This window comes from Coregonus clupeaformis, chromosome 19 (assembly GCF_020615455.1).
Source record: "Coregonus clupeaformis isolate EN_2021a chromosome 19, ASM2061545v1, whole genome shotgun sequence".
NCBI classification, from domain to species: domain Eukaryota; kingdom Metazoa; phylum Chordata; class Actinopteri; order Salmoniformes; family Salmonidae; genus Coregonus; species Coregonus clupeaformis.
This window is the reverse complement of record NC_059210.1, coordinates 33,906,550-34,186,599: the sequence shown is the minus strand read 5'-3', so window position 1 is coordinate 34,186,599 and position 280,050 is coordinate 33,906,550. Positions and strand designations below refer to the sequence as shown.

At 44.5% G+C, this 280,050-nt stretch overlaps 2 protein-coding genes and 1 long non-coding RNA gene across 6 annotated transcripts; 2 read left to right on the top strand and 1 right to left on the bottom strand.

Moving 5' to 3' along the window:
* The first annotated feature begins 41,055 nt into the window (after positions 1–41,055).
* Positions 41,056–45,655, top strand: LOC121531388 (calcitonin gene-related peptide). Of its 3 annotated transcripts, none has more exons than XM_041836628.2 (5): positions 41,056–41,157; positions 42,169–42,260; positions 42,968–43,111; positions 45,088–45,273; positions 45,588–45,655. In XM_041836628.2, the coding sequence occupies exons 2-4, from the start codon at positions 42,175–42,177 to the stop codon at positions 45,245–45,247; spliced, it is 390 nt and encodes a 129-aa protein (XP_041692562.1). In that variant the 5' UTR covers positions 41,056–41,157; positions 42,169–42,174; the 3' UTR covers positions 45,248–45,273; positions 45,588–45,655. The 3 variants fall into 3 exon arrangements, with proteins under 3 accessions (XP_041692562.1, XP_041692561.1, XP_041692560.1); XM_041836627.2 differs by having other exon boundaries at positions 45,085–45,273; XM_041836626.2 differs by lacking the exons at positions 45,088–45,273; positions 45,588–45,655 and adding an exon at positions 43,944–44,265.
* A 9,353-nt stretch (positions 45,656–55,008) lies between these two features.
* LOC121532070 (protein inscuteable homolog) lies at positions 55,009–185,018 on the top strand. Of its 2 annotated transcripts, none has more exons than XM_041837740.2 (13): positions 55,009–55,582; positions 122,632–122,768; positions 143,654–143,999; positions 148,223–148,275; positions 148,396–148,519; positions 149,479–149,592; positions 152,755–152,880; positions 158,156–158,327; positions 158,586–158,764; positions 158,903–158,969; positions 167,205–167,360; positions 169,790–169,866; positions 184,791–185,018. In XM_041837740.2, exons 2-13 carry the CDS (start codon positions 122,650–122,652, stop codon positions 184,917–184,919), a joined length of 1,662 nt encoding a protein of 553 aa, XP_041693674.1. In that variant the 5' UTR covers positions 55,009–55,582; positions 122,632–122,649; the 3' UTR covers positions 184,920–185,018. The 2 variants fall into 2 exon arrangements, with proteins under 2 accessions (XP_041693674.1, XP_041693673.1); XM_041837739.2 differs by having other exon boundaries at positions 143,651–143,999.
* Positions 185,019–226,994: 41,976 nt separating this feature from the next.
* LOC121531389 lies at positions 226,995–229,534 on the bottom strand. The gene is made up of 2 exons (XR_005994144.2): positions 228,891–229,534; positions 226,995–228,615 (listed from the first exon to the last, which is right to left on the bottom strand). It is a non-coding gene; the product is annotated as an uncharacterized LOC121531389 (long non-coding RNA).
* Between the last annotated feature and the right edge of the window lie 50,516 nt (positions 229,535–280,050).

The following is a 280,050-nucleotide window of genomic DNA, read 5'->3' as shown; positions in this document are numbered from 1 at the left end:
CGTGGATGGGTATTCCAGCATGACAATGACCCAAAACACACGGCCAAGGCAACAATGGAGTGGCTCAAGAAGAAGCACATTAAGGTCCTGGAGTGACCTAGCCAGTCTCCAGACCTTAATCCCATAGAAAATCTGTGGAGGGAGCTGAAGGTTTGAGTTCCCAAAACGTCAGCCTCGAAACAAAATCCCTCCTGAGATGTGTGCAAACCTGGTGGCTAACTACAAGAAATGTCTGACCTCTGTGATTGCCAACAAGGGTTTTGCCGCCAAGTACTAAGTCATGTTTTGCAGAGGGGTCAAATACTTATTTCCCTTATTAAAATGCAAATCAATTTATAACATTTTTGACATGCGTTTTTCTGGATTTTGTTGTTGTTATTCTGTCTCTCACTGTTCAAATAAACCTATCATTAAAATTATAGACTGATAATTTCTTTGTCAGTGGGCAAACATACAAAATCAGCAGGGGATCAAATACTTTTTCCCCTCACTGTAGATATTTTAACATTCTTTTTCATATTAATGATCTTAATACCTCAAATGTTGTAGTCTCCCTTGATGCTGAAAATGCATTTGACAGAGTGGAATGGAAGTACCTTATGTCTGTACAGCCGTGGTCAAAGGTTTTGAGAATGACACAAATATTAATTTTCACAAAGTCTGCTGCCTCAGTTTTTATGATGGCAATTTGCATATACTCCAGAATGTTATGAAGAGTGATCAGATGAATTGCAATTAATTGCAAAGTCCCTCTTTGCCATGAAAATGAACTTAATCCCCCAAAAAACATTTCCACTGCATTTCAGCCCTACCACAAAAGGACAAGCTGACATCATGTCAGTGATTCTCTCATTAACACAGGTGAGAGTGTTGACGAGGACAAGGCTGGAGATCACTCTGTCATGCTGATTGAGTTAGAATAACAGACTGGAAGCTTTAAAAGGAGTGTGGTGCTTGAAATCATTGTTCTTCCTCTGTTAACCATGGTTACCTGCAAGGAAACACGTGCCGTCATCATTGCTTTGCACAAAAAGGGCTTCACAGGCAAGGATATTGCTGCTAGTAAGATTGCACCTAAATCAACCATTTTTCAGATCATCAATTGTTGTGAAGAAGGCTTCAGGACGCCCAAGAAAGTCCAGCAAGCGCCAGGACCATCTCCTAAAGTTGATTCAGCTGCTTGATCGGGGCACCACCAGTGCAGAGCTTGCTCAGGAACGGCAGCAGGCAGGTGTGAGTGCATCTGCATTAAAGTAGACAATGAATATCCCTTTGAGCATGGTGAAGATATTAATTACACTTTAGATGGTGAATCAATACACCCGGTCACTACAAAGATACAGGCATCCTTCCTAACTCAGTTGCCGGAGAGGAAGGAAACCGCTCAGGGATTTCACCATGAGGCCAATTGTGACTTTAAAACAGTTAAAGAGTTTAATGGCTGTGATAGGAGAAAACTGAGGATGGATCAACAACATTGTAGTTACACCACAATACTAACATAAATGACAGCGTGAAAAGAACGAAGCCTGTAAAGAATACAAATATTCCATGCATCCTGATTGCAATAAGGCACTAAAGTAAAACTGCTAAAAATGTGGCAAAGAAATGAACTTTATGTCTTGAATACAAAGTGTTATGTTTGGGGAAAATCCAACACAATACATCACGTAGTACCACTCTTCATATTTTCAAGCATGGTGTTGCTGCATCATGTTATGGGTATGCTTGTCATCGGCAAGGACTAGGGAGTTTTTTTAGGATCAAAAAAAGGAATAGAGCTAAGCACAGGCAAAATCCTAGAGAAAAACCTGGTTCAGTCCGCTTTCCAACGGACACTGGGAGACAAATTCACCTTTCAGCAGGACAATAACCTAAATCACATTGCCAAATATACACTGGAGTTGCTTACCAAGACGACATTGAATGTTCCTGAGTGGCCTAGTTACAGTTTTGACTTAAATCGTCTTAAAAATCCATGGCATGACTTGAAAATGGCTGTCTAGCAATGATCAACAACCAACTTGACAGAGCTTGAAGAATTTAAAAAAGAATAATATGCAAATATTGTACATTCCTATTCATTGTCTACAGCTCAGCGTTCAACACCATAGTGCCCTCAAAGCTCATCACTAAGCTAAGGACCCTGGGACTAAACACCTCCCTCTGCAACTGGATCCTGGACTTCCTGACGGGCCGCCCCCAGGTGGTAAGGGTAGGCAACAACACATCTGCCACGCTGATCCTCAACACGGGGGCCCCTCAGGGGTGCATGCTCAGTCCCCTCCTGTTCACCCATGACTGCATGGCCAGGCACGACTCCAACACCATCATTAGGTTTGCCAATGATACAACAGCCTGATCACCAACAACGATGAGACAGCCTATAGGGAGGAGGTCAGAGACCTGGCTGTGTGGTTCCAGGATAACAACCTCTCCCTCAACGTGATCAAGACAAAGGAGATGATTGTGGACTACAGGAAAAAGAGGACCGAGCACGCCCCCATTCTCATCGTCAGGGCTGTAGTGGAGCAGGTTGAGAGCTTCAAGTTCCTTGTTGTCCACATCACCAACAAACTATAATGGTCCAAACACACCAAGACAGTCGTGAAGAGGGCACGACAAAGCCTATTCCCCCTCAGGAGAATGAAAAGATTTGGTATGTGTCCTCAGATCCTCAAAGTTCTACAGCTGCACCATCGAGAGCATCCTGACTGGTTGCATCACTGCCTGGTATGGCAACTGCTCGGCCTCCGACTGCAAGGCACTACAGAGGGTAGTGCGTACGGCCCAGTACATCACTGAGGCCAAGCTTCCTGCCATCCAGGACATCTATACCAGGCGGTGTCAGAGGAAGGCCCTAGTCATAGACTGTTCTCTCTGCTACCGCACAGCAAGCGGTACCGGAGCGCCAAGTCTAGGTCCAAAAGGCTCCTTAACGGCTTCTACCCCCAAGCCATAAGACTCCTGAACAGCTAATCAAATGGCTACCTGGACTATTTGCATTGTTAGCCCCCACCCTTATTTCAATGTTTTGGGAATCAGTAATCAACACTTTCTATCCCTCATGCCTAGCTTGTCTGTTTGGTACTAGTGAACTAGATCCATGGAACAAGAATCAGAAAAAATATATTAATCTGTCTGTGCTCGCGGCAAAGAAATGTATAACATTCTTTTGGAAATCAGACAGTCCCCCTACTTTAACACACTGGCTAAATGAAATATCTAGCTACATCCATTTTGTCAAGATTTTCTGTGAAGCCAGACCACATGATATCTGGCATTCCCACATCCAATTCATGGCAATAAGAACGAATAACTAATGACTGTGGAACGATGACGCTGGGAGTCGAGAAGCAGGTGCTAAGTTTAATAAAACAATGACCATGGACCAATACCAAACAGGAGTAGCGTCTGGACATGAAACACATAATCAATACTGCCTGGGGAATGAACCTAAGGGAGTGACAGATATAGGGGAAGTAATCAGTGAAGTGATGGAGTCCAGGTGAGTCTCATGATGAGGCACATGTGCGCGTAATGATGGTTGTCAGAGCCAGTGATTAGTAAACCAGCGATGTTGAGCGCCGGAGAGGGGGAGCGGGAGTAGACGTGACAGAGTGACATGTTTATTAGTAAAACATTTTCTAGATTTTTTTTGGGGGGGGTCTGAATGTATGCATTGCTGTATCTTTGTTGGTAATGTACATGCGAGGACATGTGTGAATGCAACACATGGGGAGGGGGGAAATAATGAAAAACATGTATTATTTAATTAATTGTGTCATGCATTGTGATTAAATTGTACTTACACATGCTAATAAATACATACATATATATTTATATATATATCAATTACAAATACTATGACAAAGTACAGAACTGTTATAGACAAGAACAAGAAATTACATTAAAAATGTTAAATGATAAATTAGTTATATATTGGAAAGACACCAAGAGACAACAAAAACAGTATTTACAAACTATTCATAGATACATATTCATATTCTTATATACAGTACAGTTAAATTATATCTATAGAAAGAGGAGAGGCGCTGTGATACAATGTTTTTTAAAATCAGTTTTTTAAAGCTAAACTTGCTTTTTGCCTGATTAACCACTGGTGGCAGTGCATTCCACGATGACATGGCTCTATACATATCTGAGTGATGCATTAAATCAGTTTTTGGTTTGGTACCCTGAATAAACCCATAGTGGCATGTCTGGTGCGGTATGTATGTCTGTTTGAAGTGTATGCAATAAGATTATACAAGTAGTTAGGCATTTTCAACCCACAAATGTTTCTTAAAAAGACGTATAAGAAGTAGTCAATTTCTCCTCCACCCTCAATCATGAAAGACTTTCATGCATGTTGTTGATGTTAGTTCTGTGTGTGCAGTTAAGGGCAAGGCCTGCTGCTTTGTTTTGAGCCAGCTGCAGCTTTGCTAGGTCTTTCTTTGCTGCACCTGACCATATTGCCGGACAGTAATCAAGATGGGACAAGATCAGATCCTGAACAACTAGTACAATTGATCTTTGTGTCAAAAACGCAGAACATCTTTTTATAACAGACATACCTCTGACTATCTTCACAACAACTTTGTCAATATGACTTGACCATGATAACTGACCATCCAGTGTTACTCCTAGGATTTCAGCTTCTTCAACTTGTACAATGGTCACACCATTTATGCACAACTCCAGTTGAGGTTTAGGTCTAAGAGAATGCTTGGAAATAAATACAATGCTTTTGGTTGTAGATGTATTTAAAATCAAAATGTATTTGTCACATGCGCCGAATACAACAGGTGTAGACATTACCGTGAAATGCTTACTTACAAGCCCTTGACCAACAATGCAGTTTTAAGAAAATAGAGTTTAGAAAATATTTACTAAATAAACTAAAGTAAAAAATAAAATAATAATAACACAATAAAATAACAATAATGAGGCTATATACAGGGGGTACCGGTACCGAGTCAATGTGCGGGGGTACAGGTTAGTCGAGGTAATTTGTACATATAGGTAGGGGTAAAGGGACTATGCATAGATAATAAACAGCGAGTAGCAGCAGTGTAAAATCAAACGGGAGGGTGTCAATGCAAATAGTCCGGGTGGCCATTTGATTAATTGTTCAGCAGTCTTATGGCTTGAGGGTAGAAGCTGTTAAGGAGCCTTTTGGACCTAGACTTGGCGCTCCGGTACCGCTTGCCGTGCAGTAGCAGAGAGAACAGTCTATGACTTGGGTGACTGGAGTCTGACAATTTTTTGGGCCTTCCTCTGACACCGCTTAGTATATAGGTCCTGGATGGCAGGAAGCTTGGCCCCAGTGATGTACTGGGCCAAATGCACTACCTTCTGTAACGCCTTACGGTCGGATGCCGAGCAGTTACCATACCAGGTGGTGATACCATACCAGGGAGTGATATTTAAGAACAGTTTGTTGTTAATTACCCATTCTGACACTGACTGTAACTCCTTTCTAAGACTCTCAGTGAGCTCACTGGCCTTGGTTCTTATGTGTAGAGTGTGCAATCATCAGCATACATCGTCATTTTAGCTTCTTGTAAGACAAGTGGCAAATCATTTGTAAAAATAGAGAAGAGTAATCGCCCAAGGCAACTGCCCTGAGGGATACCGCACTGTACATATCTGATATTAGAGAAGCTTCCATTGAAGAATACTCAGAGTTCTATTGGATAAGTAACTCTCCAACCACGTGATGTAAAGCCATATGTTTTTTAATAACAAATTATGATAACATCAAATGCTGCACTGAAATCTAACAATATAGCTCCAACTTTCATCTAATTATCCATTTATTTTAGCTAATCAGTCATCTGAGTCAGTATAGTACAAGTTGAGTGCCCTTCCCTATATGCATGCTGAAAGTCAGTAGTTAACTTGTTATTTGAAAAATACCATTGTATTTCTTCAAACACAATTTTCTCCATTAGTTTACTAAGAACAGGCAGCAAACTGATTGTTAGAGCCAGCAAAGGGTGATTTACTATTTTTTGGTAGTGGAATTACTTTAGCTTCCTTCCACGCCTGTGGACACACACACTCCTTTAGGCTGAGTTGTGAACGCCAAATTAATTAGCCTATATGATATTAGTTAGTACAATTAAAGATGTATGTAATTCATCTCTATTGAACAAAAATAAGGAAATTCTGGAGTCCTATCTTGACAGTAAAATAGCAACTATAGTCTAATTGTCAACCCAAAAATTCTTGACAATCGCTGGATTAGGTTGCACATCAAAATATCATGCATTCCTGCTTGGATGTGTTAGATGAAACAACTTACTTCTTGAATACCTCAGTAGTCTATCTATTATATTTCTTAATAAAGCACTATGCCTGACTTTATAAGATGATTACTCATTTGTGATGGGCTGGTGCCACCAACTGTGGCACCAGGGGAAAATGTTAATCTGGAGCCTTGTAATGGTAATTAATGCTTGGGGTAGGTGTTGATTCAGGGGAACACACGGGCGGGCGGACGGACGGACGGACGGAAGGAAGGAAGGAAGGAAGGACAGATAACAAGAAGAAGTACAGAGTCACAGAGTTGGTGGCGCATGCAGTGATGTGGGCTGGTGTGGATAAAATGCCAGGGCCGAATTCTTGTCCCAGTCCACCCTTGTGGAACTGTATCCCATCAAAGAGGACTGAGCATGAGCGCAAACTAGGACAGGGAACCTTGTTGATCGATTTTGTGGGTACAGACATGGGAAAATACAATCCATGATATCAAGAGCTTAACAAATAACTATAGTATTTTAGTGCACTTCGGACACTTTTGAATGAACTCATTAACTTATTACTATTGGACATTTAACAGCAGAACGCTTTGCAAATTAAAACTCTGAAATTGCGTCTGATTAAAGCATGTGGAGACTCCTTTTTCACTAAATTGCGTTGTCATCTACAGGTATTTATAACACCTGTGGTAGATAGTGAAACTTCAGGCCAGGATTCATATAGCGTTTTCCCACATTGTGCTTTCAAAGTTGTTTGATTTACATAGTGCCGTGCAGAAATACACGATCTGCTGTTGATTGAATATCAGCCTTAATCTTCTCTCATAAGGACTTTCTTCAGTCCTCAAATGGCAGTCAGTTCTCATAAGCTGTAGAAATGATAAGCACATGAACCAAACTGGAACAGTAGCAGCATCACACACGTCAGGGCTCGTATTCATAAAGGGTCTCAGAGTAGGAGTGTTAAGATCAGTTTAGTCTTTTAGATCATAATGAATAAGATAACATGGATATAGGTGAGCCTGATCCTAGATCAGCTATCCTACTCTGAGACACTTTACCATACCAACCCAGTGATTCAAAAACAAAGTTATCAGTCGATGTCCTCATCATAACAACTGTCTGGGTTTGCATACAAGCCTGCTAAGATCTAATGCTATTAGTTGGTGTTGCAAGAGTTAGGTGGGTCGCGAGTGGTCAAGTGTTGTTCCTGAGCTACCTGGCTGCTCCTCCGGCTAATCTATTCATTAAAGTCGTTAATGGGCTCTTGTGCTTTGGAATCCATCAACTCACAATAATGGCTTTTTAAGATTTACGGCACTTTTACTGCGTTTGACTGATTGGCCCCGTTTCCAAGCGCGGAGGGAAAATACAATCGCTACATCTGAACATGGTGTATTAATTTAATCGTCGCCATACCATCCGAGCCATTAGCTTCAAGACTCAATTATGTCAATGAGGGTGACAAAACCAGAGAGGCGAGAGAGTAGGGTCAGAGGTGAAGAATGGGATGGCCTCCTGCCGCCTCCTGCTTCGGTTCCTCTGAAGAGATGCAACATGCATGAAGTGAATGGTGGCCATGGATGTCAAGGAACTCAGAAGGTGTATAGATTGTTCCAGGTCCTCTCTTCAAAGAGCAGGTTGACCGACATGCATGAAGTAGCGCTCACACTAGTCCTACACAAAAGAGTAACAATACAATCAATTTTCTCCCCTTTATCATCAATAATTTTTCGGGAACACTTTACATTAAGTTGCTCTTATACCTGTGTAGTAACACTTATTTATACAATAACATTGTTAAAATACATTATTTCAGTAATTGCATAGTAATTGCACAGTAATGGAGTTGAATCGTTTTTGGTATTCCAGAAATGGAAATGGGACCATCCCTATTTCTTGTGTGTAACGCTCAACTGTAATGCTCAACTATTATGTGATTATAATGCAGTTACTAAAGTACCATGTAACAACATGCTATTACAATGTTATTACTGTAGCAATTACAGAGTTATTACACAGGTATAAGAGCAACTTAATGTAAAGTGTTACCACATTTTTCAATGACTCAGCAATCTGGTTTTAGACCGGATATTTTAACTAGTCACTTCAGAAATTAAATACACTGAGACTCTTTCCTTTTAAACTCTCAGCTTTGCTGTGGATGCAGAAATGACGGCAGACATTGGCGTCTGCCATGTTTCATAACCGCATACCGTTTAACTTTCTATAAATACCATGGGACTCGGTCCAAGTTGATCAAGTGTGATTGAATCTGAAATGGCTCCAAATGTTGGAGCCAAGTTTCCTTGAGGGGAATTGCTTGCCTCCATCCTGGTTTCTGAGAGGGCATCCTTCTATTTCTTCTCCGTTGGTGATTGAGCCAAACACTCTGTGATGCGTGTGATAGAAGGAGTCAGGCGCAGGAGAGTAATATGCATCCAAAGAGTTTATTCCTTCGATAAACAGTTGCGCAAGCATGCGACAACAAAACTCAGGAACAGGGGAAATATCTACCCTGGCAACAACAACGTAAGGGTAGCTCAACCGAGCTACACACAGCTCACTACAAACAATCACCCACACAGACAAGGAAGCAGAGGGAACACTTATACAATGACTAATTGGGGATAAGGACCAGGTGTGTGTGATTAATTAGACAAGACAAGTGGAGTGATGATAAATGGATCAGCAGTAGCTAGTAAGCCGGTGACGACGAACGCCGAAACCTGCCCGAACAAGGAGGGGAGGCAGCCTCGGCGGAAGTCGTGACAGTACCCCCCCCTTGACTCGCGGCTCCAGCAGCGCGCCGACCCTGGCCTCGGCGACGGCCAGGAGGACACGGAGCAGGGCGAGCCGGATGGCGACATTGGAAATCCCGTAACATGGAGGGATCGAGGATATCCCTCACCGGGACCCAGCACCGTTCCTCCGGACCGTACCCCTCCCACTCCACGAGGTACTGAAGGCCCCCCACCCGACACCTCGAATCCAGGATGGAACGGACCGAGTACACCGGGGACCCCTCGATGTCCAGAGGAGGTGGAGGGACCTCCCGCACCTCAGACTCCTGGAGCGGACCAGCTACCACTGGCCTGAGGAGAGACACATGAAACGTGGGGTTTATACGGTAATCAGGGGGAAGTAATAACCTATATGTGACCTCGTTGACTCTCCTCAGGACTTTGAACGGCCCCACAAACCGCGGGCTCAGCTTCCGGCAGGGCAGGCGGAGGGGCAGATTCCGGGTCGAGAGCCGATCCCTTGGTACAAAGACGGGGGCCTCACTGCGGTGGCGGTCAGCGTTGGCCTTCTGACAATGCACAGCGCGTTGGAAGTGAATGTGGGCAGCATCCCACGTCTCCTCCGCGCGCCGAAACCAGTCATCCACTGCAGGAGCCTCGGTCTGGCTCTGGTGCCACGGTGCCAGAACCGGTTGGTAACCTAGAAAACACTGGAAAGGCGTTAGGTTAGTGGAAGAATGGCGGAGAGAGTTCTGGGCATATTCTTCCCGTGGCAAGAACACCGACCACTCCCCTGGCCGGTCCTGGCAGTAGGACCGCAGGAACCTACCCACGTCCTGATTTACCCGTTCCACCTTCCCATTCCTCTCGGGGTGGAACCCAGAGGTCAGGCTGACCGAGACCCCCAGACGTTCCATGAACGCCTTCCAGACCTTGGACGTGAACTGGGGACCTCGGTCAGACACTATATCCTCTGGTACCCCGTAGTGCCGGAATACGTGAGTAAACAGGGCCTCCGCAGTCTGCAGGGCCGTGGGGAGACCGGGCAGAGGAAGGAGGCGGCAGGACTTTGAGAAGTGCTAAGGTGAGACCATGGTCGTTGTGGAACTGGTAACGGTTGTAGCTTACCCGCTGGGAGGTGCCTAGGTGCCTTACTCTGGGTGCACACCGAACAGGAGGAGACATACACCCTCACGTCCTTAGCCAGGGTAGGCCACCAGTACTTTTCGCTCAGGCAGCACACTGTACGACCGATACCTGGGTGACCAGAGGAGGGTGACATGTGTGCCCAGAAGATCAGACGATCACGGATAAGAGCAGGCACGTACTGCAGCCCAGCTGGACACTGCGGTGGAGATGGATCTGTGCGTAATGCCTGCTCTATATTCGCGTCCATCACCCATACTACCGGCGCCACAATGCAGGAGGCCGGGAGTATGGGGGTGTTGTCTCTGGGCCTCTCCTCTGTGTCATACAGCCAGGACAGTGCATCTGCCTTCACGTTCTTCGTACCCGGAATGTATGACAATGTAAAATCAAACCTAGTGAAGAATAGGGCCCACCTGGCCTGGCGAGGATTCAGCCTCCTCGCTGCCCGGATGTACTCCAGGTTACGGTGGTCCGTCCAGACGAGGAAAGGGTGTTTCGCGCCTTCAAGCCAATGCCTCCACACGGTCAAAGCTCGGACAATAGCCAACAGCTCCCGATCACCAACGTCGTAGTTCTGCTCCGCCGGGCTGAGCTTCTTTGAGAAGAACGCACAGGGGCGGAGCTTGGGTGGCGTGCCCGAGCGTTGGGATAGGACAGAGCCCATCCCTACCTCGGACACATCCACCTCCACTACAAACGGTAGTGATGGATCGGGGTGGGCTAGTACCGGAGCTGAGGTGAATTGACCCCGCAGTCTCCTGAAGGCCAGATCCGCCCCAGCAGACCAGCGGAGCCGGGACGGCCCACCCTTCAACAGGGATGTGATGGGAGCTGCGACCTTGCCAAAGCCCCGGATAAACCTTCGATAGTAGTTGGCAAAGCCAAGGAATTGATGCACCTCCTTAACCGTGGTTGGAGTCGGCCAATTACGCACGGCTGAAATGCGATCTCCCTCCATCTCCACCACTGAGGTGGAAATGCGGTATCCAAGGAAGGAGATGGACTGCTGGAAAAACACACTTCTCTGCCTTAGCATAAAGGTCATTCTCCAACAGTCGGGCCAGCACCTTGCGAACCAGGTACACATGCTCAGTGCGAGTAGCGGAATAAACCAGGATGTCATCGATGTAGACCACTACACCGCGACCAAGCATGTCCCGAAACACCACGTTCACAAAGGACTGGAAAACTGAGGGAGCATTCATCAAACCATAGGGCATCAAAAGGTATTCATAATGCCCCGTGGTTGTGCTAAATGCTGTCTTCCACTCATCTCCCTCTCGGATACGCACCAGGTTGTATGCACTCCTGAGATCCAATTTGGTGAAGAAGCGCGCCCCATGCATCGATTCAACCACTGAAGGAATGAGGGGAAGAGGATAACAAAATCTGATTGTCTACCTGTTCAGTGGTCGATAATCAATGCACGGGCGCAGACCTCCGTCCTTCTTCTTCACAAAGAAGAAACTTGAGGAGGCGGGTGAAGTGGAGGGACGTATACAGTGAGGGAAAAAAGTATTTGATCCCCTGCTGATTTTGTACGTTTGCCCACTGACAAAGAAATGATCAGTCTATAATTTTAATGGTAGCTTTATTTGAACAGAGCGACAGAATAACAAACAAAAAAAATCCAGAGAAAAGCATGTCAAAAATGTTATAAATTGATTTGCATTTTAATGAGAGAAATAAGTATTTGACCCCCTCTCAATCAGAAAGATTTCTGGCTCCCAAGTGTCTTTTATACAGGTGACGAGCTGAGATTAGGAGCACACTCTTAAAGGGAGTGCTCCTAATCTCAGTTTGTAACCTGTATAAAAGACACCTGTCCACAGAAGCAATCAATCAATCAGATTCCAAACTCTCCACCATGGCCAAGACCAAAGAGCTCTCCAAGGATGTCAGGGACAAGATTGTAGACCTACACAAGGCTGGAATGGGCTACAAGACCATCGCCAAGCAGCTTGGTGAGAAGGTGACAACAGTTGGTGCGATTATTTGCAAATGGAAGAAACACAAAATAACTGTCAATCTCCCTCGGCCTGGGGCTCCATGCAAGATCTCACCTCGTGGAGTTGGAATGATCATGAGAACGGTGAGGAATCAGCCCAGAACTACACAGGAGGATCTTGTCAATGATCTCAAGGCAGCTGGGACCATAGTCACCAAGAAAACAATTGGTAACACACTACGCCGTGAAGGACTGAAATCCTGCGGCGCCCGCAAGGTCAAGAAAGCACATATACAGGCCCGTCTGAAGTTTGCCAATGAACATCTGAATGATTCAGAGGAGAACTGGGTGAAAGTGTTTAGATGAGACCAAAATCGAGCTCTTTGGCATCAACTCAACTCGCCGTGTTTGGAGGAGGAGGAACGCTGCCTTTGACCCCAAGAACACCATCCCCACCGTCAAACATGGAGGTGGAAACATTATGCTTTGGGGGTGTTTTTCTGCTAAGGGGACAGGACAACTTCACCGCATCAAAGGGATGATGGACGGGGCCATGTACTGTCAAATCTTGGGTGAGAACCTCCTTCCCTCAGCCAGGGCATTGAAAATGGGTTGTGGATGGGTATTCCAGCATGACAATGACCCAAAACACACGGCCAAGGCAACAAAGGAGTGGCTCAAGAAGAAGCACATTAAGATCCTGGCGTGGCCTAGCCAGTCTCCAGACCTTAATCCCATAGAAAATCTGTGGAGGGAGCTGAAGGTTCGAGTTGCCAAACGTCAGCCTCGAAACCTTAATGACTTGGAGAAGATCTGCAAAGAGTAGTGGGACAAAATCCCTCCTGAGATGTGTGCAAACCTGGTGGCCAACTACAAGAAACGTCTGACCTCTGTGATTGCCAACAAGGGTTTTGCCGCCAAGGACTAAGTCATGTTTTGCAGAGAGGTCAAATACTTATTTCCCTCATTAAAATGCAAATCAATTTATATATGCGTTTTTCTGGATTTTTTTGTTGTCATTCTGTCTCTCATTGTTCAAATAAACCTACCATTAAAATGATAGACTAATCATGTCTTTGTCAGTGGGCAAACATACAAAATCAGCAGGGGAACAAATACTTTTTTCCCTCACTGTATACCCCTGACGCAGGGACTCGGTGACATATGTCTCCATAGCCACCGTTTCCACCTGTGACAGGGGGTATATATGACTCCTGGGAGGTACAGCGTCTACCCTGAGGTTTATCGCGCAATCCCCCGCCCGGTGAGGTGGTAACTTAGTCGCCTGCGTTTTAGAGAACGCTTGCGCCAGATCACGGTATTCGGGGGGAATGCGCACGGTGGAGGTACTATCTGGACTTTCCACGTGGTTGCACCAACGGAAATATCGAGAAACCTACCCTGACACTCACGCGACCACCCCGTGAGAGCCCTCTGTGGCAATGAGAAGGTGGGGTTGTGGAGTGCTAACCAAGGTATACCTAATACCACAGGGAAAGCAGGAGATTCAATAATCGAAAAAATCACCTGCACAAAATGATTCTCCTGGGTGATCATGGTGACTGGTATAGTGACTTCCGTAACAAATCTGGAGCCTAATGGTCGACTATCGAGTGCTCTGAGGGGACGTGGAATGGAGAGGGGAACCAATGAAATGCCTTGGCGTGCAAATGCCCTATCCATAAAGTTCCCAGCTGCGCCTGAATCGACTAGCGCCTTACACTGGGGAACTACCATGTGATCGGGAAAGTAGATAGGTAGGGTACAGTGTGCAACAGAGAGCTCTAAACAAGTGTGGGTGTTCGATACCTGGGGTGATGCGTGAGTGCCCTGCCTTCTGCCTCCAGGCCCAAAAGAACGTTGACTACAACATGTGGTGGATTGTCCCTTCGTGCCACCAGAGTGGCACTGTCGCTGTCCTCCTCCTCTCTCGGCCGGCGGCTCCACCCAGCTCCATCGGCTCGAGGTCAAAGTCTTCCGGGGTGTAAACGGGCAGACCCCTACCAGGACGTCCTCTGGCTGCCAGCAGGTTGTCCAACCGAATGGCCATGTCCACCATTTTATCGAAGGACAACATGGTGTCCCGGCAGGCTAGCTCCCGTCGGACGTCCTACCGCAGATGGCACCGGAAATGGTCGATCAGGGCCCACTCGTTCCACCCGGACCCTGCTGCCAGTGTCCGGAACTCCAACGCGAAGTCCTGCGCGGTCCTCGTCCCCTGCCTCAGGTGGACCAGTCGCTCACCCGCCTCTCGACCCTCAGGCGGGTGGTCGAATACCGCCCGAAAGAGGTGAGCGAACTCCCTGTAGTCCTCCAACGAGGCTTTTCCTTCGTTCCATACCGCGTTGGCCCACTCCAGGGCTTTCCCACAGAGGCAGGAAACGAGGACGGACACCTTCTCCCGCTCCGATGGTGCCGGCCTGATGCTGGTAAAGTAAAGCTCCAATTGGAGGAGGTATCCCTGGCACAGCGCCGCTGTCCCCTCAAACGCCCGTGGTCAGGATATCTGGATCCCTCCTGGTGCTGGGGTGTAGGTGGCTGGATCCGGTTGGCCAGCTGGTCTCGACAGATCGGGTCTGCTCCTCTCCAGGCGTTGGACGACCTGAAGAACCCGATCCATCGCTTCCCCCAAGCTGGCCAGCATCGTGGAGTGCTCCTGGACCCGTGCCACGACTCCAGGCATGCGCTCTTCTCCCACTGACTCCATAGCGGGTGGGTGATTCTGTGATGCGTGTGATAGGAGTCAGGCGCAGGAGAGTAATACACATCCAAAGAGTTCATTCCGTCAATAAACAGTTGCGCAAGCATGCGACAAGAAAACTCAGGCACAGGGGAAATATCTACCCTGGCAACAACAAGGTAAGGGTAGCTCAACCGAGCTACACACAGCTCACTACAAACAATCACCCACACAGACAAGGAAGCAGAGGGAACACTTATACAATGACTAATTGGGGATAAGGACCAGGTGTGTGTGATTAATTAGACAAGACAAGTGGAGTGATGATAAATGGATTGGCAGCAGCTAGTAAGCCGGTGACGACGAATGCCGAAACCTGCCCGAACAAGGAGGGGAGGCAGCCTCTGCGGAAGTCGTGACACACACAGTGGTGTCGCTGCAATATCAGTGCCCCAAAGCAAGATGTGTATCTTTTAGAAGTGTAGAATCGAGCCATGTATATTGCTGCATTAGATACATGTAATGTGCCGCTGTGTGAAAGTATCTAATTGATGTTCATTTACTCTAATCAACACAGATGACTATGTTAAATGTCAATTGGAAGAGCTTCATTGGTTCCTTCAAATCTAATCCTATCCCAGGGAAACCAAATCCCAATCCCATGTACAAGTGGATATAGATCCCAGGGGGATATCAGATATATGAAAAATATGCAGTGAAAATATATGTTGTTGCTGGTGAAATAAGTTGAACAGTTAAAAACACTTTAGCAATATATGCATACACCACAGCAACAAAGATTGGCTGTAATGCATGTGGTGCCCCACCTACAACATTTCTGTTTCCTATTTGTGGTGAGCCATATGCATTATAACCAATCTTTTTTATAGTCTAAGTTTGTACATTTTTATGTGTTTTTCATGGTGTAACTTTCACATGCAACAACTTCATAAAATATTTATGACATATTTCAAAGGCACTTTTCATAAATGTTTTTTTTATTGTTCTCTCAAACCACATAATTTTAAGTTTCTAGAGCAGTGCATGATGTAGAATGAAAAGGGAGCCGGTACTCATGGTACTGTATATGCACAAAGATCCGGTACTCATGGTACTGTATATGCACAAAGATCCGGTACTCCAGTACTCAGATCTGGTAGCCCATCACCAGCCCACATCAACCACTGGTCTAGACGTTGATTGTTGAGGGTGCTCTTATCTCTCTGGACTATTTTTCTTGAATGGGAGTGTGGAGGAAGCAGTCTACTACAGTAGCATAACTGTGCATGCAGACAGCACTGGATGATGTCAGGGCTAGACAAAGCTTCCTCCCACGCATTATACGCCACGGCCATCGGATTGATGCCCCAAAGTTTCAACGATTAAATGTAATTTCCTTAACACCGGGCGAAAAGGGTCCATATCACGGGATATCTTTACATGACACATTTTTGATATTCTAGAGAATACAGACCATTTCCAATGCATATTTTGAGTTTTGTGGATTTTAACCATATCCTGACAAATTCTGAATCCGGATATGTCTTTTAAACACATATGATATTGGGATTACTCCGAATATCACACATGGACATTTCCTATGGTCGGATATGGACTCATTCAATATCCTGAGATACACTATATATACAAAAGTATGTGGACACCCCTTCAAATTAGTGGATTCGGCTATTTCAGCCACACCGTTGCTGACAGGTGTATAATATCGAGCACACAGCCATGCAATCTCCATAGACAAACATTGGCAGTAGAATGGCCTTACATGAAGAGCTCAGTGACTTTCAACGTGGCAACGTCATAAGTTGCCACCTTTCCAACAAGTCAGTTCGTCAAATTTCTGCCCTGCTAGAGCTACCTCGGTCAACTGTAAGTGCTGTTATCGTGAAGTGGAAACGTCAAGGAGAAACAACAGCGCAGCCGCAAAGTGGTAGGCCACACAAGCTCACAGAACGGGACCGCCGAGTGCTGAAGCATGTAGCGTGTAAAAATCGTCTGTCCTCTGTTGCAACACTCACTACTGACTTCCAAACTGCCTCTGGAAGCAACATCAGCACAATAACTCTTTATCGGTAGCTTCATGAAATGGGTTTCCATGGCTGAGTAGCTGCACACAAGCCTAAGATCATGCGCAATGCCAAGCGTTGGCTGGAGTGGTGTAAAGCTCGCCGCCATTGGACTCTGGAGCAGTGGAAACGCGTTCTCTGGAGTGATGAATCATGCTTCACCATCTGGCAGTCCAACGGACAAATCTGGGTTTGGCGGATGCAAGGAGAACGCTACCTGCCCCAATGCATAGCGCCAACTGTAAAGTTTGGTGGAGAAGGAATAATGGTCTGGGGCTGTTTTTCATGGTTCGGGCTAGGCCCCTTAGTTGATGAATCATGCTTTGAATTCAACATGACGATGTTGGCTTTTCCATGCCTTGTAGCCTACTACTGATTATAGTGCAAATGTATGCTCAGTTATGTCCCTTCATGTGAAGAAGCACGATGATTTTCGGCGCCTGAACATTAAATAATTTGGCCGCTGGACATTGATCATGCGTCGGATTTAGCCCATTTTCGATCAGATATATGAGGATGAGTATTACATATTATGTAAGGATATCAATTTTTTTTAAATGTTATATACAGATCCATAAATGATCAAGTAATGACTACAGATATGATATATATACACAGTGCCTTCGGAAAGTATTCAGACCCCTTGACCTTTTCAAAATGTTGTTACGTTACAGCCTTATTCTAAAATTGATTAAATAAATATAAATCCTCTGCAATCTACACACAATACCCCATAATGACAAAGCGAAAACTGATTTTTAGAAATGCTTGCAAATTTATGATAAATTAAAAACAGAAATACCTTATTTACATAAGTATTCAGATCCTTTCCAGTGAGACTCGAAATTCAGCTCAGGTGTATCCTGTATCCATTGATCATCCTTGAGATGTTTCTACAACTTGATTGGAGTCCACCTGTGGTAAATTCAATTGATTGGACATGATTTGGAAAGGCACACACCTGTCTATATAAGGTCCCACAGTTGACAGTGCATTGTCAGAGCAAAAGCCAAGCCATGAGGTCGAAGGAATTGTCTGTAGAGCTCCGAGACAAGATTGTGTCGAGGCACAGATCTGGGGAAGGGTACCAAAAAATGTCTGCAGCACTGAAGGTCCCCAAGAACACAGTGGCGTCCATCATTCTTAAATGGAAATAATAATAATAATAATAATAATATGCCATTTAGCAGACGCTTTTATCCAAAGCGATTTACAGTCATGCGTGCATAATTATTATTTTTGTGTGTATGGGAGGTCCCGGGGATCGAACCCACTACCGTGGCGTTACAAGCGCCGTGCTCTACCAGTTGAGCTACAGAGGAAGTTTGGAACCGCCAAGACTCTTCCTAAAGCTGGCCGCCCGGCCAAACTGAGCAATCGGGGGAGAAGGGCCTTGGTCAGGGAGGTGACCAAGAACCCGATGGTCACTCTGACAGAGCTCCAGAGTTCCTCTGTGGACATGAGAGAACCTTCCAGAAGGACAAGCATCTTCATGGTAGAGTGGCCAGACGGAAGCCACTCCTCAGTCTGGAGGAAACCTGGCACCATCCCTATGGTGAAGCATGGTGGTGGCTGAATCATGCTGTGGGGTTGTTTTTCAGCGGCAGGGACTGGGCGACTAGTCAGGATCGAGGCAAAGATGAACAGAGCAAAGTACAGAGAGATCCTTGATGAAAACCTGCTCCAGAGCTCTCAGGACCTCAGACTGGGGCGATGGTTCACCTTCCAACAGGACAACGGCCCTAAGCACACAGCCAAGACAACGCAGGAGTGGCTTCGGGACAAGTCTCTGAATGTCCTTGAGTGGCCCAGCCAGAGCCCAGACTTGAACCTGATCAAACATCTCTGGAGAGACCTGAAAATAGCTGTGCAGCAACGCTCCCCATCCAACCAACGCCCCCCCCACACACACACACACACCTTGTCACAACACAACTGATTGGCTCAAACGCATTAAGAAGGAAAGAAATTCCACAAATTAACTTTTAAAAAGGCACACCTGTTAATTGAAATGCATTCCAGGTGACTACCTCATGAAGCTGGTTGAGAGAATGCCATGAGTGTGCAACGCTGTCATCAAGGCAAAGGGTGGCTATTTAAAGAATCTCAAATATAAAATATATTTTGATTTGTTTAACACTTTTTTGGTTACTACATAATTCCATTTGTGTTATTTCATAGTTTTGATGTCTTCACTATTATTCTACAATGTAGAAAATAGTACAAATAAAGAAAAACTCCTGAATGAGTAGGTGTGTCCAACCTTTTGACTGGTACTTTATATTGAACAAAAATATAAATGCAACATGTAAAGTGTTGGTCCCATGTGTCATGAGCTGAAATAAAAGATCCCAGAAATGTTCTTCCCTGTTAGTTAGCATTTCTCCTTTGCCAAGATAATCCATCCACCTGACAGGTGTGGTATATCAAGAAGCTGATTAAACAGCATGATAATTACACTGGTGCACCTTGTGCTGGGGATAGTAAAAGGCCACTCTAAAATGTGCAGTTTTGTCACACAACACAATGCCACAGATGTCTCAAGTTTTGAGAGAGCGTGCAATTGGCATGCTGACTGCAGGAATGTCCACCAGAGCTGTTGCCAGAATATTTAATGTTCATTTCTCTACCATAAGCCACCTCCAACGTCATTTAAGAGAATTTGGCAATACATCCAACCGGCCTCACAACCGCAGGCCACGTGTAACCACGCCAGCCTAGGACCTCCACATCAGGTTTATTCACCTGCGGGATTGTCTGAGACCAGCCACCCGGACAGCTGATGAAACTGAGGAGTATTTCTGTCTGTAATAAAGCCCTTTTGTGGGGAAACACTCATTCTGATTGGCTAGGCCTGGCTCCCAAGTGGGTGGGTCTATGCCCTCCCAGGCCCACCCATGGCTGCGCCCCTGCCCAGTCATGTGAAATCCATAGATTAGGGCCTAATAATAATAATATGCCATTTAGCAGACGCTTTTATCCAAAGCGACTTACTGTCATGCGTGCATACATTTTTGTGTATGGGTGGTCCCAGGGATCGAACCCACTACCTTGGCGTTACAAGCGCCGTGCTCTACCAGCTGAGCTACAGAGGACCACGCTAATGAATGAATGAATTTCAGTTGACTGATTTCCTTATATGAACTGTAACTCAGTAAAATTGTTGAAATTCTTGCATGTTGCTTTTATATTTTTGTTCAGTACAGATAAAGATATCCCCTGATATTGACCCTTTTTGCCCAGCGTAATGTTCCCAGGATGAACAACAGCAAACCCAGCAAGTGCTTGGCTGCTCTTATAAGTCAAGTGGCACTTCCCATGGGCCTTTAAGTAATGACCTGTCCCCAAATGTGAGCTTGGCATTTGTTTGAGCCCCCTATCCCACTAGCATAATGGATTAATATATTTATGTTGTAGATGTGTGTATGCAAGTGTGTACCTGCCTGCAAGCCCTTTGGGGGCTTGTGGGTAATCCCAGTGCGATGGAAGTCGCCAGGTGTTCAAATGTTCCCTCAAATGTTCCCTTAGCTTGGTCATACACTTGAACTTGCATTTAATCAAGGGAGAGCATCCTTTGTGGTGGTGGTTTACAGCACTGGTTAGATTCGGAGATTGAGAGCCATTACAGGAGGTTGGAGTCTGCTAATGACTTAAGTGCTGTTGCTTTTTCCTTTCTCTTGAGGAAGTGATTTATCTGGGCAGGGTACTGCCCCCGAACCTCGGAGCACCTAGCAGTGAATGGAGACACCGATAGATCCATAGATCATATCACCCCACTTTGGCCCTTTCACGATGAGCATGTGTCTCTGATATCGGGATTTACGGTCTCTGTACATCAGATGTGATATTTGTCATCCATATTGGTGTACTTTGTAACGTTCAAAGGTGTCTATCCTCATAAATCTTTTTCCGTCATTAAAAGGTTCAATGTTTTGCTGGAGTCATTGTTATAAGTGAAATGTCCTATCTTAATGGCATGTTGCATGTTAGATAACTGGATTATATAGTATTTACTGTACTTCTGTTAATCCCTTGCAAAGAACAACAGTACAACGTTTTAACCTAATTAATTAACTAGAATAATGTGTGTGCTTGCTTTAGCAGTCTAAAAGTATGGCTGTGTCCAGAGACCCATATTTACATCCTAAATAGTAGGCTGTTTGGGTATGCAAAAATAAAAACATTTCTAGTATGTGAAATTTAGAAAATGTTGTATGACATCCTGAATGCCAGGATGTCATACACATTTTGGCTTTTCATCTAGTACGAATGCATCACTGCATGCTATTGAGGAAGAGAATAGTGTTTACAGATCCACGTGTGTTTGACAACAGCTAATAATCAGCTGATAATCAGATAAGGTGGTCAAAAGTTTTGAGAATGACACAAGTATTGGTCTTCACAAAGTTCGCTGCTTCAGTGTTATGAGATATTTTTGTCAGATGTTACTATGGTATACTGAATTATAATTACAAGCATTCCATAAGTGTCAAAGGCTTTTATTGACAATTACATTAAGTTTATGCAAAGAGTCAATATTTGCAGTGTTGACCCTTCTTTTTCAAGACCTCTGCAATCCGACCTGGCATGCTGTCAATTAACTTCTGGGCCACTTCCTGACTGATGGCAGCCCATTCTTGCATAATCAATGCTTGGAGTTTGTCAGAATTTGTGGGTTTTTGGTTGTCCATCCGCCTCTTGAGGATCGACCACAAGTTCTCAATGGGATTAAGGTCTGGGGAGTTTCCTGGCCATGGACCCAAAATGTCGATGTTTTGTTCCCTGAGCCACTTAGTTATCACTTTTGCCTTATGGCAAGGTGCTCCATCATGCTGGAAAAGGCATTGGTCGTCACCAAACTGTTCTTGGATGGTTGGGAGAAGTTGCTCTCGGAGGATGTGTTGGTACCATTCTTTATTCATGGCTGTGTTCTTAGGCAAAAATGTGAGTGAGCCCACTCCCTTGGCTGAGAAGCAACCCCACACATGAACGGTCTCAGGATGCTTTACTGTTGGCATGACACAGGACTGATGGTAGCGCTCACCTTGTCTTCTCCGGACAAGGTGTTTTCCGGATGACCCAAACAATTGGAAAGGGGATTTATCAGATAAAATGACTTTACCCCAGTCCTCAGCAGTCCAATCCCTGTACCTTTTACAGAATATCAGTCTGTCCCTGATGTTTTTCCTGGAGAGAAGTGGTTTCTTTGCTGCCCTTCTTGACACCAGGCCATCCTCCAAAAGTCTTCGCCTCACTTTGCGTGCAAATGCACTTACACCTGCCTGCTGCCATTCCTAGGAGACGATCCTGGCACTTGCTGGACTTTCTTGGGCGCTCTGACGCCTTCTTCACAACAATTGAACTTCTCTCCTTGAAGTTCTTGATGATCCGATAAATGGTTGATTTAGGTGCAATCTTACTATCAGCAATATCCTTGCCTGTGAAGCCCTTTTTGTGCAAAGCAATGATGACGGCACATGTTTCCTTGCAGGTAACCATGGTTAACAGAGGAAGAACAATGATTTCAAGCACCACCCTCCTTTTAAAGCTTCCAGTCTGTTATTCTAACTCAATCAGCATGACAGAGTGATCTCCAGCCTTGTCCTCGTCAACACTCTCACCTGTGTTAATGAGAGAATCACTGACATGATGGCAGCTGGTCCTTTTGTGGCAGGGCTGAAATGCAGTGGAAATGTTTTTTGGGGATTAAGTTCATTTTCATGGCAAAGAGGGACTTTCCAATTAATTGCAATTCATCTGATCACTCTTCATGACATTCTGGAGTATATGCAAATTGCCATCAACAAAACTGAGGCAGCAGACTTTGTGAAAATTAGTATTTGTGTCATTCTCAAAACGTTTGACCATGACTGTACACAAAAAAATGCAACTTAAATATCCAAATTGGCTGGACTTCAAATTGGTAAATTGTTGAGCTCACATGGAATTAACCAAATTTATTTTTTCTCAATGTGAGTTGAATTTGAAAAACAATGTTGAGTTTACTGAAATATTGAAGTTTGCCTTTGCAACACAAATAGCTGAGTTGATCACACAAGAGAGCTAAGTTTGCTGATGAGACCCGCAACGTAGAATACTGTGTTGGCTTCAATACCATTTGTCTCATTAACATATTACCCAGTGTGCCTTTCTGCAAGTTGTATTTCACTTTATTTTAGTCAATTTACTTGTCAGGGACCAGTTTACATCAACAAAACATTAAACCAGATATAGCAAAAAAAGTAAGTTGACTTGTTCTAACCCTTAGTGAGATTGTTGTACCTGTTTATCTGGTCTGTGGTTATTCCGGACAGATTTGAAAGAACTGTCTGCTCCATTATTTGGATTATGACTGAAACTGGAAAGGTGTCAAAGGGGACTCTAATTACATCAAAAACATACTTGTCTCAACCAAAATAAAAAATATAACAGCCATCTGTCAATAAGAAAATAATTTCCATAGTTGAGCAGACATCCATATTATAGTTCATCCAACTTCAGATCTCTTGGCGTAAAGGCTAAGGTGTTGGGTTGATACTCACTGGACCCGAGTTGAGTCCCCGTCAGGGCTACACCCCGATGTCGCTACATTGGTCCATGCATCTTAAATAGTTCAGCTGATGATATCCTTACATCGTTATGTTGAGAGGTCTTGAAATTAAAAGTTGAGTCAACTTTTTTTTTAATGAAGGCAACCAGATGCATTACGATTTCTAATTTACCCAACTTTGGCAAATGTGTTGAGACGACTCAGGAATGGATGTTAGCAGAACTTCTCTGCCCCAAAGTTGATTGAACTAGAAATGGTATTGCAGCTGGTTGCCTAGATTTTTTAAAAGTTGACTCAACTTCCAATCTTTTACAGTGTAGTTGTAGTAGGCAAGACACATTTTGGACCCGGCCTCTCATTTATTATGGTAGTAGAATACGTTTAAATTGTTAGAGGCTAATATAGAGTTTATGCTGAACAGAAGTTGAAGGAGTTAAAAATAGTAAAGCAATAAGTCTGATTACTTCAGTTTGATGGTTGTATGAAAAGCTTAATAAAACTAAACAGAATAATGAAACTGAAAAACTGAACAAAAATAAATATGAAACTGAAGAAAGAAAGAACAAAAATAAAGAAAAATGATGGAAACAAATGAATTACATGTTACTACTGTATAAAGTCATTGTAAAGCATTATACAGGACCTGTTTAATGAATAAGCCATGCCATTTTATCAATAGGATTCAAGTAGTTGAAGAAAGTTTATTTTGCCCAATGTTACTTTCCTGTATAATATTTTTAACCTTTTACTGCAGTGGGCTAAATCAGGGTCACACAGTGTTTCTTGGTAGTCTTAAACAAGTCTACTTTGAAACAAAAGTATACACCTCACACACATGGTTATGGGCTTAAAAAAAGGAAGACACCAGTACCATGTCAGATATAGAGTTAAAATGCATTCAATATTGTATTCATCCCAATATTACACTTTATATACATCACAGAATAATGAAATATAACAAAACCGTTTGACATAGAAACAGCAGATTTTCGGCATTAAAATTGTTATAAAGTTGATTAATTATGAATATATTAATAACATTCCACCCATGAGGCCACTAGGTCATTTGACTGCAGGAAAGAGCTACATTACAACTTTGACTTCAAAATCATCACTCCTTACAGTATCATAAACCTCCAAAAGACGTTGAGTGTTGTCATGAAAATCGCATGAAATACATACACATAGCGATCCAAGACAAATCTGAAAGGCTACCTCTCCTCGAAATGGGGAAATCTTTAAATTTGTTCTGTAGTAAGTTCCACTAGGGTGGGTGAGCTGAACCAAGATGCAGAGGCCAGTCATGAAAGGTTAATGTATCGAAAGGTTGTTTTTCAAGAAAGAACATTGTGGACTCATGATTCCCATGGCTGCTCATGCTGCACCCTAGGGTGACACTGACATAGATGAACGAACACTCATTCTCACGCACGCACGCACGCATTCACACACACACACACACACACACACACACACACACACACACACACACACACACACACACACACACATACAAACCCTCTCCCTTCCATCAGCAGTAGGGGCTGGGACCCTTGGGTGGTCCATTTTGCAGTGATTTAGTGCCTATGACATCGGCCCTGCTCACTGTTCAATAGCACTAAAAGGTTCATCCTGTCTAATGGGGCTCTTGTGACGCATGCAGGGAAAGGCTCCCCCACTCCTTCTCTTAGACACACGCGCGCGCACGCACGCACGCACGCACGCACGCACGCACGCACGCACGCACGCACGCACGCACGCACGCACGCACGCACGCACGCACGCACACACACACACACACACACACACACACACACACACACACACACACACACACACACACACACACACACACACACACACACACACACACACACACACACAGAGTATACCAAACATTAGGAATGCCTTCCTAATATTGAGTTGCCCTCAGAACAGCCTCAATTCGTCGGGGCATGGACTTGTGTTAAGTTGGCTAGATGTCCTTTCGGTGGTGGACCATTCTTGATACACACGGGAAACTGTTGAGCGTGAAAAACACAGCAGCGTTGTAGTTCTTGACACAAACCGATGCGCCTGGCACCTACTACCATACCCTGTTCAAAGGCACTTTAATAATTTGTCTTGCCCATTCACCCTCTGAATGGCACGCATACACAATCCATGTCTCAATTGTCTCAAGCCTTAAAATCCTTCTTTAAACTGTCTCCTCCCCTTCATCAACACTGATTGAAGTGGATTTAACAAGTGACATCAATAAGGCATCATAAGTTTCACCTGGATTCACCTGGGCAGTCTATGTCATGGTTCCTAATGTTTTGTACACTTAGCGTAGATGGAGTGGTTTAGACCGGGCTTAGACTGTTATTGGTTAACCTGTCTCCTACCTTTCATCTACACTGATTGAAGTGTATTTAACAAGTGACATCAAGAAGGATTCATAGGTTTCACCTGGATTTACCTGGTCAGTCTATGTCATGGAAAGAGCAGGTGTTCTTAATGTTTTCTATACTCAGTGTACATATGTGTGTACACACACACACACATGCAGGCACGTACGCACACACACTTTATGATGCTTTTCCCACTAATGAAAAGGGGAATTAGATGATGCCAACTGACAAACAGTTTTGTAATTGCTTTTGAAAAACGGATTCTGCATTGATTCCCTGTTGTCCACTTCATTTATCCACTGTGGGGGCCATTCAAGAGGGACTGGGACTGGGGTATGGATAATCATTATAAAGCATTAGCCATGTTAATGTCTATTACAAGTTTTTTGTCAATTAGTATATTTGAGTTTAACCACAATATTTGTTGCATTATTTGTTCTGTCGTTTCTGGAGGATTAAATTGAAATTGCAACCAACTTTCTATGGCTTGTTTTAGAAATAGTGATATTTGGGAGATGATTTCCTTTTCAAAAAACTGAAAGTGAGTGGTTATAATCTGAATAAAGGGAAAAAGGGCATTCTTGAACATTGGGTGAGACTATCTTACTAATTTGCTAGAGAACCAGTTCGGATTTAAGTATAACTTGTGTATGACTGAAGCTTTTAGTGATAGGTCTAATGCTTTAATATTTAATAATTTCTGTCCTCCGAATTCATATTCATTATATAAATATGCCCTTTGTAACGATCCCGGCTGTCTGAGTCGGGTCCTGGTCGTAATCTCCAGTTTCCCGAGGGTTCGGGAACGCTCCGGGGAGCGCTCTGGTTTCCGCACCTGCTTCCCATTAGCAATCTGCACACCTGGGCCTAATCAGCACCTTTCTTAGGCTCTGGGCCAACATCCAGTTCCTGCCGGATCGTTAGCCATGAACAGTAGGTGTTCTGTGTATCAGTTTAGAGCGTTCTAGCGTGAGTTTTGTTATTTTGTACTTTGTTGAGTTTTTGTGTTCTTACCTCCGTTTTGTTCCACCTGCAGTCACACGTCCGGAACCTTCACCCCACCTCTGCCTGATGGTCGGCGGCTGCCGAGCCATCACTGGACCCAGTACTGCACCCCCAACTACTCAACCACGCCGCCCGCTCTGTCCCTGGATTATACTGCACCTTTTGTCGTATCTAATAAACCCTCACCTTCGTTCAACTCTCCTTGTCCTGGTCTGCTTTTGGGTTCTGGCTGAGGGAACTGTGACAGAACGATCCGGCCAAATATGAACCCAGCGGACCTGGACTCTGTTCGCCATGCCATTACCCAGCAGGAGAAGATGTTGGGCCATCATAGCATGGTACTACAGGAGATCGCGTTGTCAGTTCGGAACCTTTCTACCGGCCTGACGGAGGTCCAGAACCAACGCCAGTGTCCGGTGGAGGACTCACTACCGGTTTCACCCATTTCGCCTGCCGCTTCTGAAGTTGTGTCCCTCCGTGAGCCCAAGGTTCCGACGCCGGATAAGTATGAGGGGGAGCTGGGAAGATGCCGTTCCTTCCTTATGCAGTGTGGATTAGTGTTCGATCTACAGCCCTACTCTTATGCCACTGACAAGGCTAGGATAGCCTTTTTGATTGAGTTGCTGCGTGGTCGAGCGCTGGAGTGGGCTTCAGCCGTTTGGGAACGACAGGATCCCTGCATGGCTTCATACCAGGGGTTCACGGCCGAGATGAGGAAGCTCTTCGACCATTCCGTCCGAGGGAGGGACGCAGCTAGGCGTCTGTTTTCTCTTCACCAAGGAACTCGCAGCGTGGCCGACTTCGTGATCGAGTTCAAGACGTTGGCTGTGGAGAGTGGGTGGAACGAGGAGTCTTTGCAAGCGGCCTTTTACCAGGGCCTGTCGGAGCAGCTCAAGGATGAGTTGATCTCCTATCCGGAGCCTAGTGACCTGGACAGCTTGGTAGCCTTGTCTATTCGGGTGGATAATCGAGTCCGAGAGCGAAGGAGGGAGAAGCAATGGGGTCCGTCCAATCGATCAGCTTCTCAGTTCCCAGTCGGATCGGGTGGTGGACCAGAACACGTCGATCATTCTCCACCACTAAGGATTAGTGGAGAGGACCTCTCTCCCGATTCTGAACCCATGCAAGTGGGGCGGCACGGGTTAACCAAGGAGGAGCGTCAACATAGACGTAAGACCAACTGCTGCCTCTACTGTGGTCGCTCGGGACATTACATCTCCACTTGTTCCCGGCGGTCGTCAAACTGCCCGGCTCGCTAAAGTTGGGAGGACTTTTAGCGAGCCAGTTTCAACCTCTCAGTACCTCTGTCAGACCCCGCTTCCCGGCTACCCTTGTGAACAAGAATCAGAGCTTAGCGCTTAACGCTTTTATCGATTCAGGTGCCGATGGAAGCTTTCTTGATGCCGAGTTGGTGGAACAGCTGGGGCTTTCCAAGGAGCAATTGCCGGAAGCCATTGAAGCGACCACTCTGAACGGCAGTAGTCTGGCACGTATCACGATGAGGACTGAACCCGGTTAAGATGCGGTTGTCGGGGAATCATTCGGAGATGATTTCATTTTTTCATTCTGCCGTCTTCCCATGTTCCTCTGGTCCTTGGATACCCCTGGCTGAAGGAACACAATCCCACGTTCGATTGGGCGACGGGCAAGGTAACGAGTTGGAGCCTTGATTGTCATGCTAACTGTCTCAAGACTGCCTGCCCCCATTCGGTTCCCAGTCAGGTGATTGAGGCTAAACCCCCAGATTTGTCCCTGGTTCCCGAGACATATCACGATTTGGGGGAAGTTTTCAGTAAGCAGAAGGCTCTGTCACTTCCTCCCCACCGACCATATGATTGTGCCATCAACCTGGTTCCTGGAGCTGTCTACCCCAAGGGAAGGTTATACAGTATCTCCCGACCTGAACGTGAGGCGTTGGAGACCTACATCAAGGAGTCCCTAGCTGCTGGTCTCGTTCGTCCCTCGTCATCACCCCTGGGGGCAGGATTCTTCTTTGTGGGAAAGAAGGATGGCTCTCTTCGACCGTGTATTGATTATCGGGGGTTGAATGACATCACGGTCAAGAACAAGTATCCCCTGCCCTTGATGAGTTCTGCCTTCGACTCCTTACAGGGTGCTACGGTGTTCACCAAGCTAGACCTACGCAATGCGTATCACCTGGTCCGGATCAGAGAGGGGGACGAGTGGTTGACGGGTTTCAATACACCGATGGGTCACTTCGAGTATCAGGTGATGCCGTTTGGACTGACCAATGCTCCAGCGGTATTCCAGAGTATGGTGAACGACGTCCTGAGAGATATGATCGGTCTCTTCGTGTTTGTTTACCTGGATGACATTCTGATCTTCTCGAAGGAACCTTCCGACCACGTCCAGCATGTCCGGCAGGTTCTGCAGCGATTGTTGGAGAATCGCCTGTTCGTGAAGGCCGAGAAGTGCGAGTTTCACGCCCACACTACATCCTTTCTCGGGTACATCATCTCCAGGGGTGAGATTAGGATGGATCAGGAGAAGGTTAGAGCGGTTCTGGAATGGGTCCAGCCCGGTACGAGATTGCAACTCCAGAGATTTTTGGGGTTTGCGAATTTCTACCGCAGATTCATCCGGGATTACAGCCGTGTGGCCGCTCCGTTAACTGCCTTGACTTCCAGTATCAGGACCTTCAAGTGGAATCCGGAGGCGGATCGAGCGTTTCTGGATTTGAAGAGGCGATTCACCAACGCACCGATTCTCTCTCAACCGGACACGGCCCGTCAGTTCGTCGTTGAAGTGGACGCGTCTGATGTGGGAGTTGGCGCCATCCTGTCGCAGCGATGCTCCACGGACAGTAAACTCCATCCCTGCGCCTACTACTCTCGTCGCCTTTCGCCTGCAGAGAGGAATTATGATGTGGAAGATTGAGGAGGAGGTGCTGGCGGCCCTTCGGACTCAGCCCGGTCCCGGTAACGGTCCACCCGGTCGGTTGTTTGTGCCTGAGTCGGTTCGTCCCGCTGTCCTCAAATGGTCCCACGCCAGCAAGATGGCTTGTCACCCCGGCGTGGCTCGGACTATGGCGTTTCTTCGCAGACGTTTTTGGTGGCCTGCCATGGCCGAGGATACTCGGGGTTTTGTTGCTGCCTGTCCAGTGTGTGCGCAGAATAAGAGTACCAATCGGCCCAGCTCTGGACTACTTCACCCCCTTCCTATTCCCCGGCGTCCATGGTCGCATCTGGCCCTGGACTTCGTCACGGGGTTGCCCGCTTCTGAGGGGAACACGGTCGTTCTGACTATCGTGGACAGATTCAGCAAGTTCGCCCACTTTGTGCCTATTGCCAAGCTTCCTCTGCCTCGGAGACGTCCGAGATCCTGGTTAGGGAGGTTTTCAGGGTCCACGGTTTGCCCAGTGATATCGTTTCCGACCGTGGCCCTCAGTTTACCTCTGCTGTCTGGAAGTCCTTCTGTTTGGCCATTGGAGCTACAGTCAGTCTCACATCTGGTTTTCACCCCCAATCCAATGGTCAGGCGGAGAGAGCCAACCAGAAGATGGAATCCACGCTACGCTGTCTGGTCTCTTCCAACCCCACCTCCTGGGCCTCTCAGTTGCCTTGGGTTGAGTATGCCCACAATACTCTCCCTACATCTGCCACTGGGATGTCTCCCTTCCAGTGCCTGTATGGCTACCAACCTCCCCTGTTCCCTTCTCAGGAGAAGGAGCTCTCAGTGCCTTCTGTTCAGGCCCATATTCGGCGTTGCCACCGGACCTGGCATCGGGCCAGAAAGGCACTCCTTAGAGGTTCGGACCGGTATCAGCTCCAGGCGAATCGTCGCCGGATCCCCGCTCCCACCTATACCATCGGAGATAGGGTTTGGTTGGCCACACGGGATCTTCCGTTACGGACTGAGTCTAGGAAGTTGTTACCGAAGTTTATTGGTCCGTTTGTGGTGGAGAAGGTGATCAATCCAGTGGCAGTGCGACTCAAACTACCGAGGACGCTCAGAGTCCATCCCACCTTTCATGTCTCCTGCCTCAAGCCTGTCTTCCTCAGTCCTCTGTTGCCTCCTCCGCCTCCTCCTCCTCCTCCTCGGATGATCGGAGGTGGTCCTGCCTACACGGTGCGTCGCATTATGGATTCCAGACGGCGGGGCCGGGGTTTCCAGTATCTCGTGGACTGGGAGGGGTATGGTCCTGAAGAGAGGAGTTGGATTCCGCGGCGACAGGTCCTAGATGCGGATCTCATCAGGGACTTTTACCGCCTCCATCCTGGCGCTCCGGGGAGTCCGCCCGGTGGCGTTCGTCGGAGGGGGGGTACTGTAACGATCCCGGCTGTCTGAGTCGGGTCCTGGTCGTAATCTCCAGTTTCCCGAGGGTTCGGGAACGCTCCGGGGAGCGCTCTGGTTTCCGCACCTGCTTCCCATTAGCAATCTGCACACCTGGGCCTAATCAGCACCTTTCTTAGGCTCTGGGCCAACATCCAGTTCCTGCCGGATCGTTAGCCATGAACAGTAGGTGTTCTGTGTATCAGTTTAGAGCGTTCTAGCGTGAGTTTTGTTATTTTGTACTTTGTTGAGTTTTTGTGTTCTTACCTCCGTTTTGTTCCACCTGCAGTCACACGTCCGGAACCTTCACCCCACCTCTGCCTGATGGTCGGCGGCTGCCGAGCCATCACTGGACCCAGTACTGCACCCCCAACTACTCAACCACGCCGCCCGCTCTGTCCCTGGATTATACTGCACCTTTTGTCGTATCTAATAAACCCTCACCTTCGTTCAACTCTCCTTGTCCTGGTCTGCTTTTGGGTTCTGGCTGAGGGAACTGTGACACCCTTTTAATTTTTTCTGGCTTGCCGTTCCAAATAAAATGGAATATTTGTTTCTCATATCATTTAAAAAACTGTTCGCTAGGCGTAGGCAAGACCATAAGCAAATAGGTAAACTGGGATAATGCTAAAGAGTTAATCAGGGTGATTTTTCCACAAATTGACAGGTATTTACCTTTCCATGGTAGCAAGATCTTATCTATTTTAACTTTCTATTAAAATTCATTGAAGTGAGATCATTTATTTCCTTTGGGATATGTATTCCGAGTATATCCACATCACTATCAGACCATTTTATTGGTAAACTACATGGTAATGTAAAAATTGTATTTTTTAGTGATCCAATACGTAATATAGTACATTTGTCATAATTTGGTTGTAATCCAGAGAGATTAGTAAATGTATCTAGATCCTCTATGAGGCTGTGGAGGGATTCTAGTTGTGGATTTAAAAGAAAACATGAATCATCAGCGTACAATGACACCTTAATTTTTAAGCCCTGGATTTCTAAGCCCCTGATATTATTGTTGGATCTGATTTTAATAGCTAACATCTCGATGGCCACAATAAATAGATATGCCGATAGTGGACAACCTTGTTTCACTCCTCTTGACAGTTTAAAACTTTCTGAGAAATAGCCATTATTTACTATTTTACACCTAGGGTTACTATACATGATTTTGACTGATTTTATAAGAGGTTCTCCAAAATTGAAATGCTCCACGCATTTATATATAAACCCCAGTCGTACTTTATCAAATGCCTTTTCGAAGTCTGCTATGAATAGCAGACCTGGTTTCCCAGATTTTTCATAGTGTTCTATTGTTTCCAATACTTGCCTTATATTATCTCCAATGTATCTTCCATGTAAAAAACCTGTCTGATTAGAATGAATAATATCCGACAATACTTTTTTAATTCTATGCGCTATACATTTTGCTAGAATTTTTGCATCACAACACTGAAGTGTAAGGGGCCTCCAATTTTTTAAATGGACTGGATCTTTATATTTTCCACTTGTATCCTGTTTCAGTAATAATGAGATCAGACCTTCTTCTTGAGTGTTTAAAAAATGTATAATCTTCGTAAATGATATCATCGGTAGGACTGGTGGAGTTATGTCGCACATGCAGCTAACAAAAACATATGGAAATGTCTGCTCTACCCAAAATTACAACCAAATAATTGCAGCCTTACCGCAAAAATGGAAGAGGAAAGTGGAAGGGGGAGAAAGTAAGGAACTTGTCTGTCGGCCTTGCATTAAAGAACATAATTGGTTAAGGAAAACTGTGATAAATAAAAAAGTCTATCAGTTTCATTTAAGGACTAAAGGATTGACAGCCATCCCATATACAGTGGGGGAAAAAAGTATTTAGTCAGCCACCAATTGTGCAAGTTCTCCCACTTAAAAAGATGAGAGAGGCCTGTAATTTTCATCATAGGTACACGTCAACTATGACAGACAAATTGAGATATTTTTTTCCAGAAAATCACATTGTAGGATTTTTAATGAATTTATTTGCAAATTATGGTGGAAAATAAGTATTTGGTCACCTACAAACAAGCAAGACTTCTGGCTCTCACAGACCGGTAACTTCTTCTTTAAGAGGCTCCTCTGTCCTCCACTCGTTACCTGTATTAATGGCACTTGTTTGAACTTGTTATCAATATAAAAGACACCTGTCCACAACCTCAAACAGTCACACTCCAAACTCCACTATGGTCAAGACCAAAGAGCTGACAAAGGACACCAGAAACAAAATTGTAGACCTGCACCAGGCTGGGAAGACTGAATCTGCAATAGGTAAGCGGCTTGGTTTGAAGAAATCAACTGTGGGAGCAATTATTAGGAAATGGAAGACATACAAGACCACTGATAATCTCCCTAGATCTGGGGCTCCATGCAAGATCTCACCCCGTGGGGTCAAAATGATCACAAGAACGGTGAGCAAAAATCCCAGAACCACACGGTGAATGACCTGCAGAGAGCTGGGACCAAAGTAACAAAGCCTACCATCAGTAACACACTACGCCGCCAGGGACTCAAATCCTGCAGTGCCAGACGTGTCCCCCTGCTTAAGCCAGTACATGTCCAGGCCCGTCTGAAGTTTGCTAGAGTGCATTTGGATGATCCAGAAGAGGATTGGGAGAATGTTATATGGTCAGATGAAACCAAAATATAACTTTTTGGTAAAAACTCAACTCATCGTATTTGGAGGACAAAGAATACTGAGTTGCATCCAAAGAACACCATACCTACTGTGAAGCATGGGGGTGGAAACATCATGCTTTGGGGCTGTTTTTCTGCAAAGGGACCAGGACGACTGATCCGTGTAAAGGAAAGAATGAATGGGGCCATGTATCGTGAGATTTTGAGTGAAAACCTCCTTCCATCAGCAAGGGCATTGAAGATGAAACGTGGCTGGGTCTTTCAGCATGACAATGATCCCAAACACACCGCCCGGCAACGAAGGAGTGGCTTCGTAAGAAGCATTTCAAGGTCCTGGAGTGGCCTAGCCAGTCTCCAGATCTCAACCCCATAGAAAATCTTTGGAGGAAGTTGAAAGTCCGTGTTGCCCAGCGACAGCCCCAAAACATCACTGCTCTAGAGGAGATCTGCATGGAGGAATGGGCCAAAATACCAGCAACAGTGTGTGAAAACCTTGTGCAGACTTACAGAAAACGTTTGACCTGTGTCATTGCCAACAAAGGGTATATAACAAACTATTGAGAAACTTTTGTTATTGACCAAATACTTATTTTCCACCATAATTTGCAAATAAATTCATTAAAAATCCTACAATGTGATTTTCTGGAGAAAAAAAATCTCATTTTGTCTGTCATAGTTGACGTGTACCTATGATGAAAATTACAGGCCTCTCTCATCTTTTTAAGTGGGAGAACTTGCACAATTGGTGGCTGACTAAATACTTTTTTCCCCAACTGTATGTGTGTATGTATGTGTGTGTGTATGTGTGTATATGTGTGTATATATACAGTGAGGGAAAAAAGTATTTGATCCCCTGCTGATTTTGTATGTTTGCCCACTGACAAAGAAATTATCAGTCTATAATTTGAATGGTATGTTTATTTGAACAGTGCGAGACAGAATAACAACAACAAAAATCCAGAAAAACGCATGTGTATTTGACCCCTCTGCAAAACATGACTTAGTACTTGGTGGCAGAACCCTTGTTGGCAATCACAGAGGTCAGACGTTTCTTGTAGTTGGCCACCAGGTTTGCACACATCTCAGGAGGGATTTTGTCCCACTCCTCTTTGCAGATCTTCTCCAAGTCATTAAAGTTTCTAGCCTGACGTTTGGCAACTCGAACCTTCAGCTCCCGCTACAAATGTTCTATGGGATTAAGGTCTGGAGACTGGCTAGTCCACTCCAGGACATTAATGTGCTTCTTCTTGAGCCACTCCTTTTTTACATTTTAGTCATTTTAGCAGACGCTCTTATCCAGAATGACTTACAGTTAGTGAGTGCATACATGATTTTATATTTTTATTTTTCATACACTCCCCCCGTGGGAATCGAACCCAGCCATTCCCTCCCCTCCACGACGCTGGGCCAATTGTGCACTGCCCCATGGGCCTCCCGGTCGCGGCCGGCTACGACAGAGCCTGGATTCGAACCAGGATCTCTAGTGGCACAGCTAGCACTGCGATGCAGTGCCTTAGACCACTGCGCCACTCGGGAGGCTTTGTCGCATTGGTCGTGTGTTTTGGGTCATTGTCATGCTGGAATACCCACCCACTGCCCATTTTCTATGCCCTGGCTGAGGGAAGGAGGATCTCACCCAAGATTTGACGGTACATGGCCCCATCCATCGTCCCTTTGATGCGGTGAAGTTGTCCTGTCCCCTTAGCAGAAAAACACCCCCAAAGCATAATGTTTCCACGTCCATGTTTGACGGTGGGGATGGTGTTCTTGGGATCATAGGCAGCATTCCTCCTCCTCCAAACACGGCGAGTTGAGTTGATGCCAAAGAGCTCGATTTTGGTCTCATTTGACCACAACACTTTCACCCAGTTCTCCTCTGAATCATTCAGATGTTCATTGGCAAACTTCAGACGGCCCTGTATATGTGCTTTCTTGAGCAGGGGGACCTTGCAGGCGCTGCAGAATTTCAGTCCTTCACGGCGTAGTGTGTTACTAATTGTTTTCTTGGTGACTATGGTCCCAGCTGCCTTGAGATCATTGACAAGATCCTCCCGTGTAGTTCTGGGCTGATTCCTCACCGTTCTCATGATCATTGCAACTCCATGAGGTGAGATCTTGCATGGAGCCCCAGGCCGAGGGAGATTGACAGTCTTTTGTGTTTCTTCCATTTGCGTATAATTGCTGCAACTGTTGTCACCTTCTCACCAAGCTGCTTGGCGATGGTCTTGTAGCCCATTCCAGCCTTGTGCAGGTCTACAATCTTGTCCCTGACATCCTTGGAGAGCTCTTTGGTCTTGGCCATGGTGGAGAGTTTGGAATCTGATTGATTGATTGCTTCTGTGGACAGGTGTCTTTTATACAGGTAACAAGATGAGATTAGGAGCTCTCCCTTTAAGAGTGTGCTCCTAATCTTAGCTCGTTACCTGTATAAAAGACACCTGGGAGCCAGAAATCTTTCTGATTGAGAGGGGGTCAAATACTTATTTCCCTCATTAAAATGCAAAAAATCTATGTATAAAAATTTTGACATGCGTTTTTCTGGATTTTTTTGTTGTTATTCTGTCTCTCACTGTTCAAATAAACCTACCATTAAAATTATAGACTGATCATGTCTTTGTCAGTGGGAAAACGAACAAAATCAGCAGGGGATCAAATACTTTTTTCCCTCACTGTATATGTATATGTATGTGTATGTATGTATATGTGTATACACAGTGGGGAAAACAAGTATTTGATACACTGCCGATTTTGCAGGTTTTCCTACTTACAAATCATGTAGAGGTCTGTAATTTTTATCATAGGTACACTTCAACTGTGAGAGACAGAATCTAAAACAAAAATCCAGAACATCACATTGTATAATTTTTAAGTAATGAATTTGCATTTTATTGCATGACATAAGTATTTGATCACCTACCAACCAGTAAGAATTCCGGCTCTGACAGACCTGTTAGTTTTTCTTTAAGAAGCCCTCCTGTTCTCCACTCATTACCTGTATTAACTGCACCTGTTTGAACGCGTTACCTGTATAAAAGACACCTGTCCACACTCAATCAAACAGACTCCAACCTCTCCACAATAGCCAAGACCAGAGAGCTGTGTAAGGACATCAGGGATAAAATTGTAGACCTGCACAAGGCTGGGATGGGCTACAGGACAATAGGCAAGCAGCTTGGTGAGAAGGCAACAACTGTTGGCGCAATTATTAGAAAATGGAAGAAGTTCAAGATGACGGTCAATAACCCTCGGTCTGGGGCTCTATGCAAGATCTCACCTCGTGGGGCATCAATGATCATGAGGAAGGCGAGGGATCAGCCCAGAACTACACGGCAAGACCTGTTCAATGACCTGAAAAGAGCTGGGACCACAGTCTCAAAGAAAACCATTAGTAACACACTATGCCGTCATGGATTAAAATCCTGCAGCGCACGCAAGGTCCCCCTGCTCAAGCCAGCGTGTCTGAAGTCCAGGCCCGTCTGAAGTTTGCCACTGACCATCTGGATGATCCAGAGGAGGAATGGGAGAAGGTCATGTGGTCTGATGAGACAAAAATAGAGCTTTTTGGTCTAAACTACACTCGCCGTGTTTGGAGGAAGAAGAAGGATGAGTACAACCCCAAGAACACCATCCCAACCGTGAAGCATGGAGGTGGAAACATCATTCTTTGGGGATGCTTTTCTGCAGAGGGGAAAGGACGACTGCACCGTATTGAGGGGAGGATGGATGGGGCCATGTATTGCGAGATCTTGGTCAACAACCTCCATCCCTCAGTAAGAGCATTGAAGATGGGTCGTGGCTGGGTATTCCAGCATGACAATGACCCAAAACACACAGCCAGGGCAACTAAGGAGTGGCTCTGTAAGAAGCATCTCAAGGTCCTGGAGTGGCCTATGTATCAAATACAATGTATCAAATACTTGTTCTCCCCACTGTATATGTATATGTATATGTATATATATATATATGTATATGTGTATATATATATATATATATGTATATATATGTATATATATATATATGTATATATATATATGTATATATATATATATATATATGTATATATATATATGTATATATATATATGTATATATATATATGTATATATATATATATATATATATATATATAAACATGGGGGATTGGAAGTGATGAAGACAATTACATTGATGGATGTTGTCACGCTCGTTTATAGACGGGACGGACCAAGGCGCAGCGTGATAAGCATACATGTTTATTTAAACGAATAAACACACGACAAAACAACAAACGAAACGTGAAGTCCAAGGTAACACACAAACATACCATAACTGGAACAAGATCCCACAACCCACTAGTGCCAATAGGCTGCCTAAGTATGATCCCAATCAGAGACAACGAGCTACAGCTGCCTCTGATTGGGAACCACACCGGCCAACATAGATCTACACATACTTGAGACCCCAAACCTGGAGAGGGGCTGACGTCTGGGTCTGGACTGGAACCGCTGACTGGAGCTGGACCCGACGACGGTGGATCGAACTGCCCTGGCTCCGGAGTGGAGCCACTGACCGGAGCTGGATCAGGCACCGGTGGAGCGGACTACTCTGGCTCCGGAGTGGAGCGGCTGACCGGAGTTGGACCGGCCCCCTTTGGAGCGGATTACTCTGGCTCCGGAGTGGAGCCGCTGACCGGAGCTGGACTTGACCCCGGTGGAGCGGATTGCTCTGGCCCCGGAGTGGAGCAGCTGACCGGTACTGGACTGGACCCCGGTGGAGCGGATTACTCTGGCTCCGGAGTGGAGCCGCTGACCGGAGCTGGACTGGACCCCGGTGGAGCGGATTGCTCTGGCCCCGGAGTGGAGCAGCTGACCGGTACTGGACTGGACCCCGGTGGAGCGGATTACTCTGGCTCCGGAGTGGATCCGCTGACCGGTGCCTGGTGGAAAAGGCACGGGCCGTGCCGGACTGGACACACGCACCACTGGAAAAGGCACGGGCCGTGCCGGACTGGACACACGCACCACTGGCTTGGTGCGGGGAGCAGGAACGGGCCGTACCAGACTGGCGATGCGCACCACTGGCCTGGTGCGGGGAGCAGGAACAGGCCGGGCCGGGCTGGCGACGCGCACCACTGGCTTGGTGCGAGGGACAGGAACAGGCCGGAACGGGCTGGCGACGTGCACCACTGGCTTGGTGCGAGGGGCAGGAACAGGCCGGGCCGGGCTGGCGACGCGCACCACTGGCTTGGTGCGAGGTGAGGGAACAGGCGGGCCGGGCTGGCGACGCGCACCACTGGCTTGGTGCGAGGGGCAGGAACAGGCCGGGCCGGGCTGGCGACGCGCACCACTGGTTTGGTGCGAGGGACAGGAACAGGCCGGACCGGGCTGGCGACGCGCACCACTGGTTTGGTGCGAGGGGCAGGAACAGGCCGGGCCGGCGACGCGCACCACTGGTTTGGTGCGAGGGACAGGAACAGGCCGAACCGGGCTGGCGACGCGCACCACTGTCTTGGTGCGAGGGGCAGGAACAGGCCGGGCCGGCGACGCGCACCACTGGTTTGGTGCGAGGGACAGGAACAGGCCAGACCGTCTGGCGACGCGCACCACTGGCTTGGTGCGAGGGACAGGAACAGGCCGGTTCGGGCTGGCGACGCGCACCACTGGCTTGATGCGAGGAGCAGGAACAGGCCGGACCGGGCTGGCGACGCGCACCACTGGCTAGGTGCGAGGAGCAGGAACGGGCCGGACCGTACTGGGAACACACACCACTGGCTTAGTGCGGGGAGCCGGAACGGGTCGGGCCGTACTGGGAATACGCACCACTGGCTTAGTGCGGGGAGCAGGAACGGGCCGGACCGGACTGGTGACACGCACCACTTTCTTGGTGCGAGGAGTGGGACTGGGTTTCTTTATAAACCCCCCGCTCCTTCTGCTTCCTAACCAGCTCCTCTCGCCGTGCCTCTACGCCTTCCTTCTCCCTTTTAGCCTCCTGTAGCTCCTCCCTCTGACCGTATAACTCCTGCTCCCTCTGAACCAATAGCCCCCGTAACCTGGTGGCCTCCTCTCCTAACCTGCAGATCCGCCCTGTCGCTGCCTCCTGCTGCCTCGTCGTCCACACCGTGTGCCCCCCAAAAAATTTTCTAGGGGTTGCCTTTCGGGTGTCCGTCGTCGGCACGGTTGGCGCCGTTTCTCTTCTCCTGCCTGGGCATTTACCTTCGCCCATGGCCCTTTCCCCGCGAATATCTCCTCCCATAACCACCATTTGCCCACCTGTGACATCGCTATATGCTCTTCCTGGGCACGCTGCTTGGTCCTCGTTTGGTGGGATCTTCTGTCACGCTCGTTTATAGACGGGACGGACCAAGGCGCAGCGTGATAAGCATACATGTTTATTTAAACTAATAAACACACGACAAAACAACAAACGAAACGTGAAGTCCAAGGTAACACACAAACATACCATAACTGGAACAAGATCCCACAACCCACTAGTGCCAATAGGCTGCCTAAGTATGGTCCCCAATCAGAGACAACGAGCTACAGCTGCCTCTGATTGGGAACCACACCGGCCAACATAGATCTACACATACTAGATCTAAACATAGAAAATCAACATAGCAAAACACAACACAAAAATACACACCCTGACTCAACAAATACGAGTCCCTTGAGTCAGGGCGTGACAGATGTTATAATCTATCTGCAATATTAAGCTGATCTACCCTCCCCCCCAAAAAAAAAAATAATAAAAATTAATCCTCTTTTTTATTCAACTGCTCATATCATTGTACACTTTTTTGAGTAGAACAATTTGAGTTTCAGCCTGAGACAGTGGAATTGACTGGTGAGTAGCACCAACCCAGGAGTGGATTGGATTGCAGTATACCGTCATTCCCAGTAGATGGCCCTGCCTACAAGTACTTTGCTGGGGGCTTATCGATTTGGCATTTGAAAAATAGGATGCATGTAACTTCTTTGGAAGCCTTTAAAATATTTATTGCTGGGGATGGTTTCTGTGGCCATTTGTTAGATTTGCTCCGGTTTAATGAATGACCTCAATGCAAATGTGGATATCAAATGGTCCAAATGACGGTGGATTTGTGAATGGAGCACTTAGTGACAAAATAATGACGTCATTGCAAAGCCATATCCCTTATTGTGTGCCAGAAGTAAGATGCATCATCCCATTGGCTCGCGGGTGCATCTCATCGACGGGATTGGCCAACGGGAGATAATTAAACACTTACACAGTCAATGCACAAATTCAAGTGGTGGCTATATAGGCTTGTGCATTGGCACTGCATGCAACAGAACCAAGAGTTGGTCTTCAAGTTGAGAGAAGTCAATTTAGGCGTTTCATATAAAGCTCTATATTTTTTTGCCTGTTGATTAACACAAAAGGTAAGTGTAAACTTTTAACCAAATTCACATGGTGGACAGACTGAATTTGGATGGAAGGTTAACTTAATGGGTTGTGTCTTAGTGCTCCGTTGTAACTCGTCAGATATGGAGAGTGTGGACCTGAGTTTTGGTGCAGTGTGATGTGATGGTGACGTTAATGGGATTGAAGTGTGGCCGTAGGTGTCACAACTCTCCTTCAGCGAGGGTCCGGTCTGCTCTGTGGTGGAGGCAGAATAGAAAAGATGGAGAGAGCTAGAAAGATATAGAGAAAATGTGAGTAAGAGTGAGTGAAAGACCAAATAGTGAGTGAGAAAGAAACTGTGAGTAAGCTAGAAATAGAGAGAGAGAGAGAGAGAGGGATGGATGAATGGAGGCTGGAGGCTCTGAGAGGAGAGATGGAATGCCTGTGTGTGAGAGAGTGGTAACAGCTCATTACACTAATGCACTGGTCCCCCCCTGGGAGCTGGCATGCTGGATGGAGCCACTCTCCGCTCCTCACAGCGGCTAGCTAATGATATGGCCCCTCAGTTAGCACCAAGCAACAGGCTTGGACCCCCTTCATGCTTGGACATGCCAAGGCTCAACTCAGAGAATGTTCTGTCCTGTCCTATACTGGGGATGGCGAGATGGAGGGATAGTTCGCTCCATGGAGAAGAGTGTTGGACTATCATGTGGATCCATTTCCGTTTGGCTGTTTGGATGGAGGGTGTCATGGAGAGATAGAAGGATGGATATGTAGCTTGAGAGATCAACGGTAAAGCTGAGTCTGCCGTCTCAATAAAGAGTGAGAAAGAGCCATCTATGTAGTAGCTCATTTCAAATTTAACGAAGGAATCCTTTAAAAAACGATTTGTGTTACATTAGCCGTACAATGCTTAATCTCATTCTGGTAAATGTATGCTGATCATTATTGTGATGGCGACCTGCTTCTTTCTTGTTAAATGTAAATGTAGATGTTTAATGTAATTGTATCAAGTCTGTGGAGCTCATGGGACTGTCTCTTTGCTATAGGGGACCATGGTTATGTTGAAGATTTCTGCTTTCCTTGTTGCTTATGCCCTGGTCCTTTGCCAGATGTACAGCTCACAAGCAGCCCCCTCCAGGTGAGACAGACAGACTTGCAGACAGACATACAGAAATTACTAAATTACACTCGGCGCACATATACATCATACAAGCGTACACACACGCGCGCGCACACACACACACACACACACACACACACACACACACACACACATATTTGTTTAATCTGACATGAGAATATGGATTGGAAGTACCACCAAATATAATTGTATTATTTAATAATGACAATTTTGAGGGACATTTTTGGAGAAATTCATAATTCCTGTGATAAAAGGAATATAATACATCATTTTTTTCTGTGAATTTAGACTACTGAACATTTTGTAATTTAGACTACTGTTACAAATACATAAATTAATATGTTCCTTAATCCAATATCACAGAAGTGCACTCCAGTTAAGTGTAAAAGGGCTGTAATAATAAAAAAAACACACACAAAAAATAAGTAATTTAATTTAGAAGAGATAAATGAGATATATAAAAACATCCAAGCCACTCATAAATCTGAATTTGGTCACACGTCGGCCCTTTTAGATGGAGTACTTTTAGCAGATTACTGTTTTCAATGTTGGCTAGGGTCCCTTCCAGTCCCACGTCATACCTTTTAGCCTTAGTGACACTCCGCTCATGTTATTTATTAAATTTTTTACTGCGGGTGATAACTTTAGTTTGGTTTCTTATGCGGATCCCTGTGTTTCACCCACCCTCTTTCTTCCTCCTCTAGAACGGGCATAGAGTCCATGACAGACCGAGTCACCCTTACGGACTACGAAGCAAGAAGATTACTCAACGCCATAGTCAAGGAGTTTGTGCAGATGACAGCCGAAGAGCTGGAGCAGCAAGTGAATGAAGGCAACGAAGGCAATAGGTACAGACAACTGCTTCTTCTTCCTTCCTGCATCTTTAACATTACCTGAGTTTGCGTCCTAGCTCAGGGCTACCAATTAAGGGATTGATGATGAATTAAACGTGAAGGTCAGTATTGATGGTCAGAGCTACTTTCATATGGAGTGGAAGTGCATCAACGGTACATTGACCAAACGTTTTAAACTGAAATTAAATAAAAATTTTGTTACCTGTCTGGAGAGACGTCTTTTAGCCACCTTAGCAGTGTGTCCTGCTGGAGTTTAATTTAAACCATATAGAGAGGTATGTGCTCAGAGAAATGTTTTCTCTCCATTTTAAGGAGGTATATGCTAATCCCTCCCAACAATTTATCAGTTGTAACAATCCCGCATGGATGAGTTTGATTTATTCATTTATTTGAATGGATGAATGTTAACAGCCTGTTTGCCTGCTGGATATATTATATTAGCGGGGAATGCTTCATGGGATGGATAAGTGCATGCTGTCAGTTAGTGGAGGCGAAAAGAGTCGCATGACAGCGGGAAGCTATACCCGTTCTGTTCTGTTTGGGGTGATATGAGGGTGGGTGTGAAGGTAAAATGGAGTTGGAGCATGGGGGTTGATATGTTAATGTTCTTCAAGTGATTGGAAGGGAAGCATGATGTTTTGGAAATGTTCATTTCTTGCCTATGACAGCATGTCTGACAATGCATTTTGTAGGAAAAATGCATGAAGGAAAGAGGATGATACAGTACTAACATGTGTGAGTGCGTGTGTGCGGGAGAGAGAGAAACCTGCATGTGTCCCGCTACTATGAGCCTGTTTTCTGCATGTTTATCTCTCCCTTCTGACAGCATGGAAAGACCCCTTACCAAGCGCTGCTCTAACCTCAGCACCTGCGTGCTGGGCAAACTGTCCCAGGACCTGCACAAATTACAAACGTTCCCCCGCACGGACGTGGGCGCGGGCACGCCTGGCAAGAAACGCAGCGCGCCCGAGAGCGAACGCTATGCAAGCTACGGGGAGACATTTGACAGCATCTAACTCTCCGCCCTCCTCCTATTCTCTCTCTTTTCATTATAACGTCCTACTGGTTTTTGTTTGACAAGTCTCAGTGCATGTGGATTTTTCCTGCTTGATTGAGCGAATCTCCCATTGCAACCCCCCCCCCTTCTTTTTTTTGACAATTCCTTTCCGTTTTCGGCAGAGAATGACATGTTGTATCTGATCAGACAATCAAAAGTAAAACTCTTCTAAATTACAATTATTCAAAAGAATGAATCAAAATGTATAGATTTTTTTCAGTGTGTATATTCATATAATTTGATTGTATTTTAAATTCCTGAAAACCCAAATTCATAACATAAGAGATAACCTAAGTAATATTCAACCATAATAAATGGTTTCTTCATGCCTCACCATGTTTCTTGTTCAATAAACCTATTTTTCTACCAGGAAGCCTTTTACTTTTTTTTCTTAAGAAATATAATATTAGTACTTAGCTTTAGCTCTTCCAACAACTGCATTCAATATTTTTTTCATTGGAGTATAGAGTAAATCATAGTTATTTTAGCATTTCCAATACCCTTGAACTATCTCTAAAACCTTCACCAAGTCTCAAGGTAAGTATTTTAATTAACCGAACCATTCTAAGGATCTAACATTTTCAGAGACTATATTAATCCACTGTCTACTTTTATGTGTTTAGTTTTAATTGTTCTACTCCTGTTAATGACAACGACACTTTCATTTTATGGAGGTGTCGTAAAGCAGATGTTTTAATTACATTGAAAATTATTGCTTGATTAGATAAGGAAAAAGTGTATGTGTTTGATAGTGTGTGTGTTTGTGCTGACGGTCTGTGCGTGTGCTTGTGTATGTGTACATTTGTAAGTGTCTGGCATGAGTGCGAACACATGCTTTTGTGCGTCTGTGTACTGTATGTGTATGATGTACGCAGCAGGCTCACTGTTAACCCCGTCTCCATTCCTGAAGCAGCGTTACAGCACAGAAGCGAGCCTGCAACACGGCCACCTGCGTGACTCACCGCCTGGCAGACTTCCTGAGCCGGTCGGGGGGCATGGGAAACAGTAACTTTGTCCCCACCAATGTGGGCTCCAAGGCTTTCGGCCGGAGGAGGAGAAACACCCAGATGTGAACATTCCAACAACCTTCAGGGATACGGTGAATACTCCTCCTCCTCCTCCTCTTTGTCCTTTCTGTCTCTGTTCTTTCAGCTATCTCTTATTTCTATTCTGTAGCTTTTCAATTAGTGAAATGCCTGACATGACTATAGGCAAATAGTTTACTTCACAAAATTAAGATACCATTTTTTAAAATTAAGATTTTACATAGATAATTGATTTCCTGTGTCAATGAAAAATAATTGATTGGTCTTATTTTTTGTTAAGAGTCGTACGTTTTGTGACTGACAGAAGGCGCTGGGCTCTAAGTTGTTGACTTGTCCGTTCTCTCTTCCTCTCTCTCTTCCCTTTCAGAGGTTGATCCTTCTTATCGCGATGACATCAGAACATATCTGGGGGAAAACAACAAAAACAAACAAAGAGAAAAAAACACACTGGCCCCTTCATCCACTCCCCAACAGTCTACAGAAATAAACCCCTTCAGATATTAGGACTCCTCCTCTCAATACCGTCATGTTATGAACCTTTAATTTAGCTTTTGGCAAACCAGAGAAATAAAAGGGGGAAAATGACAGCAACTTCCATTATGTACATTGACAGCTGAATCCCCAAATCCCAAAGAAAAATTCCAGATTCCTTTTTTTATACATGAAATTCAATGAATGGAAAAAGCAGCAGTGCTTATTTATTATTATTTATTCTGTCCTTAGAGCACGTTTGTACCATGTGACCCATTCTCCCCGTCCCTCATCCCTCCCTGTCCCCACCGGCACCTGTTTGCTGTGCTGTGCCCTGCAGGGATCGACATTAAAGATCAGCCTTCCCTAGGCTCCCTCACAACGGCTGTGTCTTGTGCCTTGATGTAAAACACTTTACATGACATGATTGTACAGTGTGTTTCAAGATTATATGAAAACCACAAAGAAGAGAATGACGCCGAAAAATATTTAAGATATTAATATTGTAACAATTGTGAATTTCAGCAAGATTAAAATGTATTTTAGATACATTCGGGTTTGGGGTACTTGTGTTGTTCTTCAAGGTTTAATTAAGTATTTAGGTGAAGAGAGAACCGTTGTGTTGTTGATGTTAAATCACCTTTACTGTACATGCAATGAGTAGCTTTCAGACAATGCAGATTTCTCCTGAACTCTCCTGAACTCATGAATGCATTGGTCTCACACTGTGACACACGTTGGGAATTCTACAGCACAGAAATCTGTCCAAAATAGTTCAGTCCAAACCATTCACACTGTTCTAAACATACTGTACACAACTTATGCAAATGGTCATGTGACACAGAAAGGTCATGTGACACATCCATTTCCATACAAAATACGAACCTTTCATAGTAAATCCCAAAAATGGAAAACGCTATTGTCAAACAAATGTTTTCCTATTGTCAAACTAGACTATTCCACCTCAATTGGAATAGGCTAAAGGAGGAGAGAATTCAGGCATACCTTGTCCCAGTCACTGACCTACACTACCGGTCAAAAGTTTTAGAACACCTACTCATTCAAGGGTTTTTCTTTATTTTTTACTATTTTCTACATTGTAGAATAATAGTGAAGAAATCAAAACTATGAAATAACACATATGGAATCATGTAGTAACCCCCAAAAATGTTAAACAAATCAAAATATATTTTATATTTGAGATTCTTCAAACAGCCACCTTTTGCCTTGATGATAGCTTTGCACACTTTTGGCATTCTCTCAACCAGCTTCACCTGGAATGCTTTTCCAACAGTCTTGAAGGAGTTCCCACATATGCTGAGCACTTGTTGACTTATTTTCCTTCAATCTGCAGTCCGACTCAAATCAAATCAAATCAAATTGTATTTGTCACATACACATGTTTAGTAGATGTTATAGCGGGTGTAGCGAAATGCTTGTGCTTCTAGCTCCGACAGTGCAGTAATATCTAACAAGTAATATCTAACAATTTCACAACATATACCCAATACACACAAAACTAGTAAGGAATGGAATTTAAGAATATATACATATATGGACAAGCAATGGACTAAGATACAGTAGAATAGAATAGAATGCAGTATATACATATGAGATGAGTAGTGCAAGATATGTAAACATTATTAAAGTGACTAGTGTTCCATTTCTTAAAGTGGCCAGTGATTTCAATAGGCAGCAGCAGCCTCTAATGTGCTAGTGATGGCTATTTAACAGTCTGATGGCCTTGAGATAGAAGCTGTTTTTCATTCTGTCGGTCCCAGCTTTGATGCACCTGTACTGACCTCGCCTTCTGGATGATAGCGGGGTGAACAGGCAGTGGCTCGGGTGGTTGATGTCCTTGATGATCTTTTTGGCTTTCCTGTGACTCATCCCAAACCATCTCAATTGGGTTGAGGTCGGGGGATTGTGGAGGCCAGGTCATCTGATGCAGCACTCCATCACTCTCCTTCTTGGCAAAATAGCCCTTACACAGCCTGGAGGTGTGTTGGGTCATTGTCCTGTTGAAAAACAAATGATAGTCCCACTAAGCCCAAACCAGATGGGATGGCGTATCACTGCAGAATGCTGTGGTAGCCATGCTGGTAAAGTGTGCCGTGAATTCTAAATAAATCATAGACAGTGTCACCAGCAAAGCACCCCCACACCATAACACCTCCTCCTCCATGCTTTACGGTGGGAAATACACATGCGGAGATCATCCGTTCACCCACACCGCATCTCACAAAGACACGGTGGTTGGAACCAAGCAAGTCTCTTCTTCTTATTGGTGTCCTTTAGTAGTGGTTTCTTTGCAGCAAATCGACCATGAAGGCCTGATTCACACAGTCTCCTCTGAACAGTTGATGTTGAGATGTGTCTGTTACTTGAACTCTGTGAAGCATTTATTTGGGCTGCAATTTCTGAGGCTGGTAACTCTAATGAACTTATCCTCTGCAGGAGAGGTAACTCTGGGTATTCCATTCCTGTGGCAGTCCTCATGAGAGCCAGTTTCATGATAGCGCTTGATGGTTTTTGCGACTGCACCTGAAGAAACTTGAAATTCTCCGGAGTGACTGACCTTCATGTCTTAAAGTAATGATGGACTGTCGTTTCTCTTTGCTTATTTGAGCTGTTCTTGCCATAATATGGACTTGGTCTTTTACCAAATAGGGCTATCTTCTGTACACCCCCCCCCCCCCTTGTCACAACACAACTGATTGGCTCAAACGCATTAAGAAGGAAAGAAATTCCACAAATTAACTTTTAAGAAGGCACACCTGTTAATTGAAATGCATTCCAGGTGACTACCTCATGAAGCTGGTTAAGAGAATGCCAAGAGTGTGAAAAGCTGTCATCAAGGCAAAGGGTGGCTATTTGAAGAATCTGAAATATAAAATATATTTTGATTTGTTTAACACTTTTTTGGTTACTACATGATTCCATATGTGTTATTTCATAGTTTTGATGTCTTCACTATTATTCTACAATGTAGAAAGTAGTACAAATAAAGAAAAACACTTAAATGAATAGGTGTTCTAAAACTTTTGACCGGTAGTTTATATTAATACTAGGTTGAAGAAAAGATAAACACATTCATATGAGTTTGAGTAAGAAAATAAAACAATGAAATAAAGAGACAATAGAAATGAATTGGTCAATAAAATCAGCAAAACCTTAAGCCAGTGTTCACTTGGTCTTGCGTAGTCTTTGAAAGCTTTGTGTTGCATTGTCTCCGTCAGACAATTCAAGTGTAAATATTATGATAAATAGTTTTCGCTTAAGAGGCACAAGCCTCCTCCAACCATCTGTTTCTCTGAGTTAATGAAGGCTTATAAGGATTCTATTACATTTCCCTATTTCCGTGATATCTATTTTTACGTACTGGGCACACCACTTCATTTAAACATGGATAATTGGGTAATATTTGGTTGAGACGTTGATCAAAAGTTAGTTGAATTTCCAATGTGTTATCCATATGTTTTCAACAATCTAAAAGCACAACCAAATTCCAATGGGAAAACAATGTCTGATTTTTTTATTTAGTTGTCACCCAAATGTCTTGGGCTGTGCTTGGTTAAAACCCTGAATGGGAGACCAAAGGGTAGCTGTAGATCAATTATCCAGTAGGAGGTGCTAACCAGCATATATTTGAAGATCTGGCGTTGTTTTAAAGGTACAAATTCAACATATTTTATACAGTGGCTTGCGAAAGTATTCACCCCCCTTGGCATTTTTCCTATTTTGTTGCCTTACAACCTGGAATTAAAATTGATTTTTGTGGGGTTTGTATCATTTGATTTACACAACATGCATACCACTTTGAAGATGCAAAATATGTTTTATTGTGAAACAAACAAGAAATAAGACAAAAAAACTGAACTTGAGCGTGCATAGCTATTCACCCCCCCAAAGTCAATACTTTGTAGAGCCACCTTTTGCAGCAATTACAGCTGCAAGTCTCTTGGGGTATGTCTCTATTAGCGTGGCACATCTAGCCACTGGGATTTTTACCCATTCTTCAAGGCAAAACTGCTCCAGCTCCTTCAAGTTGGATGGGTTCCGCTGGTGTACAGCAATCTTTAAGTCATACCACAGATTCTCAATTGGATTGAGGTCTGGGCTTTGACTAGGCCATTCCAATACATTTAAATGTTTCCCTTTAAACCACTCGAGTGTTGCTTTAGCAGTATGCTTAGGGTCATTGTCTTGCTGGAAGGTGAACCTCCATCCCAGTCTCAAATCTCTGGAAGACTGAAACAGGTTTCCCTCAAGAATTTCCCTGTATTTCTTCAATTCTAACCAGTATCCCAGTCCCTGCCAATGAAAAACATCCCCACAGCATGATGCTGCCACCACCATGCTTCACTGTGGGGATGGTGTTCTCGGGGTGATGAGAGGTGTTGGGTTGCACCAGACATAACGTTTTCCTTGATGGCCAAAAAGCTCAATTTTAGTCTCATCTGACCAGAGTACCTTCTTCCATATGTTTGGGGGAGTCTCCCACATGCCTTTTGGCGAACACCAAACGTGTTTGCTTATTTCTTTCTTTAATCAATGGCTTTTTTCTGGCCACTCTTCCGTAAAGCCCAGCTCTGTGGAGTGTACGGCTTAAAGTGGTACTTTGGACAGATACCCCAATCTCCACTGTGGAGCTTTGCAGCTCCTTCAGGGTTATCTTTCGTCTCTTTGTTGCCTCTCTGATTAATGCCCTCCTTGCCTGGTCCGTGAGTTTTGGTGAGCGGCCCTCTCTTGGCAGGTTTGTTGTGGTGCCATTTTCTTTCAATTTTTTAATAATGGATTTAAAGGTGCTCTGTGGGATGTTCAAAGTTTCAGATATTTTTTTATAACCCAACCCTCATCTGTACTTCTCCACAACTTTGTCCCTGACCTGTTTGGAGAGCTCCTTGGTCTTCATGGTGGCGCTTGCTTGGTGGTGCCCCTTGCTTAGTGATGTTGTAGACTCTGGGGCCTTTCAGAACAGGTGTATATTTACTGAGATCATGTGGCAGATCATGTGACACTTAGATTGCACACAGGTGGACTTTATTTAACTAATTATGTGACTTCCGAAGGTATTTGGTTGCACCATATCTTATTTAAGGGCTTCATAGCAAAGGGGGTGAATACATATGCATGCACCACTTTTCCATTATTTATTTTGTAGAATTTTTTGAAACAAGTTATTTTTTTATTTTCACTTCACCAATTTGGACTATTTTGTGTATGTCCATTACATGAAATCCAAATAAAAATCCATTTAAATTACAGGTTGTAATGCAACAAAATAGGAAAATGAATACTTTTGCAAAGCACTGTACAAGGTTTGTCTATGTTGAAATTTGGTTACCATGATGACATAATCCTGTGGTTGATTCAACCAGTTCAACTAAATCCAATGTATTTTCCATGTAGATAACACGTAGCATTACGTTGAAACAACGTTGATTCAACCAGTTTGTGCCTAGTGGGGCCATCTCATTATTGCTGATAACTCAGTTATTCATTTACTGTGGAATTGTCAAGTACAACTATTCATTTAAAGCAGGGATGGGCAACTGCCCATGGGCCGCATGCCCCCTTTTGTAGACCCACAGATCAATTTCCTTTTTTAGGAACTTTGTCTGGGACTCAACTTACTGTTGAGAGTTCATTTCGAAATGTTGCATCAGCAGTTCTTCCCTTGTTATGTCAGTCACTCAATTAGCCCATGTCAGCTACCATTTTTAAAATTGGTAAGTTAGTCTAGCCAGCTATCTAAACGTGTAGTAATCATGGTCGAATTAAGGACCGGGGGGCCCCCATTGATTTCGTAAGTCACACTCACTCAGATCTCATAAGTCAGTGCAAAATGTGTAGAATTGAAAGAAATTTGCTTAAAAACTGCAAACATTTCTCTGCACCCTATGGAAAATGTGAAGAATTGCAGGAAAATAGCTGTACAACTGCTCATTTTGCATGACATTTGTTATACAGTTGCAAAATGTTGTCTTCGCCCCATGGCAAAATGTGTAGAATTGCATCAAACTTGCTTTAAAACAGCAACATTTTCTCTACACCACATGGCAAAATGTGTAGAATTGCAGGAAATTCAACTCTAAAACTGATTTTTTATTTTATAGGCCCCCAAAAGGTTAGGGCCGGCTCTCACTGCGTGTGTGGGTATGGATGTGGGTAAGTAGTCCAGCGAGCCACTCCGGCCCCATGATGAGTTCAGATTTGTTGTGTTCCTCACCCCATCAAAGTTGCCCATCCCTGATTTAAAGTGATCATCCTATATTTGTCAGGTTTCCTAATTTAGCATCGAATTGCATTGTATTTATTTTCCGGGACATGCATCAAACCTACATCACTACAGGCGTTATGGTATAGGGCGATGCTAAACTACTGAAGCCTGTCACCTATGGACGAAGTGTTCTCTTCTTTTTACAACAATGTTCCAACAGGTGGCGATAAAACTGCCTTTGCGTAAATGGACTACACATCACTGTAATTCCACAAGATCTACCAATATGAATTAAGGACTATTTACATTTACATTTGAGTAATTTAGCAGACACTCTTATCCAGAGCGACTTACAGTAGTGTGTGCAAACATTTCATACCTTTTTTTCTCTGTACTGGTCCCCCGTGGGAACTATCACACAACATTATTATTATATTACATGGTATCATCAGTATGATGCACAAATTAAGTAAGTGTGTGGCCTCTATTGTGAGTTACTACCAGAATACCTATAGGTCAGAGTATAAGCTTGCGTCCCAATTCTCCACCCTTTTCCAGAAGTGTGCACTTGCACACTCCCCATCATGGATTAAAAAAAAAAATGGATTGGTGTAAGCATTGGCTAGAGGGAGTTTCCACTATTGTCGAATCCATCTTAGAATGTGTGCAAGTGTAGACTTCGGGAGAAGGGTGGAGAATCAGGATGCAGCCTACATACAGGTACTGGATCAGTGAGTTCCAGACAGCTCCAGTTAAGATGCTGCATCAGGATCAGTGAGTTCTAGACAGCTCCGGTTAAGGTGCTGCATCAGGATCAGTGAGTTCTAGACAGCTCCAGTTAAGGTACTGCATCAGCATATGTGAGTTCCAGACAGCTCCAGTTAAGATGCTGCATCAGGATCAGTGAGTTCTAGACAGCTCCAGTTAAGATGGTGCATCAGGATCAGTGAGTTCTAGACAGCTCCAGTTAAGATGCTGCATCAGGATCAGTGAGTTCTAGACAGCTCCAGTTAAGATGCTGCACCAGGATCAGTGAGTTCTAGACAGCTCCAGTTAAGATGCTGCATCAGGATCAGTGAGTTCTAGACAGCTCCAGTTAAGATGCTGCATCAGGATCAGTGAGTTCTAGACAGCTCCAGTTAAGATGCTGCATCAGGATCAGTGAGTTCTAGACAGCTCCAGTTAAGGTGCTGCATCAGCATATGTGAGTTCCAGACAGCTCCAGTTAAGATGCTGCATCAGGATCAGTGAGTTCTAGACAGCTCCAGTTAAGATGCTGCATCAGGATCAGTGAGTTCTAGACAGCTCCAGTTAAGGTGCTGCATCAGGATCAGTGAGTTCCAGACAGCTCCAGTTAAGGTGCTGCATCAGGATCAGTGAGTTCTAGACAGCTCCAGTTAAGGTGCTGCATCAGGATCAGTGAGTTCCAGACAGCTCCAGTTAAGGTGCTGCATCAGGATCAGTGAGTTCTAGACAGCTCCAGTTAAGGTACTGCATCAGCATATGTGAGTTCCAGACAGCTCCAGTTAAGATGCTGCATCAGGATCAGTGAGTTCTAGACAGCTCCAGTTAAGATGCTGCATCAGGATCTTAGGCCTCTTTGTGAACCTGATTTGAGATAAATGGAAACAATGCATCACAAATCACAAGTATATATACAAAATCTCCCAGTTGGAACAGTTTGGAGCGGACCACTATCACACAAATCCACTGATTATACATTCCAGGGAGAGGCTTTGACAGTGAAGAGTACATTGAACTCATCCATATGTTTTAGAAGTCTAATGGCACTGAAATGATGCTACATACAATATGTGCCCCTGGGCCCTTATTCATAGAGTCTCAGAGTAGGAGCGCTGATCTAGGATCAATTCCCCCCCAGTCCATTCATTATAATCTAAAAGGCCAAACTCCAACACTGAAACGCATTATTATGAATATGGCCCCTGGTGTTTGTAGGTTCCTCTATGCGATTTGTCTACACAGAGACTAGACAGAACTGTGGATCTGTACTCCATTCCCCTCCGGCAGTATAGAGGCCTCATCTGTCATTTGGTTATTTTTACAGCCTTACCGCTGTCTCTCGTGCTTTCTCTGTCTCTCCGTCTGGGCTGGAATCAGCTCTGGAGTAATTGAGGCCGTGCTGGAATCCACATGGAAAGTTTTCTTGGATGATGGGGGAAAGAAACTCCATATTTTGATAATTGAGGGGGACTGGAGGTGGAGGGCTGGATTGGGGAGAGTTGTGCGTTTTTCTCTGCAAACCATTCCCTTTCGCCAATGAGATAAACAGACCTACTGTAATAGTGAACATCTACATTTCATTCGGTCATTTCAGTTGGAAATTAGATGGTTCGTAAGAGCTAGCAGCAAACAGCAATTTCCAGAGAGAAGGATTTACCATTGCTCCAGTTCCTAGAAATATATACCACAACCCAACTCTTGTTTCAAAACCTAGGACTTCGAGGCTGCTTCAGCCAGTTGAACAGTCAGGATAAGTGAGGATTATCTTCACACCTTACAATGTGACTCTCTCTGCCAAATACAGTGACTTCAAACACTTACCTGTTGCTTATGTCAGGAAATTAGGTAAATTTGTGAGGAAATTAGCACGTTTGCCGTCAGATTATCTGACACTTATTAATCCTACACTCAGGTATGCCATAAAACAGATACCCTTGTATGTGTGTTTGTGTGTGTGTGTGTGTGTGTGTGTGTGTGTGTGTGCTCTTGCATACATACAAACGTGTATGAATGTGTTAGTGCGCATAACTGAACTTTTCAAGTATAACCGACCAATCATTCACTCAAACATATAATAACTATGGGTAGGAGTTTTTACGGACCTTGTGACCAGACCGGGAAAAACTCTGGGCCCTAGCAAGAAGCAATGCCGACCCGCCAACGCCTCCATGTGTTTCCTCGTAACACAAACCATGCGACTCTTATTTAAAGCTACCAATTTTTCCAGGAGGTAGTCATTTCCAAGCTTGACGTGCAACCAGACACCCTGAAAGGCTCATGGTAAAAGTCCAGAAACAACACACTCACTCTTACCTTCCCAAAACCCCTTTTTCTCCTGTGACTTCTCAGAGGAAGGTAAACACCCTTTCGCCGTGTCAGAAATGTGATTTCATTCTGCTGCGATGGCAAGTTCTGCCGTCTGGCTCTTTTTTTCTCCCTCTTTCTTCTTCTTCTTCTCCCCCTCCCTCTATTCCCACATCTGGATCCCAGTTCCTCATTCAGTTATGTGGTCTCCCTTGTTTTTGTGGGTCTTTAAAAGTCCTTTACCTTGTTCACTTGGCAGTTTCTCCACAAATCTGATGAGGTCCACAATTACATTTCGCTATAACTGGTCAACTCAGCAATTACATGCTTGACCACAAATTCTCTCCAAAACACAGTGCTGCGGCTCATATGGCAGACAGAAATAGAATAGTTTTCATGTCTGTTTGGACGGCCGCCCAGCTGAAACTATGCTCCACCGCTTGACTGACAGAGGGATGTGGGCTTTTTCTCCCCAAGAAAAACCTTTCTTCCAGTTGAGCTACCAGTTCCCCAGTTAAGCTGCAAGGAGAGAGGAGCTTGCAGGGCAGGGGTAGAGGCTTGCGCCTCAACAATGAAAACTCCAGGGGACACAACCTTTACGACGCTGACCTGAGGCTGGGGTAAGTCTGGCAAACACTCCCCTCGTGTTTACTTCCTGGGAGGTTGTTTGTACTTCTTCAAGAGATAAGTAACGTCACAATGGGATAAACTTGAGAGTTGTCTATTACTGCCTGGTGTCTGACTAAGTCTAAGGTAGCATCATTTGCCTCTTGCTCACTCACCACTAAGCTCATAGAGAGCTCAGGGCATCTTTGAGACCGTTTCTCACTGTTACTCACTCTCACTGTTACTGTTGTTACTGTGTTGGTTGATCCATAGACTCTGTAAACCAGATTACAATAGCATCTCCCATGGCAATGCTATCTTTAACTGGAGAAGAAGTTAGTGCCCGTCTGGCTTACAGAGTCTATGGATCAACAGACAGGTATCACAGTTGTAAATACTACATAACAACACTGTAACATAGTGTACCGACATTGCTATTACTCTCTTCTTGCAACCTAATCAATGTTAATACAATGGTAAAAGGTCTATGCATTGCAAAGTGGAACAGATTATTGTTGAAAGTGGGACTATCACTTAAATGTTGTTCTGCCATTATTACCAGGCAACACATCCCATCTCTACAATATCTATAATGGTGTTGTCATTCAAATTTGTTTTAGAAGTGTTTGTGTACAGTAAGTGCTATTCTCTGCACAGTAAATCTGAGAGACAAAGAGACACACCACTCTTAATAGTACAGGGATCATGTGCCCTAACAGAGAAACTGCCAACTCACTGCGCCCCCACCTCCCCCATACACCCCCCAACTTGCCAATTGCTGCCATCAAGACAACATCATGGCCTACCCTGTCTCTCATAGACCAATATGTGCCAGGCCAAACCACTCAGTGGAAAGTGTCCCTCCACAGAAAATATGCTTTGTGTGTGTTTTTCCAGAGTCATGCTTGGGCTGTAAACCACTGAGAGAGTCTGTAAATCTGTGGGGTGGGTGTATGTGGACGCCAGCTTTGTTTGCTGTGGAAGATGACAATGATTATAGTGATGCTAATGATAATGATGAGTAGGCAACAATGATAGGTCTGTGTGTGTGTGTGTGTGTGTGTATGCCACGTGCATGCATACGTTCATGGTTGTGTGTTATTTGTATATACTGGCTGCTTGTCTGTGGACTGCCTGCCTGTCACGTTCATTTAATGACGGGTCAGACCAAGGCGCAGCGTGATATGCGTACATGTTTATTTTAACTGTGAAACACACGACAAACGTGGAAACGAAACGTGAAATCCAAGGTAGCACACACAACATACCTTAACCGGAACAAGACCCCACAACCCACTAGTGCCAATAGGCTGCCTAAGTATGATCCCCAATCAGAGACAACGAGCTACAGCTGCCTCTGATTGGGAACCACACCGGCCAACATAGATCTACACATACTAGATCTAAACATAGAAAACACACACCAAAGAATATACACACCCTGACTCAACATTTAAGCGTCCCCTGAGTCAGGGCGTGACACTGCCACATTAGAAGAGTGTCTCTCTCATTCTTCTCAGGCCTGTTGAACAGCTGGGAAGAGGAGTGGCCTGCCTGACTAACTAACGTGAACCAACCATGTAGGTGTGGCCCCCAGCTCTGTCTCCTGACTCTACTACCATACTGTTTAATTAGCTTCTCTCTATGGGCGGGGTAATTGGTGGCTTCAACTATAAAAACCTCCTCTCCCCTCCATCACAACCTTCCACCCATAGTCACCACCCATCATAAGAGAGCTATGATGGGATAATGTGTTGTCGTCGCCATTGACAAATCATGGGTATAGCATGGTTGTTGTTGGTGTGGCTGAGTCCAGTGACCACTACAATAGTTGGAACCCATTATTTTTCAGCTTACTCAAATGTGTTTTATTGCAGTGGTGGAAAAAGTACCCAATTGTCATACTTGAGTAAAAGTAAAGATACCTTAATAGAAAATTACTCAAGTAAATGTGAAAGTCACCAGGGGCACACTCCAACACTCAGACATAATTTACAAACGAAGCATTTGTGTTTAGTGAGTCTGCCAGATCAGAGGCAATAGGGACGACCAGGGATGTTCTCTTGAACGTGAATTGTGCGTGAATTTGACCATTTTCCTGTCCTGCTAGCCATGCAAAATGTAACGAGTACTTTTGCGTGAAGCAAAAAGTACATTATTTTCTTTAGGAATGTAGTGAAGTGAAAGTAGTCAAAAACATAAATAGTAAAGTAAAGTTCAGATACCCCAAAACACTACTTAAGTAGTACTTTAAAGTATGTTTACTGAAGTACTTTACTCCACTGTTTTATTGTAATGTCTAGCTTAGCTGGAAGCTTTGTGCTTTTTGTAGCTAAGCTACCAGAGTAGGTTCCTCCAGGTAAGAAATTGAGAATGAAGCTCTACAGAGACATTTAAAATAATAAAAATGTTAAAATATCCTTGTAAATAAAAGTATAGTAACTATACCATTAAAGGGCAGTTTTCCAGACACAGATTAAACCTAGTCCAGGACCAAAAAGCTTTCTCAATGGAGATGTGTTTTTTTGTTGACCAGGAAAAGGCTTAATCTGTGACTGGGAAACTGGCCCATAGAGTTTTATGGTTATCTTCTTCGATTGGCGAGCTGTTGTTTTCTTGACCTATCACCATGAATTCTGACCTTCAATGATAAGAGATTGGCCTCCAGTTAGCATTTTGCCATGTCCATGACTCGTTTTAGCTGTGTCTGGACGTGGCAAGTATCTTTTTCTATAAGTGGCTACTTTCCATCCTTCTCGGTTGTTATTCTCTGTCTCGCCTCTTCTGTCTGCATCTGTGTGGCCAACGCGTGAGTCAAGGCGAGGTCAGTTCGGGTTTCGCTCCCTACTGTCTGGAGTCCCGTGGCTTAATACATCGTTCACATGGTGTTGGCCTGCTCTCGTCTTCACATTTCCAACCCAAGCTAATACTGTGTTTTTCTCAGGGCCCGTTTTCATAAAGAATCTCAGTCTCAGAGTGCAGGATCTATGATCAGTTTTGCCTTTTAAATCATAATAAATAAGATTACATGGACAGGAAGGGACCTGATCTTAGATCAGCACTCCTACTCTGAGGTCTCACAGATTATTCCCTCAACCCCGAGCTCAAAGGCAGAATACGCTCTAAAACTTTGTCAGCCCTCTTTTCTCTTCTCTTGAAATGTTTTTATGGAAACGTCCACTGCCAAAAGAGTAAGTTAGTGCAATCCCTGATTAATTGCAAATGTTTCAAAGTTGGCAACAACTGAAGTGGTTAGCTGTGTTTAAAGACACAGTCATGCTGCTATTAGTCATGACAATACTTTGCCAGGTTAGCAGGACGTCCCTACATGAAACTCCATGCGCAAAAACAAACGTTGTCTTCTGATCAGTTTCATCAAGCTTCTCCATGGACCAATTGAAAGCAGAGACGATAGCCAGGCCCATTCCAGAACCATTCCCAATTTTAGAAACATTCCAGGCAGGCATTGCCATGACAACAAGCGCCATCAGTAGCTCAAGCCAGTTGACTCCCAGCTGTTGACTTTTAACCCCGGGAAGGAGTTCAATGCATCGCCCTCCACATGGAGCCAGATGCCCTTCTCTGTCACTAATAATAAAAGAGTAGGCTAGCATTACACAAGCTAGCCTCCGCTTACATGCTAACTGCTAACAAGCTAAAGACAAGACACCTAATCAATTGCAGACAAACATTAGCATCTATAGCGTACCGTCACTAACCTAATGGGCCTGCCAAGGTTAAGCAGGACCTCCTGCTGTCCTTTTTATTTGCAGCACAAATATGGATGACATGCATTAACCGTTGGACATCTCTGGGTTCTTTATTGTGGAGAGTGGGGCTGTTGATGCATCGGCGAGAGAATGGGAGAGAGTGCACGTATACATTTTTGCGTAGTTGGGCACACACTGGTTGAATCAACGTTGTTTCAACGTAATTTGTCAACGTATTGTGACGTGGAATCAACGTGGAAAATACATTGGATTTGAAAAAGTAATCAACCAGTATTGTTTTAATCTAATTTCAACCAGCGTTGTAAACATTGAAATTCATTGGGTGGTTGAAATTATGTAGAATGTTATATTTGATTTGACATATTTTATTTGACCTTGTTTCAATGTTGACAGTAAAATGGTATGTTTGAATCAACGCCATTGTTTCAACGTCATGCTATCAACTTAAATAAAGAGGTATATTGAAATACAGTATATTGTGAAGCCACAGTAAAACACTTTCTGCCTGAACAGGGACTCCTACTGGTATGAGGGGTAATTCACTTAAGTGAGAAGAAGTCTACCATCCAGATGCCTACCTCCATGTTCCCTGCTTAGCTTTGGGAACAAGCTGTGTTTGATTCAGCTGAGCTATCATGTCAACCAGTGGAGGCTGCTGAGGGGAGGACGGCTCATAATAATGGCTGGAATGGACTCAATGGAACGATATCAAACACGTGGTTTCCATGTGGTTGATACCATTCCATCGACACCATTCCAGCCATTATTATGAGCTGTCCTCCCCTCAGCAGCCTCCACTGATGTCAACACATTTAGACAATGATCATCTTCCACGCTCATTTTAGTAGACTACTTAAATAACATTGAATATATAGTTGAAAGTAACTCCTAACTTTTCTTACACAAGCTGTATATGAAAGTACATTCGGAGTGAGGTTGGGTTTATGTAGGCTACATTGACATCTGACTTGCCCAACAAAGGACACCATAATTTCAACGTGTAGCTAGGTATACTATCATTCATCCATGGTTGATTGGATGTTTGGAAATGTAGAAGTAGTTACCATTAGCCCTGTAAATAGGATGCCAAATTCATGATATTAATAATACACTTTGACCTTTGCATATGGTCTTGTATATGAAGGATGGTTGGTTGATTTTAAATGTAATCTACACGTTATTAATATGTTGGTTTCATGTCTCCATCTCAACCAAAAATCTAAATTGAAAAATAGGACTAAATCAAATCAAACATTATTTGATGTGCATTTAAAGTTTGATAGATTTTTGGTTGAGATGGAGACTTGAATCCAACATATCAATAATTAATTTATAGACAAACTGTATATTGTGAACGCAACCAAATATCAACATTTGAAGGAGATGTATCTTCTGCTTGGATAGTACAGTGCCTTCAGAATGTATTCATACCCCTTGACTTATTCCATATTTTGTTGTGAATTCATAATGGATTAAATATTTGTATTTTCTCACCCATCTACACACAATACCCCATAATGACAAAGTGAAAACATGTTTTTAGAAATGTTGGCAAATTTATTGAAAATGAAATACAGAAATATCTAATTTACTTAAGTATTCACACACCTTTGCTATGACACTCCAAATTGAGCTCAGGTGCATCTAATTTCCTTTGATCATCCTTAAGAGTCCACCTGTGGTCAATTAATGATTTAGAAAGAAACACACCTGTCTATATAAGGTCCCACAGTTGACAGCGCATGTCAGAGCAGAAACTATACCATGAAGTCCAAGGAGCTGTCTGTAGATCTCTGAGATATAATTGTGATGAGGCATATATCTGGGGAAGGATATAAAACCATTTCTAGAGTGTTTAAATGTTCCAAGAGCACAGTGGTCTCCATCATTGGGAAATGGAAAAAATATGGAACTACCCAGACCCTGCCTAGGGCTGGAGTTTGCAGAAAGACTCTGAGTATAAGGCAAAATATTCTGTGGTCTGATGAGACAAAAAATTTACTATTTCGCCTGAATGCGAAGCACTGTCTGGTCTAACACCATCCCTACCATGAAGCATGGTGGTGGCAGCATCATGCTATGGGGATGCTTTTCAGCAGCAGGGACTGGGAGACTGGTAAAGATCAAGGGAACAATGAATGGAGCCAAATACAGGCAAATCCTTGATGAGAACCTGCTTCAGAGTGCAAACGACCTTAGACTGGGGTGAAGATTTACGTTCCAACAGGACAATGACCCCAAGCATACAGTCCTTGAGTGGCCCAGCCAAATCCCACACTGGAGTCCCATTGAAAATCCCCATCTAACAGAGCTTGAGAAAATCTGCAAGGAAGCTTCGAATTGGCTCATTCATCCCCCCCCTCCTCTCCCCTGTAACTATTCCCCAGGTCAGTGCTGTAAATGAGAATGTCTTCTCAGTCAATTTACATGGTAAAATAAGGGTTAAATAAAACAAGGAATGGTAGAAAATCCCCAAATCCAGATGTGCAAAGCTGATACAGGCATATCCAAGACGACTGAAAGCTGTAAGGTGCTTCTACAAAGTATTGACTCAGGGGTGTGAAAACGTATGTAAATTAGGTATGGTATAATGGGTATAATACTTTCTTAAGGCACTGTATATATACTGTATATTATGAATAACATATATAAAAGACAATTTCCAAATGTAAAAGTTTATTATTAATATCATGAATTTGACATCCGATTTATAGGGCTAATGTTAACTACTTCCAAAGATCCAATCAACCATGAACGAATGATAGCATACTTAGCTTAACGTTGAAATTAAGGTGTCCTTTAGGCAAATCAGATCTCAATTTAGCCTACATAAACCTCACTCCGAATTTACTTTCACATACAGCTTGTGTAAGAAAAGTTAGTTACTTTCAACTATTCAATGTTATTTAGGTAGTCTACGCAAATGAGTATGGATGTTGATAATTGTGTTGACATGATAGCTCAGCTGAATCGGACACATTTTGTTTCCAACTAAGCAGGGAACATAGAGGTTGGTATTTGAATGGTAGACTTGTTTTCACTGAACTGCGTTACCCTTCATATACCAGTAGGAGTCAATGTTCAGGCAGGAACTGTTGGACTGTGCCTTACCATTTTATTTCAATATACCTCTTTATTTAGGTTGATAGCATGACGTGGAAACAATGACGTAGATTCAAACATACCATTTTACTATCAAGATTGAAACAAGGTCAAATAAAATATGTCTAATCAAATATGAAATTCAACATCATTTCAACCACTGATCCAATGAAAATAGTATGAAAAAGATTAGGATGAAAAATATGAAAATGTTTTTTACGTATGTACGTGGAATTGCCAATGCATTTTCAACGTATACATAGTTCTGATGATTATTTTGAAATGAGATTGATGTAACAACCTATTCGTCATGTTAAGCTGGTTGAAATGAGAAAAAAACAGCAGTAATTGGTGACCTTTCTACCTCCACTGCCTCTCTCTAAACCCCCTCTCTCCCTTTCTACCTCCACTGCCTCTCTCTAAACCCCCCTCTCTCCCTTTCTACCTTCACTGCCTCTCTCTAAAACCCCTCTCTCCCTTTCTACCTCCACTGCCTCTCTCTAAACCCCCCTCTCTCCCTTTCTACCTTCTCTGCCTCTCTCTAAAACCCCTCTCTCCCTTTCTACCTCCACTGCCTCTCTCTAAACCCCCCTCTCTCCCTTTCTACCTCCACTGCCTCTCTCTAAACCCCCCTCTCTCCCTTTCTACCTCCACTGCCTCTCTCTAAACCCCCCTCTCTCCCTTTCTACCTCAACTGCCTCTCTCTAATTCCCCCTCTCTCCCTTTCTACCTTCACTGCCTCTCTCTAAACCCCCCTCTCTCCCTTTCTACCTCCACTGCCTCTCTCTAAACCCCCCTCTCTCCCTTTCTACCTCCACTGCCTCTCTCTAAACCCCCCTCTCCCCCTTTCTACCTCCACTGCCTCTCTCTACCCCCCTCTCTCCCTTTCTACCTCAACTGCCTCTCTCTAAACCCCCCTCTCTCCCTTTCTACCTCCACTGCCTCTCTCTAAACCCCCCTCTCTCCCTTTCTACCTCAACTGCCTCTCTCTAAACCCCCCTCTCTCCCTTTCTACCTCCACTGCCTCTCTCTAACCCCCCTCTCTCCCTTTCTACCTCCACTGCCTCTCTCTAAACCCCCTCTCTCCCTTTCTACCTCCACTGCCTCTCTCTAAACCCCCCTCTCTCCCTTTCTACCTCCACTGCCTCTCTCTAAACCCCCCTCTCTCCCTTTCTACCTCCACTGCCTCTCTCTAAACCCCCCTCTCTCTCTAAGCTCTGACTGGAAAGGTGGAAGAGGTCTATGGGCTGGAAAGTCTTTTGTATTGGACTATTGGGAGAAGGACATGGAGTAGGGGAACATTTGAGTCGTTTGAGTGGGTGAACATAGAAATCCATTGTGTGTGTGTGCAGTACATATAAGGGTCATGTCTATCTATCTCCTCCTTACAGCGAGTGTTGATGCAGTGGAGGGTTCCTCAGGGAGTCTTGAGAGTAGACTCCTCACCAGACGTGGAAAAAATAGCAAGTGTGTGCTTAGCGGTTATGTACCAAGGTATTCGTACATGCCCAGCTAATGCCTCAGACGAAATTGACTTATCTCATTGACCCCATGAGTGCCCCATTTACCGTGGGCTTTTGATTGTGTGGTGGAATAACCCCCTCCCTCCCAGAAAAAATTAATTCCACCTTGAAGTGATGCCTGTGTTTCTTGGCATGCGTAGGGACCCAGGTCTCGGCATAGCACTTGCCCCCTCTCCACCTACACACACATACACAATTCGCCCCCTCCTCTAAAGTCAACCAGCTGTAGATTTAAGTTGCAAAGGATCGTACTGCCCTGCCCTTTCCCCTCCCTCTCCTCCTCCCCTTCTTTCACTTTCATGCCCTCAAGCTTTCTGTGTGGCCCTTTAATGTAGGAATGATTCCACACCCAATGAGGAACGCAACGCAGTATCCACACAGTGCATATTTATGGTTTGGGCATGGGATATGAGGGCCATTATTTACATGGCAGGTATCAGTGTGTGGAGATTGCACTTGACTCCTGTGTTTTGTAGGTCCGTCATCCTCACAGGCAGCAATCTGTGGCAAAGCTATTGCAAAGGCACTCCTTCTAACTGGGGAGCAGTGTCACGGCAACTCCAATGACGTCATTGGGAAGAGATTGACAGTAGAAGATTTAACCAAAATGGTGTAGTCTGTGATGGCTGAGAATTTACTTCAAAGGACCTTTTGGTTTGATCTCTTTGTTGCCATGGGAGCGGAACACACCAATCTCATAAAACCTTTCCAGAAATGTTACGCTGTGGTTGTCACGCCCTGGCCTTGAGAGCCCGGTTTTCTTTAGTTGGTTTGGTCAGGGTGTGAATTTCTATGTGTAAGATCTAGATATTGTAGATCTATGTTGGCTGGGTGTGGTTCCCAATCAGAGGCAGCTGTCGATCGTTGTCTCTGATTGGGGATCATACTTAGGCAGCCATTTTGCCTACCTTTAGTTGTGGGATCTTGTTTCTGTGTGTTTGGCTTGTTTGATGTTAGCCTTTAGAACTTCACGTTACGTTGCTGTTGTTGTTTTGTTCAGTGTTTATTTAATAAACAAACATGTACGCATACCACGCTGCACCTTGGTCCAATCCTGTATTCAACGAACGTGACAGAAGATCCCACCACCAACGGACCAAGCAGCGTGCCCAGGAGGAGAAAACACCCTGGACACAGGTGGGGAAGACGTGGTCTTGGGAGGAGATATTTGCTGGTAAAGGACCCTGGGCGAAGGTAGAAGCCCAGGTAGGAGAGGATCAACGGCAACGGTGCCGACCGCATTAGGAAGCCCGAGAGGCAACCCCAAGAAAATGTTTTGGGGGGGCACACGGAGTGGTTGGCTAAGCAGCAGGAGGCTCGGGGAGACCTGCAGATTAGCACTCTAACAGAAGAGACAACCACCTTACGGGGGCTGATCGCGAAGATAGAGCAGGAGAGCTCCCTTCAAAAGGAGGCGCTGCAGGAGGCCCTTAGGGAGAAGGAGTCAATGGTTGCATGGAGAGAGGAGCTGGCCAGGTAACAAGAGAAGCTGAGAGAGGAATTAACCCTCCAGCAGCAGAGAGCTCAGTCTTTAGAGCAGAGGTTAGCAGAGCCAACTCCCCGCACTCGCTTTGAGGAGCGTCTGACCGTGCAGGCACCAGGCTATGCGCCGGCTTTACGCACTGTGCCGACAGTGCGCCTTCATAGACCGGTAAAGCCTGTGCATGCTCCTCGCACCAAACCAGTGGTGCGTGTATCCAGTCCTGTACGGCCCGTTCCTGCTCCCCGCACCAAACCAGTGGTGTGGGTATCCAGTCCTGTACGGCCCGTACCTGTTCCCCGCACCAAACCAGTGGTGCGTGTCTCCAGTCCGGCACGGCCCGTGCCTACTCCTCGCACCAAACCAGTGGTGCGTGTCGCCAGCCCGGTACGCCCCGTACCTGCTCCCCACACCAAACCAGTGGTGCGTGTATCCAGCCCGGTACGCCCCTACCTGCTCCTCGCACCAAACCAGTGGTGCGTGTCTCCAGTCCGGTACGGCCCGTGCCTGCTCCCCGCACCAAACCAGTGGTGCGTGTCTCCAGTCCGGCACAGCCCGTGCCTGCTCCTCGCACCAAACCAGTGGTGCGTGTCTCCAGTCCGGCACGGTCCGTGCCTGCTCCTCGCACCAACCCAGTGGTGCGTGTTCCCAGCCCGGTGCGGCCCGTGCCTGTTCCTCGCACCGGACCAGTGGTGTGTGTCCCCAGCCCGGTACGGCTGGTGCCAGAGCAGTCCGCTCCACCGGTGCCTAGTCCAGCTCTGGTCAGCTGATCCACTCCAGTGCCAGAGCAGTCCACTCCACCGGTGCCTAGTCCAGCTCCGGTCAGCTGCTCCACTCCAGTGCCAGAGCAGTCCGCTCCACCGGTGCCTAGTCGAGCTCCGGTCAGCTGCTCCAGTCCAGAGCCAGAGCAGTCCGCTCCACCGAGGTCCAGTTCAGCTCCGGTCAGCGGCTCCACTCCAGAACCAGATGTCAGCCCCTCTCCAGGGTCGGGGCCTCCCACACCAGGGTCCAGACAGGGCTTGGTGCATCGTGGGAGGACTGAGAGGGGAAGCATCGCGCCGAGGTCCAGACCGGACCAGGGGTGCAACGGGGAGGCAGAAAGGGAGAGGACGTCACGCCCGGAGCCGGATCCACCACCGAGGCTGAATGCCCACCCGGACCCTCCCCTAATGAGTCAGGTTGGTGCGGCCGGAGTACGCACCTTTGGGGGGAGGTCACGCCCTGGCCTTGAGAGCCCGGTTTTCTTTAGTTGGTTTGGTCAGGGTGTGAATTTCTATGTGTAAGATCTAGATATTGTAGATCTATGTTGGCCGGGTGTGGTTCGCAATCAGAGGCAGCTGTCGATCATTGTCTCTGATTGGGGATCATACTTAGGCAGCCATTTTGCCTACCTTTAGTTGTGGGATCTTGTTTCTGTGTGTTTGGCTTGTTTGATGTTAGCCTTTAGAACTTCACTTCACGTACGTTGCTGTTGTTGTTTTGTTCAATGTTTATTTAATAAACGAACATGTACGCATACCACGCTGCACCTTGGTCCAATCCTGTATTCAACGAACGTGACAGTGGTGTATTAGTGGCAGAGTTTTTAAATGAATGAGTTAACTAGTCGTGATGTGGCCATTGTTTCATCAATGCCTGTGAATTCAGTCGGCCTCAAATGGTGTCAGTACTGTTACCTGGCCACAAATTTGGTACAAAGGTGTCAGTACTGTTACCTGGCTACATTTTCAGTACAAATGTGTCAGTACTGTTACCTGACCACATTGTCAGTACAAAGCCATCTTATCTTTTTCATCAGGTGATGTCTTCATGACCAAATACCAGCATGTGTCAAGTTGACTATACATTCTTAGAAAAAAAGGTGCTATCTAGAACCTAAAAGGGTTCCTAGACTGTCCCTATAGGATAACCTTTTGGAGAACCCTTTTTGGTTCCAGGTATAACTTTTTGGGGTTCCATGTAGAACCCTTTCCACAGAGGGTTTTACATGAAACCCAAAAAGGGTTCTCCTATGGGGACAACCGAAGAACCCTTTTGGAACCAGCGGAGGCTGCTGAGGGAAGGACGGCTCATAATAATGGCTGAAATGGAGTGTAATGGCTGGAATGGAGTGACTGGAATGGTATCAAACACATGAAAACAAAACCATGTTTGATACCATTCCATTCACTCCATTCCGGCCATTATTATGAGCCGTCCTCCCTTCAGCAGCCTCCACTGTTTGGAACCCTTTTTTCTAAGAGTGTAGTAACACACTACCTGACCATGTGTTAACTCTTCTCCAATAATGATAGTATTACAAGACTCTGTTACCTATAGCCATGTGTTGTTTGGTCTCGCTCTCTTTCTTTGCCCCATTCATTATTAATAAGAAGCTCCTGGTGTTTTGCTACCCTCCGTTGCTCGGTGTCAGGTATAGCAACAATCTCCTCCATTGGACCAAGGCTCAGGATCCAGTTGCAGTCTCAAATGGCACACTATTGCCTACATAATGCACTACTTTTGTCCAGAGGCCAATGGACCCTGGTCAAAAGTAGTGCACTATATAGGGAATAGGGTGCCATTTGGGAAGCAGACTTAGACTAGTGTCCCTGCTGCTTAGAACCATTCAGGGCCTCTATTAGCTGTGTGTTAGCTGTGGCTCAACCGAGGCTTCTCTCTCTCGTTATATGTATTTAGCCCACTATTTTTGATGGACGGTGATCTTAGAATGCATTTGGATATTTATCTTGGCTTGCCGGTCATCTTTCAGGAGGTATGGCAATTCTATCATCCACTATTTTTAAGTCAATTAAAAAAATAGTTGCTTCTATTTTTTATTATTGACCGTTAAGTATTAAAATGACCGTGTGTTTGTTTTAGCAGGCTTGTGGTAAAGCTATTGGGATATTTACGGTCCCGAGTTTGATTTGGAAAAAGAGTGAATTGTTGGTGTCTAGGCAGATGAGATGGTTAGGAAACACTTTGAGATTACACTTGCTTTGAAGCAGAGGTTCCATCATTTGTAGCATATCTGTCTACGCTTGTTAGCATGACGTTTAACAGAGCAGCTGACCTCAGAGCGCACTTGTGTTTATATGTGCACGTGTGTGCACAAGCGTGTGTCTATGTAACCTGACCCAGGCTGATCTCATTCTCCGAGTTACATAAGGAGAGCAGGTTGCTATGAGATCTTAGGGAGAGCGCAGATAACTATAGGCAGCAGACCACTGGTCCTCTGATACGATGCCTTCGGAAATTATTCTCCCAGGCCCAAATACTTCACATGGTTTTTGGTAGACCACTGTCGGCCTGACTTGGCCATACAAGGAAGTACTCTTATTTAGTCAAATCAATCTCTGACTGGAGCGTTGAGTCGTCCTCTCCCAAACTGGTGACTAACCAGGCTCCAGAGGGCAATTAGGGATTATTGTGGTATACAAGAGAGAACCAAAACTGCGGGTCTCTCTCCAAAGCCGCATTACAGTGTGTTTTTACAGATCTTGTATATGTAGCCAGAAGTGGAACTAGAACTTTTGTGCAGTGTGCAAAGATTGTGTTTTTTATGTGTGTGTGTGTGTGTGTGTGTGTGTGCGAGGTACAAAACTGTCACAATCGAAAGGCTAGAAAATCCAGATTTCCCTTTATTGCAAAAGAGAAAGCTATTCAGGGCAGTGAAGGAAAGTGGCCTGGCTGGTCTAGCAGTAATGCTGCAGCCTCCGGCACATGTCTACATTGTCGGCTTAGGTTCAAATCCAGCCTACTGCCGTTTGACACAACTTCTCTCTATCTGTCACCCTCTCTATCTGTTCAATACAATCTGAAAATTCCTTAAAATATATATATTAAAAATAAATAAATGGAGAGACAGGATTATGCCGGTAAAGAGAGACTGTACCAGAGTGAGACGAATATGAGACATCAGATGCAGCCATGTAGGTTGCAATGGAGGCCGCTTCGCCTGGAATAGCTAATAAATGTTTTCAGTGCTGTAGAAGCTGTGTTTATTACGCTCTTGTCTGGGACAATATTGACAATCTGGAGTTCCAATGCGGCAATTGTTTGCTAGCGGAGGATTACAGGAATGAGGTGGCCATGCTTAGCAAGCAAGTCTCAATTCTGCGCGAACTTATGGGGAAAACACAAATTGGAACTTTCTCGTTCTAACTTCTGTGGCTGGAGGCCGCTCGGACCTGAAGGATGTTTCCTCGCCTTGTCATATGTTCCTATCCGAATGGCCTGTGCTACCTGGAACTTGCCAGCCAAGGAAGTCGTCTCCATCTGTGGTGGTCCTCTGTAGCTCAGCTGGTAGAGCACGGCGCTTGTAACGCCAAGGTAGTGGGTTCGATACCCGGGACCACCCACACACAAAAAAAACATGTATGCACGCATGACTGTAAGTCACTTTGGATAAAAGCGTCTGCTAAATGGCATATTATTATCTGCTTCTCCATCTTGTAGAGGAGTAGACGGAGAACAGCAACATTTACATTTTAGTCATTTAGCAGACGCTCTTATCCAGAGCGACTTACAGGAACAATTAGGGTTAAGTGCCTTGCTCAAGGGCACATCGACAGATTTTTCACCAAGTTGGCTCAGGGATTAGAACCAGCAACCTTTCGGTTACTGGCACAACGCTCTTAACCACTAAGCTACCTGATTGTTCCAATCAGCGCTGGTCCCATGTCACAAGTCATGGAAACCGAAGGCAGCGGCATGCTGCTAAGCAGACGGAAGTGACTGCGAGAGGTTTGGCGTAAGGAATAGCTTCGCTGCACTGGTGCCTGATCTACCTGTGCCTTTATCGCTGGGATTGCCTGTGTGTGCGACGGCTGTGCTGACTCCAACTACACTGACTCCAGCAGCGGCTTCGTCGTCGAGTTCGGCTCCTTCCCCTCTTTCTGGATCTGACGGGGCAAGGCTTGCTGTGGGAGGTATGGACCTATCGCCGGGAGCAGCGGTTGTACGCTATCCTTCTTCTCGTGGGCCCGTGAAAGGTTCAGCGAATTGTGTGAGGGGTAGGAATGGGCAGATTTCTCTATCCCCTTCTCCGGCCATTGTATTGGGCAGTTCGATGGTGAGAAATATCTCAGTCCCTGGAGCAAAAACCTTGTACTATCCAGGAGCACGAGTACAGGACATCAATAAGCTGCTCCCAAACATTTTAAACCAGCATCAGGAAATTGAGTCTATCATAGTTCATGTAAGATTCAATGACATTATAAAGGGCAGCTCAGAACAGCTGAAGATTGATTTTAAAGAACTGATTGGGTCTCTGCTTGACACCAACAAACACCCCATAATATCTGGCCCTGTGCCCTCCCTAAATCGTGGCACTGAACATTTCAGCAGACTTTTAGACAATTTTGATACCTTCCGGAAACAAAGCTTGTTTTATAAGGAGGATGGGATCCACCCAAATCATTTGGGTTCCTGGATCCTTCCACAGCATTATAAGGCTGCGTTGAGAAAATGACTTATCAATGACCCAAGCCCAGCTCAGTTAATCCCTATCATTGTGTCGCTGAGTAGTCATAATGCTTCAGCAAATGTACATTATCCCAGGGGCATTGGAAGACACAATGTAAGTAACCTAATTTATGTCCCTCTAACTGCCCTGAAAGCCTCTACTGATCCTACAGCTATTGTATGCAGTAATCATGTGCCTATGAACCAGAGTTACACTGTTAGCACTGAGGTGGTGCGCCCTAGTAGGAAGTCCACTTTGTGCAACTCACTCTGCACTAACATAAATAACATGAGCATGTCTACCTCTGCTAAGCTTGCCAGTAAAGCAATGAAAACAATCAAGCATCCCAGGAAAGTGCTATAAATTGCCCACGTTAACATATGTAGCTTAAGAAACAAGGTTCATGAAATCAATAATTTGCTAGTAACAGATGACATTCATATTTTGACAATCCCTGAAACTCACTTTGATAATACCTTTGATGATATAGGGAAAGGGAAAGGGGGATACCTTGTCAGTTGTACAACTCGATGCATTCAACTTCTGCATTTAACCCAACCCCTCTGATACAGTGGTAGCAATACATGGTTATAACATCTACAGAAAAGACGGAAATGCCAAAGATGGAGGCGTTGTCATTTATATTCAGAACCACATTCCTGTAAAGCTTAGAGAGGATCTCATGTTAAAACCTGTTGAAGGAATATGGCTACAGGTTCATCTGCCTCACCTAAAGCCCATTCTGGTGGGAAGCTGCCATAGACCACCAAGTGCTAACAGTCAGTATCTGGATAACGTGTGAAATGCTTGATAATGTATGTGATATCAACAGAGGTGATTTAAATATTGACTGGCTTTCATCAGGCTGCCCAACCAAAAGAAAGCTTCAAACTATAACTAGTGCCTGCAATCTGGTTCAGGTTATCAGTCAACCTACCAGGGTAGTTACAAACAGCACAGGAATGAAATAATCAACATCTATTGATCACTAATGCTGCAGATATTTGCTTTAAAGCAGTATCCAAATCCATCGGCTGTAGTGATTACAATATAGTAGCCATTTCCAAAGGCTGGGCCTAATATAGTGTAAGAGGTCATACAATACGTGTTGTAGTGATTCCTATGTTGTTGATGTAAAGAATATTTGTTGGTCTGTGGTGTGTAATGAGGAGCAACCAGATGCTGCACTTGACACATTTATGAAATTGCATATTCCATTTCCTAATAAGCATGCACCCATTAAGAAAAATACTGTAAAAACTGTTAAAGCCCGTGGATTGATGAGACATTGAAAAATGTATGGTTGAGAGGGATGAGGCAAATTGACAAATCATGTGACTAAACTGAATCAAAACTACACTATGAAACAAAGATAAATGACAATAAATGAAATTATGGGCAAAAAGGCAAACTCAGCTCCATTATTCATTGAATCAGATGGCTCATTCATTAAAATAAAAAAACTGATATTGCCAATTACTTTAATGATTTTTTCATTGGCAAGATTAGCAAACTTAGGCATGACATGCCAGCAACAAACGCTGACACTACACATCCAAGTATAACTGATCAAATTCTGAAAGACAAGCATTGTAATTTTGAATTCCGTAAAGAGTGAAGTGCTTTTTTCTTTGTCTATCAACAATGACAAGCCACCGGGGTCTGAAAACTTGGATGGAAAATTACTGAGGATAATAGCGGATGATATTGCCACTCCTTTTTGCCAATCTAAGCCTACTAGAAAGTATGTGCCCTCAGGCCTGGAGGGAAGCAAAAGTAATTTCGCTACCCAAGAATAGTAAAGCCTCCTTTACAGGCTCAAATAGCCGAACAATCAGCCTGTTACCAACCTTTAGTAAACTTTTGGAAAAAATGGTGTTTGACCAGATACAATGCTATTTTACTGTAAACGAATTGACAACAGACTTTCAGCATGCTTATAGGGAAGGACATTCAACAAGCACAGCACTTACACAAATGACTGATGATTGGCTGAGAGAAATTGATGATAAAAAGATTATGGGAGCTATTTTGTTAGACTTCAGTGCGGCTTTTGACATTATCGATCATAGTCTGCTGATGGAAAACGTATGTGTTATGGCTTTACAACTCCTGCTATATTGTGGATGAAGAGTTACCTGTCTAACAGAACATAAAGGGTGTTATTTAATGGAAGCCTCTCCAACATAATCCAGGTAGAATCAGGAATTCCCCAGGGCAGCTGGCTAGGCCCCTTACTTTTTTCAATCTTTACTAATGACATGCCACTGGCCTTGAGTAGAGCCAGTGTGGCTATGTATGCGGATGACTCAACACTATACACGTCAGCTACTACAGCGAGTGAAATCACCGCAACACTTAACAAAGAGCTGCAGTTAGTTTCAGAATGGGTGGCAAGGAATAAGTTAGTCCTAAATATTTCAAAAACTAAAAGCATTGTATTTGGGACAAATCATTCACCAAACCCTAAACCTCAACTAAATCTTGTAATAAATAATGTGGAAATTGAGCAAGTTGAGGTGACTAAACTGCTTGGAGTAACCCTGTATTGTTAACTGTCATGGTCAAAACATGTTGACACAACAGTAGCTAAGATGGGGAGAACTCTGTCAATAATTAAGCGCTGCTATATAGTTGATAGTGTTTTTTAACAACACTATCAACAAGACAGGTCCTACAGGCTTTATTTTTGTCGCACATGGACTACTGTTCACTTGTGTGGTCAGGTGCCACAAAGTGGGACCTTGGAAAATTACAATTGGCTCAGAACAGGGCAGCACGGCTGGCCCTTAAATGTACACGGAGAGCTAACATTAATAATATGCATGTAAATCTCTAATGGCTCAAAGTGGAGGAGAGATTGACTTCATCATTACTTGTTATTGTAAGAAGTGTAGACATGCTGAATGCACTGTGGTGTCTGTTTAAACTACTAGCACACAGCTCGGACACATGAGGTCTCTTCACAATCCCCAAGTCAAGAACAGACTGTGGGAGGCGCACAGTACTACTTAGAGCCATGCCTACATGGAACTCTATTCCACATCAGGTACAGTGGCTTGCGAAATTATTCACCCCCCTTGGCTTTTTTCTATTTTGTTGCCTTAAAATCTGGAATTAAAATATATTTTTGGGGGGTTTGTATCATTTGATTTATACAACATGCCTACCACTTTGAAGATGCAAAATATTTTTTTTGAGTGAAACAAAAAAGAAATAAGACCAAAAAAACAAAACTTGAGCGTGCATAACTTTTCAATACTTTGTAGAGCCATCTTTTGCAGCAATTACAGCTGCACGTCTCTTGGGGTATGTCTCTATATGTCAGGGTGACGTGTATGCGGTAAATGAAGTCAAGCGCAGGACACAGAGCTACTGGCAGACATACTTTACTGCACACAGTAATCAAAGTACAAAACAAACCTCCTAACAGGGAGGAACAATAACTCACACACAAATGCAACTGCCGACCTAACGAAAAACAATCACACACAATACACCATGAGAGACAGGGGGTTATAAAGGGAATAGAATGCAACATAATTGGAAACAGGTGTAAACAATAAAGACCAAACAAGACAAACACCGAAACATAGATCGGTAGCAGCTAGTACTCCGGGGACGACGAACGCCGAAGCCTGCCCGAGCAAGGAGGAGGAGCAGCCTCGGCTGAATCTGTGACAGTACCCCCCACCTTGACGCGCGGCACCAGCCGTGCGCCGACCCCGGCCTCGGGGACGGCCAGGAGGACGCGGAGCAGGGCGAGTCGGATGACTCCGGTGGAAATCCCTCAACATGGAGGGACTTGGACGTCCCTCCTAGGGACCCAGCACCGTTCCTCCGGACCGTACCACTCCCACTCCATGAGATACTGCAGGCCCCCCATCCGACGCCTCGAATCCAAGATGGAACGGACTGAGTACGCCGGAGCCCCCTCGATGTCCAGTGGGGGCGGAGGAGCCTCTCGTACCTCACTCTCCTGGAGTGGACCAGCTACTACCGGCCTGAGGAGAGACACATGGAACGAGGGGTTAATGCGGTAATTAATGGGCAGTTGTAACCTATAACATACCTCTTTCAATCTCCTCAGGACTTTATAAATGGCCCCACAAACCGCCGACCCAGCTTCCGGCAGGGCAGGCGAAGGGGCAGGTTTCGGGTCGAGAGCCAGACCCGATCTCCCGGTGCATACACCAGAGCCTCACTACGGTGGCGATCGGCGCTCGCCTTTTGCCGCCTGATAGCCCGCTGCAGATGGACATGCGCAGCGTTCCAGGATTCTTCCGAGCACCGAAACCACTCGTCCACCGCAGGGGCTTCGATCTGGCTCTGATGCCAAGGTGCCAGGACTGGCTGATAACCTAGCACACACTGAAAAGGCGTAAGGTTAGTTGAGGAGTGGAGGTGTGAGTTTTGGGCTATCTCTGCCCAGGGGATATATCCCGACCACTCCCCCTGCCGGTCCTGGCAATAGGACCTCAGAAACCTACCCACATCCTGGTTCACTTTCTCCACCTGCCCATTACTCTAGGGGTGAAAACCTGAGGTAAGGCTAATCGAGACCCCAGACGTTCCATAAACGCCCTCCAGACTCTAGAGGTGAACTGGGGACCCCGATCAGACACTATATCCTCAGGTACCCCGTAGTGCCGGAAGACGTGTGTAAACAGGGCGTCAGCAGTTTGTAGGGCTGTAGGGAGACCTGGCATAGGAATGAGACGGCAGGCCTTTGAAAACCGATCCACAACGACCAAGATCGTCGTGTTCCCCTGGTAGGGGGGAAGGTCCGTGACAAAATCCACCGATAGGTGAGACCACGGCCGTTGTGGAACGGGTAGGGGTTTTAACTTCCCTCTGGGCAGGTGTCTAGGCGCCTTAAACTGGGCGCACACCGAGCAGGAGGAAACATAAACCCTCACGTCCTTAGCTAAAGTGGGCCACCAGTACTTCCCACTAAGGCAGTGCACTGTCCGACCAATACCAGGATTACCAGAGGAGGGTGACATGTGAGCCCAATATATCAATCGATCACGAACCTCGAGCGGCACGTACTTCTGACCCTCTGGACACTGTGGGGGAGTAGAATCGGTACGTAACGCCTGCTCGATGTCCGCATCAACCTCCCACACCACCGGTGCCACCAGACAAGACTCCGGAAGTATGGGAGTGGGCTCAATGGACCTCTCCTCTGTGTCATATAGTCGGGACAGGGCGTCTGCCTTAGCGTTCTGTGACCCTGGTCTATAGGTGAGCGTAAATAAAAATCTGGTAAAAAACTAAGCCAACCTTGCCTGGCGAGGGTTCAGCCTCCTCGCCGCCCGGATGTACTCCAGGTTACGATGGTCAGTCAAAATGAGAAAAGGTTGTTTAGCCCCCTCAAGCCAATGCCTCCACAACTTCAGGGCTTGAACCACAGCTAACAGCTCCCTGTCCCCCACGTCATAATTGCGCTCCGCCGGACTGAGCTTCTTAGAAAAGAAAGCACAGGGGAGGAGTTTTGGTGGCGTGCCCGAGCGCTGAGACAGTACAGCACCGATCCCAGCCTCGGACGCATCCACTTCAACTTGGAATGCCAAAGAGGGATCCGGATGTGCCAGCACTGGAACCGAGGTAAACAGGTCCTTCAGATGTCTAAAAGCCCTGTCCGCCTCAGCCGACCACTGCAGACGCACCGGACCCCCCTTTAGCAGGGAGGTAATGGGAGCTGCTACCTGTCCAAAGCCCCGGATAAACCTCCGGTAGTAATTGGCAAATCCCAAGAACAACTGCACTTCCTTCACCGTGGTGGGAGTCTGCCAATGGCGCACGGCTGAAACGCGGTCAATTTCCATCTCCACCCCTGACGCGGACAACTGGTGTCCCAGGAAGGAGATGGACTCCTGGAAGAACAGACATTTCTCCGCCTTCACATACAGGTCATGCTTCAACAGTCTACCAAGCACCCGACGAACCAGGGACACATGCTCGGCTCGTGTAGCGGAGTATATTAGAATGTCATCAATATACACCACTACACCCTGTCCATGCAAGTCCCGGAAAATCTCGTCCACAAACGATTGGAAGACTGAAGGAGCATTAATTAAACCGTATGGCATGACGAGGTACTCATAGTGACCCGAGGTGGTACTGAATGCTGTCTTCCACTCATCTCCCTCCCTAATGCGCACCAGGTTGTACGCACTCCTGAGATCCAATTTTGTGAAGAATCGCGCCCCGTGTAATGACTCCGTCATACTAGCAATCAGAGGGAGAGGATAGCTGTATTTGATTGTGATCTGATTGAGACCACGGTAGTCAATACAGGGGGGTAAACCCCCATCCTTCTTCTTCACAAAAAAGAAACTCGATGACAAAGGGGAAGTGGACGACCGTATTTATCCCTGTCTCAGAGATTCGGTGACATATATCTCCATAGCCGCCGTCTCCTCCTGAGACAGAGGATACACATGACTACAAGGAAGCGCAGCGCCTACTCGGAGGTCTATCGCACAATCCCCCTGTCGATGGGGTGGTAATTGAGTTGCCTTTTTTTACAGAAGGCGAGTGCCAAATCGGCATATTCAGGTGGAATGTGCATGGTGGGAACTTGGTTCGGACTTTCCACCGTCGTTGCCCCTACGGAAACACCTACACACCGCCCGAAACACTGACCAAACCATCCCTTGAGAGCCCACTGTTGCCATGAAATGTTGTGGTCATGAGATGTTAACCAGGGAAGCCCCAACACCACGGGAAACGCAGGAGAATCAATCAAATACAAACAAATTATCTCCTCATGGCCCTCCTGCGTTTTCATCCTGAGAGGCGCTGTGACCTCCCTAATCAATCCTGACCCCAAAGGGCGGCTATCTAGGACATGGATAGGGAAGGGCACATCAACTGGTACAATGGGAATCCCTAACTTATAGGTGAACTGGCGATCGATAAAATTCCCAGCTGCGCCTGAATCTACTAGCGCCTTATGCTGGGAATGAGGAGAAACCTCGGGAAACACAACTTTAATACACATATGCACAACAGGGAGCTCTGGGTGAGTTGGGTGCCTACTCACCTGGAATGACTCATCAGTGCGCTGCCGACTGCCTCGATTCCTAGGAGACCCTCCCCAGCACCGACCAGCAGTGTGTCCTCTGCGGCCAGAGTTGGTGAAGGGGACGGCCTCTCTCCTGGTCTCTCTCCTGGTCTCCCTAGTACCAGCACCTCAGAGCGCCATAGGGGTCGGCTCGGAAGTGCTGGGGAATGGAATGGACGGCCCTGAATCCGGACGTCCACGGGTAGCCAACAGGGTATCCAGGCGAATTGACATGTCCACCAGTTGGTCGAAGCTTAGGTTGGTGTCCCTGCAGGCCAATTCCCGACGCACGTCCTCCCTCAGGCTACACCTGTAGTGGTCGATGAGGGCCCTCTCATTCCATCCCGCGTTCTCAGCCAGCGTCCGGAAGTCCAGTGCGAACTCCTGCGCGCTCCTCCTCCCCTATCTGAGGTGGAATAGACGCTCACCCGCCGCTTTACCCTCTGCTGGATGATCGTATACTGCCCTGAAGCGGTGGGTGAACTCTGCATAGTTGACCGTAGCGGCGTCTATTCCCCCCCACTCGGCGTTGGCCCACTCCAGCGCCTTGCCGGACAGACAGGAGATGAGGGCGGATATGCTCTCGTATCCCGAGGGCACCAGGTGGATGGTTGCCAGGTAGAGTTCAACCTGGAGCAGGAATCCCTGACACCCGGCAGCTGTGCCATCATAAGCCCTCGGGAGCGAGAGCCGAATCCCACTGGACCCCGGAGGTGAAGCGATGGGCATCGCCGATGGTGGTGGTATCGTCGGAGGAGGTGTAGGCAGACCTCCTCTTTCCCATCGCTCCATTGTGCTCACCACCCGTTCCATGGCGGTGCCGAGAGCCTGAATCATGGCCGCTTGTTGTTCGACGCGTTCCTCCATTGATCCAGCTGGCACCGCCGCTCCTGCTGACTCCATGTATGGTGTGTGTTTCTGTCAGGGTGACGTGTATGCGGTAAACGAAGTCAAGCGCAGGACACCGAGCTACTGGCAGACGTACTTTACTGCACACAGTAATCAAAGTACAAAACAAACCTCCTAACAGGGAGGAACAATAACTCGCACACAAATGCAACTGCCGACCTAACGAAAAACAATCACACACAATACACCATGAGAGACAGGGGGTTATAAAGGGAATACAATGCAACATAATTGGAAACAGGTGTAAACAATAAAGACCAAACAAGACAAACACCGAAACATAGATCGGTAGCAGCTAGTACTCCGAGGACGGCGAACGCCGAAGCCTGCCCGAGCAAGGAGGAGGAGCAGCCTCGGCTGAATCCGTGACACTTTAAGCTTGGCACATCTAGCCACTGGTATTTTTGCCCATTCTTCAAGGCAAAACTGCTCCAGCTCCTTCAAGTTGGATGGGTTCCGCTGGTGTACAGCAATCTTTAAGTCATACCACATATTCTCAATTGGTTTGAGGTCTGGGCTTTGACTAGGCTATTCCAAGACATTTAAATGTTTCCACTTAAACCACTCGAGTGTTACTTTAGCAGTATGCTTAGGGTCATTGTCCTGCTGGAAGGTGAACCTCCGTCCCAGTCTCAAATCACTGGAAGACTGAAACAGGTTTCCCTCAACAATTTCCCTGTATTTAGCGCCATCCATCATTCCTTCAATTCTAACCAGTATCTCAGTCCCTGCCGATGAAAAACATCCCCACAGCATGATGCTGCCACCACCATGCTTCACTGTGGGGATGGTGTTCTCGGGGTGATGAGAGGTGTTGGGTTTGCGCCAGACATAACGTTTTCCTTGATGGCCAAAAAGCAACATTTTAGTCTCATCTGACCAGAGTACCTTCTTCCATATGTTTGGGGAGTCTCCCACATGCCTTTTGGCGAACACCAAACGTGTTTGCTTATTTCTTTCTTTAAGCAATGGCTTTTTTCTGGCCACTCTTCCGTAAAGCCCAGCTCTGTGGAGTGTATGGCTTAAAGTGGTCCTATGGACAGATACTCCAATCTCCGCTGTGGAGCTTTGCAGCTTCTTCAGGGTTATATTTGGTCTCTTTGTTGCCTCTCTGATTAATGCCCTCCTTGCCTGGTCCGTGAGTTTTGGTGGGCGGCCCTCTCTTGGCAGGTTTGTTGTGGTGCCATATTCTTTCCATTTTTAAACAATGGATTTAAGGTGCTCCGTGGGATATTCAAAGTTTCTGATATCTTTTTATAATGCATCCCTGATCTGTACTTCTCCACAACTTTGTCCCTGACCTGTTTGGAGAGCTCCTTGGTCTTCATGGTGGCACTTGCTTGGTGGTGCCCCTTGCTTAGTGATGTTGCAGACTCTGAGGCCTTTCAGAACAGGTGTGTATATATACTGAGATCATGTGACAGATCATGTGACACTTAGATTGCACACAGGTGGACTTTATTTAACTAATTATGTGACTTCTGATTGTAATTGGTGTCACTAGAACCGATGTGGATGTGGTGGAGGAGTCAGGCGCAGGACACAGAGGTTAAGTCCAACAGACTTTAATAGTCTAATGTTACGAGAAAAAAACCCCGACCTCAAAATAACTCAAGAGGCGAGGGAAAATTACGCACACGCGTAAACACTAACACAAAACAAACAGGGTGCAAACACGTAGCTCCGACACAGTGGCAGTCAAAACAATTGTGATGTCACGAGAGGCTGTGTCCTGGAGGGACGTTACATCCCCCTGAGGTGGCTGCAAAACCAGACAGCTATGGCTCCATCTGCTGGTATGGTCGGGAACTCCACCCCTCTATGGCCAATCTTCCCACGCAGCTGAAACAAATGAGGAGCTGATGAGCTGAAGGTTTGGGAAGGGAAGAGACACAGTCTCCAACCTGGGCTCTCTGGAGGACAAGAGTGCTGCACGTCCACTTCCATGAGGAATATAAGGATTTGGAGATACTTACCTTTGGGAAATACTCACCTTTGGATATATGCACCTGTGGAAATACGTGAGAGACATTTGGAAGGACTTTTTGCTGGGTTGGCCACTAGCTGCAACGTGGACTACAGTAAGGCTGGGGAAAAGTTATCTGAGCGAGTGAGAATTATGATTTTGGATGTGGAAGAGACATCCCTGAACTGTTAACCCTTAAAGAGCCACAAGAGAACAGAATTTTGTTATATTTTCGTTAATTTCCCAAGACCTATAATAAAATCCTTGTTTTGTTTGAACCTTGTCTCCTTGCACTACTTGAGCAATCCCGCTGAAAGCTGTGTAGCCTCTCGTGACGTCACAGATGGTGGAGAATACGGGCACGCTCAAGCGTTAATAGTGCATGTCAGAGGAGGATACCGAAGGTTTGATCACCCAGTTTTCCAAGTTGGCCGTAGGCTCCCCGCCGACTGAAATGGAGGACATATTGAAAGCCCTTGTTGCTGGCCAGCAAGCCCAGATGCAAGCAAACGTGGCTCTCTTGGAGGAGCAAAAGAAAGCCAACCTTCTGAAGGCAGAGGAATTGCAGTTGCAGAGACAGAGGGTGGTCCAAAATACCCGCCCAATAAAGGCAAGTGACTTTATATCTAAGATGGGAGCTACCGATGACATTGAGGCATACCTGCATGCATTTGAGGCCACGGCCACTAGGGAAGCCTGGCCCAAGCAACAGTGGGTTGGTCTGTTAGCCCCCCTTTCTAACCGGGGAATCGCTGAATGCTGTCCGGGACCTGGACCCTGACCAGGTTACTGACTATGATGCCCTGAAGTCTGAGATCCTCAGCAGATATGGACTCACAAAGTTTGGTATGGCCCAGCGCTTTCACAGCTGGACCTTCCAACCAGACCAACCTCCTCGGGCGCAGATGCATGAACTTGTCCGAATCGCAAGGAAATGGCTGGATCCGCAGAGGAATACAGCAGCGGCGGTGGTGGAGGCCGTTGTGGTGGATCGTTACCTCACGCGCCCTGCCTTATGAGGCAAAACGGTTCATCAGTCAACAGGCCTTGACCACGGCTGATCTGACCGTGGAAGCTGTGGAAAAGTACCAGGCCACAGCGGAGATGCTGAATGCTTCCCGAAAAAGACCCCAGGAGTGCGGCCCCACCACAAATGGGAAGAACCCGTCCAAAGGACCCCAAGGTCTCGAACCCAGCCACGTCAGGACTTATCCCGGCTCCAGGGGGAGCCAGAAACCAGGCGGGTCCAAGAAGAGTACACCAGGAGGGGGAAACTCGACAGTGTTACCGGTGTGGGGAGATGGGACATATCTCCTGGCAGTGTGGGAAACCAGCCGATGAACCTATGCCCACTGCGGAGTCCTCCAGCTCAGCACCCACACACCGTTTTGCCTCGCTCTTGGGAGTCGTAGATGGCGGCCCAGATCGACCCCCCCACCTGCCCGGTAACTGTGAATCACCATGATGTGGAGGCCTTACTGGATTCTGGTAGCCGGGCCACCCTGGTGCGTAAGGATTTGGTGGGCCCAACGTGTCTGACCCCGGGGAAAGTCCTCCCAGTTTCCTGTGTCCATGGGGACACCAGAGAATACCCCATTACTGAACTTACAATGACCAGCACACGGGGAACCATACACACGACGGCGGGGGTGGTTGATTCCCTCCCCGTCCCTGTCCTAATTGGACGAGACTGCCCAGCCTTTTACCCACTCTGGAGAGAGTCTCAGGAGAGGATAACCCGAGTACCTCGGAAACGGAGAGGCAAGACTCATCCTGGGAAGGCTCCGGTGCAATCCTCCGAGTTACTCACTCCCGCCCGGGCTCTGATAGGGATGGCAGGTGCCCAGACCGACACAGAGACGGAGCTACAGAATCTGGACAAAGAACTGTCTGGTCTGAAGGGGACCGCTGAGAGGTATCGTTTGTTAAAGCAACAGTTAGACATGAAGACAGAAGAGTTAGATATCCTCCAGGCTAAACTCCAACAGAGCTCCTTCCCTAAGCAACAGGAGGAGCTGGAGAGGCTGCGCAGGACCATCAAAGAGTGTGAGGAGACCCTGCGCAGTAGTAAGGAGGTCCAGAAGAAGGCAGAGGAGAAGTACAAGGTGTTGGAGAACAAGATGAAGAATGCGGAGGCAGAGAGAGAGAAGGAACTGAAAGCTGCTCAACAGAAGCTAAACTCTGCTAAAACCAAGGCTGATGCGTTCAGTAAGAAACTCAAGGAGAGACAACAGGAGGCTGAGTCCCTGGTCCTAGAGTTGGAGGAGTTGAAGAGAGAGCAGTCTGGCAAGCACCACGGCAATGCGGACGCCCTCTCCCGGCGTGATGCCTTCTTCGCTGCCTTTACCCCGACGAGGACGTCGGTCCCGAGGAGGGGGGATGTGTGATGTCACGAGAGGCTGTGTCCTGGAGGGACGTTACATCCCCCTGAGGTGGCTGCAAACCCAGACAGCTATGGCTCCATCTGCTGGTATGGTCGGGAACTCCACCCCTCTATGGCCAATCTTCCCACGCAGCTGAAACAAATGAGGAGCTGATGAGCTGAAGGTTTGGGAAGGGAAGAGACACAGTCTCCAACCTGGGCTCTCTGGAGGACAAGAGTGCTGCACGTCCACTTCCATGAGGAATATAAGGATTTGGAGATACTTACCTTTGGGAAATACTCACCTTTGGATATATGCACCTGTGGAAATACGTGAGAGACATTTGGAAGGACTTTTTGCTGGGTTGGCCACTAGCTGCAACGTGGACTACAGTAAGGCTGGGGAAAAGTTATCTGAGCGAGTGAGAATTATGATTTTGGATGTGGAAGAGACATCCCTGAACTGTTAACCCTTAAAGAGCCACAAGAGAACAGAATTTTGTTATATTTTCGTTAATTTCCCAAGACCTATAATAAAATCCTTGTTTTGTTTGAACCTTGTCTCCTTGCACTACTTGAGCAATCCCGCTGAAAGCTGTGTAGCCTCTCGTGACGTCACACAATACACAATCATTCTAGTGCAAAACAAGGAACTTATAAGACACGTAATCAACACACAAATGGACACAGGTGTAACAGGCAGACAAAAGCAATCAAATGACGAAACATAGAGCGGTGGCAGCTAGTACTCCGGGGACGGCGAACGCCGAAGCCTGCCCGAACCAGGAGGAGGAGCAGTCTCGGCCGAAACCGTGACAGTACCCCCCCTTGACGCGCGGCTCCAGCCGTGCGCCGACCCCGGCCTCGGGGACGGCCAGGAGGACGCGGACCCGGGCGCGTGGGATGCCCACGGTGAAACTCAGTCAGGAGGGATGGATCGAGTATGTCCCTCCTGGGCACCCAGCACCGTTCCTCCGGACCGTACCCCTCCCACTCCACGAGATACTGGAGACCACTCATCCGGCGCCTCGAGTCCAAGATGGTCCAGACCCTGTACGCCGGGGCCCCCTCGATGTCCAAAGGGGGCGGAGGGGTCTCTCCTATCTCATCTTCTTGGAGTGGGCCAGCTACCACCGGCCTGAGAAGAGACACATGGAACGAGGGGTTAATATTTTTATACTCTATAGGCAGTTGTAACCTGTAACACACCTCGTTCAATCTTCTCAGGACTTTGAAGGGCCCCACAAACCGCCGACCCAGCTTCCCGGCAGGGCAGGCGGAGGGGCAGGTTTCGAGTCGAGAGCCAGACTCGATCTCCCGGTGCGTACACCGGTCCCTCACTGCGGTGCGATCGGCGCTCGCCTTTTGTTGACGGATGGCACGCTGCAGATGGACATGGGCAGCGTCCCACGTCTCCTCCGAGCGCCGAATCCACTCGTCCACCGCAGGGGCCTCGATCTGGCTCTCGTGCCATGGTGCCAGGACCGGCTGATAACCTAAAACACACTGGAAAGGTGTTAAATTGGTGGAGGAGTGGCGGAGAGAGTTCTGGGCCATCTCTGCCCAGGGGATGAACCTAGACCACTCCTCCGGCCGGTCCCGGCAATAGGACCTCAAAAACCTACCCACATCCTGGTTGACACGTTCCACCTGCCCATTGCTCTCTGGGTGGTACCCCGAGGTAAGGCTTACCGAGACCCCCAACCGTTCCATGAACGCCCCCAAACTCTGGAGGTGAACTGGGGACCTCGGTCAGACACTATATCTCGGGGACCCCATAGTGCCGGAACACATGGGTAAATAGGGCCTCAGCGGTTTGTAGGGCAGTAGGGAGACCCGGCATGGGAAGGAGACGACAGGCCTTGGAAAACCGATCCACAACGACCAAAATGGTGGTATTCCCCTGGGAGGGGGGTAGGTCGGTTACGAAATCCACCGATAGGTGGGACCATGGTCGTTGTGGACCGGGCAGGGGATGTAGCTTACCCCTGGGCAAATGTCTAGGCGCCTTACACTGGGCACACACCGAGCAGGAGGAGACATAAACCCTCACATCCCTAGCTAACGTTGGCCACCAGTATTTCATGCTAAGACAGTGCACGGTCCGGCCAATACCTGGATGTCCAGAGGAGGGTGATGTATGAGCCCAATAAATAAGTCGATCACGAATCTCGAGCGGAACGTACGTCCGCCCCACAGGACACTCGGGGGGAGTAGGGTCGGTACGCAGTGCCCGCTCGATTTCCGCATCGACCTCCCATACCACCGGAGCCACCAAACAAGACTCCGGCAATATGGAAGTAGGCTCGTTGGACCTCTCCTCTGTGTCATACCGCCGGGACAGGGCGTCTGCCTTACCATTCTGGGACCCAGGGATGTATGTGATCTTAAAAACAAACCGGGTTAGGAACATGTTCCACCTAGCCTGACGAGGGTTCAATCTCCTAGCTGCCTGGATGTACTCCAGGTTACGGTGATCAGTCAGAATGAGGAAAGGGTGTTGAGCCCCCTCAAGCCAATGCCTCCACACCTTTAGGGCCTGGACTACGGCTAACAGCTCCCTGTCCCCAACATCATAGTTGCGCTCCGCCGAGCTGAGCTTCTTGGAGTAGAACGCACAGGGGCGGAGTTTAGGTGGCGTGCCGGACCGTTGTGACAGAACTGCCCCAATACCGGTCTCGGGACGCGTCTACCTCTACTTGGAATGGTAAAGAGGGATCCGGATGCGCCAGCACAGGAGCCGAGGTGAACAGGTTCTTTAGTTTGACAAATGCCCTGTCCGCCTCAGCCGACCACTGCAAACGAACCGGACCCCCCTTTAGCAGGGACGTAATGGGAGCTGCAACCTGTCCAAAACCCCCGAATAAACCTCCGGTAGTAATTAGCAAAACCCAAGAACTGCTGCACCTCTTTTACAGTGGTTGGAGTTTGCCAATTACGCACGGCCGATACCCGGTCTACCTCTATCTCCACACCAGACGCGGACAACCGATAACCCAAAAAGGAGACGGACTCCTGGAAGAACAGGCATTTCTCTGCCTTGACATACAAGTCATGCTCCAACAGTCTTCTCAACACTCGGCGCACCTGGGCTACATGCTCGGCTCGTGTAGAAGAATACACTAGGATGTCGTCGATGTAAACTACTACACCCTGCCCATGCATATCCCGGAAAATCTCGTCAACAAAGGATTGGAAGACTGAAGGAGCATTCATTAACCCGTATGGCATGACGAGATACTCGTAATGACCCGAGGTGGTGCTAAATGCTGTTTTCCATTCATCCCCCTCCCTAATGCGCACCAGATTGTACGCGTTCCTGAGATCCAACTTTGTGAAGAACCGCGCTCCCGCGTAATGATTCCGTCATCGTCGCAATCAGTGGAAGTGGGTAACTGTATTTAACTGTGATCTGATTGAGACTACGGTAATCAATACACGGGCGCAATCCCCGTCCTTCTTCTTCACAAAGAAGAAACTCGAGGAGACCGGGGAAGTGGAGGACCGTATGTATCCCTGTGCCAAGGACTCAGCTATGTAAGTCTCCATAGCCGCTGTTTCCTCTTGAGACAGGGGATACACACGACTCCGTGGAAGAGCCGCTCCTGTCTGGAGATTTATCGCACAGTCCCCTTGTCTATGAGGAGGTAGCCGTGTTGCCCTCGATTTGCTAAACACGAGTGCTAAATCCTCATACTCAGGGGGAATGCGCAGTGCGGGCACTTGGTTCGGACTCTCTACCGAGGTCGCCCCTACGGAAACACCTAGACATCTCCCTACACACTGGGCAGACCACTCCATAAGAGCCCTCTGTTGCCACGCTATGGTAGGATCATGGGTGCTTAACCAGGGAAGGCCCAACACCACGGGGTACGCAGGAGAGTCAATCAGATAAAACTGAATGATCTCCTCATGACCCCCCTGCGTCGTCATCGTCAGTGGTGCTGTGACCTCCCTGATCAGGCCCGACCCCAACGGCCGGCTGTCTAATGCGTGGACAGGAAATGGAGCTTCTACCGGCCGAAGGGGAATTCCTAACCTACAACAAAATGCCCGATCAATAAAGTTCCCAGCTGCGCCTGAATCTACTAGCGCCTTATGCTGGGAATGAGGTGCCACCTGTGGAAATCTCACAGGAATACTCATGTGACCAACAGAAAGCTCTGGGTAAGTGGGGCGCCTACTCACCTGAAATGACTCCCCAGTGCGTGGCCTGTTGTCACATCTCCCAGGAGACCCTCCCCAGCACCTGGCCGCGGTGTGTCCTCCACGACCACAGGTGGTGCAGGGGATGGCCCCCCTTGGGTTCGCTCTCCTCCTCTCTCTAGCGCCAGCACCCCCGAGCTCCATGGGAATCGGCTCGGAGGTGCTGGAGGGTGGAATGGACGACCCCCACTCGGGACGTCCGCGGGTAGCCAGCAGGGTGTCTAGACGGATGGAAATGTCCACCAACTGGTCGAACGACAGGTTGGTGTCCCTGCAGGCCAGCTCACGACGAACGTCCTCTCGTAGGCTACACCGGTAGTGGTCGATGAGGGCCCTCTCATTCCACCCCGCATCCGCCGCTAGTGTCCGGAACTCCAGTGCGAACTCCTGTGCGCTCCTCTTCCCCTGTCGGAGGTGGAATAGACGCTCTCCCGCCGCTTTCCCCTCAGGTGGATGATCGAAGACAGCCCTGAAGCGGCGGGAGAACTCCGCATAGGTGATGGTTGCGGCGTCTATTCCCCTCCATTCGGCGTTGGCCCACTCCAACGCCTTGCCGGATAGACAGGAGATGAGGGCGGAGACGCTCTCGTATCCCGAGGGCGCCGGGTGTATGGTGGCAAGGTAAAGTTCCACCTGCAGGAGGAATCCCTGACACCCGGCTGCAGAACCGTCATATGCCCTCGGGAGCGAGAGCCGAATGCCACTGGGTTCCGGTGCTGAGAGAGGAGGACTGGCCGTTGGTGATGGGATGTTGTAAGAGTGCGTGGGCACCTCTCGATTCACCAATCGGCGCAGAGTGTTGGACACCTCGTCCATGGCGGCCCCGAGTTGCCGGATCATGGTGTCCTGGTAGTTGATCCGGTCTTCCAGGGATTCGGGTGCCGCCGCTGTTCCTGCTGACTCCATGGTGGTGTGTTGTTCTGTCACTAGAACCGATGTGGATGTGGTGGAGGAGTCAGGCGCAGGACACAGAGGTTAAGTCCAACAGACTTTAATAGTCTAATGTTACGAGAAAAAAACCCCGACCTCAAAATAACTCAAGAGGCGAGGGAAAATTACGCACACGCGTAAACACTAAACACAAAACAAACAGGGTGCAAACACGTAGCTCCGACACAGTGGCAGTCAAAACAACACACAATCATTCTAGTGCAAAACAAGGAACTTATAAGACACGTAATCAACACACAAATGGACACAGGTGTAACAGGCAGACAAAGGCAATCAAATGACGAAACATAGAGCGGTGGCAGCTAGTACTCCAGGGACGGCGAACGCCGAAGCCTGCCCGAACCAGGAGGAGGAGCAGTCTCGGCCGAAACCGTGACAATTGGTTGCACCAGATCTTATTTAGGGGCTTCATAGCAAAGGGGGTGAATACATATGCACGCACAACTTTTACGTTATTTATTTTTTAGAATTTTTTGAAACAAGTTATTATTTTCATTTCACTTCACCAAATTTGACTATTTTGTGTATGTCCATTACATGAAATCCAAATAAAAATCAATTTGAATTACAGGTTGTAATGCAACAAATTAGGAAAAACGCCAAGGGGGATGAATACTTTTGCAAGGCACTGTAACTGATGCAAGCAGTAGAATTGGATTTAAAAACCAGATAAAAATACACCTTATGGAACAGCGGGGACTGTGAAGAGACACACACACAGGCACAGACACACATACACATGATAAGACACGCACTCTACACACACATACACATGGATGTTGTATTGTAAATATGTGATAGTGGAGTAGTTTTGGGTAAAGTGTTATGAAATGTAATATCATGTAATACTTTAAACTGTATTAAACTGTAAATGTTAGTCTAAAAGAAATTAGATAATGTCTAGGTGCTTTTTATGGTGGAGATCAAGTTTATAAATTGCTTGGCTGGGCTGATGAGACAGTGGATTGCGCAGTCAGATGGAACAGAGTAAATAGGCATTTTAACATCATAGATTTAGCCGGAGGTAACTTGTGGAATAGACACCGGCTGGAATGCAGTTTTAACCAATCAGCATTTAGGATTAGATCCACCCGTTGCATCCTGTTTCCATTGATCATCCTTGAGATGTTTCTACAACTTGATTGGAGTCCACCTGTGGTAAATTCAATTGATTGGGCATGATTTGGAAAGGCACACACCTGTCTATATTAGGTCCCACAGTTGACAGTGCATGTCAGAGCAAAAACCAAGCCATGAGGTCGAAGGAATTGTCCGTAGAGCTCCGAGACAGGATCGTGTCGAGGCACAGATCTGGGGAAGGGCACCAAAATATTTCTGCAGCATTGAAGGTCCCCAAGAACACAGTGGCCTCCATCATTCTTAAATGGAAGAAGTTTGGAACCACCAAGGCTCTTCCTAGACCTGGCCGCCCAGCCAAACTGAGCAATCGGGGGAGAAGGGCCTTGGTCAGGGAGGTGACCAAGAACCCAATGGTTACTTTAACAGAGCTCCAGAGTTCCCCTATGGAGATGGGAGAACCTTCCAGAAGGACAACCATCTCTGCAGCACTCCACCAATCAGGCCTTTATGGTAGAGTGGCCAGACGGAAGCCACTCCTCAGTAAAAGGCACATGACAGCCCATTTGGAGTTTACCAAAAGGCACCTAAAGACTCTCAGACCATGAGAAACAAGATTCTCTCGTCTGATGAAACCAAGTTTGAACTCTTTGGCCTGAATGCCAAGTGTCACGTCTGGAGGAAACCTTGCACCATCCCTACGGTGAAGCATGGTGGTGGCAGCATCATGCTGTGGGGATGTTCTTCAGCGGCAGGGACTGGGAAACTAGTCAGGATCGAGGCAAAGATGAACGGAGCAAAGTACAGAGAGATCCTTGATGAAAACCTGCTCTAGAGCACTCAGGACCTCAGACTGGGCAGAAGGTTCACCTTCCAACAGGACAACGACCTAAGCACACAGCCAAGACAATGCAGGAGTGGCTTTGGGACAAGTCTCTCAATGTCCTCGAGTGGCCCAGCCAGAGCCCAGACTTGAACCTGATCGAACAGCTCTGGAAAGACCTGAAAATAGCTGTACAGCAACGCTTCCCATCCAACCTGACAGAGCTTGAGAGGATCTGCAGAGAAGAATGGGAGAAACTCCCCAAATACAGGTTTGCCAAGCTTGTAGCGTCCTACCCAAGAAGACTCGATGCTGTAATCGCTGCCAAAGGTGCTTCAACAAAATACTGAGTAAAGGGTCTGAATACTTATGTAAATGTGATATTTCAGTTTTTATTAGTAATACATTTGCAAAAACCTCTAAAAACCTATTTTTGCTTTGTCAATTTTAGAATAAGGCTGTAACGTAACAAAATGTGGAAAAAGTCAAGGGGTCTGAATTCTTTCTGAAGGCACCGTATACCCTTCTTGAATATTATGACTGTATAACCATGCGTATCAGGTAAACAAAACATGTTACAATACCCAACAGTGGTTGTCATAATAATATATTAATCAGATGGCGTTCACAGAAAATGGCTAATGGAGAGTCCTCATTTAGTCCTTTTGGCGACATGGTTTCCAATCGGAATATCCAGTAGGATTCTCTTTGTAATAGAAGTCTATTGATGTCCCCCTCTTGGGACTTTGACATGCTCAATACCCCTTTAATGAGGCAACATTGTGTCTGGCAGTCATAAAGTGCATAGTGACTGGACTTTTGGGGTCTTGGTTTCTGATGCTACTCCTATGTTTGGATATGAGTGTCTTGAGTGCCCGACGCGTCTTGCCCACATAGGCCAGGCCACAAGGGCGTTTAAATAGGTAGACTACATTCTTTGTAGTGCATGTTATGATACCTTTGCAACATTTTAAAAGGTTTTCCTGTCATAGGATGGTTGAATGTGTGGATGGTTGAATGTGCAGAGGAGCGGAGTGACATGAGAGAACTCATGAAGGTTTAACATCAGGCGGGCTGCGGCTTTCTGGATAAATTGCAGGGGTTTGACGGCACAAGCAGGGAGCCCAGCCAACAGAGAGTTGCAGTAGTCTAGATGGGAGATGAGTGCCTGGATTAGGACCTGCGCCGCATCCTGTTTTTTATAGTAGACTCCAGCCACCCAAGTCATAGACTGTTCTCTCTGCTACTTCACGGCAAGCGGTACCGAAGCACCAAGTCTGTAACCAACAGGACCCTGAACAGCTTTTACCCCCCAAGCCATAATATTGCTAAATAGTTAGTTTGGAGGCTATTTGTTAACTATTTAGATATCTGCATTGACCGTTTTTGCACTAACTATTTTGACTCATCACATACGCTGCTACTACTGTTTATTATCTATCCTGTTGCCTAGTCACTTTATCCCTACCTACAGTTGAAGTCGAAAGTTTATATACACTTAGTTTGGAGTCATTAAAACTCGTTTTTCAACCACTCCACAAATTTCTTGTTAACAAACTATAGTTTTGGTAAGTCGGTTAGGACATCTACTTTGTGCATGACACAAGTAATTTTTCCAACAATTGTTTACAGACAGATTATTTCACTTATAATTCACTGTATCACAATTCCAGTGGGTCAGAAGTTTACATACACTAAGTTGACTGTGCCTTCTGATAGGCTAATTGACATCATTTGAGTCAATTGGAGGTGTACCTGTGGATGTATTTCAAGGCCTACCTTCAAACTCAGTGCCTCTTTGCTTGACTGTTTCAGACCTATATCCATCCTGCCCTGCCTTTCGAAAGTATTTGAAAGCCTAGTTAACAATCAGATCACCGACCATTTCGAATCTCACCGTACCTTCTCCGCTATGCAATCTGGTTTCCGAGCTGGTCATGGGTGCACCTCAGCCAGGCTCAAGGTCCTAAACGATATAATAACCGTGATCGATAAAAGAGAGTACTGTGCAGCCGTCTTCATCGACCTGGCCAAGGCTTTTGACTCTGTCAATCACCGCATTCTTATTGGCAGACTAAATAGCCTTGGTTTCTCAAATGACTGCCTCGCCTGGTTCACCAACTACTTCTCAGATAGAGTTCAATGTGTCAAATCGGAGGGCCTGTTGTCTGGACCTCTGGCAGTCTCTATGGGGGTGCCACAGGGTTCAATTCTCGGGCCGACTGTATTCTCTGTGTATATCAATGATGTCACTCTTGCTGCTGGTGACTCTCAGATCCACCTCTACGCAGATGACACCATTTTGTATACATCTGGCCCTTCATTGGACACTGTGATAACAAACCTCCAAACGAGCTTCAATGCCATACAACACTCCTTCCGTGGCCTCCAAATGCTCTTAAACGGTAGTAAAATTATATGCATGCTCTTCAATCGAACGCTGCTTGCACCTACCGCCCGACTAGAATCACTACTCTCGGCGGGTCTGACATAGAATATGTGGACAACTACAAATACCTAGGTGTCTGGTTAGACCGTAAACTCTCCTTCCAGACTCACATTAAGCATCTCCAATCCAAAGTTAAATCTAGAATTGGCTTCCTATTTTGCAACAAAGCCTCCTTCACTCATGCTGCTAAACATGCCCTTGTAAAACTGACTATCCTACCGATCCTTGACTTCGTCATTTACAAAATAGCTTCCAACACTCTACTTAGCAAATTGGATGTAGTCTATCACAGTGCCATCCGTTTTGTCACCAAAGCCCCATATACTACCCACCATTGTGACCTGTACACTCTCGTTGGCTGGCCCTCACTACATATTCTTCGCCAAACCCACTGGCTCCAGGTCATCTATAAATCACTTCTAAGCAAATCCCGCCTTATCTTAGATCATTGGTCACCATAGCAACACCCACCCGTAGTATGCGTTGCAGCAGGTACAGTGGGGGAAAAAAATATTTAGTCAGCCAACAATTGTGCAAGTTCTCCCACTTAAAAAGATGAGAGAGGCCTGTCATTTTCATCATAGGTACACGTCAACTATGACAGACAAAATGAGAAAAAAAAATCCAGAAAATCACATTGTAGGATTTTTTATGAATTTATTTGCAAATTATGGTGGAAAATAAGTATTTGGTCAATAACAAAAGTTTCTCAATACTTTGTTATATACCCTTTGTTGGCAATGACACAGGTCAAACGTTTTCTGTAAGTCTTCACCAGGTTTTCACACACTGTTGCTGGTATTTTGGCCCATTCCTCCATGCAGATCTCCTCTAGAGCAGTGATGTTTTGGGGCTGTCGCTGGGCAACACAGACTTTCAACTCCCTCCAAAGACTTTCTATGGGGTTGAGATCTGGAGACTGGCTAGGCCACTCCAGGACCTTGAAATGCTTCTTACGAAGCTACTCCTTCGTTGCCTGGGCAGTGTGTTTGGGATCATTGTCATGCTGAAAGACCCAGCCACGTTTCATCTTTAATGCCCTTGCTGATGGAAGGAGGTTTTCACTCAAAATCTCACGATACATGGCCCCATTCATTCTTTCCTTTACACGGATCAGTCGTCCTGGTCCCTTTGCAGAAAAACTGCCCCAAAACATGATGTTTCCACCCCCATGCTTCACAGTAGGTATGGTGTTCTTTGGATGCAACTCAGCATTCTTTGTCCTCCAAACACGACGAGTTGAGTTTTAACCAAAAAGTTATATTTTGGTTTCATCTGACCATATGACATTCTCCCAATCCTCTTCTGGATCATCCAAATGCACTCTAGCAAACTTCAGATGGGCCTGGACATGTACTGGCTTAAGCAGGGGGACACGTCTGGCACTGCAGGATTTGAGTCCCTGGCGGCGTAGTGTGTTACTGATGGTAGGCTTTGTTACTTTGGTCCCAGCTCTCTGCAGGTCATTCACTAGGTCCCCCCGTGTGGTTCTGGGATTTTTGCTCACTGTTCTTGTGATCATTTTGACCACACGGGGTGAGATCTTGCGTGGAGCCCCAGATCGAGGGAGATTATCAGTGGTCTTGTATGTCTTCCATTTCCTAGTAATTGCTCCCACAGTTGATTTCTTCAAACCAAGCTGCTTACCTATTGCAGATTCAGTCTTCCCAGCCTGGTGCAGGTCTACAATTTTGTTTCTGGTGTCCTTTGACAGCTCTTTGGTCTTGGCCATAGTGGAGTTTGGAGTGTGACTGTTTGAGGTTGTGGACAGGTGTCTTTTATACTGATAACAAGTTCAAACAGGTGCCATTAATACAGGTAACGAGTGGAGGACAGAGGAGCCTCTTAAAGAAGAAGTTACAGGTCTGTGAGAGCCAGAAATCTTGCTTGTTTGTAGGTGACCAAATACTTATTTTCCACCATCATTTGCAAATAAATTCATAAAAAATCCTACAATTTGATTTTCTGGAATTTTTTTCCTCAATTTGTCTGTCATAGTTGACGTGTACCTATGATAAAAATTACAGGCCTCTCTCATCTTTTTAAGTGGGAGAACTTGTACAATTGGTGGCTGACTAAATACTTTTTTTCCCCACTGTATATCTCACTGGTCATCCCCAAAGCCAACACCGCCTTTGGCCGCCATTCCTTCCAGTTCTCTGCTGCAAATGACTGGAACAAACTGCAAAAATCTCTGAAGCTGGAGACACTTATTTCCCTCACTAACTTTAAGCATCAGTTGTCAGAGCATCTTACCGATCACTGCACCTGTACACAGCCCATCTGTAATTAGCCCACCCAACTACCTCATCCCCATATTGTTATTTACATTGTTATTTATTTTGCTCATTTTCACCCCAGTATCTCTATTTGCACATCATCTTCTGCACATCTATCACTCCAGTGTTAATACTAAATTGTAATTATTTTGCACTGTGGCCTATTTATTGCCTTACCTCCATAACTTAATACATTTGCACACACTGTATAAAGATGTTCTATTGTGTTATTGACTGTACGTTTTGTTTTTGTTTATTCCATATGTAACTCTGTGTTGTTGTTGTTTTTATCACACTGCTTTGCTTTATCTTGGCCAGGTTGTAAATGAGAACTTGTTCTCAACTGGCTTACCTGGTTAAATAAAGGTGAAATAAAATAAAATAAAATAAATAAAAACATAATGGGAATATCTAAAGAAATCAGCCAAGACCTCAGAAAACTTTGTTTAGAAAAAATTGTAGACCTCCACCATTCTGGTTCATTCTTGGGAGCAATTTCCAAATGCCTGAAGGTACCACGTTCATCTGTACAAACAATAGTACGCAAGTATAAACACCATGGGACCACGCAGCCGTCATACCGCTCATACGCATTCTGTCTCCTAGAGATGAACGTACTTTGGTGCGAAAAGTGCAAATCAATCCCAGAACAACAGCAAAGGACCTTGTGAAGATGCTGGAGGAAACAGGTACAAAAGTATCTATATCCACAGTAAAACGAGTCCTATATCGACATAACATGAAAGGCAGATCAGCAAGGAAGAAGCCACTGCTCCAAAACGGCCATAAAAAAAGCCAGACTACGGTTTGCAACTGCACATGGGGACAAAGATCGTACTTTTTGGAGAAATGTCCTCTGGTCTGATGAAACAAAAATAGAACTGTTTGGCCATAATGACCATCGTTATGTTGGGAGGAAAAAGGGGGTTGCTTGCAAGCCAAAGAACACCATCCCAACCGTGAAGCACGGGGCTGGCAGCATCATGCTGTCGGGGTGCTTTGCTGCAGGAGGGACTAGTGCACTTCACAAAATAGATGGCATCATGAGGAAGGAAAATTATGTGGCTATATTGAAGCAACATCTCAAGACATCAGTCAGGAAGTTAAAGCTTGGTCGCAAATGGGTCTTCCAAATGGACAATGACCCCAAGCATACTTCCAAAGTTGTGGCAAAATGGCTTAAGGACAACAAAGTCAAGGTATTGGAGTGGCCATCACAAAGCCCTGACCTCAATCCAATAGAAAGTTTGTGGGCAGAACTGAAAAAGCGTGTGCGAGCAAGGAGGCCTACAAACCTGACTCAGTTACACCAGCTCTGTCAGGAGGAATGGGCCAAAATTCACCCAACTTATTGTGGGAAGCTTATGGAAGGCTACCCAAAATATTTGACCCAAGTTAAACAATTTAAAGGCAATACTACCAAATACTAATTGACTAAACTTCTGACCCACTGGGAATGTGATGAAAGAAATAAAAGCTGAAATAAATAATTCTCCCTACTATTATTCTGACATTTCACATTCTTAAAATAAAGTGGTGATCCTAACTGACCTAAGACAGGGAATTTTTACTAGGATTAAATGTCAGGAATTGTGAAAAACTGAGTTTAAATGTATTTGGCTAAGGTGTATGTAAACTTCCGACTTCAACTGTAAGTCCATGGCAGCACCCAAGGGGCTTGAATTTTCGAGCTCTACCCGTACATTTTGCGGTGAAGTACTGTCCCCATGAGTGACAGAACACTGAGCCAATCACGGCGCAACTAGAGAACATTACCAACCCCTACGATCCATATTTTCCGCTGGCTGCCCCACCACCACAGAAAGCACTGAGATAGGCTGAAACACCTCCATTTTGGAGTTGCCTTACTCAAGAAAGCAAAAAAGAGACCATGTTTGTATGCGGCTTTAATAACTCAATGATTATTATTTGCAACTGTATGTAATATATCCGTTTTTAATTTTCAATAAATTAGCAAAGGTTTCTAAAAACCTGTTTTTGCTTTGTAATTATGGGGTATTGTGTGTAGATTGATGAGGAAAAAAATATATTTAATCAACTTTATAATAAGGCTGTAACGTTAACAAAATGTGGAAAAAGTCAAGGGGTCTGAATACTTTCCGAATGCACTGTAGGTCGAAGAGGTAGCTTAAAGGGCAACAGGGATTTTTGTGTTGTTGCTTTGCGCTATTCTACTCATATAAACCTAACTTTGAGGGTGGTTCTCAAACACACCAATCAAACCACAAATATTTAAACATCACTCTTTCCAAACAACAGGAAGTACTTTTATCTTCCTGCCCAGAGACTACCGTTAAAATTAGACAGATGGCCAACTTTGGCACATTTACGTAAATGTTGATTAATGAACATTGTCCCTGTCAAATAAACCTGCTAAAGAACAGTAAAGTAAATAAAGTTGTATTTTGAAAAGTTCTCCAACACTTCATTTCTCCGTTTTCTATTAAAACGGTGTGTAAGTGAATTCCAGGAAGTGAACAATACATTGTGTGTATTCAACATGTCTCCCTATTTATATTACAGTGTGTCTAAACTTGGCTTTTGTTGAAATAGCAAAACTGCCATCTTTTATTAATTCTCCCATCGCCCACATGAGGCCTTTAAGTTGGCCTGTCAAAATAATATAGCCTTCAAAGTGCCACTCAATCATTTCAGACAGAGCATTCAAACAGAGTAAGGGACCTACCACGGAAAGCACTGACAGCTCCCACAGTCAGCCTAGCTTCACGTAATCAGAGCTTTTCCGGTGCACGAGGAGATACACTCCATTCAATTGAAAACTTTACCTGACAACTAAAGGTTTATGAAATATTTGACAATATTCAAATATGGGCTACTTGAAAAGTATTTAGAACTAGAGAAGTACATTTCCTGAAAAAAAAAGATGTGGTGTGCTTGCTAGCTTGTTTTAAAATAGTTCTAGTTTTGAAATAAGTTATAGTAGTGGTAGTGTCTGCAGTAGTAATGGTGGTGACTGGTTATAGTTGAAAAAGTAGGTAGAGGGAAAGATTGATAATAAAAATAATTTGCCTTCAGCAAGCACACCTACTTCTTGCAAAGGGTTAGCGCAGCGTTCCTGGGGACGCCAAACGGTGCACATTTAGGTTTTTACCCTAGCACTACACAGCTGATTCAAATAATTAATGCTTGATGATGAGTTGATCATTTGAATCAGCTGTGTAGTGCTTGGCAAAAACCAAAGTGTGCACCCCTTGGGGCCCCTATGACCGATTTTGGGAAACGCTGGGTTAGGGTTAGAGCCTCATAATCTCATGTGCACTGTATTTTCACCAAGTGCCTATTATATGGTCTTGCAAATGCACTTTTTAAAATTCCCTATTCGCTATCAAATAATAACTTGATATGATAGCTATTGTAGTTTAGGACCTCTATAGCACTAACTATTTCCACAGGCGGTCTTACTGTGCAGCTAATGACACGAAAAGGTGTAGAAAGTTTGACGTCTTCCCGAGAGATGCCTCTGCCTGCCTGGGGATGCTGACAGATAGAGTTCAGGGGCGTCGTAGATGTAAGAGGCTGAGACGCGCGCGGCGATGCTGGGAAGGAGTGGGCGGGAGAATGCATTGGGGGAGGTGGTTGGGGTGGGGGGGGTCCAGGTTTATGTGAAGTTGCTGTTATCGAAAGTCACTGCTTCCTGTTTTGTAGGTTGAAAGAGCTGTGGAGCTAAGGGGAGAGGCGAGGGAGGAGCGGAGGGGAAGGGAGGGAGGAAGGATGCTTCCTGTGCAAAGTGAGTCACTATACATGAGTGTCAGGGCTAATTAGGCCCCCCTACTCTGAGAGTTCCATCTCCATAGCAGGGGAGGGGAGGGGAGGGGAGGGGGGGTCATCCAGAGCCAGGTAGAGGCCAACTCTCAGCGTGCTCTCTATCTCCGAGGGAGACTTATGGATAGAGGGATGTGGGAAAGAGCGAAAGAGAGAGGAGGGGACAATATGGGAGAGAAGAGATAGAAGTAGGGAGGAAATAAACAGAACAGAAGAGAAAGGGAGGACACAGAAGAGGGAAAATAAAGAGGGGCAGGAGAGGATGTGAGGAGGAAGAGAATTAATGTCAGGACAGGGCGTAGAATGGTAGTACAGTGAGGGAAAAAGGTATTTGATCCCCTGCTGATTTTGTACATTTGTACATAATTTTAATGGTAGGTTTATTTGAACAGTGAGAGACAGAATTATAACAAAAAAGAAAAAGAAAAACGCATGTCAAAAAAGTTATAAATTGATTTGCATTTTAATGAGGGAAATAAGTATTTGACCCCCTCTCAATCAGAAAGATATCTGGCTCCCAGGTGTCTTTTATACAGGTATCTCAGCTTGTTACCTGTATAAAAGACACCTGTCCACAGAAGCAATCAATCAATCAGATTCCAAACTCTCCACCATGGCCAAGACCAAAGAGCTCTCCAAGGATGTCAGGGACAAGATTGTAGACCTACACAAGGCTGGAATGGGCTACAAGACCATCGCCAAGCAGTAGGTGCGATTATTCAAAAATGGAAGAAACAAAAAATAACTGTCAATCTACCTCGGCCTGGGGCTCCATGCAAGATCTCACCTCGTGGAGTTGCAATGATCATGAGAACGGTGAGGAATCAGCCCAGAACTACACGGGAGGATCTCGTCAATGATCTCAAGGCAGCTGGGACCATAGTCACCAAGAAAACAATTGGTAACACACTACGCCGTGAAGGACTGAAATCCTGCAGCGCCCACAAGGTCCCCCTGCTCAAGAAAGCACATTTACAGGCCCGTCTGAAGTTTGCCAATGAACATCTGAATGATTCAGAGGAGAACTGGGTGAAAGTGTTGTGGTCAGATGAGACCAAAATCGAGCTCATTTGCATCAACTCAACTCGCCGTGTTTGGAGGAGGAGGAATGCTGCCTATGACCCCAAGAACACCATCCCCACCGTCAAACACAGAGGTGGAAACATTATGCTTTGGGGGTGTTTTTCTGCTAAGGGGACAGGACAACTTCACCCCATCAAAGGGACGATGGACGCGGCCATGTACAGTCAAATCTTGGGTGAGAACCTCCTTTCCTCAGCCAGGGCATTGAAAATGGGTTGTGGATGGGTATTCCAGCATGACAATGACCCAAAACACACGGCCAAGGCAACAAAGGAGTGGCTCAAGAAGAAGCACATTAAGGTCCTGGAGTGGCCTAGCCAGTCTCCAGACCTTAATCCCATAGAAAATCTGTGGAGGGAGCTGAAGGTTCGAGTTGACAAACGTCAGCCTCGAAACCTTAATGACTTATAGAAGATCTGCAAAGAGGAGTGGAACAAAATCCTTCCTGAGATGTGTGCAAACCTGGTGGCCAACTACAAGAAACGTCTGACCTCTGTGATTGCCAACAAGGGTTTTGCCACCAAGTACTAAGTCATGTTTTTGCAGAGGGGTCAAATACTTATTTCCCTCATTAAAATGCAAATCAATTTATAACATTTTTGACATGCGTTTTTCTGGATTTCTGGATATTTCTTGTTGTTATTCTGTCTCTCTCTGACAAAGACATGATCAGTCTATAATTTTAATTATAGACTGATCATGTCTTTGTCAGTGGGCAAACATACAAAAACAGCAGGGGATCAAATACTTTTTTCCCTCACTGTATATGGGTGATTTTACAGAAGTGGTGCAAATTGGGGGTTGAACATACAGTGGCTTGCGAAATTATTCACCCCACTTGGCATTTTTCCTATTTTGTTGCCTTACAACCTGGAATTAAAATGGATTTTTTGGGGGTTGTATCATTTGATTTACACAACATGCCTACCACTTTGAAGATGCAAAATATTTTTTATTGTGAAATAAGACAAAAAAACAGAAGACTTGAGCGTGCATAACAATTCACCCACCCCAAAGTCAATACTTTGTAGTGCCACCTTTTGCAGCAATTACAGCTGCAAGTCTCTTGGGGTATGTCTCTATAAGCCACTGGGATTTTTGCCCATTCTTCAAGACGAAACTGCTCCAGCTCCTTCAAGTTGGATGGGTTCCGCTGGTGTACAGCAATCTTTAAGTCATACCACAGATTCTCAATTGGATTAAGGTCTGGGCTTTGACTAGGCCATTCCAAGACATTTAAATAATTCCCCTTAAACCACTCGAGTGTTGCTTTAGCAGTATGCTTAGGGTCATTGTCCTGCTGGAAGGTGAACCTCTGTCCCAGTCTCAAATCTCTGGAAGACTGAAACAGGTTTCCTTCAAGAATTTCCCATCATTCCTTCAATTCTGACCAGTTTCCCAGTCCCTGCCAATGAAAAATATCTCCACAGCATGATGCCGCCACCACCATGCTTCACTGTGGGGATAGTGTTCTCGGGGTGATGAGAGGTGTTGGGTTTGCGCCAGACAAAAAGCTCAATTTTAGTCTCATCTGACCAGAGTGGTGTTGCAGACTCTGGGGCTTTTCAGAACAGGTGTATATATACTGAGATCATGTGGCAGATCATATGACTTAGATTGCACACAGGTGGACTTTATTTAACTAATTATGTGACTTCTGAAGGTAATTTGTTGCACCAGATCTTATTTAGGGGCTTCATAGCAAATGGGGTGAATACATATACACGCACCACTTTTCCGTTACTTATTTTTTATACTTTTTTGAAACAATCTTTTTATTTCACAATCTATTTATTTCATTTCACGTCACCAATTTGGACTATTTTGTGTATGTCCATTACATGAAATCCAAATAAAATTCAATTTAAATTACAGGTTGTAATGCAACAAAATAGGAAAAACGGCAAGGGGGATGAATACTTTTGCAAGGCACTGTATTATAAATATTTTTCATCAAGGATCTCTCTGTACTTTGCTCCGTTCATCGTTGCCTCGATCCTGACTAGTATCCCAGTCCCTGCTGCTGAAAAACATCCCCACAGCATGATGCTGCCACCACCATGCTTCACTGTAGGGTTGGTGCAAGGTTTCCGCCAGACGTGACGCTTGGCATTCAGGCCAAAGAGTTCAATCTTGGTTTCATCATGGTCTGAGAGTCCTTTAGGTGACTTTTGGCAAACTCCAAGCGGGCTGTCATGTGCCTTTTACTGAGGAGTTGCTTCCGTCTGGCCACTCTACCATAAAGGCCTGATTGGTGGAGTGCTGCAGAGATGGTTGTCCTTCTGGAAGGTTCTCTCATCTCCACAGAGGAACTCTGGAGCTCTGTTAAAGTGACCATCGGGTTCTTGGTCACCTCCCTGACCAAGGCCCTTCTCCCCCAATTGCTCAGTTTGGCCGGACGGCCAGCTCTAGGAAGAGTCTTGGTGGTTCCAAACTTCTTCAATTTAAGAATGATTGAGGCCACTGTGTTCTTGGGGACCTTCATTGCTGCAGAAATGTTTTGGTACCCTTCCCCAGATGTGCCTTGACACAATCCTGTCTCAGAGCTCTACGGACAACTCCTTCGACCTCAGCGCTTGGTTTTTGCTCTGACATGCACTGTCAACTGTGGGACCTTATATAGACAGGTGTGAGCCTTTCCAAATCATGTCCAATCAATTTAATTTACCACAGATGGACTCCAATGAAGTTGTAGAAACATCTGAAGGATGATCAATGGAAACAGGATGCACCTGAGCTCAATTTCGAGTCTCATAGCAAATGGTCTGAATAATTATGTAAATAATGTATTTATGTTTTTTATTACTAAAAACCAGTTTTCGCTTTGTCATTATGGGGCATTGTCTGTAGATTGATGAGGGAAAAAAGAATTTAATCAATTTATAATAAGGCTGTAACGTAACAAAATGTGGAAAAGGGAAGGGGTCTGAATATTTTCAGAATGCACTGTATGTTCTCTGCTTGTGCCAATGGGCTGCCATCCCAGCTCTACCAGAGTTGAGCTCCAACAACCTCAAAGCTTTTCTCTTCTAAATGTGAAGCTTCTTTGTTTTCCATTGCAAGACAAATGGGGAAGTATTTCAACAAAACAAGTTAAACTTGTCCTCAGCGAATCAGACTTCTGATATAAAGTGGAACATATTATAAGTAGATATGGAATGGGGGAATGTACAAGCCTTCTGGAAGATCTGATGAAGAGTAAGAAAAAATGGAGACATGTTTTGAGTGAAAATGGAGTGGTGGATGACACAGAACTTTTGGAAGAGCTACAGTAGGAAATTGAATGTGACGAGTGTGAGGATGAATTAACTGCGGTGGCAGGTGCGGTGAAGACCGCTGAGTTTGAGCCTCGTCCTGATGATGACAAAGATGATTCTGGCCGAGTGGGAGTGAGACTTTTTGAGAGAATGGATCCTTGTCTTCTGGCAGAGCCATATATAATATAATAATAATATATGTGGTGTCATGTTGGGTGGAGAACAGGTTGGGATTGTTGGGTTGGTGAAAATGACTTGAAGTGGAATCGTGTAGATATTTTGCGTTTCTGCTGTCCAGAGGGAGAGTGCGCTGCACCACGTGACTGGGGACAAGAACTGTGACTTTCTTTCCTCTCCGGAGCTGGGCGCCGTTGAAAGGAGTGATATCTAGAGTGGCGTTAAGTGTTGAGGAGGATCAACTGAAGTTGAAGATTCCCAGTGTCTGTGACGCCCGCCATTTGGTGCGACGCAGACCCGGTGGAGAGTGTGGTGAAACAGAGAATACACTGTCTGTACTACTGAGTTTTGATGCAGAGTCTTTACCAGATAAAGTCAAGTTAGGATGTGTCAGTTATCCCTTGAGTGTGTTTGTCCTGAATCCATTACTGTGTTTTAGGTGTCAAGCTTATGGTTATGTGGCAGCAGTGGGTAGGAGGGAGATTCCTAGATGTGGGAAATGTGCAGGAGGACATGAGACAAAGGAATGTGTAGTATTGGTGGAAAACGTTGTGTGTGTAAACAGAAGGGGTACCCATGGTGCTGGAGATCAGAGGTGTCCGGTGTGAGAAAGGCAGGTTGAGGTTGCCAGAAATGCAGAAGATGGGTCCAGGGTGAGGGATCCTAAGAGGATCCCTGTGAGTAGGCAGAGGCCAATAGAGAGTGATAGGAATAACATGTGCTTCAGTAAGGTTGTTATTTTGGCGTTCATGGCCATGGTTGTCAATTGTATCGCAGGAATGGAACCTAAATCACAGAGGATAGATGTTGTGGTGGCAGCTGCGTAGAAGTACTTGGTGTAAAAGATTTTACTGCAGAAGTTACAAGATGTTTTGAATGATAGTGCCCCGTCCTCCAAGGCTGCTGGCCTGGAATTGGATCAGATAGGGCCAAAGTAGTGGAATAGTGGTGAGGTTTTAATAGGTGCAGGGTTAGTTGGTAGGGCAATTTTTTGACACCTGCCAAAGTATAATAGATCTTGTAAGTAATCATTTCACTGTAAGGTCTACACCTGTTGTATTCGGCGCATGTGACAAATAACATTTGATTTGATTCGAATTCATACTACAGAATAGTAGGCTGATTCACAGCCAATACAGTAGGTGGCGGCATGCATCTGTAACATTTGTTTGCAGACCGCCATAATACCAAAGAAGAAGAAGAAGAAGAAGAAGAAGAAGCGTAGGGGAGAGCTCTTATACCTGAGGTTTGTAGAGACTGTGTGTGGTGTCTTGCTGTGTCTGAGAACCATTTAGAGAACAAAAAAATGGGTGGTGGTCAATTGTACTAAGGTACTGTATCTGTTTACTTTGATTATCAGTGTTTGTTTATTCTGATTTGACAGACTATTGCTATAAATGTGCCTAGAACCTGTAGTTTGAATAGATGGTAGATAGCTTAATAGTTATGCTCAGTGATTTCATACACATTTATTTAAAACTTAGCAGCAGTTAACCCAGTCCATGGGCCTAAAAGAAGTAACTTGTTTTTCCCCCATCTGTTAACATTGTTAGCTAACTCAGGGGGATCCCTAACTTTTTCGGCCCGCGTATGGTTTGATGTGACAAATGCATCAGAAAGGTATTGGGAAGTTCAGAAGATCACCAGGCAATAATTATGTATGATTTTCTGTGTAGAAAATAACAATCATTGATGATGTTATTTTTCCCCCAGTCAGATTTGGTGCCTGGTTTTGTCCACTCTGTTCTAATGAGTCCTGTGTATTACAACCGTATCTAGCAGCTACCAGAGGTTACTGACATAACCCCCGGTTCTATGAGGGGATGGCTGCCGTTTTATGGACTCTTAACCAACCGTGCTATTTTGTGTTTTTTAGCATTGTTTGTAACTTATTTTGTACATAATGTTGCTGCTACCGTCTCTTGTGACCGAAAAGAGCTTCTGGACATCAGAACAGCGATTACTCACCTTGAACTGGCCGAATAACTTTTCTTTAATGAGTTGGAGGAGAGGGATTTGCTCCAGACACCCGACAGGGCCCTCATCCCCGTCATTTGCAGTAGAAATAAATGGAGATATTGCGGAAGGAGATTGGGGTGCCTGGTAAGGGGCCGGCGACGTGTGGTTAATCTGCCTTTGCCATCGATACTATTGGCCAAGGACGTATATCCTACCAAAGGGACATTAAAAACTGTAATATCTTATGTTTCACCAAGTCGTGGCTGAACGAAGACATGAATAACATACAGCTGGCGGGTTATACACTGTATCGACAGGATACAAAAGCAGCCTCTGGTAAGACAAGGGGTGGCGGTCTATGTGTATTTGTAAAAAACAGCTGGTGCATGATATCTAAGGAAATCTCAAGGTTTTGCTCGCCTGAGGTAGAGTATCTCATGATAAGCCGTAGACCACACTATCTACCAAGAGAGATTTCATCTATATTCTTCGTAGCTGTCTATTTACCACCCCAAATCGATGCTGGCACTAAGACCGCACTCAATGAACTGTATACGGCCATAAGCAAACAGGAAAACGCTCATCCAGAGGCGGCGCTCCTAGTGGCCAGGGACTTTAATGCAGGGAAACTTAAATCCGTTCTGCCTAATTTCTACCAGCATGTTAAATGTGCAACCAGAGGAAAATAAACTCTAGACCACCTTTACTCCACACACAGAGACGCGTACAAAGCTCTCCCTCGCCCTCCATTTGGCAAATCTGACCATAATTCTATCCTCCTGATTCCTGCTTACAAGCAAAAACTTAAGCAGGAAGCACCAGTGACTCGGTCAATAAAAAAGTGGTCAGATGAAGCAGATGCTAAGCTACAGGACTGTTTTGCTAGCACAGACAGGAATATGTTCCGGGATTCTTCCGACGGCATTGAGGAGTACACCACATCAGTCACTGGCTTCATCAATAAGTGCATCGATGACGTCGTCCCCACAGTGACTGTACGTACATACCCGAACCAGAAGCCATGGATTACAGGCAACATCTGCACTGAGCTAAAGGGTAGAGCTGCCGCTTTCAAGGAGTGGGACTCTAACCCGGAAGCTTATAAGAAATCCCGCTATGCCCTCCGAACCATCAAACAGGCAAAGCGTCAATACAGGACTAAGATTGAATCGTACTACACCGGCTCCGACACTCGTCGGATATGGCAGGGCTTGCAAACTAGTACAGATTACAAAGGGAAGCACAGCCGTGAGCTGCGCAGTGACACGAGCCCACCAGACAAGCTAAATTACTTCTATGCTCGCTTCGAGGCAAGTAACACTGAAACATGCATGAGAGCATCAGCTGTTCCGGACGACTGTGTGATCACGCTCTCCGTAGCTGATGTGAGTAAGACCTTTAAACAGGTCAACATTCACTAGGCCGCAGGGCCAGACGGATTACCAGGACGTGTACTCCGAGCATACGCTGACCAACTGGCAAGTGTCTTCACTGACATTTTCAACCTCTCCCTGTCTGAGTCTGTAATACCAACATGTTTCAAGCAGACCACTAAATGACTACTGACCCGTAGCACTCACGTCTGTAGCCATGAAGTGCTTTGAAAGGCTGGTCATGGCTCGCATCAACACCATTATCCCAGAAACCCTAGACCCACTCCAATTTGCATACCGCCCCAACAGATCCACAGATGATGCAATCTCTATTGCACTCCACACTGACCTTTCACACCTGGACAAAAGGAACACCTATGTGAGAATGCTATTCATTGACTACAGCTCAGCGTTTAACACCATAGTGCCCTCAAAGCTCATCACTAAGCTAAGGACCCTGGGACTAAACACCTCCCTCTGCAGCTGGATCCTGGACTTCCTGAAGGGCCGCCCCCAGGTGGTAAGGGTAAGTAACAACACATCTGCCACGCTGATCCTCAACATGGGGGCCCCTCAGGGGTGCGTGCTCAGTCCCCTCCTGTACTCCCTGTTCACTCATGACTGCATGGCCAGGCACAACTCCAACACCATAATTAAGTTTGCCGATGACACAACAGTGGTAGGCCTGATCACCGACAACGACGAGGGAGGAGGTCAGAGACCTGGCCGTGTGGTGCCAGGACAACAACCTCTCCCTCAACGTGATCAAGACAAAGAAGATGATTGTGGACTACAGGACAAAGAAGAGTACCAAGCACGCCCCCATTCTCATCGACGGGGCTGTAGTGGAGCAGATTGAGAGCTTCAAGTTCCTTGGTGTCCACATCACTAACAAACTAACATGGTCCAAGCATACCAAGACAGTCGTGAAGAGGGCACGACAAAACCTATTCCCCCTAAGGAGACTGAAAATATTTGGCATGCGTCCTCAGATCCTCAAAAGGTTCTACAACTGCACCATCGAGAGCATCCTGACTAGTTGCATCACTGCCTGGTATGGCAACTGCTCGGCCTCCGACCGCAAGGCACAACAGAGGGTAGTGCGAACGGCCCAGTAGATGACTGGGGCCAAGCTTCCTGCCATCCAGGACCTCTATACCAGGCGGTGTCAGAGGAAGGCCCTAAAAATTGTCAAAGACTCCAGCCACCCTGGTCATAGACTGTTCTCTCTTCGCACGGCAAGCGGTACCGTAGCGTCATGTCTAGATCCAAGAGGCTTCTAAACAGCTTCTACCCCTAAGCCATAAGAATCGTTAACATCTAATCAAATGGCTACCCAGACTATTTGCATTGCCCCCCCTTTTACGCTGCTGCTACTCTCTGTTTATTATCTATGCATAGTCACTTTAATAACTCTACCTACTGTACATGTACATATTACCTGAATTACCTCGACTAAACTGTGCCCCCGCACATTGACTCGGTACCGTTACCCCCTGTATATAGCCTTGCTATTGTTATTTTTACTGCTGCTCTTTAATTATTTGTTACTTTTATTTCGTATTATTTTATATTGTATTTTTGTTGTTGATTTTTTGTTGTTGTTGGGTATTCTTTCTTAAAACTGCATTGTTGGTTAAGGGCTTGTAAGTAAGCATTTCACTGTAAGGTCTACACCTGTTGTATTCGGCGCATGTGACAAATAAAATGTCATTTGATTTTAAGTGCAATTTCTTTACATTTTATTTCAGAGTTTCTCTCACAACCCTATTTTCAAATCAGGCGACCCCTAGTTTGGGAAAAAGCTAACTCAAACCTAAAATACCACTGCTAATGTAATCTGGGGAATGCACTACTTTTAGACTCACTTGAGATATCAGCTGGAGGGTATTTTTGATTCTGGAAAGAACCTGTAGATCTTTGCAATATTCTTATACCTAGGGCAGATTGTTTAGTGTACTAGCTAGCCTACTGATTATTTGGTTGTTGACTATTTGGTGTCAATCTGCTTAGCCACCTATAGTGTAGCTAGCACCATTTTTGATATACTGGTTTGTTTCTTTTAACACTGTTTCCACCTGTGGCCACCATGCTGGTGTTTGTATCACTAAACCTTCCATAGTGCTACCGTAGTCTGTTCCAGCAAAGCTAGCTTTTGTTGCTAGCATGCTATAGCTTTTATTAGCTGCCTCAGTCGCTGTGACCAGACTCTGTTAGTGCTGCCCTGTGGGTCTGAGAGGACAGGGCCCACATTGAGACAGCCCACTGTGTGTGGGACTGGAATGCCAGAGCAGAGCTGAGCAGAGCAAGGTTCCGTCATGTTCCCACCACCCACTCAGCCATCCTACCCATCCTTCCCAGGCCTTCCCCTCCCGATGACTGCCCCGTAGCTGAGGTTGTGACCACAGTCTCCTCCTGTGAACCTCCTCTCATAGCTCAATTAGAGGACTGGTAGGACACTATGCCGTCTAGTCGCCCATACTGGGCATATCAGGTCTATTTAAAGGCCAGGGAGGGCAGATGGCTGCACTAGTTAGATACTTCCTGGGAACCCACTCTCCCAAGGGAAAACAGAGCTGTGAGGGATTGGTTTGAGGAATTTGTCTAGTACTACTCTGAACTTCAAGTTTTTTATTAGATGGTAAGTGGGTTTGCTTATTTCTTCTTAAACTACATAGTATCCAGTTTCTTCTTTTATTATATGCTATTTTATTTCCTTTTTTTGCTTTGTGTTTTTGGCTTGTGGACCCGATTGCTGAATCCAGGAAGTGGTTTCATGTAGAAACTGAAAGGGCTTAATGTTCCCCCACAAAGCATTAAAAAGTCTGCAATTATTAAGACCACCGACAATGAGGTCTGCAGACAATGAAATGTTTGTCTGGAACTGTTTACAGTATCTTACACAAAATAAAGGAAAATAGCAACGACTGTGTGGTGTCTCAGTGACTCTGTCAATTGTATGGTAGCTCAGTTTTTAAATAGCCGACATACAGGATTTCTATGGTAATCAGCAGAACCCTACAGTAAGGTTGTAACCTTTTGTGCAGTGTATGTCACATGGTTTGCTACCCCATACTGTTAAGGAATTGAATATTTTGTTGTGAATTAACTAGATGGATCTCATGTACAATGCAGGGGCTGATAATACATGCTGGAGATGGATACTACATTAGACATCACACACACAAAATGCAAGTGCCGCAATAATTTAAAGTGCACACCTGAGGGATTTCCCTCAGCAGTCCTTAGACACACAAGCCACTGGGCGGTTGTTATTCTACCCCACATGTGACATGGCTAAAACAGAAGTGTCCTTTGTTTCTGCACCTGAGCCAGCCACATTCTCCATGGTACAGGCAGGAAGCCATTGGGACACTCAGATTTCCTTCTAGACTTGAAAATAACTCAGAAACATGGTTTCTGAGGAACTTTAGGAAAATACCTCAGCAGCACTTTAATTTGAAGTCAGTAAAATACCTATATGTCAGAGCTTTGACATGTTCTAATAGTACCATGTTGTGCAAGTAACAAATCAAATCACAGTTTATTGGTCATGTACACAATTTTGCAGCGAAATGCTTATGTTTCTAGCTCCAACAGTGCAGCAATATCTAGCAATACAATAACAATACACACATAATCCACAATAACATTTTTAAAAAGAACAAGAAATGAAGACCTATCAGAACGAGGAATGTCAGAGTCCGGAATATAAATATATATATGAATGTGAATGGTGTGTGTATAGACAGTATGGACATTATTTGAATAGAAAAGGTGTGTACAGCAGTAGTTATATAGGATGAGCAATGACTAGAATACAGTATGTACAGTACATAGGCCAGCAGTCTCTAAGGTTCAGGGCACGGTACTGTACTGTATGGTCTCTGCCTTCTAGATGGTAGCGGAGCAACTACAGTGCCTTCAGAAGGTATTCACACCCCTTGCTTTACTTTTCCCTCATTGTGTTTTGTTACAGCCTGAATTTAAAATTCATTAAATTGAGATTTCATGTCACTGGTCTACACACAATACCCCATAATGTCGAAGTGAAATTATATTTTTTTGAAATGTTTACAAATTAATTAAAAATGAAAAGCTGAAATGTCTCAAATCAATAAGTATTCAACCCCTTTGTTATGGCAAGCCTAAATAAGTTCAGGAGTAAAAATGTGCTGAACAACTCACATAATAAGTTGCATGGACTCACTCTGTGAGCAATAATAGTGTTTAACATGATTTTTGAATGACTACCTCATCTCTGTACCCCACACATACAATTATCTGTAAGATCCCTCAGTCGAGCAGTGAATTTCAAACAGATTCAACCACAAAGACCAGGGAGTTTTCCAATGCCTCGCAAAGAAGGGCACCTATTGGTAGATGGGTAAAAATTAAAAAAGCTGACATTGAATATCCCTTTGAGCATGGTGAAGTTATTCATTACACTTTGAATAGTGTATCAATACATCCAGTCACTACAAAGATTTGCAGGCGTCCTTCCTAACTCAGTTGCCTGAGAGGAAGGAAACCACTCAGGGATTTCACCATGAGGCCAATGGTGACTTTAAAACAGTTCGAGTTTAATGGCTGTTATAGGGGAGAACTGAGGATCAACAACATTGTAGTTACTCCACAGTACTAGCCTAACTGACAGAGTGAAAAGAAGGAAGCCTATACAGAATACAATATTCCAAAACATGCATATAAGGCACTAAAGTAAAACTGAAAAGAATGTGGCAAAGAAATTAACTTTATGTCCTGAAAACAAAGCATTATGTTTGGGTCAAATTCAACAGTACCACTGTTAATATTTTCAAGCATGGTGGTGGCTGCATAATGTTATGGGTATGCTTGTCATCGGCAAGGACTAGGGAGTTTTGTTTTTAGGATGAAAATGGAATAGAGCTAAGCACAGGCAAAATCCTTGAGGAAAACATGGTTCAGTCTGCTTTTAAACAGACATTGGGAGACAAATGCACCTTTCAGCAGGACAATAACCTAAAACACAAGACCAACTACCAAGATGACATTAAATATTCCTGATTGGCCTAGTTACAGTTTTGACTTAAATTGAAAATCTATGACAAGGCTTGAACATGGCTGTATAGCAATGATCAACAACCAACTTGACAGAGCTTGAATATATTTTTTAATAATAATGTGCAAATATTGTACAATCCAGATGTGCAAAGCTCTTAGAGACTTACCCAGAAAGACTCACAGCTGTAATCACTGCCAAAGGTGATTCTAACATGTATTGACTCAGGGGTGTGAATACTTATGTAAATTAGATATTTCTGTATTTCATTTCCAATAAATTAACAAAAATGTCTAAAAATAAGTTTTCACTTTGTCATTATGGTCTATTGTGGGTAGATGGGTGAGAAAACACATCTATTTAATCCATTTAGAATTCAGTCTATAATACATCAAAATGGGGAGTAAGTCAAGGGGTGTGAATACTTTCTGAAGGCACTATATGTGGTTGCAACAACCGAGCAGCTATGTGGTAACACATTGAAGGTATACTGCCATCTTCAGTATCATCTCTTTTTTATGTTTATAGAAATGGATCTTATGTTGTATACCAGTATAGTATTTCACTGAAAGACATTTGAAGTTGGACATCATTAAAATATAACGCTTACAATGATTACTCAACAACAATAATTTTAATTTAATACCGGGGCTCAGTACCGCTCTTCAGCAAACCCAAACCCCCTGATGGCGCGGTGCCAAAATATGTTATACCTTGTTCCCTCCTTCAGGGAACAGTAGTTATATTCATAACTGTACGTTCACTTTTAGTCGGTCACTCGGTATCACATACTATGGGGAAATACAATCACACCTCGAGCCGGCTCAGATGGTACCAAACTAGGAGACACAGGTTCCACTGGCTCCAAAAAGAGGTTAAAGAACCACCTTTTTCCCTAATACCCGAGAAGCCTGAACTGTCAGCACCCATTTAGGGAACCAGAACCTGCTGCAACTCGGCTATGCGCACTGACATGCTGCCGCTGCAGCCCAAGTCCATAGACCTCATGGTTCCAAGAACAATACTTACCCTGCGAGCCTGAAATGTCAAAACTCGTACAAGGAACCGCAAGTCCAAAACAACAGAACTCCTGTCGTGACTTGGTAAAGAGTAAACACACGCTGCATAGTATCGACCGGTCGATGAACCAGGCAGGCCAAGGCTCAAACCCACAGGAAACTGTTTTAACCCTGATAATGCGCACTTCGCGCGCTGCCACACCCCAAGACAGCTCAAGGCTCAAATCCACAGGGAACTCTGGTCACCCGAATAAATGCTCAACCTGCGCGCTGCCTAACACCCACTCCCGGACCCAGCCATAAGAACACTTTGAGCCACATTGGGAGCAGTTACATCCAAAGGATAAAACCTCACAAAGGTATGTGGGAAACCCCAACTTGCTGCAGCACAGATATCACCAATCATCATGCCCCTGAACAATGCCGAAGAAGCCGCCACACCCCTAGTGGATTGAGCACACACACCGCTAGGCAACCATTGTCATTTGCTGTCATATGCCAGGGAGATTGCCTCCACAATCCAATGAGAAAGACGCTGCTTAGAAAGCACCCTACCCCAGGCGCGAACTCCAAACAGGAAGGGTGTACTGATAGCTCGTGGATATCCCGAACGCGCTTGGCCGACGCCAAGGCTATTAGCATGGCAGTCTTGTAGGAAAGGACCTTCAGGTCCACAGACTCCAATGGCTCAAATGGAGGCTCACACAATGTCCAGGACCAAAGCCAGGTCCCTGAGGTCAGCGCCATAGGCTTAGACACTGGTCTGAGCCGACGCACGCCTTTCAGGAACTGCACCACCAGAGGATGAGACCCCAGGGTAGAGCCATCATCCCTTCATGACACGCCAAGGTGGCTGCCATATAAACCTTTAATTTGGAAAAAGAAAGGCCCTGCTCAAAAAGTTATTGCAAGAACATCAAAATGTCCACCAAAGAGTTCTGAAAAGGAGAAACTCCTTTAACCTGACACCAAACCTCAAACACGCGCCACTTATAACATTCTCGTAGAGGGCGCATGCGCCGACTGTATATTCGTAATCACTAGCCGTCAAATTCAACCTTTCAGGGGCCAAACTCACAGATCTGCGGTCATGGATGCCAAACTCTCCCATGCGCTGATGACACAGAACCCTCCAAGTGTCCCCGCCCAACAGGTGGATAATCTACGGGAACCAGGGTTGTCTGGGCCAACGAGGAGCCACAAGATTCAATAACAGACCCTCCTGAAGGACCTTCGCCACTGTGGCTTGAATCAGGTCCACCGGAGGAAACGCATAGAGCAGGGTCCGAGGCCACTGATACGCCAAAGCATCCGTTCCCAACGTAGAGCCCAGTAAAATCGCTCATTGAGAAGAACAGACGACAATGCAAGTTTTCTCGTGATGCGTAAAGATTTACTTTGGCTCTGCTGAACCGGTCCCATATCTGGGCAACCTCCTAGGGGTGCAGTCTCCACTCCACAGAGATAGGATCCCCCTGGAAAGTAGATCCGCACTCACGTTGAGAGATCTGGGAAGATACGTTACCCTGAGCGACAGGAAATGCGCTCTGCTCCATACGAGCAGATAACAGGCCAGGTTTAGAAGGGAGGGAGAATGCATCCCCCCCCCACGCCACCACCGTCCTATTGTCGTACCTTACCAACACATGCTGGCCCTCCAACATCAGAAGGAAACGCCTCAGCACCAGAAAAACAGTCAGTAGCTCTAGATAATTTATATGCAGCGCCCCAGAAACTGAATGCGCTGAGCCGGAGTCAAACAACTTTTCTTGTGATTCACTATGAACCCCAGAGACTGAATATGGAAACCAGTGTGGCAGTGTGGAGCTCAACCTGTTCCCTCGACTCTGCTATGACCAGCCAATCGTCCAGATAGGCCAATACGCTGATCCCCTGGCACTGCACAGGTGCCAAAGCCGCCTCCACCACCACAGAAAAGGTGCAGGGCAATAGGGAGAGCCTTAACAGGCGGCTCAACCGTGTGGTTGAGAACATTTTGAAATAATTTTAAATGCAATTAAACACGAATTTTGTTTGGCATATGTTATCATCTCGACCAATTCCATTTAGTAAAGTGATCATGTGGTTTTCATTATCGGACTACAATATTTTTTGAAACACGCATTCAAAGATGGTTGAAAACCAGGAAGAGACACATGAGGCGGCGCACAATTGGCCCAGCGTCGTCTGGGTTAGGGGATGGTTTAGCCGGCTGGGATTTCCTGGGATTTCCTTGTCCCGTCGCACTCTAGCAACTCCTTGTGGCGGGCCGGGCGCCTGCATGCTGACTTCAGTCGCCAGCTGGACGGCGTTTCATCCGACACATTGGTGCGGCTGGTTAAGCGAGCAGTGTGTCAAGAAGCAGTGTGGCTTGGCAGAGTCGTGTTTCGGAGGACGCATGGCTTTCGACCATCGCCTCTCCCGAGTCCGTAGGGGAGTTGCAGCGATGGGACAAGACTGCAACTACCATTTGGGGAGAAAAAGGGATAAAAGTAAAAATAAAAAAAATTGCAAATGTGTACAATTTTGTTGATCTCTAAAGCATAATTAAAGAATGATTCAATTCCTAATGTGTTGTTGTTTTGCAATTTTAGGAATTCTTGTAAAAATATGCTCCACCAGGCGGTTGAATTAATTAAAGGAATGCTATTAAGTCAAAGCTAGTGATAATGGATGATGGAGAAATATTGTTATGGGATATTTTTTGTCTGTGCAAATACAAAATCCTTTCAAATCCATATGATTTCCTGTCTGCCTGTTATCTTCAATACAGTATGTTTCACAATATAATTCAGTACATGTAATTGTACTGGTATTCTAAGCATATAAACTGTAAACACATTAACGTACATGCATTTGAATATTCATATTTTGACACAAATAGGCCTATCTTCCATTATAAGTAAATGAAGCAGACATAATGTAAATTCATGTATAATTTATGAGATAAAAAAAAAGTATATGCAAATTCCAATACAACATTTGTTTACTTTAATTGAGATGTTTGCGATGCGTTATCCATCAAAGTTATCCATCAAAGTTTATGTCAACAAAAAATTCTTAATTTATGGCATATACTGAGGCTAAATACACGTTTTGAAGAAAAATACTTTTTCTGATATTTTTTTCTTCGTGTACCAGTTAAAGGGTTAAAGGCAGGTCCAGAAACTCGTAGGCCACACCCTCGAAATTAAACCTCAAACTTTCTGTGGGGAGGATGTATAGCCACATAAAAATACGCATCCTTCAGATCTATGGACGTGAACTTATCGCTGGGACGCACCGACTGCAATAGCCGGCGAAGTGTGAGCATTTTGAAGTCCAGGATGGGACGCAACCTTCCTTCACTCTTGGGAACTAAGAAGTACTGGCTGTACCAACCACTCTGTACTTTTGGCACGGGGACCACCCGAATAGCCTGCTTTTGAAGGAGAGAGGAAATCTCCTCTCTCAAGACAGGCGCTAGGACCTTGGGGATCACACCCCCTCCACCGGCCTCCAGCTATGGTCGCGAGGTCTGCTTCTTCCCCTGCGCTGCGGAGAATCCGCTTTCACCCCACTCTCCTTCGACCCAGCACGGCGTCTGTGCCAAGATGTCCGCTGCTGCCCAAAAGCACCAAGACGGTAAAAAACTGACCTCTAAGCCGCCCCCTGGAGGAATTCCACTGCGGGAGAGAAGACGGCCAATCCACCCCCAGGTGATGTGCCGCCCTACAACACAGCTCCATCAAAGGCACATTAACCACCAATGGTTCACTCACCCCTGCCGAATCCAAAGCCGGGGCTTTAGGCTGCCCTGGACTGATGTCATCTGATTCATACTCTGAAAACCCTCCAGAGCCAACCAGGGATCGTATACAGTGTATCATCCCTGTAATCCGGACTCTGAACACTGCCAAAGAAACCGGAATGAGTCTCACTCGGCTGGGATGACACTCCTATCAACTGCGACCACCCCTGCTGCTCTCTCCCGGCCTCAGACAACCCTATTCCCGAGGTTGCTTCACTGGAAGACCCTTCGCCAGCAGCCCCAATTTTTCTCACAAAGTCCTAAATGGCAAAATAGACAGCAAAAATAAATCATAAGGAATAAGGTTTGGAAGTGTCTGTCCTATATTTACGAGATATAAGAAAGCTCAGGAAATATGATACTTTTTCTGGACACATATTTAACCCCTTATTTTTGTTGCCACAAAACTGGATGCTACAGACGTTTTTGTGAGGAGACTGATTTTCGGCACATCTCCAGGTTTGACAAACAGCGCTGTAGGTCTGCCACTTTCCACCACAGATACGGATGCGGTGGATTCGTGGCCCATGCAAAAAAACTAATGTTTAGCTTAAACTGACAGATTTTGATGGGGATTCTTTTATTATGTTCATTAGATTGACTCTTAATGATTGTAATCTAGTCATTTTGAACCTCAATGTCGAAACCGGATAAGAACTGTGACTTTTTACTATCAAGAAAGTCTAGCTAGCCAGCTGATTGTTTTATTTTGAATTCCTGCATTGAACACCTGCATTGAAGTGATTCACCTTATCTCCTGGAGGACTACAAAAGACCACAAAGTACAGGAATGGGAGACACTCACATCTTTTAGTCAGGAGGATTCCATCGTAGTTTCAAGAGGAATGGACTTCTTCCACTTTGGAATCCTTCTCCCTCTCTTGCCCCTCTTGCGGCTGAATGTTGTGGTGTTGACCGCAACAATTTAAGAACGTTGCCAAAAAGCCCAGCCATCCCAGCCCACTCCATTCGCCAGTCACCTGGCAATTTTGCTCTTTTTAATACTCATCCCTGAACAACAAAGCCCTACTCATCAGTGACAAATGTATTGATGTTCAGTGCCTAACAGAGACATGGCAACAACCTAATGAATATGACCTGCTTAACCAAGAAACACCATCTGGCTATGTTTACCTTGACAAACCTTGTGCTGTGGGTCGTGGAGGTGGGCTTGCTGTCCTTCATCGGTCTGACTTGAAGATCAAAGTCACATATGTACTGCAGGTAACCTCCTTTGAATGCATAGCCTGTACAATATCTGGCCCTCAACCACTGCTTATAGTCCTCATCTACCGGCCACCTAAAACCTCTACAGTCTTCCTCTCTGAGTTAGCTGAGCTCTCTGTGTCATGCCAAACTATGGTTAGGGGACTTTAACATTAACGTGGACTCTGATGGATGTGCTTTTGCCAGAGACTTTATGGCCCTGTTGGATTGCTTCAACTTTACACAGCATGTAAACTTCCCCACCTATGAAAGAGGCCATGTACCTGACCTTGTGTGCACAACAGGCATGGCTCCCTCCAACCTCTCAGGTCTGGACATACCCATATCTGACCATAAGGCCATATTGTTCAGTGTGCCCGCCCCCATGCTCAAGCCAACCAACAAGTGCACCATCACCTAGAGAAATACAAAAAGGATTAACACAGCTTGGATTGGTGCAATCACATGACACCCCTGAACCTCATGTATCCTCAGTGACTGACCTGGTGGCTCATTATAACAGTGAGCTCTCCTCCCACCTGGATGCTCTGACTCCCCTTAAAACAAGGGTGGTCTCCTTCAACATCCCAGCGCCATTGTACCCTCCTGAGCCGCGTGCCATGAAAGCCATAGAACGACAACTAGAATGGCTCTACAAACGGACAGGGCTTATTGTCCATAAGGAGGCCTAAAAAGACCACATTCACAACTACAAGAACTTACTTGCCACAACCAAATCTGCCTATTTCTCCAACATCATAAGGAATGAACAAGGAAACCCAAGACTGCTCTTCTCAACCATCAACAAACGTATCCGCCCAGTCGTAGTGGGAGGACCACACAACATGTGACTCCAAACTTACTTCGATATGCAAGTTTTTGATGGTTATTATATCAATATTTGCACATAAAAGCGTTTCATTTTTACATTTACATTTTAGTCATTTAGCAGACGCTCTTATCCAGAGCGACTTACAGGAGCAATTAGGGTTAAGTGCCTTGCTCAAGGGCACATCGACATATTTTTCACTTAGTTAGCTCGGGGATTAGAACCAGCGACCTTTCGGTTACTGGCACAACGCTCTTAACCACTAAGCTACCTACCTTTCCACTACCATTTCTCGCATAATTAATTTTACAGACACACAAATATTCCACCTTCTCTAGCATTTGTTTTGTCTAGCATTTGTTTTGTCGACATTTTTGTAAAGTTTATCGACAAATCAGGTCTGTCGTTAAAAAAAATTATCCGACGTACTTTACTCGCATAAAATGTTGAATGAAAACCTGGTTAGTGATGGTATCAGATTTGCCCTCTCTAAGCAGAGTATTGTACTTGTGGTGCCAAGACTGCAGTGGAACAGCACTCACTTTTCTCTCTCTCTCATATTAGATTAGCCTAATTGACTTCTGTCATTCAGCCTCATTTACTGCCTTAAAAAAACATAGCTGATATGGCTGACTTGCTTAAACAACTGTGGTTTCTACTTACAATTGAGATATACAAACTATGGCATAAGGGGACGACGAGCGGATAAGAGGCAATCCGTAATTTAGAATAAGATATTAATGCGCGAGCTAGGATGGACATAGTCAATATAACTATTTGTTCAGCACTTTTGAAATGTACAGCGACAGAATTCAGAACATGGGCCATTCTTACAGTATTCTCCCTGTTCACCAACTCAGAACCGTAGGATAAATAAAAGGGACATATAAACAGACAATGAAAGCTCTTACAATATTCGTTGATGACATTTATCTAAAACAGGCTATAGGCTAAATGTGCACCACCAAGTCAGAACAGTAGGTTATGTTATGAAGTGAAAAGGGAGCAAATTATTAGGGTGAGGCACATGGGCTACTAACAGCTTATGACAAGGATTGAAAAGGATTTGCCAGTAGATTGCCGACTTGATTCATGATGATGACTGCTAGCTAAGATTTTGAAAGTAGGATGTTGACATAATCAGTCCAATCAAAGCTAAGGTAGATATAACGTGATTTGACGTCATTTTATCTGTGGCCAATGACCTTGAGCCTTCTTGGATGGGCACTTCTAATGTACAGTTGAAGTCGGAAGCTTACATACACTTAGGTTGGAGCCATTAAAACTCATTTTTCAACCACTCCACAAATTTCTTTTTAACAAACTATAGTTTTGGCAAGTCGGTTAGGACATCTACTTTGTGCATGACACAAGTAATTTTTCCAACAATTGTTTACAGACAGATTATTTCACTTATAATTCACTGTATCACAATTCCAGTGGATCAGAAGTTTACATACACTAAGTTGACTGTGCCTTTAAACAGCTTGGAAAATTCCAGAAATTGATGTCATGGCTTTAGAAGCTTCTGATAGGCTAATTGACATCATTTGAGTCAATTGGAGGTGTACCTGTGGATGTATTTCAAGGCCTACCTTCAAACTCAGTGCCTCTTTGCTTGACATCATGGGAAAATCAAAAGAAATCAGTCAAGACCTCAGAAAAAGAATTGTAGACCTCCACAAGTCTGGTTCATACTTGGGAGCAATTTCCAAACGCCTGAAGGTACCACGCTCATCTGTACAAACAATAGTACGCAAGTATAAACACCATGGGACCACACAGCCGTCATACCGCTCAGGAAGGAGACGCGTTCTTTCTCCTAGAGATGAACGTACCTTGGTGCGAAAAGTGCAAATCAATCCCAGAACAACAGCAAAGGATCTTGTGAAGATGCTGGAGGAAACAAGTACAAAAGTATCTATAATCACAGTAAAACAAGTCCTATATCGACATAACCTGAAAGGCCGCTCAGCAAGGAAGAAGCCACAAAAAAGCCAGACTACAGTTTGCAATTTCACATGGGGACAAAGATCGTACTTTTTGGAGAAATGTCCTCTGGTCTGATGAAACAAAAATAGAACTGTTTGGCCATAATGACCATCGTTAAGTTTGGAGGAAAAAGGGGGGCTTGGTAGCCGAAGAACACCATCCCAACCATGAAGCACGGGGGTGGCAGCATCATGCTGTCGGGGTGCTTTGCTGCAGGAGGGACTAGTGCACTTCACAAAATAGATGGCATCATGAGGAAGGAAAATTATGTGGATACATTGAAGCAACATCTCAAGACATCAGTCAGGAAGTTAAAGCTTGGTCGCAAATGGTTCTTCCAAATGGACAATGACCCCAAGCATACTTCCAAAGTTGTGGCAAAATGGCTTAAGGACAACAAAGTCAAGGTATTGGAGTGGCCATAACAAAGACCTAACCTCAATCCTATAGAACATTTGTGGGCAGAACTGAATGCTGACTCAGTTACACCAGCTCTGTCAGGAAGAATGGGCCAAAATTTACCCAACTTATTGTGGGAAGGCAATGCTACCAAATACTAATTGAGTGTATGTAAACTTCTGACCCACTGGGAATGTGATTCTCTCTTCTCTCTACTATTATTCTGACATTTCACATTCTTAAAATAAAGTGGTGATCCTAACTGACCTAAGACAGGGCATTTTTACTAGGATTAAATGTCAGGAATTGTGGAAAACTGAGTTTAAATGTATTTGGCTAAGGTGTATGTAAAATTCCGACTTCAACTGTAAGTTTATGGCAGCACCCAAGGGGCTTGAATTTTCGAGCTCTACCCGTACATTTTGCAGTGAAGTACTGTCCCCATGAGTGACAGAACACTGAGCCAATCACGGCGCAATTAGAGAACATTACCAACACCTACGCTCCGTATTTTCCGCTGCCTGCCCCACCACCACAGAAAGCACTGAGATAGGCTGAAACACCTGCATTTTAGAGTTGCCTTACTCAAGAAAGCAAAAAAGAGACCATGTTTGTATGCGGCTTCAATAACTCAATGATTTTTATTTATTTTTTACATTGTTTGCAAACTGATATGTGACACATATTAATTTCAAAATAACATGCAAACAGGTTGGGCTCTATGCCACTAAGCAGCATAACGGCAACAATGACATTGTTCAACAGCCCCTATTCAAATTGGACACACTTATGCATTAATTTCCTGTTTGCCATTTCACACACGTTAAAAGAATACCAGCGGAGCTGTGTATGTTAATTTGTGACGGATGGGAATGAAATAAGTGGTATTTAAGGGGTTATTCACATCTATTGATTCAATAACACTCACCATTTAATAAGGCAAACCGTTGCGGCCAAGCCTGTTCCAGGTCACTGGGCCGGAGAAGTTGGCTATGAGTCTCATATGTAGCTATGTGCTAATCATAGTCCTACAGTAAACATGAAATCTGTAATCATTCCACAGCAGGATGTCATTAACTAAATGGATTATAATATGGAACCGGCCCCCCTCATGCCTTGGCGGGGTTTAAAAATGGACTAATCTAAATGGGATACATCAATAAAAATGTAGAATAAAATTGCAGGCACTTAAGAACTTCAGCTCCCTTGCTTAGGTTCAAAGTGGAGAGTCACTGGCTGGCAGCCAGCCAATAAATTAGAAGATAAGAAATATTATTCCACTGGCACACCGGGGCCTGTAGCTATTTAAAACAAAGGCTTTAGTGATAATTGAATTACTCTGAGAAAAAAACAAGACAAGAATAGAAGGTTTGGATGCAGATCAATAAAGAGAGATTGTAGTGGATACGGTGCCATGGAAACTACACCGCCAAAGAGGCAGTGTGTGTGTGTGTGTGTGTGTGTGTGTGTGTGTGTGTGTGTGTGTGTGTGTGTGTGTGTGTGTGTGTGTGTGTGTGTGTGTGTGCATCAGCGCGTGTGTGCATCGGTCTGTGTATGATTGTGTAAAGTGTTCAGGTCCTTCCATTAAAATGTTTGATTTAGGATTCTAATAAAGTATCAAATTGTGTTCAAGTGGATACATGTTGGAATAAATTGTGTATTACTTACTATATATTACTATATGGTGGAATTGAAAGGAAATAGCAATGTGTGCCTTTGGTTTGTCTAATAATATTCTAATGTTGTTTATTGTAGGTGCTGTGCTGAAGTGGTATGGACACAGATAGAATGGCTAGTCCTCAGAGCTCCAGAATGGCCACTCCTCAGAGCTCCAGAATGGCCACTCCTCAGAGCTCCAGACACAGTAGCTCTGTTTCATCATCTCCAATGAGGTAAGTGCACACGACTCACATGATGCACATATTACATAATAAGCTTTGTCTGTATCTATGGAACTGTCGGCCTCTCATCACAGTCTCATGAGACACACACCAACACACACACAGCTGCGCACACATTCAAGAACGCAAGGACCTACGCATGCATACACAAATACAAACACACACACGCACAATAACACACACATATAGGCTACACAAGGGCACAATAATGTTGTGTACACTGTTGCTACTAATAGTAGTAATACTGGTAATAAAACAACCTCAGACTCAGATCTGTAAATGGGTCTAAAAACACATGGCCTGTGTCCCAAATGGCTCCCTATTCTTTAGAGGGCCCTTGTTAAAAGTAGTGCACTATGTAAGGAACAGAGTGCCATCTGGGACACAGCCATGGTATTTTTCCTGTTGATAATGTGCTGTAATGGTGACAATATGGAGCAGATGTTGATCTCAGGGCACTTCTATTTGAGTGAGGAATAAGGTACACACTGGTAGTGGTGGTGAGATGGTGTCATAACGCAGTCTGCCTGGGTTTGAGAGCGAATGCATCACCGCCCTGCCACTGTTAGTTGTATGGCTTTGGCTGCAATCAGGGTGGGGAGTGTCTCTGAGTTGCCCAAACACACACACACACACAGTCTAGGAATAGACTCAATCCCTCCATGCACGCAAAGACATTCAAATGCACTGCGAGGGCTGTTTTGTGTACTGAAAATTCCAACACATGGCACTCACATACAGACAGTCAGGAATGCACATGAGACATGCTCTCACACAATTACTTTTCAAACAGATTCAAATGAATCACCTACACATGAATCACATACACATGAATCACATACACATATTAATAAAAAAGAACATACACATATGCAGATATCGCAAAAACATCTGCATTTACATAGACATACACTGAAATAAACCCTATAAGTTAACAGAGGACACTACTCCTGCATGCAAACTGTTTGGTTGGTCACCTTCTGCCTTAGGTTCAAGCCTGAACGAGGCCATGTCACGCTAGTCAATGCACTGCAGCCAGGATACCAGCAGTTTCATAATCAGCCAGATGTGCATGTGTGCTCTTTTACAGATGATGTTATGTGTGCTAGCGTGCATAGGCCTACTGTGTGTGTGTGTGTGTGTGTGAGGTGAGAATATGGAGCCCATTCCTGGACTGCATTTTAGAGCTGTCAGTCTGCTCTGCGCTAACGGAAACATCTGGAAGTCAGATGTCTGCCCCATACCTCAGATCCCAATCACTGTCTCTTAGTCTAGGGCAGGGCATTTTTAACTCAATCATCAAAGCACAGCAGGCTAATTAATTGGTATATACAGCCAAGGGTTGCAAAGCTACCGGTAGTTTACCAAAGTTACCGGAGTCTTCAGTAATTTTGGTAATTAAAAGAAATTCTATGGCAATCTATCGTAACTTTAATAATTTATACTTGAATATCTAACTTTTTTTTTTTATTCATAAATGGTATTCATATTGTCCATGAGTTTCTAGTAGATAGACCATATGGTTCAAGAAAAAATTGCCTAATCAACCATTATTTTCAATTTACTCTGCAACTCTTCCAACTATTTACGTTTTCTTTCCAACTGCCACCAGTATGACGCCAAAACATTGACAACAAATAAATACTGACAGTAAAATAAATTAGTTTGTAAAAAAAAAAGAAGATATTTCATGCTGAAACCATCATATTAAACACCAATGGTATTCACTAAGTTGATGGTTTATATTTAGGATAATGTTTTACAGCTTTGTCATTCTATTTTTGAAGTTATAATCATCTTATTTTATTATTTCATATTTTACATGTGATGAGGCTCAAACAAAAGTCCTTGCAGGCAAGATTATAATAACTTGTTCCAAGTAGATGTTTGCTGTGCTAATTCCAAAAAGAGTAAATGTAGAAATATATCCACAGGGAAAAGCCCACTTTGAAAGTAATAAATCAAATCAAATAAAATGTATTTGTCACATGTGCCGAATACAACAGGTGTAGATCTTACAGTGAAATGCTTACTTACAAGCCCTTAGCCAACAATGCAGTTTTAAGAAAAATAAGTGTTAAGTAAAAAATAGATAAGAGTCATTGTGCAGGGGCACAGGTTAGTCGAGGTAATTGAGGTAATATGTACATGTAGCTAGAGTTAAAGTGACTATGCATAGATAATAAACAGAGAGTGGCAGCAGCGTAAAAGAGTCCGGGTAGCCATTTGATTAGCTGTTCAGGAGTCTTATGGCATGGTGGTAGAAGCTGTTAAGAAGCCTTTTGGACCTAGACTTGGCGCTCCGGTAGCAGAGAGAACAGTCTATGACTAGGGTGGCTGGAGTCTTTGACAATTTCTAGGGCCTTCCTCTGACACCGCCTGGTATAGTGGTCCTGAATGGCAGGACCAGGACCTCCCTTTACAACCCTAATACAGCCTGAAACATTTGTGTGCAAAATCGTGTAAATGTTCCTTACAAGCCAGAATGTTGAATAAAATTACATATGAACTTACTCTAGCGGTTGTCTGTGCAGTTTGTCCTTCAGCTGCTCGAACTTTATGACAAAATATCCACAGGAAAGTATTGTTTACCCGACTATTTAGAGAGCCGGGAGGTATATGGTTCTGCTCTGCATCGAGTTAAAGTTAGTTAGATGCTCTACAGATGGTCATACTATCAACAAACTACACTACGTGATCAAAAGTATGTGGACACCTGCTCGTCGAACGTCTCATTCCAAAATCATGGGCATTAATATGGAGTTGGTACCCCCTTTGCTGCTATAACAGCCTCCACTCTTGTGGGAAGGCTTTCCACTAGACGTTGAAACATTGCTGCGGGGATTTGCTTAGATTCAGCCACAAGAGGTCGGCACTGATGTTGGGCGATTAGGCCTGGCTCGCAGTCGGCGTTCCAATTCATCCCAAAGGTGTTCGATGGGGTTGAGTTCAGGGCTCTGTGCAGGCCAGTCAAGCTCATCCACACTGATCTTGACAAACCATTTCTCCTGGCATCCGCCAAACCCAGATTAGTCCGTTGGACTGCCAGATGGTGAAGCGTGATTCATCACTCCAGAGAACGCGTTTCCACTGCTCCAGAGTCCAATGGCGGCGAGCTTTACACCACTCCAGCCGACGCTTGGCATTGCGCATGGTGATCTTAGGCTTGTGTGCGGCTGATCGGTTATGGAAACCCATTTAATTAAGCTCCCAACGAACAGTTCTTGTGCTGACGTTGCTTCCAGAGGCAGTTTGGAAGTCGATAGTGAGTGTTTTGCAACCGAGGACAGACGATTTTTACGCGCTTCAGCACTCTGTGGTCCCGTTCTGGGAGCTTGTGTGGCATACCACTTCACGGCTGAGCCGTTGTTGCTCCTAGACGTTTCCACTTCACAATAACAGCACTTACAGTTGACCGGGGCAGCTCTAGCAGGGCATAAATTTGACGAACTGACTTGTTGGAAAGGTGGCATCCTATGACGATGCCACCTTGAAAGTCACGGAGCTCTTCAGTAAGGCCATTCAACTGACAATGTTTGACTATACAGATTGCATGGCTGTGTGCTCGATTTTATACACCTGTCAACAAAGGATGTGGCTGAAATACCCAAATCCAATAATTTGAAGGGGTGTCCACATACTTTTGTATATATAGTATATCTGTTGATTAGCAACTGCTTGCTAAGGTTACTCTTAGGGTTAGGTTTAGAGAAAGGGTAAGCGTTAAGGTTAGGGTTAGGGTAAGGGTTTAGTTTAGGGTTAGGATAAGGGTAAACGTTAGGGCTATGGTTAGTAGATAGTTAGTTGAAATGTTACTGATAGTCTGTACAGCATCTAAAGATGGACTATCCAAATAAAGTGTTACCCAAGTGGTTTCTTCATCCCTTCCCTTATCACTCATACCTTTCTGTCAATTCCACTCTGCAATGCTACCATAACAGGAAAGACCAGACATTTTTTTGTATTCATATGGAACCTCCCAGCTCAAGCACTGCTATTGTGGCAAATGCTGTTTGCCAATGTAGTGCAAGATTATCCATTCATGTGTATTTAATGTTCTGAACCCAATAGGAATACATTAGCATTCTTGCTTACTACATTTTTCTACATGTTTATTTCTTTGTGTGGGACAAGAGTCTCTTTGTTTCCGTTTCCTCTGCTTCTCCAAAGCCACAACGGCCTGTTCTTCAAAATCTCACAGCTCATTCAGCCTACATTTTCCCTCTGTCCTTTTGAATGTGGTTCTCTTGTGGTATCTGCATAATATTCATATGTGGTGCCAGACATTATATAGTGCCATTCATGCAAACCAGACATTGAAGCACATGTGGGTTCACATGGTACAATAGAGGTTTTCTCATTGGAGACTTAAGTAGAAATACTTTGCTGAGAAGTCTAGAAGCGTTTGCCTCTTTGGCTCCGTCGATTGTACCTACTTGGGGTTGGAACCTTCCAATTGCCATCCCTTTGCTGCCCAGGATGTGATTCAGTTGTTATGCATTCACACAGCACAGCCAAACTAGCAGCTTATGAATTGAATTCAATCTCCAAAGACATTTGAAGATTTACACAGCCCAATGCATCAGTGAGTTACTGTAACATACCAGGTGGAGGTTTCACAAAAGGTAATTGTATTATATAGTCCCATGTGGCTTCCATAGAGCATGGTGCTTGCAATGCGAGTTCCTCCTGCCCAATAACTCACACTGCGCTTGATCGAAGACAGGTGGTCTTCCAAACACCGCTGGGCTTTACTTGTCTGTTTACCGTACAGCGCTTATCGACGAAGCACCCAAGCACCAAATAAGTAGTGATATATACACATAGTCGCAACTACAAAAAGCGTAGCACTGGCGTTGAAAATTGAACGTGTTTTTCTCTCTGTGCTTGAATGTTTTGTCTCTGTGATGCAATTGCGTGACACACAAACAGAGCATCAGTCACACCAGAGAGAATGCTAACGACATGCTAATGCTATGCTAGCACCGGGCAGTGCTTTATTTAGCTCTCAAAACACTGTGACTCAATGATGATGAATTCCCTCAGCGAAAAAAGTTTTGTCTGGTTGGTTGGCCTCCATCACTAGAGGTTGATCTCTCTCTCTCTCTCTCTCTCTCTCTCTCTCTCTCTCTCTCTCTCTCTCTCTCTCTCTCTCTCTCTCTCTCTCTCTCTCTCTCTCTCTCGCTCTCTCTCTCTCTCGCTCTCTCTCTCTCTGCTCTCTCTCGCTCTCTCTCTCTCGCTCGCTCTCTCTCGCTCTCTCGCTCTCTCTCTGCATCTGACGGGTTGTCCCAAGACACTGATGCATCCCTGTCATCATATATGGGCCTCAGCGCAAGTTAAGCTTGTGACGATTGCCAAGAAGCACTACTTTTAGCGAGGAAGCTGAAAGAAGAACCCGCTTTGCATATTTGAAGGATTCTACTTTGGAGAAATATGACACTTTATGTAGAGTGGTGAGAGATAGTTAACATATGGAGAATGGTTAAATTATTGACGTGGCTGGTGTTATACTGTATATTCCTTGTTATATGCATTGACAGATTTTGTGGGTTTGCTATCAAGAGGAAGGCTAGTAGGATATGCTATCCCAAAGAGCAGCCCCACTAAACATTTTCCGACGGCAATGTTTTTTTGTGTGTCTTTTTTGTGTGTTTTTTTAATGCAGTCCAAGGACGTAGATTTCAATGTCCAAGGACGTAGATTTTTGGTCTGGTCCAAACATAGAGGTCTGTAATTGGTTCAGATTTGGTCCAGTCTGGACCAAATCTGAACCAATCACACATAGACATCTATATTTCAAATTTGGACAGCACAGTACAGTACAGCAGAGCACAGCAGAGTAAATTAAAGTAGAGTACAGTACAGTAGAGTAGAGTGCAGTATAATACAGTAGAGCACAGTAAAGTAAAGTATAGTGTACTGTCACAGCGACGTGTATGCGGTAGGCGAAGTCAAGAGCAGGACACCGAGCTACTGGCAGAAACTTTACTGGATTCAGTGCAAAATACAAAGTACACTGGCAACCTCAAACAGCGAGGGAAATAACAAGACCCGCACACATGGGCAACTGCCGCAAAGACCAAAACAATAACGCACAATACACAATGAGAAACAGAGGGTTATAAAGGGAACACAATAAAACATAATGGGAAACAGGTGTAAACAATAAACACCAAACAAGACAAACACCGAAACATCGATCGGCAGCAGCTAGTACTCCGGGGACGACGAACGCCGAAGCCTGCCCGAGCAAGGAGGAGGAGCAGCCTCATCTGAATCCGTGACAGTACCCCCCTTGACGCGCGGCTCCAGCCGTGCGCCGACCCCGGCCTCGGGGACGGCCAGGAGGACGCGGAGCAGGGCGAGTCGGATGACTCCGGTGGAAATCCTCAACATGGAGGGATCTAGGATGTCCCTCCTAGGGACCCAGCACCGTTCCTCCAGACCGTACCCCTCCCACTCCACGAGATACTGCAGGCCCCCCATCCGATGCCTCGAATCCAAAATGGAACGGACTGAGTACGCCGGAGCCCCCTCGATGTCCAGCGGGGGCGGAGGAGCCTCTCGTACCTCACTCTCCTGGAGTGGACCAGCTACTACCGGCCTGAGGAGAGACACATGGAACGAGGGGTTAATGCGGCAATTAATGGGCAGTTGTAACTTATAACATACCTCGTTCAATCTCCTCAGGACTTTAAATGGCCCCACAAACTGCCGACCCAGCTTCCGGCAGGGCAGGCGAAGGGGCAGGTTTCGGGTCGAGAGCCAGACCCGATCTCCCGGTGCATACACCGGAGCCTCACTGCGGTGGCGATCGGCGCTCGCCTTTTGCCACCTGATCGCTCGCTGTAGATGGACATGCGCAGCGTTCCAGGTTTCCTCCGAGCGCCAAAACCACTCGTCCACCGCAGGGGCTTCGATCTGGCTCTGATGCCAAGGTGCCAGGACCGGCTGATAACCTAGCACACACTGAAAAGGCGTAAGGTTAGTTGAGGAGTGGCGAAGTGAGTTTTGGGCTATTTCTGCCCAGAGGACATATTCCGACCACTCCCCTTGCCGGTCCTGGCAATAGGACCTCAGAAACCTACCCACATCCTGGTTCACTCTCTCCACCTGCCCGTTACTCTCGGGGTGAAACCCTGAGGTAAGGCTAATCGAGACCCCTAGACGTTCCATAAACGCCCTCCAGACTCTAGAGGTGAACTGGGGACCCCGATCAGACACTATATCCTCAGGTACCCCGTAGTGCCGGAAGACGTGTGTAAACAGGGCGTCAGCAGTTTGTAGGGCTGTAGGGAGACCTGGCATAGGAATGAGACGGCAGGCCTTTGAAAACCGATCCACAACGACCAAGACAGTACAGCACTGATCCCAGCCTCGGACGCATCCACCTCAACTTGGAACGCCAAAGAGGGATCCGGATGTGCCAGCACCGGAGCCGAGGTAAACAGGTCCTTCAGATGCCCAAAAGCCCTGTCCGCCTCAGCCGACCTCTGCAGACGCACCGGACCCCCCTTTAGCAGGGAGGTAATGGGAACTGCTACCTGCCCAAAGCCCCGGATAAACCTCCGGTAGTAATTGGCAAAACCCAAGAACCACTGCACCTCCTTCACCGTGGAGGGAGTCAGCCAATTGCGCAGGGCTGAAACACGGTCATTCTCCATCTCCACCCCTGACGTGGACAACCGGTGTCCCAGGAAGGAGATGGACTCCTGGAAGAACAGACATTTCTCCGCCTTTGCATACAGGTCATGCTCCAACAGTCTACCAAGCACCCGACGAACCAGGGACACATGCTCTGCGCGGGTAGCGGAGTATATTAGAATGTCATCAAAATACACCACTACACCCTGTCCATGTAAATCCCGGAAAATCTCATCCACAAACGATTGGAAGACTGAAGGAGCATTCATTAACCCGTATGGCATGACGAGGTACTCATAGTGACCCGAGGTGGTACTGAATGCTGTCTTCCACTCATCTCCCTCCCTAATGCGCACCAGGTTGTACGCGCTCCTGAGATCCAATTTTGTGAAGAATCGCGCCCTGTGTAATGATTCCGTCATACTAGCAATCAGAGGGAGAGGATAGCTATATTTGATGGTGATCTGATTGAGACCACAGTAGTCAATACACGGGCGTAAACCCCCATCTTTCTTCTTCACAAAAAAGAAACTCGAGGACACAGGCGAAGTGGACGGCCGTATGTATCCCTGTCTCAGCGCAGCGCCTACTTGGAGCGCAGCGCCTACTTGGAGGTTTATCGCACAATCCCCCTGTCGATGGGGTGATAATTGAGTCGCCTTCTTTTTACAGAAGGCGAGAGCCAAATCGGCATATTCAGGTGGAATGTGCATGGTGGGAACTTGGTTCGGACTTTCCACCGTCGTGGCCCCTACGGAAACACCTACACACTGCCCGACACACTGATCAGACCATCCCTTGAGAGCCCTCTGTTGCCATGAAATGTTGGGGTCATGAGACGTCAACCAGGGAAGCCCCAACACCACGGGAAACGCAGGAGAGTCAATCAAATACAGCCGAATTATCTCCTCATGGCCCTCCTGCGTTTTCATCCTGAGCGGCGCCGTGACCTCCCTAATCAACCCAGACCCCAAAGGGCGACTATCTAGGGCATGGATAGGGAAGGGCACATCCACTGGAACTATAGGAATCCCTAACTTATGGGTGAAATGGCGATCGATAAAATTCCCAGCTGCGCCTGAATCGACTAGCGCCTTATGCTGGGAATGAGGAGAAACCTCGGGAAACACAACTTTAATACATATATGCGCAACAGGGAGCTCTGGGTGAGTTGGGTGCCTACTCACCTGGAATGACTCATCAGTGCGCAGCCTACTGCCTCGATTCCGAGGAGACCCTCCCCAGCACCGACCAGCAGTGTGTCCTCTACGGCCATAGTTGGTGCAGGGGACGGCCTCTCTCCTGGTCTCTCTCCTAGTACCAGCACCTCCGAGCTCCATCGGGGTCGGCTCGGAAGTGCTGGGGGATGGAATGGACGGCCCCGAGTCCGGACGTCCGCGGGTAGCCAACAGGGTGTCCAGGCGAATCGACATGTCCACCAGTTGATCGAAGTTTAGGTTGGTGTCCCTGCAGGCCAATTCCCGACGCACGTCCTCCCTCAGGCTACATCTGTAGTGGTCGATGAGGGCCCTCTCATTCCATCCCACATTGGCAGCCAGTGTCCGGAAGTCCAGTGCAAACTCCTGCGCGCTCCTCCTCCCCTGTCGAAGGTGGAATAGACGTTCACCCGCCGCCTTACCCTCTGGTGGATGATCGAATACTGCCCTGAAGCAGCGGGTGAACTCCGCATAGTTGACTGTAGCGGCGTCTATTCCCCCCCACTCGGCGTTGGCCTACTCCAGCGCCCTGCCGGACAGACAGGAGATGAGGGCGGACATGCTCTCGTATCCCGAGGGCGCCGGGTGGATGGTTGCCAGGTAGAGTTCCACCTGGAGCAGGAAACCCTGACACCTGGAAGCTGTGCCATCATAAGCCCTCGGGAGCGAGAGCCGAATCCCACTGGACCCCGGAGATGAAGCGATGGGCATAGCTGATGGTGGTGGTATCGTCGGAGGAGGTGTAGACCAACTTCTTCTTTCCCATCGCTCCACGGTTTTCACCACCTGTTCCATGGCGGTGCCGAGAGCCTGGATCATAGCTGCTTGTTGTTCTACGCGCTCTTCTATTGATCCAGCTGGCACCGCCGCTCCTGCTGACTCCATGTCTAAAGGGTGCGTTATTCTGTCACAGCGACGTGTATGCGGTAGGCGAAGTCAAGAGCAGGACACCGAGCTACTGGCAGAAACTTTACTGGATTCAGTGCAAAATACAAAGTACACTGGCAACCTCAAACAGCGAGGGAAATAACAAGACCCGCACACATGGGCAACTGCCGCAAAGACCAAAACAATAACGCACAATACACAATGAGAAACAGAGGGTTATAAAGGGAACACAATAAAACATAATGGGAAACAGGTGTAAACAATAAAGACCAAACAAGACAAACACTGAAACATCGATCGGCAGCAGCTAGTAGTCCGGGGACGACGAACGCCGAAGCCTGCCCGAGCAAGGAGGAGGAGCAGCCTCGGCTGAATCCGTGACATGTACGGTATTGTACCCTACTTTACTCTAATGTACTCTACTGTACTCTACTCTACTGAACTAAACTGTACTGTACTCTACTGAATTAAACTCTACTGTACTGTACTATACTCTACTGAATTAAATTTCTGTACTGTATCGTACTGTACTCTACTGTACTCTACTGAATAAAATGTGACTCTCCTGTACCATACTGTACTTTACTGTGCTCTACTGTACTAAACTGTGCCGTACTGTATTGTGTGTTCAAACTTGTGAAACATGACCTAGACATCTATCCTTTTTTTTCCAGATTTGGAGCTGGTCCGCATCGACCAAATGTGTACTTGTTTGGGGGGCATATATCATTAGAATAATACCCAGCATGCTTTGCAAGTGTTTGTTTTTACATTTAAAGATGCTGTTACCAGAGCGACTTACAGTCAGTGCATTCAACTAAGGTAGATAAACAACAACACATCACAGTCATAGAAAGAAAAAAATTATCTGTAACCGTTACTGAGAATGTTATTGTAGTTGATATGGTCTGTTGGTTTATTCTATAAATTGGAATACATTGAACATCATTGCTGACAGTTAGGAGCATATATTAAGATACTTTATTTTTACTTCATTGAGAATGTATGTGCTGTTGAAATTTGGCCATAGAATCAATAACCCGAAAAATACGTATTAAAATACGTATTTTCACCTTTCATTCAGCACCTACAAACACCACTGGGAATGACTGCTGTCCTTTATCTATAACTGTTAGTTCCTTTACACCACCGCAATTCATTGTGCAAAAAACAATTCTCCAATTTTCTTTTCTCTTCACCTCATTGTGCCAAGACATGCTCTGTGTGCAGAATCAGAATGATATAATATTACACTATTATTTGATTACGATCCTCTTTGTGTCTATCACAGTCATAAAGATTAGGAGTAACGCTCACAGTCAAGGCCTATTCTACAGTGAAACGGTCTATGAGAGACTATTCATTTTATGGCTTTGTGTGTCTTAAAAAATCAAATCAAATCAAATCAAATTGTGTTTGCCACATGCGCCGAATACAACAGGTGTAGACCTTACAGTGAAATGCTTACTTACAAGCCCTTAACCAACAATGCAGTTTTAAGAAAAATAAGTGTTAAATAAAAAATAAAAAAATTATTCAAGAGCAGCAGTAAAATAAAATAACAGTAGGTAGGCTATATACAGGGGGTACCGGTACAGAGTCAATGTGCGGGGGCACAGGTTAGTCGAGGTAATTGAGGTAATATGTACATGTGGGTAGAGTTAAAAGTGACTGTGCATAGATAATAAACAGAGAGTAGCAGCAGCGTAAAAGAGGTGGTGGTGTGGGGTGGGGTGGGGTGGGGTGGGGTTGGGGGGAAAATGCAAATAGTCCGGGTAGCCATGATTAGCTGTTCAGAAGTCTTATGGGTTTGGGGTAGGAGCTGTTAAGAAGCCTTTTCAACCTAGACTTGGCGCTCCGGTACCGCTTACCGTGCGGTAGCGGAGAGAACAGGCTATGACTAGGGTGGCTGGAGTCTTTGACAATTCTTAGGGTCTTCCTCTGACACCGCCTTGTATAGAGGTCCTGGATGGCAGGAAGCTTGGACCCAGTGATGTACTGGGCCGTACACACTACCCTCTGTAGTGCCTTGTGGTCGGAGGCCGAGCAGTTGCCATACCAGGCAGTGATGCAACCAGTCAGGATGCTGTTGATGGTGCAGCTGTAGAACTTATTGAGGATTTGAGGACCCATGCCAAATCTTTTCAGTCGCCTTAGGGGGAATAGGCTTTGTTGTGCCCTCTTCACGACTGTCTTGGTGTGTTTGGACCATGATAGTTTGTTGGTGATGTGGACAACAAGGAACTTGAAGCTCTCAACCTGTTCCACTACAGCCCCGTCGATGAGAATGGGGGCATGTTCAGTCCTCTTTTTTTCCCTGTAGTCCACAATCACCTCCTTTGTCTTGATCACGTTGAGGGAGAGGTTGTTATCCTGGCACCACACGGCCAGGTCTCTAACCTCCTCCACATAGGCTGTCTCATCATTGTCGTTGATAAGGCCTAACACTATTGCGTCGTCGGCAAATTTAATGATGGTGTTGGAGTTGTGCCTGGCCATGAAGTCATGGGTGAACAGGGAGTACAGGAGGGACTGAGCACGCACCCCTGAGGGGCCCCCGTGTTGAGGATCAGCGTGGCAGATGTGTTGTTATCTACCCCTACCACCTGGGGGCCGGCCCGTCAGGAAGTTCAGGATCTAGTTGCAGAGGGAGGTGTTTAGTCCCAGGGTCCTTAGCTTAGTGATGAGCTTTGAGTGCACTATGGTGTTGAACGCTGAGCTGTAGTCAATGAATAGCATTCTCACGTAGGTGTTCCTCTTGTCCAGGTGGGAAAGGGCAGTGTGGAGTGCAATAGAAATTCCATCATCTGTGGATCTGTTGGGGTGGTATGCAAATTGGTGTGGGTCTAGGGTTTTTTGGGATAATGGTGTTGATTTGAGCCATGACCAGCCTTTCAAAGCACTTCATGGCTACAGACGTGAGTGCTACGGGTTGGTAGTCATTTAGGCAGGTTATCTTAGTGTTCTTGGACACAGGAACTATGGTGGTCTGTTTGAGACATGTTGGAGTAAAGGTGGTCTAGAGTTTATTTTCCTCTGGTTGCACATTTAACATGCTGGTAGAAATTAGGCAGAACGGATTTAAGTTTCCCTGCATTAAAGTCCCTGGCCACTAGGAGCGCTGCCTCTGGATGAGCATTTTCCTGATTGCTTATGGCCTTAAACAGCTCATTGAGTGCAGTCTTAGTGCCAGCATCAGTTTGTGGTGGTAAATAGATAGCTACGAAAAATATAGATGAAAACTCTCTTGGTAAATAGTGTGGTCTACAGCTTATCATGAGATACTCTACCTCAGGCGAGCAAAACTTAGAGACTTCCATAATATTAGATTTCGTGCACCAGCTGTTGTTTACAAATATACACAGACCACCACCCCTTGTCTTATTGGAGTCAGCCGTTCTATCCTGCCGATGTAGCGTATATCCCGCCAGCTGTATGTTATCCATTTAATGTCCTGTTGGTAGGATATCCGTGATCGTAGGTCGTCCATTTTGTTTTCCAATGATTGTACGTTGACTAATAGGACTGATGGAAGTGGCAGATTACTCTCTTGCCGTCGGATCCTTACAAGACACCCCAACCTACGCCCACGATATCTCTGTCTCTTTCTCATGCGAATGACGGGGATTTGGGCCTTGCCGGGTGTCTGTAGAATATCCTTCGTGTCCGACTCGTTGAAGAAAAAATATTTGTCCAATACGAGGTGAGTAATCGCTGTCCTGATATCCAGAAGGTCTTTTTGGTCATAAGAGATGGTGGCAGAAACATTATGTACAGAATAAATTACAAATAACGCGAAAAAACACACATAATAGCACAATTGGTTAGGGGGCCATAAAACGGCAGCCATCTCCTCCGCCACCATTCTGTCAGGTGCTACTCTAATGTACAGTATGTTGTGATTGTGTTTTCAGACACAATGGACGTGTCCTTCACACATTAACATCAATTATATCGCAAATGGAACCAGGGAGGAATTATGGACATTATTTACTACCCACGATTTATTTGGGCCATATTAGCCGGTACTATGGTCTGTGGCATCATTCTCATAAGCTCATACAGGGTATTGACACACACACAAGCAGGCATGCTAACACACACACGTGTGGGTGCGCACACACGCACAGACAGGGCCGGTCCTAGCCTTTTGAGGGCCCTAAGCAAGTTTTCGGACTAATATTAAAAATATAAATGCATTCCAATTTAGCATTTAAGATTTTTATATTAGTACGAAAACTCGCACAGTAGCACTGATAATTCTCCATAAAATGCACATTTAAATTATTTAACCGTTAAACAATTTATTGTTTGTGAAGTAAGTATGGTGCCTTCAGAAAGTATTCATAATTCTTGACTTTTTCCACATTTTGTTGTGTTACAGCCTGAATTCAAAAATGGATTAAATATATATATTTCCCCCCATCTACACACAATACCCCATAATGACAAAGTGAAAACATGTTTTTAGAAATGTTTGCACATTTATTGAAAATGAAATACAGGAATATCAAGTATAAGTATTCACACCCCTGAGTCAATACATGTTAGAATCCCCATTGGCAGCGATTACATCTGTGAGTCTTTCTGGGTAAGTCTCTAAGAGCTTTGCACACATGGATTGTACAATATTTGCACATTATTCTTTTTTAAATTCTTCAAGCTCTGTCAAGTTCTTGCCATAGATTTTCAAGCCGATTTAAGTCAAAACTGTAACTAAGCCACTCAGGAACATTCAATGTTGTCTTGGTAAACAACTCCAGTGTACAGTATATTTGGCCTTGAGTTTTATGTTATTGTCCTGCTGAAATGTGAATTTGTCTCCCAGTGTCTGTTGGAAAGCCGACTGAACCAGGTTTTCCTCTAGGATTTTGCCTGTGCTTAGCTCTATTCCGTTTCTTTTTATCCAAAAAAAAACACCCTAGTCTTTGCCAACGACAGGCATAACAATAACATGATGCAGCCACCACCATGCTTGAAAATATGAAGAGTGGTACTCAGTGATGTGTTGTGTTGGATTTGCCTCAAATGTAATGCATTGTATTCAGGACATAAAGTTAATTTCTTTGCCAAATGTTTTGCAGTTTTACTTTAGTGCCTTATTGAACACAGGATGCATGTTTTGGAATATATTTATTCTATACAGGCTTCCTTCTTTTCACTCTGTCATTTAAGTTAGTATTGTGGAGTAACTACCCAATGTTGTTGATCCATCCTCAGTTTTGTCCTATCACATCCATTAAACTCTGTAACTGTTTTAAAGTCACCATTAGCCACATGGTGAAATCCCTGAGTGGTTTCCTTCCTCTCCGGCAACTGAGTTAGAAAGGATGCCTATATCTTTGTAGAGACTAGGTGTATTGATACACCATCCAAATTGTAATGAACAACTTCACCATTGCTCAAAGGGATATTCAATGTCTGCTTTTTTATTTTCCTCTACCAATAGGTGCCCTTCTTTGCGAGGCTTTGGAAAATCTCCCTGGTCTTTGTGGTTGCATCTGTTTTTCAAATTCACTGCACGACTGAGGGACCTTACAGATAATTGTATGTGTGGGGTACAGAGATGAGGTAGTCATTCAAAAATCATGTTAAAAACTATTATTGCACACAGAGTCCTTGCAACTTATTATGTGAGTTGTTAAGCACATCTTTACTCCTGAACGTATTTAGGCTTGCCATAACAAAGGGGTTGAATACTTATTTACTCAAGACATTTCAGCTTTTCATTTTTAATTAACTAAAAACATAATTCCAATTTGAAATGATGGGGTATTGTGTGTAGGCCAGTGACACAAAATCTCAATGTAATCCATTTTAAATTCAGGCTGTAACACAACAAAATGTGGAAAATGTCAAGGGGTGTGAATACTTTATGAAGGCACTGTAAATGCCCCAACACCCACCCACCCACCCACTACCCAATCCCACTAAAATACATCATGTCTCCATGTATCTCAGCCCACAGTTTTCCAGGCTCCGGAAGCCGGCTGACAACGGGGCCCCATCTCTCTGTCTCTGTATTTCTGTCACTGCGCCTCGAGTGTTTACACTCCAACCACTGTGTAAATGACTCTCCCTTGTCCCCCCAGACTCCAGAGGAGGAGAGGGACGCCTCATCTTCACAGTCCCCAGTCTGTGATAACACAGCCGCTGGCACGGCCGACCCCATCCCTGGCCTCCTATGTAAATATTTGTAATCTCCCGCAAACTGAAGTGGGCCTTTTCACTCCCTTTTGGAAAACAAACCTATTATTACTATGATTTGCTTCAGCGGAGGGAGTGTCATTGTACTGGAGGTTTTGTTTGTATACATTTATGTAATTCTGGAAACTCAAGTTTTTTTTATTCCAAAATGGTCTGGACTTGTACTGTGTCTGTGTGCCGCAATGGGTTTTTAAGCAAATCACAGACTGTGCATTTTTTGACTGAACCTTAGAATAACTTGCTTCAGATCACATGATGATAATCACAATATTGTAGCGGGAATTATATCTTCTTACTTATTTTATTTTTTACGGTGTCTGTGAGAAGGTGGCAATTATTTAAATGCAGATTTAAATACATCAGCTGGAAAATGTATTGCATGTGACACAATCACCAGCTTCTCTATTCCAATTCATTTTAGATTCAGTTATTTATTTCAAATGTTATGGTCATGGACGCTTTGCACATTTAGAGGACCTTTTATAGACAGAAAATCTTCCTCGTAGTATTTAATGAAAACAGCTATTTATGTCAGCAAACTTTATGCTGATCATTGCCAGCATAAGATGTAAACATAGCATGATATTGCAGTAGAAATCCAAATGTGGTCATTTTCCTGTTTTATTTTTATACACCATTGAGTCATGTTCACCTGGTAAAATGTTGCTAGGGCATCTCTGCAGGGCTTGTGAAACAAATGGTAGGCAATTAAATCCCCTGACCCTTCCAATCTCCCCATCACCCGTGACACATTACTAATTAACGTCCACTCTGTCGAGAGGGGGTCCAGGTGGGGTGCAGGAGTGCTGCCCGCCTGATTGCTGGGGTGACCTGGTGGGTTGCAGTTTTCAGCAACCATGGCTGTGTCGTGTCTCTGCAGCATGAAGGTGGGTGTACCATCAAACCATTAGAATGTGGACACACACACACACACAGCTCTCCGGGGCTAATTGGCTAGGGACACTATCGTCATCAACAGCTCTATATGGCCTTCAAAGGGAAAAAAATATTTTTCACTTTTGTATGTCCGAGAGACAAGGTGCAGCCGAGGAAAAAAGGCCCAGCTCTTGAGTTGAGAGAGTGAGAGCTGCTCCTCTTTTCAAGAGCTGGGCCTATTTTCGTCATGTCTCTCCGAATGGATGAAATCAATCACATGATACCCTTTGAGAGTGTGACCTTTGACCTTGAGAGTAGCACCCCTCTTCATTAGGAAGAAAATGAGAGCAGTTCTCCTCTCCAGAGTGAGTGGGTTTGTGGGATAGATATTTGAACCAGTGAACCTCATCATTGTGCATGATGTCGGAAATCTCTGCCTACAGCTTACCATAACGCATCCCCACGTCACCGCACTGAGGAGAAGAGTGGCAGGGCGGAGGACGATGTCGATTCTTGAAGTGCAAGAGTAGAGTTAGGATTTTATTTGGTTTTATGTGTGTTTGTGTGTGAGAGAGAGAAAAAGAGAGAAACATTTAGAAAAAGGGAGAATGCCTACACTTGAATTTCCAACAAAGTTGCCATTCTGTAGTGATAATGAAAACATGACACTTGTGTATAGTTGAGTATAGTTATTTTAACCATTAACTCAATCAAACTGTAGATAGTCTAATAGCTATGTTTAAAAAGGGGATATATTCAGTTGTGTCTTTGGATGATGACTAATTTCAGTCTGCCTCAGACAATAGTTTGGTGAAATTAGATACCACACCACTGCGGACCTCATAAGACAAATGGATGATTTTCTTTAGTAAACAGACACACTCAATACTGAATGATATTGAAAATACTGTCGATTGGAATACGTGCCTTCTCAATGGCACGACAATGTTTACCCAGGTCTGTGTTAAAAGCTGAAACTCGATACGTGCGGAAAGACAGAAGAAAGGCAATGTGTGTTCCTATGGGTCAATAAAATTTATGACCAGACAATAGACATACATTATCATCATCCATCATCACCATGGTCCTACAGCGATTCAACTCTAAATTTGTCTCAAAGGCAGGCTTTGACTATTCAAATTCGACTTTTGTTTGTTTAAAGTTCGCACCCAATGAGATTGGGGTATTATTAGAGATATTTGTCAACACAAGATGCAGAGATTTGGGTTGCAAAGCTACCGGTAGTTTACCAAAGTTACAGAATCTTCAGTAATTTTGGTAATTAAAATAAAATTAGGCTATTTTCTCTTGAACCATATGGTCTATCTATTAGAAACTCACGGACAATATGGACATAGATCTAAAAAAAATACTATCTGAATACATTTTTTAAACGTTATTCACATATAAATTATTAAAGCATCTAATCAACTATGGCAGGGGTGTCAAACTCATTCCATGGAGGGCCGAGTGTCTGTGGGTTTTTGTTTTTTCCTTTCAATTAAGACCTAGACAACCAGGTGAGGGGAGTTCCTTACTAATTAGTGACCTTAATTTGTCAGTCAAGTACAAGGGTGGAGCGAAAACCCGCAGACACTCGGCCCTCCGTGGAATGACTTTGACGCGTGAACTATGGCATTATATATTACACCCAACATTTCGACTTGGTCTTTTTCAAGGCCACCCTTTTAACATAAAAAACAGAAGGGCAAAGCTGTAAAACATTATCCTAAATACAAACCATGTGATAAGGCCACAGCGGGCCAGAGATAATTACACACTTGTAAAAATCTGAAGTACCCAAAAGGGCCACTATAGATGTGTTGTGATAGATTACATAAAATCCTTGAAAGATACATACGTTTAGAAAGTTTCCAGTAATATACCCTCCCTTTGCAACCCTAATCCGGATGCAATATCCAGTTTTACTCATTGACTCAGTATTTACCATGAATGCCAGATAGACTGAGTTTAGTGAAGAACAGCATTTCCTAAACTCAGTCCTGGGGACCCCAAGGGGTGCACGTTTTGGTTTTTGCCCTAGCACTAGCCAGCTGATTCAATGAACTCATCATCAAGCTGAGGACTGAGTTTGGGAAAGCTTGGCATAGAATATAGATTGGTGACCCTCCACCCCCTTGTTTACTCAAATCAGAGGAGGGTGTTGTAGCGATCCAGCTCTCAGCCTCCTTAACGCTGGGTTGATTTCACTCATCCAGTAAGCCCACGTTCATTAGGTTCAATAAGCCTGAAGAGAAAGAACCCACTGGGCACAGACGTCAATTCAACGTCTATTCCACATTGGTTCAACGTAATTTCATTGATTCAACCAGTGTGTGCCCAGTGGGAAGTGCTTGGTCTGTTCGACCCAGTGGATAATGCAGTCTCTCCACCGAGGTGAAATGATAGGTTTGACTAACGAGTCCTAACACCACCAGTTATTGGTGGGTAATTGACCTCGCTCCCACATTATTGATTCTGAGATTTGAAAATTGGGCTGCTCTTGGGAATAGCAACTAAAGGCTAGTGCAGCATTGATGAGATCTCATTTCATGGGCAATCAGACTAGATGTTTTGTATGGATATGTAAAAATCAACTTGGTCTCACAAGAAACATAAATATTGTCTGTTTCCGATTTGTAACAGCCTTTTTTTTTTACAGTAAATTAGTGTGATGGAAAGGTTAGGTGTAGGCATGCTAGCGAGTGGTTAAGGTTCTGGTTAGGCTAAAGTTTTGAAAACAAAAACACACCTAGATTTGAACCGTCTCGGCCTCTACCTGTGTGAGGATATCCAAGTAAGCTTGTTTCATTGGAGTAGCAATATTGGGACATGTTACAAATATGTGATACTATCTCTGTCATGACTACCCAAAGTACATGTGCATGCTCTAAACCAGTGGTCACCAACCGGTGGATAAAGCCCATTTTTTTGTATTCGTTTAGCATTCTAACTCCAGACACATGAAATGGTTCGAAATAGGAACATTTTGTTTTCCCGGCGCTAGGGCTGCTGAATCAAGTGCACCATTTCATGTGTCTTGAGGTAGAATGTCACCTACCGCTGGCCAATCAGATAGCTCTGATCACGTGTCTGCACAGTTTCCTCGAGCCATAGACTGTAAAAAGAAGCCTCGAACGCACAGCAAAGTTGATACTGTGAGATTTCAAAACCATGACTAGAGAGAGACTCAACGAATACAGCAAAGAGCTGCTGTTTTTATGTGTATGTTCATGTTTAAGTTCTTACTCAGCACTTTCAACACTTTGTTCAACATCTTTATAAGCCATAAAATGTGCGTTCTCCAGACTTCCACACGCTACAACCAGCACTGCAGCTGCAATGAAGGAGTATAGCAAAGTGTTCCGATAAGCTTGCGTTGTTATTGTTCGTGGCTTGTGGCTTTTTTTAATATCGAGGAATATTTCACTTTCTCTGGTCATAGGAGTAACAACATGAATTGATACATGAGGCAGAAATAACGCAGTGCGACCTGAGTTTTGTCATCAGCTGGAAGACCGTGTCCCCTTTTCTCAGTGGAGGGAAGGAGGGTGGAGGGACGGTGAGTCGGGTGAGAGGCAGCCTCACTGCTGCTCCCTCCCTCCCATCAGACTGACCATTAGCTGCAGGCCATCAGTCCAGTAAAAAAAAAAGGCAATTATTATGCTCACTTAGCTGTGCTCCACAAGTAATACAACAAATGATCTATTACCAGTGTGATCATATACCTACATTTTATAAATATAATTTCAAAATGGTCTGAGAAGAACAACATTGGCAGGGCAATTCAAGCATAGCCAATATGCAGGGATAATGTATTGGGCCTATAGCCTACTGCACAAACCTACAGAACAGTTTTTAATTGGTTAATGTTGCATAGGCTTACATTTTTTAAGTCATGTTTAAAAAAATCTGAGCGGTAGATCTCGGCTTGCATTTTGACTCAGAAAGTGATCTTGACTTAGAAAAGGTTGGTGACCACTGCTCTAAACTCATCTTACCTGTGTGTGTGTACCTGTATGTGTGTGTGTGTGCATGTAGCAGGATGCACTCGCTTCAGGTGGACTCGGTGCAGCGCTGGATGGAGGACCTGCGTCACATGACGGAGGTGGAGTGCATGTGCGTGCTGCAGGCCAAGACCATCGGCGTGGAGGAGGATGCCCAGGGCGAACTCATCGTGGCCACAGGGGACCACGTGGCCCGCGACAACCTGCAGACGCTGCTACGGCGGGCGCTGGTGGTCAGCACTGAGCTGGGCAAGATGTTCCAGCGGCTGGAGAAGGGCCGCTGGCAGCGGGTTCACAGCACGGCCGTCCGGGCAAACTGCCACGTGCGCTCGCTGGTGCACGAGTATAGCGCCGCCCGCAACACCCCCGCAGAGATGCAGAAGGTGAGGATGGAGGAGGGGTGGACTGGGCTGGTTGGGCAAGAGGAGGATGGAGAGGTGGTCTAGGGTGAAGGTTTCGTATTGGAGCACTGCCCATTGGGCACAAACGTCAATTCAACCTCTTTTCCATGTTGGTTCAATGTAATTTAATTGAAATGACGAGGAAACAACATTGATTCAACCAGTGTGTGCCCAGTGGATGGCCTTCTTCTGGGGGGATGAGAAACTGCTTTTTTAAAAGGAGTTTAGCTACTTCCCTCACTCACTTGTTTAACACCAAATGAGTGCTATTGAATCATAACTACAGTTGAAGTCGGAAGTTTTCATACACCTTAGCCAAATACATTTTAACTCAGTTTTTCTGACATTTCATCCTAGTACAAATTCCCTGTCTTAGGTCAGTTAGGATCACCACTTTATTTTAAGAATGTGAAATGTCAGAATAATAGTAGAGAGAAGGATTTATTTCAGCTTTTATTTATTGAATCACATTCCCAGTGGGTCAGAAGTTGACATACACTAAATTAGTATTTGGTAGCATTGCCTTTAAATTGTTTAACTTGGGTCAAACGTTTCGGGTAGCCTTCCACAAGCTTCCCACAATAAGTTGGGTGAATTTTGGCCCATTCCTCCTGACAGAGCTGGTGTAACGGAGTCAGGTTTGTAGGTCTCCTTGCTCGCACACGCTTTTTCAGTTCTGTCCACAAATTTTCTATAGGATTGAGGTCAGGGCTTTGTGATGGCCACTCCAATACCTTGACTTAGTTGTCCTTAAGCCATTTTACCACAACTTTGGAAGTATGCTTGGGGTCATTGTCCATTTGGAAGACCCATTTGCGACCAAGCTTTAACTTCCTGACTGATGTCTTGAAATGTTGCTTCAATATATCCACATAATTTTCCTTCCTCATGATGCCATCTATTTTGTGAAGTGCACTAGTCCCTCCTGCAGCAAAGCACCCCCACAGCATGATGCTGCCACCCCTGTGCTTCACGGTTGGGATGGTGTTCTTTGGCTTGCAAGCAACCCCCTTTTTCCTCCAAACATAACGATGGTCATTATGGCCAAACAGTTCTATTTTTGTTTCATCAGACCAGAGCACATTTCTCCAAAAAGTACGATCTTTGTCCCCATGTGCAGTTCAAACCGTAGTCTGGTTTTTTTCTGCCGGTTTTGGAGTAGTGGCTTCTTCCTTGCTGAGTGGCCTTTCAGGTTATGTCGATGTAGGAATCGTTTTACTGTGGATATACAGTGAAAAAGTATTCAGAAAAAGTATTTAGTCAGCCACTAATTGTGCAAGTTCTCCCACTTAAAAATATGATTTTCATCATAGGTACACGTCAACTATGACAGACAAAAATAGATTTTTTTCTCTCCAGAAAATCCCATTGTAGGAATTTTAATGAATTTATTTGCAAATTATGGTGGAAAATAAGTATTTGGTCAATAACAAAAGTTTCTCAATACTTTGTTATATACCCTTTGTCGGCAATGACACAGGTCAAACGTTTTCTGTAATTCTTCACAAGGTTTTCACACACTGTTGCTGGTATTTTGGCCAATTCCTCCATGCAGATCTCCTCTAGAGCAGTGATGTTTTGGGGCTGTCGCTGGGCAACACGGACTTTCAACTCCCTCCAAAGATTTTCTATGGGGTTGAGATCAGGAGACTGGCTAGGCCACTCCAGGACCTTGAAATGCTTCTTACGAAGCCACTCCTTCGTTGTCCGGGCGGTGTGTTTGGGATCATTGTCTTGCTGAAAGACCCAGCCACGTTTCATCTTCAATGCCCTTGCTGATGAAAGGAGGTTTTCACTCAAAATCTCACGACACATGGCCCCATTCATTCTTTCCTTTACACGGATCAGTCGTCCTGGTCCCTTTGCAGAAAAACAGCCCCAAAGCATGATGTTTCCACCCCCATGATTCACAGTAGGTATGGTGTTCTTTGGATGCAACTCAGCATTCTTTGTCCTCCAAACACGACGAGTTGAGTTTTCACCAAAAAGTTATATTTTGGTTTCATCTGACCATATGACATTCTCCCAATCCTCTTCTGGATCATCCAAATGCACTCTAGCAAACTTCAGATGGGCCTGGACATGTACTGGCTTAAGCAGGGGGACACGTCTGGCACTGCAGGATTTGAGTCCCTGGCGGCGTAGTGTGTTACTGATGGTAGGCTTTGTTACTTTGGTCCCAGCTCTCTGCAGGTCATTCACTAGGTCCCCCCGTGTGGTTCTGGGATTTTTGCTCACCGTTCTTGTGATCATTTTGACCCCACAGGGTGAGATCTTGCGTGGAGCCCCAGATCGAGGGAGATTATCAGTGGTCTTGTATGTCTTCCATTTCCTAATAATTGCTCCCACAGTTGATTTCTTCAAACCAAGCTGCTTACCTATTGCAGATTCAGTCTTCCCAGCTTGGTGCAGGTCTACAATTTTGTTTCTGGTGTCATTTGACAGCTCTTTGGTCTTGACCATAGTGGAGTTTGGAGTGTGACTGTTTGAGGTTGTGGACAGGTGTCTTTTATACTGATAACAAGTTCAAACAGGTGCCATTAATACAGGTAACGAGTGGAGGACAGAGGAGCCTCTTAAAGAAGAAGTTACAGGTCTGTGAGAGCCAGAAATCTTGCTTGTTTGTAGGTGACCAAATACTTATTTTCCACCATAATTTGCAAATAAATTCATTAAAAATCCTACAATGTGATTTTCTGGATTTTTTTCCTCAATTTGTCTGTCATAGTTGACGTGTACCTATGATGAAAATTACAGGCCTCTCTCATCTTTTTAAGTGGGAGAACTTGCACAATTGGTGGCTGACTAAATACTTTTTTCCCCCACTGTAGATACGTTTGTACCTGTTTCCTCCAGCATCTTCACAAGGTCCTTTGCTGTTGTTCTGGGATTGATTTGCACTTTTCGCACCAAAGTACGTTCATCTCTAGGAGACAGAACGCGTCTCCTTCCTGAACGGTATGACTGCTGCGTGCTCCCATGGTGTTTATACTTGCGTACTATTGTTTGTACAGATGAGCGTGGTACCTTCAGGCGTTTGGAAATTGCTCCCAAGTATGAACCAGAGTTGTGGAGGTCTACAATTCTTTTTCTGAGGTCTTGGCTGATTTCTTTTGATTTTCCTATGATGTCAATCAAAGAGGCACTTGAAATACATCCACAGGTACACCTCCAATTGACTCAAATTATGTCAATTAGCCTATCAAAAGCTTCTAAAGCCATGACATTATTTTCTGGAATTTTCCAAGCTGTTTAAAGGCACAGTCAACTTTGTGTATGTAAACTTCTGACCCACTAGAATTGTGATACAGTGAATTATAAGTGAAATTATCTGTCTGTAAACATTTGTTGGAAAAATTACTTGTGTCATCCACAAAGTAGATATCCTAACCGACTTCCCAAAACTATAGTTTGTTAACAAGAAATTTGTGGAGTGGTTGAAAAACAAGTTTTAATGACTCCAACCTAAGTGTATGTAAACTTCCGACTTCAACTGTACGTGCTTCCAGTAATCTTCTGTCTGTGTGACCCTACTATATTTGCAATTGTTTGGCTCTTAGTCAGTAACACTAGAGGGACAAATGAATAAAGACTTCCGGAATACTCTATTGTACATTTGCCGCATATAAATAGTCCCTATTATAGGTCCCATACGCTATTCATGCCCAGAGCGTAATTCAGACCAAAATAATATTAAAATAAGTCTCTGAGAGCCACCTGTCTGGTTCCATCTTGGATGGGCTGCTGAAGACATGAATTAGCCGCCTCTGATGGCCCTTTCCCTTCAGTAGTTCATGCAGGTTTCCCGTCAAGTGGAATCACACTTGCACCGTATGATACGGAGTACACTCACTTCATCCATTTTAAACTGATGCTGTGAAGGTTCAGCTTCTGTTACAGATAGCTGATCATCCGCTGGGACTGGAGAATTACATTCTGCTTTGTGTGTGTGTTTTTGTGTGTGTATGTACTGTCAGTGTGTGTGTGTTATACTGTCTGTGTGTGTGTGTGTGTTCTACTGTCTGTGTATACTGTCTGTGTGTGTGGGTGTTCTACTGTCTGTGTATACTGTCTGTGTGTGTGTGTGTTCTACTGTCTGTGTATACTCTGTGTGTGTGTGTGTGGGGGGGGGTGTTCTACTGTCTGTGTCTAATGTGTGTTTGTCTTATTGTAACTTGAAATGTGTCTCTCCTTTTTGAGTGCAGTATGAGAAGTCTTTGCTTGAGAAGTGCATGGAGCTGACCACCATAACAGAGAGGTAAAACATGCATACAAAACTCTTAATGACCTCTGAATATTGTCATACACATTTGAATACAGGAGCTAAATGAGTGTTTATGTTCAAGGTTTATCCAAACCATTGCCCTCTCTTCTACAGATGCCTTCATACTGAGGACAAATTCTTCCTGAAGTCCATGAGGGAGGCCATTCACGAGATCCTCACTGATGTCAGCGATTCGTTCAGCCACATGATTGACATGGCCCTGGCCAATGAGATCCAGGTATGAGGCTTTGACTACACCCATAATTCTCTTTTGTCCTACAGGCTGATAGCCATACTTAGGCCGTTGGCACACTGGGATTTCGATTCCGAGAATTTCGAATGGAGCCAATGCTTTTTCAATAGAAGTCATCCGTTGCCCGATGAATGACAATGGATGATGATTGTCTGACAAAAAACGCATAAACTGTAAACTTTTGATGGGCAAAATCGTCAGAGAATAGTTTACTTGAGTTGTACCGTTGACGGACAGAAACGGACAATGATGTGTTCATGCGTCTGCCTTACTCATTCTTGATGTGGTTGATAGCCACACACACACACACACGCGCACACACACACACACACACACACACACACACACACACACACACACACACACACACACACACACACACACACACACACACACACACACACACACACACACACACACACACACACACACTCCACAATCAGACCCATTCCTGGCCAGCCCATGAGTCTCCCTGATGTATTGTTATAGAGACTAAAAACAAATCAGAACAGTTTAGGAAGGGTGAATACAAAAGGTAAACATTTACCAAGTCTAATATAGCCACCACTATAATAGGGGATTACATCATTCCTGCATTGCTGGTTTAGACTAATGAAAACAAATAGAGATTTCATTAGAGACTTTCGCTTCTGTTTGAATGATAACTGGTAATAAAGAATTGCATACTGAGTTCAATAGAGAATTAAACCTGTATTCAGATAATTAAATTACGCTGAGTTCGTTGTATATAATATAGCATATAAACTTAACCACAGTCATATCCACAATAGTCATTAATTAGTGCTAATATTGATCTTCTAATCTTTATCGTAAAACCTCAAAACTTCCTCCTTTCATTGAAATTTCACTTGCTGCTTCCCTTGCTGAAAAGAGATGTCAATCTCAATGACTTTCGTGTGTGTGTGTGTCCCGGTCCTCTCCAGATCCTGATCAGGCAGATTGAGTCATCAGACAGTGTGTACACCATCGGCAGTGCCATCAGCAACCTACTCTCCCTCACCCAGGATGGCCCGCAGCTCTGCAGCATCATCGCCAAGGTGATACACACCCCTCAGACAGGCCCACTCCTCTGTCTGCATACACATAGGAGGACCGTTAGGTGAAGGGATGATAGTCTGGGTCGTGTTCATTCGGACACACAACAGATTTTTTTCCCAAACATTATGCAACAGAAAATGAGCATTTCTTATTGGACAAGTGCAGGTACAGTAGTCCCTCCCTGTTTCAGTCTGTTTTCTTCTGTTTGGTGCCAAATGAATGGCCCTGCTACATTCCCATGTTAACACAGTCCCACCTCTCTCTGCCATCAACTTCCCCATCCTTCCACATGAACCCTCGGCCCAATCCCAAACAGATCCCTGGGCCCCTGTATGTCCATGTTCACTCTTCCTTGCAGATCGGAAAGGGGCTAGGGGCTAGGGATCGATTTGGGATTGGGCACCCACCCACCATAATAAGCTGTATAGCTAAAGAGTAATTTGCTCCAAGAGATAAGAAGGGACAGGCCAGACACTATGTCCATGTGGCCATTAGCCAACCAGACGCTTCCAGGATGCTCTTGATAAGACTTTTCCGGGTGGGAGACTGAGCCCCCCACCCCCCACACACACTCATATACACACACACACCTCCCTTGTTGCCAGATGAGATCAATAGTGTCAGTTCCCATTAGGACTGGGCATTGATCACACAGCCTGCCTGCCTCTGTTTTACCTATCACTCCGCTCTACCTTCCCCCATACAGAATCTCTCTCTCCCTACCTCCCTCCCTCTCTCTCCATTCGGAGAACCCTCAGAGGGCTGGTTAAGAAATCATGGCTGCCAATGGGGCTAATGAATACGGAGCACAAAACATCTGTTGGCATCTGCATGTATTACTCTCCTTTCTTTCTAAAGCCTTTGTCTCTCGGGTACATAGCCAAGCTCTTCTGTCATCTAGGTGCTTTGGTAGCGCTGACATCCCCCCTTCTTTTTTGCTGTTGAATATCTGCCACTTGCCATCTACCCCCCCCACAACTTTCCTGGAACTGTTGATAGATGTGCTTTTAGTCTACGATGTGCTGCATAATGGACTGCGATAAAGTCTGGCAGTGGTGGGATGATAAGCTTGATGCAGCAGGTCCGATGACTGTACTGGAACTCAATCAGTTGTCTAGTGAGCTAACTTGACTCCATGAGATTAGGGTGTGTGTGTAGCCCAGCCTGTGTGTTGGAGAGTCTGTTTTTAGGCCAGAGTATGTTACTGTATAATTAATTGTCGGTTGGTGTTTCCATCACTGGTATTTAAATCCTCCCACCAACCATTATGCATTCTAGGTTTGCTCATTTTGTACAGTACATACAGGCGGTGCTCACTCATGTCAATGCACACTTTGCTTCCTTGCCAGACTCATGCATGAGTATGGTCCTTAGCCTGAATACGAATCGAGCCATGAAAGAAATACATTTGATTTAGTATGAGGAGAATAGACAGAGCTGCGTTTTGGTGCATATACTTTAGAGGGCTACCGGAAGAAGAAGTAAGACCACGTCATGATTTAATGCGAGTTCATTGTCTTGCTGTTTACCTTCTGTGATGATGCACAGTATATGGATCTAAATGTCGGCCATGTCTGCAGATTCCACAAATCTATGTCTTGGCTCTCCTGCAGCCGTTTGAAACAAAGAGAAAGCTGGGGTGTGAATGCATGATGTAGTTATAATTCTAGCAAGCAATCGTCATGCGAGTCCTGTTTAAACCATGTGGGAGTTCACACGGAGTTCAGAAACATTTAACATGCGAAGTTTTAAGATCCATTACTGAGATTACACCATGTAAGGACAGAGGCTGTGTTCTCTCTCTCGCTTTCTAACCCTCTTTGTCTCTCTATCTCTCTTTCTGTCTCTATTCGCTAAAATGAATAATTAGGCTTCCCAGAGACAAACCATATGTTAAGATGTCAAAGACAGTTCCATGGATAAATCAAACCTTGTGTTGGCGAGGCACCATTTACTTGATTGATTTAGATGGAGCTCAGACTTTTTGAACTCAATCAAAGGCGACAGCCATGCAGGCTTTACATCATAAATGTAGGTCAGCTCTTTCATGAGTTAGTCTCGTGCTATACTTCTTACACGTCCATCTACAGTAATGCCTTTCTGAATCCACTCTCTCACAGACACACGTCAAAACGCCATTGAGTTGTGTGATATGATATGAACAAATATTGAAATATATACATATAAAGCAATGGGTAAACCTCTTTCCTCTGCTCAAAAAATTGATTATTCATCTCATGGGACTTCCTGGTCAAATAAAGGTTCAATTAAATTGAATTTTTTTATTAAACCTTTGAGGGCTAACATCAACACCTGCATCACAGAAAAATGATAAAACGATTACAGGACTCCTCCATTAGATTGAAAATAATAACTTGTTTTGGAGTTTCGCTCTTTAGAATGGGTGGAAGATTGAATGAAGAATGCTGCTCGGGGATTGGCTAAAAGGGATGGTGCTTTGGTTTTGGAATGTATTGCGTGGGCAGAGAAGGTATGAGCGTTTAGAGTGTAGGGGCAGGACGATTAGCCACTCCAGGCTTGGCTGTGTGGCCCTATCTGTGCATGAGACATACCACCACCTCCTATAATGTGCCTTATTTGGATAATGGTGGTAGTTACAGGACCTTGTCTTGCAGGTAATTCTATCTATCTCCATGGTGAATAGAATTCTGTCAGCAAGTGTTTTTGTGAGAGGAAATGACAGAATGTAGAAATGACGGACTGCTTACGTTTGTTTACCCTAATCTGCAATGCAAAAGAGATAAACAACCATTATAGGTAGCATATCAAACCCTTGTGCTCAGACCCTTGAACATATCAAACCCTTGTGCTCAAAACTTCACAAGATAATAATTATTAACGAGTCATTGGATAGCTTGTCAGGTTGGCAAGCTCACTGAGCACTGTTGGTTTGACTAATTCGGCCTTTTTGGGTAATCCATTGTTGGCTCGTCCATTGGACACTTTTGTCTATCTTGTTTTATACTGTTGGCTAGCCTATTGGAAGGTTTGAGCTAGCACAATGTGTTCTGTTTCTTAGTTTGTCTGTTTGGCTTGAGGGACTATCAATTTGACATAAGCTCAGGCTAGGTTGTTTAGCACTGAGCATTGTTTGCGATGCTAATGATGCTAATGGTATTGTTGTTTTTGTCTGTCCACAGGAGGGCGCTGTGGTGGCCCTGTTTAAGATCTGCCGGCAGGACTGCTTCAGCGACCTCTACGCACATGCCCTGAGGACAGTGGCCTCCATATGTTGCGTGGAGGAGGGCATCAACCAGCTGGAGAAGGTACTGTAGTGCAGTGTTTATACATGTAGACACTAGCATGCACACACACACTCAGAGGTTGGTACTCACCGATGTGGGTAGTGGAATATGTCCTGCATGCACTCCAGAAAGCTGCCCAGGTGCTGGGTGGAGGTGTGGTTGGCCATCACTACTGATGTCTGATACACAAACAAAATTATTTGCACAGAAACATATGGATGCAGATACAAACTGACACACACATACATCCATACACTAAAACGTGTGTACTAATAAGCAGCAGAGGATAGGCAGACAGGCAGACCAGACAGACAGACCAGACAGGCAGACCAGACAGGCAGAGAGACAGACTTCTTTCCATTGGTCTGCTGGAGTGAGAGCTTCGGTGGGAGATGTTTAGTCTCCCTGTGGGCAGGTATAATGCTCCACTAATACACACTGGGGCTGTAGGCCTCACACACGCATGGGATATTTTCACAGGGGCGCAAGTTTATTTTCACAGGTGAAAACATGCTAACAATAAGAGTAGCGGCGGCTTGGCCACGTGAGAGATGCTCGCTGATCAGGAGCTCACAGATACCGTACAAAGGAGCCTTTGTTTCACTGCTGGTCATGGTCTCCTTGCAAGTTGCTTTATGTAATGTTGCATTTCAATTTGCTCTGCAAGCAAGAATTTTAGGTTGTTAAGAGATCACTGGACCTAGACACAGATGACGGATACATGTGTGTGTTTGAGTGCGTAGCGTTTTTGGACCTATATAAACAGTATTTTCAGTGTTCTTTTTTCTTCTTTTGAGAATAAACAAAAAACCCAAAGTATCTCCACCCAATGGCATCCATGAAAGACAAATACAACCCCATTCACTGATTAATGATGCCACACCGGCGTCTGTGTTTGCTCAAAGAGCAGCTTGGAGAATGGAGGCAGTCAGGTGTAGAAACGCCAGACAGAACAGGAACGACAGGCCCCAGATTAGATCCAATGCCTCCGGGGGGAACTGTTGCGGAAGTTGACGCTACGAACCGAACACGAGCCATCGCTCAGCTGCGACAACCACACCTGTCGCAGTTGACGGGTGATGGAGGAAAGGGACTGATTCACACCTTTTATCTCATTGGTTGGAAACTGTTTGTTTATATCTGTTGGGGCATGTGGTTAAAACAGTAAGGGCTCTATTCAATAGGTATCGTGGAAGTTCAGCGTTACAGCTTGATTGAAATGTAAAGGCAATGTTTCCGCTTTAGCGGAGACTGCATTCACGGTAAACGCTGCATATGTCTGCTCAATTGGAAATTACCTTACCATTTCTGTTGCACAATCTGTAACGCTTCAGCGATACATATTGAATAGAGCCCTAAGATCTCACAAAATATCATGATGAAGTTTAACCTCCATGGTCGTCGAGCTTGGTTGAGTGTCTACTGCACTCGAAGACAAAATTCACACTGACAAAAAGTACATGGTATTTGGGCAGCTTAACTTCAGTATAAAGTTATTATATATGCCCCTTTCAAAAAGTAGGTAGTATACATTTGTTATTAGGCTACAAAACTATCATGAGTCAAGCCATGTGAGTGTCTTCTTCCATACGATGAGGAACAATTTTAGGAAGAGACCCGGAGTAGACCGGGGGCAAAATATGAATGAGAAGTTCACCTCAGAATATAGAAAGACGGGAGTGAGAGGTGGATTGTTCTGCGTCAATGGGCCGTGTTGGCACACTGGTGACGTATTAGGAGCCAGAACTATGAGTTGTTCTATCATGAAGCTCATAGTGATGGTCTTCAGGAAATGACTCTGACGGGTGAATCTATGATGGGTAGTTTGTATGAGCTCACTCAAACAATTCTACTCAAGCTGACATAAAAGCAAAAAGTGCCAATTAGTGCAATGTTTTTCTGTTTGCGTGCTCTGTATTGTAATTTGCTCGCTACTCTTACAGACTAGACCCTCAAATCCTTCAAAAGGCAAAGTTATACAGGTTATTTGTTTTAAGGTAAAGTCTTGTGCTAATATTAATAAAAAGTACATTTTTATTCCACAGTATATTTGGGCACTAATATATGCTAGGTCACTGGCACCACTGCTCAAAGATGCAAGGTCTAAAAAGTGTAGTATAGTATTGGGAAGTGTAGCAGAGTTTTGTCTGTGCAACATTGCCACCATGTGGATAAAGATTTTATTTCCAAACCTGGATGAAAAAGTTCACTGTATAGACACATCATTCTACTCAACTTCCTTGGGTTTGCTCTCTCTCCCCCTCTCCCCCCTCTCTCTCTCTCTCTCTCTCTCTCTCTCTCTCTCTCTCTCTCACTCACTCACTCACTCACTCACTCACTCACTCACTCACACTCACTCACTCACTCACTCACACACACACTCACTCACTCACTCACACACACACACACACACACACGACCCTCGGCTGTCTTAAACGATGTCCAATCAGAATTAAGATAAAAGTAGGGGGTGAACATCCAGACATTTTGGGGGGGGAATTTACGGCACCTGGTATTCCTAGGTGGTCTACCTTCCCAGCAGTGGTGGAAAAAGTACCCAATTTACATACTTTAGTAAAAGTAAAGATACCTTAATAGAAAATGACTCAAGTGAAAGTCACCCAGTAAAATACTACTTGAGTAAAAGTCTACAAGTATTTGGTTATAAAATACTTAATTATCAAAAGTAAATGCAATTGATCAAATATACTTAAGTATCAAAAGTAAAAGTATAAATCCTTTCAAATTCAAATGTTCCTGTGCTGCTAAGCATAAAAAATGTAAGGAGTACTTTTGGGTGTCAGGAATGTAGTGAAGTTAAAAGTAAAAGTTGTCAAAAATATAAATAGTAAAGTAGAAGTACAGATACCAAAAAAGGAAAGCCCCACTGGCCAAACCTTCCCCTACCCCGGACGGCGCTGGGCCAATTGTGAGCCGTCCTATAGGGCTCCCGGTCACGGCCGGTTGTGACACAGCCTGGGATCGAACCCCAGGACCCCTTACGTTTCCCCGAAACCTGATGTGCACGTGTTGGGGAAACACCAAGCGAGATCTGAGAGCCCATAAAAGCACCTCCAGTCCCTGAGGGAGATGGCCGTAAAATTGGAGTGGTGTTGTTTAATTGTGATGGCTTTATAGGCATCGCAATTTATTGACCCCGACACTTAACTATCTATCTGGACCGCCTAAAAATAAAACTACTATAGAGGGATTCTTCGATTAATCAAAGGCGTCTGTCAAGTCAATGAGATGCTCGGGGCTTGTTACATCATATGTGGCTCTGAATATGGCCAGAGATGGGCAGTATTTCTGTTACAAGTATTTGAAATATGTATTTAAATTACTTTTGAGTATTTTGTCATTTGTATTTCACCAGCCTGAACTACAATCCAATGCATTTTGTAACAAGATACTTTTGAAACTTTTCGAGCCCTGTAATTTGTATGTTCAAAATACTAAATACTTTTCTATACCATTTTTTTTGTAGCAGTTCCCCTTTTCACCCTACATTGGTATCAGATGTCTGATGGCACTATGGTGTGATAAGAGTGTCAGCTAAATGACCAAAATGTAAACATGAACACTTTCAAAGCATGCTGGATATTATTCTAATGAGCTCTGCTATCGAAACAAGGCCAAAAACAATACCCAGTGTGCTCTGCAAATGTTAATTTTTACATTTGCAACATTTAGCAGATGCCATTATCCAGAGTGACTTACAGTCAGTGGCATTCAATTAAGGTCGATAAAAAACACATCACAGTAATAGCAAGTAAAACATTTTTTTTACCGTTACTGAGAATGCTGTTGTAGTTAAGGTGTTTACTTGCAAATGTATTTTGTGTTTTGAAAAGTATTCAGACCCCTTGACTTTTTCCACATTTTGTTACATTACAGCCTTACTCTAAAATATATTAAATTGTTTTGTTTGTCTCATAAATCTACACACAATACCCCATAATGACGAAGAAAAAACTGGTTTTTAGACATTTTTGCAAATGTATTAAAAATAAAAAACTGAAATTTGCTTCCGTCTGGCCACTCTACCATAAAGGCCGGATTGGTGGAGTGCTGCAAAGATGGTTGTCCTTCTGGAAGGTTCCCGATTGCTCAGTTTGGCCGGTCGGCCAGCTCTAGGAAGAGTCTTGGTGGTTCCAAACTTCTTCCATTTAAGAATGATGGAGGCCACTGTGTTCTTGGGGACCTTCAATGCTGCAGACATTTTTTGGTACCCTTCCCCAGATCTGTGCCTCGACACAATCCTGTCTCGGAGCTTTACGGACAATTCCTTCGACCTCATGGCTTGGTTTTTGCTCTGACATGCACTGTCAACTGTGGGACCTTATATAGACAGGTGTGTGCCTTTCCAAATCATGTCCAAACAATTGAATTTACCACAGGTGGACTCCAATCAAGTTGTAGAAACATTTCAAGGATGATCAATGGAAACAGGAATGATAGAAGAGTTGACCACAGCACATACAATATGTGGGTATAGGGCTAGGCTAATGTGTGTGTGTGGAATGTGTTATGTACTGAATTCCCTCAGATAAAGTTTGATGCAGTGGTGTAAAGTACTTAAGAAAAAATACTTTAAAGTACTACTTAAGTAGTTTTTTGGGGTGTATGTACTTTACTTTACTATTGATATTTTTGACTACTTTTACTTTTACTTCACTACATTCCAAAAGAAAATAATATACTTTTTACTCCATACATTTTCCCTGACTCCCAAAAATACTCGTTACATTTTGAATGCCTAGCAGGACAGGAAAATGGTGCAATTCACGCACTTATCAAGAGAACATCACTGGTCATCCCTACTGCCATCTGGCGCACTCACTAAACACACATGCTTCGTTTGTTAATTATGTCTGAGTGTTGGAGTGTGCCCCTGGCTATCCGTAAATAAAATTAAAAATTAAAAATTGGTGCCGCCTGGTTTGCTTAATATAAGGAATTTTAAATTATTAATACTTTTACTTTTGATACTTAACTATATTTTAGCAATTACATTTACTTTGATACTTAAGTACATTTAAAACCAAATACTTTTAGACTTTTACTTAAGAAGTATTTTACTGGGTGACTTTCACTTTTACTTGAGTCACTTTCTATTACAGTATCTTGACTTTTACTCAAGTATGACAATTGGGTACTTTTTCCACCACTGGTTTGATGCCATTGAACCAGCTGCTACGTGGTCATGTTATCCTTATGTCTAGCATGAGATGATTTGGCATAACAGAATGTGCTTGTCATTGCGTGTAATGCGTATGTGTCACTCCTTCTATAGGTGGATGGGATCCTGTGCCTGGCTGACATCCTGACCGATGAAAACAGTACTGAGGCGGCGAGGGCAGAGGCAGCGGCGGTGGTGGCCCAGATCACCTCGCCCCACCACACCTCCACCCAGCACCTGGGCAGCTTCTTAGAGAGCATGCAGGACATCGTCACCGCCCTCATCAGTGAGTGCATGGCTGCTGTACTTCAGGGCTTTGATATGGCCACAGGTCCTTGGGGCTAGATCATTATTCATTCTGAAACACTTTAAAGGCCCACTCTTTAATACGAAAAAAAAAGAGAACGGCAGCTACTTCACTTAGTTTTGGGATGGGGCTTCAGAAATGTAACCACTCTTAAATTCATAGACAGAGCTATGAATGTAAGGTCAAAATGAGGTCAAGATATTTCTGGAGATAAACGTGTGCATGTGTTTCTTCCAGAGTTGTGCGAGAGTGCCTCCTGTGGTGAGGTTTTCCTCCTGGCGTCTGCTGCCCTTGCCAACATCACTTTCTTCGACAGCATGGCCTGTGAGATCCTCCTCCAGCTCAACGCCATCCACATCCTCCTCCAGGCCTGCAAAGACCGCAAGAGAGTGGATACTCCCTACTCTAAAGACCAGGTAGAGGACACACTGATCTATAGGCCCTTGCTCAACCAATGCCCAGCACTGTTGTATTTCAGCAGGTGGTGAGCTACAATGTGTTGAGCGTTGTCAAATCGCTGGTATAACGTGCCCTGTTGACTGTGGTCCATTTAGGTGGTGACCATCCTGGCAAACCTCTCTGTTTTGGAGCAGTCTGCATCTGAAGTCCTGCAAGAGAAGGGTACGCAAAAAAAACAACGTTTTACCCAGTATTTGATATGTCAAGTTTCAAGTTTTATTAGTCGTATGTACAGGATACACATGGAATATACCGTCCAATGAAATGCTTACTTGCAGGTTCCTTCTCGGCAATGCTACAACAATAAGAAATGATAAAATATATGAATACAAAACATAAAGTAAATGGCTCAGTAGAATAGAATAAACATTTGAACATAAGTATAATACAGGAAGGCACTGAATGAGGTTGACTTCACGATTAACATCTCCACACGTGTGTTCACTGGTCATGATGGAGAAAGTGACTAATATCAAAGGAGGCTATCAAAATTATTGCAGATACATGACAGAATCACACAGGACAGCTAAAGGGAAAAACCCATCCATTGTATTACAGTTATAATCCTCAAGATGGCAACGTAAACCCACATTTTTGTCATGTTGCCTGTTTCTTCAACCCTATTAGTTTATCGCCTGACTCAGTGTTGTTTGTTTTGTATTGAGCCCCTGCCTCTAAGTTTGTTTAGTCTATTTTCTCATATTCTGTGTGTTTTGTGTCTATGTTCTCTTACTGTCTGTGTATTGTGTCTACCGCCGTTTGTTGTCTACGGCAGGGCCGGCCCACCCATTAGGCAGGATTAGGCTGCCGCCTTTAGCGGCAGATTGACGAGGGCGGTATTTTCCAAGTTAAATTGACCAAGACGCACCTCCAACAACACATAAAACCTCACATAATTCTGGCCAAAAAACAATGACATTTTCTCTCAACCAGTGGCATATGGGTTTTTGGTGAGCGCTGATGCTGCCCTGTGATAAGCAGTGCACACTTTGTCAAAGCCATCACGCCTCTCCAGGGTGCTGTTGGAGCGATACATCGCAGATATAGCCGTAATAAGAGCATGTGAACTTTTCTGTAGCCTACAGGCTGGAGATGATAAAATGTATGACAATGTAATGAGACAGGCACTTTTTACATCATGCACGTTTCTCCGATCAAATAGTCTAACCTAAATAGCGCCCAAACAGGTCAAAGTAAAATGGACAATATGGAATGGACAATAATGCTACTCACAACTGCTGTGCAAGAGTTTCACCCCATGGGCTAAATTGTCATGATCAGTGGTTTCAAGTTTGTATCCATACATTTTTTACAAGCTGATCATAGCAAAAAAGGAAATACTTCTGCATTTCCCGCTGTGTAAACACATTGCAAATAGGCTCAGGATAACAGCTTGGGTTGCTGATATACAGAGTTGAAATAGCCAAATTGATTAGTCACAGAAATCAGGACTAATAACGCCAATGTACCCCCCTGTATATATAGCCTCCCTACTGTCACTTTATTTTACTGTATATATAGCCTCCCTACTGTCACTTTATTTTACTTCTGCTCTTTTTTTCTCAACACTTTTTTGTTGTTGTTTTATTCTTACTTTTTTGTTTAAAATAAATGCACTGTTGGTTAAGGGCTGTAAGTAAGCATTTCACTGTAATGTCTGCACCTGTTGTATTCGGCGCACGTGACCAATAAAATTTGATTTGATTTGATTTGATTTGATTTTACAAATGGTAGGCCTACCACATGGATGGGCATTCATTAAATTACATTGTGGGCTGATACTGTAGGCTACACCCCAGTAAGCACGGACTGACGCCGACGTCTTTTTTTTGGTGGTCTCCGGAACGGCCTTGAACCAATCATAGATGTCTATGTTTGGTTCAGATTGAATCGGGTCTGGACCAGCCTTGATTTGGCCCAAACATAGACGTCTATGAATGACATATTTTCAAATTTTATTCAGATCTAAAAATGTACCTGATTTCAACATCAGGAAAATACGTATTTTCATTGTCCGGAAAATACAGTACCAGTCAAAAGTTTGGACACACCAACTCATTCAATGGTTTTTCTTTATTTTTTACAATTTTCTACATTTTAGAATAATAGTGAAGACATCAGAACTACGAAATAACACATAGTAACCAAAAAAGTGTTAAACAAATCAAAATGTATTTTATATTTGAGATTCTTCAAATAGCCACCCTTTCCCTTGACGACAGCTTTGCACACTCTTGGCATTCTCTCAACGAGCTTCACCTGGAATGCTTTTCCAATCTTGAAGGAGTTCCCACATACTGTATGCTGAGCGCTTGTTGGCTGTTTTTCCTTCACTCTGCCGTCCGACTCATCCCAAACTATCTCAATTGGGTTGAGGTCGGGGGATTGTGGAGGCCAGGTCATCTGATGCAGCACTCCTTCTTGGTAAAATAGCCCTTACACAGCCTGGAGGTGTTGGGTCACTGTCCTGTTGAAAAACAAATTATAGTCCCACTAAGCCCAAACCAGATGGGATGGCGTATCGCTGCAAAATGCTGTGGTAGCCATGCTGGTTAAGTGTGCCTTGAATTCTAAATAAATCACAGACAGTGTCACCAGCAAAGCACCCCCACACCATCACACCTCCTCCTCCATGCTTTACGGTGGGAACTCCACATGCAATATCATCTGTTCACCCACACCGCGTCTCACAAAGACATTGCGGTTTGAACCAAAAATCTCAAATTTGGACTCCAGACCAAAGGACACATTTCCACCGGTCTAATGTCCATTGCTTGTGTTTCTTGGCCCAAGCAGGTCTCTTCTTCGTATTGGTGTCCTCTAGTAGTGGTTTCTTTGCAGAAATTCGACCATGAAGGCCTGATTCACACAGTCTCCTCTGAACAGTTGATATGGAGATGTGTCTGTTACTTGAACTCTGTGAAGCATTTATTTGGGCTGCAATTTCTGAGGCTGGTGACTCTACTGAACTTATCCTCTGCAGCAGAGGTAACTCTGGGACTTCCATTCCTGTGGCGGTCCTCATGAGAGCCAGTTTCATCTTTTTTTTTGTGACTGCACTTGAAAAAGTTCTTCAAAGTTCTTGAAATGTTCCGTATTGACTGACCTTCATGTCTTAAAGTAATATTGGACTGTCATTTCTCTTTGCTTATTTGAGCTGTTCTTGCCATAATATGGTCTTGGTCTTTTACCAAATAGGGCTATCTTCTGTATACCACCCTACCTTGTCTCAACACAACTGGCTCAAACGCATTAAGAAGGAAAGAAATTCCACAAATTAACTTTTAAGAAGGCACACCTGTTCATTTAAATGCATTCCAAGTGACTACCTCATAACGCTGGTTGAGAGAATGCCAAGAGTGTGCAATGCTGTCATCAAGGCAAAGGGTGGCTATTTGAAGAATCTCAAATATAAAATATATTTTTATTTGTTTAACACTTTTTTGGTTACTACATGATTCCATATGTGTTATTTTGTAGTTCTGATGTCTTCACTATTATTCTACAATGTAAATAAATTGTAAAAATAAAGAAAAACCCTTAAATGAGTTGGTGTGTCCAAACCTTTGAATGGTAGTGTACATATTTTCAATTTTAATTCATAACCGAAAATGAACCTGATTTCAATGTCCGGAAAATACGTGTTTTAAACATCTGGAAAATACATATTTTCACCTTTCATTTAGAACCTAAAATGAACCTAACTTCAACGACTGGAAAATATACTGAATAAAAATATAAACGCAACATGTAAAGTATTGGTCCCATGTGTCATGAGCTGAAATAAAATGTTCCATATGCAGAAAAAGCGTATTTATCTCTAATTTAGTGCATACATTTGTTTACATCCCTGTTAGTAAGGATTTCTCATTTTCCAAGATAATCCATCCACCTGACAGGTGTGACTATCAAGAAGCTGATTAAACAGCATGATCATTACACAGGTGCACCTTGTGCTGGGGATACTGGAGTGGTGTCGGAGAAGATGGCTGCCGTTTTACAGCCCTCTAACCAATTGTACTATTATGTGTGTTTCGCGTTATTTGTAATTTATTCTGTACATAATGTTGCTGCCTCCGTCTCTTATGACCAAAAATAGCTTTTGGATATCAGGACAGCGATTACTCACCTCGTATTGGACGAAGATTTTTTCTTCAACGAGCCGGACGCAAAGGATATCCTACAGACACCCGACAAGGCCCAAATCCCTGTCATTCACATGAGAAAGAGACGGCGATATCGTGGACGTAGGTCGGGGTGTCGTGTAAGGATCCAACGGCGAGCGAGTAAACTGCCTCTTCCATCAATCCTATTAGCCAATGTTCAATCATTTGAGAACAAATTGGATGACCTAAGATTACGGTTATCCTACCAACGGGACATTAAATACTGTAATATCTTGTGTTTCACCGACTACAAAAGGAAGCACAGCCGCGAGCTACCCAGTGACACAAGCCTACCAGACGAGCTAAATCACTTCTATGCTCGCTTCGAGGCAAGCAACACTGAAGCATGCATGAGAGCACCAGCTGTTCCGGATGACTATGTGATCATGCTCTCCGTAGCCGATGTGAGTAAGACTTTTAAGCAGGTCAACATTCACAAGGCCGCAGGGCCAGATGGATTACCAGGACGTGTATTGCGAGCATGTGCTGACCAACTGGCAAGTGTCTTCACTGACATTTTCAACATGTCCCTGACTGAGTCTGTAATACCAACATGTTTCAAGCAGACCACCATAGTCCCTGTGCCCAAGGACACTAAGATAACCTGCCTAAATGACTACCGACCCGTAGCACTGACGTCTGTAGCCATGAAGTGCTTTGAAAGGCTGGTCATGGCTCACATCAACACCATTATCCCAGAAACCCTAGACCCACTCCAATATTTATACCGCCCCAACAGATCCACAGACGATGCAATCTCTATTGCACTCCAAACTGCCCTTTCCCACCTGGACAAGAGGAACACCTACGTGAGAATGCTGTTCATTGACTACAGCTCAGCGTTCAACACCATAGTGCCCTCAAAGCTCATTACTAAGCTAACGATCCTGGGACTAAACACCTCCCTCTGCAACTGGATCCTGGACTTCCTGACGGGCCGCCCCCAGGTCGAAAGGGTAGGTAACAACACATCTGCCACGCTGATCCTCAACACGGGGGCCCCTCAGGGGTGCATGCTCAGTCCCCTCCTGTACTCCCTGTTCACCCATGACTGCATGGTCAGGCACGACTCCAACACCATCATTAAGTTTGCTGACGACACAACAGTGGTAGGCCTGATCACCGACAACGATGAGACAGCCTATAGGGAGGAAGTCCGAGACCTGGCCGTGTGGTGCCAGGATAACAACCTCTCCCTCAACGTGATCAAGACAAAGGAGATGATTGTGGACTACAGGAATAAAAGGGGACTGAGCACGCCCCCATTCTCATCGACGGGGCTGTAGTGGAACAGGTTGAGAGCTTCAAGTTCCTTGGTGTGCACATCACCAACAAACTATCATGGTCCAAACACACCAAGACAGTCGTGAAGAGGGCACGACAAAGCCTATTCCCCCTCAGGAGACTGAAAAGATTTGGCATGGGTCCTCAGATCCTCAATAAGTTATACAGCTGCAACATTGAGAGCATCCTGACTGGTTGCATCACCGTCTGGTATGGCAACTGCTCGGCCTCCGACCGCAAGATACTACAGAGGGTAGTGCGTACGGCTCAGTACATCACTGGGGCCAAGCTTCCTGCCAGGACCTCTATACCAGGCGGTGTCAGAGGAAGGCCCTCAAAATTGTCAAAGACTCCAGCCACCCTATTCATAGACTGTTCTCTCTGCTACCGCATGGAAAGCGGGACTGGAGTGCCAAGTCTAGGTCCAAAAGGCTTCTCAACAGCTTCTACCCCCAAGCCATAAGACTCCTGAACAGCTAATCATTGCTAACCGGACTATTTGCACCCCTCTCTTTTTCGCTGCTGTTACTCTGTTTATTATTTATGCATAGTCACTTTAACTCTACCCACATGTACAGTGGGGAGAACAAGTATTTGATACACTGACGATTTTGCAGGTTTTCCTACTTACAAAGCATGTAGAGGTCTGTAATTTTTATAGGTACACTTCAACTGTGAGAGACGGAATCTAAAACAAAAATCCAGAAAATCACATTGTATGATTTTTAAGTAATTAATTTGCATTTTATTGCATGACATAAGTATTTGATACATCAGAAAAGCAAAACTTAATATTTGGTACAGAAACCTTTGTTTGCAATTACAGAGATCATATGTTTCCTGTAGGTCTTGACCAGGTTTGCACACACTGCAGCAGGGATTTTGGCCCACTCCTTCATACAGACCTTCTCCAGAGCCTTCAGGTTTCGGGGCTGTCGCTGGGCAATACAGACTTTCAGCTCCCTCCAAAGATTTTCTATTGGGTTCAGGTCTGGAGACTGGCTAGGCAACTCCAGGACCTTGAGATGCTTCTTACGGAGCCACTCCTTAGTTGCCCCAGCCATCCTCCCCTCAATACGGTGCAGTCGTCCTGTCCCCTTTGCAGAAAAGCATCCCCAAAGAATGATGTTTCCACCTCCATGCTTCACGGTTGGGATGGTGTTCTTGGGGTTGTACTTATCCTTCTTCTTCCTCCAAACACGGCGAGTGGAGTTTAGACCACATGACCTTCTCCCATTCCTCCTCTGGATCATCCAGATGGTCATTGGCAAACTTCAGACGGGCCTGGACATGCGCTGTTTTGAGCAGGGGGACCTTGCGTGCGCTGCAGGATTTTAATCCATGACGGCGTAGTGTGTTACTAATGGTTTTCTTTGAGACTGTGGTCCCAGCTCTCTTCAGGTCATTGACCAGGTCCTGCCGTGTAGTTCTGGGCTGATCCTTCACCTTCCTCATGATCATTGATGCCCCATGAGGTGAGATCTTGCATGGAGCCCCAGACCGAGGGTGATTCACCGTCATCTTGAACTTCTTCCTTTTTCTAATAATTGCTCCAACAGTTGTTGCCTTCTCACCAAGCTGCTTGCCTATTGTCCGGTAGCCCATCCCAGTCTTGTGCAGGTCTACAATTGTATCCCTGATGTCCTTACACAGCTCTCTGGTCTTGGCCATTGTGGAGAGGTTGGAGTCTGTTTGATTGAGTGTGTGGACAGGTGTCTTTTATACAGGTAACGAGTTCAAACAGGTGCAGTTTATACAGGTAATGAGTGGAGAACAGGAGGGCTTCTTAAAGAAAAACTAACAGGTCTGTGAGAGCCGGATTTCTTACTGGTTGGTAGGTGATCAAATACTTATGTCATGCAATAAAATGCAAATTAATTACTTTAAAATCATTTTTTTTTTTTCTGGATTTTTGTTTTAGATTCCGTCTCTCACAGTTGAAGTGTACCTATGATAACAATTACAGACCTCTACATGCTTTGTAAGTAGGAAAACCTGCAAAATCGGCAGTGTATCAAATACTTGTTCTCCCCACTGTACATATTACCTCAATTACCTCGACTAGCCGGTACCCCTGCACATTGACTCTGCACCGGTACCCTCCTGTATATAGCCTCCCTACTGTTATTTTATTTTACTGCTGCTCTTTAGTTATTTGCTTTTATCTTTTTTACTTAACACTTTTTTTTTATTATTCTTTAAAAAATGCATTGTTGGTTAAGGGCTTGTAAGTAAGCATTTCACTGTAATGTCTACACCTGTTGTATTAGGCGCATGTCTCAAATGTTGAGGGATCATGCAATTGGCATGCTGACTGCAAGAATGTCCACCAGAGCTGTTGCCAGAGAATTTAATGTACATTTCTACCATAACCCCCTCCAACGTCGTTTGAGAGAATTTGGCAGTATGTCCAACCGGCCTCACAACCGCAGACCACGTGTAACCACGCCAGCCCAGGACCTCCACATTCGGCTTTTTCCACTGCGGGATCGTCTGAGACCAGCCACCCGGACAGCTGATGAAACTGAGGAGTATTTCTGTCTGTAATAAAGCCCTTTTGTGGGGAAGAACTCATTCTGATTGGCTGGGCCTGGCTCCCAAGTGGTTGGGCCTATGTAAAAAACACCAGGAAATCAGCTCCAAGTGATTTTAATTTAAGAAATCTCTTCCCAAGTACTCCCACGCATAATAGAGAGACACGTGATCGTGTACAAATGTAAGCAAGGTTTGAAATGATTATGTTTTAGTCAAACATTATATCTGTTTGGGCTTCTTGCGGTCAATTTGCAGTCTACAAATGATTTGTAATTACGTTCCGGCCCCCCGACCATCTGCTCAAGAAAAATACGGCCCACGGCTGAATCTAGTTGATGATCCCTGGTCTACGGCCTCTGACTGTCTGTGTTGTGTGTCTACGGCCTCTAACTGTGTGTCTGTTGTTTGCTAGGTATTGAGAGACTGCTCCAGCTGCTGGGCGAGAAGCCATCCTCCTCCAGTCCATCGGAGGGCGCAGCGTGCGAGCGGGTCCAGCAGAAAGCCGCTGTAACACTGGCCCGTTTGAGCAGAGACCCGGATGTGGCCCAAACAGCCATCCAGCTGCAAGGTATAGGCCATTGCTCTGGGGTCAAGTTTCCCCTACATACAGATCTAGGATCAGCCTCCCCTCCCCCAATCCTAAACTTAACCATTAGTGGGGAAAATGCTAAACTGATCCAAGATTAGTGTCTAGGGGCAACTTCCCCCTACTTCATAGACCATCAGCTTCTGCTACCTAAGCGTATTGTCACGCCCTGGCTCTGGGGACACTGTTATGTTGAGCCAGGGTGTGTAGATTCTATCTAGTATTGTGTTTCTATGTTGGCCAGAGTGGTTCCCAATCAGAGGCAACGAGTGTCAGCTGTTGCTGGTTGTCTCTGATTGGGAGCCATATTTAGACAGGCTGTGTTCCCACAGGTGTTGTGGGATCTTGTTCCGTGTTCCAGTTGGTTTGTGTTAGACCGTGGACGTCACGTTTGTTGTTTTGTTCGGGTGATTACTCTATTTAATAAAATATGTTCGCAACTAACGCTGCGCATTGGTCCTCTGTTCCTGACGATCGTGACAGAAGATCCCACCAGAACTGGACCAAGCAGCGGGTCCAGGAGCCATCGCCAGGGAAATCCCTAGCGGATATCCAGCGCCTCCTCGACTGGGTCAAGCCGGGTGAGGAAGAGAGGGGCTTGACGTGGAAGCAGAAGGGCGAAAGGCTGGCGAGAAGTATGGAGACCTGGTCCACGGGTAGGAGTGAAGCCCATACATTTTTTAGGGGGGGGGCTAATGCCGTGGACGACGGGGCAGCAGGAGACCGCGACAGAGCGGCCCAGCGGGTTGGCAGAGGAGGCCGCCAGGTTACGGGGGCCACTGGTCGAAGAGGGGAAGGAAGGTGTAGAGGCACGGCGAGAGGTACTGGGGTGTGTTACCAGTCCGGTCAGGCCCGTTCCAGATCCCTGCGTAGGGCCAGTGGTGTGTGTCCCCAGTACGGTCCGGCCTGTTCCTGCTCCCCGCACCAGGCCAATGGTGCGCGTCTCCAGCCCGGTCCGGCCCGCTCCTGCTCCCCGCACCAAGCCTATGGTGCGCGTCGCCAGTCCGGCCCGGCCTGCTCCTGCACCCCGCACAGAGCCAATGGTGCGCGTCGCCAGCCCGGCCCGTCCTGTTCCTGCTCCCTGCACCAGGCCAATGGTGCGCGTCGCCAGCCCGGCCCGTCCTGTTCCTGCTCCCCGCACCAAGCCAATGGTGCGTGTCGCCAGCCCGGTCCGGCCTGTTCCTGCTCCCCGCACCAAGCCAATGGTGCGCGTCGCCAGCCCGGTCCGGCCCGCTCCTGCTCCCCACACCAAGCCAGTGGTGTGCGTCGTCAGTCCGGCACGGCCCGTGCCTGTTCCCCACACCAAGCCAGTGGTGTGCGTCGTCAGTCCGGCACGTCCCGTGCCTGTTCCACCGGTGCCTGGTCCGGCACCGGTCAGATGCTTCACGCCGGAGCTAGAGCAATCCGCTCCACCAGTGTGCAGTCCAGCTCCGGCCAGCGGGGCCAGACCGGACCAGGGGTACTTTGGGGGGTTGGAGAGGGAGCGGGGATCAGGCCCGGAGCCGGATCCGCCGCCTAGGCGGAGTGCCCACCCGGTCTCTCCCCTGTGGTATTTGGTTGGCGCGGTCAGAGTCCGCGCCTTTAGGGGGGGGGTACTGTCACGCCCTGGCTCTGGGGACACTGTTATGTTGAGCCAGGGTGTGTAGATTCTATCTAGTATTGTGTTTCTATGTTGGCCAGAGTGGTTCCCAATCAGAGGCAACGAGTGTCAGCTGTTGCTGGTTGTCTCTGATTGGGAGCCATATTTAGACAGGCTGTGTTCCCACAGGTGTTGTGGGATCTTGTTCCGTGTTCCAGTTGGTTTGTGTTAGACCGTGGACGTCACGTTTGTTGTTTTGTTCGGGTGATTACTCTATTTAATAAAATATGTTCGCAACTAACGCTGCGCATTGGTCCTCTGTTCCCGACGATCGTGACACGTATAGCATTTAGACCACTCCTTTGGCCTTTCTCTTTTTAGTTGCATTCAATATCTCGACTGGGATAACCCCTCTTTTGAGACTTTTAACGCTGTGAAACGTTATCTCAAACAGCATTTTGGTGTAATGAACGCATGTGCATCCAACTCGCAATAGAAGTTCCCTCTAGGGGTGAAATGTATTCATAGGGACTGATTTGACCTGAGGAAATTATTACCTTTCAATACTTTTTTGGCTCTCTTAGGGCTCGATTCAATCCATATCGCGGAAGATCCGCGGTATGGCGCGATTGAAATTGAAAGGCAATGTTTCCACGTTTGCGGAGACTGCATTATGGGTAAACGCTGCATACGTCAGCTCAATCGGAAACTACCTTTAAATCTTCGGCGATATGGATTGAATCCAGCCCTAAATCACAGTAATCAAAGGAACTTTATGTAGATCAATCAACAACACAATCGCTAAACTAACCATGGTCTTCCTTTTCTCCAGCTGTTCCTCGACTAATCGAACTGTGTCGCTCACCAGCAGAGAGGAACAACAGCGACTCTGTACTGGTTGCATGTCTGGTATGTACTATATCTTTGAGTATGTGTTTGTATGATTGTCTGTGTACAATAGTTATATTCCTGAGAATGTGTTTGAAAGTACATTGTATGTCAATTCAAAGCCTCCGCTATGTATATTTCCCATACACCTGTACTGCACTCGGAAGTAATATCTTTCCAGGGTATAGTGCATAATTGTACCTAATTACTTAGATGTAAGTAATGAGAGGTTTATATTCATGGGGAAAGTTGAAAGACAAGGCAGTCCTTGCATCTAAACCAGTCTTCTCATCATAAGGAGATCCCAATATGTAGCAGGGTATGCTTAAATAAGCACATATCATACATATTCCTGTTCACCCTTTATCATTCAGTCAGCCTGATCATAATTGATAAGGCCAGATCACAGGCTAGATAAAGGAACTCTTTAGATCTGTGTATAAGAGTCATAGGCTTAAGGGCTCTCTCCTTCACTGTTTTACATTGCTTGCTATAATCAAGTCAATTTAATAGGATTATTTTTTATCACTATCGCCAGGGGTTAAATGTAGATGTTGTAGGTGTTGAACCAGCCTTCAAAGAGGGTTGGCTTTCAGAGATAATGTTGTTAACTGATATGTAAATACACTAACGGTCAAAAGTTTTAGAACTACTCATTCAAGGGTTTTTCTTTATTTTTACTATTTTCTACATTGTAGAATAATAGTGAACACACCAAAACTATGAAATATCACATATGGAATCATGTAGTAACCAAAAAAGTGTTAAATGAATCAAAATATATTTTAGATTTTAGATTCTTCAAATAGCCACCCTTTGCCTTGATGACAGCTTTGCACACTCTTGGCATTCTCTCAACCAGCTTCACCTGGAATGCTTTTCCAACAGTCTTGAAGGAGTTCCCACATATGCTGAGCACTTGTTGGCTGCTTTTCCTTCACTCTGCGGTCCGACTCACCCTGAACCATCTCAATTTGGTTGAGGTCGGGGGATTGTGGAAGCCAGGTCATCTGATGCAGCACTCCATCACTCTCCTTCTTGGTAAAATAGCCCTTACACAGCCTGGAGGTGTGTTGTGTCATTGTCCTGTTGAAAAACAAATTATAGTCCCACACGTACGTCACTTCCTGTTGAACGAGGAAGAGCTCGGATTTGTTGTTTTGACATTTTTTGTTTTGAAAGTGTATTGGGAAGTTCTTTGTAGCTAGCTAACTTTTTAGTTTGGATCCCGTGACACAGTTGGCATCAATTGCTGGGATTGCTAGTCTCTGTCCAGTGATCCTGCTGACCAAGGACGGGTCTGAGGAGCTATTTGGCATTGCAGCTAGCCTAGCTGCTAGCTAGCTAGCAGCATATCAAGCTAGCAGGGTTTTCTTGAATGTTTAAACGCAGCCCGCGACATGGTTAGCCATTGTGGCTGGGACCGTGGATTGTCCCGGATTTGTGGATGTCTAGATCCCTGCTGTTTGTTGTTTTCAATCTTCCCTGTGACCTGCCCTGTCTGGAACTGCGAGGAGCAACAGAGTAACCTACTCTACCATTCAAAAGTTTGGGGTCACTTAGAAATGTCCTTGTTTTCGGAAGAAAAATGGCTTTTCGTCCATTAAAATAACATCAAATTGATCAGAAATACAGTGCAGACATTGTTAATGTTGTAAATGGCTATTGTAGCTGGAAACTGCTGATTTTTAATGGAATATCTACATAGGCGAACAGAGGTCCATTATCAGCAACCATCAGTCCTGTGTTCCAATGGCACGTTGTGTTTGCTAGTCCAAGTTTATCATTTTAAAAGGCTAATTGATCATTAGAAAACGCTTTTGCAATTATGTTAGCACAGCTGAAAACTGTTGTGCTGATTAAAGAAGCAATACAACTGTCCAGAAACAAATAACTTTCTTCTGAAACTCGTCAGTCTATTCTTGTTCTGAGAAATGAAGGCTATTCCATGCGAGAAATTGCCAAGAAACTGAAGATCTCGTACAACGCTATGTACTACTCCCTTCACAGAACAGCGCAAACTGTCTCTAACCAGAATAGAAAGAGGAGTGGGAGGCCCCGGTGCACAACTGAGCAAGAGGACAAATGCTGACTTTCTAGGCAGAGTTGCAAAGAAAAAGTATCGATCACATTTTTACTAATACTGTAGAACTTTGTTCTAAAGCTGTATCCATACCCATTGGATGCAATGATCACAATATAGTGGCTATATCCAGGAAAGCCAAAGTTCCAACAGCTGGGCCTAAAATAGTGTATAAGAGATCATACAAAAGATTTTGCTGTGACTCATATGTGGTTGATGTAAGAAATATTTGTTGGTCTGATGTGATTAATAAGGCGCATCCAGATGCTGCACTTGATGAATTGCTGAAATTGCTTCTTCCAATTATTGATAAACATGCACCTGTTAGGAAACTGACTGTTAGAACTGTTAAGGCTCCATGGATTGATGAGGAATTGAAAAACTGTATGGTTGAAAGAGATGGGGCAAAAGGAGTGGCTAATAAGTCTGGCTGCACATCTGACTGGTTGACTTACTGCAAATTGAGAAATGATGTGACTAAACTCAACAAAAAGAAGAAGAAACTGTATTGTAAAGCCAAGATCAATGATATAAAGAATGATGGAAAAAAACTTTGGATCACTTTAAATGAAATGATGGGTAGAAAGACAAATTCAACTCCAGCTTTCATCGAATCACATGGCTTATTCATCACAAAACCATTTGATGTTGCCAATTATTTTAATGATTACTTCATTGGCAAAGTGGGCAAACTTAGGCAGGAAATACCAACAATGAACAGTGAGCCATCGTATTCATGCATAAAAAAACAAATAATGAAAGAAAAGCATTGCAAGTTTGAATTTTGTAAAGTTAGTGTGGGAGAGGTGGAAAAAGTATTGTTATCGATCAATAATGACAAACCTCCTGGCATTGGCAACTTAGATGGAAAGATACTGAGGATGGTAGCTGACTCTATAGCCACTCCTATCTGTCATATCTTTAATCTGAGCCTAGAGGAAAGTCTTTGTCCGCAGGCCTGGAGGGAAGCCAAAGTAATTCCGCTACCCAAGAATGGTAAAGCAGCCTTTACTGGTTCTAACAGTATACCTATAAGCTTGCTGCCAGCTCTTTGCAAACTGTTGGAAAAATGTGTTTTTGACCAAATACAATGCTATTTCTCTGTAAACAAATTAACAACAGACTTTCAACATGTACTGCACTGACACAAATGACTGATGATTGGTTGAAAAAAATTGATAATAAGACGATTGTGGGAGCTGTACTGTTAGATTTCAGTGCAGCCTTTGATATTATTAACCATAACCTGTTGTTGAAAAAACGTATGTATTATGGCTTTTCAACCTCTGCCATATCGTGGATTCAGAGCTATCTATCTAATAGAACTCAGAGTTTTCTTTAATGGAAGCTTCTCTAATGTCAAACATGTAAAGTGGTGTACCACAGGGCAGCTCTCTAGGCCCGCTACTCTTTTCTATTTTTACCAATGACCTGCCACTGGCATTAAACAAAGCATGTGTGTCCGTGTATGCTGATGATTCAACCGTATACGTATCAGCAACCACAGCTAATGAAGTCACCGAAACCCTTAACAAAGAGTTGCAGTCTGTTTTGGAATGGGTGGCCACTAATAAACTGGCCCTGAACATCTCTAAAACTAAGAGCATTGTATTTGGTACAAATAATTCCCTAAGTTCTAGACCTCAGCTGAATCTGGTAATGAATGGTGTGGCTGTTGAACAAGTTGAGGAGACTAAATTACTTGGCGTTACCTTAGATTGTAAACATATAGATTAAATGGTTGTAAAGATGGGGGTAGGTCTGTCCATAATAAAGAGATGCTCTGCTTTTCTGACACCACACTCCAAAAAGCAAGTTCTGCAGGCTCTAGTTTTGTCTAATCTTGATTATTGTCCAGTCGTGTGGTCCAGTGCTGCAAGGAAAGACCAAGAAAGCATACAGTACTATATAGAGCCATTATTGCACGGAACTCCGTTCCATATCAAATTGCTCAAATAAACAGCAAACCTGGTTTCAAAAAACAGATAAAGCAACACCTCACGGCACAACTCCTCTCCCCTATTTGACCTAGATAGTTTGTGTGTATGTATTGATATGTAGGCTACGTGTGCCTTTAAAAATTGTTTTATGTAGTTCTGTCCTTGAGCTGTTCTTGTCTATTCATGTTCTGTATTATGTCATGTTTCATGTTTTGTGTGGACCCCAGGAAGAGTAGCTGCTGCTTTTGCAACAGCTAATGGGGTTCCTGATAAAATACCAAATACCAAACCATATGGGATGGCGTATCGCTGCAGAATGCTGAGGTAGCCATGCTGGTTAAGTGTGCCTTGAATTCTAAATAAATCACAGACAATTGTCAACAGCAAAGCACCCCCACACCATAACACCTCCTCCTCCATGCTTTACGGTGGGAAATACACATACGGAGATCATCCGTTCACCCACACCGCGTCTCACAAAGAGACAGCGATTGGAACCAAAAATCGCCAATTTGGACTCCAGACCTAAGGACACATTTCCACCGGTCTAATGTCCATTGCTCGTGTTTCTTGGCCCAAGCAAGTCTCTTATTCTTATTGGTGTCCTTTAGTAGTGGTTTCTTTGCAGCAATTCAACCATGAAGGCCTGATTCACACAGTCTCCTCTGAAGCATTTATTTGGGCTGCAATTTCTGAGGCTGGTAACTCTAATGAACTTAACTCTGAGTCTTCCATTCCTGTGGTGGTCCTCATGAGAGCCAGTTTCATCATAGCGCATGATGGTTTTGGCGACTGCATTTCAAGAAACTTTCAAAGTTCTTGAAATGTTCCGGATTGACTGACCTTCATGTCTTAAAGTAATGATGGACTGTCGTTTCTCTTTGCTTATTTGAGCTGTTCTTGCCATAATATGGACTTGGTCTTTTACCAAATAGGGCTATCTTCTGTATAAACCCCTACCTTGTCATGTCGTATCGGGTGAATGGTGGCCATTATTGCTGTCAACAAAGAGTCCGTCTATGCTGCATCGTGTTAGAGGCTTTTATTAAAATCACGAGGTTACAGCATAAATGACAGGTGACATGACACCCGGAGAGCGACGCCTCAGAATGGCTGCTCGTTCTCCCTTTCTTCTTCGTTTAACCCCCCTATTTATAAACAATGAAGCTCCCTCTTCTGGCCAATCCCCAGTCTCCCCTGTCTACAACACACTTCTGGTCTGTTGTATATGGCGTTACACCTAAAACATTCCCTCTTGATACTAACATAAACACCATTCCATTTCTTCATGAAAAACATTTAACAAAGGCATAATCTTCAGATACGATATTCCCCCCTTCGAGACGAACTAAACGTCTCGAAAACAAACAGAATAGGATTATGACTAGTAACAATTTATCTTATTGAGTATCTTTAACATTAAACCAAAAACATTCTTCTCTAGAGTGTAAATACCTTTCTATGAGATATGAACAACTGTTTATGAAGTGTGAATACATTACTATGAAATATGAACAAATCTCTATGGAGTGTAAGAGCGAAAAACTGTCCGGCAGCCATCTTTTCAGATATCCATCCATCAATCAAGACAGTAAAATTCTCTCACGGTCCCTCTGCCCCAGGCAACCACCTTCGGTACTCCAGATAACCTCATAAACCATGTAAATGCATTTGAAACTATGATGCAACTAAATACACATGTAAGCCCCTGCAAACAAAATCCTATCCAAAAACATCCACTCTAAGGCTGGTCAACCCATTGGACCCTAAAGTGGAACTCTCCCTGCCTAAATTCCCTGTCCCTAAACATTCACGAAATAAACAAAAACATCTAAGATCCTCACATGCATTCAATAACATCAAACATCATTCTACAAAAATTAATACCTAAGAATATGACACAATTATGTATTACACATGTCTATATTTCATTGCAGACACTGGAATGTAGTCCACTACACTTCATCTCCCCGTAGTCTCCTCTTCCAATGGATTGTTGATGATGAAATCAGAATCTTTCCACACCCTCTCCTTCTTTCATCTCCTCCAGTCATATTGTCCCTTCATATTGTCCTTGTTTGAGTATTTCAATCTCCACATGTTCTCCCAAATGCTTCTGGAAGAAAAGAAAAGAAACGACCAAACAGTATCTTTTGCAAAACAACATTTTCAAATTAAACCTCAATTTCACCTAAGAATTTAAAAATGATATATAAATGATGTATGAATCACATAAACCTATTCCCCCCTTTGATTCATAAATCATACTACAAATCACCCTAATATTGGAAAACAATTGAAAAATAATCAACTCATTAAAAAAAATGATATTTATCCATCAGTAGTCCATCCATCTTCCTCCAGATCAGGAACAGTAAACTCCGGCATCTGAGTGTTGTCTCCAGGCATCACTCTCCAACCTATCTCAATATCATAACTTTCTCAAAGGTAAGTAACAAATTCACAGTGCTATCAAAGCTGCCATTAAAATGTAACCCATCACTGCCCCTACTGGCCTAACTGATCTTGCAACCAAGTCTTCCAAATGCATCCCTTATTTCCTTCAATGCATCTATAACCCCAGTGATATTATCTGAACTATCTGGACTCAAAGTATAACTAATATTTATCAATATGATCTTCCCAAATGTTACACCATACCATGAATAAAGTCCCCCCTTCTCCCTTAGACTTATCCTTCAATGATAGGCTTGAAGCCTATGACATGTCCCTTTTCATCCTATTTTGAACTCTAGTTTCAGATTGATCTGTGTTCGGTGCTACCCCTCTTTTAATAGTAAAAGCCTCATATGGAAGCTTCAACGTTGACATTAACAACATCCTATCCATCCATAGGGTAAGAATATATACGTTTTATCATCACAAACCCACCAAATATCTCTAAAATTCCCAATAGTCACATTGTCAGTCAAAAGCTAATCGTTTAACCATCAAAGTCCTGCTCTTCTTACTACCTGGTATATTAAAAAGTAACCTTATATTTCTCATTACTACCCTTAAGGTCATGCTTATCCAAAGTCATCATATAATCATCACAATCTGATATTCCCATAAACATACCCTTTACCTCATATGTTTTATTAGAACAAAAACAACTTTTAGCCCTCAATGTTTCACCTGAATACTTCAGGGTTCCGTTGTTACCTGATTTTCCTTTCCCATTTAACAATTCCCATAGGGTAATTCATTTAACCAAGAACACTTAAACCTAGGCTTAAACCACTGTTCTGACAACGACATTATTTTATCTGTCAATGACTGTTGCTGATACCACAGTCATGACAAAGCATAAGACTGACCCATACCTGATAGAGGCCGCGCGACCGTCTAACATGTTTGGTGCTGGAATTCTCAACAGACATGGACCCTCAAGATTCCTCACTGATCTTACAGAATGAGTTAATCTATCTCTAACTTCCACAACAGAAGAACGAGCGGTACTGATCAGATACCTCTCCTTGTCTGTCATTAAAATCAAAGACCTCATCCTGTCCTCCATGATGAATCTATATTCTCTCTACTACTATCTGCTCTCCTATTTTAACCCTATTCGTACTATCATTGACAGCACTCTCCATCCGTAACATAAACCCTGAGTCCTTCTTGCGACCCCCTTTAATTTCAGAAAAGTTGTTGTCGGTGTCATACTCCCTACATTTGCTATTGCCATCATATCACTAATCCCTTCCAAAGTTACCATTAAAGTAGTTGACTTAATTGCTGTATCAACCCTAATTACTTCTAGTGCAAAAGTTCCCATTATCCTATGTGTATTATTCACTGTTGGAGTGACTACTGTAACATATTCTTCCTGAACTCCCTTGGTGACTGTGAAACTTCAACAGATTTGAAATCTTCCATCATAAGCGTCACTTTACGAATTACATAGCCTTTTAACCAATAATTCTTAACCGGAACAACTTCTAATGCTTGCCCTAGATAAGTATACATATATTCTCCCTGACCTTTCGCTGTAACATTACGCCAAATAAGTGAACAGTCACTCCTAACCTCTTCCACTTCATATCGTTGTACAAACTATCCCTCCTTTGACTAGGGGACACAGCTTCTACTCCTGGTCCTGATAACAATACTTATTCTCCATAATTATCTCTCCATATGGGAGGAACATCCCCATCCTAACCCTAATAAGTATTCTTTCCCCTAAAATTGGTGCTGTATTGGTTCCCTTATAACCAAATGCGATATATTTATGGCTTTAATACCTATCAATGTTGAAAGAGTTAAATTGCTTCTCACTGTTGTTATAATAGACTGAAGTGTTAATGTCCTTATTGTTGCTTCTAGTTTTTCCCCAAAGAAAAAAGTTGTCTTTGCTTGTACTTCCATCTATCACCACTAGTGTCACTTTTTCCCCAAATCTCAGTCCTATCTCTAATTCCTGACTTTCAAACTTTTGATTATAAAAAATACACCTATAATTACCTTGATCTCCCTACTCTAAAGTGTCATTCACCATTGTTCTCTCTCTTACTACTAACTTTGAAACTTAGCTTACTGTCTCAGAGTTCCTTCAACCCTAATCTACTCCTAACTTATTTTAATCCAATCTTTTCTCTCATAACATTTAAAACTTTTTCCCCTGATTTATTCACAAAATCCCTTTACCACCAAATTTTTAGAATATGTGATTGGGAAAGTTCCCACCTGCTTCTGACTCATTACACACAGACTTGGCAAACGACTAAACACCTTTTAACCTAGCCTGAAATCTCTTAGTGTAAGAATGTCACCCAGAATAAACAGTCACCCCTTTTAACTTTTCAGACAGATTGTCTAGTAGACAGTCGTCTAGTGTACATCTTATTGTACAATTCAATTTAAACAATACATCTCTTCCCAACACTGCAATAACAGTATCTTCTAATATTAGTACCTTAAGAGTAATTAACTGTTTTACTACCTCAAATCCCTATCCTAATTAGTTATCAATTAGTGAGATGTTTAACCTCTTTAGGCTGAACCCAGATAAGTTTTTCCACTATTCACCATCACTTCTAATAGTCCTCTGGTTTTACTTCAATTGTTAGCTATTTTGTCTTCTTCTCTAATCGTTGCTATCAACTGGCACCCCCCTTCCGGATCTTCTAGGCACTCTAGAATCTTTAGAGTTCACCTGGAGAACAGTTGATCTTGAATTGCCCCTGTATCTTCCTTAAAAATGTTCTCTTGTTTCCTTCGACTTGTTGCACTCACAGGTAAAGTAACCAATCTGTCCACAATTATAACAGTCTTCTGAAAGTTGCTGGAAGTGTAGCTGAAATCTTCCTCCTCCTTCTAAGTCTTCTCGTCCTCTTCAATTCTGTGTCTGTCCAGAAACTGGCTTTGGATATGGAACATTTGGTACCCCCTTGGCTGGTACAATTGCATTTGATATTGTTCAGTTGAAGCTGTAACAGTGATTGTTGATTTGGTTCACTCTGATTCTTCATAACCAAAACTTATCTTCTTCTTCTTCTCCAATTCTTGGGATCCTCTCAGCAGTTTCTCCTCTTCTGTATCTTCAGCTGTGTTACTTCTTCTAAACTATTTGCTTTATCCAGGCATGATAAACATCGGTCTATATCTCCTTCTATTTCTTCTTTGCTAGTCATTGTAGGATAAAATCCTCTTGAACATAAAGCACCTTTAATCTCCAAATCTTCATCTTCAACTTCCATCAGAGATCAAATCTCGTGTATCCTTCTTCATCTTCAACTTCCATCTGATCACAGAGTAATATCCACCCATGCATGACCTCTTCATCATCACTCTCATCTTCATCCTCCTCGTCTTCTTTAACCTCACTCTTCTCTTCCAGACATCTCATTTCCTTCCTTCTGGAGTTCTGGATCCATCTTCATCGTCGTTTCTGCTTGTCCTCTATCTATTATTCATCTTCATCTCTGATGCAACAATCACCCGGCTGGATGATCACTGAAAGCTGAGGATAAACATCCCTAAGCTGTACTTTTTGCTGAATCCGTATGTGAGAAAGGTGTACTAACTTCTGCCATTAGTTTTTCTAACACTACTTTCTAACACTACTTTAGTTAAAGGATTACTATTTTTCCCTATATCAATCGGTGTAATCACCTTCATCTAGCCTTGCTGTCCTTTCTCCCCATTGTAACAACCCTTTTATATTCCTTTATCGTGAATTATTTTATTTTAGACTGTATAGCCTATGGCTTCCCTCCTGTAATTATTAATATAAACCTAACAACTCCAAATAAATCCAAATAAACTCCAAATAAATCAATTAAAAATCATGAATAATTAAAACCAATTTTTATTCCTATGTCACCAATTTATCAATTAGTGTTGGCTATCTTACCACAACCCATCAAATGCAAGTAAATGAAGTTAGTCAACTTCAAAGCAATCCCAAAAACAAAGCCTTCTAACCTTACAACCCTTTGATTTTTATAAATTCCATTGTTTAATATGCACCCAAGTATCTTAATTGCCGAATAATGTCAGTACCTGATTTCCAACCGAACTGTAATCCAGCCCAGTGATGCACAGAGACTCCAAAATGCACATTTTAATGAATCATTTGCCAAGCCTATGTAAAATTGTCATAACATCACATATTTTGTAAAATATGATTTTGTGAACTAGCCTGATATCTGATCCGATCGTCTGCCTCGTCACGTGATGTCACGTCAGCCCCTCCTCTCTCCTGTCGTATCGTATTGCTCCACTCATATGACAGAAAAACAGAGACACAGAATCACATTTTAGTAGTTAATGCAATCCCTGAGTTATTTCAACCATATTCAATATTCCTTCGTTCACCCATTATTCACTCTAAGACTAAAATCAGAACTAAATAGATCGCTCAAAAACATTTTTATTTAATTTTAATCGTCTTTTAATTATTTAATTCAATTCATTATACTTCGCCAACATATATTTAATGTATAAATTCAATAGGTCACAAAACAAGTTTCATCTTTAACCAGCCGCCGTTGAAACTAGAATACTCGTGTTAAAATCTCTCCTCTTTGTCTGTGTCCATTTCCCTTGCAGGGTAACGCCAAATGGGACCTATGACCTTAACCCACCATTTTGTTTTGTAGGCTTAGCACACCCGCATGTTGTAGTTTTAGCCCCGTAAAATCAAGCGCATGCGCACATCCATTTAACCCCATGCTTTTTCACCGTGGACTCTCTCCCCAAACAGACAGAATAACAGTCCAGCTGTAACTCCCGTTTCCCCCTTATAGTCAAACAACATTTAACAGCGCTCACAAAACATATAACCTGACTTACACACAGAGACAAGTTTAAGAGACTTTAATCCATCGCAATGGAGTCTCTAAGGATACATTAGCATGTAGCACACCACACAATTAGCATTTAGCATTAGCCTTAGCCACGATGTACCATGTAGCATGAAACACACTCCCATTTAGCATTAACATTAGCCTTAGCCTTTAGCTAACTGCGGCCTACCCAGCCCTAAGTAACCTGCACTGCCCTATCAATTTTAAACATATTTATCCTACCGTTTTTGCTACCGGGACTAATGACCATTACACCGAGAAATTAGACCCAATCAGACATCCCGTCGGACGAAAGTCAAATCATAATCACAATCAGATAAACCTCATTAATCCGAGCTCTCTTTAAAAAAAAAAACACCGTCCACCCATTCTATCGTGCAAACGGATTTGCCGGCCCAACATCTAAAATGGCCCCCCCTGGAGGTCTTAAAGCGGTACAGTGCCCTAAAGAATGCATATCGGCCTTCTCTAAATTTCCCATTGCCTATCGTTACCAATGGAATCTATTTTAATGCTCCAAATTTCCCATTGCCAACCGTTACCAATGGAATCTATTTTAATGCTCCAAATTTCCCATTGCCAACCGTTACCAATGGAATCTATTTTAATGCTCTAAATTTCCCATTGCCAACCGTTACCAATGGAATCTATTTTAACAGACTCTAGTCAACAGCAACAACGCCACCCGAGGCAAGGTCGTATGGTACATCTCTCCAGTGTACACAAGTCGTATCCAATCTAACAAACTCCGAAGCGGTAAGAAAAACTCACCCTTTTTGGCCATGCTTCAAAGCGAGTTAGCCTGGCGGTTGACTGAAACAAGGAAGAGACGCAAACCCAGCCCCACGTTGGGCGCCATTATGTCGTATCGGGTGAATGGTGGCCATTATTGCTGTCAACAAAGAGTCCGTCTATGCTGCATCGTGTTAGAGGCTTTTATTAAAATCACGAGGTTACAGCATAAATGACAGGTGACATGACACCCGGAGAGCGACGCCTCAGAATGGCTGCTCGTTCTCCCTTTCTTCTTCGTTTAACCCCCCTATTTATAAACAATGAAGCTCCCTCTTCTGGCCAATCCCCAGTCTCCCCTGTCTACAACACACTTCCGGTCTGTTGTATATGGCGTTACACCTAAAACATTCCCTCTTGATACTAACATAAACACCATTCCATTTCTTCATGAAAAACATTTAACAAAGGCATAATCTTCAGATACGATAGTCACAATACAACTGATTGGCTCAAACGCATTAAGAAGGAAAACAATTCCACAAATTAACTTTTAAGAAGGCACACCTGTTAATTGAAATGCATTCCAGGTGACTACCTCATGAAGCTGGTCGAGAGAATGCCAAGAGTGTGCAAAGCTGTCATCAAGGCGTAAGGGTGGCTATTTTGAAGAATCTCAAATATAAAATATATTTTGATTTGTATAACACTTTTTTGGTTACTACATGATTCCATATGTGTTATTTCATAGGTTTGATGTCTTCACTATTATTCTACAATGTAGAAAATAGTAAAAATAAAGAAAAACCCTTGAATGAGTAGGTGTTCTAAAACCTTTGACCGGTAGTGGATATGTTATTCACCTGCTGGAGAACTGTAATTTTGTTCATACGGCCATGCTCCCTCTCGGTTTTAATACAGAATACTGAAGCAGTCATGCACTGCACAGTGTCAGTCAATCCTCAGCCCATTAGCAAGTAGCTGAAGTACTTACAGTGCCTTCGGAAAGTATTCAGACCCCTTGACTTTTTCCACATTTTGTTAGGTTACAGCCTTACTCAAAAATGTATTACATTGTTTTTTCCCCTCATCAATCTACACACAATACCCCATAATGACAAAGCCAAAACAAGTTTTTAGAAATTGTTGCTAAAAATAAAAAAAATAAAAATGGAAATATTGCAGCGATTACAGCCTCGAGTCTTCTTGGTTATGACGCTATAAGCTTGGCACACCTGTATTTGGGGAGTTTCTCCCATTCTTCTCTGCAGATCCTCTCAAGCTCTGTCAGGTTGGATGGGGAGCGTCGCAACACAGCTATTTTCAAGTCTCTCCAGAGATGTTCGATCGGGGTCAAGTCTGGCTGGGCCCCTCAAGGACATTCAGAGACTTGTCCCGAAGCCACTCCTGCTTTGTCTTGGGTGTGTACATAGGGTCGTTGTCCTGTTGGAAGGTGAACCTTCGCCCCAGTCTGAGGTCCTGAGCGCTCTGGAGCAGGTTTTCATCAAGGATCTCTCTGTACCTTGCTCCGTTCATCTTTTCCTCGATCCTGACTAGTCACTCATCGGGTTCATGATCACCTCCCTGACCAAGGCCCTTCTCCCCCGATTGCTCAGTTTGGCCGGCGGCCAGCTCTAGGAAGAGTCTTGATGGTTCCAAACTTCTTTAATTTAAGAATGATGGAGGCCACTGTGTTCTTGGGGACATTCAATGCTGCAGAATTTTTTTGGTACACTTCCCCAGATCTGTGCCTCGACACAATCCTGTCTCGGAGCTGTACGGACAATCCCTTCGACCTCATGGCTTGGTTTTTGCTCTGACATGCACTGTCAACTGTGGGACCTTATATAGACAGGTGTGTACCTTTCCAAATCATGTCAAATTAATTGAATTTACCACAGGTGGACTCCAATCAAGTTGTAGAAACATCTCAAGGACGATCAATGGAAAGAGGATGCATCTGAGCTCAATTTCGAGTCTCATAGCAAAGGGTCTGAATACTTATGTAAATAAGGTATTTTTTTAATTGTATAAATTTGCAAAGATTTCTACAAACCTGTTTTCGCTTTGTCACTATGGGGTATTGTGTGTAGATTACTGAGGATTTGTATATATTTAATCCATTGTAGAATAAGGCTGTAACGTAACAATGTGGAAAAAGTCAAGGGGTCTGAATACTTTCTGAAGGCACTGTATATCTGAGAATCAGCAATATCTAGATCTATAGTCTATATTGATCCACAGGTAACTGCCAACATAAAGGAAACACTTGCGTAAATGAGGGATATAAAGTATATTGAAAGCAGTTGCTTCCACACAGGTGTGGTTCCTGAGTTAATAGAGCAATTAAAACATCCCATCATGCTTAGGGTCATGTATAAATATGCCCAGTTGCCCATTATTTTGGCTACCATGGCTAGAAGAAGAGATCTCAGTGACTTTGAAAGAGAGGTCTCAAAAGAGCATAGGGGGTTTATTAAAGGGTGTATGTGTCTCAGTCACCAGATCTCAACCCAATTGAACACTTACGGGAGATTCTGGTGTGGCGCCTGAGACAGCATTTTCTACCACCATCAACAAAACAACAAATTATGGAATTTATTGTGGAAGAATGGTGTCGCATCCCTCCAATAGAGTTCCAGACACTTGTGAAATCTATGCCAAGGCGCATTGAAGCTGTTCTGGCGGCTCGTGTTGGCCCAACGCTCCATTAAGACGCTATAAATTGGTGTTTCCTTTATTTTGGCAGTTACCTGTATATTTATTGTGATCAATATTGTCTTATTTTATGCTGTGCTATGTCATATGCTATAGTGCAGTCATTGGAATAGGTGTTGAATGTCTTCAATGATCCATTCCTCTCCTTGTGCTTTGCAGGCTGCCCTGAGGAGGCTGGCGACGGGGTGTCCAGACAGCATCGAGGCCGCCGACCACCAGCAGCTGATCAAGCCCAGACTGGTGGACTCTTTCCTGCTGTGCTCCAACATGGAAGAGAGCTTTGTATAGGAAGATCCAGAGCAGAGGGGTTGGGTGCACAGCAGTGGAGGCTGCTGAGGGGAGGACGGCTCATAATAATGTCTGGAATGGAGTAAAATGGCTGGAATGGAGTGAATGGAATGGTATCAAACACAATGTGTTTGATGCCATTCCATTCACTCGATTCCGGCCATTATTATGAGTCGTCCTCCTCTCAGCAGCCTCCATTGGTGCACAGGTACTGGGGGAGTCACAGTAAGCTTTTGTTCCAGTCTGAGACTTAAAAACACACAAGACAAAGGAAGGGTTGATGAAATCAATCCCTATATCCCAAAGCACGCCTTGACTGTTTACCAAAAAATCTGAGCATGAATGGAATTGCCGTTTGTCATTTCAGAACTTCCATTCTCAGAGTACAAAACACCAAAATTCGGGGAAAAGCTGGTTAGCTAAAATAATGTACATGATGGAAGCATTCATGAAATAAGTACCAAAATCTCCTTAGTGTTTTTAACACCCACAGTGTACATATGGGACCATCATTCAACCTAGTGTTAAAAAGTTTTAGGCTCCTAACACTGTGGGAGAAATTCAAAGTGACAGATAATGAACCAAGAACACTTTAAAGGTAGACTCAGCAATATGACGTAGATGCAGAACGTAAACAGCATAGTGGGTGAATTTCCGCAACAAGAGCGTTGAAGCGCAAAGCTCAACTTCTCCACTGTTTTGGTGCCCTGTCTACCACACTGTGAACAGCGTGAAGCGAACCTGCGCACATGCGCAGAAACTGTGTGTTACAGCGAAGTCTTGCATCTCGCTCATCTCAATATCTGCGGTGCTGCTCATGGCAACATCATTTCGCTGAGTCTACCTTTAAAGTGTCAAGCTCCCAACACACTGTAGGTGTTGGAAATTAACAGCTTGTTGGTCAGTTCCTTCATAATTTTAATCAGTCAGTTTGTCAAAGATTTCACTTACTGTCTATTTTACATTATTTTGTGTCAGCTGCCAATTTAATGGGTTGTTAATATATTAGAAATTACTATTGTACTCTGTTACTTTCAGATAAGAATTTGTATAATGAGTTTTGGTGGAACAAACAGTATCTTGTCAAGGTATTTGATTACATTATCTAATTTCCCTCCCTAGTTCAGAGGAGTTAATAAAATAGGTTACTGATGGTTACTGTTTGGAGTGGAAGACAACTCCTGAGAAGTAGGTTTATCTGGCAACAAAGTGCTTTGAAATTGATAATATTGTATTTTACAATCTTGCCTTGGATCTCCTAAGAAACATAAATGGGTCGTAAAACACAATATCTGTGGTGAAACTTAAAAAATATATATTATTATTATTTAAAAATAAATGACTATTATATTGAATAGCATGCATATACTGTAATAAAAGGAGCATATCTTATAATGGAATGTTGTATTTTTTGTCACTGTCAAGACAAGTATCCATTCAGAAACTGACCCCCTTGAAACTCGGCTTCACTGCTGTGCTAAATGTGACCAGAAAAAAACTATGAAAAACAGGAGTAACATGCCACGACAGGGGTAGAACTTGGCTCATCACAGGAAGACCATGTCAGAGGAGATGACTGTACAATAATCAATGATGCCTTATATCCCTTCCTAAGGCCTAATGAGGGCCCAAGGTCCGTAGCTACGCCTCTCTCATGAGAGCTGCTACACTGCCCGACATACATCTCCAAGGAACAATGCTCAAATGTGTTTCTTTATCACCAACAAAGATCAGGGAGTTGTAATGTGGGGAGAGCAGCGTGCACGGTGTGGTGAGAGCCAGCGTGTCATTTGTTTGATGAAAGTTCTCTCAACCTTTTCCCGTCCTTAGAGAGACAATTGTTTGTTTGTTTATTTGGATCCCCATTAGCTTTTGCAAAAGCAGCAGCTACTCTTCCGGGGTCACAAAAAAACAAAAAACATGACAAGTAACAAAAAACTGACAGACAAGGAAAGTCACACAAATGTTCAATACAACAATATAGAAACAACACAACAACAACAAAAATGTTTTCAAGAATGTGTGTGGTATAGAGTGTGTCCCCTGACACCCCCCACACCACTGATGTTGGGCGATTAGACCTGGCTCGCATTCGGCGTTCCAATTCATCCCAAAGGTGTCCAGACAGCATCTGGATGGGGTTGAGTTCAGGGCTCTGTGCAGGCCAGTCAAGTTCTTCCACACCGATCTCGACAAACCATTTCTGAATGGACCTTGCTTTGTGCACGGGGGCATTGTCATGCTGAAAAAGGAAAGGGCCTTCTCCAAACTCTTGCCACAACGTTAGAAGCACAGAATCGTCTAGAATGTCATTATATGCTTTAGCGTAAAGATTTCCCTTCACTGGAACTAAGGAGCCCGAACCATAAAAAAACAGCCCCAGACCATTATTCCTCCTCCACCAAACTTTACAGTTGGTACTATGCATTCAGGCAGGAGCATTCTCCTGGCATCCGCCAAACCCAGATTCGTCCGTTGGACTGCCAGATGGTGAAGCATGATTCATCACTCCAGAGAACGCGTTTCCACTGCTCCAGAGTCCAATGGCGGCGAGCTTTACACCACTCCAGCCGATGCTTGACATGGAAACCCTTTTCATGAAGCTCCCGACGAACAGTTCTTGTGCTGATGTTGCTTCCAGAGGCAGTTTGAAATGCGGTAGTGAGTGATGCAACCGAGGACAGACAATTTTTACGCGCTTCAGCACTCGGCGGTCAGGTTCTGTGAGCTTGTGTGGCCTACCACTTCGCGGCTGAGCCGTTGATTGCTCCTAGACATTTCCACAATAACAGAACTTACAGTTGACCGGGGCAGCTCTAGCAGGGCAGAAATTTGACCAACTTACTTGTTGGAAAGGTGGCATCCTATGACAGTGCCAAGTTGAAAGTCACTGAGCTCTTCAGTAAGGCCATTCTACTGCCAATGTTTGTCTATGGAGATTGCATGGCTGTGTGCTCGATTTTGTACATCTGTCAGCAACGGGTGTGGCTGAAATAGCCGAATCCACTAATTTGAAGGGGTGTCCACATACTTTTGTATATATTTGACCGACCGGCTCGATTTGGTCTTATGTAGCAAAATTGGAAATTGTGTTTTTTTTTTACATCGGATAGAAGTAGTGACTGGTATATCATACATTACACTTGAGGAACAATGGGAAAGTAATTCTACTTTGAAAGTTGATAAAGTTGTAACCCCACTTTTGAGAAAATGGGCCTTGAATGTTTTGGTACACATTTTTACATTTACATTTTAGTCATTTAGCAGACGCTCTTATCCAGAGCGACTTACAGTTAGTGAGTGCATACATTTTCAGTACACCTACTGGAGAGCTCTTCTTTGTCTACACCCATTCAGCATCATTCACACCCTCATAAGCCTTGGCCCCACACATCTCATTAACCCTTTGATGCGTAATATCACATAATTGTGATCATTGTTGAGTGGTCCCTGCAGCGTACCATCGCAAATATGTGATTGGAACTGTAGCTACATAACGTATGATGCAACAAACGCGTCTAAAGACCATTGTTGTCTGAATAGCATCTCATTATTTGTTTGTACTGATAGAAAATAAAGGTCTTAAACTTTATTCCTCAATTTTACCTTTTATTATAAAAGACAAATGCGAACTTCATCATCCAAGCATCTCACGGAACACATCCGCACCCAACTCATTCCATAAACCAGTCTAAATAACAGGTTGCGCTGACAAAAAAAGTCAACAACAGCTAGACTAGTTTACAATGTACCACATCTCTGGTGAAAACAAGGGACAAATGTAATATTGTTCAGATAAGAGATACATGTCAGCTAAACCAACAGTGGCTAAATTCTTTATGATGGCAGCCATGTTTGTTTATGTTTGACAAGCGAAAACTCCCTAATCCCAGAATGCCATTCACTATAATGCCATGCAGTGGCGATTTTAGCATGTAAAACTTAGTGGGGCAAACTCCCAAAAATGTTTTAGATGCATGCCAGCAAAGCCACTACACAACACTAAACAATACATTCATTGCACTATAACGGTGACAAACGGTGCCCACAAACTTTTAGGGCCTACATAAAGCTGTCCCAACAGCAGAGCTTTCTTTTCAGCACCATAGAGTGAATCCTTACCACTGCTACACCTGACTATCAACTGAGCTTTGTCTGACAGCAAAACAGTTAATTCACTACCTTTTAAAAAATCATAACTGATATGGCTGACTTGCTTAAACAAATGTGGTTTCTACTGACAATTGAGATGTACAAACTATGGCATAAGGGGACGACGAGCGGATAAGAGGTCATCCATCATTTCGATTAAGACATGAATGAGTGAGCTAGGACAGACGTAGTCAATATAGCTATTTGTTCAGCACTTTTGAAATGTACAGCGACAGAATTCAGAACATGGGCCGTTCTTACAGTATTCTCCCTGTACACCAAGTCAGAACCGTAGGAAAAATAAAGGGGACATATAAACAGACAATGAAAGCTCTTACAATAGTCAATGATTACATTTCTCTAAAACAGTTAGCCACTGATTCCTTCCAAACCACTCACTGTTGAATTTGCGATTTCCAACTTGTTGTGTAATGTTTATGTCCAATGGCCGATGGGCACCGATACGTTTTATCTATAAGTTCTCTTCATATGACAAGGATTGAAAAGGATTTGCCAGTAGATTGACGACTTGATTCATGATGATGACTGCTTGTCTAATTTGCTAGCTACGATTTTGAAAGTATGATGTTGACATGATTAGTCCAATTAAAGCTACAGTAGATATAAAATTATTTGACATAATTTTATTTGTGGCCAATGACCTTGAGTCTTCTTGGATGGGCACTTCTAATGTAAATGAATCCTTGAATTTTCGAGCTCTCCCTGTAGAATTTGCAATGACATAGTGTCCCCATGACTGACAGAACACTGAGCCAATCACGGCACAACTAGAGAACATTACCAACCCCTACACTCAGTATTTTCCACTGGCTGCCCCACCACCACAGAAAGCACTGAGCTAGTCTGAAACACCTGCATTTTGGAGCTGCCTTACTCAAGAAAGCAAAAAAGAGACCATGTTTGTATGCGGCTTTATTAACTCAATTATTTATTTTTGAGACCATGTTTGTATGTGGCTTTATTAACTAAATTATTTGTTTATTTTACATTGTTTGCAAACTGATATGTGACACTTAATACTGCCAAAATAACATGCAAAACAGGCACAACAAAATAAAAATAATAATAATAATATATATATATATACACATAATTATAATGATTTTTTAGCTAAACAGGTGGGGCTCAAAACAGGTCGCCACTGATGCCGTGTTCTAAAACAACTGGGAACTCGGAAATCTCCGACTTCAGTGCGTTCAAAACATCTGGGAACTCAAAACATCTGTGAAAAATCGATTTGAACGGTCATACAACTCGGAATTCTAGAGCTCCGATTTTCTGACCTGAAGACATCTGGGAACTCAAAACATCTGTGAAAAATCGATTTGAACGGTCATACAACTCGGAATTCTAGAGCTCCGACTTTCTGACCTGAAGATCACTGACGTCATGATTTACATTCTATTTTTCCGAGTTCCCAGTTGTTTTGAACGCGGCATATGATGACAACAAACAAAGTTAAAGATGGTTGTGCCCATTGCTTGAAAAATATAAACTTGGTTTGGCCACTTTTCAGCATATTACAAAGCTGTGATGTGCTTGTTACAGTGTATACAAGAACCAGAGCACATTACTTGACAAGTCGTTTACAGTTTTTGACAAATCACAAAGCAAATAAAATGTTATCACCTCACAGATCATCACCCAAATACAAGCCTACTGCCTAGCCGTAGCACGAACAGGGTTGCCAGATTTGAATGAAACCATTTTAGGGGGGTTTGTGGGGAGATTAATTACATTTGTGGGTGTTTTCAAGTCCATGAGGGGTAGAAATGGGGGAAAGAAATCGTGGGGGGTATGATGGAGGAAGTATTACCATGATGGGGGATTTATCAATAAATAGGGGGCAAACACAGAAGTTTATAACCTGAATAAGAATAAAAACCCTGGAAATTGGGGTCTGAGCTGGCAACCCTGAATAACCATAGTTACAATCTAAGTCAGTCCTGACAGAAAAAACGTAACTCTTGACAGACACTGATAGCCATTGAGTATAGAGATAACTGATGAAATAGGATAAATATTTTGTAATTCTGATGAAGAATCTGTGTATGAGAGTGAGTCGGATCAATCAGATAGTGATGAGGAATATCTGCCCCCCAATCTTCTGGACTGTGAGATGTCTGAGGACAATAGTGCCCACCCCAACCTTGCAGGCAATGAGCATCCCTCACCTTCCCAACATGCTGGTGCTGCTGCCAATCTTGTAGGCTGTGAGGGAGAAGAGGTTGGAGTTGAGGAGGATGGTCCCGACTGCTGGAGATCCTGTCACTTCACACCATCAGAGATAGACTTCAATGATACCCTGTCTGGCGTACAAAGCACACTGCCTACCCCTTCAGAGGCAGAGTGTTATAAACTCTTCCTTGACGAGGAATTGGTGGAGAGTGTGGTGCAGGAAACCAACAGGTATGCCCATTATCGTATTACAGAAAAACCCAATGCTCTCTTCAAATGTATCAAAATTCAGAATGCCTTTAGTCTACCAAAAAATCTGAGCATGAATGGAATTGCCGTTTGTCATTTCAGAACTTCCATTCTCAGAGTACAAAACACCAAAATTCGGGGAAAAGCTGGTTAGCTAAAATAATGTACATGATGGAAGCATTCATGAAATAAGTACCAAAATCTCCTTAGTGTTTTTAACACCCACAGTGTACATATGGGACCATCATTCAACCTAGTGTTAAAAAGTTTTAGGCTCCTAACACTGTGGGAGAAATTCAAAGTGACAGATAATGAACCAAGAACACTTTAAAGGTAGACTCAGCAATATGACGTAGATGCAGAACGTAAACAGCATAGTGGGTGAATTTCCGCAACAAGAGCGTTGAAGCGCAAAGCTCAACTTCTCCACTGTTTTGGTGCCCTGTCTACCACACTGTGAACAGCGTGAAGCGAACCTGCGCACATGCGCAGAAACTGTGTGTTACAGCGAAGTCTTGCATCTCGCTCATCTCAATATCTCGCGGTGCTGCTCATGGCAACATCATTTCGCTGAGTCTACCTTTAAAGTGTCAAGCTCCCAACACACTGTAGGTGTTGGAAATTAACAGCTTGTTGGTCAGTTCCTTCATAATTTTAATCAGTCAGTTTGTCAAAGATTTCACTTACTGTCTATTTTACATTATTTTGTGTCAGCTGCCAATTTAATGGGTTGTTAATATATTAGAAATTACTATTGTACTCTGTTACTTTCAGATAAGAATTTGTATAATGAGTTTTGGTGGAACAAACAGTATCTTGTCAAGGTATTTGATTACATTATCTAATTTCCCTCCTAGTTCAGAGGAGTTAATAAAATAGGTTACTGATGGTTACTGTTTGGAGTGGAAGACAACTCCTGAGAAGTAGGTTTATCTGGCAACAAAGTGCTTTGAAATTGATAATATTGTATTTTACAATCTTGCCTTGGATCTCCTAAGAAACATAAATGGGTCGTAAAACACAATATCTGTGGTGAAACTTAAAAAATATATATTATTATTATTTAAAAATAAATGACTATTATATTGAATAGCATGCATATACTGTAATAAAAGGAGCATATCTTATAATGGAATGTTGTATTTTTGTCACTGTCAAGACAAGTATCCATTCAGAAACTGACCCCCTTGAAACTCGGCTTCACTGCTGTGCTAAATGTGACCAGAAAAAAACTATGAAAAACAGGAGTAACATGCCACGACAGGGGTAGAACTTGGCTCATCACAGGAAGACCATGTCAGAGGAGATGACTGTACAATAATCAATGATGCCTTATATCCCTTCCTAAGGCCTAATGAGGGCCCAAGGTCCGTAGCTACGCCTCTCTCATGAGAGCTGCTACACTGCCCGACATACATCTCCAAGGAACAATGCTCAAATGTGTTTCTTTATCACCAACAAAGATCAGGGAGTTGTAATGTGGGGAGAGCAGCGTGCACGGTGTGGTGAGAGCCAGCGTGTCATTTGTTTGATGAAAGTTCTCTCAACCTTTTCCCGTCCTTAGAGAGACAATTGTTTGTTTGTTTATTTGGATCCCCATTAGCTTTTGCAAAAGCAGCAGCTACTCTTCGGGGTCACAAAAAACAAAAAACATGACAAGTAACAAAAAACTGACAGACAAGGAAAGTCACACAAATGTTCAATACAACAATATAGAAACAACACAACAACAACAAAAATGTTTTCAAGAATGTGTGTGGTATAGAGTGTGTCCCCTGACACCCCCCACACCACTGATGTTGGGCGATTAGACCTGGCTCGCATTCGGCGTTCCAATTCATCCCAAAGGTGTCCAGACAGCATCTGGATGGGGTTGAGTTCAGGGGCTCTGTGCAGGCCAGTCAAGTTCTTCCACACCGATCTCGACAAACCATTTCTGAATGGACCTTGCTTTGTGCACGGGGGCATTGTCATGCTGAAAAAGGAAAGGGCCTTCTCCAAACTCTTGCCACAACGTTAGAAGCACAGAATCGTCTAGAATGTCATTATATGCTTTAGCGTAAAGATTTCCCTTCACTGGAACTAAGGAGCCCGAACCATAAAAAACAGCCCCAGACCATTATTCCTCCTCCACCAAACTTTACAGTTGGTACTATGCATTCAGGCAGGAGCATTCTCCTGGCATCCGCCAAACCCAGATTCGTCCGTTGGACTGCCAGATGGTGAAGCATGATTCATCACTCCAGAGAACGCGTTTCCACTGCTCCAGAGTCCAATGGCGGCGAGCTTTACACCACTCCAGCCGATGCTTGACATGGAAACCCTTTTCATGAAGCTCCCGACGAACAGTTCTTGTGCTGATGTTGCTTCCAGAGGCAGTTTGAAATGCGGTAGTGAGTGATGCAACCGAGGACAGACAATTTTACGCGCTTCAGCACTCGGCGGTCAGGTTCTGTGAGCTTGTGTGGCCTACCACTTCGCGGCTGAGCCGTTGATTGCTCCTAGACATTTCCACAATAACAGAACTTACAGTTGACCGGGGCAGCTCTAGCAGGGCAGAAATTTGACCAACTTACTTGTTGGAAAGGTGGCATCCTATGACAGTGCCAAGTTGAAAGTCACTGAGCTCTTCAGTAAGGCCATTCTACTGCCAATGTTTGTCTATGGAGATTGCATGGCTGTGTGCTCGATTTTGTACATCTGTCAGCAACGGGTGTGGCTGAAATAGCCGAATCCACTAATTTGAAGGGGTGTCCACATACTTTTGTATATATTTGACCGACCGGCTCGATTTGGTCTTATGTAGCAAAATTGGAAATTGTGTTTTTTTTTTACATCGGATAGAAGTAGTGACTGGTATATCATACATTACACTTGAGGAACAATGGGAAAGTAATTCTACTTTGAAAGTTGATAAAGTTGTAACCCCACTTTTGAGAAAATGGGCCTTGAATGTTTTGGTACACATTTTTACATTTACATTTTAGTCATTTAGCAGACGCTCTTATCCAGAGCGACTTACAGTTAGTGAGTGCATACATTTTCAGTACACCTACTGGAGAGCTCTTCTTTGTCTACACCCATTCAGCATCATTCACACCCTCATAAGCCTTGGCCCCACACATCTCATTAACCCTTTGATGCGTAATATCACATAATTGTGATCATTGTTGAGTGGTCCCTGCAGCGTACCATCGCAAATATGTGATTGGAACTGTAGCTACATAACGTATGATGCAACAAACGCGTCTAAAGACCATTGTTGTCTGAATAGCATCTCATTATTTGTTTGTACTGATAGAAAATAAAGGTCTTAAACTTTATTCCTCAATTTTACCTTTTATTATAAAAGACAAATGCGAACTTCATCATCCAAGCATCTCACGGAACACATCCGCACCCAACTCATTCCATAAACCAGTCTAAATAACAGGTTGCGCTGACAAAAAAAGTCAACAACAGCTAGACTAGTTTACAATGTACCACATCTCTGGTGAAAACAAGGGACAAATGTAATATTGTTCAGATAAGAGATACATGTCAGCTAAACCAACAGTGGCTAAATTCTTTATGATGGCAGCCATGTTTGTTTATGTTTGACAAGCGAAAACTCCCTAATCCCAGAATGCCATTCACTATAATGCCATGCAGTGGCGATTTTAGCATGTAAAACTTAGTGGGGCAAACTCCCAAAATGTTTTAGATGCATGCCAGCAAAGCCACTACACAACACTAAACAATACATTCATTGCACTATAACGGTGACAAACGGTGCCCACAAACTTTTAGGGCCTACATAAAGCTGTCCCAACAGCAGAGCTTTCTTTTCAGCACCATAGAGTGAATCCTTACCACTGCTACACCTGACTATCAACTGAGCTTTGTCTGACAGCAAAACAGTTAATTCACTACCTTTTAAAAAATCATAACTGATATGGCTGACTTGCTTAAACAAATGTGGTTTCTACTGACAATTGAGATGTACAAACTATGGCATAAGGGGACGACGAGCGGATAAGAGGTCATCCATCATTTCGATTAAGACATGAATGAGTGAGCTAGGACAGACGTAGTCAATATAGCTATTTGTTCAGCACTTTTGAAATGTACAGCGACAGAATTCAGAACATGGGCCGTTCTTACAGTATTCTCCCTGTACACCAAGTCAGAACCGTAGGAAAAATAAAGGGGACATATAAACAGACAATGAAAGCTCTTACAATAGTCAATGATTACATTTCTCTAAAACAGTTAGCCACTGATTCCTTCCAAACCACTCACTGTTGAATTTGCGATTTCCAACTTGTTGTGTAATGTTTATGTCCAATGGCCGATGGGCACCCGATACGTTTATCTATAAGTTCTCTTCATATGACAAGGATTGAAAAGGATTTGCCAGTAGATTGACGACTTGATTCATGATGATGACTGCTTGTCTAATTTGCTAGCTACGATTTTGAAAGTATGATGTTGACATGATTAGTCCAATTAAAGCTACAGTAGATATAAAATTATTTGACATAATTTTATTTGTGGCCAATGACCTTGAGTCTTCTTGGATGGGCACTTCTAATGTAAATGAATCCTTGAATTTTCGAGCTCTCCCTGTAGAATTTGCAATGACATAGTGTCCCCATGACTGACAGAACACTGAGCCAATCACGGCACAACTAGAGAACATTACCAACCCCTACACTCAGTATTTTCCACTGGCTGCCCCACCACCACAGAAAGCACTGAGCTAGTCTGAAACACCTGCATTTTGGAGCTGCCTTACTCAAGAAAGCAAAAAAGAGACCATGTTTGTATGCGGCTTTATTAACTCAATTATTTATTTTTGAGACCATGTTTGTATGTGGCTTTATTAACTAAATTATTTGTTTATTTTACATTGTTTGCAAACTGATATGTGACACTTAATACTGCCAAAATAACATGCAAAACAGGCACAACAAAATAAAAATAATAATAATAATATATATATATATACACATAATTATAATGATTTTTTTAGCTAAACAGGTGGGGCTCAAAACAGGTCGCCACTGATGCCGTGTTCTAAAACAACTGGGAACTCGGAAATCTCCGACTTCAGTGCGTTCAAAACATCTGGGAACTCAAAACATCTGTGAAAAATCGATTTGAACGGTCATACAACTCGGAATTCTAGAGCTCCGATTTTCTGACCTGAAGACATCTGGGAACTCAAAACATCTGTGAAAAATCGATTTGAACGGTCCATACAACTCGAATTCTAGAGCTCCGACTTTCTGACCTGAAGATCACTGACGTCATGATTTACATTCTATTTTTCCGAGTTCCCAGTTGTTTTGAACGCGGCATATGATGACAACAAACAAAGTTAAAGATGGTTGTGCCCATTGCTTGAAAAATATAAACTTGGTTTGGCCACTTTTCAGCATATTACAAAGCTGTGATGTGCTTGTTACAGTGTATACAAGAACCAGAGCACATTACTTGACAAGTCGTTTACAGTTTTTGACAAATCACAAAGCAAATAAAATGTTATCACCTCACAGATCATCACCCAAATACAAGCCTACTGCCTAGCCGTAGCACGAACAGGGTTGCCAGATTTGAATGAAACCATTTTAGGGGGGTTTGTGGGGAGATTAATTACATTTGTGGGTGTTTTCAAGTCCATGAGGGGTAGAAATGGGGAAAGAAATCGTGGGGGGTATGATGGAGGAAGTATTACCATGATGGGGGATTTATCAATAAATAGGGGGCAAACACAGAAGTTTATAACCTGAATAAGAATAAAAACCCTGGAAATTGGGGTCTGAGCTGGCAACCCTGAATAACCATAGTTACAATCTAAGTCAGTCCTGACAGAAAAAACGTAACTCTTGACAGACACTGATAGCCATTGAGTATAGAGATAACTGATGAAATAGGATAAATATTTTGTAATTCTGATGAAGAATCTGTGTATGAGAGTGAGTCGGATCAATCAGATAGTGATGAGGAATATCTGCCCCCAATCTTCTGGACTGTGAGATGTCTGAGGACAATAGTGCCCACCCCAACCTTGCAGGCAATGAGCATCCCTCACCTTCCCAACATGCTGGTGCTGCTGCCAATCTTGTAGGCTGTGAGGGAGAAGAGGTTGGAGTTGAGGAGGATGGTCCCGACTGCTGGAGATCCTGTCACTTCACACCATCAGAGATAGACTTCAATGATACCCTGTCTGGCGTACAAAGCACACTGCCTACCCCTTCAGAGGCAGAGTGTTATAAACTCTTCCTTGACGAGGAATTGGTGGAGAGTGTGGTGCAGGAAACCAACAGGTATGCCCATTATCGTATTACAGAAAAACCCAATGCTCTCTTCAAATGTATCAAAATTCAGAATGCCTTTAGTCTACAAAATATGCATTTTTATTTGCAGGTAGTCTCATGAATTGAAAGAGAAGATTGCCCCTGGCGTAAAAGGGAAGCTCTCAAAATGGGTGAACACTACCATCAGTGAAATGTATACCTCCTGGTCACAGTAGTCCTGATGGGGCCATGCTGCAGACCCCTTTTTTCCCAACCCTTTTCTCCCAGGAACGCTTCCTTGTCTTGCTGAGAGCGCTCCACTTTGTGAACAATGCAACTGCCAACCTCGCCGACCCCCTTCACAAAATTAGGAATGTCCTGGGCAGCTTGACAGGGGCATTTGGAAGAGTGTTTGTGCTTCACAAGGACTTGTGCATTGATGAGACTCTCATGGCTTGGAAAGGAAGGCTTGCATTGCGCCAATACATCCTATCAAAGCCTACAGATTTGGAGTCAAGTTCTTTGTTTTATGTGACTATCTGACAGGATATGTACAAGACCTGATCATCTACACTGGTGCCACCACAGATATAAGGCATGTTGAGGGTCTTGGCATATCTGGATCAGTGGTGATCGCCATGCTGCATCCTTACCTCAGAAAGGGGCACACTGTATTTGTGGACAACTGGTACAGTAGCCCTACCCTTTTCCAGTACATGTTGAAGGAGAACACAGGGGCCTGTGGCACAGTGCGATCCAACAGGAAGGGAAAGCCAATATTCAAAAAGAAAATGAGCAAGGGGGAGGTAGAGTTCCAAAGTAACAGGGAGATAATGTCCATGTTCTGTCCACTGTGCACACCTCCAAAATGTCAGACACAGGAAAACTGGACTATGTCACGGAAAGGAAAATGATGCCAGTACACCAAGAAGATGGGAGCAGTTGACAAAGTGGACATGCAGAACAGTTTTGTTGAGTGTGCCAGAAATACCCTTAAATAGAATTGTGGTCCTCTGTAGTTCAGCTGGTAGAGCACGGCGCTTGTAACGCCAAGATAGTGGGTTCGATCCCCGGGACCACCCATACACAAAAAAATGTATGCACGCATGACTGTAAGTCGCTTTGGATAAAAGCGTCTGCTAAATGGCTTATTATTATTTAGAACAAGAAGCTATTTTTCCACCTAATAGATATAGCTCTCCTCAACGGCCACTTTGTCCACCGGCAGGTCACAGGTCAGGTGATCTCATACCAGCAGTACAGGATAAACCTGATGCGGCAACTCCTTAAGGACCACCACACTCCTCGTTGTCTATCTGCTGGGGGCCGGCCTGCCTCTGACAATCCTACGCCACTTCCCAAGTGATGTCCCTCAGACCACCCTGCAAGGAAAAAGCACAATGAGGCATTGTAAGGTCTGTCTAACACAGGGTTCCCCAACTGGCGGTGGTTTTATTTGGCCAAGTTTTCTGAGCAAAAAATAAATAAAAAATACATATTCTTTTAATTGTTATTATTTATTATTGTTGGACATAAAAGACTGTAAAAACACCAGGAAATCATCCCCAAGTGATTTTAATTTAAGAAATCTGTTACCAAGTATTCCCACGCATAATAGAGAGACACATGGATCGTATAAAAATGTAAGCAAGGTTTGAAATGATTATGTTTTAGTCAAACATTATATCTGTTTGGGCTTCTTGCGGTCAATTTGCAATCTACAAATTATTTATAATTATGTTCCAGCCCCCCGACCAGCCACTCAAGAGAAAATTGGCCCGCGGCTGAATCTAGTTGATGATCCCTGGTCTAACATCTACCAGACGACACAAACAAAGGAATATGACCATGTAACACAGCCTTGCTTTCGCGTAAACCACACCCTGAAGTACTACTAAGTGGAAAGTAGGCTTATAGTGGCTGATACAATTGTTTATGCTGATATTATAAAATATATAATTGTATAACATGAGAAAAAAGAAAAAACCCACACACTGCTCTTGATTAAGCTTTACGTACGAAGGCTTTGAGGCCGATACGTAAAGATTAATAAAGAGCAGCGAAACTAGCAAGAGCAGTGTGCGGGTTTCTTCTTTTTTCTCATGTTATTCAGTTGTTACCATTCATCTGCAACAAAGACAGCTCAGATGTGCGAGTGCCTTTTGAATTAAAAAAAATATAATTGTAAAATGTATTGAAATGTATGACTTGAGGTGTTTGATGTGGGGGATTGGGGAAATGTTCCCCCAAAATTCCACATTTTGTGGACAGCCTTATTCTACAATGGATTAAATAGTTTTTCCCCCTCATCAATCTACAGACAATACCCCATATTGACAAAGCAAAAACAGGTTTTTAGAATCTTTTGCAAATGTATAAAAAAAGAAAAACCTTATTTCCATAAGTATTCAGACCCTTTGCCAGGAGTCTCGAAATAGACAACTAATGGACAATAATTAGGCTTACACTTTCAGTTTATACATACTACTTACATTTCACGGACAGTATATTTTACATTAGTTATCTTTTGTTTGTTGTTTGTTTTTAGTCCCAGCCTTCAGCTACCCTCAACCCCTCCCATCTAGAGTGAGGGGAAAAAGTATTTGATCCCCTGCTGATTTTGTATGTTTGCCCACTGACAAAGAAATGATCAGTCTATAATTTTAATGGTAGGTTTATTTGAATAGTGAGAGACAGAATAACAACAAAAAAATCCAGAAAAACGCATGTCAAAAATGTTATAAATTGATTTGCATTTTAATGAGGGAAATAAGTATTTGACCCCCTCTCAATCAGAAAGATTTCTGGCTCCCAGGTTTCTTTTATACAGGTAAGGAGCTGAGATTAGGAGCACACTCTTAAATGGAGTGCTCCTAATCTCATCTTGTTACCTGTATAAAAGACACCTGTCCACAGAAGCAATCAATCAATCAGATTCCAAACTCTCCACCATGGCCAAGACCAAAGAGCTCTCCAAGGATGTCAGGGACAAGATTGTAGACCTACACAAGGCTGGAATGGGCTACAAGACCATCGCCAAGCAGCTTGGTGAGAAGGTGACAACAGTTGGTGCGATTATTCGCAAATGGAAGAAACACAAAATAACTGTCAATCTCCCTCGGCCTGAGTCTCCATGCAAGATCTCACCTCGTGGAGTTGCAATGATCATGAGAATGGTGAGGAATCAGCCCAGAACTACACGGGAGGATCTTGTCAATGATCTCAAGGCAGCTGGGACCATAGTCACCAAGAAAACAATTGGTAACACACTACGCCGTGAAGGACTGAAATCCTGCAGCGCCCACAAGGTCCCCACTGCTCAAGAAAGCACATATATAGGCCCGTTTGAAGTTTGCTAGTGAACATCTGAATGATTCAGAGGAGAACTGGGTGAAAGTGTTGTGGTCAGATGAGACCAAAATCGAGCTCTTTGCTATCAACTCAACTCGCCGTGTTTGGAGGAGGAGGAATGCTGCCTATGACCCCAAGAACACCATCCCCACCATCAAACATGGAGGTGGAAACATTATGCTTTGGGGGTGTTTTTCTGCAAAGGGGACAGGACAACTTCACCGCATCAAAGGGATGATGGACGGGGCCGTCAACTCTTGGGTGAGAACCTCCTTCCCTCAGCCAGGGCATTGAAAATGGGTCGTGGATGGATATTCCAGCATGACAATGACCCAAAACACACGGCCAAGGCAACAAAAGAGTGGCTCAAGAAGAAGCACATTAAGGTCCTGAAGTGGCCTAGCCAGTCTCCAGACCTTAATCCATAGAAAATCTGTGGAGAGCTGAAGGTTCGAGTTGCCAAACGTCAGCCTCGAAACCTTAATGACTCTGAGAAGATCTGCAAAGAGGAGTGGGACAAAATCCCTCCTGAGATGTGTGCAAACCTGGTGGCCAACTACAAGAAACGTCTGACCTCTGTGATTGCCAACAAGGGTTTTGCCACCAAGTACTAAGTAATGTTTTGCAGAGGGGTCGAATACTTATTTCCCTCATTAAAATGCAAATCAATTCATAAAATTTCTGACATGCGTTTTTCTGGATATTTTTGTTTTTATTCTGTCTCTCACTGAACAAATAAACCTACCATTAAAATTATAGACTGATCATGTCTTTGTCAGTGGGCAAACGTACAAAATCAGCAGGGGATCAAATTCTTTTTTCGCTCACTGTTTCTCACTGTGCTGTGTTCTGAACCTTTCTATTCTCATAGTTTCTACAGATTGTAAAGTAAAGATAAACACCTTTGCTAAGAGTATTATTATATTATTGATCAATTGACTATGACTTATCAAATCACCCAGCAGTGCTATTTGCAGAGTTAGCTCCAAGTAAATGTTTCATTTTTTCAGCCATCCCAGAACCTGCGACCAAAAACAAACTACATATGGGCAGTACCAAACCAAATGATCTAATGATTTTGTCTCTTAGCAGCAAAATCTGCAGAGCTGGGATGGTTGTATCCCCCATATACACTTTATATACAAAAGTATGTGGACACCCCTTCAAATTAGTGGATTTGGCTATTTCAGCTACACCCATTGCTGACAGGTGTATAAAATTCGAGCACACAGCCATGCAATCTCCATAGACAAACATTGGCAGTAGAATGGCCTTACTCAAGAGCTCAGTTCCAACAAATCAGTACATCAAATTTCTGCCCTGCTAGAGCTGCCCCAGTCAACTGTAAGTGCTGTTATTGTGAAGAGGAAATGTTTAAGGCTCAGCCGCGAAGTGGTAAGCCACACAAGCTCACAGAAGGGGACCGCCAAGTGCTGAAGCACGTAGAAATCGTCTGTCCTCAGTTGCAACACTCACTACCGAGTTCCAAACTGCCTCTTGAAGCAACGTCAGCATAAGAACTGTTAGTCGGGAGTTTCATGAAATGGGTTTCCATAACCGATCAGCTGCACACAGGCCTAAGATCACCATGCGCAATGCCGAGCGTCGGCTGGAGTAATGTGAAGCTCGCCACCATTGGACTCTGGAGCAGTGGAAACGCGTTTACTGGAGTGATGAATCACACTTCTCCATCTGGCAGTCCAACGGATGAATCTGGGTTTGGCAGATGCCAGGAGAACGCTACCTGCCACAATGCATAGTACCAACTGTAAAGTTTGGTGGAGGAGGAATAATTGTCTGGGGCTGCTTTTCATGGTTCGGGCCGCTTTGTTCCAGTGAAGGGAAATCTTAACGCTACAGCATACAATGACATTCCAGACGATTATGTGCTTCCAACTTTGTGGCAACAGTTTGGGGAAGGCCCTATTCCGGTTTCAGCATGACAATGCCCCCATGCACAAAGCGAGGTCCATACAGAAATGGTTTGATGAGATTGGTGTGGAAGAACTTGACTGGCCTGCATAGAGCCCTGACTTCAACCCCATTTAACACCTTTGGAATGAATTGGAACGCCGACTACGAGCCAGGCCAAATCGCCCAACATCAGTGCCCAACCTCACTAATGCTCTGCAAGTCCCCGCAGCAATGTTCCAACATCTAGTGGAGGAAGAGTGGAGGCTGTTATAGCTGCAAAAGGGGGACCAACTCCGTATTAATGCCCATGATTTTGGAATGAGATGTTCGACGAGCAGGTGTCCACATACTTTTGGTAATGTAGTGTGTATAACATTCTATTGGTTGCAAGAATTTTGTATAATAATTTAAATAGAAAAACTCTTAAATTATAATTCCGGCGTTGTTTTGTGTATTAGGTCATAAACCATGTGTCATGGAATTGGTACATTGAAAATCTCCTCCCAACTATTTTGAACCTATATGGTGCAGCTGTCAATTTTTTGGTCCTTAAATGAAACTGGTATACTTTTTTATTTATCACAATTTTGGTCTTTAATGCAGGGCCGACAGACAAGTTCCTTACCTTCTCCCCTTTCCACTTGCCTCCTCCATCTTTGCGGTAATGCTGCAATCATTTGGTTGTAATTTTGGATAGAGCAGACATTTCCATATATTTTTGTTAACTGCATTTGTGACATAACTCCACCAGTCCTATTTATCATTTACAAAGATTATACAGTTTTAAAAATAGTATATTTGAGTTTAACCATAAAATGTGTTCTAATATTTCTTCTGTCTTTTCAGGTGGATTAAACTGACATTTCAACCAGTTTTCTATTGCTTGTTTTAAAAATAGCGATATTTTGGAGATTATTTCATTTTCAAATAACTGAAAGTGAGAGGTTGTAATCTGAATGAAGGGAAAAGGGCATTCTTGAACATGGGGTGAGCCATTCTTACTAAACTGCTTGAGAACCAGTTCAGATTTAAGTATAGTTTTTGTATGACTGAAGCGTTAAGTTAGTGACCTAACAGCAAGACTTGTTTACAATGTACCACATCTCTGGTGAGCACAAGAGAGAAATGTAATATTTTTTAGAAAAGAGATGCGTGTCAGCTAAGCTAACAGCCGCTAAATTCTTTGTTTGTTTATGTTTGAGAGAAAACTCTCTAATCCCAGAATGCCATTCACTATAAAACGCAAATAAACAAAGTCAAAGTCGAAGATGGCTGCGCCCATTGCCTGAAAAATATTAACTTCGTTTTGCCACTTTTCAGCATATGTACTTCTTACAGTGTTTACAAGAACCGGAGCACATAACTTGACAAGTTGTTTACCGTTTTTGACAAATCACAAAGCAAATCAAATGTTATCACTTCACAGATCATCACCCCAAATATAAGCCTACTGCCTAACCGTAGCATGAAAGCTAAACAGGGATGAAACCATTTCAGGGGGGTTTCATTTTTGTATAAAACATTTTAAGTCCATGGGGGGTAGACATCGGGGAAGGTATCGTGGGGGTATATGATGCAGGAAATATTACTATGATGGGGGATTTATCAATAAATGGGGGGCAAACACAGGAGAATTTTATATGCTAAATAAAAATAAAACCCCTGGAAAGGGGGGTCTGAGCTGGCAACCCTGAGGTACCGTAGTTACAATCTGATGCCGCGTTCAAGAATATAAACGCAACAGTATGAAAAATGTATGCACTCACTAATTGGAAGTCGCTTTGGATAAGAACGTCTGCTAAATGACTAAAATGTAAGTGTTGGTCCCAGGTTTCATGAGCTGAAATACAAAAATCAACAACATTTTCCAAACGCACTAAAAGCATATTTCTCTCAAATGTTGTGCCCAAATTTGTTTACATCCCTGTTAGTGAGCATTTCTCCTTTGCCAAGATATTTAATCCACCTGACAGGTGTGGTATATCAAGAAGCTGATTATCCCAAAAGAGTCTAAGCCCTGTCTAAACCGTTGGAGAAGGGTTCTACTAAGCTATATGGAAATGTTTAAGAAGGTCATACCGAGGATCATTTTGGTATTTGACTTAGAATTTTTAAGACCCCTTGAAGTATAAAAAAAAATATTTTACGGAAAATTGTATTTGGCCTTACTGGTATTAGCCCATGCAAACGCATTGAATAAAATATTCACTACATGGAACAACAGACAGATAGTCTGCCCAAAAAAATCAAAAGGAAGTTTGTTCTGAAGTGTCATTTACATGTATTTAAACCTTTCTTTTTGGCACTAAACACACTCCATATATACAGTGCATTTGGAAAGTATTCAGACCCCTTGACCTTTTCCACATTTTGTTACATTACAGCCTTATTCTAAAATGGATTAAACATATTTTTCCCTCATCAATCTACACACAATACCCCGACAAAGTGAAAACAGGTTTTTAGAAATTTTTGCAAATGTATTAAAAACAGAAATACCTATTTACATAAGTATTCAGACCCTTTGCTATGAGACTCAAAATTGAGCTCAGGTGCATCCTCTTTCCATTGATCATCCTTGAGATGTTTCTACAACTTGATTGGCGTCCACCTGTGGTAAATTCAATTGATTGGACATGATTTGGAAAGGCACACACCTGTCTATATAAGGTCCCACAGTTGAAAATGCATGTCAAAGCAAAAACCAAGCCATGAGGTCGAAGGAATTGTCTGTCTGAGACAGGATTGTGTCGAGGCACAGATCTGGGGAAGGGTACCAAAACATTTCTGTAGCATTGAAGGTCCCCAAGAACACAGTTGGAAGAAGTTTGGAACCACCAAGACTCTTCCTAGAGCAGGCCGCCCGGCCAAACTGAGCAATCGGGGGAGAAGGGCCTTGGTCAGGGAGGTGACAAGAACCCGATGGTCACTCTGACGGAGCTCCAGAGTTCCTCTGTGGAGATGGGAGAACCTTCCAGAAGGACAACCATCTCTGCAGCACTCCACCAATTAGACCTTTATGGTGGGGTGGCCAGACAAAAGCCACTCCTTAGTAAAAGGCACATGACAGCTCGCTTGGAGTTTGCCAAAAGGCACCTAAAGACTCTCAGACCATGGGAAACAAGATTCTCTGGTCTGATGAAACCAAAATTGAACACTTTGGCCTGAATGTCAAGCGTCACGTCTGGAGGAAACCAGGCACCGCTCATCACCCGGCCAATAACATCCCTACGGTGAAGCATGGTGGTGGCAGCATCATGCTGTGGGGATGTTTTTTAGCGGCAGGGACTTGAAGACTAGTCAGGATCGAGGGAAAGATGAACGGAGCAAAGTACAGAGAGATCATTGATGAAAACCTGCTCCTGAGCGCTCAGGACCTCAGACTGGGGCTAAGGTTCACCTTCCAACAGGACAACAACCCTAAGCACACAGCCAAAACAACCCAGGAGTGGCTTCGGGACAAGTCTCTGAATGTCCTTGAGTGGTCCAGCCAGAGCCCGGACTTAAATAAACCCGATATAAACTTCTCTGGAGAGACCTGAAAATAGCTGTGCAGCGATGCTCCCCGTCCAACCTGACAGAGCTTGAGAGGATCTGCAGAGAAGAATGGGAGAAACTCCCCAAATACAGATGTGCCAAGCTTATAGTGTCATACCCAAGAAGACTCAAGACTGTAATCGCTGCCAAAGGTGCTTCAACAAAGTACTGAGTGAAGAGTCTGAATACTTACACTACCAGTGAAAAGTTTGGACACACCTACTCATGCCAAGAGTAAGCTGTCATCAAGGCAAAGGGTGGCTATTTGAAGAATCTCAAATATAACATATATTTTGATTTCTTTAACACTCTTTTCTGTTATTTCATAGTTTTGATGTCTTCACTATTATTCTACAAGTAGAAAATAGTAAAAATAAAGAAAAACCCTTGAATGAGTAGGTGTGTCTAAACTTTTGACTGGTACTGTATGTAAAGATCATATTTCAGTTTTTTATTTTGTTACATTTGCAAACATTTCTTAAAACCTGTTTTTGCTTTGCCATTATGGGGTATTGTGTGTGGATTGTGTTGTGGAAAATCGTCCTTATCCTCATTAAAAATAAAGCACTTTCAGAGTTTTGTAGAATCAAGATAGACTTTATTACACAAGCAATAGAGCCGAGCTGGTCTGCAGAGCAACTCACTTTTCAGCTCTCGGCTCTCATCCTTTATACAGTTTCATTTTTACTCATAATCCACGCCTTCTAGCTTAATCCCTCCCTGGTCAGTTCACTCCACCGTTGTTTCCCAACTTTGACCGTTCCGCCCAATTCTTCTTCTTGAGTCACTTTGTTTGTTTTTGGTGTATCCGCATTCCAAGAGGTATTCTTGGTTAGATGCCAGATAATGCCAAACTTACCCTTACATTTCCTTAGGTTTATTTTCCCATTTGTTCTATTAAAACACTAATATGTCTGATTATAGTCTATGTGATAATTATCAGGAGTTTCCATTCTTTTAGGGTCTATCTTTATGTCCAGCTGTTTGCACCCCTCTCCCCACCCTGTTCGACTATAGTATATATGACAAACATTCTGCTGGACAGTACAATCTCTCCCAGTCTCTTAGATGACAGAAGTTGTGGTTAAAGTCAGCACATTCCTGGTAGCTGTGGGGGTTAGGCATAACTACCAATTCCTTCAGTGGAGAGGGAGTGCATACCAGACAATTTTCCCTCTTCGGGTTTAATGCAGTATATTGCATCCACTTATACCAGCCATTACCCAGCGCCTCCCTCCATGCCCTTTCTTTCCCGTCTGTTGTGATCCTTATCTCTGGTTCAGTTCCTAAGTGCCCAAGGAATAATTACTTTAGTATTGCCTCCTGGGTCTTTCGTGCTTGTAATTACTACATCATATTGTTTATCTGGGTCCTGGGCTGCTGCTCTTATGTCTATGGTCCACCTGTCTCCTTCTGTGGTTATCTTGATATCACAGTTATTGCTGCTGTACCATGTGATTTCCCCATAATCCCGGTGACGGGCCCACCCACACAGTCGAACCTCTGACCCTCGCTCTTTAATAACGACTCCTTTTTGTATTTCCTTCATGGTTCTTGCTTGTGCAGGAATGAACATTCTAATCCTCTCTGTTTCTCGTCTTTGTCTTGTCTTTGTGTTTTTCACTGCTGGTGTGCTAATACTGGTGGCAGGCTCTTCTCTCTGCTCCGGCCTCCAGTTTTTGTTACTGGATCCAGTCAAAGGCAGAGAAGTCAATCGTGGGGAAGTCTGGGGGTTCTGGGCGGTCCTGGAGGTCTGGAAGGTCTTGGAGGTCTGGAAGGTCTTGGAGGTCTGAAAGGTTTTGGGGGTCTGGAAGGTCTGTCCCTCGACTGAGGGAATCAACCAGAGCACGTAACTCATCAACAGCATTCCCGCTGCCACCTTCCCCCATCCTTTGATTTTGGCTGTCTTCAGCAGAGAGTGGGGATTCTGTTTGAGTTTCCATCCCCTCTCCTTCTTCTTCTGTTCCTGTTTCCTCTTCTTCCCTATCGGGTGTTTCAGCATCCTCAGCTTCCTCATCGCCAAGTCGCAGTTCCCTTTGTGGTGCTCTGTTGCAATGATTTAGGTGGTACCAAGTTGTGCTTCCCTCTATCTGTACAGCTGTTGGTGTGGCCTGGGTGATGGTGTAGGGCCGCTCTCGTCTTGGCTCGTTCCACTTTCTCCAGAAGACCCTGACGTGGACCTTGTCCCCTGGTTCCACTGCTCGTGGTGAGTCCACCTCTGGTTCTGGAACTCTGCTTTTCTCTTGTTTATAGATAACTTCATGTATAGCAGTTAGTTGTCTTATGTATTATTTTAACTCCATTTCTAATTGCCCTATAGGTGGGCTGTCATATGGTCCTCTAAGGACTGGTAACGGTATGGGTCGACCCGTAAGCATTTCATGTGGTGTTAGGTGCGTTATTCTGTTAACTTGGATGCAATAACTAATTAGTGCCAGAGGTAGGGCATCTACCCAGTTCAATTTCGCTCTGGTACATATTTCCCTAATTTTTGCTTTTATAGTCCCATTTACTCCTTCTACCATTCCCTGAGACTGGGGATGATATACACAGCCCAGTCTTTGTTTGATGCGCAGCTGTTGCATCACTAGTTTCACCGTTTTTTGTATAAACGCCATTGTCTGAACTGATTTCTGTCGGAATTCCAAATCGTGGCATTACTTCTCTTGTCAAAAATTGTATTACTGTTCCTGACCGTTGGTCCTTGGACGGGACTGCTTCCACCCATCTGCTGAATCTATCTATTACTACTAACATGTATCTTTTCTCATTAACTGGTTTTATCATATCCACATGGTCTATTACTAGGTGCTTAAATGGTCCTTCTGATACTGGGATGTGCCCTATTGGTGTCGTTTTGTCTACAGTTGCTTGCATGTTTTTTAATTTGTCTTATTACTTCCCCCTTGCGCAATGGTCAAAACCATGCGCATTTGCTATAAGTAAATGCAACAAGGTGGTGGGAGCCACAATTTGTCCATCATGTGATCTCCATAATTAATGTGAAGTTGAAGTCGGAAGTTTACATACACTTAGATTGGAGTCATTAAAACTCATTTTCAACCACTCCACAAATTTCTTGTTAACAAACTATAGTATTGCCAAGTCAGGTAGGACATCTACTTTGTGCATGACACAAGTCATTTTCCCAACAATTGTTTACAGACAGATTATTTAACTTATAATTCACTGTATCACAATTCCAGTGGGTCAGAAGTTTACATACACTAAATTGATTGTGCCTTTAAACAGCTTGGAAAATTCCAGAAAATGATGTCATGGTTTTAGAAGCTTCTGATAGGCTAATTGGCATCATTTGAGTCAATTGGAGGTGTACCTGTGGATGTATTTCAAGGCCTACCTTCAAACTCAGTGCCTCTTTGCTTGAAATCATGGGAAAATCAAAAGAAATCAGCCAAGACCTCAGAAAATAAATTGTAGACCTCCACAAGTCTGGTTCATACTTGGGAGCAATTTCCAAACGCCAGAAGGTACCACATTCATCTTTACAAACAATAGTACGCAAGTATAAACACCATGGGACCACACAGCCGTCATACCGCTCAGGAAGGAGACGAGTTCTGTCTCCTAGAGATGAACGTACTTTGGAGCGAAAAGTGCAAATCAATCCAGAACAACAGCAAAGGACCTTGTGAATATGCTGGAGGAAACAGGTACAAAAGTATCTATATCCACAGTAAAACGAGTCCAATATCGACATAACCTGAAAGGCCGCTCAGCAAGGAAGAAGCCACTGCTCCAAAACCGCCATAGAAAAAAACCATGAGGACATGGGGACAAAGAGAAATGTCCTCTGGTCTGATGAAACAAAAATGGAACTGTTTGGCCATAATGATCATTGTTATGTTTGGAGGATGCTTGCAAGCCAAAGAACACATTTACATTTACATTTACGTCATTTAGCAGACGCTCTTATCCAGAGCGACTTACAGTTAGCACATACATTATTTTATCGAACCCACAACCCTGGCGTTGCAAACGCCATGCAACACCATCCCAACCGTGAAGTACGGGGGTGGCAGCATCATGCTGTGGGGGTGCTTTGCTGCAGGAGTGACTGGTGCACTTCACAAAATAGATGGCATCATGAGGAAGGAAAATGATGTGGATATATTGAAGCAACATCTCAAGACATCAGTCAGGAAGTTAAAGCTTGGTCGCAAATGGGTCTTCCAAATGGACAATGACCCCAAGCATACTTCCAAAGTTGTGGCAAAATGGCTTAAGGACAACAAAGTCAAGGTATTGGAGTGGCCATCACAAAGCCCTGACCTCAATCCTATAGAAAATGTGTGGGCAGCACTGAAAAAGCGTGTGCGAGCAAGGAGGCCTACAAACCTGACTCAGTTACACCAGCTCTGTCAGGAGGAATGGGCCAAAATTCACCCAACTTATTGTGGGAAGCTTGTGGAAGGCTACCCGAAACGTTTGACAAAAGTTAAACCATTTAAAGGCAATGCTACCAAATACTAATTGAGTGTATGTAAACTTCTGACCCACTGGGAATGTGATGAAAGAAATAAAAGTTTAAATAAATCATTCTCTCTACTATTATTCTGACATTTCAGATTCTTAAAATAAAGTGGTGATCCTAACTGACCTAAAACAGGGAATTTTTACTAGGATTAAATGTCAGGAATTGTGAAAAACAAAGTTTAAATGTATTTGGCTAAGGTGTATGTAAACTTCTGACTTCAACTGTATGTCCTTTGTAGCTCCTCTTTTCTCCCACATGGTGTGCTCATATTATCCAGCTCTGTCTTGTATTTTGATTATATCATCTATTTCCGGGGCTGCTTCTATTAGAATGAGTGGGGTTTGGATTGCCACCTTGCATTTGGATGCTATTTTTGCTGCTCCATCTGCCGCATTATTTCCTCTGGTAACATAATCATTCCCTTTCTTGTGTGCTTGACATTGAACAATTGCTATTCGTTTTGGCAACAGTAGCGCTTTTATTTGTTATTATATTTGTTTAAAGTGCAAAATTGGGCTACCGTCTGTCTTTCTAAATCCCCTTTGCTTCCATACTGCTCCAAATAGGTGGCATACCCCGTGTGCATCTGCTGAATCTGTATAAATGTTTACTTCTTTATCTTTCCCTTTGTTGCATGCTGCTGGCAGTGCTTTGCTAGTTGAGCAGAGCATGGTTGGTCACAACGTTCACTGTCTGTGGTGTAAAATTGGTTATCTACTCCTTTCCTTTGTATTGTATAACCAGCATGATTGCCTTCATAATCCTTGAAACAGGATCCATCCACAAGCAATTCTTCTGTAGCTCCCAAAATTGGAATTGACATTAAATCTGGTCATAATTTGGTAAATGTCAGGGATTCTGCTACACAATCGTGTTGGTCTCCTTCTGTTTCTATTGGGATTCTTTCTGCCGGGTTAACTGTAGTACACCGTTTTATGGTTACGTCTGGATAGGTTAACAGCGTCAGATGTTCCAATAGCCTGGCATTGGTCAGCACAAATTTGCCTTGTTTGATTAATTCAGTTAATTTATGATGAGTGTAGATCACCACCGGGTATCCCATTATAATCGTAGATGCTTTATCATGTGCATACAGTGGGGGGAAAAAGTATTTAGTCAGCCACCAACTGTGCAAGTTCTCCCACTTAAAAAGATGAGAGAGGCCTGTAATTTTCATCATAGGTACACGTCAACTATAACAGACAAAATGAGATTTTTTTTCCAGAAATCACATTGTAGGATTTTTTATGAATTTATTTGCAAATTATGGTGGAAAATAAGTATTTGGTCAATAACAAAAGTTTCTCAATACTTTGTTATATACCCTTTGTTGGCAATGACACAGGTCAAACGTTTTCTGTAAGTCTTCACAAGGTTTTCACACACTGTTGCTGGTATTTTGGCCCATTCTTCCATGCAGATCTCCTCTAGAGCAGTGATGTTTTGGGGCTGTCGCTGGGCAACACGGACTTTCAACTCCCTCCAAAGATTTTCTATGGGGTTGAGATCTGGAGACTGGCTAGGCCACTCCAGGACCTTGAAATGCTTCTTACGAAGCCACTCCTTCGTTGCCCGGGCGGTGTGTTTGGGATCATTGTCATGCTGAAAGACCCAGCCACGTTTCATCTTCAATGCCCTTGCTGATGGAAGGAGGTTTTCACTCAAAATCTCACGATACATGGCCCCATTCATTCTTTCCTTTACACGGATCAGTCGTCCTGGTCCCTTTGCAGAAAAAACAGCCCCAAAGCATGATGTTTCCACCCCCATGCTTCACAGTAGGTATGGTGTTCTTTGGATGCAACTCAGCATTCTTTGTCCTCCAAACACAACGAGTTGAGTTTTTACCAAAAAGTTATATTTTGGTTTCATCTGACCATATGACATTCTCCCAATCCTCTTCTGGATCATCCAAATGCACTCTAGCAAACTTCAGACGGGCCTGGACATGTACTGGCTTAAGCAGGGGGACACGTCTGGCACTGCAGGATTTGAGTCCCTGGCGGCGTAGTGTGTTACTGATGGTAGGCTTTGTTACTTTGGTCCCAGCTCTCTGCAGGTCATTCACTAGGTCCCCCCGTGTGGTTCTGATGATGCCTACTTTCTTCTGCTTTCTTCTGCTAGGGGTACACTAAAAAACTAGTTTTAGTTTTCCTTCACTGATATGTTTCTCTTTATGTCTTCCTAGGGTTACCTCGGTGGAAGTCAACAATCTTCTCCAGTTGGAGCAGTTGCGACCACTGAAAACCCTGTTGCCCTACACTTCGGTGAAGGCTATGAGACAAAGTATGTTAAGCTTTGGTTGACATTTGAGAAAGCAAGAAATGGTAGTTATGCTGATCTTATAAAAATGTACCTCTTCAAATGACTAAGACCATCGACTGTCCGAGCCACCCAGGCGATATACCATCCACCAGAGCCAGTGAGTTCGGATCAGTCTGATTCTCTGTGCTCTGAGTCGGAGGGGGACCAGCTTGTGGTAGGCTATACCTTCAAAAACTGTTGAAAAGTACATATCTCTGCATAACACTGCAGTAATCCATCAAATTTTCTCACAGGTGGCTTGTGTCGGACTGGAGGGACAGGGGCAGGTAAGTCCAGTCACTAGACTAGAAGACAGTAGTGAAGTTCTGATCACTAGTGTCCAACAGGGGCAGGTAAGGCCAGCGCTCTCTGTGGCCGAATGGAGGACTTTTGGGGTGTCATCCTTTCGTCACACTCCTGGTTAGACAATTTTACAATTGATAATAATATAATATGCCATTTAGCAGACGCTTTTATCCAAAGCGACTTACAGTCATGCGTGCATAAATTTTTTTTTTGTGTATGGGTGGTCCCGGGGATTGAACCCACTACCTTGGCGTTACAAGCGCCGTGCTCTACCAGCTGAGCTACAGAGGACCAATTGATCATGCTCAAGCTCGTTTGCAGTTGCAGCATCCAGGAGTGGGAGACCTCCTCGCGGTGGGCGGCATCGCCATGCTGTCAGCAGTACCAACACTGGCCCAAGGGTTTGTCCTGATAGTCAATCGCAAGGCTAACCACTGGGTCACGGTATGTAACCTCCGCTGCCAGGTAGGTACTGTTAAGGTGTATGACTCCAGTGGTCATGACACCACCCCAGTGTTTCTCTCACAACTCACCTCTCTTATCTTTTCCAGGGACCTAAGTGATTGTGGAATGGCCGGCCGTCCTGCAGCAGAAAGGGGCCACAGATTGTGGGCTGTTTTTATATTGCAAACAGTCTTACTCTCAGCAGAGGTTAGGAACCCTCCATGGCACGATACCATCAGAAATCCATGAGAAAACATATTTTTAGGCTGGGCGTCTGGCACTATTTCCCAGTCCCGATTCCAGTCCCCATCCTGGGTCCAGGCATCCCAAGTCCAGGCCTCCCAAGGTGTTCACACCCTACACAACAGAGGTCAGTGTCCACTGCTTCTGACGGAAACTGAGATTAGGAGCACACTCTTAAAGGGAGTGCTCCTAATCTCAGTTTGTTACCTGTATAAAAGACAACGGGGAGCCAGAAATCTTTCTGATTGAGAGGGGGTCAAATACTTATTTCCCTCATTAAAATGCAAATCAATTTATAACATTTTTGACATGCGTTTTTCTGGATTTTTGTTGTTGTTATTCTGTCTCTCACTGTTCAAATAAACCTACCATTAAAATTATAGACTGATCCTTTCTTTGTCAGTGGGCAAACGTACAAAATCAACAGGGGATCAAATACTTTTTTCCCTCACTGTAGGAGCTCAGATGCAATAATTTAATAACCAAATAACCAACGTTTCGACAGACAAGCTGTCTTCATCAGGGTATAATGACAAACACTGCGGGTCACTAGTTTAAATAGTGTCAAAGGACACACGCAGGTGTCTGTAATCATGGCTGGGTGTGGCCTAATAGCATTGGTTAATTCACAGATAAACAGAACATACAAAAAAGATGGATAGCATACGATTGTCACGCCCTGACTTATGGAACTCTTGTATGTTGTATCAGGGTGTGGATATCTATGTTAGTATTTCTATGTTTTCATTCTAGGGTTGTGTTTCTATGTTTGGCCGGGTGTGATTCCCAATCAGAGGCAGCTGTCGCTCGTTGTCTCTGATTGGGGATCATACTTCAGTAGCCTGTTTGCTATCATTAGTTGTGGGATCTTGTTCCGTGTGTAGGCTTGTTTTGTGTTTAGCCTGAGGACTTCACGTTACGTTGGTTTGTTGTTTTGTTCGTGTGTTTATCATTGAAATAAACATGTATGCATTTCACGCTGTGCCTTGGTCTGACCCGTCCTTCAATGAACGTGACAGAAAATCCCACCACCAATGGACCAAGCAGCGTTCCCAGGAGGAGCAGAGAGTATGGACTTGGAGGGAGATAAGAGAGGATCTGGCAAAGCAGATGGAGGCCCTGAAAGGGATCAGGGTGGAGGAGAGACAGCCCCAATAACATTTTGGGGGGGGACTAAAAGGGTGGTCGGGGAGCAACAGAGAGGAGCCCCGACCACTGCACTCATGGGGGCTCAAAGAGGAGGCCTCACTGGAGGAGGACGGGGCGCGGAGTGTAAAGGACGGAGACAGTCGTAGACCTCCAGCGCCGGTTCCCAGTCCGGTATGCCCCGTACCTGCTCCCCGCACCAAGCCAGTGGTGCGTGTCGCCAGTCCGGCCCGTTCCTGCTCCTCACACCAGACCAGTGGTGCGTGTTCCCAGTTTGGCCCGTTCCTGTTCCTCGCACCAAGCCAGTGGTGCGTGTTCCCAGTCCGGTACGGCCCATGCCTGCTCCCCGCACCAAGCCAGTGGTGCGTGTCACCAGTCCGGCCCGGCCCGGCCCGTTCCTGCTCCTCGCACCAAGCCAGTGGTGCGTGTTCCTAGTCCGGTCCGGCCCGTGCCTGCTCCTCGCACCAGACCAGTGGTGCGTGTGTCCAGTCCGGCACGGCCCGTGCCCGTTCTGCTGCTCCACTCCGGAGCCAGAGCAGTCCGCTCCACCGGTGTCCAGTCCAGCTCCGGTCAGCAGTTCCACTCCAGAGCTAGAGCAGTCCGCTCCACCGGTGCCCAGTCCAGCTCCGGTCAGCGGCTCTAGTCCAGACCCAGACGTCAGCCCCGCTCCAGGTTCGGGGTCTCCGACACCAGGGCCCAGACAGGGCTTGGTGCATCGCGGGAGGATTGCCGATCCAGGCCCAGACGTCAGCCCCTCTCCAGGTTCGGGGTCTCCCACACCAGGGTCCAGACAGAGCTTGGTGCATCGTGGGAGGAAGGAGAGGGGAAGCAGCGCGCCGAGGTCCAGACCAGACCAGACCAGACCAGACCAGGGGTGCAACGGGGAGGCTGAGAGAATGTGGTCGTCACGCCCGGAGCCGGATCCGCCTCCGAGGCGGAATGCCCACCCGGACCCTACCCTGTTATGTCAGGTTTGTGCGGTCGGAGTCCGCACCTTTGGGGGGTACTGTCACACCCTGACTTAATGGACTCTTGTATGTTATAATAATAATAATATGCCATTTAGCAGACACTTTTATCCAAAGAGACTTACAGTCATGCGTGCATACATTTTTTTTTTTGTGTATGGGTGGTCCTGGGGATCGAACCCACTACTTTGGCGTTACTAGCTCTGTGCTCTACCAGCTGAGCTACAGAGGACCTCAACCATGTTGAGTCAGGGTGTGGATATCTATGTTAGTATTTCTATGTTTTCATTCTAGGGTTGTGTTTCTATGTTTGGCCGGGTGTGATTCCCAATCAGAGGCAGCTGTCGCTCGTTGTCTCTGATTGGGGATCATACTTCAGTAGCCTGTTTGCTATCATTAGTTGTGGGATCTTGTTCCGTGTGTAGGCTTGTTTTGTGTTTAGCCTGAGGACTTCACGTTACGTTGGTTTGTTATTTTGTTCGTGTGTTTATCGTTGAAATAAACGTATGCAAATAAACGTATGAAATAAATGTATGCATTTCACGCTGTGCCTTGGTCTGACCCGTCCTTAAACGAACGTGACAACGATCATAGATACAACTTGGCTACATAGGCCCACAAACATTTACAATGAATAGCAAAACCACAATAATCACAAGAATGCCTTCAAATCAAAGTTCAAAATCAAATAACATTTTATTTGCCACATGTGCCGAATACAACAGGTGTAGACATAACCGTGAAATGCTTACTTACAGCCCTTAACCAACAATGCATTTATTTCTTAATAAAAAAGTAAAATAAATCAACAACAACAAAGTATTGAGAAAAAAAGAGCAGAAGTAAAATAAAATAACAGTAGGGAGGCTATATACAGGGGGGTACCAGTGCAGAGTCAATGTGCGGGGACACCGGCTAGTTGAGGTAGTTGAGGTAATATGTACATGTGGGTAGAGTTAAAGTGACTATGCATAAATAATTAAGCAGCAGCAGCGTAAAAAGATGGGGTGGGGGTGCAAATAGTCTGGGTAGCCATGATTAGCTGTTCAGGAGTCTTATGGCTTGGGGGTAGAAGCTGTTTAGAAGCCTTTTGGACCTAGACTTGGCGCTATGGTACCGCTTGCTGTGCGGTAGCAGAGAGAACACTCTATGACTAGGGTGGCTGGAGTCTTTGACAATTTTGAGGGCCTTCCTCTGACACCGCCTGGTATAGAGGTCCTGGATGGCAGGAAGCTTGGCCCCAGTGATGTACTGGGCCGTACACACTACCCTCTGTAGTGCCTTGCGGTCAGAGGCCGAGCAGTTGCCATACCAGGCAGTGATGCAACCAGTCAGGATGCTCTCGATGGTGCAGCTGTATAACTTTTTGAGGATCTGAGGACCCATGCCAAATCTTTTCAGTCTGCTGAGGGGGAATAGGCTTTGTCGTGCCCTCTTCATGACTGTCTTGGTGTGTTTGGACCATGATAGTTTGTTGGTGATGTGGACACCAAGGAACTTGAAGCTCTCAACCTGTTCCACTACAGCCCTGTCGATGAGCATGGGGGCGTGCTCAGTCCTCTTTTTTTTCCTGTAGTCCATAATCATCTTCATTGTCTTGGTCACGTTGAGGGAGAGGTTGTTATCCTGGCACCACACGGCCAGGTCTCGGACCTCCTCCCTATAGGCTGTCTCATCGTTGTCGGTGATCAGGCCTACCACTGTTGTGTCGTCGGCAAACTTAATGATGGTGTTATAATTATTTATAATTATAATTATAATAATAGGTCATTTAGCAGACGCTCTTATCCAGAGCGACTTACAGGAGCAAATAGGGTTAAGTGCCTTGCTCAAGGGCACATCGACAGATTTTTCATCTAGTCGGCTCGGGGATTAGAACCAGCGACCTTTCGGTTACTGGCACAACGCTCTTACCCACTAAGCCACCTGCCGCCCTGTTGAAGTCATGCCTGGCCATGCAGTCATGGGTGAACAGAGAGTACAGGAGGGGACTGAGCACGCACCCCTGAGGGGCCCCCGTGTTGAGGATCAGCGTGACAGATGTGTTGTTACCTACCCTTTCCACCTGGGGGCGGCCCGTCAGGAAGTCCAGGATCCAGTTGCAGAGGGAGGTGTTTAGTCCCAGGATCCTTAGCTTAGTGATGAGCTTTGAGGGCACTATGGTGTTGAACGCTGAGCTGTAGTCAATGAATAGCATTCTCACGTAGGTGTTCCTCTTGTCCAGGTGGGAAAGGGCAGTGTGGAGTGCAATAGAGATAGCATCATCTGTGGATCTGTTGGGGCGGTATGCAAATTGGAGTGGGTCTAGGGTTTCTGGGATAATGGTGTTGATGTGAGCCATGACCAGCCTTTCAAAGCACTTCATGGCTACAGAAGTCAGTGCTACGGGTCGGTAGTCATTTAGGCAGGTTATCGTAGTGTCCTTGGGCACAGGGACTATGGTGGTCTGCTTCAAACATGTTGGTATTACAGACTCAGTCAGGGAATAGTTGAAAATGTCGGTGAAGACACTTGCCAGTTGGTCAGCACATGTTCAGAGTACACGTCCTGGTAATCCGTCTGGCCCTGCGGCCTTGTGAATGTTGACCTGCTTAAAAGTCTTACTCACATTGGCTACGGAGAGCGTGATCACATAGTCATCCGGAAAACAGCTGGTGCTCTCATGCATGCTTCAGTGTTGCTTGCCTCGAAGCGAGCATAGAAGTGGTTTAGCTTGTCTGGTAGGCTTGTGTCACTGGGCAGCTCGCGGCTGTGCTTCCCTTTGTAGTCTGTAATAGTTTTCAAGCCCTGCCACATCCGACAAGCGTCAGAGCCGGTGTAGTACGATTCAATCTTAGTCCTGTATTGAATCTTTGCCTGTTTGATGGTTCGTCGGAGGGCAGAGCGGGATTTCTTATAAGCGTCCGGGTTAGAGTCCCGCTCCTTGAAAGCGGCAGCTCTACCCTTTAGCTCAGTGAGGATGTTGCCTGTAATCCATGGCTTCTGGTTGGGGTATGTACGTACGGTCACTGTGGGAGCGACGTCATCGATGCACTTATTGATGAAGCCAGTGACTGATGTGGTGTACTCCTCAATGCTATCGGAAGAATTCCGGAACATGTTCCAGTCTGTGCTAGCAAAACAGTCCTGTAGCTTTGCATCTGCGTCATCTGACCACTTTTTTATTAACCGAGTCACTGGTGCTTCCTGCTTTAGTTTTTGCTTATAAGCAGGAATCAGGAGGACAGAGTTATGGTCAGATTTGCCAAATGGAGGGCGAGGGAGCGCTTTATACACATCTCTGTGTGTGGAGTAAAGGTGGTCTAGAGTTTTTTTTCCTCTGGTTGCACATTTAACATGCTGGTAGAAATTAGGTAGAACGGATTTAAGTTTCCCTGCATTAAAGACCCCGGCCACTAAGAGCGCTGCCTCTGGATGAGCATTTTCTTGTTTAGTTATGGCCTTATACAGCTCATTGAGTGCAATCTTAATGCCAGCATTGGTTTGTGGTTGTAAATAGACAGCTATTTAAAATATAGATGAAAACTCTCTTGGTAAATAGTGTGGTCTACAGCTTATCATAAGGTACTCTACCTCAGGCGAGCAAAACCTTGAGACTTCCTTAGTATTTGATTTTGTGCACCAGCTGTTGTTTACAAAGTTACACAGACCGAAGGGAGCAATGGTCTTTAAATTAAAGATCCAGGCAGCTTCTCATTTTAACAATAAGTTGTCGAGGTCATCCCCTCTCCTAGGGAGGGTGACATGTTCGATGCCGATATAACGTAGGGACGAAATCTTGTGGTTCGCTTCCAAAAAGTGGGCGGCGACTGGGTATGTCGAGTTTTTGCACCTAATGGTGCTACGATGTTCCGAGATTCGTACTTTTAACTCGCGCTTTGTTTTACCCACATAATGTTTACCACAAGGACAAGTTATAAGATAAATAACTGCCTTAGTGGAGCACGTAATAACACCTTTGATTGGGATCTGTTTCCCTGTTTGGGGGTGTTTAAAGGATCTAGATTCGTAAGTGCCATTGCATTGAGCGCAGCCGTTACACTTGTAGTTTCCATCCGGTAGAGGCGCAAATAGACGTTGTGCAGGGATATTTAGGGGTGGTATATCCGAGTTTACCAACTGATCTCTGAGGTTTCTGCCCCGCGAGAATACAACCAAGGGAGAGTCCGAAAACACATTACCAATACTGTCATTGGATCTTAGAATGTGCCAATGTTTGTGAACGATTCCCTTAATTTGTTCAGAGCACTTTGAAAAGCGTGTAATTAGAATGGAAGAATGCTTCTTTTTGCGAGACTGTCCCTGAAAGAGGTCAAGTATCGATTTGTTTTGAATTTTCTCAATGGCAGTATTAATCTGACCATTGAGTCCTGCCCATGTCTCCTTGCTAAATAAAGGGTTATCTTTTGTGCCTACAACTCATTGCAACAATTTCGATGTTAAGGTAGACATGTTTAAGTTTTTTTTTAGAAACATCTGTTTAAGGGAATACTTTAGCTCCCCTAATCGTGATATTTCAACTGAACATGTAGGTGGCTCACCTACACATACTCCGACTCCTTTCAGAAGTAAGAGTTATTTTGTACCTCCAGCCAATCGCAATCACTCTATTGAGACATATTGCAGACTCGTTGAAAAATATGTTGGTAATCTCCTTAAGAACAAACAGGAGTGAATATCTTTTCAAAATTTAGCCAAGGATGAAAAACAGGCTTTGTTGATTTACAATCCAATACGTCAGTTCTTACCCGCCCTGCTGATAAGGGTGGGTCGGTTGTACTCATGGATAGGATAGTTTATGTAAATGAGCGTCAAAGACAACTGCTTGACAACACCTTTTACAAGAAGCTCAGAAGTGACCCCACTTCCTGTCACGACTTCAGCCGAGGCTGCCTCCCCTCCTTGTTCAGGCAGGCTTTGGCGTTCGTCGTCACCGGCTTACTAACCACTGCCGCCCCAATCATCATCACAATTGTCTCGTCTTGTCAATCACACACACCTGGTTCCTATCCCCTAATTAGTCTGTGTATAAGTGTTCCCTCTGTGCCCTTGTCCTTGTGGGTGATTGTCTATTTGTGGAGGTTATTGAAGCTCGGTGGACCTTGTGTATTTTGTATCAACGGGAGAATTTTCCCGTGTGCCTTGTATTTTTCCAGTGCGCCTGTTTTGTGCCCTGTAGTGTGTTTGACGCATTTCTGCGTAAACCTGTATGTTGCGGATTCATGCTTTTCTTAACTCTTGTTCTGAGCCCCTGAGATTTACTATGCAATCTGACACACGTCAAATCAGTTTCCTTGATCTTCTGATTTTGTGTGAGGATAATGTTCTACAGTGAGGGAAAAAAGTATTTGATCCCCTGCTGATTTTGTACGTTTGCCCACTGACAAAGAAATGATCAGTCTATAATTTTAATAGTAGGTTTATTTGAACAGTGAGAGACAGAATAACAACAAAAAAATCCAGAAAAACGCATGTAAAAAATGTTATAAATTGATTTGCATTTTAATGTGGGAAATAAGTATTTGACCCCTCTGCAAAACATGACTTAGTACTTGGTGGCAAAACCCTTGTTGGCAATCACAGAGGTCAGACGTTTCTTGTAGTTGGCCACCAGGTTTGCACACATCTCAGGAGGGATTTTGTCCCACTCCTCTTTGCAGATCTTCTCCAAGTCATTAAGGTTTCGAGGCTGACGTTTGGCAACTCGAACCTTCAGCTCCCTCCACAGATTTTCTATGGGATTAAGGTCTGGAGACTGGCTAGGCCACTCCAGGACCTTAATGTGCTTCTTCTTGAGCCACTCCTTTGTTGCCTTGGCCGTGTGTTTGGGGTCATTGTCATGCTGGAATACCCATCCACGACCCATTTTCAATGCCCTGGCTGAGGGAAGGAGGTTCTCACCCAAGATTTGACGGTACATGGTGCTGTCCATCGTCCCTTTGATGCGGTGAAGTTGTCCTGTCCCCTTAGCAGAAAAACACCCCCAAAGCATAATGTTTCCACCTCCATGATTGACGGTGGCGATGGTGTTCTTGGGGTCATAGGCAGCATTCCTCCTCCAAACACGGCGAGTTGTGTTGATGCCAAAGAGCTCAGACGGCCCTGTATATGTGCTTTCTTGAGCAGGGGGACCTTGCGGGCGCTGCAGGATTTCAGTCCTTCACGGCGTAGTGTGTTACCAATTGTTTTCTTGGTGATTATGGTCCCAGCTGCCTTGAGATCATTGACAAGATCCTCCCGTGTAGTTCTGGGCTGATTCCTCACCGTTCTCATGATCATTGCAACTCCACGAGGTGAGATCTTGCATGGAGCCCCAGGCCGAGGGAGATTGACAGTTATCTTGTGTTTCTTCCATTTGCGAATAATCGCACCAACTGTTGTCACCTTTTCACCAAGCTGCTTGGCGATGGTCTTGTAGCCCATTCCAGCCTTGTGTAGGTCTACAATCTTGTCCATGACATCCTTGGAGAGCTCTTTGGTCTTGGCCATGGTGGAGAGTTTGGAATCTGATTGATTGATTGCTTCTGTGGACAGGTGTCTTTTATACAGGTAACAAGCTGAGATTAGGAGCACTCCATTTAAGAGTGTGCTCCTAATCTCAGCTCGTTACCTGTATAAAAGACACCTGGGAGACAGAAATCTTTCTGATTGAGAGGGGGTCAAATACTTATTTCCCTCATTAAAATGCAAATCAATTTATAACATTTTTGTTGTTGTTATTCTGTCTCTCACGGTTCAATCTCTTGCACATCTAGCATTCCAGTGTTAATACTAATTGTAATTATTTTGCACTATAGCCTTACCTCCATAACTTGCTACATTTGCACACACTGTATATATATTTTCTGTTGTATTTTTTGACTTTATGTTTTTTTACCCCATATATAACTCTGTGTTGTTGTTTTTATCACACTGCTTTGCTTTATCTTGGCCAGGTCGCAGTTGTAAATGAGAACTTGTTCTCAACTGGCTTACCTGGTTAAATAAAGGTGAAATAAAAAAAATAAAAAATAAAAATAAACCTACCATTAAAATTATAGACTGATAATTTCTTTGTCAGTGGGCAAACGTACAAAATCAGCAGGGGATCAAATACTTTTTTCCCTCACTCTATATAAAAAATCTTGCATATCTTAATTTCCTCAATTCACAAATAATGTAGGCAGTTCATGCAAAGGATTGTTACCTATAACCAGTATTACCATTACAAAGATTACATTTTTAACAAGCAATTATTATTTTAGCAAATAATTATTGTGATTCATCCTATATTGTCCCTAACATCATAACCCCATAGCAACAGATGTGGGATACATACACATTTGACCCCTTTCCCCCACAAACAACCACAAGCTCCGATGTTCAACAGTTGTTCTATCCCTAAGCCCAACTAAAGAAAGGACTTGATGTGCGAATGCATATACAGTTGCAACTGTTTGAGAAGGCATGCAAAATATGGGCAACAAATACACGCTGGTCCCCCGTTGTGACCATTTTCCCAAGCATCTCTGTGCAGTCAGACCTTTGATTATTCCGTGCCACCAGAGCCACAGTAATTTCCCCCCCCCCCATGGGTTACTGCAGCTAGTGTTGGCAGCACTGCCACTACCTGGGTGGGGGCACCCCACTGGCTAGGTACAAGGTCGTCAAGGTTCTCATTAGCAGCTTTGAGAAATTCCTTGTATAACCATCAGGGGTCTTTGGCTTTGTAGGACCAACCCTGCCAGGCAGGCTCAGAATCTTGAGGGGGAGGTGCTGCTTTAGTGGGTCTCTGACTGCAGCTTTCTTTCTGTTTTGGCTGTGTATAGGCTACTTACAGTAGGCCCATAAAACAGATAAGGTCTTCTCCTTAGTGTATGGGTCTCTCAGGGGGGTGTCTTGGGTATAGGGTTGGGGACCGTTCCATCATGATAGGACAATAAATAACTAAACTATATTTATAATTTATTTTCAAATGTATATCCCATATCTGCACAAAATTGAAAGCTGTCTCTCACAACCCCTGCTCGCAGACACACATGGGCTATGGTATTCGCAACCATTTTCCTTTTTCACTCACATAGCTCCACACTTTTTTCAAACACAAAAACACACACTCCACCTCCCATCACAATACACCCGCACATACCCACATACTGTGCTTTCTATGTCCTCTGTTTGCTGTGTTTTTATCCCTACCATGTTTATTCTGAGTACTTTTGTATTCCAGTTCCTTATATTTTAATATGTATTATTTAGCTAATTCGAGAACTGATCATTCATGCCTATTTTCGTGGCAGTGAGTCTTTTACCCAGGCTTTTAACTATTATTTTATCTTTAAAGAATGCTAATTTGGCAACAATTGGACGCTCATATCTCTGTCCTAAACGGTGTACACGTACGAGTTTGATTTTGTCAACAACATTGCCTGGGATCTGTAGCGCTGTAAGAAATACGTTTTTCACCACGTTTTCAGGATTTTCACCTTTTTCTTTGATACCGGTAAGTACCAGATTTTCTCTCATAGATCTAATCTGTATGTCAAGTAAGGCTTCTCTCAGAAACATGTTCTTCTTTTTACGTTCCTTAACGTCCATTTCAATAGTATTGACTGTACCTTTTAGCTTGTTTGTTTCTTTCTCCATTGTCGCAGCTTTTTTGTCACTCATCTCGAGGCTCGTCTTCAACTCCTTTATTCTTTACTGACTAATTCAGTTTATCGACTTTACCATTCCAGGTGCTGGAAAGCATAAATCGTCTGTGTCCGTCGAGGAGTCACATTTTATTTTGGGGATTGGTTCTCCATGTTTACTCTCCGTCATGTTTGGTTATTGTTTGTTTTGGTAATATTGGTCGATACATTTCTCTAGCCTTTGTGTTGTTATCCAGATTGAAGGTTATTACCGACGAGTATGTGGAGTGAAGCGCTAATATTTAGTCAAACTTACAGATATTGAATATTACGTATTTATCTTGAGGTGATCTGCACCGCTGTGTTCAGACCGCCATCTTGCCTACTTTGTAATACTTCCTATTATGCAATTGTTTCTAGTCGCCACCAGATGGCAGTATATCACCACAACCTCATGATTTTTTTAAAAATAGCTTACTATGATTCACTACTACCTTACAAGTTCTACTCAATAATGTTTCACTACTGATTTAATACATGAGTGGCAAGTCAGTACTGATGATGCTGACTGATTTCCTTATATGAACTGTAACTCAATAAAATCTTAGAAATTGTTGTGTTCATATTTTTGTTCAGTGTACATGATAATAATATTAAATTGTTTTTACATTTCACTAAATGTTAGGTCCCACAGGTTGTCCCAACACATAGTGAAAGTTAATTCTGACAGTGTAAAAGGCCCTTAGTTGACTCGAAAATGTTGAAGAGAAACAAGTTATTGTGTTTGATAAGATGAAAGATTCTCTCAGGGAACCCGATTTACATTTTAGGGGACCCCACATGGGTCCCAGACCCCTGTACTACTAAACTATCTCCCTACTTGCTTCAATGCTTCCTCTCTCTGTATCTCATTTGTCTCCTTCATTGCAGCCTGACTCACTACTCAATGTAAAGGTATTTTGTTATGAGAACTTATAGTAGCCCATCTTTTGATTATAGCTAGCTTAATTTAAGTAAACTGCTCCTGCTGAGGTCGGGCTCCGTTCAACGCTAGTTTATAATTTCATCCTTCTAGCCAGCTAGCTAGAAATAGTGTCTCCTGAGTGGCGCAGTGGTCTAAAGCACTGCATCGTAGTGCTAACTGTGCCACTAGAGATCCTGGTTCGAATCCAGGCTCTGTCGCAGCCGGCCGCAACCGGGAGACTCATGGGCGGCGCACAATTGGCCCAGCGTCGTCCAGGGTAGGGGAGGGAATGGCCGGCAGGGATGTAGCTCAGTTGATAGAGCATGGCTTTTGCAACGCCAGGGTTGTGGGTTCGATTCCCACGGGGGGCCAGTATAAAAAAAAAATGATATATGTATTCACTAACTGTAAGTCGCTCTGGATAAGAGCGTCTGCTAAATGATGTAAATGTAACTAGCTACCTGGCTAACAACCCGAGCCCTTCAGCTACCTAGCTAGACATCTGACTGAAATATCAACTACTATTTACCAGTTGTACATTCATTCTCCAAGAGTCAGGTTTTTTTGTTGTTAGGGGATGTCTGTTTACACGGCAGGCATCAAGGGATGTTCAAAAAAAATCCCACTGTCAGCGGCGTCTCTCTGCCACTTGCCACTGTCCCAGTTAGCAAAATGTTGTGTGGCCCACGTTGTTTGGAATTAGGGCCCTGCAGTGGCCCAGATGCGGCAGCCGTAACTCAGCCAGAATTGACCCACCTTGTAACCACATTTTAGCCAACAACTCAGCAAAGGTTCCCTTATTCTAGCCGGCACAAGGCCGTACTGCCATAAGAAAGCCTCATTTGGGCCGCAAATTCCAAGAGACACTTTCTCTGGGCTAGATGCCATTGTGAAAAAGACAGGGTTGGACTGTGATTTGTAAATTTTATCACAAGCAAAAGATAATACATACAATGATAAAACTACAATGTGGCTATTCCTGAGCTACAACCCCACATTTGGTTGGTCCGGACAGGACCAAGTAACAATCTGATTCACAAAGTTGGGAAATCAAATTACAGCAGGTGAAGGACAATTCAGTATTTAGGACACTAATCTGTATTTATCATATAAATGCCATGTTATAGAAAGGTCAAGACACTTTTGAAATTTGGTGCAAGTTGGCAACACGAAAAGGTAAAAAAAAAAAAAAAACACATACATCCTTTTACAAGCTGCAATGATCTCGTTATCACAGGTCATTGCAGATAAAGTTTAGAATTACAAAATGTTCATTTCTACAACATCTACAGACCTGCACCATGATAACGAGAACTTTGCAGCTTGTAAAAGTACGTATTTGTATGTTTTTGGAGCCTTTGTTACCATTTCCATCTCAGGTAGATGCTCAGGAAGACAACTGCTGTAAGTTACTCAAAACCTAGTGATATATTTTTTTTAAGTATTCACCCTTCTATAACATGGCATTTATATGATTAGGGTCCTAAATACTGAAATTGTCTTTTAATTTGTATAGTACAGTACAGTTAGCACAATAAAGCACATTCAATTAGAATACAGTAATGTATGCTGTACTCTATTGTGCTCTACTGTAAAGTCTAGTTTGTGCATGCTAGCTTAATCATACACCATAACATACAAGTGCATTGATACAGAACATTAAAGTTCTGCAGTGGCAACACAGCAAACACTGTTACACATATTGTTTTAAAACAAGCTCACATCTCAAATGATTGTTGCCCAAATGAGCCTTGTGAAGACGAAATAGAAACATTACTTGCAAATTACAACAAGCCCTATAAACAGGGCCACATCAGAGCACTGAAAACATTGTAACAGAAACTAGTCTCTAAGACAGCAACATTGATGGTGCAAAAAAACACTTGTCCGGCTAAATGACAACATAGTTGTAATGAAAATGGACCACTATTATCATCTGATCACTTGGTAAAAATAAAATACAAATAGGAGCTAGATTCTTAACTGCAACTGACTTAATTTAACTGCAACTAACACCAGACCCCCACCCCCACACAAATGTAGGGTTTATGCTGTAGTATTGGAACAAACATTTGTGAAACATTTTTTATCCTCTGTGGTTATTATCAGAACCCCACCAAGAGTATCTAAGTATTGTCCAACCTCTCCCTTCTTTGTCTACTTTCCTTGCGACCACCATTTTGTTCCCCTGACAGATGGAACCATCTTTTGACACTATTTTCCACTTCTTTGTCGGTTGTATCGGACGTGAGCCAGTTTCTCCTCACCACAGCTTTAAATGAAAATTGGGGAATAAAGAATCATTGGTTTATTTAGATGTTTCTTTCTATGCTTTCTAGTATTCATGAAGGACTTTGGCAATAGTAGAACATTAACTATCTTTTTGAGCTGCAGTTGGCAGAAGGGCAGCTTTCCATTGATTCCCCTCCAGTTCATCGTCTTTGAAAGATCATGGGAGATTATGTGTGCCATGATCCTCCACACACTCTCTTTCACATCACAGCCACATTTCAGTCCCAATAGTCAATCTGTAACCACATAGACAACAGAAAAGTGATCATAACATATGGATATTGTATGTCAATATTAAGTAATTCACCTAATTTTAATAGCCTATTGGCTGCTGAAAAACTATTAACAGTTTTTTTTTCAATATCAAAAAAAATATCTTAGTTTTGGATAACTAAGGCTCCATACAGATCTGGATATTGGTTATATCTGAGCTAATAATACCTCAAACTTTTAAAGCATCATTATAATGGCTGACTAGGTCAGGAGATGGAAATGCACGAAGAGATCTCACCATCTTTTGCCTAAACTCTCTGCTGGCCTTCAGCTCCCCATCAAGATGTTCCATTTGTTGAACACTGCCTACTGGAAAAAGACCATCAGGTAGGTCTTCTTGCAGGACCCTCCTGCCTTGCTGGTCTTGAACGGTTTGAAAAATTATTCTAAGTTGTTCTAATATAATTTCCTGCTTTGTCAGAAGATTCAGGAGCAGAGCTGAAAAACATGAAGGGTCTTACAGTCTTTTAAACAATAAATAAACATTTAATAAACACAAACAGAACAGCAATCTTCTCCATGCAATAGTGATGTTTTTACTGTCATTGCGCTGAGAACAATTCCTGGTCTAACCTCTAGTTATGAAATATACGTGGTTCAGAGTAAACTTAATTATTTTCAAAGTATTTGAAGACCAGGAGGAATCATGAAAGCCCAAAACAGATCTCTCTATTATACGTTTTTGAAAAGATGTTGCTGTTGTAGGTCTCATTATCAAAACAAGCCCTACTAAAGCAGTTATGTTTGTGATACTAAGATTTTTAACAACAAAAAAGTAAAGAGGGAGACTTAAAAATGGCAAGTGGCAGAAACTCTTCCCACTTTCTCGTCTATACAGTAACGTCAGCTACATTCTAATGTAGCACGCCTGGTTCCTATCCCCTAATTAGTATGTGTATACAGTGGGGAAAAAAAGTATTTAGTCAGCCACCAATTGTGCAAGTTCTCCCACTTAAAAAGATGAGAGAGGCCTGTAATTTTCATCATAGGTACACGTCAACTATGACAGACAAATTGAAGAAAAAAAATCCAGAAAATCCCATTGTAGGATTTTTAATGAATTTATTTGCAAATTATGGTGGAAAATAAGTATTTGGTCACCTACAAACAAGCAAGATTTCTGGCTCTCACAGACCTGTAACTTCTTCTTTCAGAGGCTCCTCTGTCCTCCACTCGTTACCTGTATTAATGGCACCTGTTTGAACTTGTTATCAGTATAAAATACACCTGTCCACAACCTCAAACAGTCACACTCCAAACTTCACAATGGCCAAGACCAAAGAGCTGTCAAAGGACACCAAAAACAAAATTGTAGACCTGCACCAGGCTGGGAAGACTGAATCTGCAATAGGTAAGCAGCTTGGTTTGAAGAAATCAACTGTGGGAGCAATTATTAGGAAATGGAAGACATACAAGACCACTGATAATCTCCCTCGATCTGGGGCTCCACGCAAGATCTCACCCCGTGGGGTCAAAATGATCACAAGAACGGTGAGCAAAAATCCCAGAACCACACGGGGGGACCTAGTGAATGACCTGCAGAGAGCTGGGACCAAAGTAACAAAGCCAACCATCAGTAACACACTACGCCGCCAGGGACTCAAATCCTGCAGTGCGAGACGTGTCCCCCCTGCTTAAGCCAGTACATGTCCAGGCCCGTCTGAAGTGCATTTGGATGATCCAGAAGAGGATTGGGAGAATGTCATATGGTCAGATGAAACCAAAATATAACTTTTTGGTAAAAACTCAACTCGTCATGTTTGGAGGACAAAGAATGCTGAGTTGCATCCAAAGAACACCATACCTACTGTGAAGCATGGGGTTGGAAACATCATGCTTTGGGGCTGTTTTTCTGCAAAGGGACCAGGACGACTGATCCGTGTAAAGGAAAGAATGAATGGGGCCATGTATCGTGAGATTTTGAGTGAAACCCTCCTTCCATCAGCAAGGGCATTGAAGATGAAACGTGGATGGGTCTTTCAGCATGACAATGATCCCAAACACACCGCCCGGGCAACGAAGGAGTGGCTTCGTAAGAAGCATTTCAAGGTCCTGGAGTGGCCTAGCCAGTCTCCAGATCTCAACCCCATAGAAAATCTTTGGAGGGAGTTGAAAGTCTGTGTTGCCCAGCGACAGCCCCAAAACATCACTGCTCTAGAGGAGATCTGCATGGAGGAATGGGCCAAAATACCAGCAACAGTGTGTGAAAACCTTGTGAAGACTTACAGAAAACGTTTGACCTGTGTCATTGCCAACAAAGGGTATATAACAAAGTATTGAGAAACTTTTGTTATTGACCAAATACTTATTTTCCACCATCATATGCCAATAAATTCATTAAAAATCCTACAATGTGATTTTCTGGATTTTTTTTCCTCATTTTGTCTGTCATAGTTGACGTGTACCTATGATGAAAATTACAGGCCTCTCTCATCTTTTTAAGTGGGAGAACTTGCACAATTGGTGGCTGACTAAATACTTTTTTTCCCCACTGTAAGTGTTCCCTCTGCCCCCTTGTCCTTGTGGGTGATTGTTAATTGTGAGAGTAATGTAGCTCAGTGGAGCTACTCATAACATTGTGTTGCCAGGGTAGATTTTCCCCCTGTGCCTATGTATTATTGGATTCCGTTACAGTGTAATTGCCAGGGATATTTGTTTCCCCTGTGCATGTTTTGTTGATCGCTATTGCAGCGCATTTGTGTGTTACCCTCCTGCGCCTGACTCCTTTCACCACACTCACCACAGAATCACCAACCCACTATGGAGTCAGCGGGAGAAGAACACATGCCTGGAATTGTGGCACGGGTCCAGGAGCATTCCAAAATGCTGGCCAGCTTGGGGGAAGCGATGGATCGGGTTCTTCAGGTCGTCCAATGCCTGGAGAGGAGAGGACCCAATCTGTCGAGACCAGCTGGCCAACCGGATCCAGCCATCTACACCCCAGCACCTGGAGGGATCCAGATATCCCGACCACAGGCGTTTGATGGGACGGCGGCGCTGTGCCAGGGATTCCTCCTCTAATTGGAGCTTTACTTCGCCAGCATCAGACCGGCGCCATCGGAGCGGGAGAAGGTGTCCGTCCTCGTTTCCTGCCTCTGTGGGAAAGCCCTGTAGTGGGCCAACGCGGTGTGGAACGAGGGAGGAGCCACATTGGAGGACTACAGGGAGTTTGCTCGCCTCTTTCGGGCGGTCTTCAATCACCTGCCCGAGGGTCGAGAGGCGGGTGAGCGGCTGGTCCACCTGAGGCAGGGGACGAGGATCGCACAGAACTTCGCGTTGGCGTTTTGGACACTGGCAGCGGGGTCCGGGTGGAACGAGCGGGCCCTGATCGACCATTTCCGGTGCCATCTGCGGGAGGACATCTGACGGGAGCTAGTCTGCAGGGACACCATGTTGTCCTTCGATAAACTGGTGGACATGGCCATTTGTTTGGACAACCTGCTGGCAGCCAGAGGACATCCAGGTAGGGGTCTGCCCGTTTCCACGCCGGACGACTCGGATCCCGAGCCGATGGAGCTGGGTGGAGCCGCCGGCCGAGAGAGCGGAGGAGGACAGCGACAGTGCCAGTCTGGTGGCACGAAGGGACAGTACACCACACGTCGTAGTCAACGTTCTTTTGGGCCGGGAGGCGGCAGGCAGGGCACTCACGCATCACCCCAGGTATCGAACACCCACACTTGTTCAGAGTCCTCTGTTGCGCACTGTACCCTACCTATCCACTTTCCCGATCACATGGTAGTTCCCTAGTGTAAGGTGCTAGTCGATTCAGGCGCAGCTGGGAACTTTATGGACAGGGCATTCGCACACACTGTCAAGGCATTTCATTGGTTCCCCTCTCCATTCCACTCCCCATCAGAGCACTCGATAGTCGAACATTAGGGTCCGGGTTTGTTACGGAAGTCACTATACCGGTCACCATGATCACCCAGGAGACTCATTGTGAGAAGGTTATTTTTTCGATTATTGAATCTCCTGCTTTCCCAGTGGTATTAGGTATCCCTTGGCTAGCACTCCACTACCCAACCTTCTCATGTCCGCAAAGGGCTCTCACGGGGTGGTCGCGTGAATGTCAAGGTAGGTGTCTAGATGTTTCCGTTGGTGCAACTACGGTGGAAAGTCCAGACGGTACCTCCACCGTGTGCATTCCCCACGAATACCTCGATTTGGCGCACACGTTTTCCAAGACACGTGCTACTAAATTACCACCTCATCGGGCGGGGGATTGCGCGATAGACCTTCGGGTAGACGCTGTACCTCCCAGGAGTCATGTGTACCCCCTGTCGCAGGCTGAAATGGAGGCTATGGAAACATACGTCTCCGGGTCCCTGGGCCAGGGGTACATACGTCCCTCCACTTCACCCGCCTCCTCGAGTTTCTTCTTTGTGAAGAAGAAAGACGGCGGTCTGTGCCCGTGCATTGATTATCGATCACTGAACAAGGAGACGATTAGATTTAGTTATCATCTCCCCCTCATTCCTTCAGTGATCGAGTTAATGCATGGGGCGCGTTTCTTCACAAAGCTAGATCTCAGGAGTGCGTACAACCTGGTCTGTGTTCGGGAGGGGGATGAGTGGAAGACGGCATTCAGCACAATCACGGGGCATTATGAATACCTGGTGATGCCCTACGGTTTGATGAATGCTCCATCCGTCTTCCAGTCCTTTGTGAACGAGGTGTTTCGGGACATGCTTGGTCGCAGTGTAGTGGTCTACATCGATGACATCCTGGTGTATTCCGGTACTCACGCCGAGCATGTGTCCCTGTTTCGCAAAGTGCTGGCCAGACTGTTGGAAAATGACCTTTATGCCAAGGCAGAGAAGTGTATGTTTTTCCAGCAGTCCGTCTCCTTCCTCGGATGGAGGGAGATCGCATTTCAGCCGTGCGTAATTGGCCGACTCCAACCACGGTTAAGGAGGTGCAGCGATTCCTTGGCTTTGCCAACTACTACCGAAGGTTTATCCGGGGCTTTGGCAAGGTCGCAGCTCCCATCACATCCCTGTTGAAGGGTGGGCTGTCCCGGCTCTGCTGGTCTGCTGAGGCGGATCTGGCCTTCAGGAGACTGCGGGGTCTGTTCACCTCAGCTCTGGTACTGGCCCACCCCGATCCATCACTACCGTTCGTAGTGGAGGTGGATGCGGCCGACGTAGGGATAGGTGCTGTCCTGTCCCAACGTTCGGGCATGCCACCCAAGCTCCGCCCCTGTGCCTTCTTCTTGAAGAAGCTCAGCCCGGCGGAGCAGAACTACGACGTTGGTGATCGGGAGCTGTTGGCTGTTGTCCGAGCTTTGACCGTGTGGAGGCATTGGCTCAAAGGTGCGAAAACACCCTTTCCTCGTCTGGACGGACCACCGTAACCTGGAGTACATCCGGGCAGCGAGGAGGCTGAATCCTCGCCAGGCCAGGTGGGCCATATTCTTCACCCGGTTTGATTTTACACTATCATACATTCCGGGTACGAAGAACGTGAAGGCAGACGCACTGTCCCAGCTGTATGAGACAGAGGAGAGGCCCAGAGACAACACTCCCATACTCCCGGCCTCCTGCATTGTGGCGCCGGTAGTATGGGTGATGGACGCGGATATAGAGCGGGCATTACGCACAGATACATCTCCACCGCAGTGTCCAGCTGGGCTGCGGTACGTGCCTGCTCTTATCCGTGATCGTCTGATCTTCTGGGCACACTCGTCACCCTCCTCTGGTCACCCAGGTATCGGTCGTACAGTGCGCTGCTTGAGCGGAAAGTACTGGTTGTCTACCTTGGCTAAGGACGTGAGGGTGTACGTCTCCTCCTGCTCGGTGTGCGCACAGAGTAAGGCACCTAGGCACCTCCCAGCGGGTAAGCTACAACCATTACCAGTTCCACAACGACCATGGTCTCACCTTAGCATTGCTTTTCTAACTGATCTTCCCCTCTCCCAAGGTAACACCACCATCCTGGTTGTTGTGGACCGCTTCTCCAAGTCCTGCCACCTCCTTCCTCTGCCCGGTCTCCCCACGGCCCTGCAGACTGCCGAGGCCCCGGGGGGTACTGTCATGACTTCGGCCGGGGCTGCCTCCCCTCCTTGTTCGGGCAGGCTTCGGCGTTCATCGTCACCGGCTTACTAACCACTGCCACCCCAATCATCATCACAATTGTCTCGTCTTGTCTATCACACACACCTGGTTCCTATCCCCTAATTAGTCTGTGTATAAGTGTTCCCTCTGCCCCCTTGTCCTTGTGGGTGATTGTTAATTGTGAGAGTAATGTAGCTCGGTGGAGCTACTCATAACATTGTGTTGCCAGGGTAGATTTTCCCCCTGTGCCTATGTATTATTGGATTCCATTACAGTGTAATTGCCAGGGATGTTTGTTTCCCCTGTGCCTGTTTCGTTGATCGCTATTGGAGCGCATTGGTGTGTCAACGAAGGAATAAACTCTGTATTCGGTGATTACCCTCCTGCGCCTGACTCCTTTCACCACACTCACCACAATGCCGTCATCACCTAATTTGCATAATTGGCCATGTGCATGTAATTGTGATGGACGCTGTAGGAGAGAGGAATAACATCGTGGGAGTGAGTAAAAAGTAAAAAGTAAGTAAAAAACACCCTAAATATGTTTAGAACTGCAAATGAACTTTCTTCTGTCGATTCGTCACAATTCCAACCTTCCTCCTTTATCCGGGCTTGGGACTGGCAAAAGTGACCCAAAAGAGACACTCTGGCAGAGTTATTTTTCTTAAGTTTGGTTTGGTTTTTAACCTTATGGTCCACTTAGGAGCCTTCCACAAGTCACAGTAAAACATGAACATTTCTAACCACAACATTTTAACAATTTTTTTTGCATACAATCTACATTAACAATCTAAATGGACCAAAAAGAGACAATAGAAAAAACTGTCAATGGCAATGTGAGAAAATGATGGTAACTAGTCTGGCCCTAATTCCGTTTTTTTATCAGACTTTTCATCCTTCTACAAAATATACTTTCCTGCAACCCGCCTCACTCAATGTGGAACGGATTCTATTATTGACTTACCTTTATCTAGAATCTAGAATCTCCAGTTGAAACTAGCTAGCCAGCTAACTAGCTACTTGCTATTAGCCACAGCTAGTGGTATTTCACCCAGAACATTGGATTTTTTTTCTGCGGGATTAATTTTAATCACTGGACATTAATCACCGGATATTCGGCCAGTCTGCACAGCGTTATCGACCCAGAACATATCAGTTTTTCCGCCAGAATCACTGAATCACTGGACCTTTAACTCCCGGATTCATCGCTACCAGCTAGCTACAACAAAACGGACGCTGTGGTCTGGCTAATCATCCTGAGCTAGGCCCATCTCCCGGCTATCTACCTCTCTGTCAACCGGACGGGACCACCTAGTGTTGACACGGAGCCCCGCCGATCCTACACGACTGGTCTGCCGACGAAATCATCTGATGTGGTTACGACGTTAACCACGAAGATTCCATCCATCTGCTAGCCCCGGCCCGCTAGCCGCTAGCCGTGGCCTCTTACTCACTAGTGCTTTACCACCGGACCTTATGATAACTCAGCTATACAGCTGATGTCTGCTGGACTGTTCCTTTTTACGGTACTACATCCTGTTTATGTTTAGCCTCAGCCCAAACATGGTTAGTTTATTGTTGTTTCGGTTATTTCTAATTGTACTATATCACTGTAGACCCCCCAGCCTAGCTAAACCTGCCTTAGATAGCTCCTTTGCCCCTCCCCCTATACACGCGGAGACCGACTCAATTGATGCCTCCAGCGATGCTATCTCTTTCATTGTTACCCAACGCTTAGGTTTACCTCCACTTTACTCATATCCTTCCATATCCTTGTCTGTACATAATGCCCTGAATCTTTTCTATAACACCCGGAAATCTGCCCCCTTTATTCTATGTACCCAACGCACTAGAAGACCAGTTCTTAAAGCCTTTAGCCGTATCCTTATTCTAGTCCTCCTCTGTTCCTCTGGTGATGTAGAGGCTAACCCAGGCCCTGCAGCCCTCAGTATCACTCCTACTCCCCAGGCGCTATCATTTGATGACTTCTGTAATGGCAAAAGTCTTGGTTTCTTGCACATAAATATCAGATGTCTACTTCCTAAGTTTGAGTTATTCACTGCGTTAGCACACTCTGCCAACCCTGATGTTCTAGCAGTGTCTGAATCCTGGCTCAGGAAGGCCACCAAAAATTCTGAAATTTCCATCCCCAACTATAACATTTTCCGTCTAGATAGAACTGCCAAAGGGGGTGGAGTTGCAATCTACTGTAGAGATAGCCTGCAGAGCTCTATCATACTATCCAGGTCTGTGCCCAAACAGTTTGAGCTTCTACTTCTAAAAATCCACCTTTCCAGAAATAAGTCTCTCACTGTTGCCGCTTGCTACAGACCCCCCTCAGCCCCTAGCTGTGCCCTGGACACCATATGTGAATTGATTGCCCCCATTTATCCTCAGAGTTTGTACTGCTTGGTGACCTAAATTGGGATATGCTTAATACCCCAGCCATCCTACAATCCAAGCTAGATGCCCTCAACCTCACGCAAATTATCAACGAACCTACCAGGTACAACCCTAAATCCGTAAACATGGGTACCCTCATAGATATCATCCTGACTAACATACCCTCTAAATACACCTCAGCTGTCTTCAACCAGGATCTCAGCGATCACTGCCTTATTGCCTGCGTCCGTAACGGGTCCGCGGTCAAACGACCACCCCTCATCACTGTCAAACGCTCCCTAAAACACTTTAGCGAGCAGGCCTTCCTAATTGACCTGGCCCAGGTATCCTGGATGGATATAGATCTCATTCCGTCAGTAGAGGATGCCTGGTTGTTCCTTAAAAGTAATTTCCTCTCAATCTTAAATAAACATGCCCCATTCAAAAAATACAGAACTAAGAACCGATATAGCCCCTGGTTCTCCTCAGACTTGACTGCCCTTGACCAGCACAAAAACATCCTGTGGCGTACAGCATTAGCATCAAATAGCCCCCGCAATATGCAACTTTTCAGGGAAGTTAGGAACCAATATACACAAGCAGTCAGGAAAGCAAAGGCTAACTTTTTCAAACAGAAATTTGCATCCTGTAGCACTAACTCCAAAAAGTTTTGGGACACTGTAAAGTCCATGGAGAATAAGAGCACTTCCTCCCAGCTGCCCACTGCACTGAGGCTAGGAAACACTATCACCACCGATAAATCTACAATAATCGAGAATTTCAACAAGCATTTTGCTACAGCTGGCCATGCTTTCCATCTGGCTACCACTAACCCGGCCACCAACTCTGCACCCTCTGCTGCAACTTGCCCATGCCCCCCCGCTTCTCCTTCACACAAATTCAGACAGCTGATGTTTTGAAAGCGCTGCAAAATCTGGACCCCTACAAATCAGCTGGGCTAGACAATCTGGACCCTTTCTTTCTAAAACTAGCCGCGAAATTGTCGCAACCCCTATTACTAGTCTGTTCAACCTCTCTTTCATAACGTCTGAGATCCCCAGAGATTGGAAAGCTGCCGCGGTCATCCCCCTCTTCAAAGGGGGTGACACTCTAGATCCAAACTGCTACAGACCTATATCCATCCTGCCCTGCCTTTCGAAAGTATTTGAAAGCCAAGTTAACAAACAGATCACCGACCATTTCGAATACCACCGTACCTTCTCCGCTATGCAATCCGGTTTCCGAGCTGGTCACGGGTGCACTTCAGCCACGCTCAAGGTCCTAAACGATATTATAACCGCGATTGATAATAGACAGTACTGTGCAGCCGTCTTCATCGACCTGGCCAAGGCTTTCGACTCTGTCAACCACCGCATTCTTATTGGCAGACTAAATAGCCTTGGTTTCTCAAATGACTGCCTCGCCTGGTTCACCAACTACTTCTCAGATAGAGTTCAGTGTGTCAAATCGGAGGGCCTGTTGTCTGGACCTATGGCAGTCTCTATGGGGGGTGCCACAGGGTTCAATTCTTGGGCCGACACTTTTCTCCGTGTATATCAATGATGTCGCTCTTGCTGCTGGTGACTCTCAGATCCACCTCTACGCAGACGACACCATTTTGTATACATCTGGCCCTTCATTGGACACTGTGTTAACAAACCTCCAAACGAGCTTCAATGCCATACAACAATCCTTCAGTAGCCTCCAACTGCTCTTAAACACTAGTAAAACTAAATGCATGCTTTTCAATCGAACGCTGCTGGCACCCGCCCACCCGACTAGAATCACCACTCTCGACGGGTCTGACCTAGAGTATGTGGACAACTACAAATACCTAGGTGTCTGGTTAGACTGTAAACTCAACTTCCAGACTCACATAAAGAATCTCCAATCCAAAGTTAAATCTAGAATCGGCTTCCTATTTCGCAACAAAGCCTCCTTCACTCATGCTGCCAAACATGCCCTCGTAAAACTGACTATCCTACCGATCCTTGACTTCGGCGATGTCATTTACAAAATAGCCTCCAACACTCTACTCAGCAAATTGGATGTAGTCTATCACAGTGCCATCCGTTTTGTCTCCAAAGCCCCATACACTACCCACCACTGTGACCTGTACGCTCTTGTTGGCTGGTCCTCACTACATGTTCGTCGTCAAACCCACTGGCTCCAGGCCATCTATAAATCACTGCTAGGCAAATCCCCGCCTTATCTTAGCTCATTGGTCACCATAGCAGCACCCACCCGTAGTCTGCGCTCCAGCAGGTATATCTCACTGGTCATTCCCAAAGCCAACACCTCCTTTGGCCGCCATTCCTTCCAGTTCTCTGCTGCCAATGACTGGAACGAATTGCAAAAATCTCTGAAGCTGGAGACTCTTATCTCCCTCAATAACTTTAAGCATCAGTTGTCAGAGCACCTTACCGATCACTGCACCTGTACACAGCCCATCTGAAATTAGCCCACCCAACTACCTCATCCCTATATTGTTATTTATTTTGCTCTTTTGCACCCCAGTATCTCTATTTGCACATAATCTCTTGCACATCTAGCATTCCAGTGTTAATACTAATTGTAATTATTCTGCACTATAGCCTATTTATTGCCTTACCTCCATAACTTGCTACATTTGCACACACTGTATATATATTTTCTGTTGTATTTTTGACTTTATGTTTTTTACCCCATATGTAACTCTGTGTTGTTTTTATTGCACTGCTTTGCTTTATCTTGGCCAGGTCGCAGTTGTAAATGAGAACCTGTTCTCAACTGGCTTACCTGGTTAAATAAAGGTGAAATAAAAAAAATAAAAATAAAATAAAAAAAACTTCCAAATCACACTCCAGAAGTCCAGTGTGTTTTTTGTCTCATTCCATTTACTAAGATGGATGGCACGCCATTGCTGGACAATCTTGTCTATCTCTGCAGGGGAATAGCCAAGGTGCTTGGCTATTTTTTCTATTTCTCCAGGGCTCTTATTGTGCTTTAGAGTTTCCTCCACATTGAAAACTGACATGTACTGCAAAGCTTCGATGTTGTCCGGCAGTCTCACCCTCAACTCATTAGTGAAGGAGATGGTGAAGGCTACACACCGCTTTCGGACATTGTTTTCATCCTCAGGCTCAGCTGCCTTTGACTCAAAAAGGTAACCAAGGTATGGTTTGGGACTGATGTATACATCTATTGGCCCTTTGAGTACATCAACATTTGCCAGTGGATTCAGCACCCTGCTGCTCACAGACTTGATCAGGCTAACCAAGCTGTCAAGTAGCTTAAGAGGATCTACTTGCTCTCCCTCAAAAGCCTTGATGGGCAACTGTTCCTCACCCAGCACTGACTTCAAAAAAGTCAGATACAATATGTTTTGAGGATCACTGTACATGGAGTATAAAACCTCAGCCATGTAGCAGTGTTCACTGGACTTGGTGACTGCGAAATGCAGCCTAAGCTCCTCCCACTGGTCTAAAATGTTTGAAACCGCGGGTTCAATGGAGAGCCAACATGTGGCACACACCTTGGTTATCTGTAAATGTTTCTCCCCACAGTTGATGGTCTCATATATGGTATTGTAGGCCTCCCTGCGCTTTGGAGACACTGAAAACCAGTTATAAGTCTCTCGTACCAAGTACTCCACACTACGGGGGATGGTGTCATTGGAAGCATGACTTACAGCAAGCTGCAGAGAGTGGCACACACAGCGAATAAGAACTAAATCTTTGAGGCCATACTCCTCCTTCAGCACTTTATGGACCCCATTGTTAATCCCCGTCATAACAGAGGCATTGTCAGTCCATATCCCCAGGTGTTTCTCTTTTTTAAGCCAACGCTTCTCGAGGAAAGCCACAACAGCACGGGCTATAGATTTGGCATCTCCTCCCTCCAACTCAACAAGCCCCAGTAATGTTGATACAATTGTCTGCTTGGTGTCACTAAAATACCTTATCACAACCCCCAGGTACTTAGAAACACTTACATCCGTGGACTCATTGAGGAGGAGGCTGAAACGCTGGTCATCCACATCTGCAACCAACTTCTTCAGAAAGTATGGTGCTAGAACACCATGAATCATTTCTGTGCACTTTGTTCTGTGCATTTTGAAGTGGGTAGCAGCAGTGGAGTCTGAGAAAGCAGCTCTACATGCTTCTCCAATGTGATCACATGCCAACATGGAACAGTGTTCAGTGATAGCTAATGCCATGGTGGCCTCAGCCTTTTTTGCAGAGTCCATTTCTTTAACCATAAATGGCAGCTTGTTTTGGGTGGAACTGTTATAAGGCTTTGCCTTTTGAGTATGTTTTTGAATTGTCAAATGTTTTTTTTACATTACTAAGTTTGGTGTAGAAATCAGCCTTACAATACAGGCAGTATGCCCGTGTATCATCTCCAATAAACGGCTTCAACCAGCCTTTGAATTCAGGGTTTGATTCCCACTCCTTTCTGTATTTTTGAGTGTACAGTTTAGACTAAGACATGATGAGCTAGCCAGCTAGATGTTTAGCTTATGTCACAGAGAGGCACACACACAGTGGACGAGGTGAGTAAGTGAATGAGGCTGTGTGAGTCAAATGCAGTGATTTATTTTTGTGCAGTGATTTATTTTAGATCCCGCCCAATGCGGGATCAGCCAGCATGGCTTCCCGCATTCGCGATTAATTTGCAGTCTGGACGTGGAGGGGTGAACATCTCCTGCTCTGACTGCAGCTGGGAGGGACTGCTGCGCGAGGACTGGGCCGCCTGTGAGTGCTTTGGGACGGGGGTGGGGCCCACGGCAGCACCCGCTGCTCATTGAGAAGAGTACAGTGCATATTTAATAAAAATAAAAAAAAGAATATGAAATATATGTTGGCATTATATCGCAAGCCACAATCAGCCCAAATGTGGCCTGCCATAATGAATACAGAATCGTTTGCCATATATTTTGGCCTACTGTTGGCCCACATAGGACTGGCCGCTGCCGAGGCAAAGCCAGCAGTACCAAACAGTTGCTGCAAGTGGCCCGGAATCGTCTGGGGTGGGTCTGGGCTGAGGTAGTTTGTTTAACCTCTCAGCCTATGTCGTGGGCGGAGTTTCCCATTGGACAGAGTGGCGAGTGAATGCGCTGCTAAGAAGGCAAATCCGGAGGATCAGGCGAAAATAACAAGCATATGTGAATCATTCATGTTTCCACTCGTTCGCAGAGGTAGGCGCGATTAGAACTCAAATCAAGAAGCCTTCTGACCATTGATCAACGCTGCGAACGCAATAATAAGTGCGTAAACGATCATTAACAAAACAAAAAGGCGAGTAAAAGCTATTTGACAAATAAAAATGTAAGTAAACTGCATTTACAGTGCTTGCAAAAGTATTCATCCCCCTTGGCGTTTTTCCTATTTTGTTGCATTACAACCTGTAATTTAAATGGATTTTTATTTGCCTTTCATGTAATGGACATACACAAAATAGTCCAAATTGGTGAAGTGTAATTTAAAAAATAACTTGTTTCTAAAAATTCTAAAAAAGCAATAACGGAAAGTAGTGTGTGGATATGTATTCACCCCCTTTGCTATGAAGCCCCTAAATAAGATCTAGTGCAACCAATTACCTTCAGAAGTCACATTATTAGTTAGATTGCGCACAGGTGGACTTTATTTAAGTGTCACATGATCTGTCACATGATCTCAGTATATATACACACCTGTTCTGAAAGGCCCTAGAGTCTGCAACACCACTAAGCAAGGAGCACCACCAAGCAAGCAGCTCTCCAATCAGGTCAGGGACAAAATTGTGGAGAAGTACAGATCAGGATTGTGTTATAAAAAAATATTTGAAACTTTGAACATCCCACAGAGCACCATTAAAGCCATTATTAAGAAATTGAAAGAATATGGCACCACAACAAACCTGCCAAGAGAGGGCCGCCCACCAAAAAACTCACGGACCAGGCTAGGAGGGCATTAATCAGAGAGGCAACAAAGAGACCAAAGATAACCTGAAGGAGCTGCAAAGCTCCACAGCGGAGATTGGAGTATCTGTCCATAAGACCACTTTAAGCAGTACACTCCACAGAGCTGGGTTTTATGGAAGAGTGGCCAGAAAAAAGCCATTGCTTAAAGAAACAAATAAGCAAACAGGTTTGGTGTTTTGCCAAAAGGCATGTGGGAGACTCCCCAAACAGGTACTCTGGTCAGATGAGACTAAAATTGAACTTTTTGACCATCAAGGAAAACACTATGTCTGGCGCAAACCCAACACCTCTCTTCACCCCGAGAACACCATCCCCAGAGTGAAGCTGTCACGATCGTCAGGGAGAGAAGTAGACCAATGCGCAGCGTGATGAACGAACATGTTACTTTATTATATTAAAGCACGAAACAAAACAATAAACGACTCGTAACGTCCACGGTGACAATGACCGAACACGGAACAAAAACCCACAAACACAAAGTGAAACACAGACAGTTTAAATATGGCTCCCAATCAGAGACAACCAGCCAACAGCTGACACTCGTTGCCTCTGATTGGGAGTCACTCAGGCAAAACATAGAAATAGACGAACTAGAACCCCCAACATAGATATACACCACATAGAACAAACACACTCTGGCTCAACAACTAGAGTCCATTAGCCAGGGTGTGACAGTACCCCCCCCTAAAGGCGCGGACTGCGACCGCGCCTCAAAAAGAGCAAAACAGGGGAGGGCTGGGTGGGCATACCTCCTCGGCGGCGGTTCTGGCTCCGGGCTTGCCCACCACCCTCCAATAAACCCCCCATAGCGGCCCTGGTCCGGTCTGGCCCCGCTGGCTGGAGCTGACCTGGACGTAGCAGGAGCGGCTAGCTTCAGCTCCGTTGTGGAGCCGTTGACCGGTACCTGGTTAGGCACCGGTGACCCAGGCACGGGTTGTGCCGGACAGACGACTCGCACCCCTGGCTTGGTGCGTGAGGCAGGAAAGGACCGGACCTGGCTGACGATGCGCACCCCTGGCTTGGTGCGTGGAGCAGCAACGGGCCGGACCGGGCTGACGATACGCACCCCTGGCTTGGTGCGTGGAGCCGGAACGGTCCTCACCGGACTGACGACTCGCACCCCTGGCTTGGTGCGTGGAGCAGCAACGGGCCGGACCGGGCTGACGATGCGCACCCTGGCTTGGTGCGTGGAGCCGGAACGGGCCTCACCGGACTGACGACTCGCACCCCTGGCTTGGTGCGTGGAGCAGCGACGGGCCGGACCGGGCTGACGATGCGCAACCCTGGCTTGGTGCGTGGAGCCGGAACGGGCCTCACCGGACTGACGACTCGCACCCCTGGCTTGGTGCGAGTGGCAGGAACGGGCTGGACCAGGCTGACGACTCGCACCCCTGGCTTGGTGCGAGTAGCAGGAACGGGCTGGACCAGGCTGACGACTCGCACCCCTGGCTTGGTGCGAGTGGCAGGAACGGGCTGGACCAGGCTGACGACTCGCACCGTAGGCTTGGTGCGTGGAGCAGGGACAGGCCGGGCTGGGCTGGCGACGCACACCGTAGGCCTGGTGCGTGGAGCAGGGACAGGCCGGACTGGGCTGGCGACGCACACTGTAGGCTTGGTGCGTGGAGCAGGGACAGGCCGGGCTGGGCTGGCGACGCACACCGTAGGCTTGGTGCGTGGAGCAGGGACAGGCCGGGCTGGGCTGGCGACGCACACCGTAGGCTTGGTGCGTGGAGCAGGGACAGGCCGGACAGGGCTGGCGCCGCACACCGTAGGCTTGGTGCGTGGAGCAGGGACAGGCCGGGCTGGGCTGGCGACGCACACCGTAGGCTTGGTGCGTGGAGCAGGGACAGATCGGGCTGGGCTGGCGACGCACACCGTAGGCTTGGTGCGTGGAGCAGGGACAGGCCGGGCTGGGCTGGCGACGCACACCGTAGGCTTGGTGCGTGGAGCAGGGACAGGCCGGACAGGGCTGGCGCCGCACACCGTAGGCTTGGTGCGTGGAGCAGGGACAGGCCGGGCTGGGCTGGCGACGCACACCGTAGGCTTGGTGCGTGGAGCAGGGACAGATCGGGCTGGGCTGGCGACGCACACCGTAGGCTTGGTGCGTGGAGCAGGGACAGGCCGGACAGGGCTGGCGACGCACACCGTAGGCTTGGTGCGTGGAGCAGGGACAGACCGGGCTGGGCTGGCGACGCACACCGTAGGCTTGGTGCGTGGAGCAGGGACAGGCCGGGCTGGGCTGGCGACGCACACCGTAGGCTTGGTGCGTGGAGCAGGGACAGGCCGGACAGGGCTGGCGACGCACACCGTAGGCTTGGTGCGTGGAGCAGGGACAGGCCGGGCTGGGCTGGCGACGCACACCGTAGGCTTGGTGCGTGGAGCAGGGACAGGCCGGACTGGGCTGGCGACGCACACCGTAGGCTTGGTGCGTGGAGCAGGGACAGGCCGGGCTGGGCTGGCGACGCACACCGTAGGCTTGGTGCGTGGAGCAGGGACAGGCCGGGCTGGGCTGGCGACGCACACCGTAGGCTTGGTGCGTGGAGCAGGGACAGGCCGGACTGGGCTGGCGACGCACACCGTAGGCCTGGTGCGTGGAGCAGGGACAGGCCGGACTGGGCTGGCGACGCACACCGTAGGCTTGGTGCGTGGAGCAGGGACAGGCCGGGCTGGGCTGGCGACGCACACCGTAGGCTTGGTGCGTGGAGCAGGGACAGGCCGGGCTGGGCTGGCGACGCACACCGTAGGCTTGGTGCGTGGAGCAGGGACAGGCCGGACAGGGCTGGCGACGCACACCGTAGGCTTGGTGCGTGGAGCAGGGACAGGCCGGGCTGGGCTGGCGACGCACACCGTAGGCTTGGTGCGTGGAGCAGGGACAGATCGGGCTGGGCTGGCGACGCACACCGTAGGCTTGGTGCGTGGAGCAGGGACAGGCCGGACTGGGCTGGCGACGCACACCGTAGGCTTGGTGCGTGGAGCAGGGACAGACCGGGCTGGGCTGGCGACGCACACCGTAGGCTTGGTGCGTGGAGCAGGGACAGGCCGGGCTGGGCTGGCGACGCACACCGTAGGCTTGGTGCGTGGAGCAGGGACAGGCCGGACAGGGCTGGCGACGCACACCGTAGGCTTGGTGCGTGGAGCAGGGACAGGCCGGGCTGGGCTGGCGACGCACACCGTAGGCTTGGTGCGTGGAGCAGGGACAGGCCGGACTGGGCTGGCGACGCACACCGTAGGCTTGGTGCGTGGAGCAGGGACAGGCCGGGCTGGGCTGGCGACGCACACCGTAGGCTTGGTGCGTGGAGCAGGGACAGGCCGGGCTGGGCTGGCGACGCACACCGTAGGCTTGGTGCGTGGAGCAGGGACAGGCCGGACTGGGCTGGCGACGCACACCGTAGGCTTGGTGCGTGGAGCAGGGACAGGCCGGGCTGGGCTGGCGACGTGCACCGTACACTTAGTGCGGGAAGCAGGAACGGGCCGGACCGGACTGGTGACGCACACCACTTGCTTGGTGTGAGGAGCGGGACTGGGTTTCATCATAACCCTCCGCTCCCTCAGCTGCCTACCGAGTTCCTCTCGCCGTGCCTCATTTCTCACCCTTTCCCTTATCGCCTCCAATAGCTCCATCCTCTGCAACACTAACTCCTGCTCCCTCTGCGCCAGTAGCCCCCTTAACCTGGTGGCCTCCTCACCTAATCGCCCTGTGGCAGCCTCCTGCTGCCCAGTCGCCCCTGCCGTGTGCCCCCCCCTAAAAATTTTTTGGGGTTGCCTCTCGACCGTCCGACGGTGACACTGCTTACGCCGTTGCTCCTCTCTCCGTCGCCTCTCAACTGTCTCACTCCATGGCCGGCGGTCCATCCCGGCCAGGATCTCCTCCCAGGTCCAGGACCCTTTCCCGTCCAATATCTCCTCCCATGTCCAGGCTGTCTGCTCCTGGACACGCTGCTTGGTCCTGGTATGGTGGGTTTTTCTGTCACGATCGTCAGGGAGAGAAGTAGACCAATGCGCAGCGTGATGAACGAACATGTTACTTTATTATATTAAAGCACGAAACAAAACAATAAACGACTCGTAACGTCCACGGTGACAATGACCGAACACGGAACAAAAACCCACAAACACAAAGTGAAACACAGACAGTTTAAATATGGCTCCCAATCAGAGACAACCAGCCAACAGCTGACACTCGTTGCCTCTGATTGGGAGTCACTCAGGCAAAACATAGAAATAGACGAACTAGAACCCCCAGCATAGATATACACCACATAGAACAAACACACTCTGGCTCAACAACTAGAGTCCATTAGCCAGGGTGTGACAGAAGCATGGTGGTGGCAGCATCATGCTGTGGGGAGGGGGGGTAGGTGAGTAGTTATGCATGCTCAAGTTTTCTGTTTTTTTGTCATATTTCTTGTTTGTTTCACAAGAAAAAAGATTTTGCATCTTCAAAGTGGTAGGCATGTTGTGTAAATCAAATGATAGAAATCCCTCAAAAATCCATTTTAATTCCAGGTTGTAAGGCAACAAAATAGGAAAAATGCCAAGGGGGGTGAATACTTTCGCAAGCCACTGTATGCATATCCTTTTCTGTCTCAAATAGGGTTCCCTAAAGATTGCTCTGATGTCCAAAAGATTTCAAATGGAAATGTATTGATATTCGACTTTTAAGTTGCATGTATTTGAAAATATCTACATTGGTCAGTCCAAAATTGCTTTTTAATTCTGTCATGGAAATACATTTATTTCCTATTACCAAGCCATTTACGGTTTATATGCCTTTAGTTTTCAATGTGGTTCTTGTAGAATACGTTTAATTTTCTTCCATATTGTTATAGTGTTCTTAACTATGAAGTTGTTAATGTTCTTAGCTATAACCTTTGAAAATAGACACATACAAATAATATTTTCTTATTCCCATAGTTATTTTGTTATTGTTTTCACTTACATTTCAAATCCAGAGATTTTAGCTTATTCTGAAAATATTTTTAGCAAGGGGGGTATTGAATTTCCTATATTGGTCAGGTATATCAGGAAATCATCTGCAAATAAATGTAGTTTATATTCATGTTTACCGATACCTGTTACGTTTGGGTACTGTCTAATTATTTTCGGCAAGTGGTTAAATTGCCAGTGCAAACAGGAGGGGGTAGAGAGGATGTTAACATTATGAGCCAAGTTGGTTTAGCCATTGAAAAAGACAGGAAACTTTCCGCTAGCCATGATTGGCTGAGAAAAAGGATAGGCTAGACATGCCGAGAGATGAGTTCGGATTGGTCTGCCATGTAGAACGCTTCTGTCTATAACATGAGCTGCTCAGTATGTGTAGATAATCCTTGCTACCACGTAAAAAAAAAAGACACAACGTTAAACGTTTACCAACAAGATGCCGTTCCCGATGGGGTAAGAAGAAACGACTACCAGAAGCAGAGGGGATAACCACGGGTGTCTTTCATTTATCAAGCAAGATATGAGCCCTGCCCATGTCTCCTTGCTTAATAAAGGTTTATATTTTGTGCCTACAACTCAGTGCAAAGATTTCAATGTTAAGGTAGACATGTTGTCACACCCTGAGAGGCTGCCCGGAAGTTACTCCAGCTTCGGCAAGAATCCTGCAGTGTGGCAGACTATGCAGTGGATTTCCACACGTTGGCAGCTGAGTGTGCCTGGAACCCGGAAGCGCTATTCGACACGTTCCTGCACGGAGTATCGGAGGAGTAAAGGACGAGTTTGCAGCCCGGGAACAACCGATGGAGCTCGACTCGCTCATTGCCTTGACCATTCGGATTGATGGACGACTACGGGATCGAAGGAAGGAGAGAAAGGATTCCACCTCGCCTCTGAGGCATCCCGGAAGTCCCTGACAGCTCCGTTGCCGAGATAACCCGAGGCTACCCGAGTTCCCTCGAGAGTCTCCGAAGTCTGCCAAACGGCAATATAGGCTTCACACGAAGAGTTGCCTGTATTGAGGGACTATTGGTCATTTTGTGTCCCCCTGTCCACTTAAAGACCAGGCTCACCGGTAGGAGCGAGTACTCTGGTGGGCCATACGGATAACTTTTCCTCTCCCCTTACTCTCACCCCCTTTCATGCCATCTTGCTGTGGGGGAACCAGTAGAAATCTCTCTGGGTACACATTGACTCTGGGGCTGATGAGAGCTTTATGGACGCTACCCTGGCGTCCGAGCTAGGCATCCCCACTCAGCCCCTCTCCATTCCCATGGACGTTAGAGCGCTGGATGGGAGCTCTAAAGGCCGGGTCACCCACAATACCACCCCCATCAACCTACGAGTATCAGGGAACCACAGCGAGACGATCCAATTCCTGCTAATTAAGTCTCCTCAGGTTCCCGTGGTATTGGGTTACTCTTGGCTCCAGCAACACAACCCCTTTATTGACTGGTCTACTGGTGCCATTACATTTACATTTACGTCATTTAGCAGACGCTCTTATCCAGAGCGACTTACAAATTGGTGCATTCACCTTATAGCCAGTGGGATAACCACTTTACAAAATGTTTTTTTTTTCTTTTCTTTCTTTGGGGTGGGGTAAGGGGGGGTAGAAGGATTACTTTATCCTATCCCAGGTATTCCTTAAAGAGGTGGGGTTTCAAGTGTCTCCAGAATGTGGTGAGTGACTCCGCTGTCCTGGCGTCGTGAGGGAGCTTGTTCCACCATTGGGGTGCCAGAGCAGCGAACAGTTTTGACTGGGCTGAGCGGGAACTGTGCTTCCGCAGAGGTAGGGGGGCCAGCAGGCCAGAGGTGGATGAACGCAATGCCCTCGTTTGGGTGTAGGGACTGATCAGAGCCTGAAGGTACGGAGGTGTCGTTCCCCTCACAGCTCCGTAGGCAAGCACCATGGTCTTGTAGCAGATGCAAGCTTCAACTGGAAGCTAGTAGAGTGTGCGGAGAAGCGGGGAGACGTGAGAGAACATGGGAAGGTTGAACACCAGACGGGCTGCGGCATTCTGGATGAGTTGTAGGGGTTTAACGGCACAGGCAGGGAGTCCAGCCAACAGCGAGTTGCAGTAATCCAGACGGGAGATGACAAGTGCCTGAATTAGGACCTGTGCCACTTCCTGTGTAAGGCAGGGTCGTACTCTCCGAATGTTGTAGAGCATGAACCTACAGGATCGGGTCACCGCCTTGATGTTAGCGGAGAACGACAGGGTGTTGTCCAGGGTCACGCCAAGGCTCTTCGCACTCTGGGAGGAGGACACAACAGAGTTGTCAACCGTGATGGCGAGATCATGGAACGGGCAGTCCTTCCCCGGGAGGAAGAGCAGCTCCGTCTTGCCGAGGTTCAGCTTGAGGTGGTGATCCGTCATCCACACTGATATGTCTGCCAGACATGCAGAGATGCGATTCGCCACCTGGTTATCAGAAGGGGGAAAGGAGAAGATTAGTTGTGTGTCGTCTGCGTAGCAATGATAGGAGAGGCCATGTGAGGATATGACAGAGCCAAGTGACTTGGTGTATAGCGAGAATAGGAGAGGGCCTAGAACTGAGCCCTGGGGGACACCAGTGGTGAGAGCACGTGGTGCAGAGACAGATTCTCGCCACGCCACTTGGTAGGAGCGACCGGTCAGGTAATACGCAATCCAAGAGTGAGCCGCGCCGGAGATGCCCAACTCGGAGAGGGTGGAGAGGAGGATCTGATGGTTCACAGTATCAAAGGCAGCAGACAGGTCTAGAAGGACAAGAGCAGAGGAGAGAGAGTTAGCTTTAGCAGTGCGGAGAGCCTCCGTGACACAGAGAAGAGCAGTCTCAGTTGAATGACCAGTCTTGAAACCTGACTGGTTTGGATCAAGAAGGTCATTCTGAGAGAGATAGCAAGAGAGCTGGCTAAAGACGGCACGCTCAAGAGTTTTGGAGAGAAAAGAAAGAAGGGATACTGGTCTGTAGTTGTTGACATCAGAGGGATCGAGTGTTGGTTTTTTGAGAAGGGGTGCAACTCTCGCTCTCTTGAAGACGGAAGGGACATAGCCAGCGGTCAAGGATGAGTTGATGAGCGAGGTGAGGTAAGGGAGAAGGTCACCGGCGATGGTCTGGAGAAGAGAGGAGGGGATAGGGTCAAGCAGGCAGGTTGTTGGGCGGCCGGCCGTCACAAGTCGCAAGATGTCATCTGGAGAGAGAGGGGAGAAAGAAGTCAAAGCATAGGGTAGGGAAGTGTGAGCAGGACCAGCAGTGTCATTTGACTTAACAAACGAGGATCGGATGTCGTCAACCTTCTTTTCAAAATGGTTGACGAAGTCATCCACAGAGAGGGAGGAGAGGGGGGGGGGATTCAGCAGGGAGGAGAAGGTGACAAAGAGCTTCCTAGGGTTTAGAGGCAGATGCTTGAAATATAGAGTGGTAGAAAGTGGCTTTAGCAGCTGAAACAGATGAAGAAAATGTAGAGAGGAGGGAGTGAAAAGATGCCAGGTCTGCAGGGAGTCTAGTTTTCCTCCATTTCCGCTCAGCTGCCCGGAGCCCTGTTCTGTGAGCTCGCAATGATAATGGGTTGGAGCCCGTTCTGCCACACTCATTACCTGAAGTCAGCGCAGCCTGCCCCGGGACGTCATCCTGGGGGCTTATTAGTTGCCTCGAACCTCTCCGCCATTCCCGCGGAGTACCAAGACCTCCGGGAGGTGTTCAGTAAGGCCCGGGCCACTTCGCTTCCGCCGCACCGACCACGGAATCAACCTTCTCCCAGGCACCACTCCGCCCCGGGGACGACTATACTTGCTGTCGGGTCTGGAGACCAAGGCTATGGAGACCTACATTGAGGACTCCCTAGCTGCCGGGTTCATCCATCCTTCTGCCTCCCCCGCCGGTTTCTTCTTTGTGGAGAAGAAGGACAAAACCCTGCGCCCGTGAATCGACTACCGGGGCCTCAACGACATCACGGTGCAGAACCGCTACCCACTACCACTCATCTCCTTGGCCTTCGAGCCGCTCCAGGGGGCCTACGTGTTCTCCAAGCTGGACCTATGGAACACCTACCACCTGGTGTGGATACGGAAGGGGGACAAGTGGAAGACTGCCTTCAACACGGCCAGCAGTCACTACGAGTATCTGGTCATGCCATTTGGCCTTACCAATGCTCCAGCTGTGTTCCAGGCCCTGGTTAATGATATTCTCTGCGACATTTTGAACCGGTTCATCTTCGTTTACCTCGATGACATCCTCGTCTTCTCCTGCTCCGCCCAAGAACACGTGCTCCACATCCGACAGGTCCTCCAACGAACCAGCTTTTTGTGAAAGCGGAGAAATGCGAATTTCATCGCTCCACCATCCCTTTCCTGGGCTACATCATCGCTGCAGGGAGTGTACAGATGGATCCCAGGAAGGTGAGAGCGGTGGTGGTTTGGCCCCAGCCTACATCCAGAGTGCAGCTGCATCGTTTCCTGGGATTCGCCAACTTTTATCGGCGCTTTATCTGGGGTTACAGCACCCTGGCTTCCCCCCTGTCTGCTATCACCTCTCCCAAGGTTCCTTTCACATGGTCCACAGCTGCTGGCCGGGCGTTCCGGGACCTGAAACACCATTTCACCACTGCTCCCATCTTGGTTCATCCTGACCCGTGCCGCCAGTTTGTGGTGGAGGCTGATGCTTCGAATGTCGGATGGGGGCAGTCCTGTCCCAGCGTTCGGCCCTAGACCTCAAGTTACATCCCAGCGCCTTCTTCTCCTATCGCCTCAACACCACGGAGAGGAATAACGGTGTGGGGAATCGTGAGCTTCTCGCGGTGAATATGGCCTGAGAGGCGCAGCATTCCCAGCAGAACCCCGGGGAGGGGCCCAGATAACCGGATGTTTGTTCCTGACGCTATCCGCTCCTCGGTCCTGGAGTGGGCCCACTCCTCCACCCGGGGTCCCGTCGGACCCTGGCCTTTGTGTGACAGCGCTTTTGGTGGTCTACCATGGTTCCTGACGTCTCCACATTCGTCGCCGCCTGCACGATCTGTGCGCAGAACAAGACTTCTCGGCAAGTTCTGGCTGGTCTCTTCCAACCTTTGCTTGTTCCTCACCGTCCCTGGTCTCACATATCCCTGGACTTTGTCACTGGTCTTCCCCCGTCTAATGGCAACACCACCATCCTGACAGTTGTGGACCGGTTTTCCAAAGCCGCCCACTTCATTCCTCTCCCCAAGCTACCTTCCGCCATAGAGATGGCCCAGCTCATGGTGCAGCACATCTTCCGGATCCATTGACTCCAGTGGACATGGTCTTCGACCGGGATCTTCAGTTCTCGTCCCAGTTCTGGAAGGCGTTCTGCACACTCATTGGGTTGAAGGCCAGCCTGTCCTCCGGTTTCCACCCTCAGTCCAACGGCCAGTCGGAGCGAGCCAACCAAGACCTGGAGACGACACTGCACTGCCTGGTCTCCGCCAACCCCACCACCTGGAGCCAGCAACTAGTGTGGGTTGAATACACCCGCAACACCCTTCCCTTCCCTGCCACGGGTCTTTCGCCCTTTGAGTGTTCTCTGGGTTATCAGCCCCCGCTCTTCCCGGAGCAAGAGGAAGAGGTTGGCATACCCTCGGCCCAGATGTTTGTCCGCCGCTGTCGTCGTATCTGGAGGAGAGACCGGTCAGCTCTTCTTAAGACCACCTCCAGGTATCGACGACAAGCGGACCGCCACCGGACCCCGGCTCCCCGGTATCGTCTCGGGCAGAAGGTATTGCTGTCCACCCGAGATCTGCCCCTCCGGGTGGAGTCCCTCAACCTTCTTCCCCGGTTTATCAGCCCTTTCCCCATCTCCAAGATCATTAGCCCCTCTGCTGTTCATCTTCTGTTGCCCCGTACCCTCCATATACTTCCCACTTTTCATGTGTCTAGGATCAAACCCATGTCTCACAGCCCTTTGTCTCCTGTTTCCTGTCTTTGTGATTGTCTCCACCCCCCTCCAGGTGTCGCCCATCTGCCCCATTATCCCTAGTGTATTTATACATGTGTTCTCTGTTTGTCTGTTGCCAGTTCGTTTTGTTTCGTCAAGCCTACCAGCGTTTTCCCCATTGCTCCTGTCTTTTTCAAGTTCCTGTTTTCCTGGTTTTGACCATTCTGCCTGCCCTGACCCTGAAACTGCCTGCCATTCTGTACCTTTTGGACTCTGATCTGGATTACTGACGTCTGCCTGCCCTTGACCTGTTGTTTGCCTGCCCCGTTTTAGTAATAAGCTTTTGTCACTTCGACACTGTCTGCATCTGGGTCTTCTCCTGAAACGTGATACATGTTTAAGTTTTTTAGAAACATCAGTTTAAGGGAATACTTTAGGTCCCCTAATCCTGATATTTCAACTGAACATGTAGGCTGCTCACCTGCACATTACTCCTTTTAGAAGTAAGAGTTATTTTGTACCTCCAGCCAATCGCAATCACTGTATTGAGACATATTGCAGACTCATTGAAAAATATGTTGGTAATCTCCTTAAGAACAAACATGAGTACATATCTTTTCATAATTTACCTAAGGATGAAAAACTAGCTTTCTTGATTTACAATCTGATACATCAGTCCTTACCCGTCCTGCTAAAAGGGGTGGGTCGGTTGTACTCATGCATAGGACAGTTTAGGTAAATGAATGTCATAGACAACACCTTTTACAAGAAACTCAGAAGTGACCCCACTTCCCAATTTCAGAACACTATCTTTACTGTCCTATATGGGTATTTAAATTCTGGTCAAATCACCAAAACAGAACACGACTTTTTGGCTATTCAACACCCTAAAATTGCCACCTTCTATACTTTGCCGAAATTACACAAGAATGTAACAAAACCTCCAGGGCGCCGTATTGTAGCGGGCATTGATACAGTAACGGCCCCTTTATTGACTTTTGTTTAGTCTTTTATTAGACCACTGTCAGAACAGCTCCCCTCCTTTTTAAAGGACACCAGCAGTATGATCTCTATCATTGACTCACTTGATCCTCTCGCTGAGAATACTTTGTTAGTTACTTTTGATGTTGAGTCGTTATACACTAATATTCCACACGAGGGCGGTTTTGAAGCCATGGAACATTTTCTTCTGCAACGTGACCCTAATGAACTACCTTCCAGTGCATGCATTAAATAACATTAGCATGCACTTACAAATGTAGATCCTTCAAACATCCTCAAACAGGGAAACAGATCCCAATAAAAGGTGTTATCACATTTCCACTAAGGCAGTTATTTATCTTATAACTAGTCCTTATGGTAAAAATGATGTGGGAAAACAAAGCGCAAATTAAAAGTAAGAATCTCGGAGCATCGTAGCACCATTAGGTGCAAAAAAACAACGTACCCAGTTACGGCCCACTTTCTGGAAGCGAACCACTCTATTTCGTCCCTTCGTTATATCGGCATCTAACAGGTCACCCTCCCGACCTTGACAATGTATTGTTAAAACGAGAGGCTGCCTGGATCTTTAATTTAAAGACCCTTGCTCCCTTCGGTCTCAACGTTTTGCGGCCATTGGCCATTGTGCCCTTGGGCTGAATATAATAATTATAATTCCCTTTTCCTGGCTGCGTGCTTAAGCACCTCTCACTCACATGGCTCTCCATCACATGATTGGGTCTTTCTCACAGGCTACAAGTGAAGACAGACACGTCCTTATCCAATTCCGAGGTGCACATTGAAGATATTGGAAGAACTGTCCTCATTCTACTGACAAGATGAGTAGGCCTAATGAACAGCAAAAGCACTAGCCTATGTCAATCTGCTATCCCCATAGTACAAAAGTTGACATATTCTGTGCGAGAAATAAATATTCCAAACATAGTCTGGGACAGTTGTGGGATGTGATAGATCCCAAATTAATACAACCACTAGCATCAAAAAAACTATTTTAAGCAATGAGCCTGACGCAACTGATGAGAACATTTAGCTTAAAATGTTGATAAACCATTCGGTTATTTCTTAACATTATAAGCGCAGCAATGCGCACACGGCAGTAGGCTATAAGTACGAATGTTCCATTAGCAGGAAAACACCATTCTCAAAAGTGACCAAAAAGGTGATAATGCATGTAATGCTTTTAGGTGCATTTTTATGGTGAAAATGATATTCCCCAAACTTGAAACTCATGCGCTACATATCTATGCCAGTTAGGCTCTACACCCGTTGTAAAGCGGATTAATGTGCTTAATTTAAATATGTTATTTGGCCACTTTAGTTGTGATACAAACCTTATCAAAACATATAGGCCGATGGGCTAGGCTACATGAGGTGTACGACTATGATTTGAAAAAGTCACCCAAAATAGCATGCGCTGTTTCTTTCCTTAAGCTGGGCATCATTCAGTGATAATATATCATTCACAAGTGATAGGCTAATATTGTCAGGCTAATATTGTCACCTATCACACTATTCTTGATTTAATCTTGTCTTTACATATACTAAATAATATACACTACCGTTCAAAAGTTTGGGGTCACTTAGAAATGTCCTTGTTTTCGAAAGAAAAGCTATTTTTTTGTCCATTAAAATAACATCAAATTGATCAGAAATACAGTGTAGACATTGTTAATGTTGTAAATGGCTATTGTAGCTGGAAACGGCTGATCTTTAATGGAATATCTACATAGGCGTACAGAGGCCCATTATCAGAAACCATCAGTCCTGTGTTCCAATGGCACGTTGTGTTTTCTAATCCAAGTTTATCATTTTAAAAGGCTAATTGATCATTAGAAAACCGTTTTGCAGTTATGTTAGCACAGCTGAAAACTGTTGTGCTGATTTAAAGAAGCAATACAACTGGCCTTCTTGAGACTAGTTGAGTATCTGGAGCATCAGCAATTGTGCGTTCGATTACAGGCTCAAAATGGCCAGAAACAAAGAACCTTCTTCAGAAACTTGTCAGTCTATTCTTGTTCTGAGAAATTAAGGCTATTCCATGTGAGAAATTGCCAAGAAACTGAAGATCTCGTATAACGCTGTGTGCTACTCCCTTCACAGAACAGCGCAAACTGGCTCTAACCAGAATAGAAAGAGGAGTGGGAGGCCCCGGTGCACAACTGAGCAAGAGGACAAATACAGTACAGTGTCTAGTTTGAGAAACAGACGACTCACAGGTCCTCAACTGGCTGCTTAATTAAATAGTACCCGCAAAACACCAGTCTCAACGTCAACAGTGAAGAGGTGACTATTTTCAATAGATTTGCTAAAATGTCACAAAAAAGTTTTCACATTGTCATATCTCAGACTGGCCAATAAAAATAAAAGATGAAGATGGGCAGTCTGAGATATGGCTTTTTCTTTGCATCCCAGAGTCGCCTCTTCACTGTTGACATTGAGACTGGTGTATTAAACTAGAGTTTTGTGTCTCATAGCTACTTTTAAAGAGCTACTTTTAACCTTTCTCACCAATCTGCACACAATACCCCATAATGACAAAGTGAAAACTTTTTGTGACATTTTAGCAAATCTATTGAAAATAAATAATTTACTGAAATATCTCATTTACATAAGTATTAACACCCCTGAGTCAATACTTTTTAGAAGCAACTTTGGCAGCGATTACAGCTGTGAGTCTTTCTGGGTAAGTCTCTAAGAGCTATCCACACCTGGATTGTGCAACATTTGCCCATGATTCTTTTCAAAATGATTTAAGCTCTATCAAATTGGTTGTTGATTATTGCCAGACAACCATTTTCAGGTCTTGCCATAGATTTTCAAGTAGATTCAAGTCAAAACTGTAACTCGGCACTCAGGAACATTCAATGTGTCCTTGGTAAGCAACTCCAGTTTAGATTTGGCCTTGAATTTTTGGTTATTGTCCTGCTGAAAGGTGAATTCATCTCCCAGTGTCTGGTGGAAAGCAGACTGAACCAGGTTTTCCTCTAGGATTTTGCCTGTTCTTAGCTCTATTCCGTTTATTTTATCCTGAAAATCTTGTAGCGATGGGCTACATCGCCAAGCAGCTTGGTGAGAAGGTGACAACAGTTAGTGCGGTTATTCGCAAATGGAAGAAACACAAAATAACTGTCATTCTCCCTCGGCTTGGGGCTCCATGCAAGATCTCACCTCGTGGAGTTGCAATGATCATGAGAACGGTGAGGAATCAGCCCAGAACTACACGGGAGGATCTTGTCAATGATCTCAAGGCAGCTGGGACCATAGTCACCAAGAAAACAATTGGTAACACACTACGCCGTGAAGGACTGAAATCCTGCAGCGCCCGCAAGGTGACTGGGAACGTGGACGTGTACAAACAGACCAGCTACTATCTCCGTAAGGCAATCAAAGAAGCAAAATGACAGTACAGGGACAAAGTGGAGTCGCAATTCAACGGCTCAAACACAAAGCATATGTGGCAGGGACTCCAGACAATCACAGATTATAAAGGAAAAGCCAGCCTCACTCCCGGACGAACTAAACACCTTCTTTGCCCGCTTCGAGCCGCCAACCTGGGCCCCGACGCTCACGAGGACTGTGTACTCTCGTTCTCGGTGGCCGACGTGAGTAAGTCAGGAGGATCAGGTCTGTTAGATCAGGGCTAGAACAAAAGTCTGAACACCCAGTGGCTGTCTGGAGAAGGGTCAACTTGCCATAAAACTAATAATGTGTCTTAAAAAGTATTTGTTGTCAATGGGTTGGTGGGACTTGGAGAAGACTACAATGATTTTAAGACAATCACACCATCTTTGCATTTTTGCATTATCATTTGCGTACAGATTGTTATTTATTTTAAATAATCAGTATACTGCAGCTATTGAACTCAATTTTTATGTTCTCTGAAAAATTCACAGTTTGTACTTTTTCCAATAGCTTTGTTTCCAATGACTTTGGTTTTATATGAATGTGGCAGAGATCAGTTTTCCTTCCTTGCTGTTATAAAAATCAAGACTGCTCCTGTGCTTCCATCATGCTTTTAGAAGACTTTATAGTCTATTAATATCAGAATATTTACATTTTTAAATGTACATTTCTGATGTTGGTAATTCGTATAAGCCAATATCAAGCCAGCAGTGAATTCATTGGAGGCGTGAGCATAACAAATAGCTGCTAGATTTGAAATGGTTGGTAAGCCATTGGATCGCCCACATTGTACTGCCGGACAAAATGGCGGCGGCCCATTTGCCAACTGATAGTAGGTTACACTGACACGCCAATGTTTTCCCAACAACCGATGATTGTTATAGCACCTTTGAAAAGGGCGGCAGGTAGCTTAGTGGTTAAGAGCGTTGTGCCAGTAACCGAAAGGTTGCTGGTTCTAATCCCTGAGCTGACTAGGTGAAAAATGTGTCAATGTGCCGTTGAGCAAGGCACTTAACCCTAATTGCTCATGTAAGTCGCTCTGGATAAGAGTGTCTGCTAAATGACTAAAATGTAAAAAAGAAAGGAGTCAGTCAGCCGTCAGGCCAAGTGCAGGGCCAGACTCAGCATCGGGGCAAGTTCAGAGTCAGACCCACAATCACTATAACTACCTCTACAGTCACTGCTGCTGCTACTGTTGTAAGTAGGTAGGTAGGTAGGTAGGTATGTAAGCATTGGCCCTGCGATAGACTAACGTCCTGTCCAGGGCGTGTACTTGTACATTAAGCTGCCTCATGCTACATAAACAGGAGATAGGCTCCTGCTCCTATGAGCCATTCCGGCTCGCAAAAGTAAGCCTTGTCCAAGCCAGAATGCCCAATAGGGGCAGGAGCCCATCTCCTGATTCTGTAGTGTGAGGCAGCTTGATCTACAAGTACACCTCCTGGACAGGATGCTTGTCTGTAGCAAGGCCTTACCCCCAATCCATCTCCTTAACGCCGAGTGCCAAGCAGAGATACATAAGATCACATTTTTAGCGTTTTTGATATAAAAAAAGTTTGGTAGTATTATCTAATCTCATGCTATTTTACACATTTTGCCATGAGGCTGAGATAAAATGTTGCAGTTTTAGAGCACAGGGATTCTTGAAAGGCGGGACAAATATTTGTCTTAATATTAACAAAATTTGACACATATTTTGATAGACCAAAGTATCAGCTATTCACACCATGTAAAGGAACAACCTCGTTTTTTTTTAAATCATAAAATGCAACTAACTGGATTTAGGTCAACTCCATCAGACACCATCTAAGGCATTTAAATGTTACAATTATTGTCCAACAAGTTGTTTAATTCAACCTTTGATTATTCAAATATGTAATACAAATCTCCAAACTTCTTTTTGTTTTGTTTTACAGCACTATTAAATGCTCCAGGGCTAATGTTGTTAGCATTTTGACATGTTTTCCCTGATTTAAAACATAAAATAACATTTATAAAGCAAACATGATCCATTAGGTCTAGCACAGCAAATACTTCATTGTTGCAGAACAGTGATTGAAATATTTTTTTTCTGAATATTGACAAATAAATATTGACTCCATCAGTGATGGAGTTGACAACAGATACTCAAAACAGACATATTTTTTACTCTAAAAATACAAACATTTGCAAAATATGGAAAATGATTGATTTTAAAATCCCCTATAAAAACAACCATTCTATTAGATCTTTCAGCACTCTGACGGAGGTGATGTTTTTAAGCAGATGACAGAAATTTAGTTTTTATACATTCAAGTAGTATACACAGTAGCAATTTAGTTTTTCCGCAGTTGCTTTATTACTATAAATCCTAATTAAATGTAACATATTTGAACCAAAATGTATATTCTATGTTAATCTATCAGGCAGATGGAGTTGACGGTTTATGGTTGTGACCATGGCGAATCCAATATTGTTTGTTTAAATCTATCAAAAATAGAGAACTTTACAGACCATGAGTGGTCTTGTTGCTATACATGTAATGAGGACATGAATAAGGGGTCCTTATGGTATAGCTGACCCTGCTCATTCCTGATTAATTTAGGATTTTTGACAAATCTGTTGACCAAATCTCCAGACACATCTTTTAGGAATCACAGTTTTGAGAGAAGTATTATTTAAAGTCATAGAGGGATATTGCAAGAAACGACATAAGATAATTTTTCTGTTAATATCCATTATTGCCAGTTTTTAGAATTTTTAACACTTTTTTGGAGAGTTTCAAATTGGTATCCTTCGCTCCGGACAAGGACATTTCCAGGCATAGAGCTGACATGGAAATTAATAATATTGAAAGTATGTAGAAAATTCCCAAAAATGTTTTTCCCCAAATGTCCCTAAATGTACATTTTAAGCTCAAATATTGCAACAATATATATTTTTCCACTACAAAAATAAAGTTTCCCTGCCAGACAAGGAATGTCCAGACTTTCAATAATCTCTGAGCTAATTTCCTGCTATTATACACATTTTGCCATGAGGCTGAGAGAAGATTTTGCTGTTTTATAGCTAATTTCCTGTCATTTAAATATTTATTTCATGGCTTATGACGTGTTCATATTCTTATTCTATATTTATTTATTTTTGGTGTTGTGGTCCCCCTGCCTTGCAGGCGTGTGTGCTTACGCCAGTAATCAAACCCCTACCCTTCCAATCTCAGGGTGGACACTCCACATGGCCACTGATTTGCTGCTACTGTTATAGTGACTATAATAGTAGCAGTGTAGAATGCCCAAAGTCACTACTTAGTCTTAGTATTAATAGTTATTGTAGTAGTTGTAGGACTGAAGCAGTAGTAGTAGAAGTTGTAGAAGTTTTGTACGAGGAGGAAAAATGACAACTGACGGAGTTTGGCTTGAGAACTGAGGATGTCCTAATATGGATGCCGTATATTTGATCTGCACAAACTGATCCATAAAACACAACTCACAATTATGTGAGAAAACTCACAAATATAATGCAAGTCACAAATGTAATTCATTTCACAAATACGGAAAATGCAGGTCACAAAATGTTGTCACATTCACAAAAACATATGACCACTGCAAAGTAGTTTGCAAAGTAAGAAATGTTTGTAAAATGTGCTGGGTTAATCAGAACAAACCTGTCTTGCATTTATTTGCTAATCATCATTTGTTTTTGTTTGTGAAACTATATGGCCATGTGATTTTTATTTAAAAGTTGCATTCTATATTTGCATTTTATTGTTACATTCTATATTTGTACAACACACTTCTCAGATGCTGTATATTAAACATTTTGATAGAAATCTGTGTCCATAGTCATTTCTCACTTAGCTCTAGAGTTTTGACATCCGGCTCGAAGTGCTGTTTCGAAACAGTGTTGAATGGTCAAAACAGCCTTTCGAGCAGGATGACAAAACACTAGAGCAACAGTGTCAAGTGCGAGTGTCGAGCGTAACATCCTTAGAAAGTAGTCTTCTGTCATTAGCCTACATATTTGGGGCATTTCCCCCAAAATAAATACGTTATTAGAGCGTTTATGTCCAGTCTCAAACTTGAGACCAATTAGTGCACATTTCACCATTGGTTTGACGGCCAATTAAAATATTTATATTTATTTAGTACTACTTGGGTCCATGGTGGTATGGATTTGGACCCAGAGGGATTTTAATTGCTAATATACACTTAAACATCAACACTGCATTAATATGAACATTTCTATGGTCACAGTGTTAGGTCGGGGTCAGTAGAGGGTAAAACCTAGCTAAAAAAGCACAGCAAACTCTGTAATTGTTGTTTTGATGTTTTTATCTCTTTAAAAGATTCGTATTTACAGGGTGACTGAAAAAAATAATTGCAAGTCCCTTTTGGAAAGCACTGTACATAGCAATGGCAGTATATGTTTGTTCTTGAAATATTAATGACGCTATGCACCAGCAGCGCAGCCTGCCTTGCTCCTCTAATTGAAATGACTGGACTTCTGTAAAAAGTTTAATTTCTTAATACAGTTTCATAATGTACTGGAAATAAAAAACTAAGGGGATGATGGCCACCACTCAGTAGACGAAACATTTAGAAAACATTTACAGTGGAACTTTCTTTTACCGTCAAGGCGCTCTTGAAGAACAAAGGGAACTAATTGATTTAAAAACAAACTGCAATGTGTTTCTTGGCCTTTGTCAGGGTGTAAAGGTTTGAATGCCCTCATGGGGGCTCTATAAATCACCTTTGACCAATCAAATTGCATGCCCGGAACTACCCATTTCATACTGGGTGTTTTAAATGTTATTGGAAGGAGTCCTCCTATGGGACTACTGTAAGTTTCAACAGAGAGCGCAGTCGCATCGAACATATCTTGTCTGAAATATCTAAATAAATTCACTGCCCACACAAGACACACTACTAGCTAGTCCTCATTAAGTAAATAACAAAACACCTTTAGTAACAAAGAAAAACCTGGAAACAGTCTGATGACCATTTAGCCATGCCCATTTTATTTTTTCCCTATTCCCACATTCGTCTGTTCTTCCCCAAACCACACTCCAACCCTTTAAACCAGGTGTCAAACTCGCCGGGCGTGGTTTAAGTAATAAAATATATACATATATTTTTAGATTATTATTATTATTAATGAAAAGACTTCAACCAAATAGAAACTGTATAGAAATTATATTGGACCTACATTTATACACAGTCTTTTCACTCTTTAAAAAAAAGGTGCCAAATATAAAAGTGATAACAATGAAAATAAATAAAACAAGGAATACAAAATATAACAATAAAGGGAAGTCCTTGGCTTGTTGACGCTCCCACAGTAGTATGGGCCCGTAGTGCAGATTATTAGTAATGCACTTGAGGAATGGGCCATGGCGATTGTTCAGAGTCGTGGGGAGTCGCCTCAAGGCCACCCACAACATCCGCAAGACAGAGAAAACTGGTGACAGTATGATATCTAAATCCTGAATAACTCAGTCTATCAGTCTATGTTAAATCATTAGGAACAAAATAATTATTACATTTACGTCATTTAGCAGACGCTCTTATCCAGAGCGACTTACAGTTAGTGAATATATTTAATTTTTTTATACTGGCCCCCCGTGGGAATCGAACCCACAACCCTGGCGTTGCAAACAACATGCTCTGTCAACTGAGCTACATCCCTGCCGGCCATTCCCTCCCCTACCCTGGATGACGCTGGGCCAATTGTGCGCCGCCCATGAGTCTCCCTGTCGCGGCCTGGATTCGAACCAGGATCTCTAGTGGCACAGTTAGCACTGCGATGCAGTGCCTTAGACCACTGCGCCACTCAGGAGTTATTATGCCCAAGGACTAAACCAAAACCAAATAATAAATAATAAAAATAAACAATTAAACAAATAACTAAATCTAAAAACCCACACTCGCGCCAGTGCTCACTCGCTCCGCTAGGCAACACACACAATACGCACACACCAGCAATTCTACCACCAGTTACTAGTAGGCTACTAAAAAAAAAGTATTTGATCCCCTGCTGATTTTGTACGTTTGCCCACTGACAAAGAAATTATCAGTCTATAATTTTAATGGTAGGTTTATTTGAACAGTGAGAGACAGAATAACAACAAAAAAATCCAGAAAAACGCATGTAGTGAGTGTGGTGTTGCACCTTGTGGAGTATTCGTTCCTTCTGCTTCTATTCGTCTACTTCTCATCCGTGCTTGCTTCGTCGTGGGTTCTGTTAGATTGGTAGCTAGCTGGCTGTGGCTGTTGTGGTAGCAGGTCGTTTTGACGTAGCTGTGTCGGAGCGTTGAGCTGGAGCTCTGGCTGGTAGCGAGTGCGGGAGGCAAGAGAAGGGTGCATCCATCCCTTAATAGCATGAGATTGACACATCGTATACACACCACAGTAACCCCATTTTGCTACATATAACATTTCCAGGTTGCTAAGTATCAAGGAGTATAGAAAATTCCAGCCAAATTTGACAGCGAGGAACTATAAAACTTTTTCAGTGCGGCCTTGCGCAGACTGATCCTCCTTCCCTTGGCAGTCTGTCCTCTGGGCCCCTCACCATTAAAAGACCACCACAACATGTCTCCTCCACTGTTCCCCCAGAACCAACCCATGAACAAAGGTTTTCACCCCCGAATACAAGGCCCTCGGTTCCCTCTCTTTCCTTCATTCTATCGTTCCGAAGGATATGTTTCCTCGGCTCTCCTCCCGGCATCAATGCTAACACAGCGACTGAATTGCATTTCAGCTTCTGGATTGTTGCTCTAACTGCTTACAGTAGCTGACTGTGGGGTATTCTTTTGAATACCAGATACGGTAATAATGACTTTCAACAAGTAATTACTACTTAGCATCCCTTTTGATTAGTGACAAACCAACATGTTTTTGTTTGAAGTACAGTACAAACTTTAACAGAAAATCTGAAATAGTAAGCCATTGTGATTAACACAGTTAACATTTGACAAGTTAGGATTTGGGGAAAAGGTTTTACAGTAGCTTATTTCTTCTCCAATTATTGAGCCCTGGAAAAACCCCACTCCCTGTCTGATATGCATGTGGCAACCATCATGTCCTGACTTGACATCTGAGATAAAACATTAAACAGCCCGGTTTGTTAGTTGGCCCATGCCGTGTGTTAAATGGAATGGTTGTGTTTCTGGGAATGTGACCTGAATCCTGCTAAACCGCTGTCACAATCAGTAACTTACAGCCAATAGACATAGTCTAAGGACATCATTGCACATTAAATACAGATAACAGAAACTCACTTGACTTTGGTACAAAACAGTTTATTATATCACAGGTTACCAGCTTTTGTTAATAAAGTACATACAAACAGATTGTACATCTAGTCACCTGCTCATGTATATGGACTTTGAGTGATTGACTTTTTGGTTATTAATAAGTGACCAAGAGCCATCACATGAAATAGCTTCATAGACCATTTCAAATCCTCACTGTCTCTTTACTCTGGTCCACATTATCCTGTTTCTTTCTTTCTCTCTCTCTCTCTTTCTCTCACTCTCACTCTCACACACACACACAATTTCACATGCAGCCTCACATCACCTCTAGAAACCAAGAACATTTTCAGCTGGTGTTTTTATAAGTCTACACATTTTATTATGTTTATTTCTTTCCGAGCCCATGCTTGTTTTAAACGTTCCTGTGTGTTTCTGGCTCCCTCTAGTAAAGTGGGCGCTTGTGTACTTAATTCCATATACTCCTGTGCTGCTGCTCCATATCTTGGTCTGTGAGCGAGCATCAATACCCGAGACGGCTGCTCCTTCTTTGCTGCGCCGCGATGGAACATGGCAGTTACATTACCATCTCAATGTAAATCTCTTTCATACACGAAGACAACAAGCCAATACAAGAGGAGGGGGACATTTCTTTGCTCCCCCTGACAGCAGAAATTAGAACAGCATTCAACACAGGTCTGGATGCCTTGCTCTATTAGGGCTGTGTAGTGAGACATCTGTAGAAAGAGTAGTGTGTGTGTGTGTGTGTGTGTGTGTGTGTGTGTGTGTGTGTGTGTGTGTGTGTGTGTGTGTGTGTGTGTGTGTTCTGCTGCTCTAACAAAGCAATGGTAAATGGGTGAGTAAACACTTATAAATATGTTATAAATTAAATACTGTAGTTACACATTGAACAGTTCCAAAGTAAACCACTTTGAATTGTTGTATGTGGGTATTGCTCTTTGTCAGGAAAAGGGCACTGTAAGTGAACAAGCATTAGGGACATGTTTTTATGACTATTTTCTGCATTATTACCCACAATTTGTCCAGACGAAATATGGACAGTAAATAAAACAAAAATGTATGTAGACTTTCAACATTTATAGCACAGGACACTTGATAATGTTTCTAACATTTAAAAAAAACAAGAGGGAGCCAGCAGCGTTGAGGCTAGACTGTGTGATCAGAGATTAAAGTGAATATGTAATTAACACTCTCCCTATAATTGCTATCAGACATTCTTTTCATTTGAAGATTAAATGATTTATGTTCTCTTCCAAACCAAGGTCAGATACCCAGTCATACATATTTAATAAAACAGGCAGGATTAACACACGGGCGGGCAGGCTAGCTGCTAAGCTAAATGTCATGCTATCGTATGCTCTATCGGGCATGTCTAAATGAATGAAATGGCATATCCAAAGTACACTCATCATGCAGCCAATTTTTACTGTAAAATGAAATCAAACTTGGTGATGGAGTGGGAGTTGTGCTTAGCCACGCAGTCGTGGGTGAACAGGGAGTAAGTTAGGGGAGTGTGTGTGGAGTAGGTGTTGTTGCTTATCCTGTATTTGTGCATATTAATATGCATTTATGGGCCTATCTTAATTCGTTATTATCTCACAGTGCAAAATGGTCTATTTCATTGAACCATGTAGTGCTAATTTCCCCTACTTAGAACAAAAAACAGTTGGGTCGTTTCATTTCGGCGAGCCATGGCACCCACAATCTCAGATTGTTCTGAAATGGTTTATGTAGTTAGAAAAATATAAAATAATAATTCCTGCAACATTATTTTTGTTGAAAGACAATTTGAACTCTGAGAAATTACGCTAATTAATTGCACCCAAATTGGCCATTTTAATTGATAGGATTCATATAATATTCAATAAATCTAGTATCTTAACAATCCAAATAAATGGTCAAAAGCCATCCACGGACCCCCCAAACCCCACACCAAGCCCACCACAATGGCCAGTATACAGTATCAGGACAAACTGAATAGCTTTCATGGAGGACTGGCTTGAATTGTGAGGATGACTACACAATTTATTTTCATAATGAACAAAAGCTATTGGGTTTCTACCCAAAGTTGCAAAGAAAATGTACTCGGTTCTGGCAACCCATCATGACGCACACCTGGCAACCCTCATTACGCACACCTGCGCCTCATCATGAGGCACACCTGGATTTCATCACTACCCTGATTACTTCCCCTTTATCTAGTACTCCCTAGCATCACTCTTCAGGCAGTATTGGTTCAGTTTTCATGTCCAGACGCTGCGCTTGTTTTGTAATGCTCCATGTTCATCATTATTCTTCCTGTGTCTACGTTACAAATGTTTTTGAAATTGTATAACTGCCTTAATTTTGCTGGACCTCAGGAAGAGTAGCTGCTGCCTTGGCAGATCCATAATAAATACAAATAAACAACACAATAATATATAAATAATACTTGTCAAACATAGAGTACTGTATACTGGCCATTAGGGTTTGGGGGGTCCGGGGGTGGCTTTTGACCATTTCTTAAAATCATTTAAGACGTTTGGTCCAAATCGGCTGTTGTATACTATATTTCTTTTATGTTACACGAATCCAACAAATTGAAATGGCCAATTTGGGTGCATCAATTAGCTTAATTTCTTAGAGTTCAAATTATCTTTCAACAAAATAATGTTACAGGAATGCTTATCTTGTCTGTTTCTATCTACAGAAACCATTTCAGAAAAATCTGAGATGGTGGGTGTCGAAATCCTCTTTCTTGTGTTTTTTTAGGTGGAACGATTCAGTTGCCAGACCTTAGCTCTCCAGTACTCGCTATAAAACTAATTTGGGGACTCATCTGGTGATGTGGTTATGGTGGCTGGGTCTCCGACAGATGATTTCAGCACTTAACCCACTGCCATGCTCGATAAACACAGCCCCAACCGCTGTACTGCTTCCCTCGTATCCCACTATTAGCATTTATTAGCATTCACAGTCCGAGGAAGTCTCTGGTAAAATGTTTTCCGAAATGGAATATATATTCCAGGAATGATACAATTTATGGGGAAATATAAGAGTGTTACCGGAGCAGGCTCGAGACTGTATTTGTTCTATGCTAAGCATTACGGAAAGGCGGCAGGTAGCTTAGTGGGTAAGAGCGTTGTGCCAGTAACCGAAAGGTTGCTGGTTCTAATCCCCGAGCCGACTAGGTGAAAAATCTGTCTGTGCCCTTAAGCAAGGCACTTCACCCTAATTGCTCCTGTAAGTCGCTCTGGATAAGAGCGTCTGCTAAATGACTAAAATGTGAAATGTAATGTGAGGGATATGGCTGCTTCTGCCAATAAACATCACTGATTCACAGAGGGTTAGGGTTCTACAAGGATGTTGGGTTGCTTCCCCAAATGGCACCCTATTCCCTACAGTGTCTTACTCTTGACCAGAGCCTTGGGGATGGTCAAAAGTTGTGCACCATATAGGGAATAGGGTGCCATTTGGGAAGCAACCCAACATCCTTGTAGAAGCTGCTTTTAGTATTAGACTAGAGCCATTTCTGTGGGTGACCTCATGGACTGTGGTTTGGATGGCGCCCCAATGACGAACATTGTTTAAAGCTATGGCAAAGGATGACAGAGAAGTGTACAGTACAACATGACCTCAACGTTTCAATCCTCGTCTGCTCTACATTTGACGTAGTTGCCATCACATTGAGTGTTTCTCCAACATTTTATGTGTTTCTCTAACTCTTGACAGTCAAGTCAATTGATTGGATAAACATTGCCTACACATTTTCATTACACTCTGGATACATAAAGGTTTATTTTTGTTCTTAAAGGGGTACAAACGCTTGTCACTGTAGTGGTACCCTCTAAGGTATGCCCTTTGTACCTTTAGTTGTAGGTACTTAATTGTACCCCTGCGGTTCGTACCTTAAAAGAGCCAATAGTGTACCTTAGGGGACAGGAAAGTACAGGTACAAAAGCATACCTTTTTAGGGTGCCACCACAGTGACAAAGCCATTTGTTCCTTTTAAGTGGAAAAAATTTACCTCTAAAAAGGTTTTGGGGTGTTGTTTTAACAGGGTGTAAATTATCTGCATATTTCCCAGGGTGCCTTTCAAGTTAATTTTAGAGTTGCCAGTACCGTGTTTGTTAGTGACAGAGACATGGTTGTTGCGTTCAATTGCTTTTAGTCCTGTTCCCTTCACCAAGTGAGTGCCTAAGTGAATATTTATAATTGAAATTAAACTCTATGACCCACCCACATGAAAAAAATACTAGTTTACTATAGAATACTACAGTGCTTACTATATAATTCTGTAGTAAACTGTAGTATACTGTAGAATACTATAACAAATGGTAATATTCCTCGAGCATGTGTAGTACTTACTATAGAATGTTGTAGTATACTGTAAAATACTATAGTAAATACTACAGTAATGTCCACAAAAATGGTACAGTTTTTTAACTATAGTAATAATACAGTATTTACTTTGCATATACCCTTCCCATTCCCCTCCCCCATATCCCAATTGGTGCCACCCATAAGTGAGGAACCTACATGCCAAGGATAGCCTAGATCAGGGGTGTCAAACGTCCGGCCCGCGGGCCGGATCAGGCCCGCAAACGGGTTTAATCCGGCCCGCGAGATGATTTTGAAAAAATAATAATAATAAAAATTAAAAAAAAAAAATTATGTATATATATATATATATATATTTTTTTTTGTAAAGTATAAAAATGCGCTGCAATTTTTCAATAAAATAAACTGCTGTTCCAATTGCGTCCACTGGATGGCGCAATAGCAATTGTGTTAAGCAAGCAAACTGTTTATACCGGGGCAGAGCAAGTAAGTCAAGCACGTGCAGCCAATGAGCTACTTTGTTTTGCCCGCGATATTTATAACGGCTTCTACTTTTAACATTATGTGCTTTGGCACCCTCATTGCCCCAATATGTCTCTGTCAAAAAATAGAAAAGTGGACGCAGAGTGCAGAGTGTTCCAAGAAAAATGGTCATCCTATTTATTCACGGAATTGAATGGGAAAGCTGTATGTTTGGTGTGTTCAGAGCATGTTGCAGTGCTGAAAGAATATAACCTTCGTCGCCACTATGTGAGTCTTCATGCCGACAAATATGACAACTTTCAAGGACAGCGGAGATGAGAGAAGGTGAATGAACTGTTGGCGGGTCTGAAGAAACAGCAGTCTGTGTTTACTCACAGCCGAGACATCAGTGACGCTGCAGTGAAAGCTAGCTACCTCATTGCTAATGAAATCGCAGTGGCTTCAAAACCATTTAGTGAGGGTGAATTTGTAAAAACATGCATGATGAAGGCAGCGGAGATTGTGTGCCCTGAAAAGCGGCAGGCTTTTGCAAATATCAGCCTGACAAGAAACACAGTTGCAGACAGGATTTCTGATCTTTCAGTGGATTTGGACAGCCAGTTGAAGCAAAAAGTAAAGTCATTTATTGCGTTTTCGGTTGCAATTGATGAAAGCACGGACATTACAGATGTTGCACAACTGGCCATTTTCATCCGCGGAGTTGATGACACATTGACCGTCACCGAGGAGTTCGTGGAGTTGGTGCCGATGACAGATACAACGACAGCAGCTGATATTTTTACCGCACTCGTCGGGCGCGCTGGACAGGGTCGGAGTGGACTGGTCCCGCGCTGTCAGCCTGGCTACAGATGGTGCGCCCTCAATGATCGGGAAAAAAGCAGGCGTTGTGACAAAGTTCAGAGAGAAAGTGCAATCTGCAAATGGAGGACGTGATTTTTGACTTTTCACTGTATTTTGCACCAGGAGGCTTTGTGTTGCACGTCATTAAAGATGGATAACGTCATGAAGGTGGTCATCCAAACTGTTAATTTCATCCGATCCAGAAGCCTGAATCACCGTCAGTTTGACAGCCTTCTCAGAGAGAAAGACCACATCTATGGCCTGCCATACCACACTGAGGTAAGATGGTTAAGCCGAGGTGCTGTGCTGAGGCGTTTCTTTGATTTACGAGAAGAAATTGAACAGTTCATGGAAGAAAAGGGCAAACCAGTGTTAGAATTTCATTCCGCAGAATGGATGCAGGACCTTGCATTTATGGTGGATGTTACAGAGCACCTGAATAACTTGAACAAACAGCTGCAAGGGCGCAACAAAGTTGTCACGCAGTATTATGACAGCATACGTTCTTTCAAGTTGAAGCTGTCATTGTGGGAGACGCAACTTGCCGGTGGTGATGCAGCTCACTTCCCCTGTCTGAAAAATGTGTGCGCGTCCCAACATGTGGCAGACATGAAGCGGTTCAAAGATAAAATAACGGGACTGTTACGGGAGTTTGAGCAACGCTTTCAGATTTATGTTTATATGTTTTAATGTTGATGTGCTATTGTTTTTAATTGTTTTTATTTTATTTGTATATTTAACCTATTCTTGACTCTGTGGTTCTTGCACTTGTTTGGGGAACAGGATTTCATTATTTGTATCTACATTTCTGCCTGAGAAATGACACCCTGATATAGTTCTGTGATCTGTGATATACTTCTGTGAATCACTGAGGCATTGTGTGTTTGTGTGTTCTTTGTCCTCAGAACTTTCAAATAACTTGAGGTGTTTTATGATTAATAGTGATGTTGTGCTTTTGGACACTGTCCTCAGGCTCCAGCTTTATGTTTATATGTTTTTATGTTGATGTGCTATTGTTTTTAATTTATTTTATTTTATTTGTATATTTAACCTATTCTTGACTCTGTGGTTCTTGCACTTGTTTGGGGATCAGGATTTCATTATTTTTATCTACATTTCTGCCTGAGAAATGACACCCTGATATAGTTCTGTGATCTGTGAAACAGTTCTGTTAATCACTGAGGCATTGTGTGTTTGTGTGTTCTTTGTCCTCAGAACTTTCAAATAACTTGAGGTGTTTTATGATAAATAGTGATGTTGTGCTTTTGGACACTGTCCTCAGGCTCCAGCTTTATGTTTATATGTTTTTATGTTGATGTGCTATTGTTTTTAATTGATTTTATTTTATTTGTATATTTAACCTATTCTTGACTCTGTGGTTCTTGCACTTGTTTGGGGAACAGGATTTCATTATTTGTATCTACATTTCTGCCTGAGAAATGACACCTGATATAGTTCTGTGATCTGTGAAACAGTTCTGTTAATCACTGAGGCATTGTGTGTTTGTGTGTTCTTTTTCTTTAGAATTTTCAAATAAACTTGACGTGTTTTATGATTAATAGTGATGTTGTGCTTGTACTATTTTGGACACACTGTCCTCAGGCTCCAGCTTTATGTTGTATGTTGATCGTATTAAAACAAAGAAAACAATCTGAAGTTGTTGTTTTTAAGTTATATATACCATGATTTTTCCGGTCCGGCCCACTTGGGAATAGATTTTCCTCCATGTGGCCCCTGAGCTAAAATGAGTTTGACACCCCTGGCCTAGATGTTCTTTACCATTAGGCCATCAGCTCTGCCACCAATGCTCCTTATAGGACACATCACTGCATTTTGTACTTCTCTGTAAATTGGCCATCTCTGTATACCTGGCGCAAGACCCACTGGTTGATGCTTATTTACACTGAACAAAAATATAAATGCAACATGCAACAATTTACATTGTACTGAGTTACAGTTCATACAAAGAAATCAGTGAATTGAAATAAATAAATTTGGCCCGGCCTAATCTATGGATTTCACATGACTTGGAATACAGATATGTATCTGTTGGTCACAGATACCTTTAAAAAAAAAAAGAGGGGCGTGGATCAGAAAACTAGTCAGTATCTATAATAATAATAATAATATGCCATTTAGCAGACGCTTTTATCCAAAGCGACTTACAGTCATGCGTGCATACATTTTTTGTGTATGGGTGGTCCCGGGGATCGAACCAACTACCTTGGCATTACAAGCGCCGTGCTCTACCAGCTGAGCTACAGAGGACCACCCATTTCATTCAGTATCTGATGTGACCACCATTTGCCTCATGCAGCGTGACACATCACCTTCGCATAGAGTTGATCAGGCTGTTGATTGTGGCCTGTGGATTGTTGTTCCACTCCTCTTCAATGTCTGTGCGAAGTTGCTGGATATTGGCGGAACTGGAACACACTGTTGTACACATCGATCCAGAGCATCCCCAACATGCTCAATGGGTGACGTGTCTGGTAAGTATGAAGTCCATGGAAGAACTGGGAAATGTCCAGCTTCCAGGAATTGTGTACAGATCCTTGCGACATGGGGCTGTGCATTATCATGCTGAAACATGAGGTGATGGTGGCGGATGAATTGCACAACAATGGGCCTCAGGATCTCTTCACGGTTTCCCTGTGCATTCAAATTGCCATCGATAAAATGCAATTGTGTTCATTGTCCATAGCTTATGCCTGCCCATACCATAACTCCACCGCCACCATGGGGCACTTTGTTCACATTGTAGACGTCAGCAAACCGCTCGCCCACACGACGCCAAAAACATGGTCTGCGGTTGTGAGGCTGGTTGGACGTACTGCCAAATTCTCTAAAACAACATGGTAGAGAAATGAACATTCAATTCTCTGGCAACAGCTCTGGTGGACATTCCTGCAGTCAGCATGCCAATTGCACGCTCCCTCAAAACTTGAGACATCTGTGACATTGTGTTGTGTGACAAAAATGCACATTGTAGAGTGGCCTTACAAGGTACACCTGTGTAATGATCATGCTATTTAATCAGCTTCTTGATATGCCACACCTGTCAGTTGGATATATTATCTTGGCAAAGGAGAAATGCTCACTAAGAGGCATGTAAACAAATTTGTGCACAACATTTTAGAGTAATATGGTTTTTGTGCATATGGAACATTTCTGGGATCTTTTTTTTCAGCTCATGAAACATGGGACCAACACTACATGTTGTGTTTATATTTTTGTTCAGTGTATAAAAAAAACTCTTAGGCCTCACTCACCCCTCATCCTCCACATACAGCACCCGGTCTGCCAGTCACATTCAATACATTCTACAGTTTACTACAGTCTGCAAAAACACTACAGTAAATACTATAGTACCCCAAAAATAATTTACTACAGTATTTCAACTATAGTAACCTGTAAATACTACAGTATACTACAGTCATGTCTGCAAAAACACTACAGTGAATACTATAGTATTTATAGTATTTTATCATGTGGGAATACATCACATGTACCACAAGGCCATCATTTGAAAGGTTTACACAGTGGTCTGAAACTTCTGGTTTGCAAGCCACATCAGGCAAGTCACATTATGCTTCACTTGCAAAGTGATATGGTCATTTCCATGTAAAAGTACCCATGAGCATCAAAATGTGAAGTTCATAGGAACATATCAAATTGGGTGTGAAATGAAAGCTAAGAGTCTATATTTTGGGGAAATTAAGGTATAGATAATGTTTTCTACCATTTTACATCATAAACATTTGACATACAGTACATTCGGAAAGTATTCAGACCCCTTGACTTTTTCACATTTTGTTACGTTACAGCCTTATTCTAAAATTGATTAAATTATTTTTTTCCCCCACATCAATCTACACACAATACCCCATAATGACAAAGCAAAAACAGGTTTTTAGAAATGTTTGCTAATTTATTAAAGGTAAAAAACGAAAATATCACATTTACATAAGACCCTTTAGTCAGTACTTTGTTGAAACACCTTTGGCAGCAATTATAGCCTCGAGTATTCATGGGTATGACGCTACAAGCTTGGTACACCTGTATTTGGGGAGTTTCTCCCATTCTTCTCTGCAGATCCTCTCAAGCTCTTTAAGGTTGGATGGGGAGCGTCGCTGCACAGCTATTTTCGGGTCTCTCCAGTGATGTTCAATCTAGTTAAAGTCTGGGCTCTGGCATGGCCACTCAAGGACAATCAGAAACTTGTCCCGAAGCCACTCCTGCATTTTCTTGGCTGTGTGCTTAGGGCCGTTGTCCTGTTAGAATGTGAACCTTCACCCAGTCTGAGGTCCTGAGCACTCTGGAGCAGGTTTTCATCAAGGATCACTCTGTACTTTGCTCCGTTCATCTTTCCCTCAATCCTGACTAGTCTCCCAGTTGCTGCCACTGAAAAACATCCCCACAGCATGATGCTGCCACCACCATGCTTCACCGTAGGGATGGTGCCAGGTTTCTTCTAGACGTGACGCTTGGCATTCAGACCAAAGAGTTCAATCTTGGTTTCATCAGACCAGAGAATCTTGTTTCTCATGGTCTGAGAGTCTTTAGGTGCCTTTTGGCAAACTCCAAGTGGGCTTTCATGTGCCTTTTACTGAGGAGTGGCTTCCGTCTGGCCACTCTACCATAAAGGCTTGATTGGTGTAGTGCTGCAGAGATGGTGGTCCTTCTGTAAGGTTCTCCCATCTCTACAAAGGAACTCTGGAGCTCTTTCAGAGTGACCATTGAGTTCTTGGTTACCTCCCTGACCAAGCCCTTCTCCACTGATTGCTCAGTTTGGCCGGGTGGCCAGCTCTAGGAAGAGTTGTGGTGGTTCCAAACTTCTTCCATTTAAGAATGATGGAGGCCGCTATGTTCTTGGGGACCTTCAATGCTGCAGAAATGTTTTGGTACCCGTCCCCAGATCTGTGCCTCGACACAATCCTGTCTCGGAGCTCTACGGACAATTCCTTCGACCTCATGGCTTGGTTTTTGCTCTGACATGCACTGTCAACTGTGGGACCTTATATAGACAGGTGTGTGCCTTTCCAAATCATGTCCAATCAATTGAATTTACCACAGGTGGACTCCAATCAAGTTGTAGAAACATCTCAAGGATGATCAATGGAAACAGGATGCATCTGAGCTACATTTTGAGTGTCATAGCACAGGGTCTGAATACTTATGTAAATAAGGTATTTCTGTTTTTTGTTTTTAGCAAACATTTCTAAAAACGTGTTTTCGCTTTGTCATTATGCGGTATTGTGTGTAGATTGATCAGAAAAAAATAATATTTAATCCATTTTAGAATAAGTCAACAAATGGAAAAGGGGTCTTAGAAAACACCTACCAGAAATAGTCTTAAACAGTATTAGAAATAGATCAAAACACAATAATGTTGAAGTAAAGACCACTGCCAACTAATATCAACACTTATATTTAGTTCTGGAGAAATGATTTGCCTTCTGTAAGTTCAAGAAACATTGCCTTATGCCTTGTAATTCTGTTACCAAAAACCCACATATTTTGAGATATTTTCTAATTTCTCTCCCTAATGAGGAGGGATGGCAATGAAAGTTCACAGAAGTAACAAGGAAAGGTTGACCTACCAAGTATTTAGTGTTTTTACTTATATAATTTTTTTACATTAATTATTAATTGATTAACACTCGTAATTCTGTTACCAAATCAGTAACAGAATTACCAAAAAACCTGATTTCCTCAGATTCACAGAGCGGCACACAGCTGATAATATTCCAGCCATAATTGCCAACATCTTTGCAGAGTTTTGAATTGAAGGCAAGGTTAACTGGATTGTTACGGACAATGGAAATGTTTTCAGAGACACTAAAAAAACATGGCAGATTACAAAGTAGCACTTCGTAGCTACGTTTTGATGTATGCGTTTTCACTTGTCAGGGACTGGTCCAAATTCACATTTCGCCACCCCCATCTAGCCAGCTAACTAGCTGTGTGAGTACTTGACGCGGTTCACTGAGGGTTAGTGCTATCCGGGGTCCTTGGGACTTCCCTACGCTAAACCCTAACCTTAAACCCTACGCTAACCTTAACCCTTACCATAACCATTTTAAATTTCAACTTCAATGGGGTAGGGACGTCTCAACGATCCCGGATAGCAAGGACCGTTCACTGAAGCAACACTTGGGGCGAGAGGCAGCGCTGTGCCAGTGGCGAATTCTGTGATTTATGTTTTTCCTTACAAGTGACAACTACCAGAATTTTGTGGCTACAGCCCTAAAATCAATGAAAACTCAATACCAATACATTGAAAATGTGTCCTATGTCATTGTTTTCTAGCTGGCTAGCATTAGGCAGCTCAGTCTTCAGAGCCTGGGACAATTTTCTGCTGGAATCAATGCAGTATATCCTCCTTTCACTAGAGTAACACAGTTTTTCCGTAAAAAAATCTAATCTTTGTGGTGCTTACATTGTTTTTTCCTCAAATTTAAGAAAACTTTCAGAGTAACTTTGTAGGTCTGTTTTAAGCACAATCCATCCAGAAAAACATGTTTTTTCATTCCAGCTATAATAATACAAATATTGGCAGATATATCGGTTATCAGTGAATATTCCCACTGTAAAATCGGAATCGGTATCGGATCCAAAAATCATATATTGGTTGGGCTCTACTAGTATTAGCCGAACAATGTTCTTGTCATGCTTTGTGGGGGGTTTTCTTCAAATTACGTCCATCTCTGATAATCTACTCAGGAAAGGGCTAATAATAGCCCATAATAATGTATACAGTGGGGGAAAAAAGTATTTAGTCAGCCACCAATTGTGCAAGTTCTCCCACTTAAAAAGATGAGAGAGGCCTGTAATTTTCATCATAGGTACACGTCAACTATGACAGACAAATTGAGAATTTTTTTTCCATGGCACCTGTTTGAACTTGTTATCAGTATAAAAGACACCTGTCCACAACCTCAAACAGTCACACTCCAAACTCCACTATGGCCAAGACCAAAGAGCTGTCAAAGGACACCAGAAACAAAATTGTAGACCTGCACCAGGCTGGGAAGACTGAATCTGCAATAGATAAGCAGCTTGGTTTAAAGAAATCAACTGTGGGAGCAATTATTAGGAAATGGAAGACATACAAGACCACTGATAATATCCCTTGATCTGGGGCTCCATGCAAGATCTCACCCCATGGGGTCAAAATGATCACAAGTGAGCAAAAATCCCAGAACCACACGGGGGGACCTAGTGAATGACCTGCAGAGAGCTGGGACCAAAGTAACAAAGCCTACCATCAGTAACACACTACGCCGCCAGGGACTCAAATCCTGCAGTGCCAGACGTGTCCCCCTGCTTAAGCCAGTACATGTCCAGGCCCGTCTGAAGTTTGCTAGAGTGCATTTGGATGATCCAGAAGAGGATTGGGAGAATGTCATATGGTCAGATGAAACCAAAATAGAACTTTTTGGTAAAAACTCAACTCGTCGCGTTTGGAGGACAAAGAATGCTGAGTTGCATCCAAAGAACACCATACCTACTGTGAAGCATGGGGGTGGAAACATCATGCTTTGGGGCTGTTTTTCTGCAAAGGGACCATGACGACTGATCCATGTAAAGGAAAGAATGAATGGGGCCATGTATCGTGAGATTTTGAGCGAAAACCTCCTTCCATCAGCAAGGGCATTGAAGATTAAACGTGGCTGGGTCTTTCAGCATGACAATGATCCCAAACACACCGCCCAGGCAACGAAGGAGTGGCTTCGTAAGAAGCATTTCAAGATCCTGGAGTGGCATAGCCAGTCTCCAGATCTCAACCCCATAGAAAATCTTTGGAGGGAGTTGAAAGTCCGTGTTGCCCAGCGACAGCCCCAAAACATCACTGCTCTAGAGGAGATCTGCATGGAGGAATGGGCCAAAATACCAGCAACAGTGTGTAAAAACCTTGTGAAGACTTACAGAAAACATTTGACCTGTGTCATTGCCAACAAAGGGTATATAACAAAGTATTGAGAAACTTTTGTTATTGACCAAATACTTATTTTCCACCATAATCTGCAAATAAATTCATAAAAAATCCTACAATGTGATTTTCTGGAATTTTTGTTGTTGTCATTTTGTCTGTCATATTTGACTTGTACCTATGATGAAAATTACAGGCCTCTCTCATCTTTATAAGTGGGAGAACTTGCACAATTGGTGGCTGACTAAATACTTTTTTCCCCCACTGTATAGCCTTAGAAATAATTTTTATGAAATCAATAACTTGCTAAAATCAGATAATATTAAATGTGCTTATCAAGTCATATAATAAGTTGCATGGACTCACTCTGTGTGCAATAATAGTATTTAACATGATTTTTGAATGACTGCCTCATCTCTGTACCACACACATACAGTTGAAGTCGGAAGTTTACATATACTTAGGTTGGAGTCATTAAAACTAGTTTTTCAACGACTCCACACATTTCTTGTTAACAAACTATAGTTTTGGCAAGTCGGTTAGGACATCTACTTTGTGCATGACACAAGTCATTTTTCCAACAATTGTTTACAGACAGATTATTTCACTTATAATTCACTGTATCACAATTCCAGTGGGTCAGAAGTTTACATACACTAAGTTGACTGTGCCTTTAAACAGCTTGGAAAATTCCAGAAAATGATGTCATGGTTTTAGAAGCTTCTGATAGGCTAATTGACATCATTTGAGTCAATTGGAGGTGCACCTGTGGATGTATTTCAAGGCCTACCTTCAAACTCAGTGCCTCTTTGCTTGACATCATGGGAAAATCAAAAGAAATCAGCCAAGACCTCAGAAACAAAATTGTAGAACTCCACAAGTCTGGTTCATCCTTGTGAACAATTTCCAAATGCCTGAAGGTACCACATTCATCTGTACGAACAATAGTATGCAAGTATAAACACCATGGGA

Coding starts and splice junctions, on each gene's coding strand:
- LOC121531388 (XM_041836626.2), top strand. CDS start 42,175: ATGGTTATGTTGAAGATTTCTGCTTTCCTTGTTGCTTATGCCCTGGTC. Junction 42,261..42,967: donor TCACAAGCAGCCCCCTCCAG/GTGAGACAGACA, acceptor TTCCTCCTCTAG/AACGGGCATAGAGTCCATGA. Junction 43,112..43,943: donor GAAGGCAACGAAGGCAATAG/GTACAGACAACT, acceptor CCCTTCTGACAG/CATGGAAAGACCCCTTACCA.
- LOC121532070 (XM_041837739.2), top strand. CDS start 122,650: ATGGACACAGATAGAATGGCTAGTCCTCAGAGCTCCAGAATGGCCACT. Junction 144,000..148,222: donor CCCCCGCAGAGATGCAGAAG/GTGAGGATGGAG, acceptor TTTTGAGTGCAG/TATGAGAAGTCTTTGCTTGA. Junction 152,881..158,155: donor GCATCAACCAGCTGGAGAAG/GTACTGTAGTGC, acceptor CTCCTTCTATAG/GTGGATGGGATCCTGTGCCT.